At 44.1% G+C, this 217,842-nt stretch overlaps 1 protein-coding gene across 2 annotated transcripts; it reads left to right on the forward strand.

The window, feature by feature from the left end:
* The first annotated feature begins 46,180 nt into the window (after nt 1-46,180).
* HCK (HCK proto-oncogene, Src family tyrosine kinase) lies at nt 46,181-185,848 on the forward strand. Of its 2 annotated transcripts, none has more exons than XM_069243377.1 (14): nt 46,181-46,344; nt 95,071-95,151; nt 104,025-104,308; nt 108,163-108,199; nt 140,023-140,122; nt 146,293-146,391; nt 156,095-156,198; nt 158,092-158,241; nt 158,429-158,581; nt 170,068-170,250; nt 171,680-171,756; nt 175,467-175,620; nt 178,068-178,199; nt 183,488-185,848. In XM_069243377.1, exons 3-14 carry the CDS (start codon nt 104,195-104,197, stop codon nt 183,688-183,690), a joined length of 1,506 nt encoding a protein of 501 aa, XP_069099478.1. In that variant the 5' UTR covers nt 46,181-46,344; nt 95,071-95,151; nt 104,025-104,194; the 3' UTR covers nt 183,691-185,848. The 2 variants fall into 2 exon arrangements, with proteins under 2 accessions (XP_069099478.1, XP_069099479.1); XM_069243378.1 differs by lacking the exon at nt 46,181-46,344 and adding an exon at nt 47,941-48,311.
* Nucleotides 185,849-217,842: the final 31,994 nt, after the last annotated feature.

Genomic DNA, 217,842 nt, shown 5'->3' on the forward strand with positions numbered 1-217,842 from the left:
ATTTTCCATTGTTTGTTTCCAGTTCAGGTAGGAGTATTCTACTTATTTTTTAAGGCTTTCGTAGTAAGCGTTAGTTAGGCTAGTCTTTGTGAGTCCCCAGCATGGCAACCATAACATTTCTGTTGATGTGGTGGCCTGTCAATGAAATTACTAGGTAGCACCCAGATGGAACCTTCATTTCTCAAAAACTGCTGAATGCATTTATGAATCACAAAAAACACACTTTCTAAGTAAAGATCTAGCTTTCTGCAAAATGTTGTGTCATTTTGTATGGCTATTTTTTCTATGTCACTGTCTAAAAATCCTATGGCAAACTGCATGAGCAAAACACATTTTGGGATCCTTTTTTTCTTGGACCCCGCTTGTCAGATCACCTCAAAACTATCTAGGAAGGAGCTGAGGTGGATGCATCTTATTTCTGGTAAGTTTTGTGAATGTTCGTAAATGGTGCCCAAGTTACTAGAAAAACAAGCTGAAGTCTGTCAATCAAATCGTTTGAGTATGCCCGGATAGCACTAGTTTTTAGCATTCATTTCTCAGAAATGTTTGAAGGGATTTACATCAAATCACAAAAGACACAGCTTCTAAGTAAAGATCTATTTTTCTGCCAAATTTGGTAAAGTTCTGTTCCACTACTTTTTATGTATTGCTGCTAAAATGTTAGCAAATTGCATAGGGAAAATTTGTTTTTAGATCAACCCTTATTCTTGGCCCCTGATCGACTAATTACTCTGAAACTTTAAAGGAACAAGCTGAGATGGAAACAAAAAAACTCTGTTTTTATGTCAACTCTGCCCTACATATAACTACACAGTGGTGATATGTATATATAATATATGTCTGTGTGGGTATGGGTGTGTGTGTAATATGACACTGTTTCATTTGAATTATATTGATTTTCTGTTGATTGACACTTAGGTGTCTATGATTGTTGTGTGCTTCCTTAGCTTTAATGTAGTGACAATATCTGTAATTTGTTTGTTTTTGATATTCTTGTAATTTAGATATGTTTTCGGTATGTGACATTGTTATTTTCGATATAGTGTTATGTAGTGACACACACACACATACTGAAAGAAATCAAAGGTTAAAATGGAGTTATATGTAAGGCCTCTAATAATAGATAAATCTTGTGTTTTAAAAACTGCACACCATAGAAATTCACCAGTAATACTTAACTTACTTTGGCTTGTAAGAGATATTAGGCCAGATGTATCAAAAAAGCCTTTTGCGATTCGGAAATAGCGATTTTTAAGAAATCGCTATTTCTGAGTCACAAAATGCTATGTATCATATTTGCAATTCGATAATAGCGATTTCTTAAAAATCGCAAATGCTATTACCGAATCACAAATTGCGATACAACCCCCATTCGCACCTATGGGTCTGTCAGCCCATATTTGCAAATTGTTTGCATTTCCCAAAATGCTAATTCCTAACTGGAATTCGCAATTTGGGAAATGCAAACTCCAGGGTGCTGGGGGCCTAAGGCCCCCTCTGCTGCACCCCAAAACTATTTTGGAAGACATGAAAGGTGCACACATGCCAAAAGGGCATGTGTGCGTTACATGTCAATTTTAAAAATGCATTTTTAAAAATTGCACATGGTTACCACCAAGTTCAACTTGGTGGTAATAGCGATTCCTTAATGCCCAATTCGCATTAAGGAAAGGAATTGCTTTATACATGTGCTTAAGAAATCGCAAATAAGGATTCCTTATTTGCGATGCCGCATTTAGAGAATCGCAAATTGCGATTCTCTAAATGGGGTCGCAATTTTAAGGAATCGCTATTTTAGCGATTCCTTAAAATTGCACTGCAAATGCCTTTCTTACATTCAGAAAGGTGATTTTGCATTCGCAAACGGACAAATTTTGCAATTCGCACCGTTTGCGAATGCAAAATTCTTTGATACATCTGGCCCATAGTGGTATTGATGATCGCACCTCCAAATATATCTAGTATACGTGGGTAAGTTAAATCTGAACCAATGTGATAAGATGGTGCTACTTGATGTACATATGCCCTACTAAGAAAGGCTAAAACAGCTTCATTGTACATACATATGCGTAGATACCAAAGCACTCAAGATTAAGTCCAAATTTTGTTACAAGTCCTCAAAAATAAGGGTACATAGAAAGGAGGTCAAAATCCAATTATTTTATTGACAGGCAGAAGCATCAGTTCTTCACAAAGCATGTATGACATCAAAAGCTGACAAATGTTTTGTCACACTTGTGACTTTTTCAAGGCTAATGGTTTCAAATCCAAAGTAAAGTCTTAATAGTTGCTGTAGAGCCGCAAAACCGTACTCCGTAGGAACAATCTGTGATAGTGAAATGTTGCTAGTCTCGAAGTAACTTAAGGATAAGTTGAAACTAGTCCACATCAAGAATGGTCACAAAACAGCAAAATAAGTCACTACAAACATGTCACCTAATAAAAGGGCTGTACTGTCCAAGAAGAGATTCTGTGACTAATGAACATATAGTGGATACCCAATAGGATCACTGGTGCATGGTCCAAACAAGTATAGGACCCAAGGAGAAGAAGAAAAAGTATTTGAATAGTGGTAATTGTCTGAAACATTCGTAGAGCTCTAAGTGTTCACACAGACATTCCGAAGGATTGGATTCCGACATACTTAACTTACTTAACTATAACTTCCACCAGCATAGATTTGACATATTATCAGTAATGTAATATGGGAGATCATAAGCAGTGTACCAGAGTGGTGCAAGTATGTTTAAATAAGCCATGCATAACAAGCGAATTTCAGTGTTTTTTAGTATTGCTTTTGTATTAGAAAACTTAAGTATAACTCCACTTTAACCTTTTTTTCTAAGGTTTATTTTCATAAGGTAAAATCTTGCTACCTTACTTACAAATACATCAATTTTAATCTTTGTTTTTTCACTTAAATTCAAATGTAATTCCTGCTGGAGTTTTGTGTGGGTTTTGACTAGGGGTCTAAGCTGGTTCTCACCAGAGTACTGTAAAACAGTGGTGACTCAGATATGTTTTTTTTATTTATTTTATTGTAGTCAATGAGACCCACCACAAGGGCTAGAGGGTCAGGGTATCCCCTTATATCTTTTTTAGTTTTAGTTTTCAGGACTCAGGAACTAAGGCCCTCATTACAACCCTGGCGGTAAATCCCGCTTACCGCCGTGCCAATGGCCGCCAACATACCGTGACCGCGGCGGAATTCCGCTACGGGTATTATGACCCACACAGAGAAATCCGCCACTATACAGACACCCACACAAGTCTGCCAGACCAAAGGTCAGTGATAAACTGGCGATAGCAAAACCCACACCATCACGCCAACAGGAATACACCCACAGTATCACGACCCACGAATCACACCGCGGTAAACCATTGGCGGTACACACCGCCGCGCTCAAATTACACACACATTTACAAAACACCACCACACTGGACAATTCAAACTACACACACCTGACACACATACACCCACCACACCCACACACTCACACCACTATAAAACACACACACACATTACCCACAACCTTTTCAATGAACAAATTAGAACAAGCAGAGTGAGAGAAAAGCAAAGACCACACCATCACCCAGAGGCACAGAACACCATCACACATCCACCATCCACGCACATCACATAATACATCACAACACAGAACCTCACACATCACTCACACCACATCATGGCACCTCAAAGACACCCCAGGTTTTCTGAGGAGGAGCTAAGGGTCATGGTGGAGGAAATCATCCGGGTAGAGCCACAGCTGTTCAGATCACAGGTGCAGAAGACCTCCATTGCAAGGAAGATGGAGCTATGGCGGAGGATCGTGGACCGGGTAAAGGCCGTGGGACAGCATCCAAGAACCAGAGATGACATCAGGAAGAGGTGGAACGACCTTCGGGGCAAGGTACGTTCCCTGGTTTCAAGACACCAGATTGCTGTACAGAGGACTGGCAGTGGACCTCCACCTCTTCCCCCACAACTAACAACATGGGAGGAGCAAGTCTTGGCGATCTTGCATCCTGAGGGCTTCGCAGGAGTAGCAGGAGGACTGGACTCTGGTAAGTCAAATCTTTACTATTATATCCCCCCCAGCCTACCTGCATGCCATCACAAACTCCCACCCCTACCCTCACCCCATCACTCCAACACCTCACATATACCCCACTATCACAACCCACCCCTCCCAATACCAAGCCCTGCATGCAACAGCAGTGCATGGACACCCATCACAGACCTGCATGGACACCCATCACCACAGCATGCACACTCGATAGACTCACCCAGCCCACATAATCACCAATCACACAAGGCCAAGGCGACAGTGCAAGCACATTTATAAAGGGAAACACACCCATTGCACAAGATGGCACACACAGATACAATAACAATGCATTTGCATCCCAACAGGACCCCTACCCAACGTCACTGGAAAAGAGGTGCCAGCCATATCCAGTCCCCCCACGGAAGAGGACCACAGTGATGACAGCAGCTCTGCACGCCTGGATCAGGATGACCAGCTTGGCCCATCTGGGACCTCTTGACAGTCGGTTCCCCAGCCACAGTCCCAAACCACCACAGAACCTCCCCCCTCAGGAAACACTAGCACAGCACCCACCAGGCGGGCCCATGCCACTGTCCCCAGGACACGTCAATCAGCAGTGTGTCCTCTACTACGGGACCCCAGGCAACCTCACTAACCCAGGACGATCAGGGACCTGGGGTCAGTGGCAGTGGGCATACGGTTCAGGGGACAGAGGCACAGGACAACAGGGAAGCTAGGAGGACTGCTGTGTGACAGGGGGAGGACAGGCCCAGGGAACCCACTCTCTACAAGGCACTCTCCAACATCATGGGAGCATACCACCATTCCCAGGAGACCATGGGCACGGTACTGGCCAAGTTTCAGGAGACCAAGCGGCTGCAGGAGGGACACTACATTGCGATCAGGGATGACCTTACCAAAATCTACACCATCCTGGTCACCATAGCAGGGGTGCTGGCTGATATGGGCAAGACCATGAGGGAGGCAGTGGCTCAACAAAGGGCCCCTGACACTAGCCAAACCGAGGAACAGCCTTCCACCTCCGGCGGCGCTAGTGGACAGGAGGCCCCGCCACAAGAACAACAGGCCGCCAGCACCCCACCCCCTGCAGAAGGAGAACCACCCCGCAAACGGTCCCTGCGATCCAGGCAGAAGGCAGAGAACATTGCCAAGACCCCGCCAGGAAATAAGACTCTCCTGATTGTCACCCTTCAATCCCACTATGTCACCCTGTCCAACTTGAACTGCCATTACTCCCCTTCCTATGCCCCATTGGACAATGCACCTGTGATACAAATAGACTGGACTCTACCATGGGCCTTCTTCCACCATCACCCCAGCCCCTTGCACATACCCCTATACCCATTAGCACCTAAGTAAACACCCTTTAATCAAAAACCAATCTGGAGTCAGTTTGATCTTTCACAAATGTATTATTACAACATTAGCAATAAATAGCAATGTAAATGCTCATTTACTCATACCAATGTAGGATAGTTGTTGGGCAGCAGTACATATAGAAGGCAGAATGGGGTACACAGATCTGCTAAAAGGAAATCTAAAGGGAACAGTCAGTGTTCATAGACAGAGGTTAAGAGGCTGACATGTACAATGTCCTAAAGTATACTGAAATGTGGGGAGGAGTTACAGTCTCTTACCTGTGTGTCACTGGAAGTACTGTATGATGATGTTCGTTCTGTTGTCAATATCTTCTTCCTCTGCCTCCACTTCCTCACTGTCCACAGGCTCAACTGCTGCCACAAGACCATCACCAGGCTCATCCTCCAGCAGAAAAGGCACCTGGCGTCTCAATGCCAGGTTGTGCAACATACAGCATGCCACGATTATCTGGCACACCTTCTTCGGTGAGTAGTATAGGGAGCCACCTGTTAGATGGAGGCACCGGAATCTGGCCTTCAGGAGTCCGAACGTCCTCTCAATAATACGCCTAATTCGCCCATGTACCTCATTGTAGCGGTCCTCTGCCCTTGTCCTGGCATTTCTCACTGGGGTCAGTAGCCATGATAGGTTGGGGTAACCAGAGTCACCTGCAAATTGTGAGGGATATCTGTTAGACACACACTAACACTTAGGGACTACCCCATACCCAGACACCTACTGATACTGTGTGGGGACCTTGGGCTCACTTATTAGCCACACCCGGTGCCTCTGGAATTGGCCCATCACATATGGGATACTGTTATTCCACAAGATATAGGCGTCATGCACAGAGCCAGGATACTTGGCATTCACCAAGGAGATGTACTGGTACGCCAAACACACCATTTGCACATTCATCGAATGGTAGCTTTTTCTATTTCTGTACACTTGTTCATTTCTGCGGGGGGGGGGACAAATACCACATGTGTACCATCAATGGCACCAATGATGTTGCGGATATGTCCCAGGGCATAAAAGTCAGCTTTCACAGTGGCCAAATCCTCCACCTGGGGGAACACGGTGCAGCTGTGCATGTGTTTCAGCAGGGCAGACAAAACTCTGGTCAACACGTTAGAAAACATTGGCTGGGACATCCCAGATGCCATGGCCACTATAGTTTGAAAGGAGACACTTTCCAGAAAATGGAGCACTGACAGGACCTGCACTAGAGGGGGTATACCTTTGGGCTGGCGGATAGCTGACATCAGGTCTGGCTCCAATTGGGCACACAGTTCTTGGATTGTGGCACGATCAAGTCTGTATGTGATTATGATGTGTCTGTACACCGGAGGATGCCGCCATCTCATCATCTGCCCCAGCGGTTGTAGCCTATGGAGGAGATGGGTGAACAGAGGGTAATTTACTACATAGGTAGCACAACTGTGTCTGCAGTAATTTTAGTGAATCCATGTGTGAAATAGTTAGTCCATATATGTGCCAATATGTGGTGTGACGCAGTTAGGTGCCATGCCATGTGCACCCCTGAAATGGAGGCTGCCTGACTTGTGAGGAGGGACAAGGGGAAATGAGGTAAATGTGCTGGTGTTGTGCAGTGTTGCGGTAGGCGGTCGAAGACCACCGCGCAACTCAGCATTGGTTATCATTGTGCCCTATGGGTTCCAGGATCCAATGGCCATGTACGCCGGTGGTGACGGTACGCACCGCCGCGGAAGGGACCGCCATTTTCTATCTGTTCACTCACTTGATACCTGACCGTCAACAGGAGAGGACCTACACTGCAAGTGCTGCTGTGACCTGAGTCTGGAAGCGACAATGGCTACAGTGTCTGGGGAAAGGGCCCCTGCCTTCACTGCGGAGGAGTTGGACAAACTGGTGGATGGGGTCCTCCCCCAGGACACGCTACTCTACGGTCCTCCAGACAAACAGGTGAGTACACTGTGAGCATGATGCGTGAGCAATGCCTGTTTGGAGTGGTGTGGATGTAAGCCACATGTTGGGGGGGGGCTGAGTGCTGCATGTGAGGATGGTCAGTGTATGTGCGTCAGGGCATGGGTGGGAACTGGTGGGCAATGAGCATGATGGTCCGGACGGGTGAGTAATTTCCTTTCCTCCTGTACTTTCCCTCTAGGTCAGCGCCCACCAGAAGAAGAGTGTTTGGGGTGCCATCGCCAAGGAAGTGCGGACCTTGGGGGTCTATCACAGACGGAGCACCCACTGCCGCAAGAGATGGGAGGACCTGCGCCACTGGAGCAAGAAGATGGCGGAGGCCCAGCTGGGGCTGGCCTCCCAACGTGGAAGGGGTGGCCCGTCGCACCATGACCCCCCTGATGTTCTGCATCCTGGCAGTGGCCAATCCGGAGTTTGATGGGCACTTGAGAGCATTACAGCAGCCACAAGGGGGTGAGTACAGTGTCAAAAAGCTGATTCTGCACGGTTTAGGAGGGATCTGGGTGGGGGGTGTGGGCTGTGGGTGCCCCTAGGCCAGGGCGGTCATGCCCTGGTAGGTACCTTGTTTGCAGGCTCAGAAGCACCCCTACCCCAATGGTACAATTGGGCAGCTACTAGTGTGCAGGGTCTTGTGGGTGTCAGGTGTGCATGTGTTGGCGTTAGGCAATGTACCCCATGGGGTGGTGACTACCATAGTGACTGGTTGGGCAAGGCCTAGTGTATAGGGCAGCTCATTGTGTGTTGTGTCCGCCAACGATAGTGGTGTTGCTGGCATTGACCATGTGTGTCCTCTGTCTTTCCCCCACTTCTTGTTTTGTCATCCTGTCCTTGTGTGCATTAGCATCATCTGGCGGAAGAGCGGAGGCACCGGCGACGGAGGGAGCTGCATCCCACATGGCCCATGAGGGTGAATCCACGGAGGGTGAAGGCACCAGTGGGACGGAGGGCGAGGGGAGCTCCACGACGGGAACAGGAGGGGACACCAGCGACAGCGACTCCTCCTCTGATGGAAGTTCCCTGGTGGTGGCGGACACCTCTGTGCCCACCCCAACTACAGGTACAGCCGCCAATCCCCCCCACCAGCACTGCCCTCCCAGCAGCCCCTCAGCGTGTTTCCTGTGCGCGCTCACCCAGGAGGGTGGGCATCTCCTTCGCCCCAGGCACCTCAGGCCCTGCCCCAGAATGCCCTGCTCCCCTCAGTGAGGAGGCTATTGACCTCCTGAGATCCCTCACTGTTAGGCAGTCAACCATTCTGAATGCCATCCAGGTGTCGAGAGGCATTTGCAGCAAACAAATGCATACCTGGAGGGCATTCATTCTGGCGTGGCGGCCCAACAGAGAGCATTTCAGGATCTGGCCTCAGCACTAATGGCAGCCATTGTCCCTGTGTCCAGGCTCCCCCCTCCAACTTCCACTACCCAGACCCAATCCCCTCTACCTCGGCCTATCTCTAGCACACCTTCAGACCAGCATGCACACACATCAACACACATAAGTGGCTCAGGAAAACATAAGCACCACACATCACACAGGCACTCACACAAGCACCATACCCATGCACACATACCAACATCCACTTCCTCCACTGTGTCCCCCTCCTCCACGTCCTCCACCTCCCTCCCAGTCTCGTCTCCACTCACACCTGCATGCACTACATCATCAGCCACTGCCTCCATCACCAGCATTCCCATCACAACATACCGCTCACGTGCAATCACAACCCCCACTACCATTCACACGTCCCCTGTGTCCTCTCGCAGTGTGTCTGTGAGCCCTCCTCCCAAAGTACACAAACGCAGGCACACACCCACTCAACAGCCATCAGCAGACGTACACCTCCTACAACCACTACCTCTTCCTCCACCCCCACCATCTTCCCGTCCCAGTGTGTCTAAAAAACTTTTCCTAGCTAACTTGAACCTCTTCTCTACACCTCCCCCCGTCCGTCCCCTAGGGCCAGGATGTCTAGATCCCAGCCCAGCACCTCAGCCACCACATCTACGTCTGCTGTGATCCGTGCAAGTCAGGGTGGATCGAAGGGGTCACCCATCAGAGCTGCCAGTGTGCCACCTACAGATGTGAAGGACCACCTGATTCTGCCACCTGCCAAGGTAAAAAAGGGGCCGGCTTCCAACAGGGGAAGGACGCACCACCCACCCAGCAAGGCCTTACCCAAACACAGAGAGGACAGTGCCAGGGTGGGGAAGGGCCACAAGACAAAGGGCAAGTCATCTCAGGGCACGATGCCTCCTGGTGAGGGGCTGGTGACCACCATTTCCTCAAGGATGCCAGCAACGTGTACCACAGTCACCCCCGCCGCAACGACCGTCACCTGCACTGCCACCTGCACCGCCGCTGCCACAACGTCAGTCTACAAGTCCCCAAGGATCAGCCATCCAAGGCTGCCGGAGACTGTATGGTGTCTCCCTCCACCACAACAGACACCTGCACCACAGCCAGCACCGGCATCATCTCTCCCGCAGCCCCTGCCACCTGCACCACCATCTGCATCGCCACGTGCCCAGCCGGTACCACTATATCGGACGTCAGCAGCATCACCAGTGGGCAGCCGTCCGAGGCTGCAGGTGACGTCCTGGACCCTGGACACACCACTTGCAGCACCAGCACTGGCACGACCAGCAGTTGACAGCCTAAGTCACCGCAGAATAGAGTGTGGCTCTGCCTCCATGGAGTATCATGCTACCTTTTCCATGTACATCTCGTGGCTCAGACACCCAAGTGAGAGGATGTTAACTGCCACACCCCTGGTGCAGCATCACTGGGCACCAAGCCCCCTCCAGCACCAGTGGAGAAAGCCATCCACTCACCCAATCCTTTGCAGGATGAAGCACACTGGGCACCAAGCCCCCTCCAGAACCAGTGGAGAAAGGCATCCACTCACCCAATCCTTGGCAGGATGAAGCACTCTGGGCACCAAGCCTCCTCCAGAACCAGTGGAGAAAGGCATCCGCTCACCCAATCCTTGGCAGGATTAAGCACACTGGGCACCAAGCCCCCTCCAGAACCAGTGGAGAAAGGCATCCACTCACCCAATCCTTGGCAGGATGAAGCACTCTGGGCACCAAGCCTCCTCCAGAACCAGTGGAGAAAGGCATCCGCTCACCCAATCCTTGGCAGGATTAAGCACTCTGGGCACAAAGCCCCCTCTAGAACCAGTGGAGGAGCCACCTACTAGAGAGACGGTGGCTTTGCACTCCCCAGGACCAAGCAGTGGGCAGACCACCCACTTGAGAGACTTGAGAGACTGTAGCTTTGAACTCTCCAGGACCAAGCAGTGGGCAAACCACCCACTAAAGAGACTGTGGCTTTGCACTCCCCAGGACCAAGTAGTGGGCACACCACCCACTGGAGAGACTGTGGATTTGCACTCCCCAGGACCAAGCAGTGGGCAACCCATCCACTTGGGAGACTTGAGACATTGTGGCTTTGCACTCCCCAGGAGCAAGCAGTGGGCAAACCACCCACTTGAGAGACTTGAGAGACTGTGGCTTTGCACTCCCCAGGACCAAGCAGTGGGCAAACCACCCACTAGAGAGACTGTGGCTTTGCACTCCCCAGGACCAAGTAGTGGGCACACCACCCACTGGAGAGACTGTGGATTTGCACTCCCTAGGACCAAGCAGTGGGCAACCCACCCACTTGGGAGACTTGAGAGACTGTGGTTTTGCACTCCCCAGGAGCAAGCAGTGGGCAAACCACCTTCTTGAGAGACTTGAGAGACTGTGGTTTTGCACTCCCCAGGAGCAAGCAGTGGGCAAACCACCCACTAGAGAGACTGTTGCTTTGCACTCCCCAGGACCAAGCAGTGGGAAAACCACCCACTGGAGAGACTGTGGCTGTGCACTCCCCAGGACCAAGCAGTGGGCAAACCACCCACTGGAGAGACTGTGGCTTTGCACGCCCCAGGACCAAGCAGATAGATACACCAACATGGGGAGGATCTGCAATTTGGGCCCCATTGCGTCCTGGTTCTTCGTGGAGTGTTGAAAGGTGAGTGGTTCCCCTTCGTTGTACTGTTTCCGCCGTGCTTTTGATGTCGTTGGCACCGCCCCGGAAAAGCTGGAGGATTGGCCTCTCATAATAGTGTGGGTGGTACATTGTCTTCCGCCTGTCTGTTGGCGGTGACCGCTGCGGTGTTTGTTGCTACCGCCGTGGCGGTCGAAGTGTTAAAGTGGCAGTCTATGTTGGCGGTTTCCGCCGTGGTCGTGATCCCATTTTTTTTTTTTCCGCCGGCCCGTTGGAGGTGTTACCGCCGCTTTTACACCGGCCGCCAGGGTTATATTGAGGGCCTAAGTCCCCTGGTCATGTAATGCCGGCTGCATCATTTTTCTGTGTTGTGCCTGCCTATGTCTCAGGGTCAGTCACAGCTCTTTAGGGATGGCACTATGCACAAAATGTCCCAACTCCAAGAAACACCAAGTCCCTGAGAGTTTGTATCGACCCGTGGAGAGCTGTGAGTGCTCTGCATACGTTGACTTTAAGGAACTCAGCCTCTGTTTTGTACAGCTGGACTCCTAGATAATAAAAGGTGGTAGGTTTACATTGGAGCCCCTCATGTGGCAACGGACTCTCAGGTCCCTCCCGCAAAGGGAACAAGCTAGTTTCATACCAATTCATGGTCAGGCCCGAAAGAGTCCCAAACTCCTCTAGGAGATGAGTCGCCTTGGGGACATCAACCCTGTGAACATGCAGAAAGAACAACATGTCTGCATACAATTCAGTGTGGTGCACACCTCCCCTGAATACAATACCTCCGAAATGGTTACCATCCCGGGCCTTGCACGCCAGAGGCTCCACTGCAATATCAAACAACCGCTGGAATAAGGGACAACCCTGCTGTGTACCCTGCCCGCCTCTGTAGGATTTCGACTCTCTCCCCTGTTCTAAACCTCGCAGTAGGGTCTGCACACAATAGCCTTGCCCATGCAAAGAAGCCCTCCCCAAGGCCCATGCTGAGCAGCACTGCATACAGATATTCCCATTCCAGGCTATCGAAGGCTTTCTCGAGATCCACGGACATTACAGCTGCCTACTCATTAATTGAGGATGCAGCAAGTAGCACTGCCATCACTTGCCTGATGTTAATTGCTGTGCTCCTCTCAGGGATAAAGCCTGGTGGATCAGCTTGTATAAGTGGATGCATATGGAGCAGTATTCGGGTGGCCACCATCTGGCTCAGGACCTTGTAGTCGACGTTTAGCATCGACATTGGTCGGTATGGTACCAGCTCCTGAGGGGGGGTGACCCGGCTTCAGAAGGGGGACAATCAATGCCTCCTTCATAGCAGGCAGCAGGGCCCAGGTCTCACACACCATCCGGTATACCTCCACAAGGCGGGTGGCCATAGCTTCAATCTCAGGCACACTCTGCTCCAATCCAGCCCCTCTGCACATCTGGTGGCAAATTTGGCAAATGCAATGGGTCCAAGAATAGACTGAGAGACTGTGAGGGCCCCAAGGGGCAAGCATAAATGGCAGTATAATGTATGTGAAACAGACCACTGATATTAACCAGGTCATAAGCCAGGGCTCTGTCCGCAACAACCAATTCCAGGATCTATGTTCCCCACTTAGTGGGGTTCACCAGCCAAGCTAGCAATTCCCCGGCTTGTCCCATTCTGCATGGGCCCCGTCCTGTACTTCCTGTGATGAAAACAGCAGAGCTTCTTTACTAAAGCCGCCAGTTTCTCCTTCTTTCACAACAAGGAGCGGTGCACTGAAAGATCAGTGTGTCTGCCGCATTCCAGCATTCAAACTGTGACCTACTGCTTCCACAGCTCCTTCTGCAATGCCTGTCGCACCCCCACCTGAGTGATGCATGCCCCCGAATTATGGTTTTGAAAGCCTCTCACTTTGCCAAGGCAGATGCAGCAGAACCCACATTCTCAGTCAAATAATGCCTTATTTCGTCCCCTATAGTCTTGTGGAATATCTAGTCTTCCACATTTTCGCTCCGAAGGCACCAGCTAGGGAAAATGAGAGTAGGTACCCAGTCAAGGGAAAAAAGCATCTGGTTATGATCGGACGGCGTTCTGTCCAAATATTTTGAGTGCCTATCTGGGGTGCAAAGAAACGTGTCCATGCGCACATGCAGGTCATGAAAATGTGAATGAAGAGTAGTCACATGCAGCAGGATGTCACATGCACCAGGCATCCACCAAGCCCCAAGTTGGCAAGTTTCTTTGCAATCCTTAGGACTGGGCAGTGGCACAAATGTGGGTGGGACCTATCCAAGGAAGAATCGGCCACAAAGTTGAAATCTCCCCCAGTAATAATTGGGGCAGTCATAAACGGTGCCAGAACCAAAGACAACTCATCCAAGAACAGAGGCTGGTCTGCGTTGGGAGCATACACACCGACTCATGTTAGGTGTTTACCCCCTAACTGGCCACTAATCACTGCATAGCACCCCTCCTTACCTCCTTAACCACCCTTTCCTCCAACACCTGAAACTGCACTCCTGGCCTGATACAGTTTAGACTCCCCCAGTGAAAGCCGAATAGGTAGTGTAGGTCAGATGGTCAAATGTCTCTGCTAGCATCTTTGTAGTGCCAGCCCGTGAAAAAAAGAGATATGCATGTCCTGCAAATTCCCCCCTAACACAGGACAGTCAGGCAGCCGTCCCACCATCCAAACAGTATAAACCAAAACAAAAAAATGGTGTTCGAATCACACAGTGAACAAATGTGGGGTGGTGATTATCTCTGAGGAAAATAAGCCCATGGGCCCTTGCATGTCTCTCTGGCTTTGTAGGATATAACCCCAACATTGTAGACAAACAGGCCACTCACCTCACCCCATATAGTTACCAAGTGCATAATGCCCATGGTCCACAGGTCTCCATCACCCCAGGTCATCAGCTGTGTGTCATTGAAAGGGAGCAAGCATCCCACCACCATCCATAGGAGGGCACCCGGGGGGGGCACTGGTACCCGATGCACACTGTTAATCGCAAAGAAGAAGAGGCCAAGAGGTGCTATCTCTGTCTGTCTCTAATTGTCCAAGAAAGAGACCATGTCCTGTACCTCAGTCTGCTCCAAGAGGCCCCGTTACATGGATGTTATTCCTGCATGCTCTTCTCTCTGCATCTTCTGCTCTGCATTTTTAGGGAGCGTATCCTCTCCATCACTTCTGTCATTTGAGACGTAATGCTGCCCAACATGTGCTTGGTTGTTGCTAGTTGATCCGCCATCTTATTATGGTCGACCCTCAGGATACCCATGTCTGCCACCACAGTGTCCATCTTATGCTCTAGAGTCTCCCTAGTGTCCTTAATGACAGGCAGAACCAAAACCAATGTGGTAAGAGAGTCCTAGGTAGGATTGAAATGGCCTTTTTCCATACTGCTGTGAGAGTCAGGAGGTGGGTGATTGCTCCTCTCAGTCCCTTCCATCTGATGCGGCAGCACATGGTTTAATTAAAATATGACTGTGACCTAAGACCCAAAGCGGATGCCCCATGCCAGTCCTACATCCCAGCAGAGGTCAAGTGTCCATTCCACCACCAAGAAGAGTCGCCCTGCAGGCCCTGTCAGGGACACCAAGAACCTTGTGCACTGTCTCAGTCCTCAGGAGAATATTAGGTGCACACATCACCATATGCTTCTGGGCCTCAGCGGCATCACCGCAGTCACCGTAACGTCCCCCTTCACTGCTTTCAATCACCAAAGAGGGTCTCCCAACCCAAGTGCCCTTCCAGTAGATATGTGATCCCCTGTCTGATCACCAGGAGCCCACCAAGGGGCAGGAGCACCCCACCCGGTCACCCTCCTAAGAGTAGAAGCAGTCCCCGCTGACACTGCACAAACTCTCCCCCTACTTTAGGTAATCTGACCTCTCAGCATGCCCCACTGGCTGGATGCGCTAAAATGTAGGCCACAGCTGTCACCGGTCCCAGGGCCACTCTTACCAACAAAGGGCCTCTACTCTATGCAGGTACTCCCTAGACTCAAAGAAGGGGGCTAAGGAACTCCTTGGGCTCCAGCACTCTGACCAGGCATTTTTGCCAGGGCCCAGGCCACCAAAGATGTCACCCACAGTTCCCACAGCATGTTTCTCTCCTCTGGCACGCGGGGTGTTGCCTTCACACAGAGCTAGCCCAGCACACTTCTCTCCCAGCTCCTCGCTTCCTGCTCCCTGCTCCCTAGGATTCACCTCCACCACTCTAAAGGGCCCCCAATACAGCCACCACATAGCATCAGCCGTGAAGTTCACAGGTGAGGCCAACTCTCACCCCTGCCCGAAGTGCACTGCCCCCACACAACATCTGCAGAGACCAGCGCCCGCTTGCACTGTGTCTCCATCTTGAAGGCCGCATTCATATGGTAAGTTGTCTTATCAGGAGCAGCTGCAAATGGCTCCCAATCCCCTCAAAGGAGACTGCATTCTCTAGGGGGGCACTGTGGAGGATCCCTCTAGGCCAGAGGTCTCCAAACTTTTTAATGCTGCGCCCCCCCAGTTGAAAAATAAAAATCATTGGGCCCCCCCTCAGAAATTTTCACAATTATTTTATAAACATGGTAATGTTTAAATATGTCTAAACCTATTTAAACATTGCAGTTAAGTACTGTTACCTTTTTAAAACTGCAAAAACATGCTTCTGCTTAAAATAAAGGCCTGTTATCTGTATAATATTTATTTTGGCCAGAGTCTGGGGCCCCCCCTGGGATCACTTGAGGCCCCCCTAGGGGGGCCCGCCCCCCAGTTTGAAGACCTCTGCTCTAGGCAGATACGGCATCAGAGGGGTAGCTGGGCTGCAGGATGTAGCTGCATGGCAGGTCTGCCTCGGAAGCTCGCCAGCGCAGCAGCTCAATCCATCAGCACTAAACCATGCCCCCCTAGGTAGGTATTAGGTTTTATATTTTTCCCCTACCTATTACCACTTTATTTATGTAGTAACAGGTAGGAAATCTATTTTAAAATTTCTTAACGCATGGAGTACCACTAGACTGCCTCAGAAGTACTGCGGTACCAAAAGTAAATAACAAAATAAATTAATATGTTAAAAAATTTAAAATAGACTGTAGCACCCTATGTTTTAAATAAGTAGGGAACTGCAGTATACTTTCTATATTTAACAAATTTAAATCTTCAGAAAAAAGTGTCTGAAGTAGCACAGTAATACTACAAATTACATTGCTACAGTGCTTTTTAAAAAAAATGTGAAGTTCTCTCTAACCTGCTGTAAAAATATATAGAACATTATAAACACATTTCCTTACATATTAACACTTTAATAAAGTGGTAATATGTAGGGGACAACAATAAAACCTACTACTTACCTATATCTAAACCCTAACCCAGAACGCAGTGAACACAGAACACAGTCAAGTCAAAATGTTCTGAAAAGGACATGGCTGCTTTTTACTTTTGGTAAACACAGCGATTAGCTAATCATATACTGCCTTATCATGCACATGTAGTGCTGTAGACCGTGAACTTACTGCAATATACCATTGCACAATATATAAGTATTTTTTAAAATATAACTTTAACACTACTTACACTATTCACACCTACTACCAACAACTTCCTTTTACACCAAATAATGTATTTTACTGCCAGATTATATGTACATCCTTTAAAACAGTTTCAGGCTACATCTGTTTCAATTACTACTTTCCACCGTATACCCTAACACTCTATGCCACTGTTTTGCTTTCCTTCTCTTATCTTATGACCGAGCTGACAAAACTTCTCTGGAATGCACTTCTTAGTTTAAAGAAGACATTTATTATTATTATTACTTCACCACGAGGTTCCTGAAAGACGAGATTAGTAGGTTGGAAGCACACGTTTAAAAGTAGTTGCAGCAATGAAAGCAAAATATATCAAAATACTTCTCAATTGCAATGTACACAGCAAATACATGTGATTATATTATAGCATAACTTCAAAGCAAAGAATAAAAGTCAAAATTGCATCACCGTAGGGCCTATCACCGCTTGTCATCTTTCTCCTATCTTCAAGTTGATGACTCCGGTTCAACTGCGAGAAAGAGACTTTCCACCCAAACGGGAGCCAGGCAGCTGACGTCCGCTCCTGACTGAAGTCCTGGAAGATCTCCCCTTGCTGCCACCCAGGGCCATCGTTAAAAGCAAAAATGCTGGCTCAGTGTGGGAACCGAATAAGTTTGGAGAGTGGCCAAGTCTCCAAACCTCACTCGTTCCCAGGCTGTATTGAGAGGTAAACACAAAATCTACGCTCTCTTATCAGCTAGAGTTTGGTGTGAATTCAATTTGAAAAACACAGCTTGGTCCAACATGTGGAAGAACACAGCTTGGAAAAACACAGCTCATCTGCAATGTCTCAACTGCAATGTCTCAACTGCAATGTCTAACTCCACGTTAAAGCCAATAGGCAGCTAACCTAAACACGAAATGTAAAGTCTAATGCCATGTTAAAGCCAATAGGCAGCTAAACTGAATACAGAATGTAATGGCTAATGCCATGTTAAAGCCAATAGGCAGCTAACCTAAATACCAAATGTAATGTCTAATGCCATGTTAAAGCCAATAGGCAGCTAACCTAAATACCAAATGTAATGTCTAATGCCACGTTAAAGCTAATAGGCAGCTAAACTGAATACAACATGTAATGTGCTACTGGTGAACATTGAGCAACTAATATGCGCAGTGGTAAAACACAAAGTCATTGGTGAAACACAATTAATGGCATACCAGACACTCCACCCTATGCCAATCTACTCTACGCTATTACACTCTACTATATGCCACTCCATTATATGCTAATCCACTGTACACCACTCACTCTAACCTACTCCACTCTATGCCAGTCTACTCTATACCACTACACTGTGCACTATTACACTCTACACCTCCCCATTTTATTACACTCCAGTGTACACCAATACACTGTTTCCCCCTCCACTTTACACTACTCTACTGTATGCTATTTCACTGTCTCTACATTTCCACTTTACAACACTGCACTATTGCACTCTATGCAATTTCCCTGTACCCCCCGACTTCAAGGTACACAACTGCACTGTAAGTTATTTCTCTGTATGCCGCTGCACTTAATGCCATTCCACTGTATGCCACTCTACTATATGCCACTCTGCTATATGCCACTCCACTCTACAACAATCCACAGTACGCTATTACACAGTACATCACTCCATTCTATGTCACTACACTCTACGCCACTCCACTCTAAGCCAGTCCTCACTACCGTACTGTAACCTATACTATTCCACAGTAAAACACTCCATTCTAAGCCACTCTACTCTGCAGTGTTCCACTGTATGCCACTCCACGTCACTAGACTGTATGCCAGTAACATTCAATGTTATTCCACTCCACACAGCTCGACTGTATGCTGCCCATTGTACACCACTCCAATCTATGCCCCTCCAATCTATCACACTACAATCTATGCTATTCCTGTCATGGTCAGTTATTAACGTAATGGCAATGTTCAAAGCCGATCTACAACAATGCTTGCTGTCAAGATAACTGCTGAACACCTGGGCCACACTCAACACTCAGGTAATCCAGTAAGCACATGTCAACTGTCTACAGCTGCCGGTTTTTTAATTGATCCTCCTAATGGAAAAAAGATAGTTGGGAAACAATGTGTAATTACCATAATGACTAACAAGTTTGTAATTGATCAGCCAATGGATAAAAGACAGTTGAGAAACATGTGCAATTACAATAATGACTAACGTCCTCTGTTTACCCCATGTGTTTCCTTACATCTGCTTCGGGACGGCTATAAAAGCTGGCATTTCAGACTAAACCCTCTTAGCCTTGTTTAACTTTGAAGCAACTCTTACCTGTCTCCAGTCTTCGGCAGCCTTCCCTTCGCAAGGACAGTCCTCTCTTCACAGCAGTATCCATACCTTCACAGCAACAGGCTTCTCCTCGCAGCTACTCACTTCCTTAGTTCCGACCTAGTATTTTCAATCTTCTCTGCAGTTACCACAGTACCTCTAAAAGGCGGGCAGCTTTCAATTTGTCTCTCCCATCGCGCTTTCTTGCGCTGGCAAAAAGACACGAGTCATTACAAATAAGGTAACACAAGATTTTCTATTTAATTTGGGATCTTGGTCAGCGCTGATTAATCAAACTAATCTAAAGCCAGCAATAATATACGTATCACATCAATCTTGTGACTGAAAAGATATTAGAGAAAAGTTGTATTCCTTGCAATAGCTGTGCCTTTCTGCATCTTGGGCTTATAGCTAGTGTTCCATCTGTGTTTTCTCTATCAGAACCTGATGATACTGTTCTAAAGACTGTTGGGACAATTGAGAACTATAATCTGATTGCCATTTCATATTTGAATATGAACCTTGAACTCTTGAGACTCTTGAACTACTAAGGAACTTGAAGTAGTTTTGTTGTGATTAACCCAGTTATTTTCTCTCAGTGAAATCCTTGTACATGATAATTCCAGTTCATTATAATTCCTGGATATTTCTTGAATCACACTGGGGAGTTTTCTAGTGTGAATTATTGGTGTGTTGATTTGACGTTAGTTAATGCCAAAGATCTCTTTAGTTTTTCCTGTTTTAAAGTGTGGTTTCATTACAGGGAAATCTGAGTCCAAATCCTTGTATTTGAAGAATCCTAATGGCCAGTATCCTAAATCCAGAACCAGAATACAGATATCCCTGAGCCCTGCAGTGCCCAGAATTGAGAAATCCAAATACGCAGAAGTCCTGGTATTTCTCTCTTTCTCTCTCATCCCAACTCCCTTCCCCTTGGAAACTCTTAGTGTTACAGTGTGTCCTTCTTTGCTGCCTGTCAGTTCTCATTGGGATTCGTGGATTATCGTCATCCCATCGAAACCATCTGGAGTTCAGGTGAGTGGCTCGCAACAATTCCACTGTATGCCACTCCATTCTACAACACTCCACTCTACACCACTTCACAGTTCTCTATTACACTGTACGCCACTACAGTCTACCCCACTACACTCTCCCCCGCTCCACCCTACAACACTCCACTTTACAGCATTCCACTGTACAACACTCCACTCTAAGCCACTTCACTGTACACTATTAAACTCTATGCTACTCTATTCTATACTATTCCACACTATGCCACTATACTGAAACTCACTTCACTCTACACCAGTCCACTCTAGAACACACTGTACATAACTCCACTCTGTGCCACTCCACTTTATGCTATTGCACTGTACGCCACTCCACTCTAACACACTCCAGTATACACCAGTGGACTGTACACCACTACAATGTACGCAATTCCATTATATGTTGCTCAACTCTATGACACTCTAATCTGGGCCAATACACTGTATGCCACTTCACTGGAAGCACTCATTCTATTCTATTTCACTCTTTGCCACTCTATTTTATGCTGCTCTTCTGTACGTCACTTTAATATATGGTATTCCACTGTATGCCCCTCCACAGTACCCACAGCTCTCCCTTTGCCACTCTACTCAACCCCACTCCGCTCTATACCACTCCACTCTATGACACTCCACTCTAGGCCCTTGCATTTTGTAGCACTGCATTCTCAGGCGTGGCTCCTCTGCTATGGCGGAGGAGCGTTGCCCCCCCACCAGCAGCAGCTGCAAAGGTTTTAGTCCAAAACGCAAAGGGTGGGCCACGGGCTATGATGGGAATGGAGGGGGCACGGGCTATGATGGGAACGGAGGGGGAGTGCTTAGCACTCCCCCTCAGAGCGCATACATGATTGGCCGGCCGTCTCGGGCCAGCCAAACACACATGCGCAGTGAGTTCTCTCCAGCCCGGCACTGTGATGCTGGGCTAGAGACAGCAGGCACAGGCTCCCAGTCTGCCTGGGTGCTCCCAGCAATCCAAACGCTGCTGTCAGCAGCGTTCGGATTGGCTGCAGTGCAGGCTGGGAGCCTGTGCCTGCAGCTGCAGCAGAAAAGCGATGGCGGCGAGGCAGGTAAGTGTTTTTTATTTTTTATTAATCCCTCCCTCACCCCACTACACGCCGCCCTTGCCCCAACAAAGCCATGCAAGCCGCTCCTGTGCATTCTACACTAGTCCACTCTACGCTACTCCATCAATTTAAATTATTTTCTATCTTGATGTGTTTTCTCCAGTTGATCACTTGATTATATGTTGCACTTAGGGGAGAGAATGTGGCATAACGGCCAGAGTTTGATGTTACAGCGTCAGCTCAACATCTCGTGATTCTGGGCAAATCACTTAATCTCCCCTTGCCTAAAGCCCAAAAGGAATGTGTCCTTGTGTAATGTAGCCAATGCTCATGTAAATCACTCCAATACTTTCTGGTCAATTCTGTGCTATATAAAACTGCAAAAACAAAAGAAAACAAACAAAAAGATTAGGGGGGTTATTCTAACTTTGGAGGAGGTGTTAATCCGTCCCAAAAGTGACGGAAAAGTGACGGATTTACCACCAGACGTATTACGAGTCCATTATATCCTATGGAACTCGTAATACGGCTGGTGGTATATCCGTCACTTTACCGTCACTTTTGGGACGGATTAACACTCCTCCAAAGTTAGAATAACCCCCTAGGTGTTTTGCATACTTCTGACACTGGGCTATCTTTGGGCTACATTTGGGTGATATTTGTGCTACATTTTGGATCTTTTTTCTCTAGTGGCCCTCTTGGGACACTTATTTGTTATGAAGCTCCCTAATGTCCCGATTTACTGCAGTAGTCTCAGAAGAAAATGCTTTCAGTATCCACTTCAATTCCATCAGGATCGTAGTCAGATGTGCCAGACTTCTGGCATAAATCAGAATGTAAGCACTCTAGTTGCTCATTAAACCACAGTAGTAAACTGCTGATCACCAGAGAGTTAACTGACAGTCTACTGCTGGTGTTGAAAGTGCATGTTTCAGTCTACATGTCAGAATGTTTTAATGAAATAGAAGAAAAAAATATTGGAGAACTCACTTAAAATGTGTCCTAATTTCTTTTCAACAGCACTAACCATAATTTCTATTACAAAATGAAACCCCTCATTTTGTTCCTTTCTAAATTAAATGTTCTAAGTTTTACCAATTTGAGTCCGTCAAGTTGGCTTGAGGTGTGCCACACTTTTGTCATAAGTAAGACTGTTAGCGCTCTAGTTGTTCTGTAGAACACTCTGGCTGGCTGCAGTAGAACACAAGGGAATCAACTGACAGGCTGCTCCTGTTGAAAGTACATGTTTTACTAAGAACAAAAAATATTCTAGCTGACGCAATAAGAATTTTCAATTCTATTAAGGGCAAGGAGGCGAGGGTTATGCTTCTCTTTCTTTACTATAGATTTTACAGCAGCCAATCAGATACAATAACAATGAAAACTACAATGAACAACTACAAATCCCATGAACCTCAGTTTGTATATCACATGGGCCAGTCCCCAGCGACTCAGCCTTTCAAGAGATACCTCCACCATCTTGACCTCCTCTTTCTTTGCAAAGGCTGAAGTAAAAAGTCAAACTCCATAAAATAACTGGATCGAACAGTGTCTCAATGGCTACGGAACAGGACCCGGAACTCCGCAAACCTTTATGTTCAGAGAACGATGTCCTTCAGAAGAAGACGTTGCAAAACTATTTGGCACCAAAACGCCAATTCAAGCTTGCTTCTTCCCTTTTCCTAGGAGAGGAAACAGAGCCATCAAACCTTTACTCATAGCATGCTTAAGTAAAAAAAATGGGTGGAAATGAATATGTCATACGTTAGAAGTATCGAGAACTGTATAGTTATACCTTACGTAGTAATGCCATAACTCTGGGTGGGATAATCCTTGCCTCCATGTCCTTAATAGAATTGAAAATTCTTATTGCGTCAGCTAGAAAATTTTGTATTCTATGTCAGGACCGGATGCTCAGATTATGCTTATTCAAACCTGTGCCACCACCACGTATACCACATCCACAATCGGCTTGTAATAGAATGATTTGAAAGTGGATTCTGAGGACCAGTCTGCTGCTTTCATGATATCCTCCAAACGCGATCCCAACGTGAAGGATTTTGACGCTGTAGCACCCTCTTTCAAGAAATCAGGCATAGCAGCATAGTTCATTTAGCTGATAAATGTTTACGCAATAGGTACTTATTATCAGGCCATGAAATCAAGAACTTAAGCACAATGTTCACATCCCACAGGGTCGAATATCTGGCTTGGTGAGATTTACAAAAAAGGATACCTCTCATCAACGTACTACCCAAGGGATCCTCACCAACAGGTTTGCCATTAACCTAGACATGGCCTGCTGAAATAGCAGATCTGTAGTAGTTTACCGACCTGTAAGCTAAACCGGAGTTTGCCAAAGAGGACAGAAAATTGATTATAAGACAGACATCTGCTCGAGGGGGATCTGCATTCCTTTCATTACACCAAGATACCTATCTTTGCCAAGGGCTGATGCATATTGTTTGTGGGTACTAGGTGCCCAAGCCTGATCGATATAGGCCGGAGTTTGTGCAGAAATTTCTGGCAAATTCCATTTTTTACAGAATTCCTCCAAGCTAATAATCTCAACTGGTCTGACATGATCAAAGGATGTGGCAGGCTCGCTGGGTCCAAAAGGAGATTATGCCTCGATCGTATCAGAAGAGGGATATCACATGTCAAGTCCAAAGCCATGGAAAACCAAGGCTGGGCTCTCCATAGCGGCGTGACAAGGATAAGCTAGGCTCTCTGGCGTCCCGTCTGAGCTAGTGCTCTGGGTATCATGTTGAATGGGGGAAAGGCATAACCCAGATGAGGCGACCAATCCTGCAGGAACGCATCTGCCGCCAGAGCTTTTGGATCGGGCGCCAACAGAAAAAACTTTGAAGATGATGTTTGAGCCGAGAGGCAAAGAGATCCACCAAGCAGGGGCCACATCTGCGATTGAGGTGGAAGAAAACCCTCAGGTGTAACATTGAATCGCTGAAATCCTGAAGGTGGTGAGAGTGCCAATCAGCCAACAAATTTTTGGATTCTGGCAGATATTCCCTTAGGAGAGAAATCTGATGCAGCAGACACAAATGCCAAAAATCCTTGGCAATCTCCGCCAACATCCGGGACTTCGTACCTCCCAGGCTGTTGACATACCTGACTGCTGAGATATTGTCCATCCACCAATTCATCTCCAGCCTGGCTTCTGACGAGAGTTGTATCTGTTCCTAATAGTTTAATCTCTTCTGAAGGTTTTTTATCTTGAGGCGCTGAAGGGCCCTGTAATGGAGGGAACCTGGAAATATTGCTTAGATGGAGGAGGCCAATAAGCCCACAATCTGAGCTACTGACCTCAATGGCATTGTTTGGCATCGCAACGCGGACCTCAATTCCTTCTTGATTGACTGGACCTTCTGCGACGGAAGGATCAACTGTGACAACACCAAATCTATCTGGAATCCAAAAAATTCCATCTGCTTGGGGGTAACCAGCACGACTTCGGTTGATTGAAGATGAATCCCAGATCCTGCAGAAGCTGAATTGTCCATGACAAATGCAGGGTTACCGTCTGAGGGTCCTGGGCCATAATGAGGATATCGTCGAGATAGATGATTAACCTGACACTTGGAGCTCGAAGAGTCTCTACCACTGGTCTCATCAGCTTGGTGAAACACCATGGAGCCGAAGAGAGTCCGAAGGGAAGGACCTTGTATTCGTAACTTTGACCGAGCCAGTAAAACTGAAGAAAACGCCTGTAGGGAGCAAAGATGGGAACTGAAAGGTACACGTCTTTTAGGTCCAAACAAACAATCCAGTCGCCCTCTTGCAGTAGATCTTAAAGAAGATGAATACCTTCCATCTTGAAAGGTTGGTATACAATCCAAGATTTTAATAGCTTTAGATTGAGCACTAAGTGTGCCCCACCTCCTCTTTTGCTGACCAGAAAAATGGTGCTGATGTATCCCCCCGGATGAGGGGTAGAAGGGCTTATGGCGTCTTTTTGTCTGCGAGCAGAAATCTGCTCTGAAATGAGCTCCAAATCATGTTGGGAAAAAGATAGCTCCTGAGGATGGGATGTCTGTACTAGGGAGTTGTAGAACTCCATCTTGTACCCCATTACAGACTCGAGGACCCACAAGTCCTAAGTCAGAGACTTCCAGTTGTGAAAAAATAATCTGATCCTGCTCCCCAAGACCACCTCTGATAAAGGTATGAGACTCACCTGAATATTCTGTCTCTAAGTTTCCTCTTTGCTGACCCATGCTGTAGCCTCTGTGGAAGTGTTGGCGACCCCCATGGGTTCTGGTGGGAGTGAAGGTTTGTTCCGTTTGCTGGTCTTGCCAACCTCCACAGGAGCGATTAAAGTTGTCTCGTTGGGAGCCCTGGTACACACCTTGGCCTGATGAACTGGCCCTGTATCGGCTGGCCCTGCCAAAAAGGTGGTTTTGGAAGACCTTTTTAAGTGAAAGATGCGCCTTGTCTAAGGTGTTGTAGGTTTCCCCAAACTTGGCCAAGTCTTTGACAAATGGCTCACCAAAGAGTAGACCTTGCACGACAGGACCCTCCTCCGAGGAAACAAGGTCATTGAGCTTTGGGTCTATGCTTATTAGAATAGAGCACCTCCTTTCTGTTGAGATTGCCACGTTGGCATTGCCCAACTGGCAGATGGCAGGCTGCGCCCATCCGATGAGCACATCTGGGTCAACTGCTACTCTGGATTCTTTGGATTGGAGCCCCAGCTCCAATATCTTTGTTATGGGGCCTGAAATGTCCAGTAACCAATCTCGACAGGAACGCCAGGCCCTGTCCAGCCCTTGTTTAGGGTCTTTGGCCCATTTCTTTATAAAATTCACCATGGTGGGATCCACCTCTGGCATGTCCGAAACGTTGCCCTCCAGGAATGGTCTGGGGCACTCAGACCTGAGCCTCAACCTGACGTTCTTGTTGAATCCCTGTCTGAGGTGAGATTGGACGTAGCTAGCCACCTCAGGAAGGGGAGTTCAGTTGGTGGAACGGGATGAGTTTATTTCCATTGGCTCGAACGTTAATACCTTAAGAGGCATCAGGCATGAATCCGATCCACGTTCCGGACGGGTCCAGGCCTCTCCTCTTGGTCACTATCTAGCGGGTCGTGAGAGGAATCAGAGCCTGCCATCTCAGGGTAACGGGGAGAGTCATCTGAAGAGTGCGCTTGAGCGCGCGGGTTACTATACTCATATAGTTCCAGGACTTCTGCTGACAGTTGTTCGAACACCTCAGAGTGTGCCCACTTCTTAGCCTTGGATTTTCCCTTGGAAGGCTTAGGCGGCTGTGATGTTGGCTCTGCAGAGGCTGCGATAGAGGGAAACCAGCCTTGCTGGCGCGCAAAACCCTTGAGATGGGACGTCAGGGGGCTGAGGGCCTTGGCCAAAGCCTTATTCACTGAGAGCTGGACGTTGGACTCCAATGCCTCCACCAGACTCTCATCAAAGGAGGGGGATATCTCCTGCATTTCCCCAGCCTCCTCCTCATAGGGGTCATAATGAGCCATTCTACAATGGAGTGCGGGCACCCACTCACCGATGATAACCAGTCTGTCAACTGTAAAGAAGGGGGAGTGCAACCCCAGCAGGCACAAGCAGTGTGATAAAGAGTAGAGGGAGGCACCTGCAAGCACTCTAGGCAGAGCCTAATCACTAGTTGTACAACCCTGGGCACTCTCTGATGCCTCAGGGTATAGGGAGTCAAGTAGCACACACTGAATATCTTTTATCCTTCCATTCTGCTCTTAAACAGTGAAGCACACCGTTAACGCTGTTTTCAATTCCAAAATACGCGTTCAAAAGACGCAAGGGTGAAATCTTGTGCCAGAGATACAGTCCCGAACGGCTAAAATGGGGACTAGCGGGCAACCCAAGATGGTGGCCACTCCCCGCTCCCACTCCCGCTCCACAAGAAATAGAGGCACGCGACGAGACGTCACAGCCTCAAAGGCCGAAGCACTCCCCTGTTCAGGAAGGAAATAAATAAATCAACAAACACAAGAATAATCGGGATAACCGCCTCTCAGGCGCGCGAGTCCCACTGATAGTAAACTTTTCTGATGGCCTGCGAGACCAGCGCCGTCAGCAACACAGTTACCACAATGTCATTCAAATGAAATAATCCACTCAACGATCACTAGCACGCTTACTCAAACAAAGGCATCACATGAAGAAAAAAGTGTGACTTAACTGGCTGCCAAGTAGCAAAGAAAGAGGAGGTTAAGATGGTGGAGGTGTCTCTTGAAGTGCTGAGTTGTTGAGGATTGGTCCATGTGATACACGGACTGAGGTTCATGGGATTTGTAGTTTTTCATTGTAGTTTTCATTGTTATTCTATCTGATTGGCTGCTGTAAAATCTATAGTAAAGAAAGAGAAGCATAATTGGAGCCTCCGGTCACTGACATAGAATATCTGACGCCATTCTCAGACAGAGGAAACTGTTTTCTCTCAAACATGGTTCATGAAATCCCAGCAGAAGATGCTTTCACAGGGTAAAATCACCTTGGCAACAAATGATTTATATCGTAACGAAAATCTGGTATCACCCTTTATACATTGTCCTTTTTGGGACCCTTCAAACCTGCCATTCACTACAATGTATTTCAATGGAGTGCTATTATGTATGTTGGTCTCAAGATGGCTGCCAATCACATCTCATTCTGAGATCTGTGTTTAGACTCTGCCCAGATATACAAATTTGGATTTCCTTTAATATCTCGAAAACTACTGAATGGATTTACACCAAATAACAAAAAGTTTGCTTTCTGGACCAAGAGCTACCTTACAGCCAAATTTGGTGTATATCTGTTAAGCAGTTCAGACTGCAGTCATGTCTAAAATCTCTATGGGAATTAACATGTGAAACACGCTTTTTTGACCCTGTATTTCTCGCCCTCCGCTTGGCAGATCATTTTCCATGCACAACAAGACCTAACAAGACACTTTTATTTGGAAAATTACATGAAGATTCGTCAAACGGTGCCAAAGATATAGCCAGGCCCAAAAAAAGTTTTGTTATGGTTCCATGCACTGTAATTCACTGTGCGGTCGTGTGGGTTTCTAGGGATGGTGAGGTAATAGGTGGAATCCTGTGATGTGGCATTCCACGGAGGACGGTTGAGAGAAGGACGAAGGTGGAAAAGGAGATGAAGATTCATGGGCTACCTAAGGGTGGATGTTTGTTGTACTAGAAGTTATTATCTACAATAAAAGTATTGGAAAAATACATCTTGTCATTGGCGACGAGCTACGAACATCCACCGCTTTCAAGATTACACGCGTTGTATATTTATTGTGCTTTTCTGGAGTGTCAAGCGCTGCATCAAAGGAAACTAAGGACACAACTACAACAGAGTTCGCAAGTATGATCTCTTGGGCTTTTCATGAGCCGAAATGCTGTTTTAGAAGACGTGTTCATTTTTAGAAGTAACGCTGTTTCGGATTTACGCATGTAAAACCTTTGCGTATTTGTGGATACAAGCAGATACAAGCGGCAAGTATTTGTCGATGAGAGTTGGCTTTGATGCTTATGCTGCGAGTGAGAAGTTCACGTTTAATCTTCAGAAGAGTTTAATCTGAATCTGTGAGACTACAACTCTAGATTGTACCGTTAGTGTACACGCGCTTGACGATCATGTTGCAACGCGCCTGGCACTGTGTGCGCGTGAATTTTCCGATTTCCGTAGTCTAACATACGCTGCAGGAACGCGTATTTCTTTTAAGTATAAGTTCCTTGAGCAGTTTACCTCGTTTTTGGAAGTGAACCTGTATCAGCACTACCGATCCCAATATTTCTCACAGGAAGTAAGGAAAGAAAAAAAAACGGAAGAACAATAAAGAGCCAACAACTAGACTGCTGACCTACTTTGAACTATGGAAGCCAAACAAGTTTATTAGACAACGTATAAAGAGCTAATAACTAGAGTGCTGACCTATTTTGAACTGTGTTAAGATTCTTAGTCAACGTATATAGTTAAACTATCTTAACTTCTTATATATTTATTACCCCTGATCAACACACATTATGTCGCAGCATTCTCCTCTCAGCATGTCTCAACCACCTCAATTTTTGTCGGAACGCAGTGAACCTGTTTTGCCATGGAGGAAATGGATAAACTTATTTGACTCTTACTTGATCGGTATTGGTGGAGAGAAATTCTCACCAGCAAGGAAACAGGGAATTTTATTGCACAATTTGGGGATTGAGGGACGTAATATTTATGATAGCCTTGATTTTATAAACATTGGTTCTGCTGAAGCTGAACCAACAGATGTTTATGAAATGTCTCTCATGATGCTTAAAAAACATTTTGATGGTCGCATCAACGTTGTTATGGAAAGACACAATTTTTTTATGAGGCATCAAGCGAAAGATGAGAGAGTTGGAAATTATATTGCGTCACTTAAAACATTGGCTCAGACGTGTGACTTTGCAAATTTAACTGAATCTTTAATACGTGATCAGTTGGTTCGTTGCACTAACAATCCCAGAGTTCAAGAAAAGTTGTTGGCCAAGAATCCTTTGCTAAATGAAGCTATTATAATTGCTGAGAGTATTAAACATGCCATTCTTTGGGTCCTATTACTGGTACTCATATAGACTCTGGACAAACAGCTATGTCAGCTGCGATTTCAACTTCAGATGGCATTTGTGAGAATGAGTTAGTACATAAAATTGCTGAAAAGATGAGAATCAGTAATGACGTACAGAGAGATTCTAAAATTTGATTTTTTAAGTGTGGAAATGTTGGTCATCTGGCTAACAATCCTAAGCGTTTTGCAAGGAATGTTAATTGCAGGAAGTGTGGGAAGAAAGGACACTTAGCGAAGGTTTGCAGAAGTTCTAAGATAAATATGGTTGGGGAGCCTGTTGATTGTCAGCAAATTGTATTGTGTATTAATAACACGGACACTGGGTATTTGCAATCTAAGGAAATTACATGTGATAAACTTGTTATGCCAAAATGTGATATCGACATTGGGGAGAGAACTGTTTCAGAACTTGCTGATTCTGGATCGCCTTTTACATTGATAGGTGACAGGAATTGGGAAAGAATTTTTGGAGATGATAATATCAAATTGATTCCACCTGATATTGCTCCTATTGGGTATGGTGGACTGAAAATTGATTTATTTGGTTACTCCATAATGTCAATCAAATTTAAAGGGCGTGAGACTGTAGGGAAGGTTTATGTTGCTAAGCGTGGCAATAATCTTTTGGGGTGGCGTCATCAAAGAGATTTGGGAATAATTTTGAATCCAAATGCTCCTGACCAGGTTCTTTCGGTTTCCAATATGGGTGATGTTGAGGGGTTTGCCACTGAGTTTCCTGAAGTTTTTTGTGACAAATTAGGCTTACTAAAGAATTTTAAACATAAGATCATTTTGAAATCAAGTGCCAAACCGATTGTATACAAAGTAAGGAAAGTTCCCCATTTGATGTTACAACCATTACAGGAAGAACTCAATAGATTGTTGGATTTAGGAGTCATAGAAGAAATTGAGTCTTCTGAATGGTTGGCCCCCATAGTTTTGGTCCCTAAAGACAATGGTAAAAAAATAAGATTATGTGTTGACCTTAGAGGTCTAAATCAGTCTATAGGGGTGGACCGTCAACCATTACCAAATATCGGTGAAACTTTGACTATGCTGAATGGTGCTAAAGTGTTCAGTGTCATGGATCTATCAGCTGCTTATCACCAGATTATGCTTCATGAGGAGTCAAGACATCTTACCTCTTTTGTTACTCCTTTGGGAGCGTTCAGATTTCTGAGGATGCCTTTTGGGCTGGCCTCAGCTGTTGCTTGTTTTCAGAAAGTGATGAGAGAGGTACTCAAAGGTCTTGATTCAGTCTTGTTTTTTCAAGATGATATACTTGTTTATGGTGAAGATACAGTTAAGCATGATGTTGTTCTAAGAACTGTGCTTGACAGACTAAGAAGTAATGGTTTGACTTTGAAGAGGGAAAAATTTTTGTTTAGAGTTAGCACAGTCTCATTCCTTGGTCACACTATATCTGGAGATGGCATTAAACCCAAGTTAGAATTGGCCAAATCGATTTTGTCTGCACCAACACCTACTAATAAAGATCAAGTTAGGTCATTTCTTGGTCTTGCAGAGTATTACTCGAAGTTTGTTAGGAACTTTGCATGTGTTGTTCAACCTATTAGAATTGTATTAAAGAAAGGTGTACAATTTGAATGGTCTCCAGAATGTGATGAAGCATTTAAGGCAGTAAAGGAAGACATTGGCAAAATGCCTACGTTAGGTCACTTTGATGTTAAACGCAAAACTATTTTATCTACTGATGCCAGTTTAAAGGGTTTGGGTGCTGTACTCTCTCAACTGGTTGATGGAGAGGAGAGAGTTATTGCTTTTGCCTCACGTTCCCTTAGGGGAGCGGAAAACGCTATTCGGTAATAGAGCGCAAAGCACTGTCTTGCACATGGGCGATTAACCATTTCAAGTTTTATCTGTGGGGTCTACCATTTACCCTCAGAAGTGATCATAGACCTTTAGTACAATTGTTTGCATGCAGGAATAATGAGAACACCACACCTAGGATTAGGCGTTGGGTTGAGAGTTTACTGGATTTCAACGTTTCACTGGAGTATTATCCGGGAAAAAAAAATATTCCTGCAGATTTTCTTTCTAGAATGGCAGTGATGGATTGTAGTATTGAGGAGCCTACTCCTATATCATGGATTAAAGAGACTGCTCTTGATGCGGAAGAATGGAGTGAGGAATGCAGCAAGGATATTGTTCGTAGTACGGTGATGAACTATGTGGTTCAAGGGTGGCCGTGTTTGAATAAATGTTTGGTAGAAGTTGGTGCGTTCTGGGGTGTTAAAGATGAACTCAGCATCATAAAAGGGAATTTCTACAGGGGATATAGACTAGTTCCACCTATTGGTTTGCATGGGAAATTAATCAATTTGGCTCATGATGGACACTTGGGTAAGAATCTTACCAAAGCTAGTTTTAGAGAGCGCTATTGGTGGCCGGGATTAGACAAGCAAGTTGAAGCAGTTGTTAAGTATTGTGTGCAATGTGCTAGTAATGATAAATGTAAAGTGGTACGAACTGCTCCTTTGTCTCCTTTACCGGTTCCGGACGAGCCATGGGTCAAATTAGGCTTAGATTTAGTTGGACCTTTTGAGTTGTTACTGCCTGGTGAGAGGTTTGTAATTGTTCTTGTTGATTACACCTCAAAATGGGTTACTGCTAGCTTTGTAAGTTCCATCACTACAAAGAATGTGATTGAGTTTTTGACTGAAGTTTTTGCGTGTGAGGGCATTCCCAAGATTGTTGTTACAGATAATGGAGTGCAATTTACTTCTTTGGAAATGAGGAAATTTCTTAAGGATTTGGCACTTTCTCATCACCGTACTGCTTTATATGCTCCTCAAGCCAATGGTTTGGTGGAGAAGATGAATCAGTTGGTGAGAGCAAGTGTTCAGGTGGCACTTGAGCATAGATTGCCGTTGAAGAGTGTTTTAAGAGAAAAGTTATGGGCTCATAGGAATGCACCTAATGTTATCACGGGAATGTCTCCTTTCCGCATTTTGAAGGGCAGATTGGCAGGTTCCAAGTTGAATCCTTTATGGTTGCATTCTGGATCCCCGAAATTAGAAGATGTACCTGATTTTAAGTCTGTCCGGGCCAGAATTGTTGAGAACCAAAATAGGTATAAGAAGAGATTTGATGGAAGGATGTGTGTAAAACAAAGTATTTGGTCTAAAGGAGATTTGGTGTATAATAAAAAGCCTGTTTGGTGTCATAAAGGTGTTTCTAAATTTTCTGGACCTAAGAAAATTGTGGAAATAAAAAAAAAATGTGGTTGTTCTTGAGGATGGAGAAGTTTGGAGTATGTCTCGTCTTGCAAAGTGTCTTAATGCAAGGGAATTGAAGGACTCATTTCAACCCGATTCAAGTGTGTGTGAGAAAACCAATCCAGGTGTGAGTGAGAAGTTGAGGCGGAGTGTAAGGAACAGAATTTATCCAAAGCATCTCTCAGATTGTGTGAAATATTAGGAAAATTGCATTTTTGAGTAAATGTTTTACACCTTGAAAATGTTATTCTGTTCATTGTTTTTATAATGCATACATTGTTGTTTTAATTTGCCTATCAAAGTTCTTTATGTAAATGTTGTACTATAGTTATTCTCTTTTACAATGTTTTCTATTGTAATTTATTTAATGGGTTGTAAAGGGGGAGATGTGTTATGGTTCCAAGCACTGTAATTCACTATGCGGTCGTGTGGTGTTCTAGGGATGGTGAGGTAATAGGTGGAATCCTGTGATGTGGCATTCCACGGAGGACGGTTGAGAGAAGGACGAAGGCGGAAGAGGAGATGAAGATTCATGGGCTACCTAAGGGTGGATGTTTGTTGTACTAGAAGTTATTATCTACAATAAAAGTATTGGAAAAATACATCTTGTCAAGTTTTTTCTATGGAAACTAAGGCCCATATTTATACTTTTTGTGCACCGCATTTGCGTCGTTTTTTTAGGCATAATCGGGGCAAACTTTCAAAATACAGTTGTATATTTTAAGTTTGCGCCGATTTTGCGTAAAAAAAAGGCGCAAATGCGGCGCACAAAAAGTATAAATAGGGGCCTAGGTCCTAACTCTAACTACCTACTGTTGACCACCAATAGGTAAAATATATATATATATATAAATATAAATATATACATATATATATACACACACACTCAATATATATATATTTAAAACAAACAACTGAAGACAATTGTAACGCTGCACTCCAGGAAAGTTTATGTGCTTTTAATTCAGTCATGTACATCACCAATCAACACCACTGACACGTTTCGACCTCCCGGTCTTGCTCACAGTGTTAAGTATTTTTTCAATGTTTCTTATTTATAGTCTATCACCTCTACCATACCTAGTGCATTGTGGGACATGTTGTGAGCTTTCAAAAAGATTTATCCTAATAGGAGGATCTAACCCCTAATAATATTACCAAAAGAAAATAAGATATATAAAACACCAAAATAGTGCACAAACTTCAGGACAATATTCTTAACAGCTGATAAATACATAAATAGGAATAGAAATGAGAGAGAGAGAGGAATCCCCATATTGGATACCATATCATTTTGCTTGGCAATAACCCATATATGTATATATATAAATATATACATATATACAAAGACTGCACTGACGCTCTGTAAATGGATGACCAGGCACTTTATCGCACGTTACAAAGGTGCAGCCTCATTAATGTTCTTGTGCGTTTCGGCTCTCACCGGAGCCTTTCTCACAGGTGAACAGCATTTGCAAGGACAAGCAGCCACTTTCTTTAAAAGTCAAGCACTTAGATTCAGTACTCTTGGTAAAAATACATTTCTCATAATGCACTTTGAAACCAAGTAAAAATAAAGTGAGGCTGAATTGCTTCATATTTCAATCACAGCTTAATGTATTTGAAAGGCACTGCAGTAATAGTTGAAATAAAGTAATTTCCAACATGTGTTTACTCACAATGTGTGTGTTGCCCAAGTCACTTTTAAAATTCAAGAGTCTTAATCGAAATACATCCCCCCACATGAACGTTGAAAACAAGTGAAAATGTAATCAGACTGAAGTGCTCCGTATTCCAATCACAGGTTAATGCATTCCAAATGGCAATCATAATCTGACCATTTTAGAAGGTTCCGGTTTCATGCGCCTAGAGCTACATTGCCAAAGATTTTTTGGTAAGGGTTAGGAAAAACATGAAGGATAGAATAGGTCTATTCCTAAACCTAGTGATCAGAAAATAGTAAGAGCTCCTCAACATTGATACCAGAAGCTCTGGGAGTCAGTCCTCTGTCAGTTTTGTTGTCTCAGTAAGGAATGGTGCCTTGTATCTGCGAGGTATCCCGTTGCGAGGTATCCCGGTCCGCCTGCTTACAAAGATGAAAATATGTTGCCAGGCGCAAGTTGAGAGCCTTCAATAAATACCTTTTGCAAAGATATGTGAAACCCTGTAGCCAAATTTGTAGAGTGCTAACCAGTATTTCTTCAAAGAACTCACCTTGGAACCAAGCATTGTTCTGTCCACAGAAGAAAAATAAACCCTGAGGAATCATCTACTTCTGAAGCGCCAACAAATACCTGGAGGTCAACCATGGTCATCATCGGGCCTTCTCCGAGCATCTTCTTTCAGACCCTTTACTGCCCCTTAATAACCTGACAGGCATGGTCAGAGTAGAGACACTTTAAGGCATGGGCACATATGGCTGTGGCCTATCCATGTCTGGTGTTTTGGAACGTTTTCATCTATCAGACACATGGAAGCGAAAGGCAGAAATGTTGTGGGAGGTTCCTTTGTCTGCACAAATAATGCTAGTCCCCTGGAGAGAGGACCTATCACACAGCCCCTAAACACCTGCGTCACTTCCGTGGTGCTCGCCATGCTCGGCTGTAGGTTAGCCGGAGCCAGTACGCATTGCATTGCGGCAATGTCTGCATGGAGCCGGCCTTCTTTTCATTCTGGGTTCAGAACGAGTGTTATCCAGTAAGGGGAAGATTGTCTTGCCGCAAGAGGAAATGCAAGAGGCCTGTGAAGATATGCTTCGCAGGTTTGATATGCTCTGTCTAAAAAAAGCGCTATGTCGTGGGCACTGTTGTATGTTAAAGCGATTATATTTAAAAAAAAACACCCCTTACCGTGTTCTGTGGCAGCCAATGCAAGATGGCCATAGGTTAACTGAGCCGGTTAAGATCAATGTACAACTATTTTAATGAGGTTTCTCAGCATTTCCAGGCATGGGCAATCATTTGTTGCTTTACTGAAGCCGAGTGATTCCAGGCTATGCTTATCTGAAAATGGCAAAATAGCAGTCCTTCCTCGCAGGCACTGTTTTGTTTACTTTTTGCAGTTCTTTTAAAGTTTTACTTAGCTGATTATCAACGGCTGTTTCATTGACCCACAAAGTTGTATTTTTGTCTCTTAACCGATCCCTCTGTGTTCGTGATGTTATTCACTGTGTCTGTAGTGCTTTAAAGTAGGTGAACTTTAATGCACGTTGTTTTTGGTTGTTATACCAACTAGTCTCAAGTTATATATAAATATTATGTTACATTTTTTTATAGTTCATTCGCCTAGTATTTCCTACCGTGCCAAGGGTCGACTTTCATTGAATCTGGACCCGGAATCCTGAAGATGGTCTCACTTGTTGAGACTGAAACATCGATAAATATACCATATCAATGAGGCAAACTAAAGACACACAAAATAACTATCGCGCAAAAAATATCCATGATTAATGCAGCAACAAGGGCCATTTCACTCGTATCAACTGATTAGCTTACATGGCTCCAGTTGTGCTGACCTTCGAAGACAAGAACAAGGTTTGATCAAAGCAAGGTGTATGACAAGAGGTCTCTTAGAATGTCCTTTGGAAAGACATCCGCATATTGCTTTAGCAACAGTCATACAATGAGGTCATAGTTAGTGCCTACTGGGATACAGACTGTTGTACTCAGTGCAAGGTGGATCAAGATGGACAAGACATGACTCAACCAATCAATCAGTCAACTTTTAGAGCGTGACTTGTCACCTGTGGGGGTATGCAGGCACGGTCTCAGACGAAGAGCCAGGTTTTCAGCATCCTGCAGAACTCCCGTAGAGTAGGGAAGGTCCTGAGGTGGAGTGAGAGGCTGTTTCAAGCTTTGGCTGCGAGGTAGAGGGAGAGTCTTATTGCTCTGCTGCGTTGTATGCGCTGGGTATGGGCCAGTGTGAGAGAGGCAGCGTGGAGGTGTCTAGAGAGTTTGTGGAATCTTAGGTTGTAGTTGATGTAGGCAGGTTCGGAGCCGTGCAGGGCCTTGAACGCATGAGTGAGGAGCTTGAACTGGCATCTCTTCTGAACCGGAAGTCAGTGGAGTTTTTTGAGGTGGGATGATGTGGATGTAACAAGGGAGATCCGGGATGAATCTTGCTGTGGCATTCTGGATGGTCTGTAGTCCTTGAACTAGGTGGGACTCATTTCCCATGTAGAGGATGTTTTCATAGCCCAGTCGACTGGTGATTGGGGCTTTGGTGGAGGTGTGACTCGTGTTTTTGGATCTGTGTGTTTCTAGTCTTCAGGGAAGGTGGCAGAATCCAGTGAGGTGTTGAGTAGGGTGGAAAGTTTGAAGCTGATCCTGGAAGCTTGTAGGTTGAAGGCGTGGTGTGGGCAAGGGTCAGATGGGGATTTAATGATGGTGATGGTGTCCTGAATGGGGAGGTGGTTCCGGATGGTTAGCCTTGGGATGGTTGTGTGTGCAGAGGTATGGCTTTTGAAAAAGTCTTCAGGCTTGAGTTGGGGGTTGAAATTTCTGTAGATTTTGGCTATTTTAATGTGAAAGAAATCTGTGACAGAAGTCTTTTGCTTACGTGATCAGAACAGAGACCAAGGCAGAGGCCACAATGTAAACCAGTATGGATGGCAAAAGACTGTGGACCAAAGGTAGAATGGAACAGAAAACCAGAGTGGAAAGAATAAGCAGAATACAAGAAAGGAAAGACAACAAGGAGAAAGAATAACCAAGACAAAGAATTATGAAGAGAGCTTCAGATTTCAAAAACAAGAATACTGAAATCAGGAGCAGGTTTTACCCAACAGTCACTGGGACATGGAATACCACAGGAATTCAGAAAAGGGCCAGGAAGTAAATCAAAACAAGGAAACAATTAGCTCTTGTTTCTATTCTGTATTGTACATTGAAATTATATTAGATTTTGATGTCTTTCAGGTTGTTATTTGAAAATATCACAAAAATATTTTGAGCTAAAAAAAAACATACCTGTGCTGGGCTTTCTTCGTGCAGACTAGATAGCGCAGCTGTCTGGTTTGCTAAAGACATCTTGGGGACATTCAGAAAGCTGACCTAGGAATGCATTCTGTTTTGCTTGCCATTGGCTTTATGGTTTGTAACTCAAATTTTCTGGCTTTATTTGCTTTAGGTTGTTCAGCTCGAGTTTGTCCCTCCCGCTGCCCAAACCTTGTTTACTGTATTCTTCCAAAAACTTGCTTTCTGTAAACAGGCTTTAAATCTTGTTCTTTAAATCTTGTTCTTATCTAGTCAGATTTGCATTCAAAAACAAACCTCAAATGTCAGTCTCTCTCTTCTAGGGAGCTTGGTGGTTATTTTTCTTTTTTCAAAGTGAGGTAATTTATGTGACAATCCTGCTGAGTACCCATGTAAAACAACAGGGTATAGGATTTTTTTTTAGCACACAGCAAAAATAAAAATAACTGTGCTGATGTTTCAGAATATATCAGAATTAGTACAAATTAAGCACTTTTATTGCAATTCTGAAGTGTGATGAAAACAAATATTTGAATATGATCAGTACACTAGGTGATGACATTTGCACACATTAGCGTTAGTGTGCAGTAAAATCGTATTTCGGTGCAAATGTAATAATAATTTCAGTTGAAGATGTGTTGTCTGTAATGGTAGTGCACTATCAAACCATGCATACTCCACACTACCCCACTCCAGTCTATGTCCTTCCAATCTATGCCACATCACTCCGTTCTACAATGCTCAACTCCACTATAGGACATGCCACTCCACTCTGCGCCCCTCCACTGTAAAACACTCTGTGATACACCATGCCACTCAACTCCAAGACCTTCCAATCTACTCAACTCACTCCATGACACAAGCCACTCTACTCTATGCCACTCCACTCCAATCTACCCCACTTCAATCTACCACACTCTACTTCAATCTACCCCACTCCACTTCAGTGTTCCGCAGTCTACCCCACCCCACTCCACTTCCCAACAATTTACCCCAATCTACTGCACGCTATTCTAACCAACTCCACTTCACCCGATCCACCCTACTCCGTTCCATTCTAAGCCCACTCAACTCCAATCTACCCTACTCCAGTCTACCCCATCCTAATTTACCCACCCCACCCCATTATACCCTACACTCCAATCTACCCCACTTCAGTCTAACCCACCCTAGCCCAATCTATCCCACTCCACTACAATATACCCCAATATAATCTACTATGATCCAATCTACCGCACTCCACTACAATCTACACCACTTCAATCTACCCCACTTCACTCTACCCCAATTTACCCCACTCCAATCTACCACACTCAATCTACCCCAATCAACCCCACCCCAGTCTATCACCCTCCACCCAAATCTACACCATTCTGCTCAAATCTACCCCAGTCTACCTCCACGCAAATCTACACCACTCCACTTCAATCCACTCCAATGTACCTCATGCCAATCTACCCCAACACACCGCACTGCAATGTACCCCATGTAACCTACTCCACTCCAGTCTATCTCACTCCATTCTCCTCCACTCCGGTCTACCGAGTCCAATTTACTCCACTCCATTCCAAATGACCCCACTCCATACTCCACTGCAATCTACCCACCTCTTTTTCACTCTACTCTACCACACTTCACTCCAATCTACCCCAATCCACCACAATATATCCCACTCCGGTCTACCACAGTTTACATCCTTCAAATGCAATCTACCACACTCTAATTCGCCCAATCTTCCCCACTCCACTCTAATCTACCACACTTCACTCCACCACACTCACTCCACTCTACCCAACTCTACCCCACTCCACTTTACTCCAGTCTAATACAGTTCAAACTAACCAACTGACCCAGTCAACCCCATTCCAATCTACCTCACTCAAACCCAATCTACCCTACTCCAATCTACCTCTCCCCATCTACCCCACCCCAATCTACCCCACCCCAGCCTACCCCATCTACTCCACTTCAATCTACTCTACTCCTCTATCCCACTTTGCCCCACTCCACCCCACCCAATTGCAATCTATCCCACACCACTTTACACCACTCCAATCTACCCCACTCAACTCTAACCTACCCCAATCCACTCCAGTCTACCCCACCCCAAACTACCCACTCCAATCGTCCCTTTTCAATCTACTCCACTTGAATCTACCCAACTTCAATCTACCCCACTCTATTCCAATCTGCCCTACTCTAATGTGCTGAATCTACCCCACTCCACTCTGATCTACCCTACTACACTACACTCCAATCAACCCCACCCTTCACCAATCTATTTCACTCCATTTCTATATTGACTCCATTCTAATCTATCAAACTCCACCCCACCCCACTCCATCTAATATACCTCACTCCACTCTACTAAGCTCCATTTCAGTCTACCCAATCTACCCCACTCCACTCCAATCTACCCTACCTCACTCCACCACACTCCACTCTACCCAAATTTACCACACCTCATTCCAGTTTACCACACTCCACTCCAATCTACCCAACTCCATTCAAACCCACTACACCCCAATCCAACCCATTCAAATCTACTCCAATCATCCTAACTCCAGTCTTCCCCTCCCCTATCTACCTCACTCCACTCTACCCTATCTACCCCAAACCAAACCATTCTACTCAACTCCACTCCAATCTACCCTACTTCACGCCACTCCACCACACTGCAATCTACCCCACCCGCTCTACCCCAATCCAGTCCACCCACTCCACTCTAATCTACCCCACTCCAATCTAATCCACTCCGAACTACCCCAGTCCAATTGTCCCTCTCCAATTTACCTGTTAGAAATGGTCTCTCTGATTGGCAGTCAGTTTGCACTCTGTCCAAGCAGGGACCCTCACTCTAGTTAGGGTGAGGGAGATACACAGCTCAGATAACCCCTGCTCACCTCCTTGGTAGCTTGGCACAAGCAGTCAGGCTTATCCCAGAGGCAATGTGTAAAGTATTTGTACCAACACACACAGTACCACAGTGAAAACACCACAAAAGCACTCAGTACCAATAACCTATATTTATCTAAATCAAACAAGACCAAAAAGACAAAAATCCAACATACGCAAGCCAAGATTTGAATTTTTAAATTAAAAAGAGTCTTAATCCATAGAAATCAAGGGATGCGTAGTTTTTACACAAAGTACCTGGCATGCATAAAAAAATAAAGCCGCACGGGCGAGCATGTGTTGTAAAAGTAAGCAATGTGTTGATTCCTGACTCACATATGAGGCTGTGCATCAATTCATCTCCAGTCAGGGTAGGCGATGCGTCATTTCTCTCTCATGGAGAAGAGTGATGCATCGATTTACGGACGAGCAGCCTCAGGTCCGTGCAGGTTCACTATGGGTTTGACGCCCAGCGATGATGCATGTGAAATCCCAATGCACGATCGATGATGTGTTGATTTCTGCAGCCACGAGCAGGTGTTGCGTTGATTTTCCAGCTGCAATGCAGGTGCTGCCTCAATTTCGGCAGCCGAAAACAGGTGTTACATCGATTTTTCAGCTACGAGGCAAGTGATGCGTCGATTTTTCCCCTGTTCGGCTCCGGTGTGTGGATTTCAGCCTTGGTTCCACTGGCTTCTCCTTTGAAGGTCCGAAGGACTGGATAGCGCACCACTTGGCACAGTAGAAGTCTCACCAAGAGAGTCCAGGTGCTGGCAGAGGAAGTCTGTGATGCCCCTGAGACTTCGGAACAGGGGCATGCTCAGTCCAAGCCCTTGCAGACACTACAGCAGGAAAACACAGCAAAGTCCAGTCTTTGTCCTCTCTAAGGTAGAAGCAGCAACTGCAGGCCAACCCATCAAAGTACACTCAGAGGCTAAGGGGCAGTATTACTCCTCCTCCAGCTCTTCTCCTTGGCAGAGGTTTCTCTTGAACCAGACGTAATCTAAAAGTCTGGGATTTTGGGTCCACTACTTATACTCATTTCTGCCTTTGAAGTAGGCAAACTTCAAAGGAAAGTCTCTATTGTTCACAAGATCCTGCCTTGCCCAGGCCTGGCCCCAGACACACACCAGGGGGTTGGATACTGTATTGTGTGAGGACAGGCACAGCCCTTTCAGATGTAAGTGTCAGCTCCTCCCTCCCTCACTCTAGCCCAGGAGACTCATCAGGATATACAGGACACTCCTCAGCGCCCTTTTTGTCACTGTCTAGAGGGAATTCACAATCAGCCCAACTGTCAGTCTGACGCAGACGTGTATTCCACAGGCAGGCAGAGACACAAAATGGTTAAGCAAGAAAATGGCTACTTTCTAAAAGTACAATTTACACAGAGAGCACTTGCACCTTAGCACTGGTCAGCAGTTGTAAAGTCCCCTGAGTACCGAAAAAAGCATAAACGAAGTCCAGCACACACTTAAAAACACAGGAAGCAGAGGCAAAAAGACTGGGGAAACCACGCCAAGGATGCCAGGTCTAATACTACCCTTCTCCAATCTATCCAACTCCAATCTACCCCACTCCTTTCCAATCTACCCTACTCTAATCCATTGAATCTACCCCACTCCACTCTAATCTACCCCACTACTGTACACTCTAATCAACCCCACTCCACCCTTCCCCAATCCATCTCACTCCACTTGAGTCTTGACTCCATTATAATCTATCCAACTCCACTCCAATCTACCCCACTCCACTCTACCCCAATCTACCCTACTCCAGTCTGCCCACTCCAATCAATCAATTTACCACTCCAATGATGTCCTACTAGCCCTTGCATCTAGCTCCAAACTTGTGCTACCTTTTACTTCCCTGTGCTACATCTGTTTTTTAAGACCCTGTGCCACAAGACCTCATAACTTATCAACTCACCCTGATGGCTGTGTTCTCTGTCACTTTCCCTTAACCCTTTACCCCTTGTTTCTGTATAGGTTGTCCTGTTGCTGTGAAAGATGCTTGTCAGAGAACAGGTGGAAGGATTGGGATTCTCAGCTGATCCAGCTCCTTCATTCCAACTTAACACATAGTCAGTAAGGAACCTGGCTGTTTTCAAAATGATTGGCATAATAGATAATGTTAAGCTATAACTGGTATTTTCATAAAATATAAGTTGATTATACTGAATTGGTGGATCTCTTAAGTAATGCTGAGGTTGTTTACATATGAAAAAGGCAATAGGAAAGTGTGATTACTGTGCATTTTATTGTCCATTTTTGGGGGGGTTTCTGAACTTTCAAATCTTAGTAAGAATTCATGGTGCAGGAACCTCTGGTTTTACCAGGGTATCCTTTAGATGACACATCAAGCGTGTTTTCACCAAAGTCCTGCTTGTTCTGCAAAAAATATTATGTGTCACTCTTCAGCCAGATGAAAAATAGAAAGCCCATGTTTCCCTCTCAGGCTGTGAACGTGGCGCTCTGCCTTTGTACACAGTAAGGAGTATAGGCACTACATGCACACCATGGCTGCCATCCTTAACTATCTCCAACACTTTCACAACATTCTGGATTGACCATATACTTTTCTGTCTGTTCCCTGACGCTGGATTTTAAACTCCACGTGCCTCCTGGGAGGCTTGCTCCCTTGACTGGGAGGATCTTCAGTCAGCTGAGTTTTGCTCGTTGTCCTCTTTCTTACTGTAACTCCTTCCCATGTCGACAAGCCCATAAGCTCTTCCAAGTCAAGGCAAAACAGCAGGGTAGCTCCAGTGTCATAGGCTTATTCTGAGAGTTGGTAAAAACTGAAATCTAGAGGTGAAACATTCTGAGCTTGGATAAGCAATCTCCAGGGAGACATGGAAGCAAGTCTGCCCAGGCGCTCAATCTAGGTTAGGTCGGTCTTTTCTTTTAAGGCAGGTGTAGTCCTGGGTTTCCCATATTTGCCACAACTACCACCCTTGAGCAACATATCTGGAGTTCTTAGGGCTACTCTGAACAGGAGGTGGCCGAGCCATGGTCTGGTGGACAACATGTCATTTGTGGATGTAAATCAGCGTCATACACAAACAGGTTCCTCCTTCCTGGTTGACAGGGGCGAGGAAGCTCTGCATGTGAGCCTGACAACGATGCAACACATCCACCACTGGATTGGTGCTATTCTCTGGATTTGCATGTGCTTGTTCACTCTAGCAGCAGGGCATACACATAAACAATGCTAATTCTTTCAGAAACATAGGTCATAGAAACACTTTTGCAAAAGCCTGTGGTAGCAAATGCAACTTAGAACACAGAGCTGTAAATATATCAAAAAGTATGATTTTACCTAAAGCGAAATTGACTATCTTCTAAACAGGGTTTTTTTAAAACTTTTTGTTGGCATGAATTCTTTCTCCTTTGAGAGTCCTAGTTGGGCTATTCCATGACCCCGCTAGCCCAATTACTCAATTTACTGGGTTGGTCATTATGACTTACTGATTCTTTTGCCCTTTTCTGACCTCACTGGGTGATGCCATCTTGGCCAGCCTGTGGTTTAAACCAATGCCCTGCTGAGCTGAATTCTGCAATGTGCAAATTATGTAAATTAGGAGTGCCCTATTCTCTGTTGTCATTTCCCTGAACTTGATTTCCTAATTTCAGACCTAAACAGGAAGCCTACTTCCCAATGCGTCAGCACAAATATGAACCAACATGAAAACCCCTCTTGATGGGAAATCTTGTGGCAAACAAGTTCCTCTTATTTGACGATAGGCCAAAGATGCACATTCGGCAAGAGTATGTGATCATTGACAAACACTATGTAGTATATATGTACATCATATTTCTAAAGTACGAACCTAACAAATGGCGGCAGGGCCCTGTATAGAATCAAATAAACAATTATTTGCAATACTATGGTTTCCCATTTGCTTGAGTTAGAGATATTGGTGTTGTAAAATCCTAACTGGACTTTTCTTGCCATATAAATTGGACACAGCAGTGTCTAGCTAGATGAAAAACACTTGAGAGAAGGGAATGTTACCAATAAGCAACACACTTAAACATACCAGTGTGTGCTTTTTTTGCAGTACGAATCAGTACAAGACATGGCAAGTGTGCTTTCTGCCAAGTACCGCACTGGTGAGACATACAATGGACAAATGATTGCACGGCTTTCTCAAGCAGAAAATGAAAAGTAAAACTTTAGTTGACATAAGTGAGCCGATTCAAAGCACCATGGCCGTCATGAGCACGAAGGAGAGACACAAAAGAAAAAATAAGTTTGCTCACAGTCAAACATATCTGCAATCATGCAATTATCCATGTAACAGGGTCAGTTTGCAAGGCCGTAACAAAACTACTCCAAGGTGGGACAAACGTAAAGCATTTACCAATGATAACAAAGGATTTTTGAAAGGCAAGCCCAAGAACGAGTGAAAGTGATGGGCGTGTGGTGGGAAAACCATCATAAAAAATCAACTGGAAACACGAAATTCCGCACACATGTACACATAACTCACAAACACACCAACATTCGTGAACTCACTAGCACCACGCATATATTTTTTTTATTTCTCGTGAACATTTTGCGACTGTGGCGATGGTGGTTCTCCAAACAGACGAAAAGCCACCATTGACATTTTATCTCAAATCGTGAGTGATACCAATGCAGCTTTTACTAGATGTTTTTCAGGTTGTGTGTGGGTGTGTGCGTGACTACGTGCACTGTTTGTGCACATATGCATGTGTCATGGCCTTTCTTTCTTTGGATGAATTGTTTCTGTGTGGCGTGGGGCCGCTACTTGCTTGCGCCTCGTTGTACAGTCATTACATTTATTTATAGCGCTTGCTACCCCCTCCGAAGGGTTGAAGCGCCTGTATCCTGCGTTTGAGTGTCTTGTGCAATCTTGTTTAAGTGCTTGTTTGCTTGCGCTTCTCTGTGCTTGCTTGCTGTGTATTTTGCGTTAATGTGCGTGTGTGGTTTGTTGAGCTTGGGCACAGGGAAGCCACCAAAACTGCCTCGGGCACTCTAGGCGAAAAAGATAACGAGAGTTCACTCTAATGGGGAGATGCTCGCATTAGAGGAAGGGTGAACGGGCCTGTGCCCAGCCCGGAGATTTGCATGCAGTGGCATTTCACAGAATTAGAGAAGGAACTGCGCTGTAGGAAGTCTTCTTCCTTTTTTCAGACTGACAGGTAGGGCAGACAGACTCCCGGGGCGCGGACGGGCCCAGCTAACATCCACCATCCCAAGGACTGGCACACTTTACGCAGAGGGGGTGCTCCGCCCCGGACGCTGCGCTGTAGAATCCCGTGGGCCCCTCTCGGATCCAGTCGTCCTTTTATCTTGGTATGTACCGTGGCGTGAAGTTTTGCCTGCTGTTTGCGTGTGCGTAAAAATAGTATTTCCTGGACAGAGGAGCGGCGTAGGCACCAGTCTGTTAGAGATTAGGGCGATGCCGACGTGCAAAGAGGTCTGGAGCAGCGTGTAGCTGTGGTGAACAGCGGATGCAGGCTGTGTAGGGGTGGAGTCTGTGAACGGGCCTGGTGGCTGGTCACAGCTATAGTGCTGTTATTTTGTCGTCTCTGTTCTGGGAGTCAGTTCGGATGCTGGGGAAGAGGTACTGCTTCATTCGTGCTCCCCTCCCGCCCTCCTTGCGGTTTGGGCTGGCAGTAAGCAGTGCCATGCGGTAATGACCTTGAGGTACACGTTTCAGGGGCAGAACCACATCTAAGTTGCTCTCAGGTCCACAAAGCTGAATGTTAGTGAAAAGGAGAAGTGAAATCTAAAGAGCGCAGACTTGCGGAGTGGACAAAGGTGGCCCACACCAGAAACCAAAGAACAGAGGAACCAGACGCTCTCAGGAGCCAAAGCAGAGGAGACCGGAACCAGCTTAGAGGGGGGCTGACCGGCCTCTTCTCTCCTCGGATTCAGTACTAAAGTTGAGGAAACACGACAGAACAGCATAATCGGGGGAGCCAAAACTGAGGGACCAACAACCACTCCAGGCATAAAAACAGAAGCGACCTGGCCTCCCTCAAAAAGCCCTAGGCCTCCCCTGGACCTGAAACAGAAGTGGCCTATGTCTCCTTAGAAGCTAAAATCAGAAGAGGCTCATCCTGCCTGCCTCAGGACTTAAAACAGAGGAGATCTACCCCCGGCCCTGAAACAGAGGAGACCTGGTCCCATCAGGGCCTAAAACAGAGGTCGCCTAGGCTCCTTCAGGATCTAAAGACACCAGAAACTCAGGCCCATCCCAGGGCTTAAAACAGATGAGGTACAGGTTCCACCAGAACAAGAATCAATACACCCAGGCCCCTCAGGACCCAAAACAATTGAGAACTGGCCTGCGTCAGGACCTCAAACAGAGCTGGTCTAGCACCTTTGAAGACCCAAACTAGAGGACACCCGGGGCCCTCAGAGCCTAAAACAGTGGAGACTCAGGTCACAACAAGCACACAACTCAAACGAAGGACGCCAAGGACCAAAGGGGAGTGGCGGCTCTGCCTTCCCCAGGACTAAAAACAGAGGACTAGCCCTTCTCCAGACCTGCAGCAGGGGAGACCCAAGCCCCACCCACCCCCCACCCCACGCCCTAAAAACAGAGGAGACTAAGGCAGCGTCAGGCCCTAAAGTGAGCCAACTTTAGGACCCAAAACCGGGGAACCTAGACTTCTAGGAATCTAAAAGTCTAGGCAGTTGAGGCAAACCACCCCCACTCCCGGATCCAATGCACATCAGACCCCCTTAGGATCCGAAGCAGAGGAGACATAGGCCGTTAGCAGTCAAAGCAGACGACTCCAAGGCACACACTTGGAACCACGACACAGGAGACCCCCCATCCCCTCAGTATCCAAAGCAGCGGAGACTCGTACCTCCCCCCCCCCCCCCCCCCCAACACACAGACTCACTCTCAGAATTCAAAGTACAGGACACCCGCACAGCCCCTCCATCCTCACCCCTTCGTCCAAAGCAGATGCAACACCAGGGCAATGAGCTTCGCATAAGGACCGAGGGCATTGCTGAGAAACCCTTCCCATTCCTCCTGAGATTACAGCAGGAACCTTCAGCTGAAGCAGACGCCAGATCTAGAACCTTTCCATTCAGGGCATCAATGAATTCAGTCTCAGGGCCCCGGACCTGGAAGGCTAGTCTATAGTCTGACACATCAGCAGTTTTTTTATTCGGGGATCTCAGCGAGTGTGTCCCCAGTCCGTTCATACTAGAGACTTCCGGACAGGACCCAACCCACTTCCTTCGCAACCCTGCAGTCGGTGGTCCAGCCCTTGGGAAGGCACACCAACCACGAGCCACAGGTAAGTGACATCAGTGATGCAGGGTGCCTCGTCTCCTATGTCATTTCACCTGTACATCTGTGTGCACTTTGTATTTCACACGTGCCAACCCCTGGCATGGCTGGCTCCCCGTTTTATCTTTCTGAGATAGATAGCAGTAGTACCACTGAGATGGGTACGTAACAGGAAAGTTAATCAGAGAACTTGGACACCCCAATAAATGTAAAATTGCTGAATTAAAATAGATTGTGTTCTTATACAACGGACGAATGTGCGGACAAATAGTTTTTTCTTTTAATATTTTTTGCGTGCCACTGAGATGTCAGTTACTTCCTTGTTGATTTTGTGCAGTTTATCTCTAGGCAGCGAAAACGAGGAAGTAATTGTTGCTAGAATGAGAATCGCCCTAGTGTTCAGAGGCGTTGAGCCCACAGCGGCCCCTGCCCAGCGCTTTGAAAGTTTATTACAGTGGTCAGCATCTTTCATTACTTCCGGGACAATGGTGCGATTGTCCTCGAGCCTCGTCCCTGGCTGTGTATTTGCATGGATCCCCATTCGAACGACCGACGTTCATCCAACCGAAAGCGCACACAGGATTTCCTTATACTGAAAGGCGCTGCGATGACTCCCCAGTGGAAGACTGCGCGCTATACAAATGCTAATTACTAACAACAATTAATTCATTTTTGAAGGGTTCAGGCATCTCTTCCTGCTCAAGCCTTCCGATAACTCAGGCTGCATTTTCGTCCCACTCGGGCTAAGACAACACAGAGGGCGCCAACAGAACCGAGGCCGTTGCAGGCTGGCCAATGAATGTACTCATACATCAGCAGTCACTACTTTCAGCTCACTCAGATCGCCTTCCTATCAATGCCTGCATACATTCATCCATCTATTCATCCGTCCTTTCAAACGTATCCGTAAGTCTGTCCATCCTTCATTTTATCCTTTCTCACTCCACCCATCCGTGTGACCGTTCCTCCATCGAACATTTAATCCAGGGCAGATTTTGTTTTTTATGAAGTAAAAATAATATCCAGAGAAATGCAAAATTCCACGAGCAAAACTCTGTTTCGCTCGCTCAAAGGCCTTAAATCCTGGAAAGGTATCACAGTATCCGAAATTTGAAATAACCAACAGGCCGTGGATATAAATAGTATACTATAAGCAAATGCAATGAGATTAATTCTGGCCCAAAACGCGTTTCTTTTTCTACCGCTGACTACATATCATGCCTTCGGAAATGTTCTGTGAGGCCGGACGGTGGCCTGACCTCTCGGTGGCAGCCATTTTGGCATTGTGGACTTCATTAGTATCGACAGGTGAAAGGCAGCCAGTTAATGAATGTAAGGGCCAGATTACCAATGCCCTAGCACCACCGCACGCCACTTTTGGTGACGCTCTGGTGGCGCTGTGCAGTGTGCCACATTTACAAGGGGTGCTAAGCCACTTTTTTTGGTTTAAACCCACTTCATAAATATGGGCCCCTCCGACGCAGTTTTCTGCTGCAGAGGGTCGTGCAATGGGTGTTGCTGTGGGCGTTCCACTGCAACCCCCATTGCTTTTGACACTGCCCCAGATTTACAAGAAAACGTAAAACTAACCTGCACCCCAGGGGTGGAGTTAGCATGGCACAACGAGGAGAATCACTTTTATTTCTCCTTGTTTTTGCTTTTTCTGTGCCACAGAAGAGCAAAAGGCCATGAATGATTGTTTTTGTGCAGGAACGTGTTGTTTCCTGCACATAAACCATCCTTCAATAATGACGATTTGGTACATCTATGTGTGCTGTATTCTGCAGCACACATAGAAGTGCCAATTCACCATTGTAGATTATTTATGTGCAGGAAGGGACACCTTCCTGCATATAAAAAATGAATCCCCTTAACTCAGACACCCATGTACCATGGTGCAAGGAGGCCTGCTTTTTCTCGCTAGGCAGCTACACTTAGCGCTAGACAAGGGGGAAACACAAGGTTGTGCTGTATTTTAGTAGATACAGCACATCCCTGCGTATGTAACGTGATGCAGCGCAGTGCTGGCAGTTTTGGCACTGCGCCACATTTTAGTTACTCTGACCTAAGTGTCAAAGAGGAGAGCTCAAATAGCTGACCTCTTGATCTGCTGGCTTTGCCTCATTTTGGTTCAGTTTAGTCTTTATTGCCTTTTTAAGTAAACAACCTTTACTGAATAACTTACATTTATCTTACTTTATCAGTTCATGTTTTAAAAAAATAACACAATCACTGTAGTTGTAAATTGTTTCTATATAATGTTTACTCCCCCGAATGAGGAGTTGAAGAGTTTTTTACGAGTAGCACGTCACTCCACATACCAAGGTTAGATGTAAATAGGGAGAAGATTAGTCATATATGATTTCTTTTCCCTTGTATGAATCATTGTGGTAAGTTTGTTAAGTTTGTGTTTACTCTAGTATTTTGAATAGAGACAGATAAACTGAGGTGGATTAGTAAATGGAAGATGTGAGATGTTATTGGGAGTGGTGGACATGTGCACTTGTAACCTGGAAGAATTGGAAAGAAAAGAGTCTGGAATGACGTTTCAGTCAGAAAGGTTTGGGATGAGTCAGAGAATAGAGGGAGAGGGAGAGGTGGAAAGTTTGTTTAAATAACCAGTTAATTAATCTATATAGACAAACACCCATACACTTAAATTTATACATATGTAAGTAATGACACATACACATTACATTTAGTAATATTTCTGTACAAGGCATAAATCGCAATATGTATACCCATATGAAGATACAAATAATAATATTAAGGTTGTCTGACATACATGTTTTACATAAATCTATATAGACGATTTTTATATCCAAATCTATTATTCCTTTATAGTTTCTTTCCCTTTAGTCATATTTACGTACTCTGACATATATGGATTATCATTGAAAGAAGCATAAACCCAAACACAGACACTCATCTAGATACTAAGACATACATATATAAGTACTCACACACACACTTACAGATACCTTCCTATACTAAGCGTAACCCCATTTTTAAAATTTCAAAGTTTATTTTTATACCTTTATATAGAGGTACTTTTCTTATAATCATAATTGTTTGATCTGACTTATTTGTGTCATCATACAAAAAAGTATAAGCCCGTATACAAACACTCATCTACATATGTGTTATATATATTCTACATATGTGTTTTTTATATATATATATGTGTGTGTGTGTGTACATATATATATGTATTCAAAAAACTGGTGCAATACAAGTGCACACCAAGGGCAGCACAACATCCAAACAAGCTCGTAAAAATGTAGAGTCAAAGACCACTTATATAAAATTTCGTCGGCTTCAATTTATTGAAAAAAGTTCAAATGCAGGTTAGATTCACACCGCATGAAAAAATATAAGAGGCACAATAAAAGAGTCACTAATGTGCCCACCAGGAACAAACACACGCTGTCCCAACCAAATGTCGACGCGTTTCGGCAATAGCCTTCAACTGGACATTGGCAGACATTTTTACACCCAACTATTTAAACCCTATAGTCCTTCTTTGTTATTGACTACATAACCAAGGAGGAAGTGCAAACAGAGCGGCCATTTTGTAACATAACAATTTTAAATTTCAAAATTAGAAAATAGTGACCCTGTGCTTGGATGGGATATAAATTTTAAAATATAACGTTATGTATTTCTTTTATATTGTAATACAGCATCACATATATGATATAATCACTTGTAAATGCATAAATGGATATGTATTCTCAATCAATAATTATTAAATACAAGGAAGAGAACAACCCATTTACATATTTTTTTCCTTTTTTCTTTCTCTCTAAGATCAAAATATTGTCCACTTTTTACTTGATAATTCTAAAAGCATGATATATAAATAGATAGATAAATATGTGTACTATAAATTAATTACAATACAGTCAATCTATATACAAGCTATAAATAAATAAATGGAATAATTCAATTCAATTTGTATCAAAGAATGACAATAAAAGATATATAAAAAGGACGAATGTATAAATAAATGTTAATAACCAAGATTCTGTACAGTTTATACTGATGTATAGATATCTCAATTAATCTTAATAACAATATTAAATTCAATTATGAATAAATAGTTACACAATTCATAAAAATGGTAAAAAAAGTCCTCTAGATATGAATATGATGTCAACAGAAAAAAGAAAAAATTGTTATGTCCATAACACAGGCAAAAATACCATTGATCTTGGAATTAAGAAATTACAAAAAGAGCCCATCAAATTCGACAACAGGGATATCCATATATATAATAATGACATGCATATGCATGTAATGGATAAACATGCAGTCACATTCCAGTTTTTTTTTTTACAATAAAGTATTTATGTATTTACAACACATATATACATCCATTTTTCATATACATACATGCGCCTACACATACATAGATGTTTACAGATACATCTCCATTCAGAGCTGAAACCCATACTGATGCACACATGCACGTGCACACAAGAGCTATATACTAATTTTGTATTAACATTCAGCTGTCGTTAGTTTTACAATTCATAATAAATGAAAGTTTTAAAAAGCAGTTTTCATCTGTAGAACGGCCTGTTAAAATAAGAGCACCAGCCTGATATCCGAAATCTGATATATAAGTTGATCTTTTCTAATTCGTGCCCTAATTAACTATCGACTAACAAGATGCTGTTGGGCCATCTAGACAAAGAGTAAAATGGTGGTCGGTCACCAATGGCATAACATCAGTTAAGAAGCTTATTTGCAGAGCACACTCTCACTCTAGAGGAGGTTCTTGTCGTTGATAACAGATATTTATTGTTACCCAGTTTAACAGAACTCATGGTAAGTTGCTGAGTCAGGGACGCATCTGATTATTTTTTCATACTCACAAAATAAACCAAGTACGCTCTATTACCATTGCGCCTGCTGGCTCTGTGTAGTGCTTTCCTCTTATTTAGTTTCTAAGCACTAACATAACACAACAGAAAGGCACTTGTGAGGTCAAAGAAGACTTTTATTGTTGTTAATTCTTCCCCAACCACAATATTTATGAATGAATGACGAATTAGTAGCTTTCAAGTCCGCGTTAATCAAACAAACTATATCAGTTTGCAATATACACAGCAGGTTATATTTATAAGATATTGAATGCAAAGCAAAACAAATACTTCACCGTGTGGGAACTATTTACAGCTACATCTTTCTAAGGTCTGCAAGCTGATGACCCCTGTCAGCCGCGAGAAAGAGTTTCATCTACCCACACGGGATGCTGGCAGCCTGCGCCAAGCTCCAGCACGAGGTCCGGCAGATTCAAATCTCACTCTCTGCAGCCTGTGTCATTCGTTACAAAGGTGTGCCCCCTCCTCTCAGACCTGGGAAACTGAGCAAGCCCTTTGGAGACTGGCCAGGTCTCCAAGACTACTCCTGTTCCCAAGCTCAAGCGAAGAAAAAACAACACCCATGTACTCTCTCTTATCATGTCTAGTCTACTGTGAGAAAAACATCTTGGTTCTCTGGTGCAAAAACACAGCTTGGAAAAATACAGCTTGGATTCTCAACTGCAATGTCTAACTCCACGTTAAAGGCAATAGGCAGCTAACCTAAATATCAAATGCAATGTCATGTTAAAGGCAATAGGCAGCTAACCTAAATATCAAATGCAATGTCTAGTGTCATGTCAAAGCCAATAAGCATCTAAGCTGAATACAAAATGCAATGTCTTATATCATGTCAAAGCCCATAGGCAGCTGAGCTGAATACAAAATGCAATATATAATATCATGTCAAAGCCAATAGGCAGCCAAGCTGAATACAAAATGCAATATATAATATCATGTCAAAGTCAATAGGCAGCGGAGCTGAATACAAAGTGTAATATATGATATCATGTCAAAGCCAATAGGCAGCGGAGCTGAATACAAAATGTAATATATGATATCATGTCAAAGCCAATAGGCAGAATATCTAATAGCATGTCAAAGTCAATAGGCAGCTAAACTGAATACATCATGTCAAAGTCAATAGGCATGCAATGTCAAAGCCAATAGGCGGCTAGACTGGATACAGCATGTCAAAGCCAATAGGCAGAATACAGAATGTAATGGCTAATGCAATGTCAAAGCCCATAGGCGGCTCAACTGAATACAGAAAGTAATGGCTAATGCCATGTCAAAGCCAATAGGCAGAATACAGAATGTAATGACTAATGCAATGTCAAAGCCCATAGGCGGCTAAACTGAACAAAACATACCATGTGCTACTGGTGAACATTGAGCAACTAATATGCGCAGTGGTGAAACACAAAGTCATTGGTCAAAACAAACTTTATCAAATGGCAGTACATTCCGCTCTTTGACCAATGAATTTTTGTTTCACATATCTCTTGTTTCAAACAAAAACAAAAAACATCAGCACAAACAAAAAAACATTATGATCAAAGCAATCCCTGTAAAGCAATAGAAGTGAATTAACACATTGATCTCATAACTTTTCACATCAGATACATCTACATAGAAAAGACTGAGCAATTTTTTTTTCTCTGAATGAGTCTCTAATTCAACAGTGTTAGCAATTTGATGTGGCATGAGTTCTCATGTAAAGGGGCACGGTCCACCTGAAAGGTTTGCTGGAAGGTAAGCAAAAGTCAGAGTTCCATACGAGAGGGAAAAAAAAAAAAAAAACACAGCTTAGTCCCAGTGGAAGAATGCAATCAAACAAGTTGAACTTGAACCGAAGGCGCAGTTTGCGCAAAATGGATCCATGGTGCTGGCACTTTACTCAGCCAGGTTCAGGTTGGGGGTTCGGTCCCTTCCCCGACCCCACACGCACACACCGGAAGGGGGACCACACAGCACACTCAGGGACAGTGGCGAAACGTGGTCGGATCTGCAAAAGAAACAAGTAGGACTTTTCTTGCAAATAACATTTTTCATTTAAACTGCACCCTTCCTCTTTCTTTCCCTGTTTTATAATCAGCAGGACGTTTTTGGGGCCCTTTGTTATATTCACTGCAGGTTCTGGAGGGTCACTTAGGGCTTCAGCCCACACATCAGCACTGAGGTTTTTATCTGCTGCGCCACAGCTTCCCTTTTCTTGCACTGTCAGAAGGGCTGGGGCAGACTCCTTCTTTAACAAACCTCCATTCACTGCACTTTTGCCAATTTGGGCCATTCTGTCTCCAATTTGTATGCATGAATCAGATTCTTTTCTAGGTATCAGCATAATTTCGATTTTTCCTTGGTAATTTGCAGCAATCACTCTCCCTAAAACCTGATCAATTCGCCATTTCTGTCCTGGTAACTTTCCTCTCCCCAACTGCTCTGTGACTGCTTGCATGACAGATTGCTTTTGTGCGTGCTGCACAGTTTTTATCAAATCTAGGGGAATGTGCATCTCTCTCATCTCTGCCCACCTGTAAGTGGCTTTTTCTCTCAGCTGTTCACATTTCTGGGGCACCCACTTAGCCATCCCCACTAAGGCAGAATTCTGGGTGTACACTTCTCTCTCTGCATTTTTCTCATTAACATCTGCAAGGTAATTGAACCAGTTAGGTGCTAAAACATTAACAATGAACCAAAAATCAGCATAAAAATGACACATCTCACGTAGCTCTTGCTTTAAAATCTGACACACATTATACAACGCTGTTCCTTCTACTGTGCCAGAAAGCAACATTTCAGTCAATGAATCATTAGTAAAACAAACATGCTTTTTATCTTCAGTAGACACAAATTCAAATGGTGCACACAACTTCATTGATAACTCTTTTACCTGTGGTACTCTAGCCCTGTCTTGCAAGTACCAGATCCATTGTATGATTCTAGCTAGGGGCACTATTTTCTTTCCTTGTTCATGATTTACATGTACATCAGTTTTTCCTTCTTGCACTGCGCAGAAACCTAAAGTCTGCATTATTTCATTTGCCAAATCACAAGCGCGCAGCTGCATATAATTTTTCACAGTGACCATATACAAAAGTGTTAGGATTTCACTCAAATGAGGGCTATTCTTTTTCCAAAAATCAAACAAGCTAATGAAACTCGGTGCATTTTGCAACGGTAACTCGTAAATCACATTCTGGTCTCTCTCGGTGTTATCAGTTAAGGAATGCATTTTGTCTGCCAAAAACCCTGGCTCACACGAAAACTCAGTGCAGCTCGGAGCTGTCTTAACCCCCTCATTACTGGAATGGGACAAGAAAGATTCTTCAAAAACAGCCCTTTTATAACTTTCAGCATTATTTTGAATTATTGTATCCTGGCTAATTTGCTCACGTAAATTCCTATTTTCATGTTCCAACTTCCTACATTTCTCCTGCATTTCTCTGTAAGCAGATAAAGGTATCCAGACATTTCTGTCATCATTACTTCCAAAACACACGTTTTCTACATATGTACAAGCATTATCAGGCATTTTAGCTACACATGCATTTTCTTCTGTAATTCCCCAAACAGAAAACAATTCACAGTTTTTCTTAGCACCATCAGGCAGTTCATCAACACATGTATTCTCAGACATGGTCTGCCGTGCTACTGTGATTCTCCAAACAACAAACAATTCACAGTTTTTCGTAGCACCATCAGGCAGTTTAACAACACATGACATGGTCTGCCGTGCTACTGTGATTCTCCAAACAACAAAAAACAATTTCTGTAACTCTCCAAATAACAAAAAAAACAATTACACTTTTAAAGTGTGCACTTAGAAATCTACTAACTCGTCAAACCCCTTCTTAATCACCTCTTAATGACCGACACCCCACTCCTGGTACCAATTGTAGTGCTTTCCTCTTATTTAGTTTCTAAGCACTACCATAACACAACAGAAAGGCACTTGTGAGGTCAAAGAAGACTTTTATTGTTGTTAATTCTTCCCCAACCACAATATTTATGAATGAATGACGAATTAGTAGCTTTCAAGTCCGCGTTAATCAAACAAAATATATCAGTTTGCAATATACACAGCAGGTTATATTTATAAGATATTGAATGCAAAGCAAAACAAATACTTCACCGTGTGGGAACTATTTACAGCTACAGCTTTCAAAGGTCTGCAAGCTGATGACCCCTGTCAGCCGCGAGAAAGAGTTTCATCTACCCACACGGGATGCTGGCAGCTGGCGCCAAGCTCCAGCACGAGGTCCGGCAGATTCGAATCTCACTCTCTGCAGCCTGTGTCATTCGTTACAAAGGTGTGCCCCCTCCTCTCAGACCTGGGAAACTGAGCAAGCCCTTTGGAGACTGGCCAGGTCTCCAAGACTACTCCTGTTCCCAAGCTCAAGCGAAGAAAAAACAACACCCATGTACTCTCTCTTATCATGTCTAGTCTACTGTGAGAAAAACATCTTGGTTCTCTGGTGCAAAAACACAGCTTGGAAAAATACAGCTTGGATTCTCAACTGCAATGTCTAACTCCACGTTAAAGGCAATAGGCAGCTAACCTAAATATCAAATGCAATGTCATGTTAAAGGCAATAGGCAGCTAACCTAAATATCAAATGCAATGTCTAGTGTCATGTCAAAGCCAATAAGCATCTAAGCTGAATACAAAATGCAATGTCTTATATCATGTCAAAGCCCATAGGCAGCTGAGCTGAATACAAAATGCAATATATAATATCATGTCAAAGCCAATAGGCAGCCAAGCTGAATACAAAATGCAATATATAATATCATGTCAAAGTCAATAGGCAGCGGAGCTGAATACAAAGTGTAATATATGATATCATGTCAAAGCCAATAGGCAGCGGAGCTGAATACAAAATGTAATATATGATATCATGTCAAAGCCAATAGGCAGAATATCTAATAGCATGTCAAAGTCAATAGGCAGCTAAACTGAATACATCATGTCAAAGTCAATAGGCATGCAATGTCAAAGCCAATAGGCGGCTAGACTGGATACAGCATGTCAAAGCCAATAGGCAGAATACAGAATGTAATGGCTAATGCAATGTCAAAGCCCATAGGCGGCTCAACTGAATACAGAAAGTAATGGCTAATGCCATGTCAAAGCCAATAGGCAGAATACAGAATGTAATGACTAATGCAATGTCAAAGCCCATAGGCGGCTAAACTGAACAAAACATACCATGTGCTACTGGTGAACATTGAGCAACTAATATGCGCAGTGGTGAAACACAAAGTCATTGGTCAAAACAAACTTTATCAAATGGCAGTACACTCTGTCATCATCTCCAACCTAACAAATCATTGTGTAGTAGAGTTCCTCACAATACATTTGTGGCAAACACCTTTGCTTTCAATTTTCTTAAGATTGTAATCAATTGAGACATTGTAAGTAGTATCTGCATATACAACTATAGACATCATTTTACAATAAGGACCTCGTAGTTAAGCTACAGTGGTCAGTCCAAGGGAAAACAATTGAAAACTTTGAGGCTCATCATGTAGTTTGGCTTTTCCATTCAACCGCTGCCATTTGTTGTGTCGAGTTCAAATGCGGTGTGAAGAGTACTCCTATGTAAGAGTATTCTTTGACAACCTCCCTTGCTAAAATTAATTTTCCTCCACACTAATTTTAGTACTTTACTTTTTTCGAGGTCATAGATAATTGTCATGGTTATATTTCTAGATGTTGTAACAACCTCTACATGGCCACCAGGTCAGGTCAAACACAACCAAATCATTTATGAATGCTGTGAAAGACATGAAAGTGGCCAAGTTTTAGGAGAAATCTAATAACCATTATCAGAAGCTTTAGCCATTGCAAATGCCAACTAACTTGATTAGACGCTGGGAAGTAGTCAACTATGCGGCTTAATACCCATCATCAGAAGATTTCGCCATTGCCAACTAACTTGATTAAAGACTGGAGAGTAGTTGACTGTGAAGCTGTATAAGTTGATGCCCATTCTAAATGCTTTTGAACAGTTGCACCAAAGCCCTATCCTTGCCTGCTACGTTAGAGTTCCACCCGTCCCCGAAAGCCAAGCTATTCAATTGGGAGACGATTCAATCCAATCAGCCCAATGAGATGGAATCAGATAAGCATAAAACTTCTCTGCAAACAGTGCAATTGCCCTATAAATGCCTGAGATTCATTTGGGTGCTTTTTGTAAATAGGGACTAGGTGACTACGCTTTAAGGGTGGTGTTACTGTTGGAGTGTGGGTCACTTTTTGAAATAATGGGATTGTGTCATTAGTCCAAAAATAGGGTTCTGCTTCAGTACTGCAATAAACACACCATTCAGGCCAATCACTTGAAAGAACCTCACCTGAGTAATCAGTTTCTAGTCTCTTGAACATTCACATCTCTGGCCCTTATTTCATGTGCTAGCAACACCTTTTTATATTTGGTATATATACATGAATTACTACCCTATACATTATTTATATATTCAACCAATTGCCTGTTTTTGCCCTATCTGGATGTGAACCCGGATTAGAACAATTTCGGGCAACCAATGATCATAACTTACCATGATGTGCATTTGGAATTAGTTCAGTCATCTTTTTCCATTCCATACTTTACCTGTCTATCTTCATTTCCTTTTTCCTTCTGCAATATCTTAAGATAAATCCACACGTCACTATTACATGGAAAGGTACTGGCCTCATGCCCAGTAATTAGCAGATGTTTGTGCACGACTACAGAAATTTGAATAAACCAGAGTGGTAATAAATCAAATACTCTTCCCAGTCTTACCCTTTTATCTTTTTGTGTTTATTCAACATAAAGTAATGTTCTTAGATACATTTGTTGGAAAAGAGCATATCAAATTTTGTGCATGATCCATTATACTCCTGTGAATTCTTCTTAAACATTTTGCATTTTGTGTGCAAGGGAACATACAGGAAAGAAAACATCCAGCATCTTTTGTACCATTCAGTTTCAATGGAACTCCTTCCATCCAAGTGTCTATACCTTCAATATGTCAAAGCTGGCACAGTGTCAGTCAATCCAGGCAACTCCGCAAAAGGGCTCTGAGACACATATTACAAAGCCCCATGTACAGGGTATTAAGTTCTGACATTGGTTTATAGTTATACCTAAGAAAGTGGCTCAGTGGAAACTCCTGTTTCTTTATAAGCACTGCCCGTCACCAGATTCTTCTGGGCTCATGGCAATCCAGCCATCCACTCCATATTTTCATGATTTTATGTGGGAAGCCTTTATGCTTGTATTTCTCTTGCTCTGTAGTCATGCACCAGTTGTTACCCATACACCAATTCACAAACCTGGGCATAGCCTTGCTTCTTAACAGTCTGGTTGTGTCCAATTTAGCCACAGCTAGATTGGTGCCACATAGCAATTTATGATGTCTTGGTGGTGGCTGGTCTCCCTGCAGCATGATCTCGCCATTCCACTCCATACAGATCTCAAAGACCCTGAAAGTTATTCACCCACTTACGTTCCTCTAAAATTCAGCCACCTTTGGCCAGTCTAACCACATGTGGAACAATGTCCTGAGCAAACCACAGTCCCTTGGACATGTGTCCTATTGGGTATAGCCAAGCCACGGAAGATGTTTTCAGGTATGATATGTGAAGTGCAAAAACTTTTGCTGTGTCAGCCATAGGCCAGCCCTTATGGATACTTTCCTGGTACCCCAGTTGGCTTCTTCTCAGTCAGAGTCATCCAGGACACCCAAGTCTAATCCCCATTTGAACTTTACCATATCTAGTATGTAGGGGGAATTGTTAATCAATGTTTTCTAGATTTCAGAAATTGCCTTACTTCCCAAAGGCTCCATCAGCACCCTACATTTGGAAATAATCTTCGATATCACTCCTGATTCTTTGTATCATCCTAAAACATGTTTCAAATGCACATATTTGAATGCCCGAGTTTCATCCTGTTCAAACTCCTCCCTAAGTTATGCATACGGTTTCACTTCAGTCGTCCCCCTAAACTCCCCAACTTTAGATATCCCTAATGTCTCCCACTTCCAGAGCCCCTCGAGAGGTTACAGTTCCTTCAACTTTTGGGTATCTGATAGAGGAGTCTCCCTTATGATGGTACCCTGCCAGCTCACTATGCATTTAGTTGCATGTCAGGCCAGACTCACCATCCTTGTAGGCTCAGGCATTGTGTGTGGGCTGGGTACACTCTAGTTCCCATGACCTCTTAGTCATTTCATAATGTAAGGTCAGTTCAAGAGGAGAACGCTTAGTCATTTAAAACCACTAGCAGGGACGGACAGAAGTACGTGTATATGTCCAGAAGTGATTTTTCCCCATTATAAACCATCTCATTGAGCATGGTTAGCGATAGTCGCAAGGATCCTTCCTAAGTCTGCATTAAAAGAATGCTGACGACACCCAGAAGGGCACATTCTATAGCTTGTTAAGGAATCTTAGCAGGGAAATAATTTTATACATCGCTGCATTTCCAAACAGCAAGGGCAGAACTCTCCACCTATTTGTCATGTCTGCTCTTAAGTGTTCCACTGCCACAAGTAAGTTATGTCTGTGACATTTGTCAGTGTCATTCATAATATACATTACAAAATACTGGAAACCAGATATTGGGGGTGATTCTAATTCTGGCGGGCGGCGGAGGCCGCCCGCCAGAATTCCGCCCCCATAATACCGCTCCGCGGTCAGAAGACCGCGGAGGGTATTATGAGTTTTTCCCTGGGCTGGCGGGCGGTCTCCAAAAGACTGCCCGCCAGCCCAGGGAAAAACTCCCTTCCCACGAGGATGCCGGCTCGTAATCGAGCCGGCGGAGTGGGAAGGTGCGACGGGTGCAGTAGCACCCGTCGCGTATTTCAGTGTCTGCAAGGCAGACACTGAAATACCTTGCGGGGCCCTCTTACGGGGGCCCCTGCCGTGCCCATGCCATTGGCATGGGCACGGCAGGGGCCCCCAGGGGCCCCGCGACCCCCCCTACCGCCATCCTGTTCATGGCGGCTTTCCCGCCATGAACAGGATGGCGGTAGGGGGGGTCAGAATCCCCCATGGCGGCGCAGCAAGCTGCGCCGCCATGGGGGATTCTGAGGGCAGCGGTAAACCGGCGGGAGACCGCCGGTTTACCCTTTCTGACCGCGGCCAAAGCGCCGCGGTCAGAATGCCCTGCGGGGCACCGCCGGCCTGTCGGCGGTGCTCCCGCCGACCCTCGCCCCGGCGGTCGAAGACCGCCGGGGTTAGAATCAGCCCCATTGTCACTTGGTGCAAAAAGTGAAAATCTGCCATTGGAGTTCATTGCATCAGAGAGGTATATGATGGGTTTCTGCAAATTGATGCAGAACCCTGGATACTCTCCATATAGTCGGAACACTTCAAGTACCTTGTCACTTGAGTTTTCTGGATCCGCTGAATAGAGCGGAATGTAATCTGCAGAGAGCGATACCCTTGAGTAATACCTGTTCTCCCAGTTCAGACCCCTCATTAAGGCATCCCGTCTGGCATGGAAGCCATTGGTTCCACTATCAGATCGAATAAAATGGGGGACTGCGGCTACCCCGGTCTGGTCTAGGTGCAGTGTCGACAATGTCCCCTTGACTTTAAAGAGCCCGAGTCTTGGTGTGTACATATTTTAAACAAGTTTATGTGTCAAGCTACGTAAAATGGAATATACTATTCCTCTTATTCCATGCAAAATACCAAATTGTAATACCTCAGTTAGGAGCATGAGGGAAACTGGGGTAAATGGTAAGAAACCATAGACACTGATTTAGAATGCTCTTTAAGCACCTCCCCTCCTACCAGGATACAGGCACATAGGTGAATTTTGCAGAAGAGAGTAGAGCAGTACTGTGGAGATCATGCGAAGGCAGGAAGTCGACTGGAGAACAGCTTCAGGGCGCCTAATACTGTGGTGAAGTTTAGGAAAACTGGAGAAGTTTAGTGTTCATCTTCTGCACCCACAGATCAAGGAAAGAACCAGAGTTCTATAAGAAAGGAAAGAATAAGAGGAAGCAGAAACCAGAGAGAAGGAAGACAACAAAGCGTAGGGAACACTAGGCCTTGTGGAGAAACAATAGGAATGCAGAAAACTGAAACAAGAGAATTTGTGAGGCACCTACCAAGTGTCTGCGAGATGCTAATATGCTGCCATTTCCCTGGAAACCACTTCTCTGACCAGAAATGTAACAATGCTAGCTCCTATGCTAGCTCCGTCTCTAAACCCAGAAGTGTAACAATGCGAGCTCCAATGCAATTTTCAATGAACCTGCCTTCCACAATCTCCATCAGAACTGATACGAGGTCTTAAAGTCTTGATGCTGGTCCGTAGACACAAAACCCCACAACCTTGCTTCAGGATAGTTCTAACACTATGATGTTGGTACCAACGAGCATCCTACTGAGAAATACAAACAAGAAGCACCACTCCACCTAGTCAAATGCCTTTTCCACTTAAATCAGCAAAAGCAGTGTTGGCACATTGTCCAGGTGTGTAAGTTCTAGAATTTGGTGCAGCCTTCTGAGGTTATGCCTTGTCGTTCTACTGGTCATGAATCCAGATTGATCAGAGTGTAGTAGTGTGGCAATGGTGGTGCAGAGTCTAGTCACCAACAAATGTTAATATTTAGAAGTGTGACTGTCCTATATAATGCATAGCTCTTTCGGGGTTACCAGTATTTTTGATCAGTGCTAATGTGGCCATCCACCCTCATTCACTGCCTCAGTCTGTATTGTCAATACCTTGTCAGTAATATTCCCAGGTATGCATGGAAACAATTCTGCACAGGACCCATTGGACCTGGTTCCTTCCCACTCTGCAAGGATTTTGTAATGGCTATCTCCCCAGCCTCAAGGGCATAGTACAACTCAAAAGTGTGTTTTTTTTCAACCTCCTCCGATCCTTTAGTTAGCTGTGAGCTATGCAGCGCTGTATAATATGCAGCAAAGACATTTACTGAAGCCCCGTTACAAGTCACTCTCGTCCCGTTGTCAAGCTTTGCAGTCAGTTTGCTCGCCTTATTGCCGACCTCATATATTAGCGTTTACTCACAGAGGTATGTCTTTCTAACCCTCTTTTCTTGCAGAGCACTATATTCTTCCAGTTTGGGAATCATTTAAATCAGGACCTCCTGAGTACCACTTTTAATATATTCCCCCTCCAGTCTAGGTACGCCTGCCTTCAGCACCTGGAGTGACTGTTGCTGGGACCTTTTACTGCCCACTACCGCCGTAATAACCTGCCCCCATATTACCATTGAAGGAATACAGGCTTTTTGCAGGTTTCCATCCTTTTTTCGCCCCCATTTGGACTACGGGCTGGTGGTTTTTGACTCCGACAGTGCACTGAAGCCTGCTAACCAGGCCCCAGTGCCAGTGCTCTCTCCCTAAAACTGATGTATGCATATTGGTATCCCCAATTGGCAAGGACTTTAACCCCCTTATAAGTCCCTAGTAAATGGTACCAATGGTACCCAGGACATGGGAGTTAAAGGGGTCCCCAGGCATGAACACTGTTTTTGCCACCCTGAGTGACCCAAGTAAAGAGCTGACGGCAGGCCTGCCATTGCAGACATCAAGAACAGTGCAAATTTTTCCAACTCAACTTTGCCCTCACCATGTGTGACAAAGTCAAAGCACTACTTTTAATGTATGCCAGTCACCCCAAGGTAGGCCTCATAAGCCCAGGAGGCAGGGTGCATTATATTAAAGGTGTAGACATATAAGTGCAAGCCTATATGTCCCTATAATAGTCCCTTTCCATTCGGGGCTACTATAAGTGGTCAGGGGTCCATAGGCTGATATGGGTTGACACCTTGGCTTTCCAAGGACACAAGCTTCCTTTTGGCCCAGCTGAAGTATGTCATGTTTGGTATCAAACCCTTGTCTCATTTAACCTGACTTCATTCCTAGGTCAGATTCAATGTGTCATGCACCCTCGTGGCTACATTAAAGGTTGCCGACCTGGTTGCCCCAGCCCTTGCTGTGCCTGGGCTGGCAGCCTTCGAGCTGCTGAAACCGAGAAAATAATCTGGCCCCCAGCCAGGAGGTGTGAACACCAGGAGGTGTGAACACTTGGGCCAATGAGTTTGCTAAAGACAAACCTCCGTAAACCTTTATTTCCACTCCTTAGAACACATGCTGCCTTTAGAGGTTCATGGTTACATCCCCTTGACAGCACAGCAGTTTGCTGGGCATGAACCCAAGGGAACACATCCTTGTCCTTCTACACCTCACCGCAGTAGAATCATTGGGTTGGATGTCTGAGTCCTCAGCACGGCCTCCGCATTACCTCCAATGCCCTTGATGATTCTTTTCACCCACAGGCCTGCTCCTTGTTACCTCTCTGCCATGGTTCCCCTGTGCATACCTCTGTACTGTGATGTCGCTGCCTAGTTATTTTGAGTAGGCTTGATCAGCTTGTTGCATCAGCCTCTCTGACTTCCCTTTGACCTTATGCCAGCGGCTCGCCTGTAATGCAGAGCAGAGCACCTAGGTGGAATCACAGCTATAATATGGATCCAACAAATATCAAAATATCAGAAATTAAATATCGAGAACAAAAATATTGACTCTGTATACAAATTGACCACATTTCAGACAACATAAAAGAATATTTGTAAAAGTCATCATAAACGTGGCATAAAGTACAGACTTTGCAAATTAACCTCTTACACTGTGTTAGGTTAGGTACGAGTTTGAGGTGGAATTACTGAACATTTAGGCCCTCATTCCGACCCTGGCGGTCTAAAACCGCCAGGGCCGCGGGCAACGGAAGCACCGCCAACAGGCTGGCGGTGCTTCAGTGCCCATTCTGACCGCCGCGGTCAGAAAAGGGGATCCAGCGGTTTCCAGCCGGATTTCCCCTGGCTGGGCTGAACCTCCATGGCGGCGCTGCTCCGACCCCCTTCCCGCCACCCTGTTTCTGGCGGTTTTGACCGCCAGGAACAGGATGGCGGGAACGGGTGTCGTGGGGCCCCCTAACAGGGCCCCAGCATGATTTTCACTGTCTGCATAGCAGACAGGGAAAATCACGACGGGTGCAACTGCACCCGTCGCACCCCTGCAACACCGTCGGCTCCATTCGGAGCCGGCCTCTGTGTTGCAGGGCCTTTCCCGCTGGGCCGGCGGGTGTTCCCTTGGCGGGCGCCCGCCGGCCCAGAGGGAAAGTCAGAATGGCCTCCACGGTCTTCTGACCGCGGAGCGGCCATTTGGCGGTTCCCGCCAGGCCGACCGGGTCAGAATGACCCCCTTAGTGTTCTGTGCTATTTGAAACAAACCACTGTTAAAGAGGTGTGCATGCACAACAACTTGAATTCAGAATCAGAACAGGTGGGATGCTTTGTGTGTCTGGGAGACCAACTAGAGTCATTGAAAAAATAACGGAAAATAACGGAAAATAAACGTTTGGCTACTTGGCATCACTGTTGCATTAACTGATAATTTTTAGCCACTAAGAACATGTCAAAAGGATAGGAACAGTTTTTGAATGAATAAGTTGAAATACATTTTAGCAAAGCAAGGTCTTCAAATACAAGGCTTTTCTGAGGAGCCCTGCCAGTAAAAGGACAGTGATCATCTGCAGTTTTTACTGCATACAGATTTCCATTGACTGTCTCTTGACAGTTTTGTCCTGACTTTTAAAAAAGAGATGGTATTAGATTATTGATCATGAATCTGGAATCTCCCTTTCGCACTTACTGAGGGCGTAAATAATTATATTTGGTTTGTCATGCTGGCATATATGGGGCATCCTTACTCATTGCTTAACTTGAGCTTGCAAAGGGGAGGCATCATAATATATAATGGTGAATAAATCAACAAGGCAATAATCAAGCTAAAATGATGTGCTCATCACTTCATAAAAATACATTTCAAAACTTGAATACCTTCCTGGAACCTGCTGATGAGAAATTATCAAAGTAATCTTGGATTTTTTTGTATCTAACGTCTGCAATATATGTGACGTGGTTTTTGCAAATGCTTTTCACCTCCAGATGAAAATAAACATTGAATTAAAGATGCTCTTAAAGTAGACAAAATTGTTACTCCAGCAACATTTGTGTGAAGGCACCTTACAATGTCATTTGGACTAGCTCTCCTACACGAAGCTGTCAAATACTACACACCTTGACAAAGTGACACATGTGTTGGCTACGTTGTGACTTGACTCATGTTCTACTGTCTAAACTATTTAGAAATTCCCATTTTGAGTTTTGTTTATTAAAATACAATATAATCTGAACTGAGCTTGATAGATTAAAGTAATTGCAGTACAACAATCTGAAGTTAACAGCATATATATTTGTAAACCTGCTATGGACTATTTATTTAACCTTCACAATAAATTTGTGACTGAAAATAAGGAACTGCATTCTGGATTTTTTGTTTTAGGTGTTTTTTACACTTATACATTTGTTTCTAATAAATGTGGTGGATGGAGGGTAACTATCACTTTGCAGAGCATCCTGTGCTGGATTCCAAGCTCAACTATTACCTCTTCCATTAAACATATAACACAAAGGGGCATATTTACAAGCCCTAGGACCACGTTGCGCCGCCCTAGCGTAATTGTTTACGCAAAGGCGGTGTTAAGGAGGCCTTTCTCCCACGCTGTATTTACAAAGTGGCAAAGTGCTTGTATTGCGCCACTTTGTAAACCCTTGTGGCACATTATACCTGTGCCGGGCATAACGCATGCAAGGGGGGCGTTCCAGTGTAGGGAGGCCCGAAAAACATGGCACACTGAAATTTACAGCATTTCACTGTGTTATTTTTTTCTCTCATTTTAGGCACCTGCTCAGAGCAGGCCTAAAGATGACACACCCATTTTAATCAATGGGCCTCCCTGTGCTTTGTTGCAATAGTGTCAACATTTTTGACGCTAGTATAGCAAAGCGCCACAATAGCGTCAAAAATGTTGACGCTATTGTCCTAACAACCGCCATGGTGCTCCATATGGCAAATACGGTGCAACCATGGTGTCATCAGGTGAGGCAGGGGCAGTGCAAGAAAAATGGTGCATCATTCTTGTAAATAAGTATCTTTGTGTTTTGGCGACAATTTTCAGCCCCTTCATCCTCTGGAATAACCTATACAGAGAAATGTACTTGCTTCAGGCTTTGAGGTGGATCTGGCTCTGAACATGGCTATCACTTCTTTAGTTAATGGACAAATCCATTGCGGTATCAATAGAAACCAAGGCATGTCTATGGTGAGAAGTCCTGTATTTCTACAAAGTGCATCACAGTGATGCACACACTCAGCGCGATCATCAACTCAGGTAAGTTTGTCCAGATGGGACATACAGAGGAAAAGACACACCACGTGTCTAAGCATTTTGTCCCACATTGACATGCACACCTGTTTACACTGAGTGACTGTTCTGCCTCCTACCCACATGTGCCAGTGTGGTGCACTCAGAAGTGGGCACACCACGTATTGAAGCACAGTTGCTGGCCACGAGTGGTGCTCGGTCCCCTACTGCAACAAAGTGCTACAAGGCTCTGGTTTATGTTTATTGCTTTTCTCTTGTTTGAAGTTATCAGGTGGCCCATCTTTCAACTGGTGTCTATTTCCTCCTACGTTTTGTACACATCTAGTTCACCATAGCACCTTTGCTATATTTGGATTGCTACAGTTGTGGTACAGTTTTTCTAAGCAAAGCAAGGTTTCACAGCATATCAATCAATCCAATGTATTCATAGCATGCCCTGGCAAGTCAGCCATGAAATGGAAGCATTGATTAGAATCTTTTATAAATGATAGGAATAGAGGCAAATCATTTCGAGGCTAAGAGGAAGAAGGCTCAGTGCCTCAGTTGTTCAGGTGATGGAGAACAATGTGTCTTTGATAACTTTCCTGAACATGTGAACTCCATGTGCAGCATTTGGCACTAGGGATGTTTACAGAGAAGCAGTTGAATTCTCTGAGTTCTATTAGAGAGACATAACTTTGTTAAAAAGAAACAGCACAGTGGTGAAACGGCAGAAGAGTAGCAATTGGCCGATTCTATTGGACAATTGTGACTGTGGCAAACAGCGGGGCATTTATTTGAGAGATCAATTTGTTTTCAGTTGGCATTAAAAAAAAGTGCAAGAAAGGCTATTGGATTACTGGAATCCATCCTTGAATGATGTGACTGCCATTGGAAAAACCATTGTCTGCTGTTTCCACTAAAGTGTGGTCTGTGGAAGAGGCTATAGGTGGTGCCCTGGGTGCTGCTGTAAGTGATATTGTGACTACCAGGGACAAGTATGTTGAAGCAACCAGTACAAAGGGATCCTGCTATATATGATGTTCTAAAAAGCAACCTAGTTAACAAAAGTAACAGCCCCACCATTGAGAATGAAGTAACACAAATGCATTGGCAAAGATGAAAATCCCGAGGTTTTTGGCTTTTGAAATTCTGTTCCTTATTTACTCAATTAACGCACTGGACTTCAAAAGTCTCCAAGTCACAACTAATTTGTGTGACTTCTTCGTAAGGACCTCATATGTTCATGATCCAAGCTGAGCTAGGTGTGGTTTGAAGACCCAGTGTTTGCTGCCTAGTTACTATGGTGACATTCCTGATATGAATATGGAGTATAAGATAGTCAGCCTGGAATGGATACTTGCAAAATTTGATTGTGCTTTTGAGCCATGAGTTGGACTGGAGCACTTGATACAGTTAAAAAAAAGTTACACCAATTGCACACACATTGAGACCTGCTCCTGTACATGTGAGAGAGGATAGTAACACCAGGCGAGCAAACACGGAGACCTGCTCCTTTACATGTAAGAGAGGATAGTAACGCCAGGCGAGCAAACACGGAGACCTGCTCCTTTACATGTAAGAGAGGATAGTAACACAGGCGCACACACATTGAGACCTGCACCTGTACATGTGAGAGAGGATAGTAACACCAGGCGAGCACACACAGAGACCTGCTCCTGTACATGTGAGAGAGGATAGTAACGCCAGACGCGCACACATTGAGACCTGCTCCTTTACATCTAAGAGAGGATAGTAACACCAGGCGAGCACACACTGAGACCTGCTCCTGTACATGTGAGAGAGAACAGTAACACCAGGCGAGCACACACGGAGACCTGCTCCTGTACATGTGAGAGAGGATAGTAACGCCAGGTGCGCACACACTGAGACCTGCTCCTTTACATGTAAGAGAGGATATTAACACAGGCGCACACATTGAGACCTGCACCTGTACATGTGAGAGAGGATTGTAACACCAGGCGAGCACACACGGAGACCTGCTCCTGTACATGTGAGTGAGGATAGTAACACCAGGCGAGCACACATGGAGACCTGCTCCTGTACATGTGAGAGAGGATAGTAACACCAGGCGAGCACACACGGAGACCTGCTCCTTTACCTGTAAGAGAGGATAGTCACGCCAGGTGCGCACACACTGAGACCTGCTCCTTTACATGTAAGAGAGGGTAGTAACACCAGGCGCGCACACACTGAGACCTGCTCCTTTACATGTAAGAGAGGGTAGTAACACCAGGCGCGCACACACTGAGACCTGCTCCTTTACATGTAAGAGAGGATAGTAACACAGGCGCCCACATTGAGACCTGCTCCTGTACATGTGAGAGAGGATAGTAACACCAGGCGAGCTCACACGGAGACCTGCTCCTGTACATGTGAGAGAGGATAGTAACAGAGGAGCACACACTGAGACCTGCTCCTGTACATGTGAGAGAGGAAAGTAACACCAGGCGCGCACACACTGAGACCTGCTCCTTTACCTGTAAGAGAGGATAGTCACGCCAGGTGCGCACACGTTGAGACCTACTCCTTGACATGTAAGAGGTGTAGTAAAGCCAGGCGTGCACACGTCGAGACCTGCTCCTTTACATGTAAGAGGGGATAGTAACGCCAAGCGCACACAATGAGAATTGCTCCTTTACATGTAAGAGAGGGTAGTAACACCAGGTGCGCACACATTGAGACCTGCTCCTTTACATGTAAGAGAGGATAGTAACACCAGGCGCAAGCACACACTGAGACCTGCTCCTTTACATGTAAGAGAGGATAGTAAGACCAGATAAGCACACATTGAGACCTGCTCCTTTACATGTAAGAGAGGGTAGTAACACCAGGCGAGCACACACTGTGACCTGCTCCTTTACATGTAAGAGAGGATAGTAACACCAGGCGCGCACACACTGAGACCTGCTCCTTTACATGTAAGAGAGGATAGTAACACCAGGTGCACGCACACACTGAGACCTGCTCCTTTACTTGTAAGAGAGGATAGTAAGACCAGGCGAGCACACATTGAGACCTGCTCCTTTACATGTAGGAGAGGGTAGTAACATCAGGCGAGCACACACTGAGACCTGCTCCTTTACATGTAAGAGAGGATAGTAACACCAGGCGCGCACACACTGAGACCTGCTCCTTTACATGTAAAAGAGGATAGTAACACCAGGCGCGCGCGCATTGGGACCCACGCACACACTGAGACCTGCTCCTTTGCATGTAAGAGAGGATTGTAACAGAGGCGCACACATTGAGACCTGCTCCTTGACATGTAAGAGAGGACAGTAACACCAGGCGCGCGCACACTGAGACCTGCTCCTGTACATGTAAGAGAGGATAGAAACGCCAGGCGCGCACATGCTGAGACCTGCTCCTTTACATGTAAGAGAGGATACTGACTCCAGACGCACACATTGAGACCTGCTCCTTTACATGTAAGAGAGGATACTAACACCAGGTGAGCACACACGGAGACCTGCTCCTGTACATGTAAGAGTGGATAGTAACGCCAGGCGCGCACACGCTGAGACCTGCTCCTTTACATGTAGGAGGGGGTAGTAACGCCAGGCGCGCGCGCACTGAGACTTGCTCCTTCACATGTAGGAGGGGGTAGTAACACCAGGCGCGCGCGTGCACTGAGACCTGCTCCTTTACATGTAAGGGGGGATAGTAACGCCAAGCGCACACAATGAGACTTGCTCCTTTACATGTAAGAGAGGGTAGTAACACCAGGTGCGCACACATTGAGACCTGCTCCTTTACATGTAAGAGAGGATACTGACACCAGGCGCACACATTGAGACCTGCTCCTGTACATGTAAGAGTGGATAGTAACGCCAGGCGCGCACACGCTGAGACCTGCTCCTTTACATATAGGAGGGGGTAGTAAGGCCAGGCGCGCGCGTGCACTGAGACTTGCTCCTTTACATGTCGGAGGGGGTAGTAACGCCAGGCGAGCACACACAGAGACCTGCTCCTTTACATGTAAGAGAGGATAGTAACGCCAGGCGCGCACACATTGAGACCTGCTCCTTTACATGTAAGAGAGGATAGTAACAAAGGTGCACACACATTGAGACCTGCTCCTGTACATGTGAGAGAGGATAGTAACACCAGGCGCGCGCACACTGAGACCTGCTCCTGTACATGTGAGAGAGGATAGTAACACCAGGCGAGCACACACGGAGACTTGCTCCTGTACATGTGAGAGAGGATAGTAACGCCAGGTGCGCACACACTGAGACCTGCTCCTTTACATGTAAGAGAGGATAGTAACACAGGCGCACACATTGAGACCTGCTCCTGTATGTGTGAGAGAGGATTGTAACACCAGGCGAGCACACACGGAGACCTGCCTCTTTACCTGTAAGAGAGGAATGTCACGCCAGGCACACACATTGAGACCTGCTCCTGTACATGTAAGAGAGGATAGTAACGCCAGGCGCGCACACGCTGAGACCTGCTCATTTACATGTAGGAGGGGGTAGTAACGCCAGGCGCGCGCACACTGAGACCTGCTCCTTGACATGTAAGAAACAGATGAAGTGAGACAGGCTTGTCTCCGCTCCCTTGTCCACGCTCATCCCCTCGCATACGTTTACGAAATGCTAGCTTCCCTGGTCCAGGCAAAATATTTTTTATTGTAGACCTTAGGTCACACGTCATCAGGAGAGCCTGTCAGCAGAGTCTCGAGATCTGACCACACTCATAACACATTTTGATCGTAAAAATATCTGTGACATCCGTTTTGGGCGCGCACCAGCGGCAAATGTGTTTCAAAAGCTAAGGGCACGTTGTTTGGAAATATCACGGGGGTGCAGACTTTACAAGACGTTATAGTGCCATTTGCACCCGCGAATGAGGAACACAAGGCCATCCTGTGCAGGGTGTTGCAAATACTTAAGAAAAGGGAAGTGACAGTAAGAAAGATAAGCGAAGGTTCATGGCTAAACGCGTGGACTATTTATGTGTCACCATCACTTCCGAGGGTATAAGCCTTAAAGCTGACCGGTTCGAAAATATTAAAAAGATTCCCATTCCGAATGATAAGGTCTCACTCAGATCCCTCCTTGGGCTGAATGAATATTATGCAAGGCTTGTATGTGCTTATGCTGCCATTGTGGAACCCCTAAAGGCATCATGTAAGAAGGATGTGAAATCTGTTTGAGGTGCGGAACACAAAAGGTCTTTTACACAAGTAAAAGTTGATTTTGGCTGCACTTGTTTTGAAGCCATTTGTGAGTGGAGATAAGTGTGTCATTTGGTCTCTAGAACTGATTATTAATCGGTTGTGTATTTTATGAGGGTCAGTGGTGTGGGAAGGCACCAGCGAGGTTAGTAAGGCTCATATCACAGTTGCAGCAGTATGACTTTTTCATCTAATAAGTGTCTAGAGGACACAATGTAATAGCGGATTGCCTTTCAAGATTACCAATGGAGTCTCGCAGTGAGGTGGATGCACTGATGCTGTGGCACGGTGGTGGTGCCATCTCTAGAGAGGACTCGACAGATGCTTGTCTTTGTGACAATGTGCTGCAAGGGGTCAGGAAATGTGTAGTTAGAGAATCGCGCCACAAAAGTAAATTAAGTGGTAATTGATGAAGTTTTGCGCAAATGGCAGAAGAGCTTAATATTGAGGGTGATATTGTGAGGGGCCATGGGTCTTTTGCACCTCTAGATTAGTTGCTACAGAGGATATTCTGTTAGCTCATCCAGGGCATCCACGAATCACAGGCAAAAGGAAGGTTTTACTCAAAGCTTATTGGTGGCCTGACAAGGATGGTCAGGTGGTGAGATAGGTCAACAAGTGCAAGGTTTGTTTATCACCTGTTATGAACTGGAAGTGTAGTGAAAATACCATGCACGTTGTGGAGCTCCCTGGTCACCCATGAGAAAAAGTGGAGTACCGTTGATGGGTGCTTTCACCTCAATGTCTCCTGAGGTATTTAGTTGTGTTGTTGACTTGTTCCCAAATGGATCAATTATTCATTTGTTCCGGGCAGCTACCAAACACACAGTTATGGACTTTTTAGAGGGTGTTTTTGCAGCTCCAGGTGTTCCAAGTATTTGGTCTCCATCAATGGAACACATTTTAGTTCTTGAAAAACGCAGTTTCTTGAGGTTGTGTGGAATGGTATTGTTTAAGACTTCTTTTTGCAGCCCTTCTTCAAATGGATTGATTGAATGGGCCAACAGCTTCCTGAAGCAAGATGTACAAAATGCTTTTGGTAATGGCGTCGGTGTTAGGACTTATATGCCATATCCTACTCTCTCAAATATCATTACACCAGATGCTACAATAGAAACTGAACTATTTTTGTTAAGGTTCCTCAGTTCCAGGTCGATGGTGTCACAGTAAATGCTTTTGTGTTGTGTTTTCCCTGTATCTGTACTGGTTTCAGAAAAATGGTGGTGGACAAGCTGAAATAGTTCAAAATGCATTATGATAAGGTTAAAAGTACAGTCCAGTTAAGTTTGCAGCTTTAGTTCCTGTGGAAAGTGGTTAGAGGCGTTTGAAGATAAAGTAATCCTGTTAGACTACTGAAATCTGCTCCTGATTCTGTCCTACTGGAGGGGAACAGTTGGCGGGACAAATGCAGCATGGTTTTGGTGAAGGCCAAGCAATCTTACTTAGGGTTTGTGGTGGTGTTGAAAAGCCTTTTGACTGGTCTTATGTTGCAACTGATTCAATGAGTGGACATGGTTATGGGCACAGAAAGGTGAGAGCATAAGTTGTTGCGGAGACCATTGTTTATATGTGTGTTCCAGTGGTAGCCCTGTTTCTGAGGCTGAGGAGGAGTGTTTATCAGCTGGGGTTCCATGCTGTTCAGGTCCAGGCATTGTTTTGGATGATCACAAGAGAAGAACATTTAAAAAGGTTTAAAGATTCTGTAATGAAAGAGAAAAAGATGAAATAAGTGTTTTTGCTCTTTTAGGAGGAAGATTTGTTCTATATGTATGCTTACATTCTATTTTCTGACATGTTTTATTCTTGTTTATTTGTCAGTGTCTTCTCTGCATTCTGGGTTTCAGAATGTGTGGAATGTTTATGTCTAATTATCTTGCTTATGCTCTGAAGTGCAGCCTTTGGATACAGTACACGTCTGTCAGTGGACGTTAGGAACCTACCCAGGCACACACTTCTCTGTGAGCTCTTTGCTTCCCACCCAGTAAACCTCAGCTTCAAACTTACCTGTATGTTCCACAGCAGCTTCCTACACATTGAGTTAGCTTCTGCCCAACTATTCCTAAAGTCCTTGTACAAACTGATTATTTTATTTCTATCACACAGGAGAGAAAATAGCCTTGCTACTAATTTGGGCGTATTCTCCACACCTGTACCTCTGGAGGAGCCAAATACACTTTGAGATGGAGCCAAGCATTGTCCTATTCATTTATAATCCAGAAGGTGGCAATTTATATTTTTATGTGGTCCTTTGTAAATAAATCTGCCACCTTATTGGCTACGTATGGTTACTAGTGGCACCTTGCCTGGAGTATTGTTTGCACCAATGCCCGAGGAAGCTTTATGGAAACCAAAGAACAATAGGAACCAACAAATGAGACAAATGAGAACTTACAACCAAAGGTTGCAACATGTACAGTTCAGCAACTAGGGACGGGAAAGAAATGCTGTCAAAATGAACATTGCAAAGATAACCATTCCTAGAAAAAGCTACTACATCTGCTCCTCCCAGCTACTTCCTAACAATCCTATATTCCACCTTCTCATACTCAAGTTTCTACAAACTCCTTTAAATTCTACAGACTAAAGTGGAGCCAAATAGCATCATAATGTATTATCTGATTGGCATCTATGTCTACCACTGATGCTGCTTATAACATTGCAAGTATCAGCTTGAACCCACCCCCACATCTAGATCAGGTATCTCCGACAAATAATATCTTCCAGTCCTTGTACAGGACTTCTGATGCCCTTGAGGAGTGCGCTGCTGCGCGTTTGCCCCTGGTTGGCACAATTAGCTGGACCTCAGACAGATCTCGCCACTAACCCTGTGTGTAGAAGCAGGGAAAGGGGAATGAGATAGGAGAGAAAGCAGAGACACATGACTTTGCACTTTGCCTTGTCACTTTTAGGGTTAAAGTAGGCTCCATGTTGTAGTATAACTCTATAAGACAAAGGGACACCTTAATAAATTTGTAATTGGAACAATGAACAAAACCTCCAATGGTGAAATGATGTACCATAGCAATATCTCTGGATCACCAGCTCTTCATGCATTGGTAGGATATGGGGAATCCTGGAAAGCTGATGCTCTTTCACTATATACTCTTTCGTGGAAGGTGAATATACTTTCTACTTGACTGCTGTGAATACTGCAGCATAACAAGTATATAAGTATAAAATGAACTTTAAACTGAGTTATACTTGAAGATCACAAAATAGCTAGCTTTTCTTTAGATGCACAACAGTCCGCAGCTTACTGAAAAACTTTGTTCATTGCACTATGCGGCGCATTTCCAGCATGAAAGCAGCTGGAATCCACTCACCATCCACTCCCTGTAGTGACTGCGAAAGACTATCAGATTAGAAGATCTCGGGGTACTGCTTCTCTGCTCACAAGCACGCCTGTAAAGCGACCTCCAGTCTTGCATCCTGAGAGTGCTGTTCCAGGCACATCAAAGAGAACCCCGCACTTCAGGCACTAGGTGACACTCTAGTCGAAGGAGTTCCTTGGCTGCTGATAGCATTTGACACCATAGACCACCGTTCCCCTTTTATCGCTAAGATTGGATTCGAAAGCACCGTTCTGAATTGGTTTCATTCCTTCTTTCCCTCAAGATCACAGTTTGTGAAACCAGACCCTTTTGGGTCTCCATAACCTCTTTAACATATAAATAGAACCAATTATTCAAGACAAAAACATTTTCTTACACCAGTACACTGATGACATGCAACTTTGCCAAAGGCTCTTCAACCAGGCCAGCGTAACCAATCAGAAGAACTTCCTTGAAAAGCTAACCAATGGAATGTCCTCTCTGTCTCTGATAATGAACAAAAAACAACAACATTTGTGCTCCTCTTCTCCAGTGACAACATAAATGGGTAGAATCTCTCCATCGTTTAGGGATGTTCCCCTCTCTGGCCCCTCATGCCAAATCTCTTGACTTTCTGCTAGACCAACTTCTCAACCTAACAGACCACCTCAAGACACCGACTGGAACGGACTCTGATCAACTACACTTGTTCAGAAAAATAAAATCATACATCTCTCACACGGACTTCAGATCAGCAGAACACGTGTTACTTGGATATCTGGATGGAGAAAATGCAATCTTAGCAAGCCTACCTCATCCCCAGTGGCACCTCTAAAATCTGAGCAGCCACATGTCTAGCAACGGGAGCCAGGAAATCAGGTCATTTTACACTCATTCTAAGACACCTACACTGGAGCTCCCTGGAAGCCGATTGTTTGCATAACTCAAAAAGCAAGTGTCAAAATCAATTTCTTTTAGCACATTAAACTTGTGGTTTAATGCTTTCATTCGTGCACAGTTAGATTATGGAAATGCCGTCTATTTGAGTCTCCCTGAAAGCCTGCTTAGATGTCTTTAGATAGTCTTGAATGGGGCTGCCTGCTTACTCACCAGCTTTCCACTTAGGGAACACATTTCTCCAAGTTTTTAGCAGTCTTCATCAGCAGCAAATCAAAAATTGAGTAGGGTTTAAGATTTTAAAGTTTGCACAAAAACTAATACACTGCACCACCCTTTTGTTTTTTAAAATCAACATACAGCCTTCAACCTCTTCGCTGTCAGGCCTTTTCCCCCTCAGGTGTCAGGCCTTTTTTTGGCTATTTGGGGCATTTCGCGCTTAGGCCCTCATAACGTTTTGTCCACATAAGCTACCCATGCCAACATTCTTTTTGTCCAACATCATAGGGATTCTAGAGGTACCCAGAGTTTGTTGGTTCCCCTGGAGTAGACAAAGAAATTAGCCAAAATACATCTAAAATTTCGGTTTTTGTGTGCAAAAAACAGGAAAAAGGTGCTGCATAAGAAAGCATGTGTTTTTTTCCCCCTGAAAATGGCATCAACAAAGGGTTTGCTGTGCTACAATCACCATCTTCCCAGCTTTCAGGAACAGACAGACTTGAATCAGAGAACCGCATTTTTCAACACATTTTTGGCATTTTACTAGGACATATCCTAATTTTACTATTTTTTGTGCTATAGCCTCCTTCCTGCTAGTGACAGAAATGGGTGTGAAACTAATGCTGGATCCCGGACACCTAAACATTTCTGAAAAGTAGACAAAATTCTGAATTCAGCATGGGATCATTGTGTAGATCTTACAAGGTTTTCCTACAGAAAATAACAGCAGAAATAAAAAAATATTGAAATGGAGGTAAAAAAACAGCCATTTCTCTCCACGTTTTACTCTGTAACTTATTCCTGCAATGTCAGATTTTCAAAAGCAATATACCATTACGTCTGGTGGACTCTTCTGGTTGCGGGGATATATAGGGCTTGTAGGTTCATTAAGAACCCTGGGTACCCTAGAGCCAATAGAGGAGCTGCACCTTGCAATGGGGTTTCATTGTATACCGGGCATACAGCAATTAATTTGGTGAAATATAAAGTGTGAAAAATAGGTATCAAGGAAACCTTTGTATTTCCAAAATGGGCACAAGATAAGGTGTTGAGAAGTAGTGGTTATTTGCACATCTCTGAATTCTGGGGTCCCCATACTAGCATGTGAATTACAGGGCATTTCTCAAATAGTCGTCTTTTTTACACACTGTCTTACATTTTGAAGGAAAAAATGTAGAGAAAGACAAGGAGCAATAACAATTGTTCTTCTATTCTGTGTTTCCCCAAGTCTCCCGATAAAAATGGTACCTCACTTGTGTGGGTAGGCCTAATGCCTGCGACAGAAAACACAACATGGACAGATCACATTTTGACATTGGAATCTGACGTGTTTTTTGGAAAGTGCCTAGCTGTGGATTTTGGCAGCTAGCTCAGCTGGCACCAGGGAAACCTACTAAACCTGTGCATTTTTCAAAACTAGACACCTAGGGGAATCCAGGATGGGGGGACTTGTGGGGCTTTCACCAGGTTGTCGTACCCAGAAACGTTTGCAAACCTCAAAATGTAGCTAAAAAAAACACTTTTTCCTCACATTTCGGTGACAGAAAGTTCTGGAATCTGAGAGAAGCCACGCATTTCCTTCCACCTAGCATTCCCCTAAGTCTCATGATTAACATGGTACTCACAAATCACATTTTCCCAAAGAAAACTGATGTGTTTTTTGCAAAGTGCCTAGCAGTGGATTTTGTCCTCTAGCTCAGCCAGCACCTAGGGAAACCTACCATACCTGTGCATTTTTAAACACTAGACACCTAGGGGAATCCAGTATGGGGTGACTTGTTGGGCTCTCACCAGGTTCTGTTACCCAGAATCCTTTGCACACCTCAAAATATGGCACAAAACACACTTTTTCCTCACATTTCGGTGACAGCAAGTTCTGGAATCTGAGAGGAGCCACACATTTCCTTCCACTCAGCATTTTCCCCAAGTCTCTTGATAAAAATGGTACCTCACTTGTGTGTTTAGGCCTAGTGCCCGCGACAGGAGATGCCCCAAAATACAACATGGACAAATCACATTTTCCCAAAGAAAACTGACCTGTTTTTTGCAAAGTTCCTAGCTGTGGATTTTGGTCTCTAGCTCAGCCAACACCTAGGGAAATCTACCAAATCTGTGCATTTTTTATAACTAGAATCTTAAGGGAACCCAGGATGGGGTGACTTGTGAGGATCTTTCCAGAATCTGTTACCCAGAACCTTTTGCAAACCTCAAAATATGGCAAAAAAACATTTTTTCCGCACACTTCAGTGACAGAACGTTCTGGATTTGGGGAGGAGCCACAAATATCCTTCCACCCAGTATTCCCCTAAGTCTCCCGATAAAAATGGTACCTCACTTGTGTGGGTAGGCCTAGTGTCTGCGACAGGAAATGCCCCAAACACTATGTGGACACATCAAAATTATCAATACAAACTACCTGTTTTTGCAGGGGCACCTGCGTTTTTGGTCCTGGGCTCAGCATCCATCTAGGGAAACCTACAAAACCCGGACATTTCTGAAAACTAGACACCCGAGGGAGTCCGGGGAGGTGTGACTTGCGTGGATGCCCCAGGGTTGTCTTACCCAGAATCCTCAGCAACCCTCAAATTTAGCTAAAAATTATAATTTTTCCCACATTTCTGTGTGGGATCATCTCACCGGCACAAATGTCCTACCACCCAACATTCCCCTCATTCTCGATAATTGTGTAAGTTGGTCAAGTGCCTGTGACAGGGAAGAGCCAAAAATATGTCAAAATTGAGGAGGAACCAAAGCCGGTCCAAAAGGGCAGTTTGAAAAAATGTTTTTAGGTTGACAAGTGGGGCAGAATTTTTATCGGTATAGATGTGACAATGCTGGGCGGTGGGAATTTTGTGGATTCCTGCAGATTCCGGAAGGTTCCAACACAAAAATATGGGGAAAATGTGTGATTTCAAGCAAAGTTGGAGGTATGCAGGGCATTGGGGGTAAAAATGGTGCAGGGTGCATGTGAAGCACACCACCCTGGACTCACCCAGATGTTTAGTTTTCAGATGTGTCTAGGTCTCATATATTTTTCTACATGACAGCGTCCCAGAGTCCAAAAAGTGAAGCCCTCACCATTCCAAGTGGGGCAATTTTGAGAATTAGTCAAGCCCTCACAGCCAAAATGTAAAATCAAAACCCAAAATAATCAAATGTCCTCTTGCTTCCCATTGGGATAAGATCTTATAGTGTGCAGAGGGAGAGCTGAAAGACTGTTACCCCCATACTGGTTGCTAGCCACCACCCCACTATCTTTCTTTTAATTCCCTAGCATTTAGTAGGCTTTCTGCCCCCCGGGGAGTGGATTTGGGGTAATTTACCTATCTGCCCACCAAGAGGGCAGAATAACTTTGTCCCCATTTATTTGAGGTGTGGGTATGGTTATACCCCCACCCCCTTTAAAAAAATAATAATTCTTCCCTTGTGTCTGGTGGGCTTTCTGCCCTCCAAACAAAACACACACATACCTATCCCTGGTGCCTAAGTGGTGTCCCCCCCCCACCTGGACAGATCAGCCCAGGGGAGCGACCCTTGCCTAAGGGGTCACTCTCCATCTATAAAAAACAAAAAAATAGAAATCCCTGATGCCTAGGGGTTTCTTCCCCCAAGGCAGGCAGAAATGGCCTAAAATAACTTTGACCCCGAGGGGAGCAACTCTTGTCTATGGGGTCGCTCCCCTTGCATGAATGTGGTGCAAAAAAAAATCCCTGATGTCTAGTGGATTCTGCCCCTTTTGGGGGCAGATTGACCCAAGACAAATAGGCTGATCTGCCCCTAAGGTGGGCAGAAATGCCCTAAAATAAAATTGCCCCCCATGGAAGCGACCCTTACCTAAGGCGTCGCTCCCAGTCTGTAGAAAAAAAATCCCTGGTGCCTGGTGGTTTCTGTCCCCTTTGGGGGCAGATCGGCCTGATTAAAATAGGCCACTCTACCCCCAAGGTGGGCAGAAATGGCCTAAAATAAATTTGCCCGCCCTGAGGAGCGACCCTTGCCTATGGGGTCGCTCCACATGTGTAAACAATAAAAAACAATTTAAAAAAAGATCTCTGGTGTCTAGAGGTTTCTGCCCCACATGGGGGCAGATTGGCCTAATTACAATAGGCAGATCTGCCCCAGAGGGGCAGAAAAGGCCTTTAAAAAATGCCCCCAATGGGAGCGACCCTTGCTCAAGGGGTTGCTCCCCTTTACTGTTTATTTAAAAAAAAAACCTCTCTGGTGTCTAGTGGGCATTTCTGCAGCCCGATCGCCACAAGATTGGGCTGCAGAAATGCTCAGAGAGACATCAAAGGAAAGAACTTTCCTTTCCTTTGATGCCTCTCTGCCTGCCCCCAAACACCGATCGGAAGAGAAATTAAACCATTTCTCTTCCAATCGCGCTGGAAGCTGGGCTTCCAGCACGATGGGGGTGACCTCTGATGAGGTCAGCATGCAATTGCATCACTGGGTTGTTTCGAGGGTGGAGGTGGAAGCGATTCCACTTCCATCCCTGCCCTGGGGGGGTGGATAGGAGGCTCATGGGGGGAGCGCTAGTGCTCCCCCCATGAACCGGTCGGAGGACGTAACAGTTACGTCCTTGGCACCTCAGTGCTGCAGCCAAGGATGTAACCGTTACGTCCCTGGCGGCCAAGTGGTTAAGATCTTTAAGGCCTCACAGTGTCAATCTGCATCTTGATCCCAGATCAAAAACAGCTACTATTGGTGACCATAGAAATGTTAGGGGTGTGCCAGCACTAAGATCACCTTTAACCATTTGACCACAGGACCAGAAATTATAGTTTTAGTGACAATTCTAATGTATTTGTTTAAGAGTGCTAAGATTTCATCAATAATTTAACATGCATAGCTGCATGTATATCAGTGAATACATTAGATATTCGTGAAGGTCGTTCTTGATGTAATCTCATAATTTTTGGTGTGTTAAGAGCCCTTCATGGTGTTTTCATAGATGTAGGTTCAGCCAACATGTGTTCAGCTAATGGTTTTGCAGGCCTGAAGCTTTTTCCGGGCTGCAAATTGAACATTTTTGTTTAAACTCTAATTTAATTAATTTATTCCTATTGTATTCTTAATTAGTATAACAACAGGTGCTGCAGCAAATGTGATATAAATTCTAGATATTCTAAAAAGAGACACGCATAACTGGGCCAGAAACTGAGCTAGTTAGTTTTAGTACAAGAAGTTTTTTTAATATGTGCGCTTCACAATTGAAAATAGTACAATAAAATACAATACAATACAAAACTGGCCAACTATGCTACCCGAATGACAAACATGAACTCACTGGGGGTCCCTGAAACAGCAGGAACAGAATCTGACTAATCTTGGAAATCTTGAAAAATCCCAAATCCAGAAGAGATAAAACATCTAAAAAGACATTCTTCTACCTATCTCCCAGGTTATGGAACTGAGTAAATTAGACTAAATGGGAACCTCCTACCCTTCAGAAAGGATTTAAAAAACATTTCTTCAAACTGTATATACCTACCTAACATTGTTTCATTGAACTTATGGTGGAGCGATGCCTTATCTCAGCGCTGGTGCCCCAGTCCCTACGAGTATCATATTAGTAAGCATTCCTGTAGGTGGGCTGAAAAAAGACCCTTACTCTAATTGTGATAACCAGGACCATGCCACCTACTGCGATCACCCATAACCAATGTGATATTATGTGACCATAGACTGTTGTCATAGCATTTAAAGTCACAAACTTAGCCTACTGAACATTGTCCTCAAAACACAATGAACATTTTTCTTCAATTCAGGATACAGAGATTTAGATCCTACATGCTGAATAAGAGGAAGAAGCACCAGAGTAGGGAAGTGAAGCCAGAGCAGAATTCATAGTTACATCTTCTAGGAGTGAAATTTATAAAAAAATGAGTTTGTATGATTGTATTTTAGTTAATGAAAAAATAGTATCTCTACAGTAACTTCACATTCAAAATGCTACAGGCGTCCTATTTTGGGGAACTATTTAACAACACTAAGCGAGAGTTGTCAGCTGGATGTGCTGTACAAGTAAGAGGATATTAAAGGGGAGGGCTGTATGTGTTAGTGAGGTGACAATGCTAATTGAATCTGCACCCAGATAAATTACCATCAATTGGCAAGTGACCATGAATAAATTAATTTACATTTCTTTGGTAACTGTTTACATACAGGTGCCCAAATGCTTATTAATGGAAGCTATGCTCAGTTTTTTTATCACTATTCTACATTTTCAATTGCCGTGTCTTTGGATTACTGCCTCTTGGCTTACTTTTCAAAAAATTTGAAAAGAACCCCAAAATACAGCAACATTTCGCCTATGTATAGAGAAACGATTAGAAAACCTTCATGTAAACACTGTGTATGTAATGTATTTGGTGAGGGAGTCTTCATTTTTACTCTTATTGTAGGAGCTAAAACTTAACTAGTTATTTAGAAACTCTGCAACAATATTTATTTACCAAGAATGCTTCTAACGTAGAGTTGCAGTTAATATTATGATGTGACATCACTGCAACAGTATGATAAAGTTAGAGCCTCATTATGAGTTTGGCCAATCTCATGGTGGCGGTCGGAGTGCCGCACTTCTGATCATGGAACATGGATCCCAAAGGGCTAGTTGTGGTCAGCCACAGCGTCTCCGCCATGAAAAGGCTGGCGGAAAGGCAGTGCTGGGATCCCCTGACCTGCCCACAACCTTGTCGTTTATGATAATTGAATTGTATTATAGGTTCCATGCATAAAAAAACCTCTTAGTAAGGCACACAATTGACAAGGAATTGAAGTTGTTAATACAGAGCTCAGGACTTTCAGGTGATCAAACAATTGGGCTACTTATTATAATTTTTTTATTTAAAATACATTGGCCAAAAACCCAGCTTCACAAGCATTAAAATAAACTACAAGCTACGGTTCAGAAAGCTAATGAAAAATCTCCACGTGAACAAGAGACTACACCTACCAGCATACCAAATTGTTTTATATGGGAATGGTAGCAAGGGAAACATATACGATAGAATGTATTGCAAACCAAACAACTATCTATTGCCCTAGAAGGAAAATATAAAAGATAACAATACACATGATTTAGGTTAATCATTACAAAATATGCTGGGAGTATATACATGGGAATTAAATGCAAAAGTTATTATAAAAGATCAAGCATGAACCTTTAGGGCTTCATTACGAGTGTGGCGGTCCGGAACCTGCACCACCCGACCCGTGGGAAGGAGACTGCAGCAAGGCTGGCGGGCTCCACCCCGGCCCTTTTACATTGTTTCCACTGGGCTGACTGGTGGAAACCTCTGTAATCTGAGGTGCCCGCTGGGGAGCCCAGTGGAAACCACATGGCGGCATTGGCCTCGGCTCCTCAGGGAGCAGAGGCCCAAGCAATCGCACGGAGGGTGCCCCCAGCATCCTCGGAATGCACACTGTCTGCCTTAGGAGACAGTGTGCATTCTGAGGGTGCTGGGCAGGGGGGGGTCCCTGCACTGCTCACAACATGGTCCTGGCAGTGCAGAGGCTCCCCTGGTGACCCCGCCATGAAAAGGCTGGCAAAAAGGGGACTCGTGATCAGCATGGCGGCTGGATGACCATGACTCCGACAGCCGCCACCCCTTCATGAAACCATGTTCCTGGCGGTGGCACAGGTCCGGTGGCAGTCTGACCGCCAGGGTGTAATATGGCAGTTGGACTGCAAGGAGTGCAGCCGTTTGACCGCCACCACAAGTTTGGCGGTCTTAAGACCGTCAGACTCATAATGAGGCCCTTAGTTGTCCACCGCTAACATTATTGTCCTTACAAATATTAAGAGCTTAACACCCAAAATCTGATCATTGTTCATCATGTTTTAAGGACACTCATTACTTGGCATATATTTTCATTGTAAAAGAACTTCCTGCAATCTGAGCATGCTGCAGCATAATAGGGTAACTTATATTTTAAAACATCAAAACATGCACTTTATACATAATTGACTATGCACATCTGCAAGATCAGCAATTTATATTTATACACCAGCTTTCCTGTACCACTATATAATAGCATTTATTAAGTGTTTTATTAAATTATGAAGATAAAATCAAGAAAGTTAGAGTTCTAGTTGGGTAATACTAGTAGTTATACTTGTAGCAGCTGTTGCATCGTTGCACTTCAAGGGAGTGAAGTCCAAGTCAGGAAAAATAGGTTGGGCGGAGAGAGGCTGCAAAGTTGCCCCAGTCCAGCATTTGTGTTTGGAATCCATTGGCCATGGCATTCAGTAACTGAAATATCATCAAGAGCACCGCTCAAGTAAATGTAATTTTGTGAAAATAGCTGTTGAGATTGATTCACAATAGACTGTTGTTGCTTCATGGGCAAGATGCCGAGCCAGCAGAAGTGAAAGGTATTTGAATGTTGTATTTATTTGAGAATATCAGTAATGGACAAATAGAACATAAATCACAAAGAGTAATTGTGAAAGAAGCAAGTGGTATTAGTAGGAAGCTATCAAATGAAACAAGCAATGATTGAATAATAGTAAACAGGGACTAGTCTGCATCATTTGATTTAAATAATCCACTTTGGGCCTAATTTAGAGTTTGGTTGACAGGGTACTCTGTAACAAACTTTCACCGTATAACAGGTGCGTGACAGCCAACGGCCCTTGTAATACTGCAGATGGGATTTTGGCCATGTGTTGACAGAAAATACCAAGAACCAAGCTAAATAAGGGCCTTGGATTGAAAGCAACTAGCAAGAACTGAGTGAGAAGGGAGATCAGCATCAAAAATGTGAGCGGATAGGGCTTGTGTTAGGGCTATGGTTAGAGTAAGGGTCGGTGAGAGTTAGGTTTAGGCTAAGGATAGGTTTACCATGTTCCTTAGGCTTTCATCTGGTGTCTGGGTAAGGATCAGAGCTGACTTCAGGTAGGACTGAAAACCAGGGTTACAACAGGGGATACAACAAGAGTCAGGGATAAGGAATGGTTTAGTATTAATGACAGAGGTAGGGTTAAGGTGTGGGACCGAGTTAGGACTCGGGATAAGACTAAGGGTAGGGTTAGGTCTTTGGACTAGGGTAACTGTCAGTGGTAGAACGAGGGTTAAAGTTACAGGTTAAGAGTGAGGGTTACAAAAATTGAAGGAAATAAATCAAATTAAATGTAAAGTCAAATCAAACGATTCAACCCAATGTCTATTTCAGTAGAAATAGGCAAACTCACATAATTTGTAAACAAACCTCTTGACTGAAACTCGGTGCATTCCCCATTCATTTAATTTGAACTCTTCACTTAGAATGAGGGGAATAGTTTCTCTTTGTTCATGTGTAATGGACTCACTGAGAGCAGATAGTGACCTAAGTTAGAAATGAGAAAGAATGTGTTTAATGTAATATCTGAGGAGGTTTACATATGGCAACCACAGAAATGTCACCTAAAGGTTGATCACTGTAATTGTAATACATGTATTACACTCACTGTTTTTGTAATACATGTATAGCTTTAGACTTCGCTGGGAAAAATGTTTTTAATTTTGGGATGAGTTAAAAAATAGAGGAATGAAATAAGGCATTTTGAATTATGTGTTTACTACTACTCACAATTCAACATTGCTTTGTATCGAATTATTTAGAAATGACATCTCAGAGTAATGGTGGAAGAATGTCATTATGTTTTCATTTTGCTAATTTTACTAACACACAAAAGAAAATAGTTTTTCAAATTATAGCGCTCTGTATTATGGCCACCCAAAACAGTGATACATAATTTCTAATGTGTTACACTCAGGAGGAAGGCTGAAATATGGCCAATATGTTTTAACGAAAGAAGAAAGTCAATAAACACAAAGCAGAGACTATACATGTGCTCATTATTCCAAAACAGACTTCTATTTTTCAAAATATTAAGGTGCTTTAGCTAGCCAGAATTGTATTCAATTGAACAGGGGTATAGCTTGTACATTTTCATCACTCATGATAATTTTCAAAGGAAAACAAATTAGCTCATGAGGAAATATGAGTAGTGTTCCCAGACTGATGGTAGTGGTCTTGAGAAACCTGCTTTTGTAAATCATTTGCTATTGTTGTAGCATTTTTGAAAAATGCAAAATGTGCAAATATTGTGTGAAAATCTGTTTGAGAATTAGGGCCTGATTTTTGAAAAGTTAGCACTGCTTTAGCATAATTGTTTGACACAAAAGCTGTGCAAACTTACAAAATGACACAAAGGCAGATCTAACTTTTCATAAATCAGGCCCTTAGTGTTTTTAGTGATGTATAGAGTTGTAACTGATGAACTAAATATGCTTGTACTTGGAAAGCTACCTAGGTCACTAAAAAGTGTAAATTAAGTTATGAATAGTTATGCCACATTTACGTGTGATACACCATTACTTTTTAAAACTGATGAAATTTCTGGTGTTCTATTCAACTTGCTCCTGCTCACTTCCCCTCCAAATCAGTGTCCTGCTGCAAAGCCACATCTCTCTTGTTTCTGCAGAGCATCGAGTGAATTATATATATATATATATATATATATATGAGCAATGTACCACATTGTTAGAAAATGTGCATTGTGAGTGTAGCTTCTATATTGTTCTCAAGGACTTCCGCTGGAAGTGTTAAAGTAGATGTGTTAATTCTATGAGCATTTGTTTAAGAAATGTTTCATTTGTGTGGTACATATCTGGAGTGCAGTTGCTGAGGGAGCAAGTTGAAGATTTCTCTTCTCTTAAGAAATGGGTTAATACATTGTTGTTTCTAATTTGTCAATGTGACCCTAACCATGTCATACCATGCTGGATATGCAGAATCGAACAGTAGCTTGTGTGATTTGTCTACAAAACCTTTGAGTTTCTGTTTTTCGAGCAATTTGATTTATTTTGTCTCTGTCACTATTTTCCTCCAAGACTCTGTTCGTTTGTTTTAAACTTGCTATTAGAGTGCTGTCAGTGCTCTTTATGAGTTTCAATTAGATTCTGCTTGTCTGGGGATTATTAAGTTTATGATTTTGGACTTATCTGTACTTCTGTGATTGGGCCTTTATGGCATTTCATTACATTTCTCTCTGTACCACATTTTGACTATTTTGTGATATATTCACTTTTTGTCCTATTTTTGATTTAGAACTCCCAGTCCTTTATGCTTCCAATATTTTATTCTATTTAACTCGGCTAAGTTGTGTTTTTCTGATGAAGAGTGTAGTATCTAACCACTAGGTCAACAGGAGACACCGGAGTCTAATCATTTTTGGTAGAAGTTGGTGTGATCAAATATTGTTCTTCAGGATATTATTGGGGTTCGGCTCCCACACTATCCACATCATATCTTATTGCAAGGATATACAAAAAATAAACCAAGACAAGAGTAGAGTCCACCTGCATGGCATTTGGTACCTGTGTCTTAAAGTTCAGCCAAGGGCTCTTCACTGCACACTGAAAAATTAATCTCAGCCATATTTGAATGAACACAATGATTACTATCAGAATGCTGTTTGTGTCTCTTGCAAAAGTCTACTCATTTTGCCCTGTTAAAGGTACCTGATTCTAGAATTCTCTATTAACATACAATGATGAAAAAAATCTGTCATGCAAAATATTATCCGTAGAATGTTTGAGTGTGGTGAAGCATTGCAGGGCAGAAGAGCATTACTAGACGGTTTATCTACGTCTTTGATGCACACATTTTGCATTTATTGATAGCTACAGAAATAATGATGTTTAGCTGTTGTAGTCACAAGTGTCTGTTTTTTCACAAAGGAGAGAGATGCACTAACTTGCACTCAAATCTCTACTGCATACTTTCTGGATGATGCAATTTTTGGCTCAAAATATGTACCTATTATTTGTCAGTGTATTCTCTCAGCCTTACAATGAGCATTCCTGTGTTAGAGTTCCTTAAGCAGAACAGAAAAATATTTGTCATTGTTTTTTGTGCATAATGTCTAACCATGAAACTTTTGAACACTTCAAAATCTAAAGTTTGAAATCAATGGCTAAGCAACAAGATGTCCAAGAAAATATGAGAGGGACAAAGACCAGGGACATCATTGCTACATAAAGACTAGCAACCAGAAAATTGTCATTCAGACATATGGCCCTAATTATGAACAAGCATGGTAGTTTTCCTGATGCAAAAACAACAATTTCAAATAGATGGCTTTGGCTAAAGTACCAACACAAGTCCACACATTTTCAGTGATCTCTTGTTGTTTTGTAGGCCACTTAATCAGTGATCCCCAACCTTTTGACTTCTGTGGACCCCCACTTTATCATTACTGGAATCATGGGACCCCCACTGAATCATGACTGGAATCCAGGGACCCCCCATTGAGCCATTAATGAAAGCTGGGGACCTAATCTGTTAATGATATTTAATTTTCTAAGCAGTCGCAGACCCCCTGAAAAGGCTTTGCGGACAACCAGAGGTCCCAAGACCACAGGTTGAAAACCATTGCCTTAAATCATCCAATCGTACTTGAATGAAGGCTGCTTGCTTTACGGGGGCTCAGGTGCCGGTACCGCTTTTCTTATTGATTATCCTCACCTTCAATCATTCTTCTGTTCTTGTAACATCTAGTCTAACCGTGAAGATGACATTCTTTTCTCTTTACAGTCAGCGGTAACACTATGGGTCGTTTTGTTAATTTATTTGTAGCCATGAGTTCTAGTCAGTTGCCTCACATCCTTGATACCATCTGAGGACACATTTTTCTTTTATGATGCTCAATTCCAGCCTGTTCAGAAACAACCCCAAACAAAAAGAGTGGAGGAGAACTAGCAGTGACCTAAAAACTCATTATTGGCCTCCAACATTAAATAGCATTAGGTTGTGGAATGTGATTTAATACTTTTTGTTGTTTGCCCTCTCCTGCCTTCATAGCCACCTTTCTTCTCATTTATCAACCACTGTCACACAACTCAGCCTCCTCCCATGCTCTCTTAGTCTCCATCTGGGATGTGCCAGTTTCTGCCTAGAGCTCTTTATGTATTTTATGAAATCACAGCACTGGCTCCAACAGCCCTAGCTGTGCTGGACTTCCATCCTTCTCGTTAATCCTGAAACGCTTGACTTCCATTAACTAGTCGCAGGTTTTACTGCCCATACTCTCACTGCAGTCTTTTCCTCAGAATGGCTTATTTCAACCACAGGCAGTCACAGGAAAAACATATTATCTGGAACGATCACCACATCACCATTTTCAATTTCAACCTCCCATGGCGAACGTATACGATTAGTAATAAGACTCCTTTAATCAGAATTCACCATTACTATGCTCTAGGATCCAATGACGTCCAAACAGCAATCCTACTAATAGCTTTCTACAGCCTTCAATACAGAGGTTGTTCTCAAAGTTTTGAAAAACTACCCATCACTGAAAGGCTGGCTGGTGCAGTCTGGATGTAAATATACCAAAAACTGAAAACAAACACATCGCAGTCATTGTAAAAAAAACACATTCACATTAAGACAAAACAGCTTCAATGACAGTTCAGCATTTACAAAGCAGTGGTCAGGTAAGCCAAAAGATCTTACTACTCTCATTACACCTCAAACATGAAAAAGCCAGCTAAGGGTAATTTCTCTTTGAATTCTTTAACACAGAATGCACCGGGACTTCCCCAACCACACACTGAAACTTATAGAGCATTTCATCAAAAAAAGCTAAAAATCTTGACTCATGCTTTCCAATCCCTCATCTTGCCTATCTTGCCATATCATGCCACCGGAAACAAAAAACAAAATAATTTGAATTGCTATCCTCAAAAGAAACCAATGAACTTATTAGAGCTTTAAACATCACAGCCTCTCAAACATATTCAAAAGCATTCTGCTAGCATCCTATGCTGCATTCCAAAGAAGCAAGCACTTGACAAGTTGGACTATGCAAATTACAGGCCAATATCCAATGGACCTCACATGGGTAACTTAATTTAAAAAGTAGCTTTCTGTGAGAGCTCTACTTTTCTTTAAGAAAACTAGCTCCTCTAAGACAGAAAACCTGTTTTCTGAATTGGAAGAGGCAACAATTTTTGCATTCTACTAAGGACTGAAAGATGAATTAAATGATACAGCAACTGTTGCGATTAAAAATGTAGCTAGGCAGATCCATTTGGAATTACATTTCAGTGTCTCAGAGTTTACCTAAATGTTCATGGTGGCACCCAAAGTGTACCTCAACCTGAAATTGAGGATGCTACACCTCCTCAAAAGGCTATAGGGGGACTAGTAGTTGTTTTGTGTGTGATTATAGTGAAGGGTACAATCCGTTTTACATGAACATGTGAGAGAGATGTCTACTGACCTTCACTGCAAAATCCACTCAGTCTGGCATTTCAGTTACTACCTCCCAACCCAAAACTATGGTGTGTTCAAATATCTGGGAGTATAACAAGGATGTGTGTACAAAGGATGGCCTCCCATACCAGAGCTAGACCATTTGGATAGCAGCCCCTGTGAGCTTCCTGGGGCACAGCCATTGTTGTTTACTACATGTGTGTCATGGGACGTGGAAGATAAATCCAGTCCCGTTCCAAACCCTGTCCTGTTCCATCCAGCTTGCCCTCCCTCTGAGGAGTAAGCCTTGCAGGACGTCTACAAAACAGATCCTGTGTTTTAATCGGTTAACAACCTCTTATTAAAGGAAGCATCTCACTTGATGTGCAGATGGGAGAGGAACAACAGCACCTATCACAATACAATCCTGTTAAAACCAGTTGCATTCATAGGGATCAAAGCAGGGAAGCGGACAACTATAGTCCATCTTTGGCCTAAGATTTGTTGTGGCATCTAGGAAAAATCTTTCATTGTTAGCAGCACTGGGGCCAAATCCATAGCATTTAAGAAAGGCTTAGTCAGACCTTTAGAGATCTGACAAGTGCAACAACCTTACAATAAATACCAGGGAGTCAAATGTTTGAATAGGGAATTTAGTGGTAACCGTTTCTTGGTGTTATACACGTTATATTTAGACCTCAAAAATGCTATAATCTTTGAGATTTGTTTTTCTTTTTATAAGTGATACCAATAAACGGACATTAAAATGTTTTGCATGCCATTATGTTATCATACAGTATCATACCTGGATCTAAATCTTCTAACAGCTCTTAGAACAAGTTTTCACATCTCATCCGCTTGCACTTTGAAAATTCAAATACTCAAAGGGCGTCTGATGCACTGACTGCACATGCCTGTGTCCCGGAACCAGAGACTTTAAAGAGAAACAATATTTCCCATCAAGGAAGCGCCCCCTTTTTTCCCCACAGCCTGTGGCGCAAAACAGTGCTAAACTGAGGAGCAATATCACGTGCTCAAAGTGCACAACAATCTTTTCTGCCTGGTACAACTCACTTTTCCCACCAAACATTAAATTGTGAGCAAAAAGTGGGTGATTTGCCAGCAGAAACAATTTTAATGTGAGGGAGTTTAGCTCTTGATTGTAGAATGAACTTGAGAACGTGATCAGAAAACTGTGTAGAACCTGTGACTAGTTACTGGAAGTCAATTGTTTCAGGGTTAGCAAGAAGGAAGGAGGTCTGGAACAGCTAGGATTGTTGAACCCAGTGTTGTGATCTCATAAAATACACACCAAGTTCCAGGTTTTAATTGTAAAATTCCAAATGGAGCCTATGAGAGCATCGGAGAAGGTAGAGTTGTGTGAAAGTGGTTGATAGATGAGAAGAAAGTAGGCTATGAAGGCAGCAGAGGGTAAGCAACAAAAAGTATGGAATCACATTCCACAACCTAATGCTATTTAACGTTGGAGGCCAGTAGTGAGGTTTTAGGCCACTGCTAGTTGTCCTCCACTCTTCCTGTTTGGGGCTGTTTCTGAACACTAGGAATCCCTGAGAGACTGCGCCATGTAGTGTTGGCGCACATCTTTTCCCACTCAGATCTCAGTGATTGAAAGTTTGGACAAAGCTGATACTAGCTTTTGAGAGCATGCAGACTCCTTCTCACAATGTGATTAGATGATTTTGAGATTCCCTTAAGTAGAACCAATTCTACATCAAGTGGCCACAAGATTGTTTCTACATTTTACAATCACTTCAGTAAGAGGGTTCCCAGGAGAGGGCTGTTAGTAACCATGAAGGACAAGTTTCTGCCGCTCCCAGAAGTGGGTTAAGATTCTCCTGTCAGAGAAAAATAGATGTTAAATCAAGATGTCTGTATGAAGTTACAAGCATAAGACTGCAAAGCACTGCTGTTTTGTTAGAGATGCCGGGAGCAAACATGACAGCCACACAAGATTCAACATTCCCCACAGTGTATCTTCTACCTAAATTGAGCTTTATCAGCCTTTCCTTAAAATATAGTAAATTTAAGCATCAAAGGCCACAGGCTATAATGGGATGGTAATACGTCGGACTAAATATCTGCCACATTTGTGACTGAGTAATGCCCTCTGCCAGACTCTAAAACAGGCCCCATGTCACTCAGAACACATTCTGTCTTGGGTATCCTGTGATCCTGCCATGGTCAAAACAAGACAACACACTAAACGGCTTCAGCATCCTATACCCATTCATACAAGAAGACACACCATCCTAGTGGAAGGTTTGCTCCCATCTAACCCTCTCTCCCCTCTCATTATTTCAGAAATATCTGCCACTCCCTTATTCTTGTTCTTTGCAGTATAATATTTAACAGTAGATGGTTGCAAACTTGTGTTGTCAAACTCACTTATTTTTACCACCCTGTTCTGATAACATTCCAATCTTTCAACATTCTTCTCCTTTACATTTCCTAGCACTTCACATTCATTGCTCCAATAAATCATTCATGCATCATATACTCACAGTATTCATTCATTTAATTTTTCATGAGTTCATACGTTCATTGTATGTTACAAGTGGCTTTAACAGAAGATACGGCTATTTGGTCTGCATACCTCCTTCATCCTTATGTTGCTGTCAGTAACATCATCAGGAGCCTACAGTGTTTAAAATATACTTTGATCCCCTTCTGGGTGTGAACAGTACATTGCTGTCATGTCTGCATTCTAAAAACAAACACATTCTACCAGTATCAATGTGTAACCCCTTCTTATCAGGTCTGATTTGGAGCACGGTGGTTCAGCTACTGGTGAAGGATTACAGAGGTTCCAGTGTGTTTCTCAGCAACACAATTGTAGGTGAGTTGCCTTTTTAATATTTCCTGTACTTTCTGCATTATGATGTTGATGGTGAAGTAGGAAGTTGGAGACTTCATAGCTATGTATATACTTTGTTAATTTTTATTTTTGACTCATTCTGTATAGTTGTGCAAAAAGGAAGTTGTATTTGTACAAGCCCCTGGTTTGTCTGTCTGTTTTTATAGCCACCGGCTTGCAACACCAAACTCACCTTAAGTTACCACAGACTTTTGTAATAGAATTTTCACCATTTCCCATAGACATGACAGCATAATAAGCACAATATTATTGCATTGCGTACATGTATTTCAGAAACAAATGTTTTTCATCTCATTAATTACTTTTGGGATGGAAAAGTCCTCTGCATTGTACTTGACATGCACCCCCTCCCAGAGTGCCTTACTGTAGTGATGTCTGGATCCCCATTGCTGATTTTTGTTGTCATAGGCAAACATGGTTCATGCTTGTGCACCATAACATAGGCCTGCCTCACAGATTGCAGTTGTGTTGGACCAGGAGTGGTGTCCAAAGCGTTACCTTCATAGTGGCAAAAAGCTACCACCTTCACCAGAAGGTAAGCAGCACTAGTGCGGTGGCGGCAGCATACCATGTAGTGATTAGTAGGAGCAAACAGGCTCTTTTTAACCTGTACCACTGGAATAAAGCCTACAGGCTCACTCACTTTTAAAGTTCCGCTGCTGTGTGCTTAACTCACCTTTGGCCTACATCAGTTTCCTGTTAAATGCGGTGCAGCGCAGAGTTAGTGTATCTGTGCTGAGTGTATATTTGTCTGTGGCTGGTACAGTTTGCGAGGAGGGGATGCTCTGCAAGACATCTTCCTGTGACTAGGACCGGGCGCCAAGTTCTGCTAATCTCCCTGCTGGGTGAGGGGACATCACCCAGGGAATCCAAGACAACTCGCCCCGGAGCCTGAAGCACCAGGACCTGCCTGCTTGCATGAGGAAAAGGAGAGTGCTAGAGCAGCCAAGGTCCAATGGGGAGCCCTGCGAGTGGACCCGCTGTGCGCAGTGTGAGGAAGCCGCTGCTGCACCAACCGGATCATTGCCCTTGTGCAGGCTAGAATCAGTGGCCCTTGTATGCCAGGAGAAGGCAGTCAGGAAGAACACTGTTGTGCGGTAAGGACCACAGCCTTGTGTGGTAGAGGGCGGCAACCCCATATGCAGAAGTAGCCATTGTGAAAAAAGTTTGCCGTGCCGTAAGGACCGTAGCCTTGTGCAGTAGCAGTAGGCAACCCTGTATGACACAAGAGGCTGCAATAAAGAATTTTGCTGTGCTGATCAGGCCAGAGCCCATAGACTGTGAGTTGTGGTAACTCCCTCTGTCAGAGGGGGGTCACCAAGAACTGCAACTTGTTCTGCCCCCTGCTGGGTAAATAAGCACCTGTGCACCATCACCCAGGCGAGGGACTCAAGAAAGGATTATTGCAGCCAACAGGAGATAAACTAAACACTTACCCTGCAGAAGGAGCCAGAGGGAACCTCTGGTCGCTTCAGGAGTGCTACAGCGAGTGAGAGACTCTGCACCCGCTCAGTGTAGCCGCCTGGCCGCATGAGCACAACTGCAGCCGCTGCATGCTCCTGGATGATGCGCACTCAGGAACTCCGAACGCTTCACACCTTCCTGGATGGGTAAGACTAGTTTTGGGCCTGTCAGCCCTGGAGGAAATTGCTGATAAATTAGCACAGTAGCTCTGGAACATTATTGACTTCCAGTTAGAGTTGTAGTGAACTTTTGAGGCTGGGGCTACTAGTGGGGCATACCCTGAATGTTACTAATAGTGAACAGGGAAGAAATACAGTTGTTGAATGAGGAGTGCATGGGACACCGAACTGCCAAACAACCAATACAGCTCCAACTTCAGGGGAGGACTGTGTAATTGTTTGCAGGTGTCATATTTCTCCTTTGTGTGGATAGCAGTAGAAATAAAATACTTTTCTCTATTTTCATAAAAGTGAGTATTTGGATGGAGAGTGATTTTTTTTCTGCTGCTAAGCGCATTTTGAGTTGTGATCCTGTTCACTATCCTATACACACTTCCCCCTCAAGGGTGCCTTGACTGCTCGGACCCTGCTATCCTCAGAGTCAAGTATAGAAGGGGTACTTTTCCCAGTTGCTCAGAGTCAGGGCCCTAGTACATCATGAGTAAAAAGCCTCAACCCCACGGTTGGGTCCAGTATCCCCTGCATGCCCAATGGCTTTCTGTAAGGGATTCTTGCAATTACCAGTAATCTTCATTAGCGTGAATCCTAGTGTTCCATGTCCCAGTCCTTACTTAATACGATAGCCTCATCCCCAAGACAGACCTTTCATTGGGCATTTAATAAAGAATCTCCTTGAGATAAGTCTTTCTTCTGTTATGTTTCTTTCTTAATATAAAACCTCTCCTCAACTCCATGGCTGCCACCACATATCAAGTTAATATTGAATTGAAGGTATCAACAAAATGTGACTTGTGGTGGCCCGCTGAGATGTAGACTGGGATGAGGAGCACTAGAACTCAGGGTAATTCAGATTACCAGTAAGTAATAGGAATATTACCCCTTCCTCTGTGCATCGTGTCCCAGTCTTGACTTAATGACGTCCTGCCAAAGTTCCTGTAGTGCAGCACCAACAATACAATCTATGCTACAAAATAAATGTATTTAATGTAAGTCTGTGTGAGTTACTTTACTGCACCTTGCAAAACTCAAAAAGTAAAATTAACATAATCTGTTTGTCATAAATATAATCTATAGTGTATAATAAAAGTGTTGATTTAAACAATGTGGCTGGTCTTCATGTTTCCTATAATGAAACACCACAGACCTCAGACCACACAGTTGATAGTGCTCTAGTTGAACGACCATGCACATTTGTTTGGCACTTCGTGCCCTATTGGCAGATATGCTTGTTCTATAGCCCTTCAAACCTAGCTGCAAATAAATCTGAGATATGGATAAAAACATTACAAGAGATCCGAACTACCCTAATTTCCTGGCTGGTACTATTGGTGTGAGAAATGCTACTTGATAAAAGCAAAGATATGTCAGCTAAATAAAGAGGCTTGAAAAGTTTTTGTTGCAGTCCCTTTAAAACAAGGCCCAAGTAGCTATTGTGTTTGAGACAACTGGTTTCTTTAGTCTGAAAGTTTGAATTAATGTGAACACCTAAGGAACAATTTGAGAAATATTACTTCATCCCATGATTCCCTGAAGCCCCTAATCGCTGCCCAATGTGCTGACAAAGTAGGTGCAGCTAGACCAGTCAGTCCCTTAGGAATGTCAGAAATAGAAAGCGGTCAGAGGATTTGGCCACTAAACTCTTAACTGCACACCACTTCTCAAACTTTGCCAATGCTTTGAATAAGCCTCTAGAGCTTACTAGATGCTGCTCCTTTCTTAGAACACGCTTAGTGCTTCAGGGCAAGCCCTTCAATTTCCATGGTGTGAGATGTAAATTCACAAGCTTTTTCTGGGATGGTGATGGAAACGGAAGAGGAGGAGAATGGAGTGGAAATTGAAATGCTTGGTCCATTGCCAGTTGTTTCAGCAATGAGTACTATAGGTGATAAGACCTATAAATTATTATGACTTTCTCCCCCTCTTATTCTTCTGGAGTACCCTTGGGAGGAGGGGAACTGCATGAAAGGCATATAAGATCCCCACCAGCCAAGGAATTGGTTGTGTATCCACCACCTGAGCTTGATGACACCAGGACTTTTAGCAGAAAAGACAGAGAAGAGTATTGTCCATGGACACAAACAAGTCAAATCACGAAATGCTGAATAATGCTACTATTGTGTGAAAAATGTCCTGACTTAGGTGAACTGATATTGAGGACAGCATGTTGCGACTGAGGCTCCCTGCCCAAATGTTCGCCCTCCTCAGTATGTGCAATTCCTTTAGGGAGAATACATGTGCTTTTGCCCATTATCATAATGTCTGAGCTACTTCTGCTAGAGCTCTGTTTTTGTAACACACTGACTGTTCCCATACATTTTTGTCTACTTCTGATCAGCACTAACTTTCCTGTAGGTGGGGCACAGTCTCCTGAAGGGCTTATTAAATATAATGGCTCTGTACTCCCAAGGAACAAGGGTAATCAGGCTATTATCATAGAAAATGTTCCCACGGCAATCATTTGTGAAATAACTAAATTTAGTAGAGAAAGAAAAATTCCAACTCACAAAAACGTGACACAAATGAATACAAAAACAATTTAAAATGTTAATGATTGGTTTAATCATATTCACAAACTCCTCATATGAGAGTTCCAATAAGTAACGCAGTGCTACATATTACCGCGCAGTGCAAAAGTGATCAGGTGAAAAAAGTGAATAATAATGTACAGTACAAGCAATGAAATAAGCAGGAAAGGAAATTAATCAACCAACAGGGCAAACGATTGCGTATATGAAAAAATAAAATCACTTATTTACACAAAGCTGGTAGTCCTTCCATTGAATGAAAATATGGTTGATAACTAGTTAACGTTTCGACCCTAAGAATAAGATTTAGATAGGGTCTTCATCTGGACAAATGTAGCTACCTGAAAGGTAAAGGAACTGTTAGAAAAATATAGAATGCATGGAAAAGTATAAGAAATCCCATGTAGAAGAAGTAGCCAATAGCTCACCTGGCCTGGCTTACAACTGTATCTCTCAGAAGAGGAGATATGAGGAGAGTGCAAAAAGAACATCTGTACAGAAAAGAAAAAGCATGAGTCATAAATGTAGAAGTGAGGTATTGAACCCCAACTGGTGAGTGAATGTGTATAGGGCATGTGTGTGAATCGTTAACATGCCCAAAGCAGCCCAAAGTCAAAAGTAAACCATGCAGGACACCTGTATCATATTTGTATCAAGAAAAGCTTAAACCATGCCATGAATGCAAAGAAAGAATTCCTGTAATAATAGTGCTAATCCAGTGCACACGAGTGTCACATGCAAAGAACAATATGGGAGCGCTAGGCTCTACCCAGGGAGAGACAAGCTTAGGGTGATTGTCATGCATCAAAGGACAACTTAAACTTCCACGGGTAGGTCTGTTGTATGCCTAAAATGCAACTAACCACTATAGACTACGGGAATAAAAATGTACAATGCCCCCAGACCTGCGTGTCTCAAGATCATGCACGTTGGAGCACCCAAGTGCTCAGAATTCAAAGTAACAGAAAAGGACACCCACAACCGGATGTGGGCCCTGGCAGTCTGATATGTGGGATTTCGCCAATGATCTATTCTGGTAGTTATCATCCTGGTTTGGGGAGTTAAGCATGTCTTCCAGTCTACGGGCATGGTTTGGTATTCATTTGGTTCACATACATTGACGATGACGCAATATTGTCCAGCCCCTTATGATCTTGATGCACACGTGCCCAAAATGATTTTGGTAGAAACTCAGAATTTACTGAACACCACTTGCAAAACTGATGCAGAAAGTATAACCGAAATCATGAATGGGAAATCATTACATTTAGATCCCCTCAAAACCACAGTTTTGGAAAATATAGAGTGAAAGAGCTATGTTGGTGTCCCCATGATACAGGAAGGAAGGAAGTAAAATGCAGATTGGCAAACAGTGTTATTTTTGAAAAGCAGAAAAAATGTTCAATGCATATTGTTTGAGATAATTTGTGTAAGTATAGACATGGTGGTGACAATGGAAAGAACTGGGAAACTGGATCAGCACCAGCAGTGCGAATCAACAGATGCACGTTTTTTGCTCTGATGGCCATTTCATACATTTTTTTCAATTATACTGTATAGCTGTATTTGTGTATATCAACCTTCTCTCTTCTTGTGCAGCTAAATACTATAAGATCAGAGGTAGGGCAGACTGGAGACTGCAGAGCGCCCCTTCCCCTATCGCCAAGCGTTCCCCAAGGGTGAATCTGATCTATGCTTGTCTCTCTGTCCATGGAGCCACTGTGGACACAGCACCGTACAACAACTTCAAGTGAGATACCTTGAGAATACCAGGCACCTGGGATACAGTCTAAGACTCCTAGACAACTGAATGACTTTTCAACAGTTAGTACAACTTCAGAGGACTTTTTACGAGCTGCATCCTGAACCTATGATGTCTCCTTACAAACTTGCCTATCAACGCTACCTGTAAATAGGAACTGATAATATACTGAGGACAGATACATGGTTCAGTTGGCACTCAGCGCTCCCTACTGGCTGCCTTACTGTTCTAGGTAATGCAAGCAAAACATAACAAAATAGTTGAAGAGGCACTCAAGTAAATGTTTCAAACAGCTTTATTAGGAGCCATATTCTTCAACAGTACTTCCTGGTCACATTGGTGATATTTCCCTATATTTAAACTGTCAAAATATTAAGCTTGCATACAAGTCTTGTAGGCACCAAATAAAAGCTTTGAGTGTTTGCCCTGTTGTTGAACATCTTCAATAACATGATTCATATTAATTTTGGGGTCCCTGTCCTTCATGCTGGTGCCCTGATACGTATTGCGGTTTCATGACGGGAATCACTTTAATTTCAGATTAGCGCACCTTATGTTGGTAACTTAATTTGAAGCTTAACAATAAAACTCCAAATAAAACGCTAAATGCCTCAGCAACTTTTTTCTCAAAGTAAATATGAACTCCACAGTGATGGGTTCTGGCCAGTCTATGTATTTACTCTAAAGTCCATCATTAAAATGTGCTTCCACCTCTGCACACACTTTTTCTACTCCACAATATCTGATACCACATCCTGTCAGAAGATCTACAAACTACTTTACAACTCCTGGTGGTTTGAATGTTACAGGCAATAAGTGTCTTAAATCTAGCTTGATGCCACGCCTATTACCAGAGGAAAAATGCCCTTCCCTCCCGCATGTTCTCAAGGGTTTTGAGTGGCTCTGTCCTCTTGATAAAAGACTAAGGTCTAGTCCAAGTTATTTACGCAGTGTAGGGGTATCCTCTTCACTGTTTCCGTATAGTTCATGAAGATTCTTGCAGTTTGTGGATTAAGGGCCTGAATTAAAGTCTTGCCGTCTGCAGACAGGGTACACCAAACTGACCGTATTTAGGGTTGAGATAAAGCCACTTGTTGGTCTGCAGAGCCCCCGTTGACTCTATCAACTGAACGCTTCCTTTAACAAATTAATAAAGATTACGGAGGCCATTCCTTAACACCAGTCTTCTCATCCTACGTTGCTATGATACGCCCACAATTCCAGCATGGAGTGGAATTGCCTCGCCAAAACTGCAAATTTCATAAGGATTATGAAGAAGAGAAATGTCTAAAAAAGTTTGCTGTTGCCACAAAAGTCAACAGTGACCCAAGCTGTAAGAATGGAAAAGTGTAAGACCCCCAAGCTACTTGGCTTGTGTAGAGGAGGTCAGATTTTGTCTTTGCCTGGAAAATAGAGAAGGTCAAAAGATTACCACCCTCTGTTAATATGAGATTGTACACAGTAACCTGAAATGGGCAATGGAAGCTAGAAAGGCTGTGGGAGATATATGTAGGAGATTGCGATTAAATATAGGTAACCATAATTTACAAGACATAACTCTGCATATTAACAAAAAATTGCACTAGAAAACATAATATAAATTATTTAAGTTGCAAAATATCTACCCAGATCTTGCAACACTTATGGCCAAAATGGGGAATAGTTCCCATGTATAGATGCTTTACCGAACCCTTCCCTTAAACTAGAGTTTCTTAAATTCAGAATTGAACTAAACCCTTGTTATGCGAGTCATACTGTGAAAATTGCTGCAGTAGATGCCAATTGGAAATGTACTTGCGGGCTGAATGTGAACTGATTGTCTGCACATTTTATTAGTTTGTCAAAGGTTATTGGCTGTTGGGAAAGTATCTTTAAAGCCAATTCTTCTGAAATATATCATCTATGGGCGTAAACAAGTGGTTGAGTTTTTAACATAAATGAGATATTTGAATGTGACATGTGCAATCGGAAGATTTTTCTTAGCAGTAAAGGAATTTTTAAAGAATTATTAATCCCTGAGTTTTTACGAATTACAAGGTGGGTGTAACTGATGTATTTTAAGAGTGTGAAGGATTTTATACCACATAAGTATTTTTTTTAATGTATAATTGTATTTATATTATTTATGGTGTTAGGTTTGTTTAAGGGCCAAGGGCTAATACATTTTTGGGCAAAGTAGGGACTTTGGGAGTAAGGGCATTATACTGCCTGCCCTTTTAGGGTGGTCGGTGTAATGTCCTTTTACGCTGTCCTAGACAGCACGAGGTAAAATCTGGGAGTGAGGGACAGAAAAAAAACAAATAATGAATAAGGTCTTTAGTTTTTTTGTTTTTCTAACAGACTTCCACTTTGGGAGTTTGTTTAACAAAAAACAAAAAGTTTGTAAAAGTTTGGTTGACAGCCATAAAAATTGATAGCGGCTTTCACCAATCTTTTTATAACTTGAAAGGAACCATCATGATGGCAGTTAGTATCAAGGTGCAGAGACCACCACTGGGCAAGCGGTGATCAATACATTTTGCGGATGGCAGTCTGGCAGGGTGGCAAACGATATGCCCTCTTCCACCCTGCCGGACAAGATACCGTCAGCCAAGTTTTAGATCTTGCCCTCAGTGTTTAACTGTATATTTATAGGATATATGGCTGGGTTACATTGTGGGGAAATGCCCTTGTTAACTCTTTGAGAGATCACTGCAGTCCTGGGGGTTCTCGGTGCCACACATGGTGATCATAGGTTGGTGGTTTGTCCACGTGCCAAGGTGCTGGTGCTTCGTGTACTGCATGATGAATATGATCACTGATTCTTCTCTTCCATCTTCATTCCTGTTTCCTCTGTATTTTGCTTTCTCCTGTATTGCCCATCTTCGATGGCTTGCCCCTGACGCTATCCTCTGTCTCTCTCAGCTATCGCTCTCTCGATCTCTGGCTCTCTTCTCTTTTTTTCCCCTCTGTCTCACTCACTCTTAGAGTCTTTCTCACTGATTTATCTCTCTCTGTCTCTCTCGCCTTCCTTCCTCCTCTCCACTTCTGTTTCTCCCCCTGTCTCCTTTTGCTGTGCACCTCTTCGCTGCAGGATGGGGTGCGTGAAGTCCAAAGAGTCTCAAGGGGATGGGAAAGTCTTGAACGACACTTCGCAGAAGTCTCAGCAAGCCCTGTACGTGAAAGACCCCACCTCAGGGACCAAGCAGGTGAGTGGTGCAGGCTGCATAGGCTCGGTGGGGGGGGGGGGGGCGGAATGTCATTAACACCGCGTTTGTCTGTGCACCCTGCTGGGCTGGGGTGCTGGGTGTGCTGGAGTGATTTATTCTATTCTGAGACTCTTGTTTTGTGCAGCCCAAAAATGCAGTGTAATCAGATGATCACACATGTATCACAGTGAAGTAATTTAGTGTAATGTAGTACTGCAGTATTACGAATATGATAAGACTTGATAGTCGTGCCCTATCACTACCAGCTTTTCACTGGTGGTACCAATGCATTATTAAATGCAGAAAAGGGGTTTCTGCAAGCCTGTTTCTTATTTATGTGCACAGAGTGCTAACTGTGCAATAATATTGTGTTTTTCCGAATGAGGGAATGTAATGAACTCACCAGTAGTATTATGACTGATTTAGTAGGTCAAATGACCCGAGTGTGGGGTGTGATGTGTGAGGACGTAGAGTGTTTCACAAGAAGCATATGGTGCATGGGGAGTTTTCCGAGTGTGAGGGTACAATATTTCACCCAGAGCTACTCGGACCACATCCCAGTCCATCACTATTTTGCACAACATGCCACCTCGGTTTTGACCCAGCTGCATGCAAATCAGTCTTGACCCTGCTCCAGTTGTAATATGCCGGCACGAACTACCAAGCCAGGTCCTCCCTGAACCGGAACGCAAGCAACCCAGGACCACTTTCACCCTAGATAGGGCTCAACAGCGGAGTAGCTCAGTTCCAGTGACAAAGAGTGCACTTCTGGGCATACCCATCCCAAAGGGCAAAACACTAAAGTATACAAAAAAGTGATGTATGGAATGTATGATTTAATCTCATCCACTGGTAACTACTTGGGGCTGCATCCCAGTCCATGGTTATTTTGCACATCATGCCACCTAAGTTTCGACCCAATTATATGAATATCAATTTTAACACTTCTCCAATGAGAACAGTCAAACATGAACTACGAAGTCAGGTCCTCCGTGAACCGAAACACAAGCAACCTAAGACCGGTTTCACCCTGGTTAGGACTCATCAGCAGGGATAGCTCGGTTCCACAGAATACTGCCTACGCATCCTGTTTTCCTTTAAAGAAAATGGTCTGCATTAAAAAAAAAGATTGCTTTATTTAAATGCAGTCACAAACATGGTGGTCTGCTGACCCCAGCAAGCCACCATCCCTGTGATTTTTGTGATTCTCAATGGGTCGCAAACTGAGAAGCAGATCAGACCTTAGCATCTTGGTGCACGTGAGTGTTGTTTGCTGAAGATATTGCCTTGACATAGGTGGCCTAACTGTGGAAAGAGGTACACTGTCACCCATGTAATGCAAAGTTAAATGTTAGAAATGTAATGAAAGCAAGGCACCACATGAGGTTACTCACACCGCTCCTATTAAACTTACCCTCAGTATACAGCCTGGCACAGCTGGCCTTTGTTAAGAAGGTGGCCTGGGCGAAACCAAATTTAGCACACCTTCCAATTCGTCCTCTTTAACAGACAGTGTTGAACAAATGGGAGGGGTAGGAGGAAGGTGGGGAGACAAGGGAAAGAAGATAAAGGAGAGCTATCAGAAAAAAAAATCTGTGAAAATGCATCTACAGCTTCCGGAGACAGTGGAAGAATCCTTCTGCATGCAGGTCCTGCGCCCCTCTAAAGGCCTGCGCCCTGTGCTTTGGCCCCGCTCGGTTATGCTGAAGGCTTGCACACAGCACAGATTAAAGCTACACTGCACACACACATGTGCACCCTTCTTGACCATTAAACGGTTCGTCAGAGGTAGTAAACGCTATATAAATGCAATTTTAATAAGAAAGCTTGAAGTCAGAGAGCATAAGGAAGCAGGCAACCACAGGTGTTTTTTGGGCAGCTAGCGCCCTGGGCAAAACATTATTTGCCACCCACCCCCCACCTGTGGTTTGTGTGTTGGAAAAATGTGAGGAAAGATGAGGGGCTTACAAGAAAGGGGGGTCATGAGAAGTAAAACAGACAAGATTTGGCACGGGTGCCAGTGCATAACATGTTTTTGTTTGCATCCAGGTGAGAGGGAGACTGCTGCAGGCCCCTCCACAGGTTGGCGCCCTGGGCATGAGCCCGGCTTGCCCACACTAAAGGCCGGCCCTGCAGACCATGTGACAGAGTTGTGCAGTGCAATGCTGCCACAGTGACCACAAACACTTTCATTTCCTCTTGGGTTTATTCCAAATTAGAGCTAGGAGGAGCTAGACATAGCTTCATGAAACCGTGGAAAGATTTGGTCTACATTTGCAGACAAATCAGAAAATAACAGCAGTTTTACAAAACTGTTTTTGAAATCCACAGTAATAAGTTTCCCGACTAAAACATGTGAAAGTAGCTTTGGCAAAGCCAATAGGTCTGACTTAAATGTGCTCATGCATGCAAATACAGAAATGCTCACAAATTGCTTTGCTCTGTCTCTTTGCAACCTGCCTTGTTCTGTGCCTCCCATGTCTGTGTCCAGTCCCCAAGATTGTGCTGCTGCCTAGCACCAGATTCTCAAGCTTGGAGAATAAGAAACAGTGAATTAAAATGTTTGTTTTCCTTCATGTGGCTGTGACACAGTGCCTGCTCCCTACTGCCTACAACGTAAAAGAGGTTTTGTGATGGCCAGTATGTGTAATGTTAAAGCAGTAGTGATCAATGGATTACTTTGCTTGTTTGGTACTTTCCTCTCGTACGTCATCTCAGCCTAAACAGGCGCAGTGCCTTTACAGACAGTTCCTGATGCAGACCCAAACACTGAAAGTTCCATGGGTTGAAACATGTTTTCAGTGACACTGCAAAAGAGCAATGGCTAAAGAGTGGTGACCATTGGCCCATTCTATTTATGCTCTTCTGTGGAATGATCCAACGTGACTAATTTGCCAACAGAGTAATAGCTGAAAGGAGCTGACCAAAAGCCCTTCGATGTACATGTATTATTTTCTGCATTTATTATATCAGGCATGCCAACTGCTAAAGCTGTCTCTAGCCAAACTAAAAAGTGGAATACTGATACAAAAAGGTCAATACCTTCCAAATGGCATAGTGTGTTGTGTGACAGTCTTTCCTCAAAAACTGTAAAAAAAAATAACTCATTAACATAGTCCTCCACATAATAGCACTTTCATACTCGTACCTTCTGGTTAGCGATGGGAATGGCCACCCTAGGGCCTAATTATGACTGTGTGGCGGTCCTCAGACCGTCACTCTGACCGCCACATTACGAGATTGACGGACAGCCTCGCCAACCTACTGTTGTCTCCGCTGGGATCAAAGATCCCGATGGGGTGACTGCAGTGCAGGCTGGAATCAGCCAGGGCGGCACTGAAGTCATCACCGCCCTGCTGATTACAACCTGGTTCCCCGCCGGCCTTTTCATGGCGGTTTCACCGCCACGAGAAGGCTGGTGGAGAACAGGTGCAGGGGGCCACAGAGGGGGCTCCTGCACTGCATGGGCAGGGTTCCCCCTGCCGAGCACCCTCATAATGCTCACTGTTTGCTGTGCACACAGTGCGCATTACGAGGGTGCTGGTGCCCCCTGCGGGCGGCAGCATTGCTACTGGCTCGACGGTGACAATGCTGCTTCCACTTCCCCCTGGGCTGACTAGAGGAAACCTTGGTTTCCGCCGGTCAGCCCAGTGGGAAAGTCTTAATGGGGCTGGCGGGGAGGTAGCCAGTATGGTGGCAACCACCCCGTTGTGAGTTTGGAGGACAGGTGTTCAGGCCTATAGTGTGCAATGATGTATGTTAATTCAAGTCTGAGCTTAGTTTCATACAATTGTCTGTCTCATTTGTAACCCACTGTTTGTAACCCTCAGAAATATCCCTATATTTCTTTCTAGAGTAAAAACAGCTTGAATCCGCCCCACGGTTCAGACGGTAGGTAGTTGTATATTAATATTTATTTTTTACCACAAATTGTATTACTCCTCTTTTAAAATCTTGGTGTTGTTTTTCTAAGATTTCTTTTTTTAGCTGAAAAAGGTTTCCATTCTCAATATTATTGTGGTTTTTATTGTTTGGCAACTATTTAACGCATTGTCACCTCTTTTCCTTTTCATATTACAGTTCCTCTTCGTTTGTTTCCTGTACTTTGTTCTCTGTGAGCTTATGTGTTGGCTGCCACCTAGTTAACCTGTTGTTGCTTGCCTTTTATTTACTTTCCTCTTGTTATTTCTTCACTGGGCTGGGTGCCTCTGTGTCTCCTTTGTCCCTTCTTTTACTGTCTGGGCCCGCCTCCACGCAGTGTAACGATCGTCATAAAGTTTGCAAGTGTTCCTCACTTACAGGTCTCCACCTACACCTAAGTGTAAATTTCTTCCTGGATGGAATTTACCATTTCGATGGGTAAATGTACTTCTTAATGTAGACTTACAAACCTCCATCCCCTCAAATGAGGTTGTGGATACTTCTTTGACTAAATTTGTGACTGAAAAGTTATTACTGGTAACTTTCCGCCTGTTTGTGAAGCTCCCCACCACTGGTTTGGAGAGCTCCATATAGAAAGTTATAGGGTAATTTAAAGAAATTAATTTTAAATCAAGGATTTTTTTTAGCCACAAAATATTAGAACATTCGAATATTGGGAGTTTCACTGAAGACAGTGGAGTGTTCTGGGCTTCTAATGGCTGGTAGAAGCCTGGGAACTCCAACATTCCAATGATGTCATTCACAGCTGGTGCTGTGAACAAAGGCCTCATGAAGCCCGAGGGAATTTAAAACCCCTCGGGTTCCGTGAGGCTTTTGTTTCATTAATAAGAATATTCTGTCCTCTAGGGGTGGAAAGTTCGAATAGTCTTATAGCCCTCCATAGCGGGCTATACCGACCATTAAAGACCAGATCCCTTGTTAAAGACCCTTGCCTTCAGCTGGGTCTGTAAAGCTGGAGCAGGCCTTTAACGGCCGGCATAGCCCACTACAGCAGGCTATAATGATATATTATTAATACTTTTTGCCAACTTTTTTGCACCCGGATTACCACCATAATGAGAGACAACATACATACCAAAACATATCAATGAAATTAAATGATAAATGTTAATTTTCCTAAATGTGTCTACTTGATTTCAAGTTTAATAACTTTATTTTTTTACTTTTCTCTATACCATTACATAAGGAAACTTATGCAAAGTACAGAGAACAGTAAAAGGGGAGACACGTTATGGTAAAGTGTAGGGGAAAGTAAAAACGTTTATTAATCTTTAAAAAAATTGTAAAAATATTTTTATATTCATTATTCTTCTAAATTAGATTTCTATATTTATTTTAAATGTAAAACAAAAGAAAAGATGCAACACTAATAATTTATTTAAAACTTAAATTATAATTTGTGAATATCCTAAATTATATTAAAATTAATATTCTGAAGGTTAAATTTAAAACAGTGCAACTAAAGTAAACATTATATATTTTCATGCTTTAATACTTATTCAAAATTATGTATATTATTAATTCACATACATTTAATTATATTTTAATTAAAAAGGGTACTTATAGTTTCTACATTAAAACAGTTGTTAAAATGTTACAATAAAATTGAAAATGTGAAATCTTTAGATTTGTTTTCATTAATTTAAAAAAATCATATCCATAGGTGTTTGAATTAATTGAAATCATTTTAATTAAACATTTTTTCCCATAAGGGTTTATTTTAAATCGCCACTTCCATTTTCTGTGGGAGGGTGTTGCTGTATTAGTGGTTGGCCAGGTGTGGTGCTGGGCTTACTACTGCCCCTTTTGGGCAGTACTAACTTTGCATTCATAAATTTGGCTCTGTAGACATGTACGCCTACTCTTCGATTTTGTGAATATTTCAAAGCAGTGAAGTTACTCAAAAGTGCAAAGTAAATTTACCAGTAGTTAATCTGCACATGTGGATTTACCATGTGTAAATAGGCCCCATATGTTATCATTTACAATACATTTTATTTAGATGTCATTATTTATATTCAACATTATGTATTTAAAATTGTATGTGTTAATAAACAAAGATAAATCAACTAAAGATTAATTAAAAATGTTGATTTTTTCCCCTATATTTTCCTTTGTGTTAGTTGTATCACATGCCTCCGTCGTTTTCTATGAGAGTGTATTGCAGTAGCAGTGGTTAGCCAAGTATAGTGCTTGACTTACTCCACAGCTCAGCTGGAGAACATTTGAGCCTGTTTAATTAGTAGTATAGCCAAAGCAGATTTAAATGTACATTTTGTGAAGTGCATTTGTCTTTCCTTTTTGTAGGTGTGTTTTGTATTGGCAAGCCCCTCTCTAAACCAATTCTTCAGTTTCCCTTAACTCCAACATATTGTAGCACTTTTTGTCTATTTTACAACCATTCCCCTTATTGCTACCCACATATACTCTAAAATCCTTTACCTGTGTTACTGCAGAAATCTCTGCAGAAAAGATAGGCAAGGCATAGGCAGAGAGCCCCAGCTCGATGTCTGTGAATTGCATTCAAGAGTACGTAATGCAGTACTACTTTACGTAATTCAAAATAGCTTTTGTGAATCAATTGAAATTGGGCGAACTACTTTAGCCTCACGTTACCGCTCTGTTTTTTCATAGTAGCCTCCCATTACTGCTCCATTTTTTAAGGAATTCTTTGTCAATATACTTGAGCTGGGAGTAACTGTAAAATATTGGCAGTAGTTATGAATTAACCTTTTGGTTTAATTTACATTGTTTCTCTTGATATCCCCTGTGCTTTACATTGTGAATCATACAACCAGGTGATTCCTTCACAGCCGCCACCTACCTCTTGCCCACTTTATCACAGTTTTTCCCTCTACTCTGTTGTTGCACTCTTATCTCTCTTTTTCGGGTTCATATCTCTATATTTTCATTTTATATTACACATACTCTCACCTACAACTGTCGGCCGGTGAGGTGGAACAAAGCAGGGAATCAAGAACTGGGAGGGAAGAAGGGGGAGAGGGTGCAGTGGAGGTGGTGGAGAGGTGGACTCTTAATCTTTTTTGCTACCTCTTTCTGGCCTTTGCTGCTATGACTCCTGGCCTTCCATTTTACCTGAGTGACAAAGTGCTCTTTTTGTTAAGATGTCTCTTTTTTCCAGTGTCCAGAAATAAATCCAGTGAAGCACATGCTCCTATCTTGGCTATTTATTTTTTTCGAGTATGGTATAGTGTAAATTGGACCAATGGCGTTATGAAAGAATTGGGCTATATTACTCATTTGTAATAATTCTAGCATTAGCCAAAACCTTTTGTTTTTAACTGCACACAGGAGCTTTCAGTTTGCCTTCTACATTCATTGGTCTGCTAGTGCCATTTACATTTTGCTTCTGCCCACTATAGCATACAGCATGGACCACAGGGTCAGCCTACTTCAACCATTGGTTTACCTGGCTGTGAGTGACCGTATTGTGCTCAGGCATAAGGTGCACATCCGGGAAATACGTAGCCTCCTTTCGGTGCCATGGGCTACTGAGGCAATCTGTGCTTTTACATTAAAAATAGTGTGGGTTTTAGACAATTCTTGTTTTATTTAGGCCAAGGCTGAAGAGCTTCCCCAACTCTTAAACCTGAACATGTGCCCTGGGGTCGGCCTTATCCAGCCTTGTGCTTGCCAGTGAGAGGGGGAAGCCAAGGCAGGGTGCTAAGTAGGACTGCACCCCCTCCATGCATCCCTGGATCACAGGGGATGGAACGGACAAACAAAGTCAGGACCCCTCCATAAGCTGCTCGACCAGAGATTTAAGGTATGGCAAGATGCTCCAGAGAAGGGTGCGAATCATCAAGGAGTTCTCCCCTGCCCTTGCCCTCCAGCTGCACTTGTACCTGTGCTATAGGGGCCCATTTCATCACTGTCAACCAGGGTCTGGCTGCTGACTTATCGTCGTAGCTACTACTGGCCTGACAGATGCACAGGGTCCCCCATCTTACTTTATTAACAACACCCAAGCTGGTCAGGATGTCATTTATTCCAGCTACAACACCAATTGTGATCTATGGATCACCATCATTGTGAGCAACCAAAAGGTGGTTCTGAGTGGATAAGCTGGATATGTACTTCACATCTACAGTTGTTTTGGTGGAGAGGATGAGATCCCTTTAGTTTACAGCAGGGACACTTTAAAGGTATCACACAACTGTGTAGATGCCGGACCACCTCTTACCTACCTAACCTAGGTGAACGTATTGAACAAACATTTCACTCCAATAGTGAACCCTCACTATGAACCCTTCAAACTCAGTCAAGCCTGACAAGCCTCTGAAGTATTAATTGATGGGGTGAAAGACTGGCCGATAACATGCACATAGGATGATGATACTTAAGAGATGAGAGTCCATTTCATACATGGCTGCACGTCTGCAAAGCTACAAGTGTAAATTTTAAATGAACTGGACAAATCACTGCCTGATATTCTGATGCTGAGGTGCTCCCACGTGAAGCTCTCTCCAAACCCATCAAATTAGTGCCTGCTAATAAGGTCACTAAAATGATGGCTTGCCTAACCTGGCATCCATAAGACTTAGAGCAGCCCCTTTGAACACTGCAGAGGAAATGTTCCTCATCCAGATGACTGCCCAGTACCTGGCAACAAATGTGCTGCTTGTTGGATACCAAACCACTTTGCAAAAGTGTATTGATCATCTCTTTGACCATGCCATGAAGGAAGATGAGTGTGAATGCAGTCATGCTGACAACATCAGATGTCCCAATGAATGATGACAGTGAAGAAGAATAAACAATTCATTTTGTAAACGCCATCAACCAGAGACATTACCAAAAATACACTGGCCAGCCCTGCACAAAGACAATTGGTGACCAGCTAGTTCATGCTGTGATTGTCACTGGAGTATCAATTAATGTTATGTCACAAGCAACCTTTGCAACCCTGACACATGAAATGGCACTTCATCCTATGAAGATTAAAATCAACACCTATGGACATACGAATCCACTACCCCAGGAGGTTCAATGTAAAATCTGCTCTTGCAGAACATTCAATCACACTAAAATAATACATCCCAAAAAGAGGGGAATGGATGCTGTTAAGCTGCCAGATGGTGGAAAGTCTTTGTGTAACTCAGTTTGCCTACAGTGAGCACAGACCTGAGTTGGAGAACCTCCTCCAAGAATACGATAGCTTGTTTCACTGCACTGGCTGCTTAAAGAGGAAGACTGTGGAGCTGCATATCCATCATTTGGTCCAACAGATGCCTTGGTGGCATTCTGTCTACAGCCTAAAGTAGAAGAAAAACAAAAAAATAAATGGAAAATGTGTATATTATTGAGAGGGCTGACAGGCCCACCCCTTAAGTTTACCCAGTTCTAGTCACGAGGAAGCCTAAGCATCTAGGAGAGGTGTGCCTGTGTGTGGACATGCGCATCCCGAATCAAGCCATTGAAAGGAACGTATATCATGCTGACAGTGGACAAATAATTCAGTGAAATAAACAGGACTTGCTGGTTTTTCAAGATGGATCTTCAATTGGGATATCATCAGCTGAAGCTTGACCCCTTCACAGTATATCACAAGCTTCTCCACATCTGTGCCTAAGAAGGCTGAATTTTGGAATCTCCTGCGGCACTGAAATCTTACAGAACATTTTCCCGGACGTTCTCTCTGGAATCCCTAGGTCATCAGTTTCGGAGATGATATCTCAGTGTTTGCCTGCACGCTAGAACAAAATCATCAGAAGAGTCCTACAACACCTCCAAGATAGGAGGCTCAAATCTAACAAGTATGGATTTTTGAAACAAGATATAAGTTTCTTCTCATATCAGTGTTCAGTCAAAAAGCCGGGCATGAAGCCAGTAAACATTGTGGACATCAAATGAAACGGGGATACATATTTTCAGGGAATTACCCTCTACTGTGGCTGGGTTATAAAGAACTTGGCAGTGCTGAGAACCCCTTTAAGAAAGCTCCCCAAGTCATCCATGTCAAGTATGTGGGAGCCAAACCAACAGACCAAGAAACCCTGTCAGCAGGGAAAACCCTGCCATACTTTGACCCAACCAAATACTCAAAGATGTCAGTAGATGCTAGTTCCACAGGTCTGGGAGCTGTGCATCTGCAGAGGCAGGAACACAGAGAACAGGCAGTGGTCGTCTTTGTCTTTACCATGAATGTGCTTACCCCAACTGAATAGTACTGTTTACAGATCAAACTGGAAGCCATTGCCACCCAATTGTGATGCAGACGTGTTCACTTATATCTGTATGATTATCAGTTGACTGTGTGCATGGCCCGCAATACCCTCCTCCTATTGTTTCAGTGATCTGCGTCTAAACCCTCTTCAAGGATTGAGAAACTGGATCCTCCATCTGTAGCAATATGCATTCTTCTTGGTCCAATTACCCGGCTGTCACAACACAGCCAACTATTTACCATAGCATCCACTGACAGCAACCAAGGAAGAAGAATCTGATGCTCAGGACACAAAATGAAGATGGTGGAGTATAGATCTTGTCCGCTCATGATGTCTCTGAAGGTCATTTTGGCTATCACCACCAATGACTGCCTACAGAGAGCACTTCAAGCCACATGAGCTAGTGAATGGAACACTTTGGTTGGTAACCTCGAACCTGCATCCCAAAGGCCTGTCAGATTATGTCATTCTTGAATCTTTTTAGGGAAGGACCGGTTTAATCACATGAAGGCTGTCTGCTGAGGCAAGTGACTAATGATTCCACAGTGGCTGGCATTGTAAATACTGCGCCCAGCCCACTCAGGCTGTCAAGAGATAGTGAAAACTAAAAGTAGACTATGTGCCAAAATGTGTTTCCTTCTTCTAGACAACTTGGTGGAAACAGAGAGTGCCCACTCCCCCAAGCGATGAGTGTGCCAGAACATCTGGTGCCAGTAATCACAGAACATATTGTAAAATCCCTGTAGGTGAGAGTGAGTGCTGACTTCGATAGTCTGCCCAATGGGTGCCAGGCTCAAGTAATTAGCGATGAATACTAAAGTACCCCGAGGTCAAAGTAGTGAATAGAATGTAGTGGAAGAAATAATTCTCAAATTTGATAAACTAATGGCGGCCCATAGCATCTTTTATGAACTAACATCAGACAATGGCCTGCGTTTCAAGCACAAGAAATGGCAGACTTCAAACAGCAAACTTACATAAAGCATCTGAAAGTGACACCTCAATGGTTTCAGGCAAATGGAGGGAGGGGCTGAAAGATTCAGGCAGTCTCTTGAACTGGCAGGCCATCTAAATGTTGATTGAGCCATATTTTGATTTTTGTGACTGTAATGTCCAATCGACACCTCACACCACAACAGGGCTCACTCCTAGTCCATTGTGTATGGGGCAAACATCAGTAGACATTAGTCCTCATCACCCTGAGTGGAAACCAGACCCAGTGGATATTAATTGCACCTCAGCAAAGGAAAGGCAACAGGAGGCTATCCATAGAAAGGAAGCAGAGACTCTAATCTCCATGTGGGCAATTTGTTGTTAGTCAAGAACAGAGACCCAGGGACCAAGTTTCGACTCATATGAAATAATGCCGTAGAAGATCAATGAACTAGTGGGCCATGGTGGCTTTCAAAAAGAGGACTGGAAGAGATGACAAGGGGCGTGTCTTACTTACACAGGTTTCCGTGTCTTTCCCCTTCTCCAAAATGGCAGGGGCCCTAGGAGACGATGATTTAGAAGGGAATGACTAGATCAGCCACTCGTCAAGAAAAAGTGGGGGGATTAGGAGGAATAAAGGTCCAGTGTATATCCTCCAAGATAAGCTAAATAATAACGTAATACACTGTTCCTAAGTAAAGCCAGGGGACTGTAGGATGAGTGCTCTAGGATCCCATAAATCAGGAGCACGAGTCCTCACACACCCGATTGGGTGTCATGCTTCATCATCGGACAAGCTCCTCGTCAGACTGGCGCTGCAATGTCTGACGGGCACCACCCAATGGGGGGCTCTTTGCCGGAGATCTTTTCGATGATGCCGCTCTTGCCCTCAAGTCGGTAAAGGGGGAAGACAACGCGGAGGGTTGGGAAAGGGATATAAAATTGACTCTGGACCCGGTATCGTATTGGCTTTTTATTCTATTAATGGCGGGTAAAGGTCAAGATTAAAAAACTCAACAAAAGAGTGAAACAGAGGTAATGCTCAACCACTCTTTCACTGTATATGACATAGTGGTGGGTCAAGAAACTACAAGACCCCATCTCTGTATTGGGTCGACATGTTTCGCGTCTCAGTGGTCCATATGGATCCGGTGACGCTTCCTCAGGACCTAGTATAAAAGAAAACTCCTCCAACTATAAGCTGAATTAGCTAATAAGAAATCAGGACTGACAGTCAAAACAGTAGATAATGTCAGTCACTTACAGTCATACTTTGTGGCCATAGGTTCAGTTCCTATTCGTCGCCCTGGAAAACAACAATATATTAATTGCAGAATAAATGAAAGCTAAGTGCATGACAAACTGAGTGGCAAACGGTGATGGTGTGGTGATAACAAGTCCATGCCAAAAGGAAAAAAAGAAGAAGAGAGACTGTGTATATATGCTTACCCTCCCATTGAGAGTAAGGGCTTCCTGGGATCTCACGGACCTACAACCAGATGCGTATACCAAACTATTCGTTGCATAGGAAGCAATAAAACATAGGGGTGAATCACATTGATTGAAATAAAAACAATGTACATACCCCTGTAACATTAAGAAGAAAGTCACAGTATTAACTATCATGTAGAAATCTCAATGAATATCAAGTTACACACTAGGGACTTAAAAATTGCTTCAAAATAGTGTTATAGAAGGGATAATACATTAGAAAGTCCCATAATCTATCTTCATTCATAGTTACAAGAGCTATCACAGCGCGTAAAAAATGATTAGGGTTGATAAAATCTATTAACAAATAAATGCGTACATGATTGGCAGCATCACTAAGGTCAGTGAGCTAATCACTTGGCACAACACGAAGCTCGGATGTTAACAAACTCTAATAGTAAAGGTCCCAAGTGTCTGCAGGCAAGCTGGTTCTCGAGCGTAACAAAGCTAACACTCGAATCGGGTTATTTGTTAAAAATTCCACACAAGTATAGCGGCGGACAAAGTACACTTACTTCAGGTGTCTTGGTTGCGAGTAGGGGCACCTACCCTCGTCGCGCTCCCGGAGTTAACTGGGAGACGCGACCGGGGCTGTATTTCAAGTCCGCGCTTGAATGGAAAACAAGGCACCGGTGTGCGCGTTGCCGGGAGATGCTGACGCGTCCCCGGCAGTGCGGCCGGTCATCACAATAGAAGAAGGACTCAGCAACCTCGGAAAACATAAGTCGGAGGTGGCGGCCATTATTAAGAGGAAAGCCCATATGTTGATACAGGGGTGACAAGTAGTCACCACGTCAGCCTATTAAGCAAGCTATTGAGATGAAGCTCATCTCAATAGAAATACAAGCTGTGTGTTGTAGTCTAAAAACGGTCGTCTAGAGGAAACAATCAGTAGGTAAATTAAGGGTGTGCAAAAAAACTGCATGTCACTCTAGTATGCGGCACTAGTACATTCTAAGGTAGTAGAAGTGGACTAATCCTAGTCTTGTATGGGAAATGATGAGGCTCATGTTTCATCTGCCTTTCATATAGTCATAAGGGGTCTCACATATCTCATGTACCTTTACTAATGAATGAAGAAAGGGAATTTAACGAGAGAAGCTCGTCCAAGGGATGTCGTCATTTAATCCCTTTCGATGTGTCCCCAATTTATACACCCAGCGCTGTTCTAGTTCAAAAAGGTAGTCAGTGTTTTTTGTGGGGCATGTTTGTAATACCACCCACCACAAATCATCTGGGCTGTGTTGTGCCTCGATGAAATGGATACTCAATTTCGTCGAAGTCCGTCCACAGCGAATGTTGCTGCGGTGTTCGTTGATTCTAATCTTAACTGCTCTAGTGGTCATCCCTATATATTGTAGACCGCAAGGACAAGTGATCAAATAGACACAAAACGTAGTGTTACAGTTAGTATGTTTGAGCAGTCGCCAGTTGCCTATTGGTGCTAAAACAAGATTGTCTAATCGTTTCGTTAGTGTGCAGACGTTGCAATTGCCACACGGATAATGTCCAGTCACTGGAGGTAAATCCCATAATGTCCCTTGTTTCTTGGCTGATGTCTGTGGTTTAGGTCGCGTGTGAATAAGCATATCTTTCAGGTTGGTCGTCCTTTTAAAAGCAAAAAGTGGTTTAGGGATGTTCTCTCCACCACTGCACAAGATGTTCCATCTTTTATTGACAATTTTTTTAATAGTGTTAGACAGTGGTGTGAAGGTGGTGACACAAGTTAATTTATTCACTGGACACCTAGGGGCCGTATGGAGTAGTGATTCTCTGTCACTATATTTGGCTCGTTTATAGGCGGTATTGACCACATTGGTGGGATAGTGGCGGTCACCTAATTTGTGTTTCAGTTCTGTAGCTTGTAAGTCAAAGGACCGAATGCTGCAACAGTTACGGCGTAGTCGTAGAAACTGACCAAAGGGTAAATTGTCCCTAAGTGCTTTGGGATGGAAACTATCGTATAGTAGTAGACTATTACGATCTGTAGTTTTATGATAAGTGGTTGTCTTTAATTTACCTCCATCCATACTGATTGTCAGATCCAGAAAAGGGATCGTGGTGGTTGAAACCGAGGAGGTAAAATGTAAAAAGGGATTCAAATTGTTAATCCAGGTAGTAAAGGTTGTCACTTCGTCAATGTGGCCCTGCCAGATGACTAAAATGTCGTCAATGTATCGGCGCCATAACTTGATGTTGTCATAGAAGGGATTAGAGTCAGGAAGTATGAATCGTTTTTCAAAGTCATACATATAAAGGCATGCTAAGCTTGGAGCGAAAGTGCTGCCCATCGAGGTCCCTCGAATTTGATGAAACAGAAGATCTTCAAACTGGAAGAAGTTCTCTGTCATGGCTAGGGAGGCACAATGCATGATAAAATGTGCAGGTGTGGCAGACTGTAAGGTAGCAGTGAACAAAGCTGATTCAACTACTGACAGGGTATCTTGTTGTGGAATGTTGGTGTACAACGCTTCGACGTCTAAAGTAATCAATGCTTGAACAGTATCAGAGGTATTAATGGATTCAATCAGTTTGAGAACATCTTTAGTGTCTTTCAAATAAGTAGAAGATTGCTGTACAAGGGGTTGCAAAAAATGGTCGCAGAATGTCGAGAGGGGTTCAAGAATTGAGCCTATACCTGAGACTATAGGGCGACCGGGAGGAGGCATTTTCCCTTTGTGGATTTTAGGGAGGCAGTAAAAGTAAGGAATTCTAGGACATGGTGTGTCTAGAAAATCAGCTTCTTTTTGTGTGATCCATGCATTACTCACAGCCTCATTTATCATACCTCGAATTTCTGTTTGAATTCTAGTGGTTGGGTCATTGGTAAGCTGTGCGTAGTAAGTAGAGTCACTAAGGAGTCGAAGACACTCCTGTCTATAGTCAACTGAATTCAATATGACTATAGCTCCGCCTTTATCTGCTGGTTTGATGGTAATGCTACTATCAGCTGCCAGTCTCTTCAGAGTATCGTTCTCATCTTTGGATAAGTTACAGTAGTGATGCTTGGGTCGTAATCTGTTAAGGTCCGAATCGACCGCCTTCTCAAATGCCAAAATCTCACAGGGTATTGCAGAAGTAGGGGGGGTAAATTTAGATGGTTTTCTCAGGCCTGAATCCCCAGGAGCACCATCGGTCGGTTGGTCTTTAAAAAAAGACTGGAGCCTAATTTTCCTAAAGAATTGTGCCATTTCACATTGGAGGCGGAAAAAATCTTCTTTGGGGGTTGGAACAAACCCCAAACCCTTATTCAACACCATGGTTTCTTCGGGAGAGAGGGGTCTTTCAGATAGGTTGACAACTAAGTCCGGGGTTGTTGCACTTTGCCCTGGCTGCGAGTGACCATCTGGGGTTCCTCCTGAGCCCAATGTACTCTCCTTCCTCTTCCTCGTCTTCTGCCTCTTCCCCTGCCCCTGCCTTGGCCTAAAAAAGGCATGTAAGGTAACATGTGGCGGGGTTGATAGAAGGGGAAGGGTTGTTGCCAAGCCATTGGCGGTCCAGGGTGGTATTGAGGATATTGGAAATATGGTTGGGGTCGCTCGTCATCCGTGCTCCAACCGTCGGATGAGGAGCTATGGCTGAATTTACGGGGTCTTCTTAGAGACGATGTGGACTCATCCGACGAGATGGATTGGGTGTCAACTAAGTAGTTTTCCTTAGTGTAGGGGTAGACCTTTTCCCGGCAAAACTTGCCGATGTCTTTCTGTAATTTAGTGATTTTCTGCTGGGTAAGGAATTCTTTTGACTCATTCAACTCGGCATTGATTTCTGCTAGCCGGCTCTTAAACGCTGTGATAGATACTGTAGTTTTGAGTGTGTTCTCCATAAAGGAGATCTGTATAGCCATAGATTCTGCTAGTCGCCTGGAGGTATTGATAATAAGTACCAACCAGTCGCGGTGCACTTCCAGGCTATTTGTGCCCAATCCTTCCTAAAGACCAAGTCTTGTAGGAAGATCCGTGGCATATTGGTTACAATTAATCCATTGGGGGCTATGTTAGCTCTCAAGTACTCAGTCATGATAGTCCCATGAAGTACTGTTTTGATCAAGTCTCGCTTCAGTGAGGACAGTTTATCCCACTCAGCTTTCGTAGGGCCCGAAGGTCCAGCACCCTCATTTACTAAAATGGAAGGGGTCTGTAAAATTGCTGAGACAATATCATCGTCAAAGCTTAACCCTTGGAAATTATCCATCATTAGGGAAGTCTGCACAAGATTCACAAATAATCCCACAGCAAAGCTGCTGTACTAAATACGTCAAGAAAAAGTGGGGGGATTAGGAGGAATAAAGGTCCAGTGTATATCCTCCAAGATAAGCTAAATAATAACGTAATACACTGTTCCTAAGTAAAGCCAGGGGACTGTAGGATGAGTGCTCTAGGATCCCATAAATCAGGAGCACGAGTCCTCACACACCCGATTGGGTGTCATGCTTCATCATCGGACAAGCTCCTCGTCAGACTGGCGCTGCAATGTCTGACGGGCACCACCCAATGGGGGGCTCTTTGCCGGAGATCTTTTCGATGATGCCGCTCTTGCCCTCAAGTCGGTAAAGGGGGAAGACAACGCAGAGGGTTGGGAAAGGGATATAAAATTGACTCTGGACCCGGTATCGTATTGGCTTTTTATTCTATTAATGGCGGGTAAAGGTCAAGATTAAAAAACTCAACAAAAGAGTGAAACAGAGGTAATGCTCAACCACTCTTTCACTGTATATGACATAGTGGTGGGTCAAGAAACTACAAGACCCCATCTCTGTATTGGGTCGACATGTTTCGCGTCTCAGTGGTCCATATGGATCCGGTGACGCTTCCTCAGGACCTAGTATAAAAGAAAACTCCTCCAACTATAAGCTGAATTAGCTAATAAGAAATCAGGACTGACAGTCAAAACAGTAGATAATGTCAGTCACTTACAGTCATACTTTGTGGCCATAGGTTCAGTTCCTATTCGTCGCCCTGGAAAACAACAATATATTAATTGCAGAATAAATGAAAGCTAAGTGCATGACAAACTGAGTGGCAAACGGTGATGGTGTGGTGATAACAAGTCCATGCCAAAAGGAAAAAAAGAAGAAGAGAGACTGTGTATATATGCTTACCCTCCCATTGAGAGTAAGGGCTTCCTGGGATCACGCGGACCTACAACCAGATGCGTATACCAAACTATTCGTTGCATAGGAAGCAATAAAACATAGGGGTGAATCACATTGATTGAAATAAAAACAATGTACATACCCCTGTAACATTAAGAAGAAAGTCACAGTATTAACTCTCATGTAGAAATCTCAATGAATATCAAGTTACACACTAGGGACTTAAATTGCTTCAAAATAGTGTTATAGAAGGGATAATACATTAGAAAGTCCCATAATCTATCTTCATTCATAGTTACAAGAGCTATCACAGCGCGTAAAAAATGATTAGGGTTGATAAAATCTATTAACAAATAAATGCGTACATGATTGGCAGCATCACTAAGGTCAGTGAGCTAATCACTTGGCACAACACGAAGCTCGGATGTTAACAAACTCTAATAGTAAAGGTCCCAAGTGTCTGCAGGCAAGCTGGTTCTCGAGCGTAACAAAGCTAACACTCGAATCGGGTTATTTGTTAAAAATTCCACACAAGTATAGCGGCGGACAAAGTACACTTACTTCAGGTGTCTTGGTTGCGAGTAGGGGCACCTACCCTCGTCGCGCTCCCGGAGTTAACTGGGAGACGCGACCGGGGCTGTATTTCAAGTCCGCGCTTGAATGGAAAACAAGGCACCGGTGTGCGCGTTGCCGGGAGATGCTGACGCGTCCCCGGCAGTGCGGCCGGTCATCACAATAGAAGAAGGACTCAGCAACCTCGGAAAACATAAGTCGGAGGTGGCGGCCATTATTAAGAGGAAAGCCCATATGTAGATACAGGGGTGACAAGTAGTCACCACGTCAGCCTATTAAGCAAGCTATTGAGATGAAGCTCATCTCAATAGAAATACAAGCTGTGTGTTGTAGTCTAAAAACGGTCGTCTAGAGGAAACAATCAGTAGGTAAATTAAGGGTGTGCAAAAAAACTGCATGTCACTCTAGTATGCGGCACTAGTACATTCTAAGGTAGTAGAAGTGGACTAATCCTAGTCTTGTATGGGAAATGATGAGGCTCATGTTTCATCTGCCTTTCATATAGTCATAAGGGGTCTCACATATCTCATGTACCTTTACTAATGAATGAAGAAAGGGAATTTAACGAGAGAAGCTCGTCCAAGGGATGTCGTCATTTAATCCCTTTCGATGTGTCCCCAATTTATACACCCAGCGCTGTTCTAGTTCAAAAAGGTAGTCAGTGTTTTTTGTGGGGCATGTTTGTAATACCACCCACCACAAATCATCTGGGCTGTGTTGTGCCTCGATGAAATGGATACTCAATTTCGTCGAAGTCCGTCCACAGCGAATGTTGCTGCGGTGTTCGTTGATTCTAATCTTAACTGCTCTAGTGGTCATCCCTATATATTGTAGACCGCAAGGACAAGTGATCAAATAGACACAAAACGTAGTGTTACAGTTAGTATGTTTGAGCAGTCGCCAGTTGTCTATTGGTGCTAAAACAAGATTGTCTAATCGTTTCGTTAGTGTGCAGACGTTGCAATTGCCACACGGATAATGTCCAGTCACTGGAGGTAAATCCCATAATGTCCCTTGTTTCTTGGCTGATGTCTGTGGTTTAGGTCGCGTGTGAATAAGCATATCTTTCAGGTTGGTCGTCCTTTTAAAAGCAAAAAGTGGTTTAGGGATGTTCTCTCCACCACTGCACAAGATGTTCCATCTTTTATTGACAATTTTTTTAATAGTGTTAGACAGTGGTGTGAAGGTGGTGACACAAGTTAATTTATTCACTGGACACCTATGGGCCGTATGGAGTAGTGATTCTCTGTCACTATATTTGGCTCGTTTATAGGCGGTATTGACCACATTGGTGGGATAGTGGCGGTCACCTAATTTGTGTTTCAGTTCTGTAGCTTGTAAGTCAAAGGACCGAATGCTGCAACAGTTACGGCGTAGTCGTAGAAACTGACCAAAGGGTAAATTGTCCCTAAGTGCTTTGGGATGGAAACTATCGTATAGTAGTAGACTATTACGATCTGTAGTTTTATGATAAGTGGTTGTCTTTAATTTACCTCCATCCATACTGATTGTCAGATCCAGAAAAGGGATCGTGGTGGTTGAAACCGAGGAGGTAAAATGTAAAAAGGGATTCAAATTGTTAATCCAGGTAGTAAAGGTTGTCACTTCGTCAATGTGGCCCTGCCAGATGACTAAAATGTCGTCAATGTATCGGCGCCATAACTTGATGTTGTCATAGAAGGGATTAGAGTCAGGAAGTATGAATCGTTTTTCAAAGTCATACATATAAAGGCATGCTAAGCTTGGAGCGAAAGTGCTGCCCATCGAGGTCCCTCGAATTTGATGAAACAGAAGATCTTCAAACTGGAAGAAGTTCTCTGTCATGGCTAGGGAGGCACAATGCATGATAAAATGTGCAGGTGTGGCAGACTGTAAGGTAGCAGTGAACAAAGCTGATTCAACTACTGACAGGGTATCTTGTTGTGGAATGTTGGTGTACAACGCTTCGACGTCTAAAGTAATCAATGCTTGAACAGTATCAGAGGTATTAATGGATTCAATCAGTTTGAGAACATCTTTAGTGTCTTTCAAATAAGTAGAAGATTGCTGTACAAGGGGTTGCAAAAAATGGTCGCAGAATGTCGAGAGGGGTTCAAGAATTGAGCCTATACCTGAGACTATAGGGCGACCGGGAGGAGGCATTTTCCCTTTGTGGATTTTAGGGAGGCAGTAAAAGTAAGGAATTCTAGGACATGGTGTGTCTAGAAAATCAGCTTCTTTTTGTGTGATCCATGCATTACTCACAGCCTCATTTATCATACCTCGAATTTCTGTTTGAATTCTAGTGGTTGGGTCATTGGTAAGCTGTGCGTAGTAAGTAGAGTCACTAAGGAGTCGAAGACACTCCTGTCTATAGTCAACTGAATTCAATATGACTATAGCTCCGCCTTTATCTGCTGGTTTGATGGTAATGCTACTATCAGCTGCCAGTCTCTTCAGAGTATCGTTCTCATCTTTGGATAAGTTACAGTAGTGATGCTTGGGTCGTAATCTGTTAAGGTCCGAATCGACCGCCTTCTCAAATGCCAAAATCTCACAGGGTATTGCAGAAGTAGGGGGGGTAAATTTAGATGGTTTTCTCAGGCCTGAATCCCCAGGAGCACCATCGGTCGGTTGGTCTTTAAAAAAAGACTGGAGCCTAATTTTCCTAAAGAATTGTGCCATTTCACATTGGAGGCGGAAAAAATCTTCTTTGGGGGTTGGAACAAACCCCAAACCCTTATTCAACACAATGGTTTCTTCAGGAGAGAGGGGTCTTTCAGATAGGTTGACAACTAAGTCCGGGGTTGTTGCACTTTGCCCTGGCTGCGAGTGACCATCTGGGGTTCCTCCTGAGTATGGATGGAGGTAAATTAAAGACAACCACTTATCATAAAACTACAGATCGTAATAGTCTACTACTATACGATAGTTTCCATCCCAAAGCACTTAGGGACAATTTACCCTTTGGTCAGTTTCTACGACTACGCCGTAACTGTTGCAGCATTCGGTCCTTTGACTTACAAGCTACAGAACTGAAACACAAATTAGGTGACCGCCACTATCCCACCAATGTGGTCAATACCGCCTATAAACGAGCCAAATATAGTGACAGAGAATCACTACTCCATACGGCCCCTAGGTGTCCAGTGAATAAATTAACTTGTGTCACCACCTTCACACCACTGTCTAACACTATTAAAAAAATTGTCAATAAAAGATGGAACATCTTGTGCAGTGGTGGAGAGAACATCCCTAAACCACTTTTTGCTTTTAAAAGGACGACCAACCTGAAAGATATGCTTATTCACACGCGACCTAAACCACAGACATCAGCCAAGAAACAAGGGACATTATGGGATTTACCTCCAGTGACTGGACATTATCCGTGTGGCAATTGCAACGTCTGCACACTAACGAAACGATTAGACAATCTTGTTTTAGCACCAATAGGCAACTGGCGACTGCTCAAACATACTAACTGTAACACTACGTTTTGTGTCTATTTGATCACTTGTCCTTGCGGTCTACAATATATAGGGATGACCACTAGAGCAGTTAAGATTAGAATCAACGAACACCGCAGCAACATTCGCTGTGGACGGACTTCGACGAAATTGAGTATCCATTTCATCGAGGCACAACACAGCCCAGATGATTTGTGGTGGGTGGTATTACAAACATGCCCCACAAAAAACACTGACTACCTTTTTGAACTAGAACAGCGCTGGGTGTATAAATTGGGGACACATCGAAAGGGATTAAATGACGACATCCCTTGGACGAGCTTCTCTCGTTAAATTCCCTTTCTTCATTCATTAGTAAAGGTACATGAGATATGTGAGACCCCTTATGACTATATGAAAGGCAGATGAAACATGAGCCTCATCATTTCCCATACAAGACTAGGATTAGTCCACTTCTACTACCTTAGAATGTACTAGTGCCGCATACTAGAGTGACATGCAGTTTTTTTGCACACCCTTAATTTACCTACTGATTGTTTCCTCTAGACGACCGTTTTTAGACTACAACACACAGCTTGTATTTCTATTGAGATGAGCTTCATCTCAATAGCTTGCTTAATAGGCTGACGTGGTGACTACTTGTCACCCCTGTATCAACATATGGGCTTTCCTCTTAATAATGGCCGCCACCTCCGACTTATGTTTTCCGAGGTTGCTGAGTCCTTCTTCTATTGTGATGACCGGCCGCACTGCCGGGGACGCGTCAGCATCTCCCGGCAACGCGCACACCGGTGCCTTGTTTTCCATTCAAGCGCGGACTTGAAATACAGCCCCGGTCGCGTCTCCCAGTTAACTCCGGGAGCGCGACGAGGGTAGGTGCCCCTACTCGCAACCAAGACACCTGAAGTAAGTGTACTTTGTCCGCCGCTATACTTGTGTGGAATTTTTAACAAATAACCCGATTCGAGTGTTAGCTTTGTTACGCTCGAGAACCAGCTTGCCTGCAGACACTTGGGACCTTTACTATTAGAGTTTGTTAACATCCGAGCTTCGTGTTGTGCCAAGTGATTAGCTCACTGACCTTAGTGATGCTGCCAATCATGTACGCATTTATTTGTTAATAGATTTTATCAACCCTAATCATTTTTTACGCGCTGTGATAGCTCTTGTAACTATGAATGAAGATAGATTATGGGACTTTCTAATGTATTATCCCTTCTATAACACTATTTTGAAGCAATTTTTAAGTCCCTAGTGTGTAACTTGATATTCATTGAGATTTCTACATGAGAGTTAATACTGTGACTTTCTTCTTAATGTTACAGGGGTATGTACATTGTTTTTATTTCAATCAATGTGATTCACCCCTATGTTTTATTGCTTCCTATGCAACGAATAGTTTGGTATACGCATCTGGTTGTAGGTCCGCGTGATCCCAGGAAGCCCTTACTCTCAATGGGAGGGTAAGCATATATACACAGTCTCTCTTCTTCTTTTTTTCCTTTTGGCATGGACTTGTTATCACCACACCATCACCGTTTGCCACTCAGTTTGTCATGCACTTAGCTTTCATTTATTCTGCAATTAATATATTGTTGTTTTCCAGGGCGACGAATAGGAACTGAACCTATGGCCACAAAGTATGACTGTAAGTGACTGACATTATCTACTGTTTTGACTGTCAGTCCTGATTTCTTATTAGCTAATTCAGCTTATAGTTGGAGGAGTTTTCTTTTATACTAGGTCCTGAGGAAGCGTCACCGGATCCATATGGACCACTGAGACGCGAAACATGTCGACCCAATACAGAGATGGGGTCTTGTAGTTTCTTGACCCACCACTATGTCATATACAGTGAAAGAGTGGTTGAGCATTACCTCTGTTTCACTCTTTTGTTGAGTTTTTTAATCTTGACCTTTACCCGCCATTAATAGAATAAAAAGCCAATACGATACCGGGTCCAGAGTCAATTTTATATCCCTTTCCCAACCCTCCGCGTTGTCTTCCCCCTTTACCGACTTGAGGGCAAGAGCGGCATCATCGAAAAGATCTCCGGCAAAGAGCCCCCCATTGGGTGGTGCCCGTCAGACATTGCAGCGCCAGTCTGACGAGGAGCTTGTCCGATGATGAAGCATGACACCCAATCGGGTGTGTGAGGACTCGTGCTCCTGATTTATGGGATCCTAGAGCACTCATCCTACAGTCCCCTGGCTTTACTTAGGAACAGTGTATTACGTTATTATTTAGATCAGCCACTCTTCAGGTCTGATGGTCACCCATGAGCAATTCTGTAGCTGGAGGTATTTTGGTGCCAGAGTTAACAGGTTAGGGTGAGGTGTGTGATCCAGACTTGGCTAGTAAGGGGAGTGCTGCAAAGACACTGACTATCATCCCAGGTAGCTTCTCAGGATGAATTCCACCCGCTAACAGTTTTATAAAGACTATGAACAGTTGACTTGAGATTGGCCACCAGCCTACATTTCTCCGCTAATTGTTCATTGTTGCTTGCCGCTAAAGTTTTGGAGGAATGTAATGTTGTGAGTGCTACCAAACACTTGCAGCGTGATGGGTTGTGCCTCTGTTAGAGTAGTGGTCACCCGCAGATTGGGGCCTGTTAGTTTAGCCCCAGATGACATCACCCAATTAGCACATTTTAGCGTAAGCCCACGATCGGATCTTGTTTCAGAATAACTCACCTTTAGGGCATCACATTTATTTCCGGGATGCTCGCCAATGCAACAATTGCAGTTTGGGGTTCGTATAAATACTTAAGAATGGTTGATAAATTTACATTTACTATTGGCAAAAGTACTGTGATCCTACATTTGTGGTTTTCCCCCAAGAATACAGCGCTGCCTTCAGTGCACGTTCATGGTGAAACGACTTTTGCTAAATCGTCCGCACTGATGCATTTCACCTAATGTTCTTCTCTTCTGGAATCAATAAAACGACATAACTAATCTAATTGTCACTTACTGACACTAACTTAGTCTAATATTAAAGCAAGAATTACCGCCACCAAAACTCCAACTCCAGTCCTGCTGAAGCAAGTCGAAATCCTCTAGTGATAAAGTAGGCAGCTTAAACAACTGATTGTCACTCATTAAGAACTACCATTCTCTTGTAAAGCGCTCTGATGCCCTGGGTCACATTTACGCTATATAAAACTATAAAAATGATGTTAATTATATTGACTGGCTCTGGCATTTCTGTGAAGACGCCTTATAAAGACATGCTAGCTTCAGCATCTGAGGTACAACACTACCTGACTTGCCCAATTGCCTAACTTTCATGATGCATTATATTCACTGGCGCATCCAAGTTGACTGTGGGCTGGGACAGCACAAGACACAGATGCAATCGGAAGGGCTGAGCCCCAACGCCCATTATAAAGGAGCTGGTACTGGTAGTTCCTGAAAACCTCTTCCAGTATGTCAGCCTCCTGCCATGTGTCACAGTTTTGTTGAATGTCTTTGAACGAACACAACACCCTAAGGCGGTGGTTCCCAACCTTTTGATTTCTGTGGACACCCACTTTAACATTAATGGAACCCAGGGACCCCCAATGAATCATCATGGGAATCCGGGGACCCTGCCTGAGTCATTACTGGAAGCTGGGGACCTAATTTGTCAATATTTGTTAATATTTTTAAATTTTCTAGGCTCTCGCGGACCCCCTGAGAAGGCTTCGCGGACCCCCAGGGGTCCCCGGACTACAGGTTGGGAACCACTGCCCTAAGGTATGAATTCGAGTTGACCTTTGACGAGACCTGACATCTTTGTTCACTTCCGCCTTTGCCCTCCCAGTTTGTGAGATTTCATTTGTAGTCCGCAGTAAATATGGAAAAAAGACTTCTGGTCGATTCCATATAACAAAACCGTTTTAAAGCTATTTTCAAGTTAATAGTTTTAATTTACGACTTTACATGTTTAATTTGAACGTGGCACAAACGTTTTGGTAGGTTACCAAGTATCATTTTTCTAGTATGCGCAGGTAGGGTGGAGTGTTGTATCATGATATGGGTGAGATTTAAATGAACAGTTATTAGCAATGAGTGTGATGTGTGATAACTGGTGTGTTAGTGCAGATGAAGGACTGACTTGCATTGTCAGGACTGATCTCACCTTCAGACACAGACTAGATTATATGTTTGCCTTAAGTGATTTCATATTCACTAGAAGGTGGCTCGTTTCTTGGTTATGGATGACCTCATGCATCATGGCCGGGGACTCATAGTTTTGTCAAGAGTGGTAATAGTAGATATGTCTGTGCCTCACATTGACTATGTACCTTCTTATTTACGTGCCCTGCGATTCTTACAACTTTGTATTCACTATGCTGAGATTGAGTTTGCAAATATGTTTTTTAAAAGAGTAGTAATATTAGTAGTAGCAGTTCAATCTTTATTCAGTTTAGAAAAATATAAAAGCACAAAGAGACATAAAATGCATTTCATTCTTAAAAGACCCAATCATATATAGTAAAATCATCATGCTCAAAATTGTTCTGCATCCATACATGATCACGAGTTACATTTAAGGGAAGACACATTAAAATCAGTAGAATACATTTACTATACATAAAGTGACTAGGTGCATAAGGTGCTAAGAACATACTATAAATAACACTAAAAATGTAATATAAAAAACAAGCCACCTAATCAGCTCTCTCAGTTGTGGCTAAGGGCCAGATGTAGCAAAAAAAAAGTTTGCGACTTGCAAATTGCGAGTCATACCGACTCGCAAATTGCAACTCGCAAAATAGTATGCAGAAAGGTGTCTTAGACACCTTCTGCGACTCACTATGGGGTCGCAAAGACCCACCTCATGAATATTAATGAGGTGGGTCGCAAATTGCGACCCCATAGCGAGTCCCTGCACTCACAGGGATGGTGGCCTGCTGGAGACAGCAGACCTCCATGTCTGTGACTGCTTTTTTTAATAAAGCAGTTTTTTTTTAATTGCAGCCCGTTTTCCTTAAATGAAAACGAGTTGCAATTCAAAAAAATAATGAAACCATTTGGTTTCATTTTTTCAGAGTAGGCAGTGGTCCATTGGACCACTGCCTGCTCTGAAAAATTATTTTCAGCGACATTCACAAAGGGGAAGGGGTCCCATGGGGACCCCTTCCCGTTTGCGAATGCGTTACCACCTACTTCAAGTGGGTGGTAACTGTGAGTTGGTTTGCGACCGCTTTCGCGGTCACAAAGCAACTCAGCATGGCGATGTGGTCGCAAATAGGAAGGGAACACCCCTTCCTATTTGCGAGTCGGATTCACATTTTGCGAGTCGATACCGACTCGCAAAATGTGAATCTGCATCGCGTTGGCCGTTTTACATGTCACAAACTGCGTTTTTCGCAGTTTGCGACATGCAAACTGGTTGCTACATCTGGCCCCTAAGTGCACACAAAACCTAGGACTGCAACCCCATTCAGTTCCCTACACATCTACGCTGTTTGACTATGGCAGCAATAAATCTGTAGATTGTGTTGCAGACCACATCAGGTTGGAGCATCTGAAGATTCTCCATTGCCGCCTAGCATTCTCTGATGTTAGGATTCCTCAATAGAGGCCTTAAAATGTGTGTTAGCGAGTCCTTATATAGTGTACAAAAAAAGAACAAGTGCAGCTGGGACTGGGAAGTAGTGAGTTGCATAGGCATGGTAGTAGATCTATGTTGCTGTAAACGTCTGAGGGATAAGATACCAAATAGTGGACCATACCAAGTCTAAACCTTATCAAATGAAACCACTGATAGGGTGTCACCTTGGCTAGATATGTTTCTATAAGAGTGGATGCGTGCAACAGAAGATATGCTTTGACTAACTTCTTCCTCAGTTCAGTTACAGCTCCTTTAACTGGTACAAGCTTTAATACTTCACTTTTCACTGGGGTTTAAATTAGTCGGCTGGTGATCTGTGGGTTTTCATACAAATCCATCCTACCAATAGCCCGCAGACCTTCTTTTACATGCATCAGCCATTTAATATTCTGCACTCTTGACATTTTTAAGCAGTCAGCAATCACCATTTGGCTAAATACGGCTTCAGAGCTGGACTAGACTGAAAAGGCACAACATAGTTGGTGCTAGCCTAATGATGCCTCCTACATATTGGAGCCCTAGGTCCTCGTGACTTATGAGAGTCGGGACACTATTAGGGAGCAATAAACAGTCTTCACAGGAAACAGTTTTCAATAACCTGGAGTTGTGAGTGGCCAATGTTCCTCCAAATCCCTGCACCATAGGAGGCAATCGATATAGCTCTAGCTTTATAATTGTTAATAGCTGCGTCAAGTGGCATGGACCCAAATTTGGCGGCAAATTTGAACAGTGAGGCTATAGTCTATTCCAAGTGCACTGTTCTCACACTAATCAGGAGCTGGAATTATTGAAGGGGACCCCCAGATAAGTGAAAGTGGGTACACACTGAAGTGCAGTGCCATCAATATCAAAAGAAGTAATCTTGCTCTGAAGGTGGCCACAAACCATAATAAATGATTTTGCTTAATTACTTGACAAGCCCAAATCAGACATAAAAGCCACAAATCTGACTAGCAGCCTCTGGAGTCCACGGCCCGTTCTCGCCATGAGTACACAGTGCTTAGCATACATCAATATTGGTAACATTCAGGTCCCCACCCTGGGAGACTCGGTTTCTGTCTCAACTAAATAGCTGTCAAGATAATTTCTATGTAGAAACTAAAAAGAAAGGGGGCCAGCACACACCTCTTTCTTACCACTCTTCTTATCTTTATAGGTGACGTACATCCCTATTGGGCCCAAACCTAATGCTGCCTTCAACATCCTCGTGCAGCTGAGAAAGCAAGTGGACAACCTTAGGAACAGCACCCTCTCCCGCTAGCATACGCCACAACCTGCCCCTTATAACATTGACGAAGGTCCGTAAACACCAGAAAAAGGCACCCTCCTTTGACGAACACATTTATACTGATTAATCGGTGTAGATTCAGACACAGGTCTATTGTTCTTAATCCCTGTCTAAATCCGTACTGAACTGTTGTTAAAATACCATTTTCACTGGCCCAATCCTCTAAATGATCCAGCAACACTCTACCTAACACCTTGCCAGTAGAGTCTATTAAGGATATTGGGCAGTAGCATCGGAGGCCCCTCCTTTCCCCCTTTTTAAAAATCGGAACAATAATTGTCATAGACCAAGATTTAGGGGGGCTGCGTGAACCACACTGTGCAGCACATTCACCAGGATCAGAGCTCAGAATGCTAGATTATTCTTAAAAAGGTCGATCGGGCCCCATCTGGTCCTGGTGCTTTGTCGTCAGACACCTTTCCACAGCAGATGTAACGCCTTTAAGTGAGACTGTTAGCTGGTCTTAGTTTACAGGGATGTTGCCTCCTTCCATATACTGCTGTGGCTGCACGCTAAATGATGGGAGTCATGCACATTGGTGAAATGGTTGACCCACATGTGCACTGGGACGGTCACGTCTATACTAGTGGCAGGACTACTCATCAGCGGGAAGCTTTAAAGGCCTAGCAGCCTCATCATTACAAAGGCTGCTAGGCCTTTAAAGCTTCCCGCCCTGGAATGTCCATCCTGCCTGGAAGAGGCGTCAACACCCCCCCTCCCCACCAGTGCAGGCTTTTGTCTCTGGCCCCCGAGAGCACTGGCTCTTACCTTAGGAATTCAGGAGTGGTCTGTTAACCCACTAGTAGTTGGTAGTTTTTCAGGGGGCACCTCTAAGGTGCCCTCTGGGTACATGTGTTGGCAAATCCAACACTGACATCAGTGTGGGTTCACCAATATGAGATGTTTGATACCAAACATCCCTATCTTCAGTGAAGCCATCATGTAGCTGGGGAACTCGTAGTGACAAGTGTCCAGCACATGTATTTAAAATGCCTTCCCTGGCCACTTACTATGTCTGAGAATCGACAAAGGCACAGCAGGGGTATATCTGCTCATGCAGATATGACCTCACATGTAATATAATGCACCCTGCCTAAGGCCTGCTAGAGGGGTGACTTACATATATTGCATGAAGTGTTAGGGGCAGGGCACAAAGGCTGTGTGCCATGTTGTGTTTTCAATGTGGTCTGCACGAAGACTCGCGGCCTGCAATTGCAGCCTGTCATGTGCTTGGTGAGGTGTCCCTTAGGGTGGCACAATTCGTGCTGCAGACCTTAGGGACCCTTTTTAGTATTCCAGATCCTAGGAACTATGGGTACCATTTACTAGGGACTTACAGAGGGTGCTAAAGGTTTTGCCAATTGGGTAAACAACTGTGCAGTTTTGAGGAAAGAGATCTGGCACTGGGGACCTGGTTAGCAGGAAGTCAGTGCGCTTGCAGTCAAAATTACATCAGATACCAGGCAAAAAGTGGGGAGCTAACCATGCCGAACAGGTGCTTTCCTACACTGGTCAACACTGAAATTGTGTGTCTTGGTAGGCCCAGCAGTTAAAACAATTGGATCAATAATATCGGGGCCTACATGAGCACATAACAGTCAACCAACCTCCTTGAGAGTGGCAAAACGATTTTGTGTTGGGGTGGTAAATATCCTGTTGCCTTCAGGATTGCAAATTGGTCGAGCGAGGGATAAGTCTTGCCTGAGTCTGTAGAAGAAACCTAGTGGTACCTGGCTGTATCCCTTTTTGGCGATCTTGGGGACTGGAAAACGTGTGCCAGATATGACCCACTGGTTGTGCAGCATAGAAATTAGTTGCAATGCAGTCGCCTGCCTCCTTCTTTGGGCTGCTTCCAACCCAATGTAGCCTGTGGATACTTATTATCGCTCTGAAGAGAACACTACTAGTGACCGTGCCGAGGCACATACTGAGCCAGTGAATTACCTTGTTCTTCAATGGATGTTCTCTCTCAAGTTGGCTTGGGCATAAAGGTGGAAATATTTTCAGAATTACTGCATATGGGGTTCAGTCAGGCGGTAGCTCTAAGGTTCAGGGGTTCTTATTAGTATGTACATGGTCAGAATCTGCAGCTGAGGCAGTAAAGGTCTTCCTATTGAGATGACCAACAGTCATCCGAGGCAGTCTGTGTCTATGAAACTGGGTTAGATTGATGAGCCCCTGTTTCATCCCCAGTAGTTGCGTGGGGCCTTAAGTTGGGAGAAGCATTAACCACATCCTCCTCAGAGCGTTGTTGTCGCTGTGCATGCTCTGTTAAATCAGTTAATTTCTTCTGAATTTGTATGAGAAGCTCTTTTAAAGTATTATCAATGCTCTGGAGCGCTGCCACTACAGGACTAAATAAATTCCCAAACATCCCTTCTAATTGATTATTTCTCCCAAAAAAACATTAGTGGTATTACCAACTTCGATTCGTGAAGCTCCGTCGGCTTATGTAGAATTGCATACATGATCACTATAAGACCTCCTGCCTCCCCCCAATCTTTCTTCCACACTCTCAATTTCAGAGTGACTGTCACTCATTGCAGTGTTCAAATAGTTAGTAATTCAGCCTGCCCGCCCGGCACTCATTAGTGGAGGCAGTAATAACGTTGACTTTTCTCCTACCCATAGTTCATCAGCAACAGATGGTGTAAGATATGCAGAGGTGATTTCAAATGACAATACCAAGAGGGGTGGCCAAACCCAGCCTCCTCAGTCCTTCCATGGGGACCAGACAGGCCCGCTCTTGCCTGGTCTTCTCCCGGGCACATCCTGTGCCCTAGGAAATGTCTGGCGCTTTTAGCAGAATTTAGGCCCCTCCTTTAGCACAGGGAAGGCTTAGAGATGAGGTCCCAACCCTGCAGGGCTGCCAAGCATCACTGAGGAGAGGGAAAACAGCCCCATTCAGCTAGCACTGCATTATTTCGTGTTCCAATTGAAGATGACTCGTCAAAACATCTTGAGATGTCTTATGATTTGTGGATTATTTTTCATGAATGGCCTATCGTTCCATTCAAAGGTGTCTCATGATTACCATGAAATATCTCACATTTCTCTGCAAAGTAGATCATGGCATTGTCATGTATGAGCTTTTTTCTGTTGATGGGGGCTCATGGCTTTCTTCTCAATTAACTCATTGTCCCATCAAAGGGAATTCTTGTCTATCTTGAAAGATCAGATGTTCTTATGAAACAAAAAAGAAAATCTTGGGTACAGTAAGGATATGTAAACCATGCGGCTTGTAGGCTCACCTCTACAAGCACTGGCTACCCACTAGGGTACACAATTAAACATATATATATATATATATATATATATATATATATTTATTTTTTTATTGTTAAGACCCAGTTTCTATATAAAAGGCGTTTTTAGTTTTGCTAATAACTTTGGTTCCGTTTGATTATTCTTGATGACATTTTCCCAAAAAACTACAACACTCACTTCCACGTCTGTCTGCAAAGTTTCAGGACGATTGCTCATGCGGGGCCTGAGAAAAGGAGGAGGGTCCCAAAACTTGTTTTCTCCATACATTTTTCCATAGGGATTTTGAACAGGAATAGCGCCCGAACCACTGGACGGACTTACACCAAATTTGCCAGAAAGGTAGCTCTTGATCCAGAAAGCACCCTTTTTGTTATTTTGTGTAAATCTGTTCAGTAGGTTTTGAGAAATAAAAGATCCAAATGTGTATATATAGATTTGTGAATGCTCCACCAACCCTCCCGATCCCATGCTGAGATCTGACTGGCTGCCAACAATTCAACAAGGAAGTGTTGGCACCCAGAAAAAATTTGAATGCGGGGAAGCCACCCGGCCCGCCCCCATAGCCCTGGAGCCTGCCCCCTCCCCGGGGCTAAGTAGATTAAGAATGCAGGAGTGCACCCCTCCCTCCCCCACAGCCCTGGGGACCGGCATCTCCTGGGGCTAAATAGATTAAGAATGCAGGGGGGCTCCCCAGGGCTAAATAGGTTGGAAACATCACCTTTCTTGGGAAAATATCATGAAGATTCATCAAGCGGCGCCAAAGTTATCAGCAAAACAAAAAATGTGTTTTCTAGAAAAACTGGGTCCTAACTATAACTACCTAGTGGAGACCGCCCCTAGGTAATATATATATATTTTTTTCTTCTTTCAAGTCCTTTCCTAGCGCGTCTGCCGGCTGGCTTGGGATGCACACCTGTACACCTGTGCCCGAGTGTGAATATATATAGTCCTCCTCTCCCTGATAGTAAAGAACACAGGTGGCACTGCTGGTAGCATGCTGATAGATCAGTTTATTCAGAAAAAAATGACAGAAAACGCCAACGCTCTGCGGCCTCTTAAGGCCTTGCTCACGGCGTTGACTATCCATGAAGGCACCATTTTTAAACACCAAATCATATAAAACAGCAACAACGTACAAATCACAGATACATCTTAAACTAGTGTGCAAACGAAAATTATATATCAACAAAGGCAAGAAATCCACCCAGTATGTTTGTCATATGCAGGGCCACTGAAATTATGTGATTACGTGGCCACTGCAATTTTCGCATTATTATAGATTTGCCACATTTGCCACATAATCCATCACCTGTTGCATAATCTGCAGATTTTAACAAAAAATTGTTTCTAGCTCAAACGGTTCCAAAGTTAGTAAAAAAGCAGCAACTTGTGTTGCTGTGCAATGAAAGGCCCTTTGCAAAGCTAGACTTGTCACCTTTTTTATTGATTATTGCTACACTTGGGTATTAAAATTGTACTAATGAGGTGCAACTAATGCCTAGACAGAGTTACCAAGTTAAAAGATTACAAAATAATTAAGCAATACTTTTACAAGATTTGCCACATTATGCCACCTAATTTTCCTTTTCTTGTCGCATAATTTACTCAACCCTGTCGCATAATTTGGTCCTCTCCTGCCATATAATTCCAGGGGCCTGTTCATAAGGTGCCACATAAATACGAGCAACTAAATTTCATATAGTATCTACTAATTCTTAAATGTAAATCCATTAATATCGGATTCCTTTTTGACGCTTATTTATTAAAGTACTGAAGATAATTTATATCGTTCATTGCTTTGTTTACAGCGTCAAATATTGCATTTGTTAAATAAGAGGGAATAGTATTCCTGTCATTATATATGATATAACTCAGCGCATTTGAATCAACACAGAAATCATCATGTGGCTAAATAAACGATTAGTCTCCTTCACGTGTTATGTAATAATTTTTTTAATACATGTGGGCACAGTTATTTATATCGATATGTCACCTATCAGAGAGCAACAAATTGATAAAGATTATTTTTGTTATGAAAACCTAACCCAATTGCACTTCTTCAAAATATCCCACAGTCATTAAGTCATAAAAAACAGTAATATCACTGAATGGTACAATCAAAAGGCTATTTGGTCTTCCAGGAGACGACTTAATGACTATGGATAGCTCTATTTACTTTAACAAGAGCATTGCAATTTGTTTTAATAATTCCCAAATTGAGACAAATGTATAGACAATATCCATATGATGTGTTGAAAATGATAACATATCAAAATATCATGCCTTAGTTAAACTTCCCAATAATAACATAGTCATTGTACTTTGAGAAAGAAGTTAACAACATTTTAGAAAACGTGTCAGCTGTTTGAGTGGGAACAGCTACGAAATATTGTCTGGTTTTGTAATAAGATGTAAACCAACGATTCAAAACAAGAAATAAAACAAGATTTAAGCTGAATAATAAAAATACTGCGTCATGTTTCCTTTGTTGGATGATATTATGTTCAATTGGTGGTGACTCTTGTCAGGAATTCCCTTATGTTCCTAGTAAAGGTAGCTCATTCCTTTTTCATAACAGGTTTCATCTTGCAATAGCATTTAGCCTATGTCTTATTTATGAATGTATTTACCTTGTTGTGGAAGAACGTTCATGTCTTTCATATCATTGACCCAGTGTTCCCAAAGATGGTTGTGCATGTCTCCATATACCTCTTGTTCCCACAAAAGGAGTCTCATGTGTTCGTCATGGAGGACCTTATATTCGAAAGCAGGATGGGTTATGACGTCTTATTGAATGACCTAATGGTCCTGTGGCAGGTGACTCCTGCCTTTGTTGTGAATAACCTCACACTTTCAGGAAATTATCTCATATATTTGCCTTAAATGACCACGTTTTTGTGGAAGGCATCTCATGTCTTTTTAATAAAGAACATAATGTTCTCCTGGCTCATGTCTCTGTGGTGGCTTGTCTCATATTCCCTTGCAAGGAGGTAACTCATGTCTGTATCATGAATTACCTCATGTTCCGCTGAAACACAGCTCATATTTTCATCCAGAATTACCTCTCATTTCTATAGAAGGTGTCTCATATTTTTGCCATAAATTACTTTTCTTTCTATTGGAGGGGAAGGTTGCCCATATCTTCATCATGAATTACCTCATCATCCCATGAAGGTGACTCACAGCTTCAACTTAAACATCTCTAGCTCATGTGGAGAGCTGTAATTGTCCTTGTCATGAATGACTTTGGATGTTCCAGTGGAAGGCAGCTGATGGCTTTTTGATGAAGGAACTTATGTTCGGGGGGAAGGCGGCTCATGACTATACTATGACTGATTTTATGTTCCCTTGTGAAGTAATTTATGTCTTTGTCATGAATGATTTCAAGTTCCTTTGAAAGGGCGCTTCACCCTGAATGACCTTATGATTTTATGGAAGGTGTCCCATGTTTTTGTCATAAATGATGCCCTTTCCTTCAGAGTGGAACGTGGCTCATGTCTTCTTAACTTACCTCATCACCCCATGAAGGTGGCTTATCTTCATCTTCAATGCCTCTAGCTCATGCAGAAATGTGCTCATGTCTTTGTCATGAATTAAGTCATGTCTTTGCCAAAAATTACCTTATTTTCCTGTGGAAGGTGACTCAAATGTTGTATATGTGTGCATGTTATTGTGAAAGATGATGCATGTCTTTGCACAAATTAGCTAATGTTCTCTTGGAGGTTGACGTGCTTTTGTAATGAATGATCTCAAAATTTCTTGGAAGATGCATCATGTCCTTGTCATAAATGACCTATGTTCACATGTTAATTGGCTCATGTCGCTGCCTTCATTGAGCTCATGATCCTGTTGAAGATGCCTCATTTTTCAATAAACCACTCTTGCAGAGTCCGAGAGTAACACTGTGATTGCACTGTTTGACTATGATGCGCTGCACGATGGCGACTTGGGCTTCAAGAAAGGAGACAAGATGATTATCTTGGAAGAGTAAGTACAGCATCAAATGCCATTCATGGAAGTATTGACTTTTACCATTTCTATTTACTGTATTGTTTTATTCTTAATTCAAGAGTTAAATAGTATATTGGAGTGATTTCCATTTCATGTCAGGATACCTTCTTTCCATTGAGGAAGTGAAGTCACAATGCCAGAGGGCAGTTAAGAGCAGAAAGGACATCACACACTGGACAGAGCCTCAATCCCTGAAACCCTACCATCATCTGGTTTACGCACACTATGTCCAGTCATGTTCTGGTCATTATTCCACCCTTTTAATGGTATAATGTATTATTAGTCCGGCTGGGGGACCTGCGTATTTCAGAGTTACCCCTGTATGAAATATGCCCAGGACAATCAAATTAAAATGTGGTGTGGTTCAAGGCTAAATTACAAGGTGCAAAACCAGGTTACTTAAATATTAATTTTGGCTTTTCCACTTTACAAATGTGTGGATATGAGCAAGTAACTTTACCTTCCTTTGTCTTTCTATGGAAATATTTGGAGCAATTTGAAAAACTGGATATTGAATCGCAGAATGCTCACTCAACAGCTATGACCAGCTCATTTGTTTTGGTTTCTACCTATTAACAAACAACCACTTTCTCTTTTAGCTTTATCAAAGCAATGAGACATTGAAAAATGTAATATCCATCGCCTCACTCCCTGGCTCTTCCAAAACTTATAGCGAGGCAACAGATCGAGTACAAACATGGGATGGACCGAAAATATTTATTTTTCAGAATATATTTTTTTAAGTATTTCAAAATTTTGTTCCAATTTGTTAGTGTTTTTTATGTACCAAATGTTTACCAAATTGACTTGATGAAACTAGCTGAAGAGAGCAGCCAAGGCGTGAACGATGCAAAACAAATATCTACATAGGTATAATAAAATGGACGCCTTTGTTTTTATTAATCCCTCTCTGTTATAGAACAATACAAATAAAGTAAGTGAACAAACATGTTTGTTGTGTAATTGAGCATTTAACTTCTATCTACAGAGGTTTTACTCATTTATGTTGATTTACTAAGATGCCAAATCAGGAAGAAGTGCTATCGCATACCATTTAATGCATGATAGAAATCACATGGTGGAGTCCTTGTCTTAGCTTTAGGATCTAATCAGACTTGTATTTGCTGCTGAAGAAAAAGCATGTAAGTGACAGGAAGTGTGAAGTACAATAATTAGTGCCAGACTTCTAGACTGTACTACTGCTTTCATGACTCCTGGGACCAGAGGCAGCAAAGGGCTCTCCAAGGCTAATAATGGTAGCAGTTGCTACCCCTGGCTACTGCCAATAGACTTTCATGTTTTATATGAAACATTTATTGTTATTTTAAGACATGAGGGCAAATTTGACAAGCATGTGGTCATAAAGAACACATAAGGTAAATTTTATCTGTTGCAATCAAAAGTGCAAACAATAGAATGGCCACAGACCAGACTATGAGGATGGGTTAAGATTGTCCATCTGGATGAGCTCCTCGTTATGGTCCAAGAATGTTATGTAGTCCTGATTCACCCCATACCTTGTGATACTTCTGAGGGAACCTTAGGGCCTGGTGTACTAGGACCTCAGTGGCTATGCAGTGGCCATTTCCCTGGTCCAACACTTCAGGTTGTGAGAGTCAGCAGTGCACCACTTCTGGGCAATATCCCTTTTAGCAAAATCTTTGGACAGCTATGTCCACTAGGACTTTGGGTATAGGTATTTTCAGGATGAGCCTGTACATCACATCAGACAAGGTCTGGGTTGAAGTCTGTGAGGCCCTCCAGACCATTCAAATATGGGTATTGTCCACAGCTGAGATGTAAATATTTGAGAAAATTATGCTTGTGTTGGCCAAATTCCAACTGGAGCCCAACAAATAAGCTGAGTGTATCACAGGTCATCACATTCCCTAATTTGACAATACCTCCGGTGTTCCAGTCTCTAAAACTCTGTAAAAGAGTGTGCCTGTCCCAGTGCCATATCTACCCATGGTGGAGGTTCTTGAGTGACTCTATTGTGCCAGGTGACACATTTTAGCGTATCACCCCACAATTGACTCAGCATGTTAGTGATGGGTGATACTAGGCGACTGTTCCCTCTGTACAAAAACTGTAGTGGGTGAAGGTCTCCCAAAACCCATCATTCATCTTCATGAGTGGGTTCAGAGTGTGCCCCATAGATCTATTTGTTTACCATGATGCTTGATAACATTTCATGATGTTGGCCATACCCATGCCTCCATTAAATGAGGCTTGAAGCATTTGGTCATTGCAACACTAGGGATACCACTTCCCCACTGAAATCTCCTCATTAAGGAGCTATCATGTGATGAAATCTTGAGGAATGTTGTGTAGGTAATTCTGAAGCTTGCACAGGAGTTTTGGGAGGGAGGTCTTTTTAATTGTGGCATTCTATCCCATCAACAGCAGCAAAGCAGACCAATATGTCAGGTCATACTGCTAAGCCATCTTTAATCCTGGGGCCCAGCCCAACTTCGAAGTTCCTCTTCCAACCAGGAATATGATCAATTTAGATGCATTGACTTTAATGCCAGATAATTCAACACATAGTCAGCATCTGTAATGCTTGATTGTCCAACCATCTGGAATGATGGAGGTAAATTAATAAATTGTCTGCAAAGAGCGATACTCTGTCCTACATTTCCTGTGACTACTTGAAACCCTGTAGGTGGGCTTCTATTTGAAACCACTCTGCCAAGGGCTTTGTACAGGGCGAAGAGCAGTAGCAGATCCTAGTGGTGAGATTTATAGACAGAAGCTGTGACCCTGGGTTCAACGCTCTTCTGGCTAGAACTGCGAGAAGAAAACTACATTCTATTGAATCAAACACGTTATGGAAATCGATCATAAGGAGAGCAATTGCCCTTTCTGGGTGACCTCACCAGGGCTAGTGCATTGTGAAGATGTCTTTTATGCCTGGTGGACATATTCACCATAAAACTATTTCGATCCAGGGGCAGAAAGTAGCTAATTACACAGATCAGGTAGTTTGCTTGAGCCTTCACAAGGATTTTAGCTTCTATATGGATGAGGGAGATAGGCCTTTTTTCACATTGGATTTAGGGGAGCTACTAGGTTTGAGTATCAGTTTAATTTCCACTTCACATAGATCTGGTGGTAGTCTCCTCTCTACCAAAGGCACTGTGAACATAGCATGAAGGTGGCGTAGAATATTCCCTAAGGGGCACTTGAAAAACCTATTGGGCATAGTGATCTTCCCACTCTGGAGCTGGGCGTGTGCCTCATCAAGGTCTGCCATCCAAACTGGCTAATATGGCGAAGTCCACTCCATCATCATAGGCTGATGACTGGGCAGGCATGTCACAGAATGATCTACAGCTTTGGTATAGAGCATCTGGCAAGTGCCTGACACTCTGTTATTTCATGCCTGTTAGGGTCTAACTCCTGTCTGACAACTCAACTATGTTGTTCACACTCCTGAACTAGTATTGGAGTTTTCTGGCCTTTTTACCCTATCTAAATATTTTACTACGCGAGGCTGTCCAGGAGATCTGGCCTCATCTAGAACTGTATTGTTTAAGAGTATTTTACTGTATTAATTTTTACTGAATAGTTCAGACAATATGGATATGAGGTAGTGTATTTCCAGCTCGAAAAAGAGGGATACCATTTAGAATTGTATTACGGTCACCTTGGTTTTTTTTATCAGGAGAACCTGTGTCAAGGTTGGATTAGGGATCTTATGTCTAAGTGACCAGCAAAGTATACATGATATATACGTTTTCAACGTGAAATGAGAGGGATTTAGTTCTCGATTGGGTATACGTATTAACTCACAAACGGGACACTTTGAACACATTAGTAATTATAGTGGATAATGAAGAGTTAAATTTGAGGCCAATAGTTTTGTGAAGAAGAGGTCTAATTGTAAGATTTGTACTGACTAAAAAGGTTTGTGAAAGGTGCACAGGAGTAATGAAACACATGACAGCTAACAATCTGGGACAAAAACACTTTGAAGTTATAATTTGCTGGGACAAGACTTTATAAATGATTATGTAGCATGTTGGAAATGTACTTCTATGAGATTTTTGACTACATTCATTATTAAGCTCAGGATTAAAAAATGTTAAGTTTTGTGAAATCGTTTGGAATATTTCATTAAATGCTTCTTAGAAAAAATCCAGTGTAAAACAGAAAAGTTGGGCTACATGTACGTAGCGTTTTGCACATCGCAAACAGTTAATCGGCCGTTTGCTACATGCAAAATGCACTTTGGTATGTTCAAACCCATTTTTGCGATTCGGTAAACTATTTACCGAATCGTAAAAAAGGATTGTGAGTCGCAATTAGAATTGTGAATGGCAGTAAAAACATTTTTTCGGAGTAGGTAGTGATCCTACGGACCTCTGCCTGCTCTCAAAAAATGAAACGAAAAAGTTTCATGTTTTGTTTTTGAAATGCATTTAGTTTTCCTTTAAGGAAAACGGGCTGCATTTTTTTAAAAGACTGCTTTATTTAAAAGCTGCCACAGACATGGTGGTCTGCTGTCTCCAGGAGGCCACCATCCCTATGAGGGCTGCCATTCCCAAGGGGGTTGCAAATTGCAGCCTACCTCATGAATATTCATGAGGTAGGGCATTTGTGACCCCCTTGCGAATCGCAAACAGTGTCATTGACACTGTTCAACATACGGTTTTGCAACTCGCAAATTGCAAGTCGCAAATCATTTCTTTCGTACATGTAGCTCATTTTGAGTGCCTCATGTTTCGTATTCTTTATATGAATTGCACCAGAGAAGTAATTGGTGTTAACAACCAAAGAAAACAAGCATCAAAAGTAATCAAGTAATTTTCTTCTAGCCAGCTCAGAAGAGAAAGCCAGGTATACAAGAAAAGGTCTTCTTCAAGAGAGGCTTGGGAACCCTTATTTTCCTCTGTGTGCTGGCCCAGAGTACAATAACCTATCATCTTAGCTCAGATGTTCACCCTGTAGGAGAGGCACCCGTGATTGCCCTCAGCACATGAAAAGTGAACTGCAGTTCCAGGACCTCAAGCAGTCTGCCAGGGTTCTCCTATCCTAGATGTAAAAGTAATTTCCACATGTGTTGCCCGCTCCTGCAACATGGCCATCATTTCCAAGTTTTTTGTCTTCTCCTGCCACCTGGCCTTTCTACAAAGACTGCCTGTAGAGTTGCTGCAATGGTGAGGCCTTGAATAACACCTGCTTCCTGGCCTAGAATGTGCTAGGACTAAAACGTCTGTTGTACCTCATTCTGTCCCTGGACACTTGCTCCGAGGTACTTTGATGATCATGAATCCCTTGCAGATATCCCTTTCAGGCATAAGCACGATGTGCCAGTGAGAGTAGTGTAACATGTACAAGAAGAACTAATGTGATGATCTGACTACACCCACTAACAGCTTCTTGTGCCAGTGATAGAGGAAGCAGAAGGTCATCAGTAAACTCAAGTTTACCATCCCGGCTGTGGTACCTCTTAAAATCCAATTCAAAGCGTGGTAACATTTAACAAAACTGAAAAGTTGAAGGCATGGTTGCTGTAAGAGTGACTTCCTAATTGTGTGAGATTCCTGAAAGCAAGACAAAATTTGTGGCTACAAAAGTCCACAGTAGACGTGTAAACTTGCATCTTCGTTGCTGGAAAACAGAATCCAGCGCTTTGATTTTTTTTTTTTTTTTAGTACAAAACAATGGACATACAAACCCAAAACAAACCAAGCACTATTATAATGATGTAATGAATGAAACATGGGTTTACATTGTCATACTGCCCACCCATCTTCTCCATGGAAGGGCTCTGGGTTGCTCAAGATCTGAATTATCTATACCATCAGCACCATGAAATGGATTCTGTCACAAACCAGCAAGTGTGAAAATTATTGACTAAACAAATAAATACATTTCTAAGTTGTACTAAATATTGCCAGTAAGAAAACAAAGCTACAAATTGGACACCATGCTATTACTAAAGTGAAATCTCTAGGCGTGTTACAAGGCATACTTTTAGTAAATTATGTGTTCGACCTTCTTGATCCCTTATCCTCCTTATTCCTTGTTTTCATGGATGTTGGCCCATATATATTCCTTTGTGCCCATCTGTTCTAACCATCTCTCTCACTGATAATACTATAAATGCTTGATGGTGCCATCTCTCTGTTTTTCAGAACCGGGGACTGGTGGAAAGCCAAGAAGTTGACAACAGGGGCCGAAGGATTCATTCCAAGTAATTATGTTGGCAAAGTGAACTCCCTCGAGTCAGAAGAGTGAGTCTATCTCTATTATTCTTGGTGTTCTGAAGATCAGGTGACAGGTTTGCTGGTGGGATCGCTCACAATGACTGCTTGTAAGGTTAGATAAATATGCATTTATTTCTGGAAACTGTGCACTTTGTGTGCTGAAGCTGTGGCAGATGTTTATCTGTGACGGCTTCTTCCTGAGGTGATCCACATCTCTCAGATGTTAAAGGAATATGAATGTTTGGGGCTCTGCACTTGAGTTTTTTGGAAAATGAATCTGTAAGAGTCTCTGTCCCAATTTTGCACAGACCGACATACTGGGAGATGTTTTGCGATCTGCAGTCTTTAATCAGAATCCTTGGAAGTTGCATTCAGTAAGTGTGTTGAGTGACCTTTTGGAATGGGGAGGGATCCATGTTGCTGCATTTTTTTCTCTCTGCCGAGGGAGAGTGAGGAGATCAGACTATTAGCAGATGCTTTTCTGTGTGTGGTGATCCACCTCAACGGAAGTTCTTGGCCTGAGGATTCACTGGTTTGCATCACTGTTGCTGTGCAGCAGTGAAATGAGGCAAAACCGGTTGAGGAAGAATAAAATGAGCATTCGGCATATCTCTAGGCATACCGCACAACTCATTGCTAACCGACCTGAACAGTGTGTGCTGCAGTTCCAGTAGCAAAGTGTTCCTGTGCAGAAGTGCCTGCACTCTCACCCTGCCCATAGAGATACACATGGAGCGAAGTGAATCCTCCAACCACTAGGGCCTCCACTGTCCCCCACACCTGCCAGAACACCCAGCAGCTCCTCCTCCTGAGTAACCCCTCCCCACCCTCCATCCACACACTTGCTTGCCCTCTCTTCGCTCCCACCTCTTCCGGTTTGCCTGAGATCCTCCCCTTACACCTGACTCTACTGGGAATATTGATCAGGAGCAGTGTGAGACAAGAAGAGGAGAGAAGAGAAACGTCCTCCTAGAGAAGAAGCTGGGAAGCAAGGTAAGCACACCTGCGCTACCCACTCTTCACCTGTTTGCCCTCCTTGATGCCACGCTTCTTTGTGTATGTTTGTATGTGTGCACCTATGTCCATCTGTGCAAGTCCATATGTACATGTCTGTTTTTGTACGTGTGTGTATGTTTAAGTGCGTGCAAGTTCATGTCTGTGAGTGCATATCTATAAGAGCATTTCCGTATTTGTGTGTGTGATGCAATTGAATATCTCTTTGTAAGGGTGAGGAGAGAGTGTTTTGCCCAGTGCCTCTGCCCCTAAAATGTTGGACCTATCTCAATGGTATTAATTCTTAGCAATCTGCTGGTGCTGGCACAATGGTGGTATTTCCTAGTAAATGCAGTTCCTGACACAATAGTGGTAATCCCTGTCAACTTGAAGGCCCTGACCCCAGGGGGCTGGCTGCTATGCTCTACTAACCACTTGCCAATGTATTCTGCATCTCAGAAAGATGCTGGCTGAATAACCACCACATTGAAGTAGTCCATTACTTTGCTTTAGACCTCTGTCATGTTGGTGTTGCCCTCCCTGATCGTGGAATGCTGAAAAAAATATGGAATGTAGATTGGTACAGTGTGCCACCATCTGGCAATGGTGCAATACGTTAGGTTACATTTTGGCATAGTCTGTTTTTATCTTGGACAGGTGTAGTGGATTTATACAGTTTGTTGTACTCCATTGTCATCTTATAATGTTGCAATACCATCCATGTAATCAAATATGGTGCAATCCTAAACCATCATTGAGAGGAGCAGGACTGTAGTTTGGTATCCTAACCAACACCTTACAGTGGTGTTGCACCCACAACCACAATATCTGTGTAGCCGTCCATGATCTTAGAGTGGTGTCATACCTTAGGATGGGAGTTTGGTGAAGGCCTCCACCATTTTGAAAAGATGTAGGATCTTGCGGGTGAGTTTGGTAGAACCCTTTTTTATTATCTGATGCCGGGGTCTGCAAAACAAATAGCTTTGTAAGAATACTGCTTAGAGTCAGGGGCTGCCCCTCCGCTATGGCAGAGGAGCATCGCCCCACTGCTAATAAGGCAGCAGAAAAATAAAATGATAGTACATTATTATCATTTTATTTTTCTGCTGTCTAAGGTGGGGCGGGTCAGCATCCTCCACGTCAGGAGGGAGGCGGAGTAGTGGTGCACTCCAAGTGCACATGTCAGTTTGGCCGGCCCGTCAGAGACCGATCAAACTGACATGCGCCCTTAGAACTCTCCAACAGCTGTATTTCACAGTGAGGTGGAGACCAAGTGCAGGCTCCCACTACTTCCCTGACTGGCATTTTAGCCTGCTCAGGCCAATTCCGGTGCTTCTCTCATTCTGTGTAACACCATGAGAGAAGCATCTGGATTGGGTATGGAGGGGAGCAAAGGAAGCACAAGGAGGTGGAGCGGCAGAGGCGAGGCGGCGGGTAAGTGCATTTTTTTTATTGTCCCTCCGTGCTCCACACGCTGCTCCACCAGCCCTGGCTGCTAGCAGCAGTTACTGCTTAGACTCGAATGCCACCGCTACCCGCATGCCAACCAAGACTGAGTCACCAAGAACAAGAAAATTGTGACAATACACTATATTTTTCTCACATCACCCTGTGCGACCACTTTCACTTCTGTAAACCACCCTACTTGGTGTACACAAGTCTTTCTCTTAAAATAGAATCCTCAAAATGACCCACTGTTAGTTTCCTTTAATTAATTGTAACCATGTAGCTCACACTCTGAAGCCTCTACACAAGCCCCTCTTCTTCGGTGTCCTATCTGATAGATTTCTTTTGAACACGCTTTTGTTTCCTCTATTGCGAAACCCATGAACTAGAAACTTTTTCTTAACAAATGCGTGGGGTCAGAGGATTATAGGGAAGTTAATGTCTCCCCTGTTTATAAGTGAAAATACACCCATTTTATTGATTTTTTTTAGCATCGTACTAACAAAGATAGCATGCACATCAACCATTCCTGCTACAACCTCTTGCAAACACATCAAAGTAATGGGCTATTTACATCAGTCATGTCATTGTCAGTTCACTGTTTGTGAAACAAATATTTGCAGCACACAGCCCCACCCACACTATAGCAGGTCTAAAGGATTGTTAGAAGTAGTTTAGGAAGCTCTAAAATACTTGTAAATGCTTTTTTCTGGTATTTGCTGTTTTAAGTGTATATTATTTATATTACAAAGAGGAAAATGCACAGCTGTTTGTTAATTTTTCAACTTGCTGTACCACCTTCAACATAAAAAAAACACCATGTCAGTAAAATACTGGTCATATGAGAACCACATAGCTGGCTCAGCCATAAGGCAGGAGAGATTGCATCTGAAAAGAATTGTTCTGCTGTGGGGAACAGCGTGAAATCAGTAACATGATTTTTTATCGAAGCGCCTAAAAGAGACCATTTAGTGAAGAGAAAAAAACAGCCCCCTTTACTTAGTCCTGCATTAGTAACACACTCTGGTATTCAGAATTCTTGCACAGGAAAACTTTTTGAGGCACAAATAAATAAGAAAGCTTTATTATAAATACTCTCTTTACTGAGAAATCCACACCAACTGATGCCCCAACTTTAACAACTTCCTCTGATCAGACCAGCATCGGATCTGTAACCTCCGACTCAGGAGGGACACAACAAGTCCACCTTTCTAGGCCATAAAATCCTTTCAGTGGAAAAGAACATTGGGCATCAATGGGATAGATGGTGAGAGCATCACATGACACATTGCAGAGGCGTTGAAGAAATCGAAGTAACTTACTCCAACTGCGAACTTCTTGGGCATTCCGGTAGTCTGGAGACTCATGGGTGCTGAATCCTTGATATGTGTAATCCAACGACTCCAACTTCAGAGAGCAATCTTTTCCAGGGCCCTCTATGAAGCACACAGCCAAGATTAAAACTGCGCATCTGGTTTCACAGACTCCTCCCACCAAGAATCTTCCCTTATAGGCTCAACCACAACCAGAGCAATTGCTCAAGAGCAAGGAATGGGCCAGAGAACGCCATGCCTTGACATGAACCACTTTTAAAGAAGCCTCAACAATCATCCATCTTCCAGAAGCCCTTTCACCCTGAACAGCACCTTCAGGTTCAGAGACTTCTTGACACCTAGAGGACGAGCCTATCTCAGAACCGAGATCGACCCAAAGTTGGCATGAAAACGAGCCTCAAGCTCAACTTCAAGTGATCACTTCCCACTCCCTGCCAAAGACAAAGATGACAAACCTGACAAGCAGAAAAGAAGGGTTGACTGATCCACTCTCTGGCCATATCCTTGCCTGGCTTCCTCTAACAGGCCATCTACAGGCCTCAAAATGACTCTTCACCATTAAGCAGGCAATTTGGAGAATATGAGGGAATACTCCATGTCAAACAAAAGCCCATGAATCCACACAACAATCTGCCCCATCATATGCCCACTCAGCTTCACTGGCCCAGTCGTTCAGAGAAACTCATACTAGGACCCCAGGAAGTCCAGCCAAACACTTAAGATGACCCAGTGCCCAAGGATGACGTGGACAATCCTTGGCATGACTACAACATAGATCCTCCAAATAGCCCAACTTTGGAGCCATATCCTATCAAACTCTCTACACCTGATGAAATTACTGCCTCCTACAATGCCATACCACAGGCAGCAGACCAGCACAAGCCCAAACATCATGTGGAGTAAAAGGAAGATTGCTTCCATATCAAGGCTCTCTCGAAAAGTGATCATTCTTGTGCATGCTTCAAAGAATACTAAAATGCACTACTGAGAATTGCAAGAGCCCAGTCAAGGCAAAAGTGGTCACATACAGGGGGGAGAAAAACTGCAAAGCTGTTCTGCAAGATCTCTTTCTAATTTGTGGTCATTTTTCACCCGATTCCCTCGCCATCGACAAGGAATGAAAAAGGGCATTCATGCAGGCTATGGGGATATCCCTCAACCTGATAAAAAGAGTAAGAAAATCAAACAGAGGGTGAATTCTAGCTCTGTCAGCCTGCTGTCCAGGTACAGCAGATATCAGTGGGATGAATTGAAGGAGCTAGTCAAGCACTTTCCATAGGCTTACAACAGTGTGGGAAAGAAATTGTCCAAAGAGGACAAAAGAGGCTCTAAGGTCAACATCAGGTACACCCTCAAGGACAGCCTCACCGCCCTTTCTGGGTCAGTCAGCCAAGTCATACACTAAAGGTGGCTTTTGTGACAACAGCCTCAGTTAACCCAGAAGTGCCATAAACAAGGGCCCCTCGAAACAATAACCTTCCACACATTTCCTCTAACCACATCAGATAAGTGGGTGCTTTCCATAGTCACCAATGGTTACTGCCTGGAATTCCACACCACCCAGTATACCATCACGTTGACACATTAGTCAACATCACCAACAGCTGTTACTAGAAGAAGTGCTGATATAGCTCCAAAACAGAGCTACTGAATGTGCTCACCACATCTGGGAGTGCAAAAAGAACAGATGATGGACAGAATGCAGAGAAAATCAAACATTCACCCCCAGTCACAAAGATCTGGGTTTAATCCATCGTTTTTTTGCTCACCACGCCACCCCAGGTTGGACCCAGCCATATGCATATCAGTCTTGACCCTGTTCCTTATGGGAACAGTCCAGCCCGAACTGCCAAGCCAGGTCCTCCCTGGACCGGAAACAAGCATCCTAGGACCGGTTTCAGGGTATCACCCTTCATCAGCTAGGCTAGCTTGAATCCAGTGGCGCAGTGAGCACGGGACCCACATCTGGGCATACCCTTCCCACTTGGGGTGACAAATGCAAAAAGAACAGATGATGGACGGAATGCAGAGCAAATCAAACATTCACCCCCAGTCACAAAGATCTGGGTTTAATCCATAGTTTTTTTGCTCACCACGCCACCCCAGGTTGGACCCAGCCATATGCAAATCAGTCTTGACCCTGTTCCTCATGGGAACAGTCCAGCCCGAACTGCCAAGGAGGGCAAGGAAACTATTCCCTGTAATTTCTTATTCACAAGAAAAACAGGACTTTGTGGCTGAAACTCAACTTCGGAACGAAATGTAAACTCCCCAAGACATTAATTCACTTCTCTGTGTCAGCTACTACATGGCGACCCTCGATTTAATGGATGCCAATTTCCACATCCCAATCCACCTAGCTCTGTGTCACTACCTCAGACTCATGGTAGGTGGAGTTCACTATCAAATCAAAGTGCTGCTCTTTAAGTTTAGAGCAGACCCTCGGGTGTTCACCAAATGTCTGATGTTGTAGGTGTGCATGTTCAGTGCAACAACATTCATGTCTTTCCATCCTGCGATGAGTGCATGGAAAAGGACAGCAGCTGAACGCAGTACCTCACTCACGCTCTACAACATATTTCACTCCTCCATGCACTGGGAATCATCTTCCGTGCCACAAAATCTCATCTTTGCCCCCAGTAGATCCAAACAAGACAATGACTGGCAAAGCCTCCCAAAGTAACAAGAGATGGTATTTTAAAGGGTGCTTCCCTTTTACCAGACGTCCCATCATCTGACAGTGAATATGATAATGAAGCTGTTGTACTGTTGAGAATGATGGCGTCTTGCACTGTACTGGTCCCTAAGGCATAATTGAAAATGTATCTTCGGGAGAGTACCTTGCAAGACAGTGGTCAAAAGCTACCAGTAAGTGGTAAGATCTAGTTTTTGTGGAGACCAGTGTCCAGCACAAACTGCAATAATGGAGCAAAAATAACCTGTGACTGGGAAGGTCATTCTTTGATGACCAGCTGCAAGTGACTATTAACAAAGACACCTCCACCTGTGGTGGGGAAGTTGCAGCTCACAATACTGGGTCAATGGTCTCTAAAACAACATCACTGAACAACAATATACTGGAACTGATGGTGGGTCATCTAGCACAACAAGCTATTCACAACTTAATTTGCAACAAGACAGTGCTCATTCACAGAGATAACATAACCACGAGCACTACTCACGTAAAGGATGCATACAGTCACCACAGCTGTCCATGCTACCACAGTCAAGTTGGCATTCAACCAATTGCAACTAGTGTCTCTTCTATTGGAATATTTTCCAGGAGTGGACAATGAACTTACAGAACTGATGAGAAGGATGCACCAACGCTTAGCTCATGGGAAATAAACACCTGCATGATCCAAGTATCCACACCTACAATCCATGATGTGTGGATCAGTTGATGAGGGATATTTGGTTACACTTTTCCCAACTACTGTTAATTCTATAGGCAGTGAGGAAGAAGTGACAAACAGCAACAAGGCTAATACTCAGAGCTCCCACTATGGTACTGCATCCGTGGTACTCGCTACTAATGAAAATGTCCATCCATCCCCATTAAAAGCTATAGCACCATACTGGTCTCATCACGCAGCATTAAGGCCAGCTGTTCCACCCCAATCTCAAGGCAAGAAATCTTGAGGTTTTGCACTGAAGTTCTAGAATTTGGCTATCTATACCTTCCTGATGAATGCATGCAAAAACCCATTACACGGGCTCTCTGGGTCAAAGGAAAGATGTGCCTATTATTGTAACAATCTTCACATACATCCCTTGGAGGCTGCAGTAAAATACTTCATCTGTTATCTGTTGCACCTACAAAATGCTGGAAAAGTATACTCTTCCTTGAGGTTACACCTAACAGCTGCAGCAACTCAAGTTGGATAAATGGTGCATGAAACAATTTTAAATGTCTTCCAATTAGCTTGCAAGCTATCACATTAGGGAGATGGGTACCGCTTTACAGTGTACGCCCAGCATGTGATCAACAGCAGTACATGCTGCAAACTGAAAACTTTATTTACGTGTAATAATCGGTTTGTGCTTTTAGTGCTGTAGATTCACATGAACCCTACCTACTCTACCAATGCAAGCTCACAGTACAGCATTTAGCAATCACTATCTTTCTAAAAACATATGTCTTTCTTGGTACATAAAGACGCTTTTTGCTTCTCATCTCAACACCTACTTACACTTACCCATAGGGGAAAAACACAATCTAAGGGGGAATCTGTGTGTCTGGTGCATTGTGGTTTGTATGGGGGGCATCACACTTCTCCTTGAAACCAAAATCTGAAAAAAACTTGCAACTTCCACACCCAATACTAGATGTCAGGAGTGTGTGCAGCATTTGAATGTACAGCCTACAAGCTACAAACTGAGGGCCATATTTATACTTTTCGACGCACAACTGCGCCAAAGCAGTTGTGCGTCAAAAAATTTAAGGCCGGCTAACGCCATTCTGAAGCGCCATGCCGGCGCTGCGGAGTGGTGTGCGTAAAAAAAAATGACTTACACCAGGCAGCGCCGGCGTAGGGGAAAATGGAGTTTGGGCGTCAAAAAATGGGGCAAGTCAGGCTGAGGCAAATTTTTCGCAATTTGCGTAATTATTTTTCACTCCCAACCCCCATTGAAATGACTCCTGTCTTAGCAAAGACAGGAGTCATGCCCCCTTGCCCAATGGCCATGCCCAGGGGACTTATGTCCCCTGGGCATGGTCATTGGGCATAGTGGCATGTAGGGGGGCACAAATCAGGCCCCCCTATGCCACCCAAAAAAAAATACCTACCTGAACTTACCTTAAGTTTCCTGGGATGGGTCCCTCCATCCTTGGGTGTCCTCCTGGGGTGGGCAAGGGTGGCAGGGGGTGTCCCTGGGGGCATGGGAGGGCACCTCTGGGCTCCTTCCGAGCCCACAGGTCCCTTAACGCCTGCCCTGAGCAGGCGTTAAAAAATGACGCTAACGAGGGTAGACGTCATTTTTTTTGACCCGCCCACTCCCGGGCGTCATTTTTGCCCGGGAGTATAAATACGACGCACATGCCTCGGAGTCATTTTTTAGTAGGGAACGCCTCCCTTGCATATAATTAACGCAAGGAAGGTGTCCACGCTAAAAAATGACGCAAACTCCATGAACTTTGACGCTCGACGCGTCTAACGCCAAAGTATAAATATGGAGTTAGTTTTGCGTAGGATTTGCGTAAAAAAAAACGACGCAAATCCAGCGCAAACAGAGTATAAATATGCCCCTGAATGCTTTAGGTAAGTAATGTATTCCTATTCATATGCAAAAACATATATCCCTGAATATTTTTGCATGAGAAAGTAAAATTCATTAATCAGTTTCAATAGTAAACCTGGAGACCTGAAATTTTTTATGAATTCTTAAAATCCAAACATCTATACTCATTAGAGGTCAGGTACATTCAGGTGCAGATTTATAGCTTTTTGTGAATCAGACCTCCTATGTTCTAGAGATTGTTTGGAGAATCCAAGCCATGTTTTACATACCATTGTGCGTTGACAAAGAAAATCACAAATTGGTTGTTGACTATTCTTTTTTTATGAAAGTAATCAGAACTCATCATTTTCCCGTAATTAAAGATCACCCAGTAATGTGACAACCTTCTTAAATCCAGCGCAAACATCTCTGTTGACCTTAATGGTCTGCCATAGGCTTCTCCTTTACTACTGACTCACATTCACTTTAATGTTAAAGACCATTATTGCAATTTTACTTCTTCGATTGATTTCTGCACTCACTGCATATCTCTCGTGGACTTAAACCATTATGCTCGACTACTATTGGGGTTCAAATTGCTTATTCCTAAGTTTTGTCTTTGAAGCCCATATGTGGGCATAGTAGTATAGTAGTTCAGCAAAAGTGTGTTACACTTTGTTTGAGGAATGTTTTTTGTTCCTTACACCCTTTATGTCTCTGGTTGTGTATTTATTCAGGTGGTTTTTCAAAGGTGTGAGCCGTAAGGATGCAGAACGTCAACTTCTGGTGTCTGGAAATCCATTGGGAGCATTCATGATCAGAGACAGCGAGACAACAAAAGGTAAATTCAGGCCTTTCTTCTCTCGTGGTCAAATTGTGCCGCACATTCCTTCTTCTGAATTTCCTTCATCAATTTATTGATATAGGCTTATTTTGAAGAAAGTTATCAGTATATGTTCTTACTGTTATACTGTTCACCAGTGGAAGTTCGAATCTGCTTTATTATATAAAAAAAAAACCTTACAGCCGGTATGATTTGTAAAATAAGTACCTCATCTGGGGTTTCTAAATTAAGGAGCTTATGCACTTGTGTCTAAGGGAAAAGCCCTGATGTGAGGTTATTTTGTAAAGAAGAAGACTGACATGGACCTAGCTGTATTTATCGATTCTACTGGATGGTGTACATAGTTCTGCCTTTCACTGGCAACGGATCTAATATACAGCAAATGGAAGGAAACACAGTTTTGTTCTGTGAAAGTCACAGGACTAGTAGACTATTTCAGCTCGTACAATAAAAGAAGATGGAATATTTTCAGCAAGATGGGACTGCAAAGGGTATAAGTGAGAGCCAAGAAAAAAGGCATGACCTGCTGATATGTGTATCATGTGCTGACATGCAAGGTGGTACAAGAAACCAATAGGTTTTGTCAGAGAGTATACATGAATACTAATCTATAGTAAATGATTTTGCAAGGACAATATGAGGCAAGGTGTAGTCTTTATCAGTGTAAAGCCATGGATTCTGAGATGGCAGGTACAGGAGCCTGCTGAGCATCCAACTACCAAGCAGGCCTCCAGGTCCCTGTCTTCTCCAGCACTGATGGAACAAATGCTATGCTTATTGAGCTGCTTCATCTAGTCCTGTAAAAGTGATCTTTCATGTGCAGTCCACATGATCAGATTTTACCACATCAGGCCCACCTTGAGAACTCCCCTGACTGCCCAACAGGCGCACATCCTACTCAAGGTCTACTGCATAATTTTAAAGGCACCACTCAAAACAAAAGACAAACCACTGATCCATCTAAAAATATTAGGCCTTTCTGGAACCACCTAGAATTTAGCAACATGCTGACTTAATATCTCCCATCCCCTGCTTCAAGGGAAAAAATGTTCTCTAATACTGCTGACATATTTAAATTTGGCAGGCCCGCCAAACTTAAAGTGAACCCCTAGGCTTGTTAAGTTAGAGATGAATGTGAGTGATAATTGCACAATTATTTGTCAGTGTAATTATTGGTATTTTAGCTGAAGTGTACAATATTGTGAGCATGAGGTGTATGTTTGAATTGTGGGTCGGCCAACCACCGGTTTGGGGTGAGGCTACAATTAGTGATTTTACTTGTAAGGGTCCGCCATGCAATGGAAAATGGAACTAGGCCAAGAACACAAAAAAATGGCCTGGCACGCAGCGAGAAATATTCTTGTATGTAAGGGCCATTGTTTATGGTGTCACTGAAACAAAAACAAACTTGTGCATTAGGAATTTCAGCAAAACTAACTTTTTAATGTTGAGTGGTCAGAGCAAATACTCAGCTCAGCATTTATCTATACTTTCACTGCATCTACCACATTGACAGATGTAAAGACGATGTAGAGATCCCAGCCAATCAAAACTCTAAATGTGGTAGATGGTCCTACATCAACAGCATGGAGGCCAGAGTAACTGCTAACATGGTGGGCTGGCCGGCAGTCTGTTTCATTGTTCTTAATCTCCCACAATACTGATGTGGTTTGAGGTGTGTGTGAGTAATCTGACATTCGGGTTCTCTCTAGAAGAAAGCAGATCATTGTTAACCTAGTGGTGGCATGGGCAGGGTAAGGACTGTAGAATTGGCCACAATAAATGCTTGGGAAAAAGAGGTGAAGAATGGGCTTCTCCTGATGATTTTACACCTATTTGCAGTGGGAGACAGTCTCTTACATTTTGTATTTATCGTTTGGTGATTTCCAGGTAGCTACTCTCTGTCAGTGAAAGACAAGGACCCTCAGTGGGGAGACACCGTGAAACATTACAAGATACGGACGCTGGACAGTGGCGGCTTCTACATATCACCCAGAAACACCTTCAACACTCTGCCGGATCTCATTAACCATTACAAGAGTAAGTCATCCAACTCTTGCAACAGAAACCTAGGGGCATGCAGGAGGGAAGATATATAACCCTGGCCTCCCTCCCAGGGGTGAAGTAGGACCCATCTCAAATAGGTAGAGAAGAAGGTCCTAAGATGGCTGCTCAGCCTGCCTGTGCTTTTAAAGGCCATATTTGATTCTTCTTGATCTTGTTTCAGAGCAATGTGATGGGCTGTGCCAGAGGTTGACCACACCATGTGCCAGCTCAAAACCTGAGAAGCCTTGGGAGAAGGATGCCTGGGAGATCCCGCGTGAGTCCCTGAAGCTGGAGAAGAAGCTCGGAGCAGGGCAGTTTGGGGAAGTTTGGATGGGTAAGAGTGCAGCTGAGAACACCATGAAAATGCAGTAATGGAAAATGTACATCACAGGAAATAGAGCTGACAGTGCAGTCTGAAACACTGGATTATCTTTTAAACAGCTGTATCAGGGCATGGCGGTTAGAGATATGGTATCTGCCACTCTTTAAAATGGCTGCGAGTATTGCTGTTTCTGATAACCATTGATGTGGTGAGGGTAATGGGATAGGGGCCTTTTGGTTTTATACCAGGAGCGGTTGCATTTTAAACCTGAGACACTAAAAGAGTCAATTGACGATCATGAAATCAGGCTATTCTTAGATTTTCTTTTATCTCACCCAGAATCTTCTAATTACAATAAGTTTGTTTGTGTCCCATTGTGAACAAGGTGATAGATTGTGTGTCGCCACATGACAATTTGCCGCATACATGACATGCAACAAAATTAATTGGCTTACTACATTTATTTATTCATTCATCAGGGTTTTTGTTTTGCTTTTTGAATTTTAGTGCCCTTCATTGTGGAGCATTGGAAAAATGAAAAGACAATTGTCAATATATACAAGTAAAGGACAAATGTCATGACAGCGGAGAGGACAAATAACAAGTCTTAGCGTTACTAATCAGCATGTTTCTGGCCTGCGGGCAACCAGAAGCTGGTGGATTTTCAAACCTTCTGTTTTGAGAGGAGTTCCAGGATCAGTTCCTTGTATAATGAAATACATTCTCCAAACCACTCCTCTTTCATAGGATGATTGACTAGTAGGTTCAGAGTGGCATCTGGGTGGAGCATATTTCTAAAATACCTCAACAGTTAATCACATCCCCTTCCATGCAGTGCTCTGGGACAATAGTGGGATTGTTCTCTTACCTGAACCAGTTCAAGGGTTTGATGGTTTTGAGTGATGTGGTCTGGGTGGCTCTGTCAGAGCATGGTGCATGCTGTGCAGTTCTGGCAGCTTTGTAGTTTGCAGGTGGTTTTGGTGTGGAGTCTTGTGTGGATATCATTGCTTTTGTGCTGACTTCATTTTGTAGTTTTGAAGACCAGAGCACACCTGTGAAATTTGGAGAGGGGTAAGATTCCATGCAGTAAAAATAGAACATTGTAAGTGCCAGCATTCAGTTGGGGAAACAAAAACTGCGACTCAGACACAACCCAAGACTTCACATTATTTTGGGTAATATGAGGAAAGTGTGCCATGAAGTTCACTCATTTGAAAGGCACGGTCGTGGAGTTGGTCAGGCTATCAATATTTGTGCAGATTACTCAGCCTGTCAGTCCTAAAAGTAGAATAAGAAATGCATCGTCAGTTAAGGCAGAATTTATTTTGGTGCATCCAGCACCTATTAAAACAAGGGCTACTTAGATGTTAGTCCCCAGATCACTTCTGTAGCTATAGATGTAGATCAGTCTTTACAGCATAAATGTTCTGTCCAATACTGTAGTATCCAATATTATGAACCAGAAGCACCACATGGACATTAAAGAGGCTCAAGGAACGAGCCAATCCTTGAGGCATGCCACAGTAAGATGTGGCTGGTGAAGGCAGAAACACCCTAAGTTTAACAGGATTAGTCAGTTTTTCCCAGACAAAGTTGTTAAAACAGTCAAGCAATGTTAGTCAAAGAACAGCATGTTCACTAAGGTGGGTCATGAGTCCCATGTAGTTGTCTACGCCCATGCCTACAAAGATGTTTAGTACTTGTAACAGTGAAGATAACCTTTTTTGCTGGATGAGTGGAGTGCATCCTTAATTTTATAACAGTAGTTTCCATCCCTTGCCGTGTTGGAAGCCTAATTGGCAGTGAGAGTCCAAATTAGGGAATTAGTTGTTTACAATTATAATAATGACCTTAGTCACAAAAGGAGAGCCCAAAAACCAGAAGGTTTGTTCCAGATTTGTGAGTTGACAGCATGATTACCTTTAGGTTTGCAAGCAACTATTTCTGTGGCCGCTGAGGCATTCATGGTGAAAGGTATGAGGAGAACAAGAGATGGCATGCCCAAGTTGCCTGACTTTGGATTTTAGTGTTGGAGACGATGTATGATTCAATGCTAAGAGGATCTTACAGTGTTCTTTACAGGATCCAAAATTGCATACATGTTCAATACTAAAAGGTCTTTCATAACACATTCTCTCCTGCAGCAGAATAGCTAGCAAGCATGGTATCAATTTTGAATATAAATGGAACAGATGTTTAGTCTTTTGGAAATGGACTGGGAAGAAAGAAGTGCAAGGTAAAGCTGCAAATTAAGGAGGAATGTGTCACAAAATGTATCAGCCTCCTTTTAACTCACAAGTTCCATTCAATTTTGCAGCAGTAATAGTACAAGGCCAGGTGATTGCTTTGTACGGTTTATATTATGTTTGAATTGTAGTCTTTATCTTAAAACCCAGTTCCTGATTGTTAGTGGTTTTAACATTATGCCCCCCCCCCATTAAAATCATTAACTTCGTATACTTTTAGCTTTTTTAAATGATTTGTAATTAAAAACCTCAGTAGCCAAATGTAACTGCATTAGATATCACATAAACTTGTTATGACGTGCCATGGTGATTGACATATGGATTTTGACTCTCCCTAAATAGTTACTACATTTCCACCTGCCTGATTCAGTGATTCGTCCTGTGTGACTAAATTTGTGCTAAACATGAGATAAAGAAACTTGGCTAAGAGAGGTAAATCCTCACTTTGCCTTTTTCTATTTCTCACCTAGTCAAAACTCATCTGTAATCTATGCTGCGGAATCAGAAGCCTGTTTGCAATTCTAGAGGAAATGTAAATGGCAGGGAGGCACAGGTAGAATCTCCTATGCGGCTCAAATCCATGTCAACCTGTGGAATTATATAGTTTTAGTTTATAAAGCACAACTGCTACCTTGGAACAGGGTGTCCTGTCTTCGTCATGTTTAAAACATATATGATCTGGTTAAATCCAATCAACAGAGGAAGAACATTACATTCATTTGGAGACAGGATGAAAAAGGCTCGACAGTAGCAATCAGAAGAATACCAGAGTCCTATGAAGACATTAAGGGCCTGAATACGAGTCTGGCGGTTTGAAGGCCACCAGACGCGTGGTGGAGGTCAGACCGATGTGGCTGTGGTGGTCCGACCGCCATATTACGAGATTGGCGGCCAGAGCCACCAAAAGACCGCCGTTTCCGCCAGGATCTCTAATCCCAAAGGAATGAAGGCAGTCGTGGTTGTAATCAGCCACAGCGATACTGAAGTCAGCGCCGCTGTGCTGGTTACAATCATGTTCTACGCCAGCCTTTTCATGGTGGTTCAACTGCCATGAATAGGCTGGCAGAGAACAAGTGCAGCATACCACATGGGGGCCCCTGCACTGCCCACAACATTGTTGTGGGCAGTGCAGGTGCCCCCATTCCCAGCGCCATTGGAATGCGCACTGTCTGCTGTGCACAGCAGACAGTGCTCATTCCGAGGATGCTATGGGGGACCTTGTGCGACAGCATGGGACTCTGCTCAATGTGGTTAACCCAGTGGAAAACTTGTAATAGGGCTGGTGGGGAGACCGCCAGCTCTGTGGCAGTCTCCTCACCACAGGTCTGGAGGTTGGATTTTCCAACCGCCAAACCCGTAATCAGGCCTTTAGTTTCCTATGAATAAAGGCTGCACTCCACAATCAGTAAGAAGAACACCTTTAATTAGACCAGACCCTATCCCACTGTGTAATAGATTCCATCCTCTTACAACCTTAGAACATATAGATTGACTCGATAAGAAGAAGAAAGTTCCTTCCAACGAATCAGTCCAGGAAATATATACACCAGGGCCTGGTATAATCAAGGAAGATATATCCCACATAGTGGCACCTGTAAGAAATATAACACGAACTCACTTAAACCAGAGTAACGCCCCTATAAATATAATTCACTCAATAGATGGTGATATACCTTTCCGAATTCCAAATGACCAGTACTGTCAACTCCAACAGAAAGCGGAAATAGCCTTACTTTTTGGGAATATTGCAGGTCTAACTAATAAGATCAGTAATGAGATCTGGGTGAACTTTATAGAAGATTTCTCATGTATATGTCTCCAAGAGACTTGGCTATTAAACCCTGTCCACATTAACGGCTATAAAACATTTCACACACCAGCCGCCCAGCATAGACATGGCAGGCCAAAAGGAGGACTGTGCACATACATTTCTAATAAGTTATGCTTACAGAATTTAGAGATGCAAACTATGAGTTTGTACTACCAGATGATGGAGAGTAATTTGGATCATAAGACTCATCTAGTAATCATGAACTTTTATAATAATTCGTCCCCAGGAGAATTTTCTAATATTCTAATGGCTATGGGAAACGATCTAAAAAAAATATGTGCAAAAAACAGATGCAAGATCTTCATTATTTGGGGTGGTGATTTTAATGTCCATCCTTGTAAAGAAATCTCGGAAAAGGTATGTGGCTGGGATCCTGAAGGCGTTGGTTTAAGACTCCACTTCTCACATAACATTCAAGGAGACGCAATGCACCTATTAGCTCAAACTTATAATTTGTCCTTTGTAAATGAATTACACTTGGATGAATCTCAGTTTAAACAAATTTACAGTGGAAGGGGTGCTAATACTGTGATTGATTACGTCTTAATGTCAAACCACTTTGCACACTACCTTACGAATTATATTTTGCACGACATTGCAATTAGTGATCACTTTCCTCAGAGCCTGAACCTCTCACTAACCCCTTTTATAGCGGTTAAGGGTGATAGGGCTACGCTGGTAGATGATACTGAATTAGTGCCGCGCAATGGATACATACTGAGATGGTCTCAGACAGACCCAAAGACTCTGCTGAAACAGTTAATATGTGATTGCAATCAAGCCTTTGCAGACTGTCTCAGTGAGAACTTGGACCCAGGAAGATGCTTAAGTGCTTTTACAGATCACGCAAGCCATAAAAGAAGCTATTACTATTAGAAGAGGCAAGATGGAACAGAAAAGGGAAACTGGATGGTTCGACCATAATTGTATAAAAGCACATGACAGATTAAAAAAGGCTTTAAGTGCCCCAAAAAAATGCCTGACTGATATACGCATGTGTATACAGGAATATAAAACAGCCATGAAGAAAAGGAAATTGACCTTGAAAAGAACCTTGTGGGAAACTCTACATAAAGCAAGCTGTACGAAGGATAATATCCTCTTCTGGAAAACAATAAATTCTCCTGTGCTAGGGGATAGAGATACCCCTAGGATGGAAATTGAAATTTCTGAAGAGGACTGGATTGCATACTTTTCCAAGATATATTCGCAGGCTAGTGATATAAACGCCATAGATCCCGTACAGGGCCTAGGCCCCCAGGAAGGCCTACGCCTGACCATAACCCCTCAGTTCAGCCTGGAAGGGGTAGTGGAAGCCATACATTCAAGCAAAGCAGGGAAAGCACCGGGCCCCGATGGCGTTCCAATAGATTTATATAAGGCCAATATACAGCTATGGGGTCCTCTATTGACGCAGACTTTGAGGGCCATTTGCATCCAAGGACCCTTACCATCATGGCGAAACTCTAATATTATTCCAATATACAAAAAAGGTGATCGCCTCAATCCAGCCTGCTATAGGCCAATCTCCTTGCTAGATACAACAGCTAAACTAACAGGGAGAATTATTCTGAACAGACTGCAAATATGGGCGGAAGAAAAGGGCATTTTATCTCCAGGATTGTATGGCTTCCGGAAAGGAATTGGGACAGTGGAACAGAGCCTGAATTTAAGTATTATTATTGGAAAGTATACAAGGATTAGAGCAGGTAACTTGTATTTGGCCTTCATAGACTTTTCATAAGCATTTGATTGTGTACTACATGACAAGCTATGGGACATTTTAAGCAGCATGGGGGTAGAACCAGCTATAATTAAATTCACACGGGATAGAGCAAGAGTAAGGTATGGGCTAAGAGGGGAATGCACTCGCCCTTTCGGCATACATAGAGGAGTGCGCCAAGGCTGTGTTCTTGCCCCATTCCTGTTTTCAATGTATATAAATAATTTAGAAAGCGAACTGGCAAGTAAATGTAAAGATCTACCCCGAATAGGTAATCGCGCTGTCCCGGTATTACTCTATGTAGATGACGCAGTGCTTATGGCCAGGACTCCATTAGCTCTCCAAAAACTTTTAACTACTTGTATCACTTTTATGTCAGACTTGGGATTCACCGTCAATCGTTCCAAAACGTTTATTATGAACTGCGGTGGGAAACGCGATAAGACTTACAACACTACCATCCAGGACGGGAGGGTTGAAATTGCTCGAACATTTTCATATTTGGGCATAATGTTTGACAAACAGGGTCCTTGGGCTAACTGTATGAAAAGAGATCAGATTATTAAAACAACGGCGGCTCTAAGGCTTTTATCAAAAAGGCTCGGGGGGATTACCCCGCTGAACATGATAAAAATTTATAAAGCCAAGTGTATTCCGGCTGCTATGTATGGGTCAGGAATTTGGGGGTACGTTAACTGTAACCCGGTTCAGACGGTGGAAAATGATTTTTTCAGATATCTGTTGATGGTACCAAATGGTACATCATCGTACATTAGCCACTCGGAACTGGGGGTCCCCTTTCTTGCAGACTTGATAAAGATTCAACCATTATTGCTATGGCATAAAGTCTGGACCTCTGAATATACTGGATTAAACAAGGCCATTCTGTCTGACTGCATGGAGTCAACATATTCAGCGAGGGTTCCCTGGTTGAGATATATTATGATCTTTTTTGAAAATATGGGTAGTAAAGACTATTACACAAATCCAGTCTCGTTGGGAAAAATCACCAGGAAGGAATTGAGGGTCCTGGCATTAAAGTACCTAGAAGAATCGCGATGGGAGGCAGAATCAAAAAAGGCCAGTGTCGTATCTAACCAATTAATTTTGTCGGCAGAGGGCATGCAGCCCTACCTGGTAAATGTGGTAAACCACTGACACCGTTTTGTTCTTACTAGACTAAGGTTAGACACTTTTCACCGTTTAGTAACCTTTCCAACTATGAATGACTGGAGCACTACGCTAAGGGTATGTCCCTGTGATGCAAAGGCATTTCAAACTACGATCCATGTGGTCTTATTTTGTAAATTTTATGCCAAGCAGAGAAAGAGCCTATTAGTGCCTCTTTTAAGATTAATTAATTTGCCCCAGTGTCGTACCGCATATGTTAGCCTTCCGGTTTTATCCTCTATTGAGATGTTTGGAATTTTGGCTAACTTTTTATGTTCTGTATTAACTATAAGAAAGTCTATGAGGGTAGTGGTGTAATTTTTATTTAGCTCATTTAAATATTTGTGAATGGGAAATGTAATGCTATGTATTATTTATATTTTTGTTGTTTATCTTTTTACTATTTTATCCTATTTATTGTATTTATATATTTAGACGTGTTATATCTGATACTTTTATGACTTGCTGAAAGTCGAATAAAGTTATTTCTACTACTACTGAGGAGGCCTGGTGAATCAAACATAACGCTGAATAATATGCTCTCTGAAAGGTATTAGAGCAGATAAATAAAGAAAAACATGAGTCCTTTTATTTTCCTAACAGCCACGTTTTGAATAGGTTGTGGAATTTGAATCAGATAAAGCAGCATTTCTAAAGAGGGAATTAGAGTAGGCCAGCTGAGGTATGGTAGGCATGGATTACAGTCTTTCTCTATTGAGAAGGTAACCAAGCAAGGATCTTATTTAAGATCTTGAGCAAGACAAAAACAGAATGAGGTGAGTTTATTTACATGGTACTCAAAGTGAAAAGTGATATTAAAGACAACCCCTAAGCTACAGAGGCTGCTGCTAGGTACTGGCACAGGGTCCAGGTCCAATGGTCGCCAGGCATCTGGCCACTGAAAAGTACCTTTCCGGAGATTAGTATCTCAGTGTTGTCCAAATGGATTTTCAGACAGAGATGTTCCCCTTACACATAGTCCCTGCTACACTTTTCTGATTCTTACTTTGAGATTTAACTCCCCTCGGCCTCCTGTTTGGAAACCCTTGAAATACACACCTCAAAGGTAGCAATTTGTAAGCATCCCAATCCGATCAGAGAGACAGAGAAAGGAATGAACATATACACTACCACGTATTCTCTTCTCAACAATTTAGGTAACATATTAAAATATTCTAAACTACTGTTTACAAAAGGACTACCTAATACATTGGAAGAGACCAGAGATTATTGATTCTTTTCAAGAACAAAGAGAAAGAAAATTATCAAAAATATTCAGGTTAGATTTTCAGAATATTGGAGTCCTTTCATCGCTGGAGTTCTTATTAACCTCTGCATATTCAATATCTTCTTCAGCTTATGTGTTGTGAATCTGTCTAAATTACCTTATGGATCTCTTGATGCCTGCATGTTGGTAGTTCAAACACAGCACCTTGTTGATTTAAGGAAAGTATGTGTGAGGCAGCATAAGAATTAATAAGTTGTACGGAAGATCAGCTCTCTCTGTAATTTTCACAAAATGTACATTAGAGTCATACAAAAACAGGATTTGTTTATGCAACTTGCAAAATATATGGAAGTCCATTCTGGAAGTATCCCTGAGAAATCTTGTGGTCAGTTTGTGTAAGATATATTTTATGGATGGAGGCTAGAAGTTGACTTACTCATTTAATTTACAACTGGTAATATTAGTTTCTGTGTCTAAGATAGATACAGATGTTGTTGTACAATATATCTCTACCCCTATCATGAAGAGAAGCACTCAAACATACTTCCACAAATCTAAATGCTAAGAACCTTCACTGAAAGCAATTGTTCTTTACTGTCAGATATATACTGAAAGAAGTACTGTCTAATTCAAAAACTAAAGACTAATCTAAAGCTTTTGTGGGAACTTTTGCATTTTATTCAAAATTAAAGCTGTGACATAAAAGAAAGTCAATATTAACTAAGTAGAGGGAAGGCAAATGTATAGAGGGTCTCATGGACCAAAAATTGATTATCTGTCCCTAGCTGACCACAACGAGGATTTGCGGGGTTGGCTAAGACAGAAAAAATATTGTGTGTTTGACCCAGAGGACGGCACTGAAAGGGGAACAAATAAGAGTTAGCATTTAAATTATTTCAAAACACAGTCCTGTCTAAATCTGATTGGGACTTGGAAAAAATGTAAATAGTTTTGGTCTTACCACCAAGTTGTGAAGATCCTACTCGGATATTTTTAATTTCAATAGGAAACATTTTGATTACTTATATTGGGGAGACCTTGATCAAGCGTTTTACAATGCAGGTTGATCTAAAATGTAAATAAAACATACATTTTATAGATGTATGAAGAAAATATATTTACATGAAGATTGAAATATGATATTGTTGTATCCCTCTGTTATGGTGAATGATAATAAAATAATTCAAACAGGTACTTGAATGTAATTATGTGCATGATATATAATGCTACAGCACATAATCAAATCCACTGTGCAGAACATGTAAGAAAGGCGAAAAGAATGTAGAACAATAAAAAGGCATAAGGTCTTTGCAGACCATGAGATCAGACATTATCATGAGGGTGCATGCAAGGAACATGGGATGAGTTTATAGAGGCTGAGTTAGTATAAGATGAACAGTGCTCTTCCCATAAAAACGAAGGGGTGATCCTGATAGAGTCTGCTTATAGATCATGGGTTTCTTTGAAAAGCTTTGTCTTCAGTGTGTTTTAAGAGATAGCAAACTGAGCAGAGAAGTTGGTCCAAATATTCATAAAACTGTGTATTATCACTTTTTTGTGCCATGTTTTTTTGTTCTGTGTTTGGCAGTTGTGGTCTACCGAGTGCTGCTCATTCTGAGGTTATGTCCTAGTGTGTTGTGAGGTGTAAATGTACAGAGACAGAATTTATTATCTTGTCTGTGTATTTGAATATGGTACACATTTATTTGGATGTAATTCTTTCTTCGATTCAGAAGCAATGTAGTTGTAACAGGGCTGGAGTAATAAGGTTGAGTTTCATTAGGTTTAAGTGTAGATTCGCTGTTTGGTTCTGAATTCTCAGTTTTGGAATTGTTAAAGCACAAGAAATTATCTTTCACCCGGAAGAATATCTGTATGAGGCTATTTGAGATCTTAGAACATAATTTCTTATGTTAATTCTGATGTGGACCTGCATGTCACCAGCAGACATTTTAAATTGTTTTGGTGCTGCTGTTGGTCCCTCATTAAGGAGGACTGGATCCAGTAATCTAAAGAGTCATTAATCCAAGTCATTAGTCCAAGGTCATGATTAGCTATCTTGCATTCTGCAGACAACTCTAGCAGGATAAATACTCCAGATTTATTAGCATCTATTGAAGATAGAGGTCCTACCTGATGTCTGCCAATGGTGTTAACAGGACCTTGTCTGGTATTATCAGAGATTGACAGTCAGGACAGATTGTGTACTTCTAAGAACTGTCAAAGTTGTGTTATTACCACTTTTATGATTTTGGATAGCAACCTGTTAGAAATGGGCAGTAGTTAGTGGAGTCTTTTGGGTGAGCAGCACTTCTTTTAGCCGAGATTTAATGGTAGCATGTTGAATGATTTTTAGGCTTGACTGTATTTGACTGACATATTCAACAGGTTGGTGATGTCAGGGCTGTCTTACAGGGACTGGCAAGAACCTTGGATAGCTGTTTATTGGAGTGATTTGGAAGACTTCTTGTTTTCCCAGTCAGCTCATGGAAGCATGGAGGATACGTGAATTGATTGAGTTGAAAGGAGACTTGGCTCGAGTCTTGGATTATATGTTGGCAATTGTCAGTGTTAGGTATATATAAGGTGAAGGGATGCTTGCAGAATTTAGGGATTGCAATTTTTGGGGCCTGGGTCGGTCATGTCTGAATGAGGGTATTTCACTAGTTGCGTTAAACTAGGTTGGACAACACCAAATAGAGTCTCTCAAATTAAATATTTTCTACCTGAAATCACCCAGAAGTGATCACACTGTTTTGACCAATTACAATAAATACTTGATGTTAAATGACATTTCTTTTGATGGCGCACACTAATGGAAGTTTACTGTACCGATGCAGCAGAATAAAGTCATGATTCTACACCAGAGTAGTCTTGCAGAAGTACCCTAAATATTCCTAATCAAATGAAAATCTATCACCAGTTTGTTTTTTGGGAATATAAAATGTCATGTCTGACCTGGAAAATACTAACTATATCTAAGAGGAAAGGAAATTTGTGATTTCCAAATTAATTTCTATTTACCAGTCTTTGGCTAATCTTTAATTTTATTGCTACTGCACACCAGATGTTCCTTTCAAAATATTCTCAACAGAGTAATTTATTACAATATGGCTAAAGTTAGTAGAATATTATGACCTAAATTTGGTTTGTTTCTGATTAACATATTCTCCTTTATGGTGGAATCCAGAATGTCCTGCCTTTATTAACGTAAATGATGTACAGAATGTTTGAAAAACACAGACCCTTGCTTACACTGTTGGCATTACCCTAAGGTAACTGTCTTTGTTTGTCTTAAAGCTACTTACAACAAGCACACCAAAGTAGCAGTGAAGACAATGAAGCCAGGGAGTATGTCGGTGGAAGCTTTCCTGGATGAGGCAAACCTGATGAAGGCCCTGCAGCATGATAAGCTAGTGAAACTCAACGCTGTGGTGACGAAGGAAGAGCCAATCTACATCATAACAGAATACATGGAAAAAGGTAAGTGAAGACCTGGCTAAGTCACAATACTGTCCTACAGGCAACATCGTTGGGACAGTACTCCAGAACCATACCCCTTTGGTATTGTATTCTAGGATTACAGTGTATGCTCCTTTAAGAAAGGAATTAAGTATTCCAATCACCTAGGAGTTACGACCCTTTGTAATAGAAATACTGTACTATAGCTCCCTTAGAAGTAAATAATGAATCACTGCTCAAAGCCAATAGTGCTGTGGAACTAAAACCATTTGGCATTGTATGCATGAACCATATCCCTTCTTGAATACTCTTGCATAACTGCAGCCTCATGCAAAGGTAATACTAAGCTTTCAATTGTATTTCAGGAGTTTAAATAGTTTTTGTATCATTTGCTTCTAAATATAACTTCTTAGAATCAAATAATCCAAAAACAATTGTCTGGAATATTTCCTTTTCAATTTAGTATTTTTTAATCATATTTTTAGAATTCTCTTTTCTTCAAATAAGTATGCTTTTATTGAATAAGCCAGTCACTGAAACTACTTTTCTGACTACTTTTATTTATAATCCACATTGCATTAGCCATCTAAAAGATCATCCCTGAACCTCACACCCTTCTCCCAACCAATGGTGTCTCACATTAGTTTTCAATTTGCTATTGCTCTCCAGCTCTTACAAAGTCCTAACCCTATCATTTGCATTTCCTCCTTCCAAGTCCACACTTCCTTTCCTTGACCCATTTCACATCGTCTTTTACTCTACTTACTATTTCCCCTGCTTTCTAATGCAAAGTTGCCATATATTTATACTTCAAATGCATACATGCACTGTTGGTTTAGATTATTTGTTTTTGGTTCAGAATGCAATTTGTTGTTCTCTTTACTTGTTCTTATATGTTTGCTATTGGTGAAGAACATTTTTAGGAACTATTTGTATAATTTGGTGCAGTTTTGTGCAACTTTTTCTATTGCAGTCCTCGGAAGGGAATCGAAATAGGTATTATCAACTTAAATATAATATCTGCATTTGAAGTTTCAAATTGATTTTCCAATCATTTTAATGAGAGATTACTTTCAGAACACTTTAGACAAGTTGATATTGTGTCCCGTATTTCAGAATCACACCACAGACTCATTTGGAAAACATTTCATAACTGCAGTCTTATCCTTCTGGAGATAATATATTGATTGCACCACCATTACCCAATCACAAACAACTTAGATCCTTGAATTAGCAATCTACGATAGAAGAGATATATTTGCTCAGATTCTTGCTGTGTTGTTGAAGCTGATAGCTCCTGTGATCGAGAGACTTTTACTGCTATCCATAGTGTGGAAAGGGGGAGCTTCCTGCTGCATCTGTAGAGTATGTGCTTTGCCTGATATCCAGGCATAAAGGTTGGAAGCTTCCCACTGGCCCTTCAAAATTGTTCCTGTTTTCTTACTTGCAGGGAGCCTGTTGGATTTCCTAAAAAGTGATGATGGGAATAAGCTGCCGCTCCCAAAACTGATCGACTTCTCTGCTCAGGTACAAAGCGACACATTAAGTGCTTCATACAATCTCCTTTTTATTGCTCTCTCTCTCTTACTAACCTTTTCACAGATGTCTTCTGCGGAGTCATTGAGACCCCTGTTTGCCCTCCAAAGTGGCACTTTTGAGAGGGTGCACTAACTGTCCACAACTTTATTTATGAGTCATATATAATAATGTATTGTCATGTGTACTGCCTTGAAAACAAGGGTAATGGATATGTATAGTTTGATCCCCTTAGCAGAAAGGTAGCCAGCTTGTTGCTAGGAAGGAGACAAGGGTGTGTGTCTGAAAAGGTGCTAGGGTATGATTATGGCAAAGTTTAACATTTTGTCAAGGAGGGGAGAAGAAAACTGCGTGAGTCCAACGAGGAAGCTATTCCAGTAAACCTGTCTGCACAAATTGATGTAGTGTTGAGACTATGTGCAGGAACCTAATTCCTTTTCTTGTTATAACTGATAGTCAGCAGATGCAAAAAGGGCCTGGACTTCCTTAAAGCAAAGTAAGACCATAGCCATAGGGCAGTAACTTGCCACCATCACCAGTTGGTGCCCTGGTGATGGTGCCAAATTACTGCAAAAATGTGGGAAATGCATTTTTCAAGAATATGTGAGGGGTTCCAGCAGACAAATCTAGCCTGGAGTACTGAGCAGTGTAGGAAGGTGGGCTGGTGTGTGGTTGACACATATGGTTGAAACAATACCAATCAGAAATGAGCATAGAAACAATAAGCATTGGCAATAATTGTAGAAAATAGTGAGGACCCTAGGGGAGGGCCAGACCATATACTAAAATAGTGGAATGCAAAGTTAAGTCCCCCACCCAAGGATATGGAGTAATTAGGGAGAAGCTGAAGGAACTAGGAAGCCCACGAGGTGAGTACCTGAGTGACCCCCAGCGACCAGAAGAGCAGAGGTAAGTACCTGGTCTGCCCAAGAAATAACAGGAGTACTTAGAAAAAGGATTATACATGAACAGGACCAGACTAGAAGAAATCAAAGGTGGATTCTTGGAATAGAGGGGGACGGAGTCCAGTCCACGATGGAGTGTCCAGTTGGGGCAGGAGCCACCAGGCACCCTTCTGTGGATGAAGGACCAGGTTGACGCGGGAAGAAGAAGACCAGCTGTGGAGCCCATGAGCTGTAGTGGAGTCCTTGGAGTGGTGTAGATAGTGTGCCACGTCGGTTGTCGGGTTGCAGATGGTCAGTGGTTAGGAGAACCACCGCCAAGCCTTGGCAAATGCAAGAAGAAGCAAAAGAAGAGTTGCAAGGCTGAAGAGGCCCTGCAAGGTCTAGGGGTCTTGACCCTTGAAGTTGAATCTGGGCTGATCCTCAGCAGTTGGAAGTGCCAGCAGAAGCAGTTGCAGTCCCCACTGGAAACCCACTGGCAGCAAGCACATTAGGTTGCAGTGAAGTCCAGTCAGCACACCTGGAGAGGAGTCCCACGTCGCTGGAGCAGCATAGAGGAGACTGTTCTGGGCAGTATCTAGTGCTGGAGACCGGGGCTACTCTGAGCCTGAAGGTTTCTTGGAGCAGGCGACAACAAGCCTTGGTAGCTGCAAGAGTTGCGGTGCACATGCATACTGTCCTGGAAGGAGAGGCAGGGGCTCACCATCTCCCAAGTTGGAAAGCAGGCAGAGAGGACCAAAGGAACCACTTCAGGCCACCACCTGTGATGCAGGATCCATGCAGTTCCAGAAGAAAGCAGATCTACGCAGCAGGACGTTGTTTGCAGTTGGTGCCTACAGATGCAGGGGAGTGACTCCTTCATTCCAAGGGAGATTCCTTCTTGCTTCTTGGTGCAGGCTGAAGTCTCGCCAACCCCAGAGGATGCACAGGTGGGGAAATGTTGCAGTTGCTGGAAGGAGCCTGAGAAACAAAGTTGCAAAGCGAGGTCATCGGAGGAGTTGCAGTCTTGTTGGTTCCTGAAGATTCCAGTTGCGGTTCCAGTGTCCAGAAGTAAAAGTAAACAATGGAGAGGAGTCCTCGTGGAGTCTTGCACATCGAATCTGGGCATCCACCTGCAAGGGAGTCCATAAATTTCCCTAAAAGAGGGTTTTGTCACCTAGCACGGTGACCACCTATAAGGAGGGGTCTCTGACGTCACCTGCCTGACCTGGCCACTCAGATGCTCCCAGGGGCCTCAAGATGGCAGAATCGAGTGGCCACCTGGTGAAGCTCTGGGTACCACCCCTGGGATGGTGATGGACAGTGGAGTGGTCACTCCCTTTTCCTTTGCCCAGGTCCACGCCAGAGCAGGGACGGGGGTCCCTGGACTGGTGCAAACTGGTTTATCCATGGAGGGTACCAAATGTGCCCTTCAAAGCAACCAGGTGGCTTGGGGAGGCTACCTCTCCCAAGCCTTGTAACACCTATTTCCAAGGGAGAGGGTGTTCCCTGCCTCTCCCACAGGAAATCATTTGTTCTGCCTTCCCCTGCTTGAGCTGGTCAAGCAGCAGGAGGGCAGAATCTTGTCTGAGGGGGGCAGCAGCACAGGCTGCCTGGAAAACTCTAGAAGACTGGTAGGAGCAACACTTGTGGGCCTCTAAGGAGCCCCCAGAGTGCATGGAATCATGCACCCAATACTGGCAACAGTATTGGGGTATGCTTCTGACATGTTTGATACCAAACATGCCCAGGTTTGGAGTTACCATTATGTAGCTGGACACAGGTAGTCACTTGTATCCAGTACATGGGTAAAATGGCTTACCCGCATTTAAGAAGTCCAGTGCAATGGAGCTGGAGTTTGTAGGGGCACCTCTGCTCATGCAGGGGTACCCTCACACACAGGGGCCTGTACCCTGCCCTTTGAGGTGGAAGGACCTACCATACAGTGACCTGGTGTAGTGACCTGTGGTGAAAGGATGCATGCACCTTCTCATGTAGGCTGCAATGGCAGGCCTGCAGACCCATTTTGCATGGGCTCTCATGGGTGGCAAAATACATGCTGAAGCCTACGGGGGTCCACCGGTGTCCCAATGCCCTGTGTAACCAAGTGGCATTTACCAGGGACTTATAAATGGACACCAGTACAAAGGTCCTAGGCAACCACATTTAGAGGGAGGGAGCACAATCACTGGGGTCCTGGTTAGCAGGATCCCATTGAAAACAGTCTAAGCACACTGATAGCAGGTAAAAAGTGGGAGTAGCCATGCCAAAAAGAGGGTACTTTCCTACAAACAGTCTTGCAATTTTTCTACATTCAAATGATTTCATATTCAAATGTGTTGGTTTTTGAGGCGGAATATGTACCTTAGATTAGGTTCTTATGTTCCTGAGTTATCTGGTCGATCCACAGAGTTTCTTTAAATCCTCAACAGTGTGTTCCTTAATAGTCCCTTACCCAGAGAGCTGGGTCTCTTTGCCATTTAAGAGTTTTGGCCCAGGATATTGCTCAGCATGATAAGTGTCTGAAGGGTAAATTTATTCAATTGCCCTAGACTCCAGTTCCATTTTAGACCTTAATATTACTATGATGGTAATCCGCCTTAAATGCTAAATTCCAGATGGTTTCTTGTATCAGTAATGTATTCTGAAATCCCCATGGTCTGCATGTGTCCATCCCATTGTTGCTGTTGCACTCATAAGACTCATGGCACCACCAAAGTGTTGATGGGTTCAGGAGCCCCAGCAACTTCTGTGTCACAATATGTATGCTTGGGTTTGTCAATAAAATTGCAATAGCTAAACTCTTTACGTTCTTCACAGATTGCAGAAGGGATGGCTTTCATCGAGCAGAAAAACTACATCCACAGAGATTTGAGAGCCGCCAACATCCTTGTTTCAGGAACACTTGTGTGCAAAATTGCAGACTTCGGCTTGGCCAGGATCATCGAGGACAATGAGTACACTGCCAGAGAAGGTGTGAAGGGCCACTGTCTGCCTGACAAGCATACACCCAGTTATGAACTAACAATTAATGATGCTCAGAGAAAGACAAAAATGGGTTGATTGATGAAGTGCAAACATATATTGAATGATGAACCTACAAACATACATTGAGTGATTAACAGACACATATTCATGCAGTGATGGGCAGACTGGCATACAATCAGTGATGGGGGGGCACCCAGTTTTGAACAGGCAGGCATACACTCAGTGATGAACAGACACACATACTGAATGATGGGGACATAAACATATGATCACTGATGACTGACAAACATACACTAAATTATGAAAAGACAAACATACACTGAACGATGAACAGAAAAACACACAGCGAGTTATGGCCTGGCAAATATACACTCAGTAGTGGACAGACACATACCAGCAAAGATGAACAGACAAACGTAAACTCAAAGATGAACAAGTATATACTTGATTATATACAGATAAGCAATGCACCCAGTGACGAACAAACAAGCATACCTAAATGATGAACAGACAAGCATACACTCGGTGACAAATGGACAAGCATACATTCAGTGACGAACAGACACACATGCACTCTGTGACAGACAGATAAGCATACACTCGGTGATGACCAGACAAACATGCACTCAGTAATGAACAGACAAATATACACTGGATGATGAGTAGACAAACACACAGAATGAACAGGCAAGCATACGCTCGCTGATGCCCTCGCAGACACACTCAGTAATGAACAAACAAGCATACATTGATTGATGAAGTCTACGCTCAATGATAAACAGACAATCATAAACCCAGTAACGAACAGATAAAAATACACTAGGTGATGGACAGACTAACATACACTCAATGGTGAACGGACAAACATACACTGAGGGATAAAGCGAACAAGCATACATTCAGTTATGGACATAGAAAACATACGCTCAATGATGGAAAAACAAACACACACTCAGTGATGCACAGACAAACATATTACACATATTCTGTATGAGCAGACAAACCTACCCTGAATGAAAACGAAACATTCACTCGGTGATGAACAGACAAGCATGCATTCAGTGATGGACAGAAAAACATACACTCAATAAGGAACTGACAAGCACAGTCAGCGATGAGCAGACAAGTACACATTAGTGAACAGACAGTAATTGTCTCAGTGATGGTCAGTCAAACATACACTCAGTGAGAAATGAACGAGGAGCCTAGAAAGTGCATCCATTGATGGCCAAACATACAGTCAGTGATATACAAACATACACTCAGAATTACACTTAAATTCAGTGATAGCTAAACATACAATTGTGGCGGGACAAACACCTTAGTGATGGACACAGACATACAAACAGACAAACATAAACTCATCGATAGCCAAACACACGCTCGGTGATTGACAAACACACTCACAAAGATGAATTCAGTAAAAGACAAGCATACACTTTTTGGGAGACATTCATACAATCAGCAATAAATAAAAATATTCTTGGTGACTCGATTTCATTGTAGTTGCTTGCATTTACATAGCACTTCATACCCCTGACGAGATGCCGAATTGTAATGTCCCATGGGTAGCATGCTACTTAGTGGGTGATTGTAAGAAATTGAGTATCACCGCCTCAACTGAAATTTTATTTTCAGTTGAGGCGGTGATACCCAGCTCAAATAACAATTACAACCCTTGTCAGGGTGAACCCTTAAAGTCACTAAATTAACCTGAGCTCAACTCTCTTGTGGCTCTGGCACAAAGCAGACAGGGTTAACTAATGGTAATTTGTAAAGTTTTCATGCAGTTCCAAAACTTTAATAAAGTCAAATTGCAAAACAATAAAACTTAAAAACAAAATTAAAAAAATAGAGTAAAAGTGTATGAAAAAAGGCCCATGTTTATGGATGGTTAGCGTCGCCTTAGCGCCATTTATTTTGGTGCTAAAATGGTGCTAACCTAACTCTATATTTATATTTTGATGCTAGACCCATCTAGCGTCAAAATATTGGAGTTAGAGCCATGTTTAGGATGCACAAAACCACCTTGCGTATTTTTTGCGGCTATCCAGCGTAACAGCATTTCAGACCCACTAGCACCATTTTCCCTAACGCCATCCCTGACCGGATAGCATCTCTTTTTTAGATGCTAGCCATTCCTTAGCGCCATCTTGCATCATTTATTAAATATGGCGGAAAGATGGTTCCAAGGAATGGCGGTAGGAAAAATGATGATGAAAAACTTTGTTAGCACAGTTTTGCATTATTTTTCATAAATAGGGGACTTGGTGTTATGAGGTATCATTTCTTCTGAAGTCAGTAACATAAACATAGCTGAGACAGATTAGTAGTAGTAAGAGCAGTGTATATGTACCTAGATAACAGTCAGTATGTGGTCTGCTTGATAAGTGGTTGCTCAGATTATGATATAGATTTCTCATCTTCTCATAGGTGCCAAGTTTCCGATTAAGTGGACAGCACCAGAAGCTATCAACTTTGGCTCTTTCACCATAAAATCTGACGTTTGGTCGTTTGGGGTCCTCCTGATGGAGACTGTGACCTATGGACGCACTCCATATCCAGGTGAGTAAAGTATGAGTCACAAGCAAAACATACCAACATCACAAGCCCATAACCAGCCCCTGCTGTTGAATGGGGCCCCCCCAACTGAAGGCCACCCAATCAGGCACTGTGTATGGGTATCCATGAGATATGGAAGTCTGAGGGCCCCCTCACCAAATTCTGCAGGAAGCCTCATCGTTTTGTGTTCACCAACGAACCATGTGGCACTCACTAGCATATGTAGAAACATGTACAGTATGGCAATATTGTGTTTCCTTAGGTAGTGTTGAATACCAGAGGTGGTTATTTTCACAGCCACATTTGCTGAGGTGCCTTTCCTAATGATACAGTTTGTCTTGAAGATAAAGTGCTCTTTGTGGAAGCTTAGAATAATTCTTTCAGTGTTCCAACGAGTTCAAATTTCTTCTTGTCTGTAATGAGAAGTACTACATTGTGTACAATATGTTATGGTATGTTATGCATATGTGTATAGCACACTAATCAGTCTTGAGAGTATCTGGAGGTATAGCAGTTGGGTTAGGCAGCCCTCTTCTTGGTGAGAGCCACATCCTAAGCTTCTTGTGGACATTGCAAAGCAGTGAGGATGCTCTGATGTGGTGAGGGAGGTAGTTTCAAGCTTTGCAGGATATATAGGAGAAGGTGCGGCAACAGGCTGTGGCTTTGCGGATGCAGGGTATGCGTTCCAGGGGGAGTTCAGCTGAGTGGAGGTGCCTGGGAGGTGTGTAGAAGTGTATGCAGCTGTTAAGGTATGCAGGGCCAGTTTTGTGTGGCTTCTTGTATGTTTGTGTGATTAGTTTTAATTGGGTGCATTTGTGGAATGAGAGTCTGTGCCATTCTCTGAGATGGGGGGTGATGTAAGTTCAACGAGGTAGAATGAGGATGAGTCTTGCTGCAGAGGTTTGAATGGTCAGGAGCCAGGACAGGAACTTCTTAGTGATTCCTGTGTTGAGTGTGTTGCCGTAGGCAGGTTTTCTGGTGATCAGGGCCTGTGTAACCATTTCCTGGTGTTCTCTGGTAGCAATTTGAAGAGCTTTTGCAGCATTCTAAGGATGTGAAAGCAAGTGGAGGTGACTGCGTTTACTTTGGCTGTCATGTCAAGCTTGTCATCCAGGATGATTCAAAGACTTCTTGCATGGGTAGTAGGGGTGTATGAGGGGCCGAGGTCAGCTGGCCACCAAATGGAGCCCCAAGTGGAGGCTATCCTTCCGAAGACCACCACTTCAGTTTTGTTAGTGATTAGTGTGAGGCAGTTGGACTTCATCCATGTGGTTACCGTGATCAGGTATGTGGCAAAGTTGTTTTTTGGTGTAGGGGGTCTTGTCTGACAGGGAGAAAAGACGTTAGGTGTTGTCGGCATAGGAGAGTATATTTATTTTGAATAAGGTTTGTCTGAGAGATGATCCTTGGGGGACTCCTCATATGAGGCCCTTGGCTTCTGACATATAGGATGGCAGGCTGTCTCTTTGTGTTTTTATGTGAGGAAGGAACAGATCCAGTTGAGGGTAAGTCCTTGTATGCCCATTTTGTGTGGTCTTCTGATCAGGGTGGAGTTGGAGACTGTGTCAAAAGATGCAGAAAGGTCAAGCTGCATAAGGGCTGCTGTGTGTCCATGGTTAAGAATCAGCCTGATATCATCAGTTGCTGTGATGAGGGCAGTCTTGTGGCTGCGGTTGGGCTGGAAACCTGATTGTGTGGTGTCTAAGAGCTGTTGTGGTTTGAGGTAGTTAGAGAGTTGCTTGTTTATGGATTTTTCTATGTCATTGGCCGGGTAGGATAGAAGGGAGATCAGGTGATAGTTTGCTAGTTGTGAGGGGTCTGCCAAGGGTTTCTATACCAATGAATTGACCATTGTGTGTTTTAAGACATCCAGGCATACCTCAGTTGATGGAGCTGTTCTGGATGTTGGTGAGGACTTTGCCATTTTGTACATGTGGTGGGGCAGGGATCCGTTGATGCCCCTACTGGATGATACTCATGATGTTGGCTGTTTCTTCCATGGTGAAAGTTTCCCATGCAGTCAGGGTTTTTCTGTGGGTGTTTGTGGGAAGGCTGTGGTTGACGCTGTAGAAGTTAAACTGGGGTCAAAACTGTTGCAGATGGCTTCAATTTTGTTACAGAAGAATTCCGAGGGGTTGTGACATAGTTCTTGCGAGGAAATGATTCTACCGTGGCAGCTTGTGAAGTAAAGTCTTTGATGATCACGAATATTTATTTGCCGCTGTTAAAGCTGTTGTCTATGCACTCTGCTAGGGCTTCTACTAGGTTTCTTTGATTTGTTTGTGGTACAATCTCAGGGCTGTCTTGGGAGTTTTTTTTATTGTTTTCATTGCTTTCTAGGTGGTTCATCTCCATCTTCTTTTCAATTGTTTGCAATGCTGTTTTGTTGCATGGAGTTTCTCAGTATACCAATTGGCCTCCTTACATGTTCTCCTCTGTACAGTGTACTAATGAGGTGCCAAGGAGTCAGTGCATTTTGTGATCCATTCTTCCAAACCCTTGACATCGTTGTTGAGGTCTTTGTTAGAAATTAGTTCATTCAGGCATGTGGGCTATACCTAGTTGGAATCCCGGATGCTGCTACAGCTGCTTTTGGCCATGCTTGTGAAGGCAGGTCTCATTGGGCAGGGGATGATCATCTGGAATTGGATGATGGTGTGCTCTGTTGAGGTAAGCAACGTAGTTGCAGTAATTTCAATGTCGCTGAAGGTGGTGAAAACAGGATTGAGGGTGTGTCCGGCAGATTGTGTGGGTCTAATGTGTCAGCCCCAAGTTCCCTAGGCTCTTCAGGAGTATGGTGGTGATGGTATCACTCTTGTCTTCAAGGTGGAAGTTGAAGTGTCCTAGTAGAATGTAATTGTTTAAGTCTATGGTGAGGGGGGTGATGGAAGTCAGTGATTTTGTCGGCAAAGTTGGCTAAAGGTCCTGGTAGTACGTAGACGAGTCTTCTTCTAAGGCAGGGGTCTTCAAACTGGGGGGTGGGCCCACTAGGGGGGTTTTCAAGTGATCCCAAGGGGGGCGCCAGGCTCTGGCCAAAAGAATAATTATGCAAATAAATATGCTCTAGGCAGAAAACTATGTATTTTTTTATTTTTATGAAACATAACTTAACTGCAATGTTTAAATAAATTTAGACATGTTTAAACATTGCCATCTTATTAAAATAATTGTGAAAAATTCTGAGGGTGGCCCTGATCCTTTTTATTTTTTCACTGGGGACGCAGCATTAAAAAGTTTGAAAACCACTGCTGTTGCTCATAGCTTGAAATGTTGGTGCTCCATTTAGGGTGTTTAAGTCTCTTTGGCTGTAGTGCAATTGAAGGAGTCTTCGAATATTATTGAGATTCCTCCTGCTGGTTGGTTTTGGTAGACCTGACATCTGAGTTCGTTTTGTGCTGGCATAGCCTTAGCGATGTTGACAGCCAACTCGGAGGTCAACCATGTTTCCATTGCAAAGAGACGATCCGGAGTGCTGTTGTATAGAGTATCCTAGATTTCTGTGTCATGTTTGCTGAATGAGTGGGTATTGAGGAGCTTGCATGATAGTTTGGGTGTGTGTTTGTGGTGGGTACATGAAGAGTACTATTTGTGGGTTGTGTGGGTGGAGTCGTGGTGGGTGAAGTGTTGCAGGCGAAGCAGCAGTTGGTGCAAGCAAACACTCCCTCTGTGTGCTGTGGTGCGATGTGGCAGCAGTGTGTGGACATTCACACTGGGTTCAGAGACCGGAGGAGCTCTGGGGAATAGCATAGGTGGGCGGAAGGACCTGGGTTTGTGACGCTGGGTGCAGTCTAGGTGCAGGCCGGGGCAGACCCTGTGTGTGTCCGTGCTGCGGCTGCTTGTAAGTATGCCCTGGGAGAGGGGAGGAGTGCAACAGGTGGGGTGGGACTAGTTGGGAGCGCAGGAAGGAGAGGCGGCATAGGAAAGAACAGGTAACGAGCGTGAGGAAGAGAGAGTGGAGCAGGAAGAGGGAACAGAGTGTGGGGGAGGCAGAAAAATCAACATAAAGGTGAAAAAGCAGAAAGGCACTTAAAGATGAAACAAATGCAACAGAAGGGCGGGAAAGAGCAAAAAGGCAACAGAGGGATGAAAAAGAGCGAGCAAAAAGGCAACATAAGAGTAAGCAAGAGCAAAAAGGCAATAGAAGGGTGAGAGAGAAAGGCAAAAGACAATAGTCCAAAGAATGGCAACGAATGACGCTAAAAACAGTGAGAGACAGAGGGAACAAGAGCAGACATAGGTACAAGAGACAGCGTGAGCAGGAGAGGAGGCGAAGCCTCAAAGCTCTGGGGCCAGGCCGTGAGGGCCTCTAATGGGTGGAAGACTGGTTCAAGGTAATTCAGGGAGCAGGGGCGTGGGCACCTGCTTAATGCAATGTTATTATAGTATATGTACAGAGAGACAGGTGAGCTGAAAGAGGGCTAAGACTAAGATGTCGGTTTCAGATAGTGAAGTTTTTTGGACAGGTCAGCTTGCACTATGCTATCTTTGTTTTCTAGGGTCTTGAGTGAATGCAAGCGGTTTTGAACTGGCTATCCACTTGGGGGGATAGGTGAAGCCTTCCAAATTCATTTTGGATAGCCAGGTTTGAATCTGTGGTTGTTTGATGTTTTTTTGTGAACAGGAGGAATCCTTCCTTAATCAGGTTGCTCACCCAGTCCTGTATAAGATTAGGGCAGGTTTCTGAGTTGCTAAATATTGTGAGTAGTGGATATTTTCAGGGGGAATTACATGTCATCAGCAAACCGATGGATCTTGATACCACTATCCGTGAGTGAGCTGTCACAGAGTTCCATGGAGAGGTTGAATGTTGAATGTTATGAGGAGAGAATGGAGACCTGGAGGACTTCATAGCGTATGGGAAGATTTCTAGGGTCTTAAGTCTCCCTGGTTGGTGGCATTTAGTAAGGCACAATGTGGACAACTGCAGTACTGCCCTGTGACTTTCTTTCATAAGTGTGTACTTTGAATTTCTTTGTTTGTATTTATCTCTTTGTGGTTTATCCCCACAAGTGTTAGCTCTATCCGTTTGTCATATTGTTCTTCACCTGTACAAATGCATTCTGTCACTGAAGGCAGAATTTCTTTGGCAAAGAAATACATGCATTTTTCTAGTTCATGTGCGGTATGCAAACCCTCATGCACATGTTGTTACATATCCTAAGTAATACACAGCAATGTAATTGAAAACCTAAGATAAGTAATGATCTCAGTTTACCTCCCCCCTCTGCCTTGCACTCTCTTCCTTCATCCATCTTTTATCCACTCCATGCTTTCTGCATTGTTACCTACAGGCATGTCTAATCCTGAGGTGATCCGTGCCCTGGAACGTGGCTACCGAATGTCTCGCCCAGAAAACTGCCCTCAGGAACTATACGACATTATGATGATGTGCTGGAAGAACAAGCCTGAAGACCGGCCTACCTTTGAGTATGCACAGTCCGTGCTTGAGGATTTCTATACAGCCACCGAGGGCCAATATCAGAAGCAACCATAGGAGATTGATCTGTCGGTGTATGTGCTGCAAACATGTCCAACCTATTCTATAAAGGACAAGGTGCACAAAACTCTTGGAGGTAGACAAGGAGATGCAGAAATGTCAGGCTGTGTCTCCCAAGCAGAAACCACCACTGCAGCAGCCGTGTATGAGTTAAAGATCCACTGGACTTGCAAAGTCACTATTGGAGTGTCATACCTCCTATTTTAATGCCTGCAAGCTGGTGAAGAGACTTTTGTACACCAAGCAAGTCACTTGCAGGAATCCTAGCCTGGATAATTCATCCTTTCATCTATCCATAATCGAAAGCATGTGTACAATTAAGTTGAGCACCAAAGCCTTTGATGTAAGCATGGCAAAATCATTCCATGTATGATGTGCACTATATAAACAGGAATGATTCTTATTATGATGTTGTAAATGCGCAACGTCTTCAAGGGTGCATCATATATATCACTTACCTCTGTTTGCATGACTAAGAGTTGTCATAAGAGATAGATCAGCTTTAAAGGCTGTACCTAGATGACAGAAAAGGTGTGACGTGCTGCTGCAGTCAGGGACTCCATCTACATCGTGTTTTGCCAAGATGGCACTTCTGAAAAAAACAAAGCACTGGCAGAGACTCACTTTGATGAGGCCGTCCCTTATAGTCTTGTGCCTCTAATCTCAGGGCCCACCCGCTACCTCGAGCTGCCATTTGCATCTTCAGGAATCGTAACTCTAGGAGACACCGATTCTGGTCCATCAAATTCTATTGCAGGCCCTATTCCCACCTTCTTATTCAGCATATAGCATGGTCTTCAGCAAAGCTCCAGGTCTACCAACTATTCTATGACTGTCTTCTGTGGGAAGTCACCCAGATCATATAAAATATACCCTTCATGGCGGTTCTCTAGGACGTCTTCAGTTTGATACTCTTGCCTCTCATTCTTTCAGTAGGCTCTTTTAGAGGTTCTGAAGCCAGTTTGCAATTGTGGTCGTTTTAATTATTTATACATTTAAATGTTTGGATAATGGGTGCTCTCAGAGGCCAACAGCAGCCTTGTCTGGAAAGTCTTAGCAAAACCCTCATCGGGCAGCCCCCTGCATGGCAATCCTGTAGTCCTAATGTCCTTATGTAGGTGGGGCAACCCGCATAAGTAGGACAGCCCACAAAGCCACATACCCCTCATACTATTTGGGAAGTAAAATTAAGGTATGTATTCGTTTCATGAGCACAGGAAGAGCATAGTTCTGATTTAGTTGGATGGTGACAGCTTGTAGCATCCATAGGTCAACCTCCTTATACTAGAGATGCGACAAAGTTAAGACAATCGTGCTGCACGCTTGCCCACAATTTTATACAAAGGCCCTTCCTCTGGTGCATAGTTTTGCATCAAAAGCCATTGAGTTCTGTGCGGAGTGCAAGCGATGTAATCCTAATCATTCCCCCGCTAGCTGGGCTGTCAGGGGGAGTCTGCAGGGTAGCAGAGAAAGAGCTAAAAGCTTTAGTCCAGCTCAGAGCACACTTTGTGGGCGAGGAACAAAGAAGTATGGTAGGAGCAGTTCACCTTCAAGGGGCGTGCTAAGGGCGTCCCAGTGCTTAATTTGAGCCTGGGGTTCCGGTGCGGGTACTGGCACTTATTTTTGAGGGACAGCACTTATTTTTCTGCCTCAAGCATTTACTGTGAGCTAAAGACACATATGGGAAAGACAGAGGAAGAGAAAAACGAAAAAGCGTCACAAAGGGAGAAAGCAGAAAGCCGGGAGAGTGAGCTGAAGGGGCAGGGAGTGGCTGTAAATGGATTGAAGAGGCCAGAGATGGCTTTAGGATTACCCTGCCTCAGCATTCAGTGCTCGCACATTTAATTGCAGCAGCCGCGTGTTTCAGAGGTCAGCTTTGGGCATCGGCACGTTTTTATTTACAAATTAAGCACTGACGCGTCAATAGCACATTTTGATGTTCTTCCCTTTCATATCTATTTGAACTGAATTTAAATTTAGTGAAGGGCATTTTAGGCTTTTTTTCTAAGGATTCTATTTTTCGGAGAAGACAGTTTACTATGATTTTAAGAAATGTGCTGCTTAGAATGCAGGTGAAAACTAATTGTGCTTGTCGATAATATCCCCAAACTACTGTTTGCTTAATAAAGACAAGTAAAGTAAAACTGGTCTAAAAGCTGTAAGTGTGTTTTGTATTCAGCTAATTGATATTTTTCACCATTCAACATACGCTTTCTTACAAGGTATACAAGCTATACAATGGATACATTGCATAGCGATTCACATTTGCAGTTGGAATATGGAGACATTTTTTAAAAGATATTGAAAAATCCCTCGTTCTTGCCATTTGTATTGAGATTTAAAAACATTTACCAAACTGTGTTTTAGCAAATAGATGCTATTCACCAGTCAAAGAATACATACTTATAGGGTACGCAATCAAACAATTGAAAAATCTCCTATTCAGGGATGCCATTTGTTTTTACAAAATTGAAATGTTATAATGAGTGTTTCTACGTGAAAAATGCCAGATTCATACTATCTAGCTATTATTTTACAAATGTCTAAATTAATAATTAATACATTGAATGGTATATGCTCTGGTTTGGTAGGGTGATTCACTGGAAGGTTTCCTGGGGGCTTCTTTAGGAGAGATGCAGTTTAGTGTCTATGGACCTAATTTCAAAATTAGCGGGCGGCCTGTCAGGGTGGACGATACTTATCAATTACTCTGGAACGGTGCAGGAAAAGGCAAACGAGACATGGGCCTTTAATTAGACAACTGTCATGGACTGGCTAATGTTGTTTTGACGACTGTGAGGATTTGTACTTTCTCCCACTATGGTAGACAAACTTACAGAATGAATTAATAAATTGCACAAAGTTGTAACAATTGGCTAAGCATCAGCAACCAGGTCGAAGTAAGCGTCCGATGGTGACCCAGATCTGAATGACAGCATAGAGGCTTCCATCGAGTCCCATGGGGCAGTAGACCGTCGAAGGACTCAAGGGGAGCAAGCCCAAACCTAGAGGAGGAGGGCAGACTGTAAACACCAATATGTCGCTTCTTACGCCCACCTCTAGTTACTAATTAGAATAAAGTGTGATGTGAAAGTACAGCCAGCACATGGAGCCCTGGACCATCAAAGGGCTCATCCCTCAAAATGGCAGATAACAGAGAGCGAGCCCCAAACCAGAGGTGGAGAGCGGACTGTAAACACTGCTCCTTACACCCCCTTCCAGTTGCTAGTTTTAATAAAGTGTGGAGTACAGAGTGCACTTTAATAAAACACAAGCACTTTCATTTTATAGATTTAGAACTTTCTTAAAATACTGCCCAGCTATCTAACCTCTCTTTCTCATCACCAAGACTTGAGAGGTACCGGTAGATATTAAGATCAGAGCGTTACAGTTTGACCCCATGTGAAAATTAAAAGGTTCCTAAGGCTAACCATGTCCAGTTGAAGCGCGGACGGGCATTGTTGCCCCTGGATATATAGGTGCGGCGGCTGGCACATGGAGCACTAGACCGTCAACGTACGCACTGGCAGCAGGGATGAGTGGCACGCATGGGAATGGAAGAGCCAGTAAGGGGAGAGAAAGGCAGTGAATGAGGGGCAAGTTGGATTGCAAGTGAGTGGGGCACAGTTTCAGAGCCTTAGGGAGAGGCCGAAATGAGGAGTGACGTTAGGGAGCAAGGGGGCTTGTGCAATGCAGCGAGGGAGTTGGGTAAAAATGGAGTAAGTAAGCAGGAGGATTGGGAGGGTGGAGATGAAGATTAAAATAGAGAAGCGATGAGTAAAGGAGGGGTGGGTGTGAGGAGGCAGAACTACTCAGATCTACTTAAAACTATCTTGAAAACCTGCAACCGGACAATGTAACCATCCATCATAGACTTGGTGACGCCTCTCATCTCTGAGAGACACATACTGGAGGAATTGGATATTTATCAAAGAGGAAGTTTATAAAATCAAATGATTTTAAAGAAAATGTACAAAAAATGAGAACGTCTACCACAAATGCAAGGACAGTTGTGACATAAAAAATAGGTAATTTAAAACTGATGGTTTGTGTCTTAACTACAAGGAAGGTAGCTCTCTAGGTTGATGTCAGGAGTGGAGACCAATTCTTTCGATGTACAAATTACACTGCTCAATCCACCGCTTCCAATCACCCCAATGTTCAGCAGTAATGATGCTGTGTAGAGATGTAGGTAGAGGGGGAGCAAAACAAGGAAAAGAAGAGTAGAAACTCTATCACCTGTGGCTTAATAAAGAATTAAATTTGACAGTAGTATTTTTAAATACAATACGACACATGTGGAAAAGCACTCATGCATCTGAGAGCAGGGGAACTCTCAGACCAAAAGGCGCAACTAAGGACCAAACACAGAACCACAGAGTTAAGTAACCAAGAAAAGGAGGAAAGAGAGAGGAGGAGACCTCCTAAGAGGGCCAAGGGATCAAGAAAACAAAAAAGTCCTCATAAGAGTCTAGAATGTTTTGGAATACCTGATTAATGAGGTGCAGAAAGGCAGCATGGGCATTACATAAACCAATTTTAAATGTTGCTAGACAAGTTGATGAAAGATCACTTGCCTTAAGTCCCATTCCAAAAAAGCATTAGTAGATATTCATAATGCCTGAACTAGATATTAAATGCTATCAAGTATCACTCTCTATAGTTCTTAAAATGTAGAGGCTCCCATGAGGTCAAATTTGGTGAAGACATGAGCTGAAACTAACGGATTCGATAAGACTGAAGTGAGGGGTAATGCCATGTGTATTTTGCTCTGCAGGGCCTCTTTTATTTGTATTATTCTGACATCTGAATTTGCATGAGATATCAGTGCCGCAGAGTGAGGGAACATCTGCCAGGTATCCGAAGAGAAAAAAAAGAAAAAGACCAGATGATGGACGAAATGCTGAATACATCAAACATTCACTCCCAAAGACCCCACCTCCCCATACACAAATCCTCCATCACGCCCAGGCGGCTTCATTGTTTCCCACGACCAGTCAGTATATGGAGCCCTGACAGTTAAAAACTTCCACAGTGTTACACTGTTTATGTGCAACCTCAGCTCAAGGTTAGAATTCCATTTCCCAACAGGGCAGAATCTCCTTACTGCAGTAAAAAGGAGTACTATTGAGTTGCACTTTGATAACACCTCATATTAGACCCAAAGGCCATCACTCTGAGTTGGTAAAATGATACTTTAGTAAAACATTAAAACGTACTTATCTTGCAGAATCAGTTTTGTCCCAGATGTGGTGCTACTCTGTGAAGGGTGTGTGCTTGGAAGGGTGCTGTCTTTGTTTCTGATCCTCTGTTGGTAGTGTATACTTGACCAGTTTGTTATAATGACCAAGGAGGTGTGGGTATTGTGTAGTAGGACACAGTGTTTAACAATGTGGTGCATGAAGAGGTATGAGAGATAGACATGCAGTTTATGGTTTGCAGTACACTGGCAGCTTTGAGTAGTTCTGCAGGTCCTTTATGGTGTTTGTTATGCTTATAGTCCACATAGCTTGTTATTGCACCAGGTTGTCCAATCTGAGATATTTTGTTTAAAAGCTTATGGTCCCGAGCCAGTGGTGTAAGGTTCCTCACTCAGCTCCACCCTCTTCATCGCATCCCTCTGGCCAACATCATCTGCCAAACGACACCAACATCATCTCCTAGGTAACTCATACTTTTCCTCTCAGACCAGACCTCCAATACAAGAAACAAGTTCACTGTCTAGTGACCAAAGTCACCAACTGGATGAAAGCTAGCTGTCTCATGCTCAGCACCGACAAGACAGAAGTAGTGATCTTTGGCAAGAACACCTCACCATGGGACTCTAACGGGTGGCCTGCCAAACTCAGACCCACACCCAGCACCCACCCCAGGAACCTCTGAATCAGCATCAATAGCAAACTGGACATAACTGCACAAGTCAAAGCCGTCACTGCATCCTGCTTCCAGACTCTGGAGATGTTGAGAAAGATCTTCAAATGGCTCCCAAGCACCACTGGAAAAATCATCAGTCACACCGTAGTCACTAGCAAGTTGGACTATGGAAACACCCTCTATGCCGGTATCACCAAGCAACTCACCAGAACACTACAAACCATCCAAAAACTTTGCAACCAAACTCATCCTCCCACACAGAACTCACATCACACCACACCTCAGGAATACCACTTGATTCCAATACACAAACACACTCATTTCAAGCTCCTCACGCACACCTTCAAGGCACTACACAACTGAGGCCCCACCTACTTGAACAGTTGCATCATATGCCAACAACCACCCAGACACCTTTCGCACACATCACAAGAATACACAGAACTAGATCAGGGGGCGGTCATTCTTTTACATTGCTCGTAAAGCATGGAATAATTCCCCAATCCACAACAGAGCCTCCTCCTCTCTTCTTGATTTCACAAAAAGCTGAAGACCTTGCTTTTCAATTAATAAACTAGCCTGCTCAGCGCCAAATACCCTTGTGGGTGATAACGCTCTTTACAAATACAATTAACATGGCATAATCTACCAAACATACACAATTATAATGATTATGACAGTGGTAGCTGCGCTAGAGGCAGATTTCAATGCACTGCTCAATGCAGATTATGACTGATTTATACTGTGAAAAGCAAAGCAGAAGTAAGACAAGACTACTGGCAGATTTAAGCCTGCGAAGAGAGATGGCAAATACATGCATCAGCGACAATGCAAACAAAGAAGCATGGATGCAACTTATTCAAGGATGTCGATCTTCAGCTCTTAGGAAATAGGGGCCAGATGTAGAAAGGGTTTTGTGACTCGCAAACGGCGAAAAACGCCGTTTGCGAGGCGCAAAAGCCTCTCCAGTATGCAGAAATGCATTTTGCGAGTCGGATCCGACTCGCAAAATGCATTTCCAACTCGCAAATAGGAAGGGGTGTTCCCTTCCTATTTGCAATTCGCAATGCAATTCAATTCCAAATGGAATCGCAGTTACCATCCACTTGAAGTGGATGGTAACTCAGTCGCAAATGGGAAGGTGTCCCCATGGGACCCCTTCCCCTTTGTGACTGGAAAAAATAATATTTTTTCAGAGCAGGCAGTGGTCCAATGGACCACTACCTGCCCTGAAAAAATCAGAAACTAAAGGTTTCGGTTTTTTTTTCAAAGTGCAGCTCGTTTTCCTTTAAGGAAAACGGGCTGCACTTACAGTAGAAAAAAAAAAACTGCTTTATTAAAAAGCAGTCACGGACATGGTGGTCTGCTGTCTCCAGCAGGCCACCATCCCCGTGAGTGCCCATACTCGCAATGGGGTCACAAACTGCGACCCACCTCATTAATATTAATGAGGTGGGTCTTTGCGACCCCATTGCGAGTTGCAGAAGGTGTCTGAGACACCTTTCTGCATACCAAATTGCGACTTGCAATTTGCGAGTCACAGGGACTCGCAAATTGCAAGTCGCAATTTGGATTTTTGCTACATCTGGCCCTAGATTATTTGAAAGCGTAAGGATTACTCTGAATTACATTCTCACAATGGGAAGATTGCATGAATTAACTAATGTCCATGGCACCACGATGGAAACAGCCATGGCAAGAATGGAGGTGAAAGAGAGAGAGGAGCTATCTTGGTCTATGAAAACTGACACAGCAGACAATGTAAAAAGCCAAAATGACACCTAGAAAAAATCCTTACCAGAAAAGGAATCCAAAGTGACAGAGCTATGTGCGGATACTGCTATTAGGAGACTCATCCAGCAAACAGTTTCTCCGCTCAAGATAAACATGTTGTCAAGTGTACCACTAAATCACTATGTCAAAGTGTACAGAGGGGAAAGAAGGGCTCACCCATGAAGAACAGGCACATTGGTAGCTGGTGCACATCATATACTTATTGTCTGCAGATTTACAGTATTGTACACCACCAATAGGAAATGAGTGGACTTTCCAGTAAAATACCAGGGGGAATAGGCTATGGACTAGCTGGCAGAAGACCACCACCCAAATGTGAGGTCAAAATTCAGGAACTAAAGATTGTTGCACTTATTACTGCAGGAACATCTGTGAATGTCATGGACGGAAAACCTTTCAAATAGCTCATCCCCAATCACTTGCAGCAAAAGACCAAAATGTGCATATTTACTTACACATGGCCCTTTGCTGGTGGCTCAGGTCTTTGAGATCTGTGAAATTGCACATTGATTCATAAAATCTGTAGCTCACAGACATAGAAGAATTCCCTTTTGCTTATGCAAAAAACAAGAAATTGAGCTGTTGAGGCTAAAGCTAATGGGAATTTTAGAAAATGTCACTGGACCCACCCCATGGTGAACCAACAAAACCTCACAAGCCAGAAGTACTATGAATATGTGTACACATGATACTACCGAACACAATAATAAAAAGTGAGAGACACGTTAGCCCAATGTTGGATAAATACTTTTTTTAAAACAGCATCAAATTCTCTCGTTACATATTTTCCACCCAAGAACTTTCCTTAGACCTATAAAATGTTGAAGACATTCAAAAAGCATTAGCAGCCAGAACTGCAACAGAAGTGGAAGTCTCTTAGTCATGGTTAATTATTGTGGCTGGTTTATTACAAATTTGATGACAATGCCCCAACCTCTGTGCCTTGATCATAGGAGTGGCGTTCGGAGTATGGCAAAGCATTTGAGGAAATCAAAGCTGTGATCTTAATTTAGACCACCATGCAGTACATCAACATCAAAGTAAAAACATATAGTAGAAGCTCGAACCATAGGGCTATGTATGGTCCTTTTTCAGGAACACCGAAGAGAGCACTGGAACCCTGTAGCCTTCATAAACCAAGCCCATAAAGACACAGTACCAATTGCTTCATGGTGGAGAACCCCAATGTTTGACCACAATAGTGACAGAAAGAGATAATTAAACAACAAGAAAGCAAGTGAAAGAAGACAAGCTATAAATACAAACATACAAGTGGGAGAACAAATGATCGTCCGGGATCGACACCCATGGAGCAAAATTTGGATAATCTATGCTTCCGGCAGCAGGAAGAGGACAAGCAGTTATTCAAAATGCCTCTGTGTCCTACAGCATACCATGTGCAGAACAGCCATACTCCTCACAATACAGAGATTTGAGGGTTAGCATGTTGACTGGAACCCTGAGGGAATGATATCCTGCCTGCCATATTATGATCCTTTAATATCCTATGGAGACCCTAATATGGTGGACAGGATATCCATCACGTTTATGACAGAGTAATCACTCTGCCAGGATCTAAATCAGGCTCCTAGTATGCACTGAGGGAAACTCTCAAGCCATCTCAGAGGCTAAGACCGTTTGTGGTGCACTGCCTATAGTTGACATTGAATATAGCTTGGAAAGTAAATAATTATAAGTTTGGTTAAAGCTATTGGGAGACGTAGCATGGCACCCTTCGTAAACGATGCAAGGCATGCACGTTGAAAAGAAGACAGGCTTCTTGGGGTAACCAAGGTCATGAAAGGATAACCAGGCAAAGTCGGGCAACAGAAGGAGTGCACTTAGCCTGAGGTCGTCTGCACAGCACCCTCTAAAATGTGTGCCTGCGCGTCCACGAGGATTCCCCTTTCGTACCGTCCATAGACACATTTGAAGAGCACACACTGAAATCAGAAAGCTAATGGAGTTTACTTTGTTATTAACAGTATCTGTGGGAGGTAAACTATTTCTAAACACACAGCTTTCCTTTCATTTCACTCAGAAGGTGAAGAACCTTGAAACAGTCTTAGGATGAAAGGCAGCTTGGCTTCTTTCAATTTTTGCTTGAATCTTTTTATTCTTTTTTACACAGAGATAGATATACAAAGCGTAGTCAACAATCATAATTGGAGGACTAGCCATTGAAACGTCCATGGCATAGTACTCACGTTAACAATGTTAGATGGCAAGGAAATTTGCAACAGTGAATGAGAAGATGTACAAGTGACACCAAGGAAATGACCTGTTAGGACTGTATCATAACTCCCGTCTCCAACCTGCGGTTTGTTTTTTTCAACTTGGAAGGCCTATTGCATTGTACACATTTAGGCATTAGGTGGTTGTCGTATATCATACATTGAAGCAAATAAGATTCAGCATATTTCGCATATACAACTATGTAACAAGGCATCCAGTAACTTTGTCCGGAATCCAATCCCCAGCTGGCTTCCCCCCACCCCCTGCTCCACCCTATGTCACTCCCCAGTCACCACGTCGTGGCGAATCAACACACGGCCCCAGGTCTCCGCTTGGTTTGTTCTGCTAAACACTCCTCCTCCTATGGGGCGAGTGAAAGCTAAGCCCATCAGACGAGGGGGACTACATTAAGCTACCACATTCAGCCAACTTGACTCTCTGCCAGTGGCTCATCGTCCACATTCTCCGCATCTACTTTGGGCCCCCTTTCTTGTTCCCGCAGCGCTAGCAGCATTGCATCCCAGCTAAAGGCCAGGGGAATTTTACGCAGTCCCAAGCTATCTTCCCTACGCAGTGCCACTCCCTCTGCCTCCGCCTATACCATGAGTGATTTTTTCCATGCTTCTATCGGAGGAAGTTCTGCAGATTTCCATCTCTTGGTGATGTTGTGTGTGTTCGCAGCTGCATCGCCAACACCTTGGCCAGGATTTTGTAATCTGTGTTAAGCATTGCCATTGGCCTATACGATCCCTGCTCTGCTGGGTTTTTAACAGGCTTAGGAAGGGATATCAACAATGCTGCCCGTTGGGATGCCGCGAGTGATGCCGCCGACAGCGTTTCTTCATACAGCGTAACAGGCGAGGTGCACAGCTCGGCTTCTTTCAAAAGCTATAAGGGAAAATCACCTTTACAAGTTTAAGTTTTCTTTTCTCATGCCATCATTACTTCTAGATATGAATTTTCAATTGTACTGGCAAGTGCGTGGCAATAAAGCACTAATAAACATTATGTCACAGATATATTAATATTCCGTTACTCAGTGGCACTTATATGTTAAATTCAGAAGTCTGGAAAGTGGAGGAAACACTGGCATGTGTCAAGTCTCTGACCTGCAGGAGGATCCCCAACTCCTTCATCTATATCACCACCCGGGTCTATTAAAACTCAAAGTGCTCAAAACAATTCAGGTAACTGAACAGAGAGGAAAAGGACTCACGTATTAGTTGTACTTAATGCCACAGGCCTGAAGATGGGTAGAACGTATAATAGTTGATGTTGCTTTTAGTTGGCACTGTTATCGCCTGGGAAGGATGAAAGGGTGAGTCAGACCTACCAGCATCCACATTTGTAGTTTGCTGGTAAGGTACCACACCAGTGTTAATACGGCTGCACCAGAGGATCATTAATGTCGACCATCCTTCAACCACATATTGTGCAATAATCGATGTATTACTGTAATTTATAATAATAAAATTAGTCTTAAAACCTCTTTTTATGTAATGAATATGCAAGGAGAGCATTGTCAGTGCTCACTCTCTGCAAGTTACCAGCTGGAGCCAGGAGTACGTGGTCAGAGTACAGCAAAATGTTGGACATGCCTGGGTTTGTTCTAGCCTAACTTAACTTACAGATGCTCCTGGAACTGTTGGGAATTTCCAGTGAGACCCAAGGCCAGTCTATTAGATTTCATTTCAAGATGGTCATTTATGTTAACCTTCCCCAAGACTGCAGAGGTATGTATGTGGTAACTGTATAATGCAAATACGTGTTAAAGGTAACAATAAGGTTAGTGAGGAATTGGAGGGGTAGTTGTGTTCTGGTAGGAGAAGTGAACTCTTACCGCACCGTGATGTTTTGTTCTTTAAAGAAAGCTGTTTTCAACTCTTTCCTAAATAACAGGAGGTATGGGGATGGGGTTCCATGTGACGTGACAGTGGCATCCCCATGTCATTTTTCAGGTACAAGAACTAAAAGTTGCAGGATGAAAAAACGTAACAATCATGCACAAGTTTTGAAAACCTGAGATATCTGCTTGCTACAAAAAAAAAAAAAATAGAGACAGGGAGTGTACTTGATTCAACTTGTTCTCTCGTTCCTCACTGAACAGTAAGGCTCATGTGTTAGCAAAAATATCAATATTACCTGTACCAGGTCCTGCGGGCACATGTGCAAGGATTGGTTAGGACTGATGAATCCTATTGTTTTATTCTCGTTCCGGACTCCTGTTTACCTACAGTGTGCCGTCCTCCTTTGCTGTTAGTTCCTTACTGTGTAGGGTGGAGTGTCGGCTTGCATCACCCCACTGTTATATCACTGGATCTGGCTTCTTTCACTCTGATAAAGCCATCATCAACATCCCTGTTGTTGTTCTCGTGTACTGTGAGTACTCAGACACATATGGCCTGTCCTATCACTCCAAACCTTCTTGTTGCACCTACCAAGCTCACATCACCTACTGATGGCAGTGGTGGTATGATCTTGGACAGCAGAGATGGTGCCTCTCAGTGTTGCTGTCTTTATCTCAATCTCTCTATATATTTGTGGGTTTTAGGCACAATTTCTCTCAGCATCTGTGGGGGCTGAAGTGTAGTTAAGCCACAATCTGTCCCTCACGTCTGCTGAGGCAGTAGTTTGAGTCTACAAAAATGCACTGTGGTTCTTTCCTTTATTTCCCTTGGATTCTGCAAATAACCTTTGAGCACCCTTACTTTAATATTTATGTTTCATTTCAAAGACATTCACACATTTTCAAAATACACTGAAGAGAAATTTCAGGATTCCTGCATATGTGCACTGCAGTCAGCTTACGTCTCAATTGTAAACTCATTTAGGGAGAGATGAATTTACTTAAAGTAAGTCTACAAATGTATGAGGGATAACAGAAGATAAACTATTTTAAAATATATATTTTTATTGAATTTTATATTGCATCGCAACAGAGCAAAACAAAATAGAACTTTAGCATAAAAAAGGGTGTCTTGCAGAGATAGGGTAGTTGTGATCAAGCAAGGTAGCAGATGTACATGTGGGCGAAATAACAGAAATAACAGACCCTTACAAGAGGGCACATCATCCCGGAAGGGATACGATGAAACCCACCAGAGTGTTAAAACCACCAAAAGGGGATGAGCAAGCAATGTCATCTCCACCCTGCGCTTCCTCCACACACGGACCCCTGGGTCATCACCGAAATTGTACAGTGTAGGTAGAGCCAATAAAGAAAGAAAGTCATGGGTCCCGAGGTTGGGCTCAACCCTCCAGTGTCAGATGCCTGCTCAAAGCCATCATACGGATAAACGTCTGCCAGCACCCGACCCCCTAGGTCCACCCCAGATAGGCCAACAGAATAGCATCCTATGCAAGCAGGATTAGGATCTTCCGGACTCCTCTAGCTGCCTCGCGGCGAATTGCCTCCCGCTCACAATCTGCCCTCTTCTTCAGTTCAGACCACCAGCGATATGTGTCAGGCCACCAGGTGGCTTTAGTTGAGGATCCTGGCAAGCTCTACAAATCTTTTGTGACCTTCCAAACCGCAGAGCGTTTCTGAAGTCCCAACAAGCAAAGCGAATTCCTCATCCAATGCCTTCTAGACCACCTGGAGGACCGTCGTCCAATAGGGCAACAGGTCTAACCCATCTGAAAAAAATCTCTGTCTGTGGCGGTACACCAGGGGCATTCTGAGGTTGCAGCCCAGAACATAGCATGTATACGTTAGACAGTCAAATAGGCCTGATGTGAGTGAAAGAACTGAATACGTTTGAAACGGGCATTGCGAGACACCTTAGGGCTAGAGTCCAATATCTTCCTCCAGGAGGAATCAGAGAGAGGTATCCCAAGGTCTGCATCCCAGCATGACTGAAGGGTGAGAGAGCAGGCCTTGTTCCTTCCAACAAGGCCCTATATAATAATGTTACCACCTTTGTTAGACCCATAATGAGGAAGAGAAGAAATAGGCAGCCATGCCCTGGAGGTTCTCCAGCACCCCACCCCTCCTGTATCTTATGAGACTCCCAGAGGACCGAGAAGGAACACAGTTCTCCCCCCAAACAAAAAGATCATCTGAAACATCAATCCCTGCTGCCAGCCATTTACAGAGACCCGACCACCCCTTTCCCGGGTGCCCCCAACACTGAATGATCAAGAGAGGGAGTTCACAAGTATATAGGACCGGCGACCGAGTGCGATGCACAGCACGAGCCCAGACATAGCGCGCTGTCCTAATCAGGATGTTCAACGGCTCTACCCGAGATGCTGGCATACGCTTTAGTAAGAAATCTAGGAGACAATCCTTGGTGGGGGAGCCACTTTCAGGAACACCCATGCCCGCCCACATAAAGGACCCCCAACGACCCACCAACTGAAACTGCGCCTGCAGTTAATATAACTCCATGTCAGGAGCAGCTAGGCCTCCCTCAGTCACTGGCAGGCGTAATTTCCAGAGAATAACCAGGCGACGTGAGGAGCCCCAATAAAGTTAGTGCAGTAAGCTGTCTAACTCCTGAGAGAATTTTTGGAAATGCAGCAAACAAGTAGAGGAGACTAGGCAATATAATCATTTTGGGCACAGCCACGTGGCCATGCACAGATAAAGACAATGTAAATCAGAAGGCAATGGAACGGCGTAGTCCTGCCAGCACACGCCCATAATTTCCAACATACAGCAAATCCAGTGAGCGGTATACACCCACACTTAGGCCCTCATTATGACATTGCCGGTAAGTGTCACTTACCGCCATGCTGACTGCCGCCAACATATCGCAGCGGTATACCGCTACGCGTATTAGGGCGCACACATAGAAATCCGCCACTATACAGACACACACACAAGTCTGCCAGCCCAAAGGTCAGTGATAAACTGGCAGTACCAAAACCCTCACCGTTACGCCAACAGAAATACGCCCAGAGCATTATGACCCACGAATCACCGCGGCAGACACTCAACCGCGGTAAACCACTGGCGGTACCTACTGGCGCGCTCAAAATACACACACACTAACAAAACATCACCACATTGGACAATTCAAACTACACACACCTGACACACATACACACACCACACCCACACCTACACACCACTATAAAACACACACACACATTAACCCCAACCCTTTACCACTACAATTTACAACAGAGAGAGAGACACGCCAGGAGCACCCACAGAACCAGAGCCACAAAACACCATCACCCATACACCATCCACACACCTTACAGCACACACCCCAACACATCACCCCACACACCCTCACACACACCACTCACACTACACCCATGGCACCACAAAGACACCCCAGGTTCTCAGAGGAGGATGTAGGGTCATGGTGGAGGAAATTCGGTTAGAGCCACAGCTATTTGGAGCACAGGTGCAGCAGACATCCATCGCTAGAAAGATGGAGCTATGGTGGATAGTCGTGGACAGGGTCAACGCTGTGGGACAGCACCCCAGAACAAGGGATGACAGGAAGAGGTGGAGTGACCTACAGGGGAAGGTGCTTTCCGTGGTTGCAAGACACCAGATAGCCGTATAGAGGACTGGCAGTGGACCCCCACCTCCTTCCCCACAACTAACAACATGGAAGGAGCAAGTCTTGGCAATAATGCATCCTGAGGACATCGCAGGAGTAGCAGGAGGACTGGACTCTGGTAAATTAAATCTTTACTACTAATTCCTCCACCCTACCTGCATGCCATTACATACCCTCACCCCCATCACCCCACGACCTCACATATACCCCACCATCACAACCCACCCATCCCAGTAACCAGCACTGCATGCACCACCAATGCAGGGACACCACTCACAGCCCTGCATGGACACCCATCACCACAGCATGCACACCAGTGACAATCACTTAGACAACCAACTCACACAAGCCAAAGCTACCTTGGTAATAACAACTATAGGGGGAAACATACCCATGCACAAGATGTCACATGCAGTAACAATAACACTGCTTTAACATACCCACAGGACCCCCACACAACGTCACCGGAGAGGAGGTGCCAGCAACATCCAATTTCCCCCAGAAGAGGCCCACAGTGATGACAGCACACCTGGGTCTGGATGACCAACCTGGCCCATCAGGGACCTCTGGACAGTTGGTGACCCAGCCACAGTCCCATCCCACCACAGAACCTCCCCCCTCAGGATACACCAGCACAGCACACACCCAGCGAGCCCATCCCACTGTCCCCAGGACACGTCAATCAGCAGTGTGTCCACCTCTACAGGGACCGCAGGCCACTCCACAAACACAGGATGATCGGGGACCTGGGGTCAGTGGCAGTAGGCACACAGTTCAGGGGACAGAGGCACAGGACAACAGGGAAGCTGGGAGGACTGCTGTGCGGCAGGGGGAGAACAGGCCCAGGGAACCGACTCTCCACAAGGCAATCACCAACATCCTGGGAGCACACCACCATTCCCAGGAGACCATGGTCCAGATACTGCCCAAGTTGCAGAAGACCCAGCGGCTGCAGGAGGGACAGTACCTGGGGATCAGGGAGGACCTGAGGGACATCCACACCACCCTGGTCACCATTGCAGGGGTGCTGGCAGACATGGCCAACACCATGAGGGAGCCAGTGGCACACCAACGAGCTCCTGACACTAGCCACACTGATGAACAGCCCTCCACCTCCACTGACGCTAGTGGACAGGAGGCCCCGCCACAGGAATAACAGGCCACCAGCACCCCTTCCCTTGCAGAAGGAGAACCACCCCGCAAAAGGTCCCTGCGATCCAGGCAGAAGCCAGAGAACATTGCCAAGACCCCTGCCAGGAAATAAGACTCCCCTGAATGTCACCCTTGTGTCCCACTGTGTCACCCTGTCCACCTTGAACTGCCAATGCTCCACTTCCTATGCCCCCTTGGACAATGCACCTTGGATACCAATAGACTGGACTCTATCCTGGACTTTCCTACATCAGCAAACCAGCCCATTGCAATACCCCTTCCACTTATTAGCACATAAATAAACACCCTTGGAACAAATACAAGTATGGAGTCTGTCAATTGATTGAAATATGTATTTGTTTAACAAGTTGTAAACATTGCAATTCAACTGTACAGTTATGTATACATAGGTATGACCTGTAGTTGGCAGCAGTAAACACACCAGGAGCCAGAGTGGGGCACACATATCTGAAAATAGAGATGCCAAAGGGTACAGTAATTGGCCATAGAATTTGGAAAATCAGGCTGCCATGTACAATGTCCAACACAAAATTGCAATGGAAGGTGAAGTTAGTGTCTTACCTGTGTGTCACTGGAAGTACTGTTGAATTATAGTTGTTCTGCTGTCCACATCCTCTTCCTCTGCCTCCTCTTCGTCACTGTCCACAGGCTCCACCGCTGCCATACGACCATCTCCAGCCTCATCCGCCTGCAGAAAAGGCACCTGGCGTCTCAAAGCCAGGTTGTGCAACATGCAACAATGATCTGGCACACCTTCTTGGGTGAATAGCACAGGGATCCACCTGTCAGAAGGAGGCACTGGAATTTGGCCTTCAGGAGGCCAAAGGTGCGCTCAATGATCCTCCTTGTTTGCCCATGTGCTTCATTGTAACGTTCATCTGCCCTTGTCCTGGCATTCCTCACTGGGGTCAGTAGCCATGAGAGGTTGGGGTAACCAGAGTCACCTGTAAATATCGAGGGATACCTGTTAGCCAGGCACTCACCCTTGGGGCCAACCCCACACCCATATACCAACAGACACTGCGTGGGGACCATGGGCTCACCTATTAGCCACACCCTGTGCCTCTGCAGTTGAGCCATCACATTTGGGATGCTGCTATTCCTCAAGATAAAGGCATCATGCACAGACCCAGGATACTTTACATTGACATGGGAGATGTACTGGTCCGTCAGGCACACTATCTGCACATTCAGAGAGTGAAAGCTCTTTCGATTTCTGAACACCTGTTCATTTCTCCGTGGTGGGGGGGCAAATGCTATATGTGTACCATCAATAGGACCAATGATGTTCGGGATATGTCCCAGTGCATAGAAGTCAGCCTTCTCTGTGGCCAAATCCTCCACCTGGGGGAATACGATGTAGCTGCACATGTGTTTCATCAGGGTTGACAACACTCTGGTCAGCACGTTTGAGAACATAGGCTGTAACATCCCTGCTGCCATGGCCACTGTCACTTGAAAGGAACCACTTGCCAAGAAATGGAGCACTGACAGGACCTGCACAAGAGGGGGGATACCAGTGGGGTGGTGGATAGCTGAGATCAGGTCTGGCTCCAATTGGGCAGACAGCTCTTGGATTGTGGCCCTATCAAGTCTGTAGGTAAGGATAATGTGCCTGTCCTCCATTGTCGCCAGCTCCACCAGGGGTCTGTACACAGGGTAATGTCTCCATCTCCTATTCATCATCAGGAGTTGAACTCTAGGGTGAGAAATGGTGAGCAGATGGTCATATTCAAAGATATCCTCAGAGTAAAATGTCTTGCATTTTTTTTACAGAAACAGTATGTGAACGTGTAGGTCCGTTGATGTGCCTATGTCTGCTGCAACGCAGTTAGGTGCCGTGGCCTGTTTCCCCCTGAAATGGCAGCTGCCTGACCTGTGACGAGGGACAAGTGGAAATAAGGTAATTCCACTGAGGTTGTGCGCTGTTGCGGGAGGCGGTCAACGACCGCCGTGCAACACCTCATTGGTTATCATTGGGACCTACGGATTCCAGGACCCAATGGTGATGTACGCCGGCAGTGACGGTACGCACCGCCGCGGACGTGACCACCATTTTCTATCTGTTCACTCACTTGCTACCTGACCTTCAACAGGAGAGGATCTACACTGGAAGTGCTGCTGTGACCTGTGTCTGGAAGCGACCATGGCTCGAGTGTCTGGGGAAAATGCCCCTGCCTTCACTTCCAAGGAGTTGGAGAGACTAGTGGATAGGGTCCTACCCCAGTACTGTTTACTGTATGGTCCTCCAGACCAACAGGTGAGTACACTGTGAGCACGATGCATGGGGCATGAATGTATGGAGTGCTGTGTGTGTAAGCCTCGTGTGGGGGGGTGGCTGAGGGGTCCTGGGCAGAGTGCTGCATGTATGGTGCGTAAGGGGATGGAAGGGATATGGTGGGCCATGAGTATAACAGGCTGGACGGTATGACTAATACCTTTTCTTATGTATCTTTTTCTGCAGGTCAGCGCCCATCAGAAAAAGGGTATTTGGCGTGCCATCGCCAAGGAGGTGCGGACCCTGGGGGTCTTTGACAGACGGAGCACCCACTGTCGCAAACGGTGGGAGGACCTGCGCTGCTGGGCAAAAAAGATGGTGAAGGCCCACCTGGGGATGGCCTCCCAACGAGGAAGGGGTGCCCATCATACCCTGACCCCCCTAATGTTCCGCATCCTGACGGTGGCCTATCCGGAGTTGGATGGGTGCTTGAAGGCATCACAGCAGCCTCAGGGGGTTGAGTAGAGTTTCAGAATCATGAAATTGCATGTGTGTAGGTGTTATCTGGGTGGGGGATGTGGGTCTGTGGGTGCCCGTAGGCCAGGACGAACATGGCAGGGTAGGTTCCATGATGGGCAGGCTCAGATGCACTCCATCCCCAAAAATGCTAGTGGGCATCTACTACTGGGCAGGGTCCTGTGGGTTTCAGGTGTGCTGCTATTGGCGTTAGGCATTGTACCCCATAGCCTGGTGACTAGCATTGTAACTGGTAGTGCATGGCCTAGTGCATAGGGCTGTTTACTGTGTGTTGTGTATTCCAACAGTGGTGTTGTTGCTGGCATTGACCAAGTGTATCCTCTGTCTCTTCCCCCTCTTTTTGTTTTGTCACCCTGTCCTTGTGTGCATTAGCATCATCTGGCGGAGGAGCAGAGGCACCGGCGACGGAGGGAGCTGCATCCCACATGGCCCATGTGGCTGAATCCAGCGACAGTGAGGGCACCAGTGGGACGGAGGGAGAGGGAAGCACCACGTTGGAGACTGGAGGGGACAGTTCGGACAGCGACACCTCCTCCGATGGAAGCTCCCTGGCGGTGGCCGACACCTCTGTGCCCACCCCAACTACAGGTACAGCCGCCACCCCCGTACCAGCACCACCCTCCCAGCAGCCCCTCAGTGTGTTTCCAGTGCCCACTCACCCAGGAGGGTGGGCATCTCCTTCGCACCAAGCACCTCAGGCCCTGCCCCAGTCAGCCCTGCTGCCCTCAGTGAGGAGGCTATTGACCTCTTGAGATCCATCTCTGTTGGGCAGTCAACCATACTGAATGCCATCCAGGGGCTGGCAGGGCATTTGCAACAAACAAATACATTCCTGGGGGGCATTCACTCTAGTGTGGCGGTCCAACAGAGATCATTCCAGGTTCTTGCCAACTCCCTGATGGCAGCAATTGTCCCTGTCTCTAGCCTCCCCCCTCCAACTTCCTCTACCCAGTCCCAAACCCCTCAACCCCAACCTATCCCAAGCACACCTTCAGACCAGCATGCACCCACATCAACACACAGAAGTGGCTCAGGCAAACACAAGCACCACACTTCATCCCACAGGCACTCACACAAGCACCATCCAGATGCAGACACACCAACATCCACTGCCTCCACTGTTTCCCCCTGCTCCTCATCGTCCACCTCCCATCCAGTAGCGTCTCCACTCACACCTGCATGCACTACATCCTCATCCACTACCTCCATTACCATCACGCCTATCACTACACGCCCCTCACTGGCAGTCACCACCCCCACATCCATGCACACGTCCCTTGTGTCCTCTCCCACTGTGTCTGTGCCCCCTCCTCCCAAAGTACACAAAAGCAAGCACTCCGACACCCAACAGCCATCCACCTAACAACAGCGTCCAGCCCATGCACCTGCACCCAATCACAGCAGACAGACACCTCCTACAACTATTGCCTCTTCCTCCACTCCCAAACCCTCACCCTCTTCCATCCCCAGTGTCCCTAAAAGGCTTTTCCTCTCCACCCTTGACCTATTCCCTGCCCCTCCCCCCCCCGTCCTTCACTTCGGGCCAGGGTGGGCAGAACCCAGGCCAGCACCTCAGCCACCCAGTCCACGTCCACTGTAGTTTCTGCAGCTACTGCAGGTGTGAGAGGCTCCAAAGAGACACCCATCATAACTGCCAGTGTGCCTGCACCAGCTGCCAAGGGCAAGAACGGTCTTCCAGCTAGCAAGGGCAAAGATGCACCACCAGCCGGCAAGGAGGCACCACCAGCTAGCAAAGGCAAGGAGGCACCACCAGCTAGCAAGGGCAAGGAGGCACCACCAGCTAGCAAGGGCAAAAAGGGACCACCAGCTACCAAGGGCAGGAAGGGAAAACCAGCTGGCAGAAGCAAGGAAGCACCACCAGCTGCCAAGGGTAAGGAAAAGGGCACAGACTCCGCAGGTAGGATGGATCTGGAGCCTGGTGCTGGAGCAGCATCTGAGGAAACAACACCAGCCATGGCACTTCAGCCATCCGAGGCTGCAAGGGAAGGGCTGGAGCCTCCCCCCACTACTGACAGCACCGCTACCTGCACCGCGGGCAGCATCCACTCACCCCCTCCTTGTCAGGATGAAGCACACTGGGCACAAAGACCCCTCCAGAACCAGTGGAGAAGCCATCCACTTAAGAGACTGTGGCCTTGCACTCCCCAGGACCAAGCAGTGGGCAAACCACCCACTTGAGAGACTGTGGCCTTGCACTCCCCAGGACCAAGCAGTGGGCAAACCACCCACTTCAGTGACTGTGGCTTTGCACTCCCCAGGACCAAGCAGTGGGCAACCCACCCACTTGAGAGAATGTGGCTTTGTACTCTGCACTCCCCAGGATCAAGCAGTAGGCAAACCACCTACTTGAGAGACTGTGGCTTTGCACTCCTCACGACCAAGCAGTGGGCAAACCACCCACTTGGGAGACTGTGGCTTTGCACTCCCTAGGACCAAGCAGTGGGCAAACCACCCACTAGAGTGACTGTGGCTTTGCACTCCCCAAGACCAAGTAGTGGGCAAACCACACACTAAAGAGACTGTGGCTTTGCACTCCCCAGGACCAAGCAGTGGGCAAACCACTCACTTGAGAGACTGTGGCTTTGCACTCCCCAGGACCAAGCAGTTGGCAAACCACCCACTAGAGAGACTGTGGCTTTGCACTCCCCAGGACCAAGCAGTGGGCATGTAGCCCCCTCCAGGAGCAGTGGCGTTTTACCATCTTCCGGCTGAGGTGCCCCACCTTCCCCTTCCCCCTGAGGTGCCTGTGTATCTTCAAACTGATGCCCCAGCAGTGTTCTCTCCGTATTGAGGCAGGAGTCAAGTGTGGCCTTTGCCTATGTGTTATGGCCCTGTGGGCCACGGTCATTTTAGACTGGGCATTGTCCCTCCATTTGTATATATTGTAGATACTGTCTTGTGCTTTAAGGACGTATTTCTCGAAATTTATATTATTACACTGTCTTTACTCACTTCCTTTGGTCCTTGCTTTATTACTGAGGGGTAGGGGGTGGATATGTAATGATGTTGCATCTGTTTTTGTGTACGGTGTTGGGGGTGGGGGTGTTGCGTGTTACGTGTGTGTGTGTCACTCTCTTTTTCGTCCCCCCCCTCCCTTGTGTGCTAGGTGCGGTACTCACCGAGGTCATCTTCGCTGGCGTTCGTGTTCCTGGTGTAGGAGGAGATATACCAGCATAGGGAAGATCTGCAGTTCAGGCTCCACGGCGTTGTGGTTCTTCCTTGAGTGTCCAGAGGTGAGTTGTTTCCCTTCTGTGTACTGTTTCCGCCGTGCTTTTGATGGCGTTGGTACTGCCTCGGAAAAGCTGGCGGATTGGCTTAGTGTAATACTGTGGGCAGTACATTGTCTTCCGCCTGGCTGTTGGTGGTTACTGCTGTGGTGCTTGTTGCTACCGCCGTGGCGGTCGGTGTGTTAAAGTGGCTGTCTGTGTTAGCAATTTCTGACGTGGTCAAAATTCAATTTTTTTTACCGCGGGCCTTTTGGCGGTATTACCACCGCTTTATCACCGACCGCCAGGGTTGTAATGAGGGCCTTGGATTCCAAACATCATCATGTTCCCATCATGGATTCGGGGCTGTGGGGATAGGACATCGAGCTGGGGTATCGCCCCTCAGTGGATAAACACAGGACTTATTCCAGTTTCCCTCGAGTCCCACATGGATACCAAAGTTTGATAAGGCCAAGACCGCGCCCAGGAGGTCAGTATTCCTTCCGCTAAGATACAACAACTTATCGTCCGCATACAGAGAGAGTAAGTACAAGTAGTGGTAAGAGTGCATTTCACAGCAGATCATACGGGCAAATGGCTCCATAGCCAACGCAAATAAGAGAGGCAATAGATGGCATCCCTGATGAGTGCCTCGCTCCACCGGAAAGAACTTTGAGGTCAAAGTACCAGTACAAATCCAAGCCAGAGGGTCAGTGTAAAGAAGCTTTGTCTACCAGAGAAAGGGTAGGCGTAAACCTATATTGAGCTTAGTAGCAAAAATAAAGTCCCAGCAGAGAGAGTTGAAGGCCTTCATAATATCCACAGAAATAAACAATGCCTCCAGTGGGAGAAATTTCTGGCGGTCCAAAGCTAGAAATAATTGTCAAATATTAGGCAAAGTGCTGTGCTTTGGGACAAAGCCTGTTTGATCTGGGTGAACGAGAGAACTCATGTGGGGAAGGAGTCGGGTAGCTAAAACCTTACTCAAAATCTTATAATCTATGTTGATCATTAAGAGGGGGTGATAAGAGTCAAGTAGAAGAGGGTCCTTATTCTTTGTAGGAAGAGCCATAATGGCAGCCTCCCGCAAGGAGGGTGGGAGCCAACCACATTGTCGGGAATTGTTAACAAGCATTTGCAATGCAACGGGTCTCGCGTTTGCTCATGTTAGAGCTGATAGCGTTTTAAACTTCTAACCGGACTTTTCACTTGTCATGAAACCTCTCGGCAAAAGTGCAATAACCGAAAAAAGTGCAATTATGTGTGTAACAGGGTCGATATTATGTAAAGCGCTCGACTTCTGCCAAGCGAGATCGCGCTGGGAAAATAAAGAAAAAGTAGTCCACGAACCGGACAGAAACAGCGAGCCTCGTAGGTTTTCTGTACTTGGTTTATGCGCTCGAGGAGGGCTATCCACCAGAAAAGGCCTTCCATTAATTAAATCAAGCAGATTCTAACAGGCAAGCCCACGAGCCAATGAAAGACACTGACGTGACGTGGACGGGGCTCCGAGCCCTTTTGAATTCCTAAAGCATCTCGCTCAGCGAAACGCATGCGCAAGCGACGCAGGCTCGACCCTAAAAAGTGCAAACAGCTTAGAAACGATAATCGACAAGAAAGATGGGTAAAACTCTATCAGAAGTCTGTTGAAACCCGGAACCTTACCCTCGCCATATCCTTAGTGGCTCTCGCACTTCTTGTCCAGTAATATTTGCCCCCAGTTGTTCAGCCACTGTCCACTTGAGGGACACCAGAGTAGCATCTACAATGTAGTCTAGCATCTCCCTTTCACTACTCGCCTCTTCAAGGAGTACAAGTCACAGTAGTACTGCAGGAAGACCCTGTTAATCTCTTCCTGTGTGATGGCATCCATTTCCTAAGGAGCCTCTAACTGAAGGATAGGCCGAACTCCCTCGAAATCCTGCAGAAGCCACACCAGCACTCTACCTGACTTGTCCCTCTCTGCATGAGCCCTAGCAGAGTACGCTTTGTAATCAAGATGATGAAGGCGCTCCACTAGTACAAACAACCTTTCTCGCTATTCTCTAGTAAGTGTCTCCTACTCTCTGGGGACCACTCCAGTCCGCTCGGAAGACCATTCAGCATCTCTTCCTGTCACTGAATGTCTAAGAGTAACTGAGCACAAACTCCCACTCTACTAGAATTACAATACTGCTGAAGCACCCTCTTCATTGCCTCTCACTCCATGCCCACTGATGAGGCTGTATTAAGCATTATCAGTCCAATATTGAGATAGCTGCTCTCCCAGCAATGCCCAAAAGGCTTGATCGTTTAGAAGCATCAGAGTAAAGCACTAGGTAGGCATGACAGGTCTGGGAGGACACCAGTGAAACGTGCTCAGCTTGGGGGGGTGTTCTGAGTATGTTTTTGCTAAGTATTCCAGCCCAGTCACCCACCCACTGAGTACCCTACAGGTATCAAATCTGTCAAGATGAACCTCAAGATCATGTAGGCTGGAGCAGTAGGAATAGACACGAGACTCCAGGCGGTGAACCTGCCAGCAGTCTACCAAATACTACTGAGTAGACCAAGAGTGGACCGCCACCACAAGTCTTCCCATGGGGGCACACCGCAGGGGCAGAAGGGACCTATCCAAATTTAGATTGTTAACACATTTAAAGTACCCTCCCCTACTCTCCAATAAGTGACCACAAGAGAGCCGCAGCATCAAGCTGGTGAGAAAAGATTAGTCCACATTTGGAGCATAAATATTTAAGGCAACAGCTCTACCATTCAAACACTCCAGTACCAGGACGTAGCAGCCCTTTGGGTCTGTAACCACCCTGTGTAAACCTAAAGGGACTCCGGGCCTGAACCAAATAAGGGCACCCTGCCAGAAGTCCTAAAATGAAGTAGCATAGAGCTGGCCACAGCAGCGCCCACGCAGGGTGCGGCACTCAGACTCTGTAAGATGGGTCTCCAGAAGGGATGCGATATAGACCCCAGACATTTCAAAGACAGCACATTATAATGTTTAGAAGGTGAAGAGAGTCCCCGAACCTTCCACGTTAGTAATTTAAGTTGGGTAGTCATAGGTGAGGAAAAAGAAAGAAAGCAAAATTAGGCCACCTGGTGGTCTCACCATAAGAAGCACCTTCCACAACCAAGCAGGCTTCATGCACAAAACAAGCATTTCCACAGCCCCAGATATGCCACCGCAGGCAAACAAACAAGAACTCAACAAAACAAAAAGCAAGTCCCCAACAAAACATCCCCCACAGCTCCAAAGACTGAGACATACCACCATCTTGTCCAAACTACACCAAACACAAGTCCTGCAGAGGAACCAACGAAAGGCCAACTAGATCCATAATGGAAGATTATACATGGAGAAGGAGCTGCCAGTGAGAGGTGGACAACCAACACTCAAAAAAGGGACAACATTGTGAAGAGACGCAGCGAGTAAGCCCCCCACCACCCAGACCACCCCCAGACCTATCTAGCAGGATTAACAAAAGCAAACATCAAGAAACAGCCCGCCAACCAACCCGCCACTTAGACTTCAAATTGAACTAGGCAAAATATACAGGACAGGTTCAAGGGGCCACATTGAACCAGGTGGTCCACAGATTTGGGAGTGACCCCTGGCAGAATGTCTTCAAGACCAAAGGTGTGGAGTCCTCAGGATCCGGTGTGGAAGAGTGGCTCTGAGGAGTCTCTGGACGCAAAGATTCATCACCAGTATCTACAGCAGCCACCATCTCGACCACCCTTGACCGCTCCAGAGCAACCTGCATCTTAGAAGGGCATGCTGTCACACATCTCCAGGAATGTTGGCACTTGGGGTGCGGAGGGCAGGTAGGCTCAGAAGATTCCGGGTGCACAACACCCCTATCCTAAAGCTCAATCCACTCCCACGCTGCCACTGGATCAGTGACAAAATGTACCTTGTCTTCCGATTGGCTTCGTAGGTGGGCAGGGAAGAGCAAGGGGTAAACAAGTCCCAAATCATGCAGCTTCTTCTTTACTGCCATAAAAGATGCCCTCTGCGTCTGAACCTGAATGGTAAAGTCAGGGTGCAAGGACACCCTGGCATTAATCACCACTAATGGGCCATGGGCACAAGTCTATTACAAAAGATGATCACGGTCCTGGAAATACAGAAGGCAGGCCACCACTGGCTGCGTTTGAGAACTTGGGCGAGGTTCCTGGGTCGGTATCCTGTGTGCACGCTCGAAGGCAAAGAATGAAACCAGGACAAGATATGCCAGCAGTGAGTCCCCCTCCACATGCTCGGACAACCTCACAATGAGCATGTTGTTATGCCTAGCCTGGCTCTCCTTATCGTCTAGGCGGGCAGACAGCCATCAGTCTACACCTCAAGGGTTGAGACATGTAAGTCTGCGAATTAACCGCTGGTTGCAAAGTCTGAACTGCAGTCTTGAGAGCAGTGACCTTCTCTGAGACCTTACCTGAGACCTCGCGGATAAACCCAGCTCAACGGAAATGGAATCAATTTTACCATCCAGTCATTCCCCTGATACGTCAATGGCAGCCTGAAGCTTATCAAACTTGTTGTCCATGTATGACCTAATTCCTCCCTCAGCGCCCTCCTTGATCCCCTGCTCAGAGGCGCCTGAGGTGGCGTCATCTTTAGTGCGTTGCATGCTCCCATATTGACACCAAGGATGAACATAAATCTCCCAAGAATGCCTCCGAGAGCCAAAAGAGGGAGGAAACACCAGAGCTCAGAAAAACCCCGAAACAACTGGTGAGAAGGTCAGCCTTGTCAATGCTCCCCCGCCCAGTACAACAGAAAGGTAAGGTTTACAATCCCGCAAAACGCACCATTTTTCTCATGGGGGAGCCGGAGGGTGGTCCAAAGGAGAGAGTGAGGTGGGAGGGGGGCTGCTACAAAATGGTGGTGCGCACAGGCACATGGCATAATGTATCAAGGAGCCATGCTGTCTACCAGTCTCTCCTAGCAGTACCAGAAATGGCAGTTCCAGGCCAAGAGAACTCTGCGTCACAGCTGCATGGAAACCCAGGGACAGTCCCACTAAAGAGAGCAGAGCACAGTGTAGGGCAAGCTCCTGGGGCAACAGGCCCCCTGAGGCTACAGGCCCCCGCATCCCCAACTGTAGATATCAAAAGAGGGTGGATGGCACCAGAAGATGTGCAGCCTTGTGGTGTGTGCCAATGCAAAGAGGGGTTGCCTCCCGGAAAAAGCGGTACAAGTGCAGTTATAGGCAGTAGTTGGGTAGCCCCTGCTATCTGCATGGGGCCGTCATTACCATCAGGGCGAAGCAGTCGAGCCCAATTCACCAATCATGCCCTCCAGCACCCAGGCAGTCCAAGAGCAAAGGGGGCTCCCAGTGCCTCACAACTCCCAGGTGGTGTTCGCCGGCAAAGATCTCCAAGCTGCCTCGGCTGTGAGCTTCACTGAGGCGGCCATCGCAAACTAAGCGGGCTGTCATTTTGCCACTCCGGTGCTGGGGAAAGGCGGCGGCCCCCCACCTGGGCCCAGGCTCCTGGCAGTACTCAAGTCTACCACCGAGGTTCATGGAGAATTGGGCAGACCTCTCCGTGTCAGCAGTGGTGGTAGCGTCCATCAGACCTTGCCAAGGGGATCACGGGCTGCAAGGAGCTCAGTCGCCTGCATTCTCAGAGCATGGGGACTGGCTCCTCCCCCTTAGAGGTTTCCTATAAGAAGACAAACTACGGATTGTATTGTTTGATATCTAAAATACAGATCCCTCTGTTCTACATCTCACTCCTTCTTCCGCCCCACCTGTAGAGAGCCACCCACCCTATATAACACAATGTGCCTGCATATACTGATGCTGTGTGTGTGCTTTCAGGGCTGGTTGCAACACAAGGCCTGCCACATGGTCATCACCCTTTAGGCCCCATACTACATTGGCAATGAGGGGGGTGCCTGCCCGTCGTGTGGTCTGTCTGGGCAGGTGTGCCCTCCTGAACCGCACCGCCAGCACATCGAGTAGTTGCTTCCGGGTATTGCTTCTCGGTCTGCTCTGCGCCTTCTCCTGTTGCACGATCGGAGCTCAAGCCCGGAGCCAGCAGTGTCTGGCCCACTGCTCCAGTGAAACATTCTGCCTGCCTTGAGGTGCCAGCGCCCATACCTGCTTTTGTGTTGGCCCGTCATGTGCAAGGGGCGCGAGAAGAGGCCTCATGGAAATCTGCTGCCATCTCCTGTTGTGAGGGTTACAGCGATCCTTTGTGATCCAGCCTCCTGCTGCCTGAGGCCTCAGGAACCAACAGTGTGCTGAACTGCTACGCCCTTATACGGGCTCTAGGCCTGCACGGCTCTCTCCTTCATCATGCGTGGGTCCGGCCTGCTGCTGACTACCTACGTGTGTGCCCTCCTCCACGTAGGACTGAGGGATTTCTGTGACAGCGCAGTGCTTCCTCTCCCATGTGTTTTCTCTGCCCTCAAGTGAACTGTTTGTGGCAGTAATGAGCCATTAATAACCTGGGATCACATTCTACAGTGAAAGTGCACATTCTCTCATGCTGCGCTGGTGCACACCCCCAGGGTGCAATCTGCGGACATCATCTGTTATTTTCAGGAGGGCTGTACAGTATTGTTGGACTCACGCCCTGGGGGGCGTGCCACACTCTTTGCAAGGGTCTCCAGTTTGACCAAGCCAACATTGTGTGCAACAATGAGGTCACCATCGCGACAGGATCAAGCACACCCTGCTCATGTCCTAGAATCTCTGCCTCAGAAAACACCCCACCACCTTTCAGTCAACTGTAGGACCCCGCCACAGCAGCTTCTAGGTGGCATCATTGGTTGGGGAGATTGCACCACTACTTGCACAACACAAGGGAGTCAGGTGGAGTGATGAAGAGATTGTTGCTGATGCATTTTGGGGGTGACAAACTGTACAAACTTTTTGAGACCCTGCCTAATATTGGGGTTGATGACAACTTTGACGCAGCTGTGGCTGCACTAAATAGGTACTTTGACCCACAACTGAATCCTGATTACGAACGCTTTAAACTACGCTAGGCGAAACAGACTGACACAGAATCAGTTGACATGTTTTACTTAAGGTTAAGGAGGCAAGCAAGTACGTGCACAGGCAGCAACCAGCATGTGGAGATCCGGACCCAGATCATCCAAGGGTGTAGTGCCAACAAGCTTTGACGACTCATTCTCAGACAACCAGGTATATTTCTGGATGACATTCTGATCCTGGTTCGGTCACATGAGCTATCTAAAGTTGCACAGAGGACATGGAGGCATCCTTGGGCTGACCCACAGCACCGGCAGGATCATCAAAGACTGTGACTGTGAAAGAAGAACGTGTGGACGCCAAGGGCGCCGCACTCCACAACAACCAACTGGCACCCCACGGCCTGGTAACAGTAGCTGCAGAAATTGTGGCCTAGAACACACAATGCCAGGAATTTGAACAGCCAAAGGAAAGACTTGTTTAAGATGTAGCAAAGTCAACCATGTTGCGAAGGTCTGCCCGGGTGGAAAACCCTGAACAAGTTCAATACCGAAGAGGAGGGAAACTGCTGCCCGATGTCAACTATCCCTCGACGCTGATGCAATGGCCACTGCCCTGGAGGCCTGTCAAGTGGGAACTCAGTATGATGATGAAGATGACATCTTCCTCATTTTGTTTAGCGGGTGGCAAGGGCATAAGAAGAGACCACCTTCTATGTGCACAGTGGACATCAGTGGAGTCCCTGTAATAGCCCTTTTGGACATGGGCTCCTCTGTGAATGTCATGGACTCTGAGCAATTCAACAGGCTGATACCACCCCCAATGCTGTAGCCGAGCACGGCAAGGATTTACACTTATGGTGGAAAGGAGCCACTGCCCCTCCATGGTACATTCGAACTGAGCGTAGCATGCGATGGCACTCAACAAGGGCAAAATTACACATCACAGAGGGTGGCAAAAGAACTCTCCTAGGGTCCCACACTGTAGAAGATCTGGAGTAGGTCTTCTTTGAGGGACAAGTCCACAACTTGCGTGCTGATGCCCTGCTGCATGAGTTCTCGCAGCTCTTCACAGGACTTGGGAAACTAAAAAGGAAACAATTCCAACTCCATATTGATCACTCGATCAAGCCTACTGTTTTACAGCACTGGCGGGTGCCCTTCCACTTGTGCCTACAGGTGGAACAGGAACTGCATGTACTGAAAGAACAAAGTGTGATAGAGAAGGTGACCAGCCCCACCCTGCCAGTCTCACCCCCTCAGAATTGCCCCAAAACGGAAGCAACCTGGCATCATTCGTCTATGTGTGGACATGAGGTTTCCAAATCAAGTTCCCATACATGAGAGACATATAACGCCTACCATGGATGATCAAGTAGCTGATTTGAATAGAGCCAAGTGGTTTTCAAAGCTAGAACTCAACTCTGGTTATCATCAGCTAAAGCTGGCTTGGGACCATGTGGGTCACAGACATTACAAAAGACTGAGTTTTGGCATCTCCTCAGCCACTGAGGTATTCCAGAATTCTATCCGTGAGATGCTCTCCGGCCTCGTTGGAGTTATTAACCTGAGAGACAACATTCTCCGCGAGTCTGAAAGATCATCACGTCAGGATGAGGGTGAAACTGTCGTAGTTTGACTCTTGCTCTAGGCAAGACTGCTGGTTGAAGGAGGACAGTACTTATGTTTGTAGGTGACTGTGCCTCTCCTACAACAAGTCGCAACTGTCGTCCCAGCCCTCCCGGCTCACAAGCAGTGCCTCACCAAAAACCTGAACAGTAAAAGGTGATTTGTGGCAGCCTTTACGCATGGACTCAAGAGTGCGACATCTCAGGGAGTGTCGTAGTTAAACGGAGATTACCCCTTTCTCACATTAACTTATCTCAATCAAACACAGGCAATGAAGAGAGATGCAGTAAAAGTCTTAATAAGTTTTTATTATCAATACTGCAATCTAAGATAAATTAATTAGGATAATGAACAGTGCAAGAAACAGAATTGTGAAAACGAGAGTCATTAGTAGGAAGACCCCCACCCTCTTGCATTAACATGAAATGACATGAGATTTGAATTATGTCCTAATACCTTAATATGGTGAACCTAACCCCTAACCTAAACAGAGCTAGGTGTGGTAAACCTAATCTGCCAATGCGGGGTCCAAGAGAAGAGCCCCCCAACCCTCGTTACTTTGGAATGAGGTCTCTAGATCAGACGCCGTGGGGACACGAAGACCGGGTCAGCATCAAGGTTATGTGCAGCATCGATAGCAGCTAAGGCATCTGGTCGGAATCCCTCTGACTATCTATCTGTGTGAGATGTATTTCTACAGATTTGATTGGATGCCTGAAGTAGGTCTGTTCCCAAACAATAGATGATAAGTTATGCTTGGATCAGCAGTTAGTATGAACAATTCCCTCAAAAGCTCACAAGAGGGAAAGTACCAAAAGTGAATACCTTCAGCTTGTTTATCTTTGTCGCTTGATAGTGACGCCTTAGCGCGGTGGCACTGATAACATGAAACTAAAACATTGGCCTAACTAGAAACAGTGCAGCCATCTTGAAAGATATAATTAAATAAATGCGCTAAAACAGAGCGAAATAAGTAAGGTAAAAGTCACTGGGTGACGGGGGCACGAGTCTACAAGCCAGAGGGGTACGCTAACTCCTGCTTCCCATTTAAACAACATAGGGTTCACTACAACACTTCAGAGGCTGTCCAAGGCTGGGCTGACTGTGCACAATAAGAAATGTTCTTTCTACCGGAACTTGGTGGACTTCTTCAGCTACATCTTGTTCCGGTAAGTCCTACAAGTTTACCACAAAAAGGCCAAGGTGATCCGGAGAGTTCCAGTGCCTCAAAACCCTACTGAAGTGCAGGGTTTTCTGGAGATGGCCACCTACTGTGGTAGGTTCATCCCTAATCTAGCTACAATGGCGGAGCCTCTCAGGCCGGGGCACAGCAGAAATGGAGCCCTCAAGGACGCTTTACTGAACAAGGCCACCATGGCCTATTTTAACTCACAGCAGAGAACTGAGTTGGTGGCCCGGTTGGGCTTGGAGCTGTGCAGCTTCAGGAATGACAAGACCAAGAATGGATACCAGTAGTGTTTGCAGGTCGTGTGCTTTTGGTAATAGAGACTCAATATGCCCAGATCCAGAAGGAGGCCCTCGCTATCCATTGGGCCTGTCAACACTTCCACTTATATCTGTGTGGGCACGAATTCCGAGTGGTCACTGACCATAAACCACTGGCACTGTTCAGCTTGCACCACCAAAGATTGAGAGGTGGGTGGTGCAGTTACAGATGTATAAATTTTAAGTTATCTACCGCCTGGGTGTCAATAACCCGGCCAATTACCTTTCAATGCATCCCTAGCAAGAGGAGTCGAAGGATGCAGAGGAAGACTAAATGCTGCATGCAGATAATTGTGCTGACAGCGTGCCCCACGGCATTAACCTTGGAAGAGATCGAGGGGCAACTTGTGTGGATGCCAGCATCATGAAGGGGAAAGAAGCGCTGGCCCAATGGCAATGCCAACATTTCCTCGATGAAGCCAAGACCCACACGCATGAAGGAGGGATGGCAAGGCAGATGCTGTGGAGAGTGAGAAGTGAGCTGTCTGAAACAAAGGCTTGCCTGTTGCTCCAGGGGCAGAAAATAGTCATACCAAACAATCCCTGGGATAGAGTCATCGATTTGGCTCACCAAGGACACCAAGGGGATGCAAAGATTAGGCTCCGTACTACTCCACCCAAGATTAGCTGCTCACTATGATCGCCCACAAAATGTCTAGCCGCTATTCTCAACTCTGCACATCGACTTGACAACGTGCACTCACAAGCATCCTCTAGCAGCACAAGGTGAAAATAAGTAAGAGGGAACCTCGGTGGTGTGTATTATTTACAAAGGCGCTGTTACACCACCCCACTGGCTCGCAAGCACACAATGCTATAGGGCAGGAGTTTGAAAACACTTTCTCTATTTTTATTGAACATAAACGAATTCGGAGAAGCTTTCAATGTAAATAAAACAAACGGGCGTAGGTAGCGGAGGCGAAATATACACAAAAAAAGTAACAGGTCCTTGACGCTTTTCCGACAAAATACCAAACTCTCTAACTTTTCCGACAAAATACCAAACTCTTTAACAGCAACATCAAAATGACACGGTATCGCTGTTTTCGCAGGAGGAGGCTATAGAAACAGTAAGCTGGTCCTCTCTCCATGTGAAAAAAAGGTATGATAATGCTTCTTGTATTATCGAGTTTATTTAGCACGACGAATTTACACACTGATTTAAATAGAATTATGTAGCGCGTGGACCACCGTAAAATGTGTGATAATCTGCTGCCATCAGGTGGTAACTTCATATTATGGTAGAGTGTGGAGACAGAGCGGTGTCTTTAACTTTATTCAACAAAGGGGCTCCATTATCAAATTTAAACAACTATATCCCATATATACACCTGCCTTGGAATGTTTAAGCATTTTTTCACCCAGTTATTATGCTGCTGTTTAACAAGTGAGCCAGAACTGAAGGCTTCTACGGCAAACCTGAGAACCCAGAGCCTCGACTCCTCGTTGGCAGTAAATCCTACATGCAAACATTTTTTAAGAGAAAAGAGG

This window comes from Pleurodeles waltl, chromosome 7 (genome assembly GCF_031143425.1).
Source record: "Pleurodeles waltl isolate 20211129_DDA chromosome 7, aPleWal1.hap1.20221129, whole genome shotgun sequence".
Classification (NCBI taxonomy): domain Eukaryota; kingdom Metazoa; phylum Chordata; class Amphibia; order Caudata; family Salamandridae; genus Pleurodeles; species Pleurodeles waltl.

What these genes read in the sequence shown, in the direction of transcription:
- HCK (XM_069243377.1), top strand. Translation starts at nt 104,195, where the DNA reads ATGGGGTGCGTGAAGTCCAAAGAGTCTCAAGGGGATGGGAAAGTCTTG. An exon ending in TCTCATTAACCATTACAAGA is followed by an intron (nt 158,242 to 158,428) that starts GTAAGTCATCCA and finishes ATCTTGTTTCAG; the next exon opens with AGCAATGTGATGGGCTGTGC. An exon ending in TGAGTACACTGCCAGAGAAG is followed by an intron (nt 175,621 to 178,067) that starts GTGTGAAGGGCC and finishes ATCTTCTCATAG; the next exon opens with GTGCCAAGTTTCCGATTAAG.